Genomic DNA, 283,329 nt, shown 5'->3' on the forward strand with positions numbered 1-283,329 from the left:
GTTTGGCTTAAGGAGTTCCAGAGTGTGGACCATCTAAAGTATGGAGTCTAGCGCAAGGCTCCCAAATTCCCAAGTCTCAGGATTTTCACTGCTCCCACACACCTTAAACTCAACGTATGCAGACCTGAATTTATCCTCTATCTTTTCCCCCTTTTCTCTTATTGCCTACCCACAACCTCTTCATCCTCTTCGAGTCCATATCTGAGCAAATAGCACTGCCAAACAATCTTTTGCCTTACCATAAAGCTGGCGGTTGATCTCCTGAGCATCTTTATAATTTGTCTGTGGTCACCTCATCAGCCCCACTTGCTGGTGCTTTACCATGGCTTTTCAACATTTCTCATCTGAGTTTCCCCAGTTTTCATTCAAGTCCATGTTCCATAATACAAGTCTGACTAGGATACTCTCTTGCTTCAAATTCTTCGTTTGTTTCCCATTGCCCTTAGGATAAATCCAAACTCCTTATGGCATAGGAGGCTCCTCGGAATCTGGCTCTGCTTACGTTTCCAGATCAATCTATCATCACTTCCTCCCTTTACATATATGTTCCATTCAAGTTGAGCGACTTGTATTTCCCTGGATGGGCTGTGATTCACTCACATTTCCTTGGCTTTCTATATAATTGTCCCTTTACTGGAGTGACCTTCCTATATCACCTAATAATTCCCTTTTCATTCTTTATATCTCAGCCTAGATATTATATCTAGAAAACCCCATGCTTACTGTTAGCACCCCCTCCCCTACTTCCTTGTCTGGGGGAATTATACAGTACATAGCCTTTTGAATCTGAATTTAAATTAACATAATGCATTTGAGATTCATTCATTTTGTTCATATATTTTTATTGTTTGCATGGGTCTACCACAGCTTGTTTATTCATTCCCCAGTTGAGGGACATTTAGGTTATTTCCAATTTTTGTGTACCTGTTTATGTGAATACAGGCTTTAATTTCATTTGAGTAAATAGGAGTGCCAGGTGTGTGATTAGTATGGTTCCAATTAAGTTATTCAAAATTATCATTTGTGGGGCTCCTGGGTGACTCCGTTGGTTAAGAGTTCGACTCTTGACTTCAGCTCAGGTCATGATCTCACGGTTTGTGGATTCAAGCCCTGCATTGGGCTCTGTGCTGACAGTGCAGAACCTGCTTGGGATTCTCTCTCTCCCTCTCTGTCTGCCCTCCCATGCTTGCACTCTCTTTCTCTCTCATAGTTAAATAAAACTTGAAAAAATAAAATTATCATTAGTAACACACAGATTTTAATATAGTCGATGAATTTCCATTGTTCTCATTGATGCTCAGTTGTCCTACTTTTGACTAGTGGGAGCTTCTTAAGTTGGCTTCCAAGTTCTTTTAGCAAAAACCTAGTAGTCTGATACCTTCCGTGCTTTCTTGTACCACAAGATGTTCTGGGTATATGGTATTTCACGTCCGAACTAGTGTTCAATTTAACACATGGAGAGTTAATCTGTATAGCTGGTGGTTGTAGCAAAAACAGGGTGTTTGGAACAGTGTTACAGCAGCACTTCCCCTCTCCCCTAATTATGTAACATTATAATCTTTAATTTGAATTTATTTTATAATTAATGAACACCCCCACTTCTAGATTCTATTGAGAGAACATACCTCTTGTGTAAAACTGAATATGCATTAGTGTACGAATCATCAGAGCAGAAGGAGAAAGATGAAAAAGGAAAGAACTAAGTTCAGCTTTGGAGGAGTAAACCTTGTCAATTTCTGTGTGATTTGGCTTGGGGTGGTGGTCGGAGGCCTGGGGAGGGAAGGGTGGTGCTAGGAGGCTTTGCTATCTAACATTAAGCAAAGAACTTAGTGCCTCCAAAAGTATGATATTTTAGCCACCAGCATCAGAACTCCCTAAGGAGTTTGTTAAAATACAGACTCCTGGGGGCACCTGGGTGGCTCAGTGGGTTGAGCATCCCACTCTAGATCTTGGCTCAGGTCTTGATCTCACTGTTTGAGATGGAGCCCCGTTTTTGGCTCTGTGCTGACAGCTTGGAGCCTGCTTGGGATTCTCTCCCCCTCTTTCTCTGCCCCTCCCTGGCTCAATTGCACACACTCTCAAAATAAATAAACTTAAAAAAATCTTTTAAAATACAGACTACTGGATCCTACCCCAGAGTCAGTGAATTAGACTGAGAGTAAGACTTAGGAATGTGTATTTTAAACAACCTTTGCCCAATGCCACTGGTTTGTGGTTTCTGAAAGAACTCAATGAAAGCAACTTCTCTGTGCTCAGGTCAGGAAGGGAAACAATCCCTTTCTCAGAGAGGATCTTTGTGGTTCTCAGACAACCAGTCCTAGAGAAAGAAGAATGAAGACATAGTTTAGAGAAAACAAAGTTCCCCTTTACAATTCTGAATGTATCTGCCACTCCAGTTAGGCCAAATGAGAAACTCAATGTTTAAAAGCATCAAAAGATGGGTGACTGATCCCTCCATGAGGTCAAAGTTCAAAAACAATACACTGTTTTTGCTAAGCAGAGCAATTCAGCAGAGGAATTAAGGCAGTTGATCTCATTTCCAAAGTTTAATGGCTGACCAAATAGGGCTTCAGATCTTACTAAAAGCTTCCCAGTTTGAGCTCTAGGCAGTCTATGCAGGGGGTCTTGGGACAATTCTTTCTTTCATTCAACAGACACTTATTTTAGCACCTACTCTTGGCAAGCACTGTGCAAGATGATGGGGCAGCAGAGAACAACCACATGACCGAAGGCTGATGTGGGGCCTCCAGATTGGGTGGAGGCTGGTAGTGCAGGAGGTGAAAGAATTCACCCAAGGCAGAACAAGGAGATAGACATTTATTGAATACACTGCAAGAGAGCAGCGGGCAGGACAGCAAAGGAGAGACTGTCCGTCAGAAGGCAGTGGAGGGGGGCTGCACTTAAGGGGGAGGGAGTGAGGAAGTATGACAACATATAGAATTTTCCCTTTTTGGTACCTGTGCCTGGTTGCAAGTAGCCCATTAGTCAGCTAGGGTCTATGGCTGTTTTGAGGTTGGTTGCCTAATGTGCCTGTTTGCATTCAGCTGGGTGGTCACCTTGTACCTTACTCAGGTTTCCATTGCTCAAGCCCGTTGCCTAAAAGTGGCCTCTACGACTGACTTCACCTGTGAATTTAAAAGATGGTTCCAAGTGGACTATAGAACACTTAACCAAAAGAAGGCACAAGAGAATTAACCACCTTTTTTTTTTTAGGAATACCAATCATGTTCGGGTGCAATTTTACAGCAATTTTGTTATTATCTCCAGTTTATCTCAGTTACACAGCTGTTATAAAAAAACACAAAAGGTAGGGGCATCTGGTTGGCTCAGTCAGAGGAGCATCCAACTCTTGACCTTGGGGTCATGAGTTCAAGCTCTACCTTGGGTGTAGAGATTACTTAGATAAATAAAACGTTAAAAAATGATATATGTAAAAAACAACAGGTAGAGCTAGAACAAAACTCAACCCTGAGTTTCATACAGCAATGGCTCCCAAATCTGGGATGTGCAAAGAATTGATTGTAAAGAACGTTTAAAATAATATACATGTCAGAGCTCCTCCAGACCTATGAAAACTGAATCTCTTGCGTTGAGGGAGGGGAAGGCACTCCCTGGAGAGAGAAAATTTTATTAAATTCCTCAACTGATTTTGTAGAGCCGTGTTTGGAACCACTGTCCTACTCTTTGCTACCTGCCCAAACAGTGGTTCTCAAACGTGGCATCAGGTTTTAAGATGACCTTGCAAACTTGAAAGGTCTAAAATCCCTCATTATACTCAGTCGTGGTCTTAAACGCCTACTTTTTTTTTTTTTTTTTTCAAAACCAAGACTACCAATGCTCTAAAATGCCACAAAGAGAGTGGCACTTACCCATGTACCAAGTACTGGGATGTGTGGGGGGGAGCGGCACTCAAGTACACATTGGCTAGCACTAACTCCAAAATGAGCTGAAGCAGATTCCACTCCGAAGATCAACCGCAAGGGGAATCTGTTTCCTTTAATCCGTTGCGGGGGCCTACTTATTGCGTCCCACAGCTACAACTGATCAAACGCCGACGTCCACGCCACCAGGCACCCCCTCCTCCCCAAAGTCCTCAGCTCTTCTGCGGCGATAAGCCCGAGGGGTCTGGAGAGAAAGCTGGAACTTTTCGTCACAACTGGGCCGGAAAGTGGGTCAGGGCCCCAACTCCAACCAGGCCCTTACCCCGCGTGAGCAGGCGGGGCTCGCAAAATGGACGCCCAGGCGCGGTTCCGGAAGCCGCAGCGCGGGCATTCGCCGCCCTCTTCCAGGCTCTCAAATTTCCCGGGAGCTCCGCCCCTCAACTGCCTGCCCTCCGGTTTCCAAGGCGTCGCGCCGGAAGTGACCTCACGGCGGTGGCGTGGAGACGCGGGGCGCTTCCGGCGGCGGCCGCGACTGTGGGGGTGGGTGCGGAGAAGCCCCTTATCAGCCTCTGGGTCTCCTCGTGTTGCGGGGTCTCCTTGGCGCGGTGTGCGGAGGCGGCGACAGGCAGACGGCGTTGGAGGTGGGAGTGGCGGGGCGGCTGGGGTACGGGCGCTCGCGGGAGGGGGCTTCCGGGGTTGCCAAGCGGGTTTGCTTTTAGGCTTCGGGGTTCCGGGCCTTGTAGACTTTTATAGAGGCGGGCGCGAGCCGGGGGCCAGGTCCTAGGGGTTGCCTCAGGGGGTGTGGTTTGAGGTGGGCGGCGGAGGGCAGCAGGATTCTAAACAGCCCGGGAAGCGTGGGAGGGGGGAGGCATTAGCGGCCTAGGCTGTTGGTTTAGCCTCGTTGATGGCCGGGGCAGCTAGCCCACTCTTTGCTCCATGCCTCAGTGTCCTTTTGCACAATGGAGTAGGGTGGCATGGAACAGCGCGGGTGCCACCTCCGTGACTGTTAGCCTGAGGACAGAGGTGAACTGGGGTCTGAGAGGGAAAGGTGGCCGAGAAGTTAACGATACCCGCCGGGGCGCAGCCTCTTGATTCTTTCCAGCTGTAGGTGTTAAGCCTGAGCTTCTTTAACTACCCTTTGTGTGCTGTTGATTGAATTTATCAACATTTGGCTTGTTGAGTGGTTCAAGTGTTCTGGCGTGTGCGAGGCGTAGTCCTCGCCTGGTTGGCGAGTTGGCTTTCAATGAATCTTCCAATTCCAGAGCTGGGAGGAGTCCTAACAATCCTCTCCTGTGGTTGCGGATGAGGAACTGGAATGGTTTTTCTACTCTTACCTAGCCACAGACTACACTGATTTCGGTCCGCTGTCAGGTATCGGTCTAGTAAGACCATCAGAACATAAATGACTGTCTGTGAGCAGGTCACTATTTCAACTGGAAACCTCAGATGGATTCTAGTCTTTTTTTATGAATGGCAGATTAGGGGTACTGAGTTCAAAATTCCTATCTGTTGGTTTCTCTCTATGAAATAAAGATGGTTACAAATAACGTAACTTTTTTTATCACTAAGAATTTTTTGGTGGAACTTCCTTGTGGGGGTAGGGCTGTGGGACTAGCAAAGGGTATTTCAAACTTTTTTGACCTGGGACCCACAGTTAGATACAGTTTACATCATGACTCCGTGTGTGCTCCCAGCATGGGCACAGTACACACAACACACCCCTCAAAAGTTTACCCTTTTTACATATGATGCCCCTTGACATTTTCTATTTCATCGAAAGAAAAAGTTGATTGCTACTCACTAAATTGACTGCCAACAGGTCTGACCGCCAAAGACCTGTAGTTTGAAAAATACTGGATTAGAAAATGTTTAAGATATTTGTGACTTCTGAGAATTCAAAGTGGAAATGTATCCTAGCCAGAGGAGCAGGGTTGCTAGAGTTATAAATTCATCCAGAACAACAGGACAGGAACTTCAAATTGGTGTCTCAAAGGAATGTAGTGATAGTGTGTCAGGATTTTAGAGGGCATTCATTACATCTTTTTTATGATGACCTGGTGGATGACATAGGGGAATTTGCCAGATTGTGGTAAAGTTAGATGGAGTCATGACTTTGAGCCTCTAGGTCTGGAAAGGTTAGATTTATGAATACAACTTACAGTTGGGATTCTGGTGAGTTGAGGCTATATCACTTTCTTTATATACAGTGTGTATTTAAAGCCTTATCTGAAAGGTGTGCTTATCAGATTTTTTTACCTTTTTGAAGTGAAGAGAGAAAATATCATCTGGTTAATCTCAAGATTTGCCCAGTGCAGTTTAATGAAACGAAATGGTTATACAAATGTGAGAAATTTCAGTTAGGTTACAAAAAATGCAATTATACCAGGTAATGAAGGTAGATGTAAAAAAAAAAAAAAAAAAAAAAAAAAAAAAAAAAAAAGAAGGTAGATGTAACTTAGAAGGGGTTCATGTGATAAAAAGAAGTGGAGCTTCAATCATCTGAATCAGTGGCATGGCTAGGTTGTGAGAAAAACTCGTGGGACTGTGGTGGCAGATTGCATTAGGAGAACATAGAATCTAGGACAAGAAAGGAAGATTGACCTTAGCACTGATTAGCTCTCTCCTGGAATATAAGGTTTATGTCTGGGTACTCTAAAAGAGTAAATTTATTTGGGGGTACAAGTTAAAAGTCGTTGGAATTTGTCAAATTTTCAAAAGTAATTTTTTGTTTCTTGTCTGAAGTAATTTTTTATTGGTTGTCTGAGTTGCATTGACATGAGTGATTCTTTTTCCCTTGTTACTCAGGGTCTTAAAACTTTTTTTAGTGTCCAAAACATTAGAAAGTCTATGTATCTCTTACACATTTAAGTTGGCATCTGAAATTGGTCATTGTAAATTTCAGTAGTTTATTTTTTTATTTTTTTTTAACTTTTTAAAATTTATTTATTTTTGAGACAGAGAGAGACAGAGCATGAACGGGGGAGGGTCAGAGAGAGAGAGGGAGACACAGAATCCGAAACAGGCTCCAGACCCTGAGCTGTCAGCACAGAGCCCGACGCGGGGCTCGAACTCACGGACCGTGAGATCATGACCTGAGCCGAAGTTGGCCGCCCAACCGACTGAGCCACCCAGGCGCCCCGTAAATTTCAGTAGTTTAAACATTTTAAATAATTTAGGATGTAAGTTTTGGCGTGTAAATACTGACTTCTAGAAGATCCATACAAAGTTATCTAAATATGCAATTTGATGTTCTTATTTTATTCGTTTTTTTTAAGTGGGCTCCACACCCTATGTGGGGGCTTGAACTCAAGACTGTAAGATCAAGAGTCGCATGCTCCACCGACTGAGCCAGCCAGGCACCCCTTGATGTTTTTAAAATATACAAGTAACCTTTTTTGTATTAAACCTCTGAGATATGTGTAAGATATGTATAAATGGTGTATTACATTACTTGAATTTTGGGTGTTAAACTAATCTTGTGTTCCTGGAATGAACCCCACTTAGTCATGGTGTATAATATTTTTTTATATGTTGCTGAGTTTAGTTTGCTAATATTTTGTTAAGAATTTCGTGTCTATGGGGCGCTTGGGTGGCTCAGTCGGATGAGCTTCCCACTTTGGCTCAGGTCATGATCTCACTGCTCCTGAGTTCGAGCCTTGCGTCAGGCTCTGCTGACATCTCAGAGCCTAGAGCCTGCTTCAAATTCTGTGTCTCCCTCTCTCTCTGCCCCTCCCCCTGCTCACGCTCTGTCTCTCTCTCTCAAAAATAAACAAACATTAACAAAAAATTTAAAAAAAAAGAATTTTCGTGTCTGTGTTCATGAGGGATACTGAAGTTTTTTTTTTTTTTTATGTCTTTGGCTTTAGTATCAGAGTGATAGTACCCATATAAAATGAGTTGGGAAATGTTACTTTCTTTTCTGTTTTCTGAAAGAGTTTGTGTAGGATTGTTTATTTTTCCATATGTTTGATAGAATTTACTAGTGAAGCCTTCTGGGCCACCCAGGCAACCCTGCCATTCCCAAGATTTTGATTAAACAGCTTTCGAGATAAATGCATGGAAAAATACCTAGTTTTTCAGAAGCCCATAAGTAACCACTTACTCATCCTCAGCTGTTGGTTTTAACTGTCCTTAGTTGACCAGAGTTGTTTCAATCTGAATAGTGTGAGTTCTGTCTGATGTGGCAGAGGAAATGGAAGTTAGTTGGTTTGTAACTGGCAAGTTCTTCATTTGTAGTTTATAAATTGTTTTGGCAGCTGCCTCAGTTGCATAATGGGTGGAAGATCATTTAGGGCTACCTGAATTTATTATCTAAAGGCCTCTTATAAGAGAAATGATATGGAAAGCCTCATACTTAATGGGGAAAAAGTGATAGTTTAGCATTTGAGCAGATTAGTCCATACATATTCTAAGACTTTGTGTGTAATTGGCCAGCATAAATGGGCACATTTGTTCCCAACAAAGACAAATACAAAAATGTTAAATTCCTTATACATAATAGCCCCCCAAACAGGATGGGTAAATACACTGAGGCATAGTTATATAATAGAATACTATATAGTCATGAGAAAGAATGAACTATTGCTACATACAACAATAAGGATGAATCTTACAGATGTAAAATTGAGCAAAGAAACCAAACACTTCAAAAGAGAACCTTTATAAATAAAAAAATAGAATCTTCGTGATTCCATTTATATGAAGTTCAAAAAGGCTACTTAGGGGTGCCTGCGTGGCTCAGTTAAGCATCCGACTTTAGTTCAGGTCCTGATCTCACGGTCTGTGAGTTCAAGTCCCGAGTTGGGCTCTGCTGACAGCTCAGAGCCTGGAGCCTGCTTTAGAATCTGTATCTCCCTCTCTCTCTGCCCCTCCCCCGCTCGCACTCTGTCTCTGTCTCAAAAATATTTAAAAAAAAAAAAAAAAAAAAGGGCTACCCTAATCCTTTGTGTTAAATATCAGAATAATGGCTACCTTTGTGGGGACACAGTGGAAACTTCGTGGGAGTTCAAAGTATTCTGTGTCTTGATTTAGGTGGTGGTAATGTGGGTGAATTAATATGCAAAAGATCATGCAGCTGTACACTTAAAATATGTAGGCTTACTATGTATATTAGGCCCTGATAGAAAAGTAGAAAGTAAAAGACATCAAAGATTGGTCTCCTTGTGGCTTCTAGATCTCCTTCTGCTTCAGCTGTTGCTCTTCTTTTGACACGAAGATGCTAGCCCTCTGATTGATGAAACCCCCTTCCTTAGTGTGTTCATCTGATTCGGAACCCAGATGGCACTCACTGGTTTTAGATTTACTGGTTTAAATTAATAGAGCAATTTTCTTTATAGAATGAGCCTATTTGATGAGTTTTGGATAATGCATTAATGTATTTTACATAGAGGGAAGTTTGTGATAATAGGGTAATTTGTTACACGTCGAGTGGTTACTTTTTAAAAAGTTTCTATTGTAGAACTGGCAGTCCACGTTTTAAAGCTATTAAAAGTTCTCAATTATTACCAATATAAACTTGAATGTACAACATCTTTTTAAATTATAGTTGCTGTACAATCTTATATTTGTTTCAGCTGTAATTCTGTACATCACATTGTGCTTATTACCATGATGGATATGGGTACCATTTGTCACCATACACTGTTGTCACAATATCATTGACTATGTTTCCTGTGCTGTACTTTTCATCTCTGTGACTTATTTTGTAAGTGGAATTTTGTACTTCTTAAGTCCCCTTCACCTAATTCACCCTCTGTGACTTATTTTGTAAGTGGAATTTTGTACTTCTTAATCCCCTTCACCTAATTCACCCATCCCCTCAACTCCATCCCCTCTGGCACCCACCATTTCTCTATTTATGATTCTTTGTTTTGTTTTTTAGATTCTACATGTAAGTGAAGGCATATGGTATTTGTCTTTATCAGACTTATTTCACTCAGCATAATGGCCTGTGGGTCCATCCATGTTGTCACACTTGGCAAGATCTCATACTTTTTGACGACCGAGTAATATTCCTGTGTGTGTACCACATCTTATACATTTATCTGTCAGTGTGCACTTAGGTTAGCTTTCATTTCTTAGCTATTGTAAAGCTACAGTGAACATAGGGGCGCACCTGTCTTTTCACACTGGTAGTTCTGTTTTCTTTGGGTAAATACCCAGTAGTTGAATTACTGGATTGTATGGTATTTCTTTTCTTTTCTGTTTAATTGATATTCAAGTTAGTTAACACACAGTGTAGTCCTGGCTTCAGGAGTAGATTCTAGTGATTCATCTCTTACGTATGATACCCAGTGCTTGTCCCGAAAAGTGCCCTCATTAATGCCCATCACCCATTTAACCCATCCCCCTGCCTTCCCCCACTCCAGCAACCCTCCATTTATTCTTTGTATTTAAGAGTCTCTTACAGTTTGCTTCCCTTCTCTTATGTTCATTTGTTGAGTTTCTCAGATTCCACATATGAATGAAATCATATGATATCTGTCTTTCTCGGACTGACTTATTTTGCTTGGCATAATGCCCTCCAGGTCCATCCACATTGTTGCAAAATGGCAAGATTTCATTCTTTTTCATTGCGGAGTAGTATTCACTGTAGGTATGTATGTATGTATGAATGTGTATATCTTTTTAATTCATCAGTTGATGGACATTTGGACGCTTTCCATAATTTGACTATTTGTCTTTAAAAAATATAATTTATTGTCAATTTAGCTAACATACAGTGTATACAGTGTGCTCTTGGCTTTGGAAGTAGATTCTCATGATTCATCGCTTACATACAATACCCAGTGCTGATCCCAACAAATGCCCTCCTCAATGCCCATCACCCATTTTCCCCTCTCCCCCAAACCCCTCCCATCAACCCTCAGTTTGTTCTCTGTATTTAAGTCTCTTAATACTTAAGAGGGTTTGCCTCCCTCTCTGTTTTTTCCCCTTCCCTTCCCCCATGGTTTTCTGTTAAGTTTATCAAATTCCACATGAGTGAAAACATAGGATATCTGTCTTTCTTTGACTTATTTCATTTAGCATAATACTCTCTAGTTCCATCCACATTGCAAATGGCAAGATTTCATTCCTTCTCATTGCCAAGTAGTGTTCTATTGTATATCTAAACCACATCTTCTTCATCCATTTGTCAGTTGATGGACATTTGAGCTCTTTCCATAATTTGGCTATTGTTGAAAGTGCTGCTATAAACATTGGAGTACATGTGCCCCATGAATCAGCACTCCTGTATCTTAGTAGTATAAATTCCTAGTAGTGCTATTGCTAGGTTGTAGGGTAATTCTATTTTTAATTTTTTGAGGAACTTCCACACTGTTTTCCAGAGCAGCTACACCAGTTTGCATTCCCACCAACAGTTCTAAGAGGGTTCCTGTTTTTCCACACCCTTGCCAACATCTGTTGTTTCCTGAGTTGTTAATTTTAGCCACTCTGACTGGTGTGAGGTGGAATCAGACTGATTTTGATTTGTATTTCCCTGATAATGAGTGATGTTGAGCATCTTTTCATGTGTCTGTTGGCCATCAGGATGTCTTTGGAAAAGTGTCTATTCATGTCTTCTCATTTCTTCATTGGGTTATTTGTTTTTTGGATGTTGAGTTTAAGTTCTTTATAGATTTTGGCTACTAACCTTTTATCCGATATGTCATTTGCAAATAACTTCTCCCATTCCATTGGTTGCCTTTTAGTTTTGTTGATTGTTTCCATTGCAGTACAGAAGCTTTTTATCTTGATGAGGTTCCAATAGTTCATTTTTGCTTTTATTTCCCTTGCCTTTGGAGATGCGTCGAGCAAGACGTTGCTGCATCTGAGGTCAGAGAGATTGTTGCCTTTTTTTCCCTTTAGGGTTTTGATGGTTTCCTGTCTCACATTTAGGACTTTCATTCCTTTTGAGTTTATTTTTGTGTATGGTGTAAGAAAGTGGTCCAGTTTCATTCTGCATGTTGCTGTCCAGTTCTAGCATCATTTGCTAAAGAGATGTCTTTTTTCCATTGGATACTCTTTACTGCTTTGTCAAAGATTAGGTGGCTGTACATTTGTGGGTCCAATTCTGGGTTCTCATGCACATTGGTCTGTGTGTCTGTTTTTGTGCCAATACCATACTGTCTTGATGATTACAGCTTTGCAGTAGAGGCTAAAGTCTGTGATTTCTCTCACTTTGGTTTTCTTTTTCAACATTACTTTGGCTACTTGGGATCTTTTGTGGTTCCATACAAATTTTAGGATTGCTTGTTCTAGCTCTGAGAAGAATGCTGGTGCAATTTTAATTGGGATTGCATTGAATGTGTAGATTGCTTTGGGTAGTGTTGACATTTTAACAGTATTTGTTCCTCCATTCCATGAGCATGGAATGTTTTTCCATTTCTTTGTGTCTTCAGTTGCGTTCATAAGCTTTCTATAGTTTTCAGCATACAGATCTCTTACCTTTTGGTTAGATTTATTCTTAGGTATTTTATGGTTTTTGGTGTAAGTGTAAATGGGATTGATTCCTTGATATCTCTTTCTGTTGCTTCATTATTGGTGTATAGAAATGCAGCTGATTTTGTGCATTGATTTTATATCTTGTGACTTTGCTGAATTCATCTATCAGCTCTAGCAGTTTTTCGGTGGAGTCTTTCAGGTTTTCCATATAGAGTATCATGTCATCTGTGAAGAGTGAAAGTTTGACTTCTTCTTTGCCAATTTGGAGGCCTTTTATTTCTTTTTGTTGTGATTGTTGAGGCCAGGACTTCCAACACTATGTTGAACAACAGGGCGAGAGTGGGCATCCCTGTCATGTTCCTGATCTTAGGGGGAAAGCTCTCAGTTTTTCCTCCATTGAGGATGATATTAGCTGTGCGCCTTCGTATATGGCTTTTGTGATGTTGAGGTATCCCTTCTATCCCTACTTTCTTGAGGGTTTTTATCAAGAAAGGATGCTGTATTTTGTCAGATGGTTTTTCTGCATCTGTTGACAGGATCATATGGTTCTTATCCTTTTTTCTGTTAATGTGGTGTATCATGTTGATTGATTATGAATATTGGACCAGCCCTGCAACCCAGGAATGAATCCCTCTTGATCATGGTGAATAGTTCTTTTAATGTACTGTTGAGTTCGATTTGCTAGTATCTTGTTGAGAATTTTTGCATCCAGCTTCATCAGGGATATTGGCCTGTAATCCTTTTTAGAGGGGTCTTTGGTTTTTGGAATCAAGGTAATGCTGGCTTCATAGAATGAGTTTGAAAGCTTTCCTTCCATTTCTTTTTCCTTTTTTTTTTTTTTTTTTTGAATTTCTATTTTTAATTTTTTAGGAAGCTCCATACTGTTTTCCACAGTGGTTGTATCAGTTTGCATTCCCTCCAACTGCACAGGGCTTCCTTTTTGTCTACATCGTTGCCAACATTTATTGTTTCTTGTCCATTTGGTATTGCTTATTCTGACAGATGTGAGGTGCTATCTCATTGTAGTTTTGATTTGTATTTGCCCGATGATTAGTGATATTGAGCATCTATTCATGTGTCTGTTGGCCATCTGTATGTCTTCTTTGGAAAAATGTCTATTTGGGTCCTCTGTCCATCTTTAATCAGATTATTGGGGTTATTTTTTTGTGTTGTGTAAGTTCTTTACAGTTTGGATATTAAACCCTTACTGGAGAGGGTACCTGGGTGGCTCAATCAGTTAAGTGTCTGACTCTTGATTTTAGTTCAGGTCATGAGCTCATGGTTTGTGGGATCGAGCCCTGCATCAGGCTCTGCACTGTGTGGAGCCTGGTTGGGATTCTTTGCCTCTCCCTCTCTCTCTGCCTCTCCTTTGCTTGTGCACATACTCTCTCTCTGTCAAAATAAATAAATAAACATTAAAAAAAATAAACCCTTATTGGATATATCATTTGCAAATATCTTCTCCCAGTGGTAGGTTGCCTTTTCCTTTTTTTGGTTTCCTTTGTTGTGCAAAAGCTTTTTAAAGACAACATCAGTGTCTTAAATACATATATTGGGTAAAGAAGAAATAAAAGTCTTTCACATCTCATGAATTTCTGGTAGTTGAAAAAATTCTTGTTACTACAGCTTTTCATTCTGCAGCTAATAATACAAGCATCAGAGTAGGATTATGATGGAGTATAAATGATGGGAGAGGAAATTCATACTTCTGTGATACTAAAGTAGACAAAGGCTGGTCAGGACATGGGAAATAAGCCTAAAGTATGTGTATTTTGTGCCTTTTACCATCATCAGTGTTGTGGAAATTGGGTTGCATCGGAAATTCACCTGATTTCTTAAATGCTTATATTGATAATTGTTGTAACTCAGTGATGGGTATGTGGGGTTCATTATGCTGTTCTGCCTACATTTGTGTATGTTTGAAATTTTTTGTAAAATGTAAAAAAAAAAAAATCTAACAGTTGATCCTGCTAACACATTATTTTCTGTTCTGTCAGCATAGTTTTCTGATATTTACTTAGATCACTGGAAAATTCCCTGAGTTTTTCTTTAGGTTTTGTGTTTCTGATGGGACATACTCTTTTTACCACAGGAGTGTTTTTTATTTTTCCTTTTTTAGGCTGTATATTTTATGTATGTGTATTTCTGAAATTAATACTTGAAAACAGCTTGAAATGCTCTTTCTTTTCTGTTTTTTCATGGAGAATGCCAAGCAGTATTTCATTTTGTACTTAATATTGTATGTTATGTTTATACTCATCTGCTATTTCCTGACTTCCTTCTGTATGTAGGGCAATGCTGGATTTCATATCTTTGTAGGATTTTGCACAGAGTATGCTTAACAGGTATTCTGATTTTAGAACTATTTCCAAGAAGGGCCAAGGCATCTAAATATAAATATTTATATACTCTAGATTTTGAGTGATTAACTTCTGTCAGATTTATGACATGTAAATTCATTCATTGATTAGATAAATATTTGCGTTTCTTTTTAATTCTGGACACTCTTACTGGCTGAACAAGGCAGAAAAGGTCTCTTGCCCTCATGAAGCTTACATTTTAGTGGGGTGATACAACATAAACTAATAAGGTAATTCGTGTTGTGATTAATTTTGAGACCATAACAGAAGATGAGGTGTTGAAGAGTGATGGTGAGTAGTGACATTAGATTGGGGTAGCCAGGGAAGGCCTCTTTGGGGTGGTGACATTTTAGCAGATACCAGAAAGACAAGATAGAATTAGCTATTCATAGTTTTGTTGTAGCGTAAGTTTTTTGTTCCTTTTTTTGCTGAGTAGTGTTTTGTTGTTAATACCATAATTTATCTCTTGTCCTTGTTTCTAGTTTTTGCTATTGTGAATAAAGCTACTGTGTACATTTGTGTACAAGTTCCTTTTTGAGCATGTTTTCATTTTTCCTGGGTAAATGCTGGGAATGAAATTTGGGGTCATAGGTATGTGTTTAATATTGTAAGAAATCATTAAACTCTTTCCCAAAGTCGTAGTATCATTTTACACCATCAGCAGTGTAAGGGGGTTCCAGTTGCTCTATATCATCACACACATTTGGTGTCACCTACCGTCCTTTAAATTTTAAGCCAAGATACCAAAATGGTATCTTACGGTGTTTTTTCCAACATAATTATTTTTTATTGTTGTAAAATACATGTGTATAAAAGTTACTATTTTAAGTGTGTAGTTCAGTGGCATTGAGTACAGTCACATTGTTGTGTAACCATTACCACCATCCATAACTTTTTCAGACTCCCAAACTGAAATTCTGTACCCATTAAACAATAGCTTACCATTCCCTGTTCCCCCCCGCTCCTGGCAGCCACCTTCTGCTTTCTGTCTCTGTGGTAGAATAGTCTCTTGTGTCGGGTAGTCTCTTGACTGCTGTAGGAAACTCCTATCTGGCTTATTTCACTTAGCATAATGTCTTCAAGGTTCATCTGTGTTGTAGCATATATCAGAACTTCTTTTTAAGACTGAATGATATTCCACTCTAGGTATATACCACATTTTGTTTATCCGTTCACCCAGCATGGATGTTTGAGTTGTCTCGTTGTGTTTTAATTTGCATTTCCCCAGTAATTAATGATGTTCAGCTCTTCGTATGTTTATTGGTCATTCAGATAACTTCTTTTGCCCATTTTTAAAAAATGTGTTTTTCCTTTTTTATTGCTGATTTGTAAATATTCCTTATGTATTCTGGATACAAGTCCTTTATCAGATATATTGATTGTGAATGTTTTCTTCTTGACTGGCTTTACCTTTTCTTTCCCCCTCTTGTTTTGGGCGATAGTAGAAGAAAGAACCATTGTTTTGCTTCTTGAAATGCTTGGCTTGGCCAAGTCTGGGAGGTAGCCTCCATAGAAGTGATTTTGGGATGTGGCTAGACTATGTGGAATATCTTCTTAAATATTTTATTACGTTACCATTATTTTAAATGTATGACTAACCCCATTCAGAGAATGATTTGGTTTGAAAAGAAGTTGAAAAAATATGACTTGGAAAAAAATAGTTTTCTGCTCTGGGACATTGTAATCAAAGCTAGATGACTTTACCTTTTTACTGATTGGGGCGTTATCCTAAGAAAATAATTTAGGACAAGCAGTATATGAAATTGATCATTGCTGCATTAATTATAATTGTGAAAGATGGAATTCTCTAAATGTTCAATAAGAAAACTAAGTGGGGTGCTTGGGTGGCTCAGTTGGTTAAGCATCTGACTCTTGATTTCGGCTCAGGTTATGACTCAAGGTTCTTGAGTTTGAGCCCCATGTTGGGCTCTGTGCTGTCAGTACAGACCCTGCTTGGGATTCTCTCTTCCTCTTTCTCTGCCACTCCCCTGCTCATTCTCTCTGTCTCTCTCTCTCTCAAATAAATAAGCATTTTTAAAACACTTTTAAAAAATAAAATGGGATAGTAAAGTAGCTACCCCGTAGAATTGTCATGACGATTGAAGGGAAGAATGCCCCTAAAGTTTTCGCTGAGTCATACTAAATGTGCAGTAAATGCTGGCTGCTGCTGCTGCTGTTGCACAACATGATGGTATGTGTTTAAAGGCTGTGGGATTATGTGTGTTCCACTCACCTTTTATTTTCTTAGCAGTAGTTTTTTTTCCCCTTCCTTTCTGTTACCTATCATATTAAACCATCATTAGATTCAGACCACCTATATGAAAGGTCAACTTCTTTCCATCTCCATTGATCTGTTACAGTTTACCATCAGCTCTCAGATGCTCTGCTCTAGTTGCCTCCCAGTTGGTCTCACTGAAAATATATATATATATATATATTTTTTTTTTTCATCTTTTCCAATTTATATTCTTTATGGTGACTTTTGATAATTAGAACTTTTACATTTTGATGAAATCTAATTCATCAGATTTTTTTTTTCTTTTATGATTAGTACTTATTTGTGTTTTGTCTAAGCTTTTTCTCACCCAAGGTCACTAAGATACTGTTTTCTTAGTAGCTTTAATAGTTCTAGCTTTTATGTTTAGATAGTTTGTTTCAAATTGATTTTTTGTATCTGGTATGGGATAGGAATACAAGGTTATTTTTCCTCCTGTATATCTAGTTCTAGCGCCATTTTTTGAAAGATACTTGAATTTCTTTATTGATTTATCTTGGTACCTTGCTTGGAAGTCAGTGTGGGTCTGTTTCTGGGCTCTGTTCTGTTCCATTGATTTCTTTGTCTAGCCTTGCACCAACACCACAGATTTTCTATAGCTTTATAGTAAATTTTAAAATGAGGTGGTATAAAACATGTAGCCTTGTTTTTTATTTTCATGATTATTTTGGCTGTTCTAAGTATTTTGCATTGCCATATGCCTTTTAGAATCAGTTTTTCAGTTTCTTCAAAAAGACCAGTTGGGATTTTTATTGATATTTGTATTTGACTGGGGAGAATTGACAACGTTGAGCTCTTTGACTTATGAAGGTGGTACATCTCTCCCATTTATTTAGATCCTCTTTTAATTTTCCTCAGTGGTCTTTTATATTTTTCGTTGTAGAAGTTCTGCATGTTTTTCATTAGATTTATCCTAAGTAATGGTTTTTTTTAATCCTAAGTAAAGTTTATGGTTTTTAATAGTACTACAAATAGTATTTTAAAATTTTATTTTCAGTTTGTTGCTAAACTGAGAGTACAGTTTATTTTAAATTGAGCATGTATCCTGTGACCTTGCTAAATTAATTTATTAGTTCTAGTAGGATTTTTTTAGTTGGTACATTTCTTAGGGTTTTCTACATACACGGTCAATCATATGGTTTATAGGTAAAGACATTTTTAGTTCTTCCTTTCCACAATTTGTGCTTCTTATTTCTTGTTGCAGTGTAGAACCTATAGTATGGTATTGATTAGAAGTAGAAATGATGGAAGTGGATATCCTTGCCTTGTCCCAGTCTTTGGGGGTAAAAGATTCATTATTTCACCATTAATATGGTGTTCACTATAATTGTTTTGCAGATGCCCTCACTCCCCCCTTTTTGATTTCATGAATGGATATTGAATTTTGTCTGATTATCTTTCTGTATTTATTTATTTTTTAAAGATTTTATTTTTAAGTAATTTCTATACCCAATGTGGGGCTTAAACTTAACCCCAAGATCGAGAGTCACATGCTCTGCCAACTGAGCCAGCCAGGCACCCCTGTCTTTCTGCATTTATTGATATCATATGTGATTTCCTTGTTTATTTTGTTAATGTGGTAGGAGACATTGATGTTTTAAAATTTTTTTATTTTTGATTTTTGTAATGTTTATTTTGAGAGCTAGTGTGTGTGCTAGTGCAGGGGAGGGGCAGAGAGAGGGAGGGAGAGAGAATCCCAAGCAGGCTCTGGGCTGACAGAGCCCCTACCCGCCCCCCCCCCCCCCCCCCCCCATGTGGGGCTCAGTCTCACCAAGTGTGAGATCATGACCTAAGCTGAAATCAAAAGTCAGATGCTTAACTGACTGAGCCCAGGGGACCCTGATTTTTTTAAATTAAACCTTTTATTTGAGATAATTGTAGATTCTTATGCACTTGTAAGGAACAATACAGAAACATTCCATATACCCTTCCCGGTTTTCCTCATTGGTAATAACATTTTCAAAAACTGTAGTACAGTATCACTACTAAGATAATGACATTGATGTGGTCAAGATACAGAATATTTCCATTATTACAAGGATCCCTTTTATAGACCTTTTGTTGCCCTTTCATAGCCATCCCTATTTCCTTCCTGCCTCAGCCCCTCCCTAAACCCTGGGAACAACTCATCTCCATTTCTGTAGTTTGTCATTTCAGAAATGTTAACACAAATTGAATCAGATGGAATGTAACTTGATGGGGTTGGCTTTTTTTTTTTTTTTTTACTTTTTCTCTATGGTACTGCAGTTTGTTCAGCCATTCACCCATTGAAGGTCATCTTGGTTTCTAGTTTGGGCCTATTTGTGTGAACTTAAGTGTTGCTTTCTCTGGGATAAATGACCAGTTGTGCAGTTGCTGAGTCATGTAATAGTTGCATGTTTTTAATATTTTTTATAGATTGCCAAATTGTTTTCCACAATGGCCATACCATTTAATAATCCCATCAGCAGTGTGTGAGGAATCCAGTTTTTCCACATCCTTTCCAGGATTTGGTGTTGTCACTAGTTTTTATTTTAGCCATTCTGGTTGATGTGTAGTGATCTTTCATGGTAATTTTAAACTGTATTTCCCTAATGGTTAATGATGTTGAACTGTTTAACATCTTTTCATGTGCTTGTTTGCTGTCTGTATATCTTCTGTTTTGAAATGTCTTTTTGTGTCTTTTGCCCATTTTTTAATGGATTTTTTTTCTACTGGGTTTTCAGAGTTCTTTATATATTCTATATACTAGTCCCTTGTCTCTTTCCGATATGTGGTTTGGAAAAATATTTTCCCCATTCTGTAACTTGTCTTTTTTATCCTCCTAACAAGGTCTTTTATAGAACAAAAGTTTTTTAGTTTTGAAGAACTCCAGTGTATCTGTTTCTCTTTTTATAGATTGTGCTTTTGGGGTCTAAGAACTCTTTGCCTCGCCAGATCCTGAAGGTTTCTCTTATATTTTCCCTAAAAGTTTTATAGTTTGACATTTTACATTTTAAGTCTATAATTATTTAAAAAAATTTTTTTAATGTTTATTTATTTTTGAGAGAGAGAGAACAAGTAGGGGAGGGGCAGAGAGAGAGGCAGACAGAAGCAGAAGCAGGCTCCAGGCTCTGAGCTGTCAGCACAGAGCCCGACACAGGGCTTAAGCCCACAAACCATGAGATCATGACCTGAGCTGAAGTCGATGCCCAACCAACTAAGCCACCCAGGTGCCCCAAGTCTGTAATCATTTTTAATAAATGTGTGCATTATGAGACTTAGGTCAGGGTTTAGTTTTTTTTACTGATGGATATCCATTTGCCCCAGCACCATTTGTAAAAACTATGTTACTTTGGTTGAATTACTTTTGCATTTTGTCAGAATCATTTTGGGGCATTTTTGTGTGTATCTGTTTCTGGGTTTTCTATTCCATTCCATTGATTTATATATCTTTCCTCCCACCAATACCACATAGTTTTGATTACCATACCCATATAATAAGCCTTGAAATTGGGTAGACTGATGCCTCCCATTTTCCTGTCAAAGTTGATTTAGTTATAAAAAGGTTGTAGTTTGGGGGCGCCTGGGTGGCGCAGTCGGTTAAGCGTCTGACTTCAGCCAGGTCACGATCTCACGGTCCATGAGTTCGAGCCCCGCGTCAGGCTCTGGGCTGATGGCTCGGAGCCTGGAGCCTGCTTCCGATTCTGTGTCTCCCTCTCTCTCTGACCCTCCCCCGTTCATGCTCTGTCTCTCTCTGTCCCAAAAATAAAAAATAAAAAAAAATTAAAAAAAAAAAGGTTGTAGTTTGTGTGATTAGATGTCTAGGTAAATATTATCTTTACTGTTTTTTCTTTAAAGCAATTATAATATCTTTATATAAATTAAATTATATTGCTTATTCATTAATATAACAAAAAAAAGTAATTCAAGTATAGTTAACCTACAGCATTATATTAGTTTCAGGTGTACAGTACAGTGACCCATCAATTCTATATATTACTCAGTGCACATCAAGATGAGTTGTACTCTTAATCCCTTCACGTATTTCACCCATCCCCCCACCCACCTCCCCTCTGGTGACCATCTGTTTGTTCCCTATAGTTAAGAGTCATTTTATTTTATTTTATTTTATTTTATTTTATTTTATTTTATTTTATTTTATTTTATTTTATTTTAATTTTATTTTTTGCATATATATATATATATATATATATATATCCCCTCAGCATTTTTTTTTTTTTTTAACTTACATCCAAGTTAGTTAGCATATAGTGCAACAATGATTTCAGGAGTAGATTCCAGTGATTCACCCCTGTGTATAACACCCAGTGCTTGTCCCAGCAAGTGTCTTCCTTAATGTCCCTTACCCATTTAGCCCATCCCCCCTCCCACATCCCTCCAGCAACCCTCTGTTTGTTTTCTATATTTAAGAGTCTTATGTTTTTGTCCCCTTTCCTGTTTTTATATTTTATTTGCTTCCCTTCCCTTATGTTCATCTGTTTTGTTTCTTAAATTCCTCATATGAGTGAAGTCATATACATGTCTTTCTCTGACCAATTTCAGGTAGCATAATACCCACTAGTTCCATCCACATAGTTGCAAATGGCAAGATTTAATTCTTTTTGATTGCTGAGTAATACTCCATTTTGTGTGTGTGTGTGTGTGTGTGTGTGTGTGTGTGTGTGTGTGTGTGTGACATCTTTATCCATTCATCTGTAGGGTCTGTTATTTGACTTGTCTCTTTTTCCCTTTTTGCTTTATTTCTTAAATTCCACATGTGATTGAAATAAGATAATTGTGTTTCTCTGACTGGCCTGTTTTGCTTAGCACTATATGTTTTAGCTCTATCCATGCTGTTGCAAATGGCAAGGTTTCATTCTTTTTTATGGGTGAGTAATATTCCATTGTGTGTATATGTGTGTGTGTATGTGTGTATGTATGTATGTAAACATCGCATCTGTTCTTTGGGTAAATACGCAGTAGTGCAATTACTGGATCATAGGGTAGTTCTATTTTTAATTTTTTGAGGAACTTCCGTGTTGTTTTCCGTAGTGACTGCACCAGTTTGCATTCCCACCAAAAAAGTTTTTTTTATTTAATTTTTTAATGTTTATTTATTATTGAGAGAGAGAGAGCATGAGCATGGGAGGGGCAGAGAGAGGAAGAGATACAGAATCTGAAGCAGGCTCCAGGCTCCAAACTGTTAGCGCAGAGCCTGACGCGGGGCTTGAACTCACAAACCGCGAGATCGCGATCCGAGCCGAAGTCGGTCGCTTAACTGACTGAACCACCCAGGCACCCTCCCCCCCACAGAAAAGTTTTATTTTTTATGCTTTATTACTTCAATTAAGGATGTGACAGAATATGTATTATTAAGCAACACCTGGTTCAGAGCCTGACATAATATTTGCTGATTTTAATTAAAGATTTGTCTGTTTCTCAAGATTTGAATGGCTCATTCTCTCTACAGTGGTCTCACATCAGCAACATGGCTACGGATTGGCTGGGCAGTATTGTGTCCATCAACTGTGGTGATAGCTTGGGGGTCTATCAGGGAAGAGTGTCAGCAGTGGATCAGATCAGCCAGACCATTTCTCTCACCCGGCCTTTCCACAATGGAGTGAAGTGCCTCGTGCCAGAAGTCACCTTCAGGTGAGTGTCCTGACTGATTTCTTCAAATCTAGTCTCGTGGTCTGTGGAGCTTGAATCTAGGTCCGATTGCCGACGTTCTCTTGTATGGGGCTGCTTTTGAGGAGAGTCTTGTCAGGTGAGATTTTGAAGTCTTAACTCTTCTAGTCTAGCTGCTGTTTCAGCATAGAGTTTGTGTTGTGTCATAATTAACTTTTAGCCAATGAATCGGGGTTTGTCAAATATTTTTCTCATCTCTGTCAAGCACTCAATATTATTTAAGTGGGTCAAATTCAGAATAATCTTTCTATTTTCTTTCTCAGATTTTTATTATTTGTATTTTCTTATATCTAAGGCCTTTATTGATCCTCCCCCCACTGCATAAATGTATCTCTCTTTTAGATTTGTATTGTAATTTATCTCCAGAAGCACACTGTCTCCAGTAGCTGAGGTCCTTAGTTACTGAAATGTATTTTTCTTTCTTTTTTTTTTTCTTTTTAATGTTTATTTACTTATTTTGAGAGAGAGTGTGAGCAAGCATGAGTAGGGGAGGGGCAGAGAGAGAAGGGAAGAGAGAATCCCAAGTAGGATCAAGCTGTTAATGCAGAGCCCAACACAGTGCTTGATCTCATGAATCATGAAATCATGACCTGAGCCAAAACCATGAGTCAGATGCTTAACTGACCATGAGTCAGATGCTTAACTGATCTCAAGTTCAGTTGTCTGCAAGTTCAGTTGTCTTCACATCCCTCTTTTCACCAGTTTGTCATACAGCCTCCCTTTCTTAGGTTAGAGCAACAACAGAACGGTCATACGAGAGCTTCCTCGACTCTCTAAAAAGTACCTTCACATAATCTTTAGGAGTATTCAATTCTTATTTCTAACCCCTTCTAAAATCTCAATAGAAGACATACCCTGTGTGTTCAGGGCTACCCTTGTCCTGTACGCTTCACATACTATCCTTTTCTGTCTCCTTTGACACCCTACTCCATGTCTTTTGTGTCTTCATTATCAGCCTCTATACTGTCTTTCTCCTCTTTGCATTCCAACATTCCCAGCCTTCCCCCACAGTTCACACCCTCCAACACCCACGTCCACCCACAGCTTGCATATGCCATTAGGTATTGCCCGTCCTTTCCTTTCTCTTTATACCCACGGTTCTTTTCAGAGCAAAATAGTCTGTTTTCATTCCCTTTGTGGCCTCATTCTCTAGTTCTTCTTTTCCCCACCATTGTCTTTTTTTCTAATTTTACCGTCTTGCTAAACTAGCTCTCGCTAGTTCAATGTTACAAATGAACTAATTGCCAAATTCTGCAGCAGTGTCTTCATTCTAACGTTAACTCAGATGCCACCTGTTGAAGTATTGTCTTTTAGTTCCTCTGTCACTCCTTTGGGTTTTCTTTCCATGTATTCTTCCATTCCTTTACATCCCTGACACCACGTTCCTTTTCTTCTACTTTTTTTTTAATGTTTGTTTATTTTTGAGAAACAGTATGTGAGTGGGGGAGAGGCAGAAAGAGAAGGAGACAGAGGATCCAAAGTGGGCTCTGTGCTGACAGCAGAGAGCCCTATGAGGAGCTTGAACTCACTAACTGTGGGATCGTGACCTGAGCCGAAGTTGGATGCTTAACTGACTGAGCCACCCAGGCGCCCCTCTTCTACTCACTTAAGATTGATTTACTCAAAGTTCTGTCTTTGATTCTTTTCTTTGTCTGTAATCTCTCTCGACCACTTCATGTGTACTCTCGTACACATTGAGACCCCAGATCTTTAATTTAGACCCATTATCTGAACTCCTGACACTTATTTTGTTTATTGGTCATTTCCAGGTGGATGTCCCACAAAATATCTTTCTGTTTTTACACGCGGTGTAGGGCTGGACCCTGAGATCAAGAGTCGGATGCTCTTTCAACTGAGCCAGTCAGGCACCCCTTGCACAGAATATCTTTTTTTTTTTTTTTAATGAATATGTGAAATTTGCTCACATATTCTTTTTTTTTTTTTTAATTTATTTATTTTGAGAGAGAAAGCGTGAGTGGGGAAGGGGTAGAGAAAGAGGGAGAGAGAAAGAAAACCAAAGCAGGCTCTGCACTGCCAGCATGAAGCTTCACATGTGGCTCGAACCCATGAATTGTGAGATTGTGACCTGAACTGAAGTCAGACGCTTAACTGACTGAGCCACCCAGGCGCCCTGCTCCCACAAAATATCTTAAATTTAAGATTTTCAAAGCTGAACTCATCATGTTATCTGTAGGTTTCTTCTTTCAAAGGTCTACCCTTAATCGGTAACTAATTATACCTTTCCGAGTTAGAAACTTAGGAATCATTGTAAATTCTTTCTCTTTGATCCTCATGCTTAGTCACCAAACCCTATGGAGTCCAAATGTCTCTTGGTTTCATCCTCCCCTCTCCATTTGCATTGTCACTTGCCCTGTTCGTTGCCTCTATTTCTTGCTTGATCTCCTCACTCAGTGTTCTTCCCGCTAGCTTTTCCACCTTCCCTACAGCCACTAGAAAAATGTAATATGAGTATGATCTGGTCCCCATTACCTCCACAGCTTTGCCTCCTGTCACTACTATCCATCTCCAGAACTTTCCCATCACCCCACAGTGAAACTTCATACCCTGTAAACACTAACTCTCCAATCTCCTTTTCCTCCAGCCCTGGTAACCAATTTTTTACCTTCTTTTTCTATGAATGGGACTATTCTAAATACCTCATATAAGTAGAATCATTTAATAATTGTCCTTTTGTGATAGCTTATTTTACTTATTAGCATACTGTCTTCAAAGTTCATCCATGGTGTACCATGTGTCAGAATTTCCCTCCTTTTAAAGGCCTGGTGGGGTGCCTGGGTGGCTCAGTCAGTTAAGTGTCCAACATCAGCTCAGGTCATGATCTCACGGTCTGTGAGTTCAAGCCCCTTTTTGGGCTCTGTGCCGACACTCAGAGCCTGGAGCCTGCTTCGGATTCTGTGTCTCCCTCTCTCTCTGTCCCTCCTCAACTTACACTCTGCCTTCCTCTCTCTCAAAAAACAAACATTAAAAAAAATTTTTAAAGGCCTAGTAAGTATTTCACTGTAAGTCTGTACCATATTTTGTTTATCTGTTCATCTTACAGTGGACACTCGGGTTTCTACCCTTTGGCTCTTGGGAAGAATACTGCTATGAACATGAGTATGGCACTATTAGTTTTGAGACTTGGACTCTTTTGTGTATTTCAGGGCAGGTGACATTACAGAATTAAAAATTCTGGAGATACCAGGTCCTGGAGAAAATCAACATTTTGGAGACCTTCATCAGACAGAATTAGGCCCCTCTGGTGTTGGGTACCAAGTGGGTATCAATCAGAATGGCACAGGCAAGCTGGTGAAGAAGCCAACCTCTTCCAGCAGTGCCCCTCAGAATATCCCTAAGAGGACAGATGTGAAGAGCCAAGATGTTGCCGTTTCCCCACAGCAGCAGCAGTGCTCAAAGAGCTATGTGGACAGGCACACGGAATCCTTGAGTCAGTCCAAAAGTTTCCGTCGTCGGCACAACTCTTGTAAGTTGGATCAAGTTGATGTTTCTTCTTACCCTTGTGTTTCAGGGCTATAAGGTTTTATCCACTGCTGTTCTGTAAACAAATTCTTTGTTACCCTAGTGAAAAGGGATGCTGGTAAAGCTTCTCAAAAATACAGCATGATTCTCTTATTGTAGGTCTACCCCTTCAGGAGATTAAGGGAGAGAAAATAAGCTGTTAGAGACTCATACCAGCTCCTTACCCTCTCCCCCACTTAACTTCCTTCAAGAAAAGTCAGTAACCTGCCTGGAGTTCACGTGGACGAAAGCGATTATTGTCTTCAATCTGGTAACAGATGGTGGTGGTGATGTCTGAGTTGAGTCTACACTTGACTGTTCCAGGAAATTCTTGGCTAACTTGTGATTTGGCTCCCATCCTCAGAGGAAAGGAAGGGATTGGCTTATACATGTCTGTGATCGGACGGTCTCTGACAGACTACAATTTTTTTTTATTTTTTTTTATTTTGAGAGAAAAAGGTGTGAGTGGAGGAGGGGCAGAGACAGAGAGGAAAGAGTGAGAATCCCAGGCGGGCTCCTCACTGTCAGTGCAGAGCCTGACGTGGGGCTCGAACCCATGAACTATGAGATCATGACTTGAGCAGAAATCAGATGCTCCACCGACTGAGCCACCCAGGCACCCCTTCTGACAGACTACAATTTTAAATTTGCTATATTCACTGTCCTTACTAACACATAAAGGAAAATATGCACTGGTGTGTTGATAGCCTAGTTGTGTTTGGCACTAACAAATTGTTGAATGCCATGTACTCACTATGGAACTGTAATTAATTCACTAGAATCTGGTATGCTTTTTAATGCATTCACTAGAATAATGTTATAAAAATGAATTATAACAGATTCACCAGAATCTGTGTGGCATCTGTGTTAGGGGCCAACATTTTTACATTTGAAAATGCCCTGATTTCATGAATAAACTCTTGAAATTTTGGAACTTAAAAAAATGTATTTCAGGACTCATTCCTTCACTGCTTAAGTAACTGTCTGAATTGACAGTGAAAACCTGAGACTAAAATTGAATTGTTACTTCCACATCTTTGAAAAACTAAAGAATGCTTGGATAGGAAATTTACTATTTTCATTTAGACTTTAACCTTCTCTGCTTTGCTTTATTCTCACTTAAAGCCCTTTTTTCTTTACTGAAAACACTGACTTGTTTGTTTAAAGTTCATGTAGTCAAGCAGCTTATAATCTCATGTGCTTAGAGATAACCTTCATTAGCATTTTTCCTAGTATTTTTTTCTCTGATTATTAACATCTTACTAAGGTAAATTTGTTACAGTTAATGAACCAATATTGATACATTATTATTAAGTAAAGTATTTTCTTCAGATTACCTTAGTTTTTACCTAATGTCCATGTTACAGACGCTCATCCAGCATACCACATTACATTTAATAGTCATGTTTCCTCTTACATCTGACAGTTTCTCAGAGTTTCATTGGTTTTGGTGGCCTAGAGTATTTTGACGAGTACTGGTCAGGTATTTTGTAGAATATTCTCAATTGGGATTTGATGTTTCTCTTGTGATTAGATTGGGGTTATGTGTTTAGGGTGGAAGACTACAGTGATAAAAGTTATTTTCATCACTTCATATCAAGGGTATGTACTGTGAACATGGTTTATGACTTGATGTTGACCTTGATCACCTGGCTGAGGGAAGTGTGTATGTCACATTTTTCTGTAGAGTTCTCCCCACTCCTCCTATATTGGAAGGAAGTCAGTGTGCAGCCCACACCTCTAAGTAGAAAGTTATGCAGAGTATCTGTATACATTGCTTGGAATTCTTCTGCACCGGAGATTTGTCTCTTCTCCCATGTTTATTCAGTTATTTATTTTTATCAGTATGGACTTGTAAGTATTTATCTTACACTTTAGGTTATAATTCATCACTGCTTTATTTTAGTGCTTGGCATTGGCCACTGGGAGCTGTTTTGGTTAGCTCCTGTTTTCCTTGGACATTTCCCCCATTATTGTGGATAGGTTTTTTTCCCCTGTACTTCTTTACTTTCTGGCCCTACAAGATGCTCCAGGTTTATCTTCTAATCACTTTTTGTTATAAATGTTTATTTTAGAGAGAGAGTGCAAGCATGAAGGTGGGACAGGGGCAGAGGGGAGGGGGAGAGAGAGTCTTAAGCAGGCTCCACACGTAGTGCAGAGCCTGATGCAAGACTCGCTCCCACAACCCTGTAATCATGACCTGAGCCAAAATTGAGAGTCGGACGCTCAACCAATTGAGCCACCCAGGAGCCACATTTTCTTCTGTATTTTTTGCCTTACCCCTAGAATCAGCCATGTCTCCAAGGATCCCTGTTTATTTTATTGGAGAGTGGTATTATAAGCCATTACCTGGGTGCTAGCTATGTTCATGGCTGCTGGGTGTTGCCTTTAAAAAAAAAAAATTTTTTTTTAATGTTTATTTTTTGAGAGAGACAGAGTGTGAGCAGGCGAGGGGCAGAGAGAGAAGGAGACACAGAATCTGAAGCAGGCTCCAAGCTGTCAGCACAGAGCCTGATGTGGGGCTTGAACAACTCACTGACTGCGAGATCATGACCTGGGCTGAAGCTGGCCGTCCAACAGACTGAGCCACCCAGGTGCCCCTCTTTTTGGCTGACAGAGCAGGGAAATAGATATATGTATACTTGACCAGTGTATATACATGTATACTATTTTTATACGTAATCTTCTGTACTGTATGAAGCTAAGCATGAGTTCATACTGATGTCTCCAGCTTGAATCCATTACTACCTGCGTCACTCTAGCCACCTCTATTTTCTCATCTGTCACCTTTCACTCTAACAGTGAAAGACTGGTGTCCTACCATCTGTTGTCCATGGGCTTAAATCATTCAGTTCCAGTGCACAGGTATAGCACTATCGGAATTACTAACCTGTACCACACTCCCTTCATTGACTTGTTTTATGCATTTGTAACAGATTGTTTTGTCACATTCTGCCTCCCATTCTGGGATCCTCCCACCTCAATGAATTTTTAAAAATTTGCGTATTTTAAGGCTTATTCTTTGTGCTCTAAGGTTCTGAGTTTTAACCTGCAGTGCCTTGTATCCATCATTACAGTATTATACAGAATCCCTTGTTTCACCAATTTAGTCTTTCCACTTTTTCCTCCATGACCTCTCCCCTGCCTCAGCAAGTACTGATCTTTTCACCATCTTTGTAGGTTTCACCTTTCCCAGAATATGACATAATTAAAATCACACGGTAGGTAGCCTTTTGAGACAGGCTTCTTTCACTTAAAGTGCATTTAAGATTCATTCATTCATGTTGGGGTGTCTGGGTGGCTCAGTCCGTTGAGTGTCCGAATCATTTTTTTTTTTTAATTTTATTTTTTATTTTTTAAAATTTACATCCAAATTAGTTAGCATATAGTGAAACAATGATTTCAGGAGTAGATTCCTTAATGCTGCTTACCCATTTAGCCCATTCCCCCTTCCACAACCCCTCCAGTAACCCTCAGTTTGTTCTCCATATTTATGAGTCTCTTCTGTTTTGTCCCCCTCCCTGTTTTTATATTATTTTTGTTTCCCTTTCCTTATGTTCATCTGTTTTGTCTCTTAAAGTCCTCATATGAGTGAAGTCATATGATTTTTGTCTTTCTCTGACTAATTTCACTTAGCATAATACCCTCCAGTTCCATCTACGTAGTTGCAAATGGCAAGATTTCATTCTTTTTGACTGCCGAGTAATACTCCATTGTATATATATACCACATCTTCTTTATCCATTCATCCATCAATGGACATTTGGGCTCTTTCCATACTTTGGCTATTGCTGATAGTGCTGCTATAAACATGGGGGTGCATGTGTCCCTTCGAAACAGCACACCTGTATCCCGTGGATGAATGCCTAGTAGTGCAATTGCTGGGTCGTAGGGTAGTTCTATTTTTAGTTTTTTGAGGCACCTCCATACTGTTTTCCAGAGTGGCTGCACCAGCTTGCATTCCCAGAGTGTCTGAATCTTGATAGAGTCGTGGGATTGAGCCCTGCCTGTGTTGGGCTCCACATTGAGGATGGAGCCTGCTTAAGATTCCCTCTGCCCCACTCTCCCACTCGCACTCTCTCTCCCTCAAACTAAAAAAAAAAAAAATCATTCATGTCTTTGTGGCTCGATAGCTCATTTCCTTTTATTGCTGAATAATATTTCATTGTATGGATGTATCAAAGTTTGTCCGTTTACTTATTGAAGGGCATCTTGGCTGATTCCAACTTTTGATGATTATGAACAAAACTTGCTAGAAACATTTGTGTGCAGGTTTTATGTGGACATAGTTTTCAGATCAGTTGGGTAAATACCTAGGAGTATGATTGCTGGATGTTATGGTAAGGCTATCGAATTGTTTTCCCCTTACCAACAATTATAGCAACTCTCTTGAAAGAGTGCAGTTAACGTCAAGCAAGTAATTTATTTGATCTTTAACAAGTCACTCTGGTAAAAAAGTTGGGTCACTCTCAAAAAGTATCCCCTGGTGGATGATGCTTCTGCTTTTGCTGTTTAGTCTGTTCCCTAGATTATTAAGTGCACATAAATAGGGTAAAGGGATCATGGCAAAAAAAAAAAAAAAAAAAAAAAAAAAAGTTACCCTCTTTCAGAGAACTTCTTCTGAATCCAGATTAGTTTGGAAAATGTCTGTGACCTGGGAATCTGATGATGAGATGTGGCTTGGAATTGGTTTGTGATAGGTAGAGTTGCATTTATTTGTTTTTATTATTTTTCTTTAATGTTTATTTTTGAGAGGCAGAGTGCAAGCGGGGGAGGGGCAGAGAGAGAGGGAGACAACAGAATCCGAAGCAGGCTCCAGGCTCTGAGCTGTCAGCACAGAGCCTGACGTGGGGCTCGAACTCACGAACCGTGAGATCATAACCTGAGCTGAAGTCAGATGCTTAACTGAGTTGCATTTATTTATTTGTTTAGTGAATGCTGTAAGATGAGTAGAAAGGTCTGCCAGAGGATTTTAAGGATTCCAAGAAAATAGATTGGTTTCTTCCCACTGCAGTTGTAATGTAGATTATCATTGTTTTCTTCATTGATAAAGAAATAGAGATTAAGTATTTTTCTCATTAGAGATATGTAAATAGAAATTTTCCTGGTATATGTCTATTGATGTTGAAACTAGTAGATTGGTAAAGTATAGGAATATAATCTCCAGTTCTGTTTTTTTAAAATTAATTTATTTAAGAATTTTTTTTTAACGTTTTTATTTTATTTTTGAGAGACAGAGACAGAGTGCTAGTTGTAGAGGGGCAGAGAAAGAGTGGGATACACAGAGTCTGAAGCAGGCTCCAGGCTCTGAGCTGTCAGCACAGAACTCGACACGGGGCTTGAACTGACGAACCATGAGATCATGACCTGAGCTGAAGTCAGATGCTTAACTGACTGAGCCACTCAGGCACCCCTCTTCAGTTCTGGTTTTTAAGTATTCTGTTAAGGTTAGTGATGAGTTGTTGAGGGATTTGTTAGTTACAGTTACCTAATCCAACATTTGTGAGAGATTTAGCACAAGCAGATTTTATTTACTTTTTTTACAGGTTTATTTATTTTGAGAAAGAATGTGTGCACATGCGAGTGGGGAAGGGGTGTGTGTGTGTGGGGGGGAATCCCAAGCAGGTTCTGTGCTGCCAGCAAAGAGCCTGACGTGCGGCTCCATCTCACGAACCAGGAGATCGTGACTTGAGCCAAAATCAAGAGTCAGATGCTCAACCAACTGAGCCATCCAGGCGGTCCTAAGTTAATTAATTAATTATATATTTTTTTACAGAGAGAGAGCGCAAGTGTGTATGTGGCAGGGAGAGAGAATCCCAGACAGGCTCCATATTTGTCAAGTAGATGAATGGAATATTAGTCCTCGGAGGCTGAGGGAAACCATTTGAGACTGGCTAAGGATACAGGTCTGTGTATGGTCTGTTCATTTTACCAATGATCCCACCATCCGAGGTCCTACTATAACTTCTTAACCTCCTTGGATGTGCCTTCTTGGTGCTGGAGCCCAAGAAGTTGAATTATTACCAAGGCCTAGAAGTTGGGGAGTTGAAAAGAAGGTTCCAGATGCTCTCAGTTATCTCTTCGTGAAGCCCATTGAGTCTGACATTAAAACATTTGCCATTGACCTTCAGGTGCCCTTTAGCGTGCTAAGTGCAGGACAGAGTTCCCTTTTACAATGTGTGTGTGACAAAAACCAATAAATAAGTGGCACTGAGGGTTACACAACAATGGGTTTGTTGTAAGTTATCCTGGCCAAAGGGCTTTTGTGCCAAAGGCTGGCAGCAAAATGGCACAGGAAGGCGGCCAGCCTCTAGTCTTAACACATACTTGGCCTTTGTAATTGAAAGGTAAAGAAATCTGTGAAGCACTGTTTATTTTTTCCAAGGGAAGCGCTTTTCTCTCCTAGTGGCCAAAGTCCATTTTATTTTTTTATTCCCCCCCCAATATTTTATTATCTTAAATTCTAAACAAGAGCTTTGCTGTTTAGTTTTATATATATTATATTTCAAACAAACACGTTTTAATTATTTGCCAAAGGCCATTTTAAACATAGAGCCAGGCACTTGGGCTGAGTAAGCCAAGTATTGAGACAGCTGATTCACTCAGGACTTCCCAATATTTGTATTAAAGTATGAGGAAAAGGAAGAATCAGAGACAACTGAGCATATTGGCTTGCTTTTCATTTACTTTATAATCTCTTATCTTTTTCTTGCTGACCTATGATGTCAGTATTTCCTCTTGGAAACCTTTTTTGCTGTCTACTTTCCTAGCAGTGTTTGGAACATAGCTGATCCTTGGTGTATATTTGTCAAATGAGTGAATGTAAGCTCTGTATTCAGAGTGTGAGAAAATACCTGATACCTTCTGAAGACACAACTCTGGTTTGGTTGCAAGTGATGTTTATAGAGTCTTAAGGCTGACCCCAAAGTGGCTTCCTATTTTGCTGCTTTTGCCCTGTCTTCTGTCAAGCTGATAATTGCTTGTCTTCATCTGTCATTGTGATAGATTCAGGATAGTTCATTGTCCGTTCATACTGGGCATGACTGAACTCCTTTCCTCTGAAGCCCTTGCCTCATACCCCCTCTTTTATTATTGTTGACAGCTTCATCTTCCTGTCTTTTTCAGTCACGCAAAGATTTGATAGCTACCTTTCTTTCTCATAGTTCATCTCAAGTTGCCTTTTCTTTAGTGACTTCTTTAGACTCTTTTGTTGTTTGTATGGGGTGTTTTTTGTTTTTTTAGATGGTTGTTTTTATGAATTCAGAGATTTGTGTATTTATGGTAGACAGGGCATAGAATTGGGTGACAGGTCTGAATGACAAATTTCTGCCCTCTGTTTGCTTACATTGTCCTTGAGTTAGAGTAAAAACACAGATAACTGCAGAACAAAGTAGGTAGTATGGGGCAAGTGCTAGATGAACGGTACCCACACTGCTGCAGGTGGTCAGATGGGGGTGATCTTTCAGTTGGAGTCATCAAGATGGTGTGTTTGGGCTGAGTCTGTAACAGTAAAAATGAGAAATAGCTTAAAAGTTCATCAGTAGGCATGGTATACATCAATAGGGTATAGTCTATAAAAAATCTTCAAAAAATTTTTGTTAATGTTTTATTTATTTTTGAGAGACAGAGACCGTGTGAGTGGGGGAGGGGCAGAGAGAGGGGGAGACAGAATCTGAAGCAGGCTTCAGGCTCTGAGCTGTCAGCCCAAACTCACAAACCATGAGATCATGACCTGAGCTGAAGTTGGAAGCTTTAACCGACTGAGCCACTCAGGAGCCCCTATAAAAAAATCTTATAAAAAGATATTTGGAGAAATCATTCATGAAACAGAAGCTCCTAAGCAAGATAGCAAGGTACAAAACTTTATAAGATGGATGCATATTTTTTGACTAGAAGGGAACATATCAAAATGTTAAGTGAATATCTGCAATTTTCGGGCCACCTGGGTGGCTTAGTTAATTAAGCGTCCAACTTCAGCTCAGGTCATGATCTCATGGTTCATGAGTTTGAGCCCTGCATCGGGCCCCCATGCTGACATTGCAGAGGCTGCTTGGGATTCTCTCTCTCTCTCTCTCTCTCTCTCTCTCTCCCCCTCTCCCTCTCCCTCTCCCTCCCCCTCCCTCCCTCCCTCCCTCCCCCTCCCTCCCTCCCTCCCTCCCTCTCTCTCTGCCCCTCCCCTGAGTGTTCCCTCCCTCCCTCTCCCTCTCTCCCCCCACCCCAGAATAAACTTTAAAAAAGTTAAGTGAATATTTGCAATTTTCTGTATATTTTATGCACTATTAAGAACATATATTAACAAAAAGTTACTTCTAAAAAAGGAATACTTGTTTCCTGTTGCTTTTGAATTCCTTTTTTACCATTGTGCTGTACTGAATAGGTTTTTTGCTTTTGCCTTCTATGCTCATTTTCTAGACGTGATCCTCTGCTAGTTCTTTTCACTTTGCCTAGGTCTGTCAGAGTTACATGGTTTCCTTATTCTTGTCTCCACAAATACCATGGAATTTGGAATCTGACCGATCAGAGTTCAAGTCCTAACTTAGACATACCGGTTTGGAACATCCTTAGTTTCCTCATTGGTAGAATGCTAAGGTTAATTGGGTTGTCTGAAGATAGCTGAGATAATGTGCGTATCAAAGCCTAAGATGGTGCCAGCTGCATAGGTTCTGCAAGTTGACAAGCGTTTAGCAGCATCCCTGGACTCCACCTTCTAGGTGCCAGGAATATTTCCCAACCACCCCCAATTGTAACAACCAAAAATGCCTCCAGACATTGTCAAATGTCCCACTGAGGCATAATAGTGCCCCTGATTGAGAATCAAAAGTTCTTCAGGAATGAGGAAACCTTGTTATCAGAAACTGCTGTAAGATCTACTCTCCACCTTTCACCCCATTCTGTCTTCTTGACCAGTATTCTTCACGTGCCCATGCTTAAATCAGTTGTTGGCATGAGAACCACCATGATTGATTTAGAAATTTACCTGTTCCCTCCCCTGAGAGGAGGGTATGGTATCTATCTGAACAAAAATGGGTATTGTTCTGAGGAAGAGATCTGGACATTAGATAGGCAACAACAGAATCTGCTTACGGGGCAAAAAAACTCTAAAATTGCTTACCTCTGGCAAGGGCCTATCGCAAGTGTCATGGTGGAAGATACAGGCAGTTTGACTGTTGGGTCTGCAGAAGCGATTGGGAATGGTAGTAACGGGGGGTGAGAGTAACTTTAGGTGAGGACAGGGGCTATATTGATATTGTTCACCGTTGACTCTCCAGCACTTAACACAGATCCTAGTGGATAGCAGATGCTTAATGAAAATTTTAAAAATGAATATAGAAAAATACTGATCAGAATTCTGTCCTGGTGAAATGTGAAGTGTGTTTTGGGTTCAGTGAACAGTGGTATGATTATAGGTACAGTTGGCTGACATGAAGAGACTCCTGGAGACCACCCCGATTCCTTTCTTTCAGATAAACTATATTCAGCTTCAGGGAAATTGTGCTTTGGCCTAAATAGTGCCTTAAAATAAGCATGAAGTATTTGACTCCTAATATTGATGTTATTAATTCATTAGGTTTCTTTTACTTCCTTTTGTAAAAGTAAACATTTCTGTGACACAACTCCTGATGGGCTCACCAATTGATTGGCTTTTTTTCTACGATACATACATGCTATGTACATGAGATATGAGAAACAGAGGAACAAATTAAAAAGGACTAGATAAACACAAAGTAAACTTTCACAGTAATACTGGTTTAAATTTGGTTTAATGGTTCAAAATATGTTTTGCTTATTGAAAAATTAATATTTGCTTTTTCAACAGAGTGAATAACTATGAGTCATTGATTCTTTTGGAGGTGGTGGGGAGGTGGAGATATTTATTACCTTGATTGTGGTCGTGGTATTACAAGTGTTTGCATATGTCCAAACTCATCAAATTGTATACATTAAGTATGTACAGGTTTTTGTGTACTGATAAAACCTCAGTAAAGCTATAAAAACAAAAATCAGTGTTGTCCCTCTGAGGAGATGAAGCCCAGGTGCATCTTCTCTTGGCTCCCAGGACTGAATCCAGGGCAGCAATAGGACCTTGGCTGACTTTATTTCTTTAGTATTTTACCTTACTAATTTTGTGTTTTTGCTTTGTCTATAGCTAAGCTGTTCCCCATTGGTAGCAGCAGTGATTAGGGGTTTGGCTTTATGGTTTGATCACTTGATCTGTTTAAGGGAATTAATGTTTCTAGATACCTGCTTTCTGTTGGGTGAGAGACAACAGCAAATCTGGTTAGTCTGTTCTATTTGTCTACTTTGAGCTCAAGTCAATTAAGATTTTCATCCCCACTGGGAGAAGATGGGCCCTTTAACATCTATACTGGTCTGTGTTTAATCTTGGCCCATGTCTGAGATTTTAGGGTTGGAGCTGTAAGCACTATTTCTGTGTATATCTGTGTGTCTGTAATTCAGAAAGTTCTTTACCTTTACAATTTACAAGGGATAAAATAAACATGAAATATTTTTAAAGGAATATTTTATTAATGGTTCAAAACTTTTTTGCTTATTAAACATCAATACTTGGTTAGAACAGAGTGATTAGCTGTGAGTCACTCATTTTCTTAAATCTTGGTATACCACTTAAGAAAATAGTAACCATACTAGTTATTTCAGAAGAAATTTAATAGAATTGGTTAAGTAGGTGTTAGAAGACCAAAAAAGCAAAAAGAGACCTTGAGGGAGGGGAAACAGGGAACAGGCTGCTGTTATCAGAAACTTGAAGTTCAGAGAAGAGGCTTCTCAGAGCTGGTGCCATTAGTTCTAGGGAGCTGCACTGAAGCTTGTTCTGTCTGCATGAGGCGGAAAGGAAAACGGGAGACCGGAACCGACTGCCAGGGCAATGCTGGTGTGAACAGCAAGCGAACAAGAAGGAGACCGTCCCGTGTCACTGCTCCTTCCTTGTTCCTTCCACTCTCTTCACATGTCTACTACTGGTAGTGGGACCTGACGGGAGGAGAAATGCAGTTGTGGAGTCCCAGCCCAACACCACAGAGACTGAGTGTGGAGTTGAAAGACTAATAAGTGATACCCTGAACACTTTGAATGAAACAGAGGTTCAAAGAGCCGGTCCTGGGTTCAGTTAATTAAGAAATTAAAAATTTTTTTCATCGCTGGAAAGGTAGTAGCTGAAAAAAAGGCAAAACTGGAAAGAATACCTCTCTCTGAGAGGCCTACTTTTCCTGTACGGGGTCAGATGTTAAATATTTTAGGCTTTGCCGGTCATGAAGTCTCGGTCTCAAATACTTAACGTTGCTTTTGCAGCACAGAAGTGGGCTTAGACAGTATGTAAACAAATGAGTGTGACTGTGTTCCAAGAAAACATATTTGCAGAAACAGCAGTGGGCTGAATTTGGTGAGCGCCAAACAGTTTGCAGACTCCTGATGTAGAATGTACACTTAGAGTGAGGTTAATCAATGATAGTCCATATGGATTCATGTTTGGAATAACCTTGATACTTTTTTGAATTTGGGAGACCATCTTCTTAGATCTGATCAATTTTTTAAAAATTTCATTCTAGCTAACGAAGGCCTGTAAGAGGAATCGGAGAGGTGTTAGCTCTGCCATTCTTTTGTTCACTTATGATTGCATTATTAGTATTATCTTTAATGCATAGTTTCTTTATAGGAATCTTTTTTAAGCCACTTACTCATTTTAGTATGCTTTAGTAGCTAAAAATGTATATAGTTGCACAACAGTGTGAATGTACTTAATGCCATTGAACTGTATACTTAAAAGTCGTTAAAATGGTAAATTTTATGTTAACATACATTTTACCATAAAAAAATTGATGCAAGTCCATTTGCACGGATACACGTCCTGTTATGGAACATCACTCTTTCTTCCAACATCTCAAGTACTGGCAGTGATTGGCTGTCATGAAACCTCATAAGGGTGCCAATTTCTAGCTGAACATTAAATTCATAAAGCCTAATTTCTTATTCTTTTTAATTAAAAGAAAAAATAGAGTATGAAATATCTTCTCCCTTCATCCCAGTGGATCATTCTTTACACTCCTGGGTATGCCAAGACCACAGGGCCAGAGACCTGTTTTCTAATAGTATGCTTTGATTTATATTGAGGCAGAACATTAGTCCTGTATACTGGACTTTTTTCTAGTTCTTCCCCTGCCTGCTTCTATTGCTGAGGGTGTTACCCTGACCTTGTATTTTCATGCCTGCACTCCCATTCCTAATCCAGCTTTGTTTTTTTCGTCCACATTTCTGTGATACTTTATATAAATTTCTGTTATAATTCTTACCACGTTGTATTTTAGTTGTTTGCTTATATATCACTCCTCCTTTAAAAAAAAAGTTTATTTATGTTACAGCACGAAGCGGGGAAGGGCAGAGAGAGAAACAGAATCCCAAGCAGAAGGAGCTCAATTCCACGACCATGAGATCATGACCTGAGCTGAAATCAAGAATCCCTTGCCCCAGTAATGAACATTTGTGCTTCCTACAGTTTTTGCATGGGAAAAGGTCTCATGGCAACTTGTTGCCAGAGTTTTAAGAATTTATTTTTTTATTAAAATTTTTAAAAATTTATTTATTTATTTTAGAGAGTGCAAGCGGAGGAGAGGGGTAGATGGAGGGGGAGAGAGAGAGAGACAGACAGACAGACAGACCGGGAGAGAATCTTAAGCAGGCTCCACACTCAGCACGGAGCCTGACACAAGGCTTGGTCCCACAACCCTGGGATCATGACCTGAGCCGAAATCAGAGTTGGACGCTCAATTGACTAAGCCACGCGGCTACCCCTCTCCTCCTTCCTTTTTGAGTAGCATGTCTTGGTTATTTACCTGGCTGTGGCACATAGCATGCTCTCACTAAATGTTTTTGTCAGATTACTGGAACTAGAACTTAACCCACATTTTGACAATCTTGTCATTGTTTTATAATCCAAGCTGTTGATGGTGGCTCAGCTAGATCTTCCTCTCCTTTATAATTTTGGCCAAGCTTAGTTATTTTCAGAGGCCTAAATCTCATCTTCCAGCTCAGCCCTTTTCTATACCAATATTTGGCAATAGGAAGACTTGGGGACACGAGTTATATTTGCACAGTACACATCTTTCAGAATAATTATTGCAATTGATCTTGCCAATGTTGATTAATTTGTTAAACAAATATTTATTGACTGCCTGCTGTGTGCTAGGAACTCTGCTGGGGATAAAACAGTGAGCATTTTACATACAAGGAAATTGAGATTATGTAACATGTTAACGAGAACTGCAGCTGGAGCCTAGGTGTCCTGGCTCCTCCATGGGTAGAAGGGAGTTGCTGTGAGAAGTTAGAGCAGTATAGTTGGGATGCTGTATGTGAAGGAGTTTGCTCGTGATCATTCTAACCTCTAAGTATTTTCAGTAATTAAAGAGCTCAATCTTTCAAAGGGAAGCACATCACATTTATTTAAACCATATTGGAGGTTCAGTTTGGCATACCGTTAGCCTGGTCCACCCTTTCAGGATGGTCAGAATATAAACTCAATTCAGGATTCTCTAGGAGTGGATGGTCTGGAGAATTCTGTGGGATTTTCTGTCTTGGCTGCTAGAAAAGTAGTTGACTGATGTGTGGTGGCCAGATAGAGAGTGTCTGCTATTCTGGTGTTGATGTGCATCTTGGTGTGGTCACTGTAGAATCAGGTCAGTATGATCCTTGTCGGTTGATGGTTCAGAAATTGCTTCCCTACAAGTATTAAATTCTGAGAAAAGATCACATTAAGAGATCTAGGGGTGCCTGGGTGGCTCAGTCAGTTAAGTGTCCAACTTCGGCTCAGGTCATGATCTTGCGCTTGTGAGTTTGAGCCCCAAGTCAGGCTCTGTGCTGACAGTTCAGAACCTGGAGCCTGCTTTGGATTCTGTCCCTCTCTGTCCCTCTCCTCGTACTCTCTCTCTCTCTCTCTCTTAAAAATAAATAAACATTAAAAAAGAGAGAGATCTAAAAACAGGTTTATAAGTCAAAATAACAACTTACAGTGATAGATGTATATCTGGCTCAAGATCTGGAATCTCTCTAAACCAGAGATTCCCTCCTGCTGGGTTCTAGGCTAAGACCACATTAAAAATTAGAAGGTTGTTTGCTTGGGAAGCATAGAATTCGGAGCCAGTTGAGTAGTATTTTTTTGTGAACTTCAGGTTATGAAGAGTTGATCTTCTTTTACTCTGGGGGTATTTCTCTCTTTACTCCTGGACATTTGGGGTCAAACCACTCAGACCTGTGGGAAGAGACTGCTGTACCTTTGCCCTTCCACTTTCATTTTTTTTTTGTTTTTTTCAGATATTAATTTATTTTTTTAATTTACATCCAACTTAACATATAGTGCAACAGTGATTTCAGGAGTAGATTCCTTAATGCCCCTTACCCATTTAGCCCATCCCCCCTCAACCCCTCCCCCAAACCTCTGTTTATTCTCTATATTTAAGAGTCTTTTATGTTTTGTCTCCCTCCCTGTTTTTATATTATTTTTGCTTCCCTTCCCTTATGTTCATCTGTTTTGTATCTTAAAGTCCTCATATGAGTGAAGTCCTATATTTATCTTTCTCTAATTTCGGTTAGCATAATATGCTCTAGTTCCACCCACGTAGTTGCAAATGGCAAGATTCCATTCTTTTTGACTGCTGAGTAATACTCCCCTGTGCGTGCGTGCGTGCGTGTGTGTGCACCACATCTTCTTTATCCATTCATCCATCGATGAGCATTTGGGCTCTTTCCATACTTTGGCTATCGTTGATAGTGCTGCCATAAATGTTGGGGTGCATGTGCCTCTTCGAAACAGCACACTTGTATCCCTTAGATAAATACCTAGTAGTGAGTGCAATTGCTGGGTCATATTGTAGTTCTCATTTTTTGAGGAAACTCCATACTGTTTTCCAGAGTGGCTGCATCAGTTTGCATTCCCACCAGCAATACAAAAGAGATCCTCTTTTCTCCACATCCTTGCCAACATCTGTTGTTGCCTGAGTTGTTAATGTTAGCCATTCTGACTGGTGTAAGGTGATACCTCATTGTGGTTTTGATTTGTATTTCCCTGATGAGTGATGTTGAGCATTTTTTTCATGTGTCGGTTGGCCATGTGGATGTCTTCTTTGGAGAAGTGTCTGTTCATGTCTTCTGCCCGTTTCTTCACTGGATTATTTGTTTTTTGGGTGTTGAGTTTGGTAAGTTCTTTATAGATTTTGGATACTAACCCTTTATCTGATATGCTGTTTGCAAATCTCTTCTCCCATTCCATAGGTTGCCTTTTAGTTTTGCTGCTTATTTCATTCTCTGTGCAGAAGCTTTTTATTTTGATGAGGTCCCAGTAGTACATTTTTGCTTTTGTTTCCCTTGCCTCTGGAGACATGTTGAGTAAGAAGTTGCTGTGGCTGAGGTCAAAGAGGTTTTTGCCTGCTTTCTTCTCTGGGATTTTGATGGATCCTCTAGGATCTGTTGGAAGTGCTGCTAGGATTTTGATGGCTTCCTGTCTTACGTTTAGGTCTTTCATCCATTTTGAGTTTATTTTTGTGTATGGTGTAAGAAAGTGGTCAGGTTCATTTTTCTGCATGTTGCTGTCCAGTTTTCCCAGCACCATTTGCTGAGGAGACTGTCTTTATTCCTTTGGATATTCTTTCCTGCTTTGTCAAAGATTAGTTGGTCATACGTTTGTGGGTCCATTTCTGGGTTCTCTATTCTGTTCCATTGATCTGAGTGTCTGTTCTTGTGCCAGTACCATACTGTCTTGATGAGTACAGCTTTGTAATTTAGCTTGAAGTCCGGGATTGTGATGCCTCCAGCTTTGCTTTTCTTTTTCAAGATTGCTTTGGCTATTTGGGGTCTTTTCTGGTTCCATACAAATTTTAGGATTGTTTGTTCTAGCTCTGTGAAGAATGCTGGTGTTATTTTGATAGGGATTGCGCCCTTCCACTTTTTGGACATTCAGTTGTTAAAAAAAAAGCCTCTGTCATTACCAGTTTCCTTGTGAAGGGTAGAACTGGTTAGGATTTCCAGGAGTTGTACTTATTTTATATTTATTATTACTTAGGTAATATATGAAATCTATTATTCCAGGAGATTTGTGGTAGTTTGTGCTACTTAATACGATCTAGGAATAGCTTACCTTTCTTTACAATCTTCACTTTGATTCCTGTAACACTCTCCATAAAGCACTAATGTATTTTCCACTTCCACTGAGCACTTACTGTCGGCATACTGACCTTAGTCCCTGTTTTTCCCTCCAGGGTCATCTAGTAGCAGACACCCAAATCAGGCAACTCCAAAGAAAAGTGGATTAAAGAATGGCCAAATGAAGAATAAAGATGACGAGTGCTTTGGGGATGATATCGAGGAGATCCCAGACACAGATTTTGATTTTGAAGGGAACCTGGCCCTTTTTGACAAGGCAGCTGTGTTTGAAGAGATTGATACCTACGAGAGGAGAACTGGTACCCGTTCCCGGGGCATCCCAAATGAAAGGCCTACTCGGTACCGCCACGATGAGAACATCCTGGAGTCGGAGCCCATTGTCTACCGGCGGATCACTGTGCCCCACAACGTGAGCAAGGAGTTCTGCACTGGTGAGTTGCACCAGGTCCGCTTCCCACCGGCTGCTCTTCCCTCTCCATTATGCCTGAAACACAATGACCTAGATTCTGAATCAGAGGCTTGCAGTAGGAATTAACTAAAGTGGCTTTGCGGTTGGCTTATTATCATTGTCTCTTGGGAATTGTGGCTAATGTAGCATCCTACCTATCACAGCATAGGGTAGGGGGCTGATTTCATGTCCATTTATATCCTACATCTGACAGAACCTGGTCTGCTCTTTATTTAGTGTGTTGTGATTAACAACTAAAGGCATAGGGGTCAACTAATCAGATCTTTGACTTTTCACTTTGGCTTGCCTATTACACTGCCTTTACATTTTACCAGAGGTTCAACTCTGATTCACTAGTTGTTTGTTGGGGTAAAAAAACAGTTGGAGATGGATGGTTGACACCATTGGCTAAAGTTAGGGTTTTAATAAATTACATTTGTTTACTATGCTGTCCTTATCTCCTGAGAGCCCTGGTCATCTGGAAGTTTGGCTAGTCCTAATTCTCATGTAACCAACTAGTGCCTGGGTAGTCACCTAGGTCACTATATTGGGTAGTCTAGTCTATTACCTCAGTGGTTTTTAAGTTTCTTTTTCTTTTTCTTTTCTTTAAATGTTTATTTTATTTTGAGAGCGAGCATGAGCGGGGGAGGAGCAGAGAAGGAGACACGGAACCCCAAGCAGGCTCCAGGCTCCAAGCTGTCAGCACAGAGCCTGACGCGGGGCTTGAACTCACAAACTGAGATCATGACCTGAGCTAAAGTCAGACGCTCATCCAACTGAGCCACCCAGGTGCCCCAAGTTTCTTTTTTTTATATGAAATTTATTGTCAAATTGGTTTCCATACAACACCCAGTGCTCATCCCAACATGTGCCCTCTTCAATGTTCATCACCCACTTTCCCCTCCCTCCCACCCCCCCTTCTCAGTTTTTTTTTTAAGGTCTCTTATGGTTTGCCTCCTTCCCCTCCCCCATGGTCTTCTGTTAAGTTTCTCAAGATCCACATAAGAGTGAAAACATATGGTATCTGTCTTTCTCTGTATGACTTATTTCACTTAGCAAACACTTTCCAGTTCCATCCACGTTGCTACAAAAGGCCATATTTCATGCTTTCCCATTGCCAAGTAGTAGTCCACTGTGTATATAAACCACAACTTCTTTATCCATTCATCAGTTGATGGACATTTAGGCTCTTTCCATAATTTGGCTATTGTTGAAAGTGCTGCTATAAACATGGGGGTACAAGTGCCCCTATGCATCAGCACTCCTGTATCCCTTGGATAAATTCCTAGCAGTGCTATTGCTGGGTCATAGGGTAGATCTATTTTTAATTTTTTGAGGAACCTCCACTCTGTTTTCCAGAGTGGCTGCACCAGTTTGCATTCCCACCAACAGGGCAAGAGGGTTCCTGTTTCTCCACATCCTCTCTAACATCTATAGTCTCCTGATTTGTTCATTTTAGCCACTCTGGCGTGAGGTGATATCTCAGTGTGGTTTTGATTTGTATTTCCTCTTTTTTTTTTTTTTTTTTTAATATTAGGATCTTTTCTTCAAACGTGGCATTTGAGGCAGATAAATGCAGCTGTGGAGAAGTGGTCTTCTTCACCCCTCTCCCTGTCCCTTCCACCCCAAACCACATTATTATCTGGGCTTCTGGGAATACAGTTTGAAAACCATTGTTACTGAAGGATCTTAAAGAACAAAGGAGGAATCATAATCATTTTAATTAAGTAGAGAAGGAACTAAGTACAATATTCATTTTGGTTTGAGGGTTTGAATATAGGGAATATAAATCTAGAACAGTAGTAGCAGTTATAGGAAGTATTATGGAGATGACTTAATTACATTTGGAGCAAAATCAGATGTGGTGTGGCTTTTTTGTAGACAGTAATAGGGTTTTGATGTATTTGGTTTGCTGTATAGAAATTTGCATGTGCTTTCCACGCGAAAACAAAAAATAAGCTGACTCTCAGGCTAAGAGAGATTACCAAGTTATTTTCCATCGGTCACTGGCAGATTCTGGTGGGCATGCTTCTTTACTAAGGTAGTTTCCCTAAGTGGCACTGACAGTGTAACTTGCTGAACTCCTTTGATTTTTACCACCTATGCATAGGCAAACAGCCTAGCTCAGAATCAGGCTTAATTTGCCAGATTTTAAACTTTTCAAAGGCAGCTGTCATCCAGCAGGTCTGATAGTACAGATTCTGCTATTTATCTACCCCTATGGCTCCCCTTTTTTACTGCCCTCCTTTGTAAAATAAGCTGCCTCTGCTGGTGGCTCTCTGAGCTGAGGTGGTTGGGCCATGCGGTATGTCATTTCCCTGAAATCCCTGAGCTTGGGGAGATATAGACTGCCTTGGAATGAAGTGGCTAAAAGGGAGGGAATGATAGACTCAGGAAAGATTCTCAGATCTAAAAAGAACCTGAGAAAACATTGCTAGAGTAGGCAAAGGGGAGGGGTGGGAGTTTTTGCCTACTATACATTCCACCTCCCTAACTTGATTTTTGCACCTAGTTTAATTTAATGACCGAAGTAAAAAGTTCCCTCTCTTACGTGAAACTTTTCCAGAATTGCCATTAACAAACATACTACAAACCCCATGAGCTGGTCCTCAGCCAAGAACTCCGGTATGGCGGCTTGTGTATAGTGACCAGTTGTACCTGACTGAGGCATGACAGTGAGAGGAGGAGAGGCCCTGCAGCTTCATGCCATCTGGTTTTCCTCTTTGTCATCAATAGTGATCAGGAATGCAAATGAAGCCCTTTTGCCAAGCAGGGTCTATGCTGGAAGTGGAGCAAGCAAGCTGTTGCCTTGCGGAGCAGCTTCTCCTACAGGTGGTTTTCAACTCTGCTCCAGGAACAAGAGACAAGCCTCAAAGTAGGTTTTTTTTTTTTTTTAATTTTTTTTTTTTTTAACGTTTTTTATTTATTTTTGAGACAGAGAGAGACAGAGCGTGAACGGGGGAGGGTCAGAGAGAAGGAGACACAGAATCTGAAACAGGCTCCAGGCTCTGAGCTGTCAGCACAGAGCCCGACGCGGGGCTTGAACTCATGGACCGTGAGATCATGACCTGAGCCGAAGTCGGCCGCTAACCGACTGAGCCACCCAGGCGCCCCTCAAAGTAGGTTTTTACTGTTATTCAGATAGTGCATGGCTGGGGACACTTTTACACTTGGGTTTACTATGCAAATGTTACAGTTAGAATAAGGCAGACTATCTGGAATAGGTGGGGGAATAACCTAAGACCATCAAATGTTAGTGTTAAGTTACTTGATCACTTAGTATGATTTTCTCATGTTACACATGAGGACATTGAGACCCAGAGAGATAAAGGCTCTTATAAACCTTATCTGTTATATTTCATTTTATCTTCCAAACGTGGATACGTTAAAAAGGAAGAAGAATATAGTATAAGAAGAGAAGGGCATGTAATAGCAAAATAGACTGCAGTCGTTTCTTTTTAGTATTCCCTCAGGAATGGGCCAGCTTAGATCAGCCTCTGTGGGGAGTGACTTGGCTGGCTCCCCAACTAGCCTTTGAGCATTCGTGTCCTAGAACCCCAAATACCTTGTTTTCTGCTAATCTCCAGGGTAGCAAAAGAGCAACAACATGTTTACTACCCATTTGGTGATGGCTTGGGTTTTGGGATTCTGACAGCTTGCTGCTGGTATCCAGCACACTAACTGCATGCTAAGTGGTGTCAACTGTTTCTAAGCCGTTATGCTGTCATTGCTTACACTCCTCTTGGCAATCCTCTGCCAACTGTGTGTGTGTGTCTGTGTGTGTGTGTGTGTGTGTGTGTGTGTGTGTGTGTGTGTGTGATGGGGGCAGTGTTCTAAAAGGTCTGTTGATTGGGAAAACACGTTCAGGAAGCAACTAAATTTAGCTCTTTGTTTAACCCAAATCTTTTCTCTCTGGAAAGCCTTTTTGAGTCCTTTGATAGTGCTGTTTCCAACAGTCACAGATTGTCAGATATTCCTCCACTTGGACTTACCCTGCTAAATAACGATATCCAGGAGTCATACACTTGTGTGTTAAGTTTGGCTGTAAATAGTGTGAGATGCGTGTGCGCTCTCTGTGTTCGGTGGTAAGCGGTCCCCAAAGAACACTAGTTAGGAGAGAGATAAGGCTTCGAAGAAGAATCTTTGCTCAACATTCATAATACTCTAAAAGAAATACTTACGACCATTCGGTCAGAATACTGTGCTTATTTTGTGTAAGTGACTCTAAGACCTTGCATTCGTTATTAAAATGTATCAGAAAATGGAAAGATACCATATATGCCTAGAGTCCTGTGAGCGTGGACATTAATTGCACTGGATATTGAGAAGCAGGAGAGGTCCTGAAGGCTGGGCTGATGAGGGATGGCTTCACAAAGGGAGCAGGACAGAAGCCTTGAAGCACTGGGCAGTCTTCACTAGGCAGAGAGCAAGAGGAGATGCGTGGGTGGGCTGGTAGGTGCTGGTGAATAGTGTGAAAGAGCCATGGGAGATTGGCCATTGGCTGGTTTGGCCAGGGCACTGAGTTTGCATGGGGGACTAACAGGAATTAAAAATACTTTGGACCGGAGCACAGAGCCTTGTGTGCATATGCTGTCCTTGTCCTATGCCATAGAGAGCAGCTTAAGGGTTCTGAAAATGACATTATCTCAAATCTCTTTTAGGAAGACTTTTAGTCTAGGAAGACTGGTCTCATGATAGAATTCAGGGTACAGTGGGAGGACAGAGGGACGAGAGCAGCAAGACTGGTTGAGCTCTGGACATAACTCATTACCAGAGGTTTGGGGCTCTGAGTGGAAGGAAAGAGCTGTGAGAGAAATGGTACAGAGGAGTGTGATGGTTGGAAACAGGTAGAAAAGGGTTGAGTGGGCGGGAGTGTTGAAAGGCATCAAGCCCGTGGGGCAGGAAGAATGGCCGTGAGCGTCTAGTGGTAGTTAGACTGTGTAAGTCTGCAGTGGGCCAAGTCTGCATGGTTTTGTGATTTTTCTGCCCGCAGTGCTTTGTGGCTCAGCTCAGAAAAGACAAGCAGTAGAGTTACCTCACTGACAGAGAGGTCAGGGAGTTAATGCAGGCTTCAGTGAGGAGGCATCTGTAGAGTCAGAGAGCAGAGTTATAGAGCCAAATAGGGGCTACTGAGCCTATTTCCTTCTCTGTAAAGTGGGATAAAATTGTCAATTAAATGAGATCATGTGGAAAAGCAGCTAGTACAATGCCCAGCTTGTGGTCGTTAGTCAGTATTTGACTTCAAATAGAATTGCAAAGGCTGCCTCAGTAAGGTTATTTCAAAGCATCTACGTTTATAAAATTTCTACCACGTGCTAGGCACCGTTCTAGACCCTCTGGGTAAGTCATTAGTCATTGTCTGCCACCTCAGGGGCCTCAGGAGTAACTAAATGTGTAAACAAATAATAGAACTGTGTACAAGGTTTAGAGGCGGCAGAAAGGGGATGGTGGGGACCTGTTTTAGGAGAAGCAACATCATTGTGATTAGTGTCATAGTATTGAAAGTTCATTGGGTATTTATGATGACTATGTCACGGGCACCATTCTGAGTACTTCACGTGCTTGTCACAGTTTTCACAGCACATCTGTGAGATTGCCCTGTTCTCCTCGTTTTGTTATTATCCCCATTTTGTTGGCATTAAGTGGTCCAGTAAACCTTTCAGTCAGGAATGACTTTAAAGTGTCTCGAATTCTTCATTTCCTGAGTTCTAATAAATTCTTCTTGGGTATATTTATTTAAGAACCCTTCCTATTGGGTAGAATTCTTATTTAACTTCTGCCATTTGTTTTCTACTATGTAGCCTCCTTCAGCCCTCTAGTATTTAGAAGCCCAGATGGGAGGCAGTGGGGGGGGGGGGGGCTGTTGGTGCAGGCCCCGAATCTCTGCAGTTGTCCCATTTGCTTTGTCTGAAGGATGTTTCTTTACCACCATACTATCTGCCCACTGAGATTTGAGGAGCAGCAAATGTATGAGGAGGATGACCGGAAATGAGTTACTATTTACTGTCTTGCAAAACGATCAAGTCAAAGTTTAAGTGGGGCGCTCTGGTCTGAGCTCCCTTTGCGTCCATTACCACTTACCCATGCCCATGTGTCTTGGTAAAAGCAGTTCTGGTTCCTACTTCGAAGGGGAGCTGCTGGTGAAGCCACAGTTGGTTTGTTCCTGCTGCTTTATGGCTTGCCTCTTTACTCTTCCCACCTTGGCTAGCGGAGTCTTTGAGCTTCAGTGGGGATGTATCTTGCTGTCAGGACAAGCTTGACCTTCGGCATTTCAGGCTGGCAGTTGTCTTCCACACCGGCGTTCCATTTCTGCCTCTGAGCTCTGGCTGCCTGCTTCTGCCTCTTGTCACTGAGAGTCCCTTAAGAAGTATTCTAATCCTTTCAAGACCAGGAGTGTTCTTCTCTCTTGAAGAACAGGTAAACAGGAAATCTGCTTTGGGTTTCTATGTGTGTTCAGTAGGAATTCAGGAAGAAATAAATCTCTGAGTTTAGAAGTGGCCACTGAAGAATTTTACCATAAGGGTAGTGAGACTTCCTTCAGCGCTTGTGCTCCTGAGAGCTACAGGGACACATCAGGAAGTAAATTCTAGGAAATGTTCTGGATCAAAACACCTGCACTAATACACCTGTGCTGCGCCAAGTGCCACCATAATTTTGCACTGAACAGAGTTGATGAACCTAGTTTTTTAAAATTGTGTCTCTGCTAGCAGACTTCCTCGACAGTGACTTGGTTGATTTTAGGAACCTCAGATTCTAACAGAGTTGAGGGAGTAGTCAAACCCTTTAGTATGTTGTCCTTCAGAGTTTGGGGGCCTGGGTAATCAGGTAGATACTTGTCTTAGGCCTGAGGGGCTTCGTTGTAGTCATTGGCAATCTCATGAGGTTTTAGAGCAGTATTGTTAAGACAGGTGTCTTGGCTAGACCCTTCCCCCAGTAATGAACATTTGTGCTTCCTACAGTCTTTGCATGGGAAAATGTCTCATGACAACTTTTGCAAGAGTTTTAATTTAAGAATTTATTTTAGTTAAATTTTTTAAAATTTATTATTTTTTTATTTTAGAAAGTGCAAGTGGGGGGGGGGGGGTGGAGAGAGGGGGGGAGGGAGGGAGGGAGGGAGTGAGTCTTAAGCCAGCTCCACATTCAGCTTGATCCCATGACCCGGGGATTATGATCTGAGTTGAAATCAAGAGTCGGATGCTCAACTGACCAAGCCACTTAATTTAATTTCACCAGGTGCCCCTTAATTTAAAATTTAAAATTTAAACTAAGGCCTGGAGGGTCCGGAAACTTGGTATATATTATGACCTCACAACTGAGCTTTGATATATCAAAAGCTGCCAGTTGGTCATTTTATTGTTTTTTTTTTAGAAAATGATTTGGTCTTTGTGAATGTGACCACTTTGCCAATATGTATCGTCTTCCCATTTCAGAGCCACAGGTGTCTAGCCAGAGTGAGGAAGGAGTTTGATTTCAACATATGCACCATCCACCATCCTCCTTAAATTCGACATATCGCAGCTAAGTCAGTCGTCCCTTCCCAGCATCCTTGCCTCTTTCCCATTCCTGTTCCTTTCAGTGCAGTCGCCGTTCTTTAAGTGCCTGGCATAAAATTTGCAGCCACCTTTGCCTCTTCCTTCTCATAAAAATTCATGACTAGAAAGGATCCCAGAGTCCATTTTTCTTCCTTCCTCCCCTCCCCTCCCCTCCCCTCCCCTCCCCTCCCCTCCCCTCCCCTCCCTCTTTCTTTCTTTCTTTCTTTCTTTCTTTCTTTCTTTCTTTCTTTCTTTCTCTTTCTTTCTTTCTTTCTCTTTCTTTCTTTCTTTCTTTCTCTCCCTCTTTCTTTCTTTCTCTCCCTCTTTCTTTCTTTCTCTCCCTCTTTCTTTCTTTCTCTCCCTCTTTCTCTCTCTCTCTCTCTCTCTTGCTTTCTTTCTTGAAGGCAGACTGTAACATGCAGCACCTCATTTGGTCTCAAAAGCTTGACTCCCCTATGTTCTCCTACAAATGGACCTTGAGAGCTTGTTTGGAGGCTCTAGCAGGGGAGCCACCCGTATACCCTTGACCCAAGAACGGCCCTCCTCTATTGGGGAAGGTTGTCCTCTTCACCCAGCTCGCAGCTTCAGGAGGGATGCACATGGAAAGGTGAGGAAGAAAGGGGACACCTGCCTAGCCAGCCAGACCAGCCAAATCAACCCTGGAGATCTGTGGGGTGACAGATGTCATTAGCCCACGTGCCCTCACATCCTTTTTTTTTCCTAATAGCAGATGTAGTGATTCCTTCTGTAGCAGCCCTGGCAAGGAACTTTTGTTTATCCTCAGTATTCATTTTGGCTTCAGGCTCTCCTATTCTTACAGAGTCGCCCATTGAAATGGTCATGGCTTTTTAGTTTCTTGTGCTACCCCACAGGTTCCCTGTGTCATCTGATACCAGTTCCACATAGTCTTTCTGTCTTCGTTAACTTCCCCCTGCATAAAACAACTTGGCCTTTAAAGCCTTCTGAACTCTGGGCCCGCCTGCTACTCTAAGCCGGCCTTCACGTCAGCACCGGGGCTGCAGGAAGGGAAGTGTTCATCTGCACGTGTCACACAGATTCCAGCCTCTGGACTTTTGTTCATGGTTCCTCCCCACCGCATCTGGAGTACTCTCTCTCCTGTCATTCTGGCTACAATCCTGCCTGTCTTTCAAGGCATAGTTCAGATTGAGAATTGATACCTATCGCCTGCAGCCCCTGATTTGAAATCGATACATTACACTTGTGCTCAAGACCACAGTTCAGTCTGTGTATTCTCTGGTATCTGCACATATTTTTTGTTTTCAGCTAGATCATAAGACTGTGGGAACAGGGTCTTTTTTCATGTTCTTTGTATTTACTCTGTCTTTTGCCACTCCCCACCCCACCACTGGCTTGATGCGTTGTTACTCTGCCCACATTCGTTGGTCCTATTTGAAGGCACTTAATTAACTTTCTCTTTTCTACCCCCCAACTTTTTTACGTTGGAAACAATTTCAAACTTTCAGAAAAGTTGCTAGAATAGTATAATGAACACCAATGCGCTTTTCCTTTCGATTCACTTAACATTTTGCCACATTTACTTTGTATATAAATGCATGTACACACCTGAACCTTTGAGGTTTAGTTGGAGCACTCCTACTTCCTTCCATTACCCCTGCTTGCTTCCCTGTGGGCTCAGCATGGTGCTGTGTGTACAACCACACGGTGAGATGGCTCTCAGGAAACTTTTTTTTTTTTTTTTTTTTTAATTTTTTTTTTTTCAACTTTTTTTTTTAATTTTATTTTTGGGACAGAGAGAGACAGAGCATGAACGGGGGAGGGGCAGAGAGAGAGGGAGACACAGAATCTGAAACAGGCTCCAGGCTCCGAGCCATCAGCCCAGAGCCTGACGCGGGGCTCGAACTCACAGACCGCGAGATCGTGACCTGGCTGAAGTCGGACGCTTAACCGACTGCGCCACTCAGGCGCCCCAGGAAACTTTTAACCCAAACGTGTCCTCATGTTCACTCCATATCCACAACTTTCCAGTTGTCCCAGTAGTGTCCTTCGTAGCTGTGTTTATAGTCAGCAGTGGTGCATTACAATTAGTTGTCATCTCTCGTTTGTTTCCTTTTAACCAGGACGATTCCCACAACTTTTGTTGTCTGTTGTGATATGGACATTTGTGAAGAGTCTAGGCCGGTTGATTTGCAGTATACTCCTTAGTTTTATTTACTGATTGATTGTTTCCTCTTGATGTGATTCGTGTTAACACATTTTTCCCAGGATTTTGGTGGGGCTCTGTTCTATTCAGGGTATCACATCATAAGAATAGACAGTGTCAGTTTGTCTCACCACTGGGGCTGACTTAATCACTTGGTAAGGTATTGTCCACCGGATATCTTCTTCATAAAGCTCCTTCTCCCCTTCATAATTAAGAAGTAATCTTGTCAGGAAGTCCTCTACACCCTTGAGTCCAAGGCTTGTTCCAGTGGAGCTTTAACTTGAAGGAATGAGGTCCATTGTGGACAGGGCGTTGATCTAGTTGTTGTAAATGGAGGAAGGAAGACGTGAGGAGAGAATCCAAAACCTCTTACCCACACTTAACCTTTGGTTACAGCTGGGCTGTTGTCCAGCTGCAGAATGGAAGGCGCTGAGGCTGTTTTATAGGTGTCCTTTCCCATTCATTCATTAATTCAACACCTATTGATGTAGACCCTCCACCAGGCCCCGTGCTAACACTGAAGGTGCAAAGAAGAACAGGTTACAGCAGCAAATGAGACATACATGGTCCCTGCCTTCATGGAGTTTACAGTCTGGCAAAGTAGATAGTCCAAAACAAAAAACAAAACAAAAAACAAAAAAAACCCCAGTTGTTTACAAGTTGTATTCAGCACAGTGAAGGAAATAAACAGCATGCTGAGACTGAGGGCTCTTTAAGCTGAGACCTGAAGAATGAGGAACCAGCCTTGAGTGTGGGTAGAGCATTGGAAGAGAGAAGAGAGGCCCCAGAGAGGGGACAGGCTTCCTGAGGCCAGAAGGGAATTGAGGTGTTTAGGAGCCAAAAGGCAGCCAAGGTGCCTTGGAGCATGGTGGGAGTTGGGATTTAAGGTGAAAGGGGTAAAGTGAACAGGGCCCAGATCATGGGCCCTAATAAAGAGTATTAAGAGTATTTAGGCTTCCTGTAACACATTCTTCTTTCAGGGATACACTGGACACCAAATTTCATTTTGTGGTAGCTTTAATGTAAATCTACAGGGGCTTTCTTGTACACTGTGGGTCTGAGGGTATGAACTTACCAGTGGTTTGTACTCCAAAGAAGAACCAGTGTGTTTAACTATAGAGAACAAACCGATGGTTATTAGAGGGGAGGTGGTATGGGGATGGGTCAAGTAGAATGATGGGGATTAAGGAGTGCACTTGTTGTGAGGAGCACTGGGTGATTAAAACAAAAACTTCAAAACAAAACCCAACCAGTGTGATATTGCCCCACAGTTGAGTGACCACCACAAAGTGGAATCCGCATTCATAGCCCCGGAGAAATCACCATGCCCGTTAATGAGCTGTGCTCCTCGTTGATAAGACCTGGGATGCACACAGCCTTTCTAACCAAAGGGCCATGTCTGTGTGAGGATTGAGTTTAGATCTGAGATGACACTTTGTGGTGGGAGCCTTGTTACATAACCGAAAGGCTGGGAGGTTTGAGGGACAGGGAGGGATGTACATGCAGAGGCCGCTGGAGAAGGTTTGGACATGGTGCTTGAGGGTGTGAGAATGTGTATATATGTCCATAAGGGAGGCAGAGGCCTGAAATAGTATGTAGTGGAAGGAGCCGTGTGGAAGTGACAAAGGCCTGAAGAAGGGGAGGCCACAGCAGGCACCGGGCTGCTGGCCAACGAGGCTGTATTGCTCTCGCAGCTTTATGCTGCAGAGTGAGCTCCTAGCCTGTATGGGGTGTGCCTGAGTCGTTTTCCTTGATACCTTAAGGTTAATTAGATCCTAAGATGTGCTCTTCTTGTCACGAACTGGCTATAATCCTGTCCCCCTTTCTGGTTTCGCCGACAGCTGTAAAATACATACTAAGAGAAACCCTACCAACTGATCTTACTGCTTTGGTTCCTGAACAATAAGGATCCACCTTCCAACCCAAACATAATTAGGCTTGGCTCGTGTTCAGGTTTGGCAGTGTTATTGTTTGCAATTTACACGCTATGTTCTTGGTTCCCTTCCTTTGGAGTTTATTTTATTCCCTCTGCCTGTTTCTGATAAGCCAGTCTGACTGGTTGGACTTTGTGTGTGAATGTGGAAAAGGAACATTTTGTGGTGCTTGCACATTCCTTTCAGAGAAACTGAGTAGGGTATGGTGGAATCCTAGACCCTGTAACTGGCAGACTGAGCAGGAAGGAATCCCGGCCTTGTCTTTCCCTAGGCTACAAAGTGTGCCGGTTCGTCAGCGGTGACCCCCTCACCCCACTTCCCCGGCCCAGATCCGTGAGAGGCTGGTCATTGATGTGCAGCTCTCTGCTGAAGCATTTAACCAGCCAGGGTTTGGGGTAAGCTCTCCTCTCCCTGTACTGTGAGTTCTGTACCCTTCAGTGCCGAGGAGACAGGTAGCAGAAAATGCTCAGTCTGCCTCCAGAGAGCCCTCAGAATGGGAGAGGGGGTGCACCTGCACGCAGCACACGACGTAGACCCAGAGAGAAAGCTTGATTTGTAGGGTGGCAGGCTCAGACTCACTGCCTTGATCCGTTTCAGATCCAACAGAAAGCACATAACTGGGTGAGGAAGTGCACAGGCTCGAGGGAAAGCTCTCTCTTGCGTGACTTTGCAGGTAAAGAGGGGTTTGTAGTAGGCGAGTGCATGGCTTGTCTGACAGGTTAGGGTTGTTAGTGACTTATGACTCTGAGAGTTCACTGGACCTTTTCACACCGCTATCAATGGTTCCTAATTAGTTCTGATAATATGTGCGTGTCTGGAACAGGCCGTAAAAATGACTGTTTTAATCAGCTGTTGACATGCAAGGTCAGGCTGCAGCCTCCCTAGAACTGACATTTCAGAGAGTGGGAGAGGAGACAGCCTGTGTTCCTAATGGCGCTGTTTGTGCCAAGGCGGGAGTAGGACTCAGGCAGGTGGAGGGGTTCGGTTAACCCGCAGGATAGTGTCAATGTGGATGTGTAGACTTCTTGTATTATCATCATTACATAAATTATTATTATTTCACCTTCCCTTGAGAGGATGTAGACCTTGGTGCTTTGGGTTCAGTCTTTGTGCTTGGGTTCCTGTTGTTCAAATGTACCAGTCTCGTTCTGTGTGGTTTTAAGAATCTGTGTAGGCAGGACTGGATCTCTGGTAGAACTTCAAGAAATTATTCCTGAAATGATCAGTGAGGAAGACAAGTTTTTCTGTAGAGGGTTCTGGAATCAGTAGGATAATGATGAACTTCTTGACAACTCCTACCATAGAGTTAGGCCAGACCAGAAATAGCACCAGGATTGCATCATGTGTATGTTTGAGTACTTGATGAGAACCCACCTCTGTTGATGAATGTTGCTGAGACAAGTTGAAGAGGTGGGGGGGCCAAAGAAGTGAAAGGTTTTATTTCCCTGCTTTGAGGAGTTTACAGTCCAGTATAGATGAAGACACAGGATCTGAAAAGGCACCTGATCCAGCCAGACAAAACTAGTTACCTGCAATCCCATGATGCCTTGCCAGTTGGAGTCTGTGTGTATCAGTCTGTTGGTCCGTAGAGCCAAGATGGGACTCTTTGGCAAAAGTCTGCTCCCTTGGGGCCAGTCCAGTGGCTTCTAGTATTTGTAAGGTGGCATCGGTTGTCAAGATGAGCTGCCCATTACAGATCAGTTTTTTACTTCGGCATTTCTTTCCTGTCCTGGTTTTCCTGGGCCCTGAAACAGCTCCTGGTGTGTTGGAACTGATGCAGGTAAGACTCTTTCAAGTGTACCAGCTACTGCAGACCTCGGCCTCACGAAACCAGATACTTTCCATGGTGTACTTTCAGTGACTGTGATTCTCCCTAACATTTATTGAGTTTTTTTCTTTATGGCAAATAAAATGTTGAAGATTCTTGTCAGTAGCTTGCTTTTTTTCTATGTACTCTTTCCCTGAGGTAGAAGTGTTAGGTTACACTCAACCCCAGATGGGGAGAAAATGACAAATTATTTGAGGAAACAAGTTGCTCGTTGAATTTCTTAAGCAAAGAGGAAGGACAGAGTAGAAGAGAGGAGGAGGAGGAGGAGGAGGGAGCAGATGGGAGCAAGTCATCCGGCCTAGACAGTGAGCAGCAGGGAGCAGAGTGTCAGGAGGCTTAGCGTCTGTTCCACTTCTGGGGAAGAAGGAGGGAGGGGCCTGCTTGTGAGGACTAGCCCCACTGCCAGGGATGGCGTTCCCCCCACTTTGGGAAAAGCGTGTTCCCTTCTGACGTGGCCGATAGGTTGCTGTTACAGGCTGTGCCGCCTTTTCTGGGTAGTAACAAAATTGATCTTGGTAGACTTGGCTTTTATGGCTAAAGCTAAATTGCTAAGAGCGCTGAAGCTCGCCTCTGCTCTTTGGTAACATGAACAAGTTGTTACTCCCTTCCCGTCCACTACTTGAGCCCTGGAGGGCTGCATAGCACACCCCGGTCCCGATCAGGCAGATGGGCCAGGGGAGGGTCGGTCTTAGAGTCTGGGCTTTCACAGAATCCTGGATTGAGTACACCCACTTGTGGATCTGGTTTCCTATTATCACTTACCCTTTCTCTCCTCACCTCCTTTTGAACTGCAGACTCGGGCCTGGTTGTCCCAAGTGTTTCCTATGAGCTGCATAAAAAGCTGTTGTCTGTGGCCGAGAAGCATGGGCTGACTCTGGAGCGGAGACTGGAGATGACAGGGGTGTGTGCCAGTCAGATGGCATTGACCCTACTCGGAGGACCCAACAGGTAAATAAATGCCTCCAGACCGGCAGGAGACAGAATGTGGGCAGGTGCTGCTAGCCGAGGAGTTTGTCAGTGTGAGTCCCTCTGTGAAGTCACTTTCCTGGGTGCTGCGAGGGGTTTTTTGCCCCTCTTAACCCTTTGACCCTTTCTCTCCCTGATAATAGCTGGTTCATGACACTCCTGCTGGCCACCAGAGGCCTGCCTTCTGTGAGCCTTTAGAGACGCAGCCTTTGGCACTTGTCATTCACTTCAGACAGACTGGGACACAAATCAACCCCAAGTTCCATATCTGAGAACTTCTGGAGCCACCCTGACAACTGGGTGTGAGAGCTGGAGTTCGGTGCCTTCCTACCTGCCCTTGGGCCCAGATATCAAGAGCAGTGCTTAATTTTATTTGTGGTCATTTACTGAGATCATGCATCAATCCTTGTGCTAGGACTAGGGACACAAAGAAGAATGAAATACTGCTCCTGCCCTCCGGAAGGCTGGTGAGGTCTCCAGAAAGTACGATGCTATGGTAGAAGAAACAAGAACGTACAGGAAGCCACAGTCCTACTCCAGGCTGGGCAAGTCAGTTGTCCTACCTGGAGCAGCAGCATCTAAGCTGCGTCCTGCGGAGAAGGGGGAATTCACCGGGGCAAGCAGGAAGGGAGGGCAGGAGCAGGTGTCGGGACGGAGGGAAGGCGCCGAGGGCAGAGGGAATCGAGGGCATGGGAGTGGCCGGGATCTGGAAAGTCACTCTTGTGTGGCTGGAAAGTAGGGCTTTGGACCAGCTGAGCAGTCGGGAGCTGCCGAAGAAACAGCAGTGTGGGGGCAGGGTGCGGATGTCCTCACCAGGTCACATTCCTCTCCAGCTGGCTTCTTGGGGCCGGTGGTCCTTGTGCCTGTCTTCTCCCTGCGTTGGAACTCTCAGGAGGCCACCTCCAGCTCCTTTGCAGCAGTTGCTGGTTTTCCTTTGAGAAAGATCACCACAGCCAGTAATCTTTGTCATGTGTGTGGGGTCCCATATGGTTTATCACTGTGCTTGCACAGCAGTGTTGAATTTGATCTTCATAACTTCACTTCGAAGGTAAATCTAGCCTGGTGTTTGAGGCTGAGCAGGCTGAGGCTCACAGAGCTGTAAGACTTGCCACGTTGACACTGCTGGTACTTGGTGGAGCCGGGTCTCCCGCCCACCTAGGCCCGGACTCTGCCCCCTGCCGTGGGGTAGGCGGTGCCACGGTCTGCTTTGAGTCCTGACAGGGTGCCTCTGTGAGAGGAAGAGTCCGTTTCAGGAACAGACACGGGTGAGTCAGACGCCACGGCGCAGCAGTATCTGTCCGAAGGGAGAAGTACTTGTCGTATTTCCTTAAGATGCAAACATAATGGGGGAAATGAAATGGTTTGGTGTATAGGTAGAGTGCATTGTTAAAGTCCCTAGAATTTATTTGGAGGACAGAGGTTTCCTTTTTGACTTGAACAGCATCTGTCCTCTTCCTCCCTTTGGGAGAGTAGGTGACGGTCACTGCTAAGCAGGGACCTGAGCCTGTTTTTTGCTGTCCGTCTCTAGTTGCCTTCTGCCCTGGAGGCAGAGCGTACTGTCTGTGGGTTGGGAACAGCTCCAGAGTGAATCCTCCAAACCTCCTTACTTGTGGCTCAGCTTTGAATGGCAGGAGCTGGAAATGACTTCGTCAGGAAGTGGGTATCCAAGGGAGCTGCCAGCCTAGGAGACCAGGAAGCCCCGAGCCTGCTGCCTCCTCTGTGACCAGTGCTATAATGTGTCAGGCCCTGTTTAAATGCTGTCTATACCTCCATTGATCCACACAGCGTTCTAGGGAAGAGGTACCATCCGTACCTACGGTGTTGCCCTTATTAGCTTACTGGCAGCTTGGTAAAGAGAACTTGGTTTGGCAACTGATTGAGGATGATTTAGAACTGCCATTTTCAGTACTTGCTGTGAGCTTCTTAGGAGTTGAGCCAGAGTAATCCTGGAAGACGTGAGCCTTGAGCTGGATCTCAAAGAAAACGTGGGTCAGAATTTGACAAGGAGAAACAGGAAGGAGCCTTACAGGTACAGGACAGAGTGGGGCCAGCCTTGCTTCAGTGGAACAGCATGTTGGGGAAGAAGAGTGAAAGCTGTAGAGGTAGAGAAGCGTCTTTGCTAAGCAGGATTTGGACCTCACAGGACACAGAACAGTTCAGTGGTTTGATCGGAAAGCAGTGTTCTGGCAACGGTGTTATATGGAATGAGATCTGGGTGAACTGCCTAGTGAGAGGACCCAGCAGATGAAATGACACTGATGTGTGGGACAGGGCCAGTGCCACCCTGTAGACCTGGGATGCTGTGGATTTTGGCCCCCTCGGGACCTGGGACTGTAAAAAACCCTGAGAGCAACGGGTGCTCTCGTCTGGTTTAGGGTGCAAGGGATTGGCAGGTCTGCAGCTGATAGCGCTTATTTACCTCTGTTCCAGGTTGAATCCCAAAAATGTTCACCAGAGACCTACAGTGGCCCTGCTGTGTGGCCCCCATGTGAAAGGGGCTCAGGGGATCAGTTGTGGAAGGCATCTAGCCAACCACGATGTCCAGGTCATCCTCTTCCTGCCCAACTTTGTGAAGATGCTGGAGTCCATCACCAACGAGCTGTCTCTCTTCAGCAAGACCCAAGGCCAACAAGTATCTAACCTCAAAGGTGAGCATTTGCTAGGGCTGGGCTAATATGGCAAGCCCCCGCGCACCCACCTACCCCCGCCCCGCCCCCTCTTGGAGCTTGGTGGTCTGGTGCTGCCGCCCAGTGGTGGCATGTGGAAAAGCACCACAGGTGTAAAGTCTGTTCTGCCTGGAAGTTTTCGTGCATAAAGGAAGTACTTAGGGTAATGACCTGCCTACTTCCCATCCCTTCACTGTCCTCCCTCCCACTTTTCATATGGAGAGCTGGGGACCCATTTGTTCATTTTACAAAACAGGCACTACTCCTGACACTGAGGATGTAGCAGATTTTTTTTTTTGTTTTGTTTTAAATCCATGCTTCATGGACTTAGGTTCTGGTTAGGACAGACAAAGAGACAAATAAGTAACGTTTCCATTAGGTCAGGTGGTGGTAAGTGTTATGGAGACAAAGCAGGGAAGGGAGCTAGAGAGTGTTGGGAGTGTTCGAGAGCTGGATAGAGAGTAGCATAGACCTTTTAGCGTCTGGTTGTAAAGAAAGGACCTGTGGATCACTATAAGGGTTTGAATGTTAACCCTGGGTGAGATGGAGAATCACTGGAGGAATAAGTAGAAGGAAGATAGAATCCATCTCAGGTCCCAAATGATCATTCTGGCTGCTGTTTGGAAGTAGACTAGAGGTTTACAAAGAGAGGTGTTAAGAGGCTCCTATGATACACTGGAACACAGACTGGTGATTCTGGTAGAGGAGGTGAAGGGTGGTTGGTTTCTAAATCAGTTTTTAAGCTAGAGGCTGCAGATTGGATATATGCGATGTGACAGGGAAGGGTTAAGAACGACTCCAAGGTGTTTGGCTTCAGTCACCTGAAGGATGGAGGTGCCATCCTGAGATGGGAAGATTTGTGGGAAGAGGTTTGGGCAGGAAGAGCAGAAGCTCAGGTAGAGGTGCTCAGTGGATATGCAGGTGGACATGTTGACTGATACAGATGGGTCCGCAGGTGGGTGAAGGGGTCCGGCCTGGAGGGCCAAGTGTATAGGTGGGAATGAGCCCTGATGAGCTTGGATAAGCTATCTCCTAGGAAGAGAGAACAGGTAGGGAGTTCTTTGTTCAGAAGTCAGGGAGGGGGCGCCTGGGTGGCTCAGTCAGGTTAAGCGTCCTGACTTTGGCTCAAGTCGTGATCTCATGGTTTGCAAATTCAAGCCCTGCGTCAGGCTCACTGCTGTCAGCACGGAACCTGCTTCAGATCATCTGTTCCCCTGTCTGTGTCCCTCCCCCTGCTTTCCCTCTCTCTCTCTCTTTCTCTCTTTCTCTCTTTCTCTCTCTCTCAAAAATAAATATTAAAAAAAAAAAAAAGTCAGGGAGTTGAGAGACCAGCTTAGGAGAGTGGTCAGTGAAGGAGAAGGGAAACCAGGAGAGCTAGGCACTTAGAAGGTAAGTGAAAAGCAGGGGTGTGGTGCCGTCAGCTCTGCCAGCAAGCAGCTCTAGGTTAGGCTCAAACGAAGACTGGGAATCGACCACTGGATCTAGCAGTGTGGAAGCTCCTGATGATCTTGACCAGAGCAGTTTCAAGTGGCGGGGAGGGGGGGGGTGGGGGGGGCAAAGTGATTGGAGAGGGTTTCAGTGTGAGCTGGGGAGGAGTGGAGAGAAGAAATAGGAAGAAAGAGCTTTGCCAGGGGTCAGATGGCAAGTTGGGGCCAGACCCTGGGCCAGAACCTCAGTGTCCTATCAGGCCAGGCTCCTGTGTGCACATAGAACGTAAGACAGCACTCTTACTGTTGAGAGCCTAATGGCCCACAGGGACATCCCCCGACCCCTCATCATGGTGGCTTATTCTAAGTAAGGAAGCCATGAGTCCATAATTGAGAAATATCATTTCTTTAGGCCAAGAGCCAGGAAGGGGGCCTGCTGTGGGTTCCCCCTCTTGAGATCTGTAACATGATGCCCTTTTCCAGGTAGTTCTTCCTCTGGCTACCCAAAAAGCCTTCCTTTTTCAACTCTAGAAGCTAAGTCTGAGGATGGTCTGAGTTTGGTCTGATTTCTTCTATTCTCAGTTTATCCTCTTAGGTTCGTCAAGACTTAACATACTTGTTGAGACCTCTGTTTTTATGCTGTCCCAGAGGCTTGGTTTGAGCAGGGAAGCTTTTTTAAATGCCTGGAGAAGTGATAGGTTTCCCTCTCCATTCTTAAGATTGGGCTGGAAGGACGGCCCATTTCCATGAGATGGGAGGGCGGGATGAGCAAGGCCCAGCTGGTTCCTGAGGTGTGAGTAGGCTAGCCCAAGGCAGAATAAGTAAGCGTGTTCTCTTCTGGCCTGCTTGCAGTTCTGGGGCCAGTCAGCCCGTTTCTGCTGGGCTCTGGGCAGGGCTCCCCCTTCTCAGAGCTTAGTCGGATGTGCATTCCTGTGCCCAGAGGTGGCCTGCACAGCCATCAGGACAGTGCTTTGGCCTGGGGGTCTGTGAGAGGTCAGTGGTCCGTCGGGCTGATGTGCCCTTGGTCTCTGGTGCCCAGCCCAGCCAGGCCTTGGAATTTCTGGAGCCTGACCCAGTCTTGAGAAAGCCAGCCTGTGGCGAGGCTCGGAGTGGTGTCAGAACAAGGTACCCTTGGGGCCACATGGGCTCTAGTCCCTACCTGGGCTGCTCTCTACTTAAAGCGATTCCCAGATGGTGCTCTTTCCACCTGCAGATCTGCCCACTAGCCCCGTGGACCTAGTGATCAACTGCCTGGACTGCCCCGAGAATGCCTTCCTGCGGGACCAGCCCTGGTACAAGGCAGCTGTCGCCTGGGCCAATCGGAACCGGGCACCGGTGCTCAGCATAGACCCTCCTGTGCATGAAGGCGAACAGGGCATCGATGCCAAGTGGTCACTGGCTCTGGGCCTTCCTCTACCACTGGGGGAGCGTGCGGGCCGCGTCTACTTGTGTGACATCGGCCTCCCCCAGCAGGTGTTCCAGGAGGTGGGCATCAGCTACCACTCACCCTTTGGCTGCAAGTTTGTCATTCCACTGCACTCTGCCTAGAGGAGCTCTGGGCGCTGCAGTCCCCTGCTGCTCCGGACACACTGAACTTGACAACGAACGCCTTAAGGATGTGAAGCTTCATGGACCTTGTTAAATTTTTTCGCTTTTGGATTTGTTACTTCTGTGAGAGAACAGATCATATTTAAAAATGACCTGTCACCTGCCCTTAGCCAGGGAAGGCTTTCCCACTGGGTGTGCGGGGTGAGTGGCAGGCTGAGTGGCTCTAGGCATCTCTACACTTGGCCCCCTTCGCGGCTGGGTGGGGCTTTGTTTACAGACTTAGGCAGCTCACAGACCCGTGTTTCAGGTTTACAGTTACTGGGGCCTGGGCAAGCACCTCGTGGGGTGGGGTGGGTCCTGTTTGGGGGCCCGTCCTTGCCGGAGCTTGCGGCTTCATCTCCCCTGCTTCCCTAGCCGGGCAGCCCCACCTTCTGATCATGTCGAACTGGCTGTGCTGCAGTTGCCCGCTAGAGGGCAGACTTGCACTCTGCATTCATTTTGAGGGCTTTGAGGAGGCCTTCCTTCCCAGAGCCCCACCACAAGTTGATTTGGGGGCTTTTGACCCTTTCTCCTGAGCTGATGCAAGTTTTATGCTGGGATTTCTTTCAGGGGTCCTTCCTTTCCACTCCCATCACTCTGAGAGGCAGGGAAGGGGGTGACATCAGGATGGTTTTACTGTATTGGGATTTTATACTGTTTTTCTGTTTTCAGCATAGGTAGTATAAGGTTATGTTACTGTAGAACCACAGTGCCCATCTTGCCAGCCGTGCCCCCCAGCCCCATACTCTCTTTAGCTGGGGGCAGAGCCTTTGCCTAGTCTGGGGCCAGAGCCCTCAGGGTGCAGCTTTAATGTTCAGTATTGGGGAGGTCCCTGGGGGAGCCTGGTGCTGAGCCAGAAGAGGCTCCCTGGTGCTTCTGTATTAGGCTACCACTATCCCACCCCCACCTCCTTGCCTGCATATGTACCCCAACTTCCTTCTGCCCGCCCCCCCCCCCCCCAATCTTTCCCCTGAAAGGGTCCTCTGCAGCTGTCATCCCAGAGCAGGGTGCATGCCCCTCCCCTGTCTGGGCTCCACCCCAGTTCTTAGTGTCTGGGCTTTGAACCCTTTATGGTTGTCCACTCTAGTTCTGAGTAGGCTTGGGGCCAGCCCCCTATCTCAAAGATGCCAAAATGAGTCTAGTTCTAGATGAGCTAGCTGGTGGGGCTCAGCCATAGGAACATACTGCTGCTCAGGTCCTAAGGCAGTAAAGCCCTTGGACCTTCGCAGGCTTAGGCCTTGGAGGCTGGTTTCAGAACAGGAGCTGTGCCCTGGAGTCCCTGGCAAGGGCCCTTGCAAAAAGCTCGTGCTTTTAAAAGCCTCTTTCAGGAATTCAGGCTTCCTTCTGTTCTCTGCCCACCCACTCTGGTTAAGGCGGCGAGTGGGAGGGCTCGCCAAGGATCGTGGACACAGGGTAGGCCCTGGTACCTTGGGTTTCAGGCTACTTATCACTTTTCTTATAGGAGCATAGCCAGGAGCAGATGAGGCAGGGCAGAGGGCTGGTCCCTCCTTTCCTCCCATCCTCCCTCAAACAAATTGTCTCCAGTAGTGGGAGGAAGCCAGACTATGAGCCTTGTCGTGTGTATCCTCCCTGAGCTTCTGCTCACTCTCAGGGCCAAGAAGCTCCCAAGATGGGGCCGTCTCTTTAGAGGCAGGGCCATAATCTGAGGAGCAGTGCTGGATTACAGGCATTGTATGTTGTAAGCAACCATTAAGCAGATTTTGGGTGCCTGCCTGTTAATGCAGTTAGGCCCCCCCTTGGGTACAGTGGAAGGAAGAGCTCGAGGAACCCCAGCCCAACGGACTCTGCTTGCTCCGGTAAGTTGCAGTGGCCCTGGGGTGAGGACCGTGTTAAGGGACCACTGGGAGCTTATGCCCAAGCCTCTCCGTCTTCTCCCTGCAGGTGGCTCTGGAGCCTCTTCCTGCCTTCAGCCCGGGCCTTCTCCAGTGGTATTAAAGATAAGCATGATTCCTCTATCTTCGGCTCTTTTCGGAGGCCTCCTGCCCCCCCAGTGCCCAGTCCCCAAGGGGCCCCAGTCAGGTGGTCGACTATCACTCCTGCAGTTCTTGGGGAACTAAAAACCAGCACTTAAAATAAAGCTGAATGACGGAGTCCTGCGCTCTGTGGTAAATTGCTGTGTAGGCTGCAGTGAGGTACCGCCACTCGGGCCGTAGGAGCCCAGCATGATCATTTCATGTCTGACAGCCTCCAGGAAACCAGCGGTCAGGCACATGGGGCCTCAAGTGCCAGCCGGTGACAGGGCTGGAAGAATACTAACACTAGGTGCCCCTGCCCAGGTGCAGCGGGCCACTTCCCCTAGGTTGCACGGGCTGAGGGGAGCAGGTGCCCTCCAGCAGGTTCCCCCTGCTTCTGAGGCTCTTCTCCTGGGCCCAGAGGGACCCCTGGCTTCTGTCTTTCCACTGGCTAGCCCTTCCGTGCCCAGTTCACACTTAGCTCTCCACAAGCTGAACTGCTAAGAAAGACTTTATTAATCAGGTAGGGGGAGGAGAAGGCAAGGAGCCTGGAGACGGACACACCGGTACCAGGGGTTACAAACAGTAAGAAACACTTTATTATAACTTTACAACATATAAATAGCTTGGGTCAAATCTGTGCTTTCTGGCAGCCGGGTATCAAGTCCCCTCCCCTGCGGGCTCCTGCCTTCCTTCACATTGCACTGTTCGTTTGGTGGCTCTGGCCCTGGGGCCCGGTGGTGGTGGAGGTTGGAGAAGAGGGGCCGGGCAGCCCAGTCCCACTCTCCATCGCACGTGGTGGCCTGCGTCTGTCATCTGCTTGGGTTGCGGCTGGTGTGGAAGGACCGCTCCTCGGGGGTCAGGCCGGCAAAGAAGGGGTGCAGCAGGGCCTCCGCCAGTGTGATGCGCTGGGCAGGGTCGAATTCTAACATCCTCCTCATCAGGTCAAACAGCTGCACGTGCTCCAAGGAGTCCTGGAGCATGTAACTCTGCTCAGGGACATAAGGTGCCTCAGTGTGACGGCAGGGTTGTGGGAAGCCTCGCTGCAGGGGTCAAGGAGGCAGTGACACCTCCCCGGAGGACTACGTCTCCCCTCCTGGACAGTGAGCAGCTCCTTTCCTCTCATGCCTGTGTAGGGCGTTTTGCTCTGAACTTGTCAGGCTACTGGGTGTCTTGCTGGCTTGGTGCCTCTGCCCCCGCATGCAAAGTCCTGACAGGTGGGTAGAAATCACCTCTGCAGAATTCGCTTGTCCGAGCACCAAATGCAGTTGCCAGAGGCTTCCGGGCCGTGTCTACGTGTCCCCTCCCCCTCACCTCTGTCCTGCCTAGTTCTTCCCAAAATTGAGAGGAGAGAGGGACAGGAGGCAACAAGGTTTCTGACATCTGGCTCTTCTGCTGTTCCCCAATTACGTCCATAGCCACCCTCTGGGGAAGGGGTAGGGCTCAGGGCCCCTCTGGGGCAGTTTGCATGAAGCCCCGTGCCGGCGCCCAGCAGCCTCTGGTGCGGCCCCAGGCAGAGCCCCGGCGAGGAGGCCGCCTTTAGCGGCCTGGCCTGTCTCTGCTGTGTGTCTGCCCAGTGCCTGGGGTCTCCCTGGCCTGAGGGGAGCTGGGGGAAGCCAGAAACTGACCTTCAGAGGTTTGCAGTTCTCCTTCACATACCGGCCATCAGAGCTGTTCTCATCCCAAACCAGGCCCCCCTTGTAGAAATATTTCTGCTTCCTGAAAGTGAGGGAAAGGTCAAGTGGTAGGGGTGGGGAGGGGGCCACAAGTCTCGGGTGGGGGTCGGGGAAGACCGCGGCACTCTGGAACGGCAGCAAAGCCAGGTGGGGGTGGGGGTTCCTAGCCAGCCTGACCCAGCAGGGCAAGCAGTCCGCCGAGTCTCTCGGTGTGTACGGCAGGGAAGGCCGCTGTGAGCCCGGAGGAGCCAGGCTGTCCCAGAAAGACAGGCTCGTGACCCACTGCCAAGACCGGAAAGGCCCCAGAGGCCAGCCCCAAGGGCGCTACCTGGCTCCTTACCTGGTACGGTGGATCATGTGCGATGGGATGGGCCCCAGGATCTTCTCCATCATCACTAAATGTTCTCGGTTCTCGTGGGTCTATTGGAAGGTCGTGGATAGAGCAAGCAGGGGTCAGTACCAGCCTCAGAGAAAATAAGGGACAGAAAAGATGGGCAGGTGCCCTCCCTGCCCCCGGAGAGGCAAATCCACCAGTGGAACAGCAGCCCCGGTCTGTGACCCGGTGGCAGCCTGCCAGCCTGTTCCCTCAGGGTCAGGCTCCCACCCCTCAGCCTTTCGGTGGACTCATCCATCACCACACACCTCTTCCCAAAACGTGCCCTGCCTGGGCCCATCTCTGCCCTTCGCTCCTCCCGCCCTGGCCCTCCATCCCGAGGCTGAGCACCAGACTCCCCGACTGGTGGGTGGTTGAATTGAAGGGCTCCCCGCACCGGCCCCGCCACCTGCCAGGGGAGCAGCGCGCGGGGCAGTGCAGTGACGCGGGATGGGCCTCACCTGGAAGAGGGTGAAGCCCCGGTAGTACTCAAAGAGGATGCAGCCAATGCTCCAGACGTCACAGGGCTGGGCCCAGCCCAGCTCTGAAAGCCAAGATGGGGAGAAACCATGAGATTCAGCCCTGTGCTCCCAGCCGAGAGGTCAAAGGGCAGCGGCCACTCCGGCTGGCAGGACTCTTGCCCCAACCTCAACAGGAAACCCTTTCTCGGGAAGGCCAAGTCGGCAACCGCAGTGACTCTAGCATCGGTCCCCGGTGGCGGGCACTGTCTCTATCCGTACCCTCCCCCAACGGCTGTCCACTGGATCAGGGCCGGGGGCTGTACAGTCACTCACCAAGGATCACCTCAGGTGGGCGATAGTGACGGGTGGCCACGATGGTCGTGTGATGCTCATGGTCAAAGGTGGCACTGCCGAAGTCAGCTACTCGGATGCTGGTGTTCTTCACTGACTTCTCCTCACAGCTCTGACAGGCAAGGGGGGCGAGCCAGGTCAGGAGTCCGTGCCATGGGCGACCCACCCCAGAGCACAGCCTCGGCCTCGCCCTGACCGATACCTTGTGCTCATTGTAGAGGGTTTCAAACTCAGAATTCACAAACAAGATGTTCTCTGGCTTCAAGTCTGTGTGGGTCAGTTGGTTTTCATGTAGAACTGAGAGAGCGGGAGGAAAAAAGCAGAAACCTGAGAACCCTGGCCGCCTCTCTGGTCCTCCCGCCAGCTCCGGGCCGGCTCCCTCCTCCACAACCGGCCCTCCAGGGCCTTGCCCACCCCTAAACTCAGCAGCGGGCCAAGGGATACCAGACTGCGTCCACACCGGCTTCCCTCTCCACGGTCCTCTGTGCTTGGGGCCTTGGAAGGTCCTGACACTCTATGAGAGGGGCAGGGGAGACTTTTCCCACTTAGAAAACCTCCCTTCACCTCCTCTGTGGGGGCCTGGCCTCCTGAGCCTCTCTCACCAAAGCTGCAGCACCAGCCCTGGCATGGGTCCCTCTCCCCAGCGCAGCTACGCGATCTGCAGGGCCCGGGGCAAAATGAAAACGCAGGTCCCTTGATTCAAAAGTCATTAAAAATGTCAAGATGGCGGGAACAACGTTCAACTAACCACGGGGCCACCCGCGAAGCACAACCTAGGCCTGAGCGGACATACCTACCATTTCCTCCGGCCCCTGCCCCACCAACGGTGGCACCCGCCACCTCTCACTTTCTGGCTCCAGGCCCCCTTCAGCACACTGTGACCCACTTCTCCCCAGCACAGGCCCCTCTCTTCTTCAGAGTGAGTTTCAGCACGTGCCGGGCTCTGGGCCCTCACTGCGCCGCTCACCTTGCTTGGAGTATCCGTCCCCGTCCCCACCATCTGTGCGGACCGCATACAGCCTAGCCCTAGGCCTGTCTACCTCCTCTCCGAGGAGCCTCTGTCCTGCGCTGCCCACAAATCCCGCAGTGCTGAGCACGTGTGCCACCAAAGAGGCTCTTAAAGGCTGGCGGACAGATGGGATGTGATGGCCAGACAGAGGGGGTCCGTGTGGGCAGCGCCTGGGGGTGGGATCTGCCAGGGCAGGCTTTGACCTTTCATCCTCTGCAGGAAGGTGAGAAGGTACTAGTAGCCGAACTGATTATAGCTGTTCTCCTTCCTTCCCGAGTGCCTGTGGCACAGGTGGGCTCAGGAGGCCCCTGGAGGGGACTGAAGCTTCTCCATCCTCCCAGAGATTCCCACCTGAAGGCTTTTCAACTAAAGGGGCCCTGGTGTCTCTCAGGCCCCGTAGAATGGCGTGCTGGTGTGAACAGGGGAGCGTAAGACCGCCGGGCGAGTTTGCCACCCCACATGCCCCGTGAAGTGTGGTCACTTACATCTAAGGGCGTGGCAAAGCTGGTAGGCCATGTGCCGGACGTGTGGTAGGGGGTAAGGCTGGAAGTTATTCTCCTTCAGGAACTCAAAGGTGTTCTTGCCCAGGAGCTCAAAGGCGATGCACATGTGACCGTGGAAGTTGAACCAGTCAGACATCAAGACACACAGGCTAGAGAAGGACGATGGGTGGGGCTCAGGCTCTGCTGGGGGGGCGGGGGCTGGCTCCCCGCCCCTCCCTCAGGTGAAGCCAGTCCCCACTCCGGGCCACTGGGGCACGTCTCCCCAACAGAAGTCCCCCAGACCAGCTCAGGGCAAGGACTAAAGTTCTGTTGCTGTAGGGGGAATTCCGGTCCTAGGTGTTCTGCCCCATCTATTATGACCTGGGCATAATCCCTACACCTCAGAGAGTGATGGCATCACACGCTTTTTCCAGCTCCCTTAACCGAGCCTCTCGAGTCTGCAGGGCTCAGCGCAGTGCTCGTGGGAGAGGAGCTGCTTAGCCTGTGTGTGCGGAGGTGGCTCTCCTTCGGAGCTCTCTGACCATGCCAGAGCCCCAACGGCTTCAGGCGTGCGTCTTGTCTGCCGTGACCCCCAAGGCCCCTATTCACAGAAATGGGCTTGGGGGACTGCCTGGGAACACAGAAATGTTTGGGGTGGAGGCTGGACTGAAATCCAAAGGCTCCTTCGGCGAGACTCACTGGCCCAGCTCCCCTGGCGCTGGGAGCTGGGAGCTGGGAGCTGGGAGAAGGCCTAGGGCCAGTGAGAGGACATGGCTCCGCCCCCGGGTCTAGGCACCCGGGGCTGGAGGGGACGCCGTCCCCACTGAAGGCTTCCCTCCCGCTCCCGGTCGACACTCACAATTTGTTCTCTTTGTCCTTCTCCTTGATTTTTTTGAGAACATTGATTTCTAGTCGGGCGGCCTCCCGGTACTTGCCCACGTTTCGGATGATCTTCAGGGCAACCTGAGACTTCCCTCTGGGACCAGGGAAGGAAGTGCAAGTTCTTGTGAGAAGCGCCCCGGCCCTTCCCCCCACCCCCACCCCCACCCGGCACCTCCTGGCAAATACCATCCAGGACTCCAGGAACAGGGCCTGCTCTGAAGACAGCAGACACCGGACACCCCTGCCACCCAGGTGACACCAGACCTCTACTCTCCCCTGGCATCTGTGAGTTAGCGCTCTTGGCATCCGTGCCAGCCTAGGCTTATCTGATGTCAGCCAGCTGCCAGCAACCAGAGGGCAGTGGGCAGAGGAGCAGAGGCCTAGCCCACGGACCAGCACTAGCTCACTCAGTAACCCAACCTGTAGGCCTGTCAGCCCTGACCCTGGCCAGGCCATCCCACCCAGAACTTTCTTGCAGCACTTCCTGACCTTCCTAATAAGCACATCTCCAAACAGCTCCCCCTGGGGTGGGGGTTCTAGGGGGGAACCCTTGGCAAGAAGTTTAAGGGTGCCAGTAGAAGGGTGCCCCGGGGAGCACCTCATTGGGAGCCCCAGGATCACTCCCTTTACCACACTCCCTGCAGCCCCACCAGCCTGCCTACCAACCAGCCACAACATTTCTCAGAGACCACCGAGTGCCAGGAGTCCTCTTTGGTGTCCAGTGAGGATTTTAACAATTCCTGCTCTGCATTTCCCAGCCCCTGGGCCCTGCCCCGCAGGCCGCCTGCAGGATGCCAGCAGAGCAGGAGACCTGCTGAGATTTGGCGGCCGGGCCCAATGGCTATCAGGGAGGGACAGCCAGACTTCAGAGGCCTGGTGGGGGACGGGAGTGACCCCGTGAGGTATCTGGGAGGCTGGCCATGGTGCCTAAGGAAAGTCTCCCTGGCCCCAGGGCAGAGGCATGTTCTGGAGAACACCTGGTTTTTCTCTCCCTATCCCGTTTTCCTGGATTTCCAGGGCAGGGAAGGACCTCAGAGGAAAGGCTACCCTGCTCCAGGCTCCTAGAACAGGACCCCTCAATGGCATTCTCCTCTTCAACACAGGGAGCTCATCATTTCCACAGGCAGCCAGCATTAGGGCTGGAGGGCTCTGGGGATAAGGCCCTTCCCTTTGCTGAGCTGGAGGTCACCTCCTCATAACACCCCCACTGGCCAACTCCGTTTGGAGCCCCTGAAAGTCCCCTGAGCCTTGTGCCTGCCCGTTAGGGACTTGGCTCAGTTTCCCTCCGGCTGCTCAGAATGCCACAGCCCAGAGAGCTCAGCTGCCCCCGTGTGCCACAGCTCTCAGATCTGCCACATGTCTCTCTGGCCAGTGCGGTCTACCCATCCCTAGGCCCACTGGTCCCAGCCCTGACCTTTTGGGCCCCGCTGGGTCCAAGGGGTGTTTAAACAGGAACTGGGAGCCCAGGGAGGTTTCCTTGTAGTCACCGTCACCATCTTATTGGGGACGACAGGGCTAACTGGATTGCTGGCTCTAACTGTCCTTTCTGAGCTCCCCGTGTGGTGGTTCTTGGTGCCAGCCCTCAACAACTGGGGGTACAGGTAAACCCCGAGTGCGTCTCTTCACCTCTAACACCGTGGAAGGGTCGGGACAGGTGGCATGTGGCTCAAGTGAGACAGCGTGGACACGAGCACTCTGTAGCCAGCACACCAAAGAGAGTGCCATTAAGGGAGGCCACGGGCCCCAGGGAGGTGGCCTCCCAGCCTAAGGTAAGAGTTCTGGCCTTGAGGAACGGCAAAGGGACGAGAGCGTTTCCCTGTTCAGCCTAGAAGGCGGCAAGGTTCCCCCGAAGCACCCGAACACACACAGGTATACCCCCAACTCTACCTGAGTACACTCAGAGGGACTCGCAATCAACCCTGGCCACCTCCGGGGAGGCAACGGCCTGTGACGTAAGAGAGCCCAGGTCTCTCTCGACTGGGACGTGCACGGCCTCTCAGGCAGGCCTCCGAGGGTGGGGGCCCATGCTTGGTGTGGGCGCAGCAATATGTCAACCCCCCCCCCCCCCCCCCCCCGCCAGGCGCAAACCCTAAAAGAGATCACAGGACGCGGCCCCAGACCACGTAAGGGCCAGGGCCTTGGCCCTGCTCCAACACCCACCACCACGGCCCTGGGGACGTGGGGCAACACGGGCAGCCCCGCTCACTGGCCGGCACTACCTGGGCAGAGATGCACATGCCTGCGGAACCCCAGGAATGTCTCCCGACCTTTGGGGACAAGCAGAACCCCAACACGTGCAGGTCAGCACCCTGCTATGGTGCTACCCTTCAAAAAGCAAAAGGATAAACCGATCGCCGCCACCCTCAGGAGCCCCAGGCTAGCTCTTCCCAGGAGGAAGGCTCACCTGGCGTGGTCCAAGCACTCCACCACCTTGCCAAAGGTGCCTTCACCCAGGTTCCCCACGATCTCATCTAGGAGAGAAAAGAAGCGGGGCGTGAGGGTCTGGAGGGCAGAGGGTCGGCAGCTCCTGCAAGTTCACAGCATTCAAATTCTCAAAAACAAAAAAGGTTTCTCTCTCACTGCTACACTCTTAAAAACAGAAGTTGCTAGCGTCTGTGTCATTCAGGCAATTACTGGTGGCCCCGCTAAGGCACCACGCGCAATAGAGGCCCCTCCGGGCAGGAGAGGTCTCGTCTAACAAGGGGGGTAGAAAGTAGAGAGGTAAAGTTTTACGAAAGGTGGCTGTACATCGCTCTTGGAGCCAATCGCCGATCCGGCACACCAGGTGGCCCTCCTTGTCATCTTCCACACTCCGGCTGCTGCGCTTACTGCTCTGTTGGCTTCTCTGCATGCACCGCCCCCCGAAACGCCATCCGACCAATCGCATGGTAGGCGGTTCCGATTGACAGATTGAGGTGTCAGTCAAAGGCAGAGGTGGAGACGGTGAGGAGCCGGTGGGTTGGTTGGTTGGATTTTCCAGATCCCAGCATTTCATAAGGCACACAGCATATATAACGATAGGGATATTGCAAGGGACACGTCAAGACACAAACTGACTTCAAAAACAGAAAAGTAAAAACAGCTACAGGTATGTAAAGAAAACTCGGACATTATCTAAGAGAAGGGCGCCGCAAACGCTCAGAAAGACGACCAGCCTCTGCTGCCGGGGGGCCGGGCCGCGCAGAGAGCCACGGCCCCGACTCCCTTCTCCACTGAGTGTCCCCCTCCCGGGCCCTCCCGTGATGGCTCCGGCCGGGACGAAGACGCAGCGAGAACGGCGCAAGAAGGTGGCTGGCTCAGCCCGGGTCCGATCGTCCAGCGTGGGCGGCAGCTGCAGAACGCCCAGCCCGTCCTTGCCTGCCTCTGTTTGCACACGCAGCCCTGCACGTGCCCGACAGCTGCCACTCAGAGCCAAGCTGCTACCTGCCCCCAGACAGCATCCGAGGCCAGACTTCACATCGCCACCAGAAATGGCCTTCTGTCAGCAGCCCTTGTGCCACCGGCCTCGAGCGGGGAAGGAGCCCGGGATCCTCTGGGCCAGCCGGCCTCCTACCACGATGGCCCACACAGGCCCCAAGCCAGCTCCTGCCCTGACACCCGTGATACTCACAGGCCAGGCCATCCTGAGCCTCGTGATGACAGAAGGCACCAAAAAGAGAAGCAGCAGAGCCACAGACCCGCACCGCCATCTGCAGCAGCGTGTGGCAGTGTGCGGGAGGCCACCAGGCCACGCAGGACACCTGCAGTCAACCCTCAACCCGTGGCCACTCAAGGAAGTCCAGGAAAGCTGTGCAGAGAAGATGCCTGGCTGCCTGTCCTCCGCCACTACTCCTCAGGCCGGCGGGAGGGAAGAGGGGTGGGGAGGAGAAGAGAAGACAGCACGTAACCTGAGAGACACACGAGTGGCCTTCCTTGCAGGGGCCCGAGTGCCGCAGGGGCTCCCAGTCTCGGCAGAGAGCTATACAACCTCCATGCTAAGAACACCGCCAGGCCCCGCTCTTGGCATGCGGCCGGCGAGCGGACAAGGCCTGGGGCTGCGGGCCTTTCTGCCATTTCTTCCGGTGCGCGATCACACAGGCAGCCCGTCCCCCTCGTCCTGACCGCCTCTCACAGGAAGAGGCTGGTCTGAAGAGGGCCTGGCTGGAGGTCGGAGGGGAAGCTCCCGGTCTGAGCCGACTGACAGGCAGACGTCCCCTACCCGCGGGCACTCCAGCCTCCAGGCCTTTCGGGAGGGGTGTTGAGACGAGACCGCGGAGGTGGGTGCCGTCCACACCAGTCAGAACACGCGGCTGCACGTGCGGGCAATCTCTGGGTGGGAAGGACCAGGCCACGCAGCTCCAGACCGGCAACCCTATCAGGTTCTCTACGTGTCCCTAGCCACTCGCACCACGTGGCCTGTGCCTGGAGCCGTGTGGAGACATAGACAGGCCGGGGGCCAGCCAGCGCCGGAACCAGAGCCCCTATCACTGCCACTGCCAACGGGCCAGAAGACAGAGGAGCCGGGCCTGCTGCTCAGCCCTGCACCTGGACCAGACAACACACACACACACACGCACACGCGCACACACACCAAATGCGCGTGCACAGGGCTGGCAGTACTCACCCACACCAGCCAGCCTGAGAGAAGGCTAGAAAGAGGTGAGGCCTTTAAGCCCCAGCCGGCACACTCTGGCCACCACTCACCGAGGAGGCGCTGCTACAAGACCTGGTGCGGCGTTTGTGGCAGTGGTGGGCGTGCTTGCGGGTCCGGTACGGCTCCCTCTCCCGCGACCGCCGACGATGATGGGAACGGGAAGATCCATAGCAGTCCTCTCCAAAGGATGGGCTCCGCTCTTCACACCGGTATGTGTCACTGTCGCGGCGCTCCCGGTATCTCCTCTGGTAGGGCAGGCGGTCGTGGCTGCCAGGAGGGGGACGAAGACACTGGTGAGATGGGGACCTTCCTCCCACCGGCCAGGTTTCTGCTTCTGGGCCGAAGGCATGTGGGGAGACCCCTACACAGAGCTCACAAGGGCAGCCTGTTGGAGCTGAGGGGAGGGGAGAGAGGGTGTATGTGTGAAGTCCAGCCTCCAGGACCTTGGCCGCTGGTGGCAACTCTCCAGTGCAGGCGGCAGGGCACCAGGGCAGGTGAGCAGCGAGAGGGCTTCAGAGGGTCCCAGCGCCCCAGAACTCCCCGTGGCTGCTAAGACAGGGCCAAGGGACCAACCTCTGGAAAGGACAAAGACTGTGTTCCTAACCCCATCGAGGAAGGCTCAGGGGTCAGCAGGGAAGATGCTGGCTTTGAAAATGGGGGGACGCGGCTGGAGAAAAAAAGACTCAAGGATAGAGAAAGGGGCAGCAAGGACGGCAGCGAATACGGAGGCCCAGAAACGCATGAGGTCAGGGGCAGTAAGCAAGGTGCCGCAGGGCAGAGGCGGCAGGCAGCTGATGGGACCCAGGGCTGCCACACGCCTCCAGGCCGTCTCCCTGGTCCCAGTGAGGGAAGGAGCCCTTTCCTCCCACCTAATCCCCTGTCACCTTCTGGACCGAGATCTCCGGGGCGGAGGCTCCCTTCGAGACGGATACCGCAGCCTCCCTTCGTGCTCACGACTGTAAGACCTCCTCCTCTTCCATCGGTAGCTCAGGTACGGGTCTGGCTCAGGGGAGCGGTATCGCTTACAGTGATGCATCTAGGCCACAAGGAACAGAGAGCCCTGCTAAACACGCAGCCAGCCACCTCTAGCCACAGGGCTGCTCGGGAAGCCTAGGAGCTCCTGAAGAAGAGGCCCATTGTTCTGTTTGGGGGCAGCCCCTCCCAGGGGTTTATGAAGTGAAGAAGAACTCTGAGGTCACACTGGTCAAACAGCAGACAATGGGCAACACCCTTCTCCACCAGTGAACAAACAAACAGCTGCCTCCCCAGCACAGCACCGTCGTCCTGAGCACTCGGGGCACCAGGGGAGCCAGCACAGGTGCGGAGATAGAATGTGGATTGGGGGGGGTGGGTAGGGGGTGATGGTGAGCACCATCACAGGAGATCAAGGCCAGGGAGAAAGGAGAGCCTCCTGGGTTCAATTCCCTCCTGTCTGTGGGGTTGTATGAAGCGACTGGTCTGCAAGCCAGAGGCCAGAGTCAAAGGGCTGTTGGCAGGAAGCCAACACACAGGAGCAAAGGGTGAAAGCCCTCAAGTTTAAAGCCAAGTTGCCTGGCTGAAACCCTGAACTGGACCCCACTCAAGGGAGCAAAGACCACACACCAATGGGAGGAGCCATAGGCAGAGACAAGAAGACCAGCCCTTGGAGAAGGAGGTGCACAGGGCCTCTCCGATATTCCCTAGCCCATCTGAGGGTCTGGCCAAACAGACGTGGGGGTCTGGCCAGCCCCTGCTGCTGCTCTACGCTCTGTCTCAGCACCAGTAAATGATGCCAGCATCCTCAGGGCATCCAAGTTTCTTGCCCAAGGCCCCTCAGGCCACCTGTGGTGCCATGCCAAGCAGTGCCTCCCCTCTAACTGCACCACTACTGCCCCCTTCCAGATTCCCTGTTCCAGTACCTTCTCCTGTGCTCATCTCAGGAGTAGCCGGAGGGCTGAGTGCCTGGCAAGCTTGTGAGCTTGGAGTGGCAGGCCAAAAGGGCCCCACCTCACTATCCCTGTTCCGCAGAGACTTAAATCCACCACAGGAAATTGCCAGGCTAGATCAGACACCAGCTGGGAAACATGGATGTGTGAGAGCAGCTCCCTGTTCCACCCACACCCAAAACTCTGACACTGGCTCCATTGGAAGGCTGGGCCAGAGACCGTGGCCAGCCTTCCTCCCAACCCTTTATTTGGCCTTAGCCAACCTCCAATGGTGGTCAGTCCTGGGCTTGCCTGACTAAGCACATTTGGACAAACCCACTGCGGCTGCCCGATCTCCTGAGAAGGGTCTATCAGGAGAGCAGAATGCAACCGCTCCCCTTGGATGAGCAGGGCAGCAAGGCATATCTGACTAAAGCCCCAGAAGCTTCTCCATGATCCTGAGAAAGTCACTGCCCTCGATCTCCCCACCAGCAGGTTTCTTCCCCTATCCACCTGGAAGCCCAGGGCGCAGCAACTCTTAGAGGTAAATACTATGTAAAATTACCAGCAGCTCCCCCAAGCTTAAACTGCTGTTCTGTTTTGATCAGGTGACTAATGTTTCACTGCTTTCCTGCAATCACCCTGGGTCAGGTGCCCAAATTATGGAATGAAGGCAGCATCTCACACCTCACTGAGTGACACGGAAGATGCTCCAGTGGCCAGGCAGAAGTCTGCCCATCCTCACTGGGTGGACAAAGCACCAGAGCTGGAGGAGGGACGTGGTTTGGTCTGCACCAGGCCAAAGACTCCCTCCTGAGGCCTAGAGGATTCTTAGGTCCGCACGTGTTCATGTTAGTAGACCGAGCACAGATTCAGAGTCAGACAGATGTCAGGCTGAATCCTGACACTGTGCCACTTCTAGCTGTGTGCCTTCAGGCAAATTAATAAACTACTCTGACCTTCAACTTCCTCTTGCAACAAGGAGATAGTAATTTCTTACAGGGCTCTGCAAAGATTAAATCATGCCACTTCTTTAACATGCCTAGCACATGGCTTCAGGTCAAATGCTTTACTGAAGACAACTTTTTCGTAAAAAAAAAAAAGTTCAAGGTAACACCTCTGGGTCTATGTTAAATGCCTTAGGGCATAAAGGATTTTTTTTTCCCCCCTCTTAAGACCCTTCCTCCAAGGAGAGAGAGAGCTCTGGGTAGAAAACCCTGAACTAAATCCCAGTGCTGCCACTTACTGGCCTTGTGACCTTACATAAGTCACTCCAGGCCTTGGTTACCATACCTGAAAATTAGAGATAACACCTCCCAGCCAACTTGGCAAAGGAGATGACAGGTATGAGAGCTATTAAGTACCACATAAAGTAATCACAGCAGAGATAACTTCTCCCTTAACACATTCTGAGCAGCTGAAATTTTGGAAATACCAGATATCACTCATTATCTTCCTAGTCAGGGCTCTAGGTCCCATTTCTCGTCAATTACCTCTGATTCTCTGAAACGCCAGCCTATAGATTATTTAAAGAGGTTAAGGGTCACAATTATGTTCAGGAAGGCTCTACTCTTACACAAAGAAGAAAGAGATAACGTAAAGGAAACCAGGCCAAGGATGCCAGCTTTTCTCTAAGCATAGGCCTAGTCGGCTTCTCATTTGCTGTTCCTGGCCAGAGAACTGGGTTGACGAGAAGAGCAGCCAGCCAGGTCAGCGTCTGCCCTCCCGGTTCCCAGCCACTCCAGCGCCCCATGGTTATTTTTGGCTGACGCTGCCCCACCACTGCAACCTCAAACCTGCCACCTTACAAGCCGCCACCACCGGGTGAAACGCTCCTCCTTTTCAAGGGCATGGAGGAGGGAAGCTGGAAGATCGCCAACTCCGCCTCGACGGGGGCCTGGCTCAGGCAACTCCCACCCCAGGTCCACACCAGGGCACCCGCACCCGGAACTAAAGCACACAGGGACTCCCGGACCAGGGAGCAGCCCGGGCATTTGTACTGTCAACTTGGGCTGGCCCCTCCCCCGGGCTGGAGCGGCTCCATCATCACAACAAAACGCGTTGGAGGCCCGCGGCTCTCGCTCGTGTCCCTTCCAGACGTGCCCTGGGTCTTAGAGACCTGAGCCCCTTCCCCCATAACCGCCGCCAGTGGCGGCCAGGGGAGACTCCGGGGGCAGGCGGACGGCCAGCCTGAGCCAGAATCAAACTCCAGGCCGCGCGGGGAGGAGGAGTCTACAGACCCAGCCTCGAGCCAAGGGTATGGGAGGGGTCTGAAGGCCCCTCCAGGCTCTCCCAGGTAGGACCCCGACCCCATTCCGCGGGAGGTGCAGGGCCGAAACTGGATCCCTGCAGGGGCCTCAGAGGCAGCTCAGATTCCGACACCGCGGGATCCAGAGGTTGGGGTCTGTGGTGACCGCCCCTCCGGGGGAGAAGCGGCGGGTCAGGGGTGAGAGGTCGGGGCCGCGGCCAGAGGCGGGCCGAGGAGGAGAAAGAAAGAGAGTAGGCCGAGACCGAACCGGGAACTCGGGGACTCGTACCCAGCACGTCCTGTTCACCAACTCACCCCCCGCCGCTGCCGCCGCCGCCGTCGCGGGCCCGGGCCCACACTCACCGTCTCCCAGGATCCGGCTGCGGCTAGGCCCCACTCCCCGCTCCGAGCGCCTCTTCCGCTTCCGGCTCCGGCCTCCGCCCGCGGCGGCCCCGCCCCTCGCGTGACGCAGCCGTCGCCAGTCCTCGCTCGACCTCGCTCGGTGGTCTGGTCGCTCTAGCCCCCGACTCGAAGGCTCTGGAGGACCCGTCTTCGCCGCCCCGGTCCAGGCGACAGCAGTGGAGACTGGTTCCGGGAGGGCAGAGGGGACGTCCCCGACTGCGGCCCGCCCCCCGCCGTGTCGCGACGCACGTAGGCCCCAGGGCTCCGCAAGGGTGCCGTCCCGCGCTGCGGGCTTTGGGAGCCCCGACCCGGCCGGGGATTGTGCCTGCTCGTCGGACCCGACCCCACCCCCCCCCCCGTGCCCTCCAACCCTTTCCTGCGCGCGGAGAAGCGGGCATTGTTTCGCTGACGCCTCGGTGAAAATCGGACGGGCCTTGAGCGCCCGCCTGGCCCCGGGACCTCGGAGGGCGCCAGAGATGACGGAAGTCTGTGTCCCGAGGTTCGGGAAGGCGGTCGCGACTTTCGGTTTTGTGGAAGAAGCAAATGAGACCTTATTCTTTGTGTGTGTGGCGGGTGGGGGGGGGGTGCGGGGAGGTTAAAGACATGCGGCACGCCCACATTCCCGTGTGCATGCAGAGCAGATTCGCGGAAGATAGCCGAGAGCCACGTCGGCGGGGCTTCTGGAGGCACGGGGTCTGGGGGAAAGGGAGTCTCGTTCTCCCTGAGCGGCGCAGTGAGCGGACTCGCAGTGTGTCTCCGCTTAATAGACCCCCGCCAGAGGAAAGCCCGCGCCCGGCCGCGGCCAAGCCCCGCTGGCCTTTTTTTGCGAATCACTCGACGCCCCCTTTGGCCGAGGTCGCAAGGACAGGATCGCTGAAGCCCCTCCCACCCGCTGCCCCGCCCCTGGTGAGGGCGGGACGACGAGACCCCACTTTTCCACGGGAGAAAAACCGAGGTGTGGTCCTTTGTGGAGACCTCACGGTTTGTGAGAGTTCGCGCCCCAGGGCCCTCGCTAGCGTCGCCCCGTTAAGCGGGAGGCTGCGGCCCCTCACTGCCCCCATCCCACGCCAGGGCCCGAACGGCACGATGCCCCGCCCCTCCCGGGACGGCTCTGTGAGGGCGGGCCGCCCGCCTTCCCGCCTCCAGGCCGCGCCCGCTCCCCAATGAGGGCTGGGCACGCCCCTGATGCGAGGCTTCGTGCCCCCGCCCCCGCAGGCGCCGGGCTTGCGGAGCCACCCCTCCCAGAGGCGCGGTGCTTCACCTCGCCTTCTGTCACTGGCGTTCCCTTAAACTGACGGCGTGGCTCGAGGGGCTGCTTAATCCCCCCAATTCTATGTTAGATGCTCCCCCCCCCCCCATCCGAAGTAAACAACCGAAGCTAGGGGAAAAACGGGAGGCTTGCTACGCAAACGCAGCCTCAAAACGGCTCCCGGTCCCCTTCCAACCAAAGGCACCCGCCCCCCCAATACAGAAATTCAGGAGGTGCTTCGACTGTGCTGTGGGTCACCGAGAGCCCTGCTGTCCCCGATCCCTTAGAATCCTGCCTCTGGGCTGGAGGCAATGAGTTGCCATTCTTGCCCGGCCCCCGTGCTTGGCCACAGGCCGCGGTCACACCAGCCTGGTTTCGTCTGGGGTTTCATCCACTCACACGAGGTGAATGGACTCTGTGTCTCCTCCCCGCACCGCGTCGCGTCGCCCGCGGTTTCCAAGGCTTCTGGAAGCCAGGACCGCGTGGGCAGCTGAGGGTGGAGGAGCTGAGAGGGGAACTCCCGTCTCCAGCCCTGCCCTGGGAGCCAGGTTCTTAAGGGTTAAGCCGGCCCATCTTCCCACCATCCCTTTCCATATTAGGAACCCAGGAGCCCTGCCTCCCAGAAGGAAGCCAATCTCATTTTCTGAAATGGAACAGGAACCATCTCCCAGCCCCTTCTCCATAGTCTGCAGTTCAGTAGCTGTCCGTGCCTCAGATTCTACCATCAGAGCTTCATTTTTTTCATTAGAGCTTGTCTTTTTGTTCCTGAAAGAAATCACACCTAGAAGAAAAAGAGGCAGAGTATCAGGCACTTGGAAAAAGATCTGACCTGAGGTGAAGTAAAGGTAACTCTCCCACCCCCAACCCTCTCACCTCATCCCTCCAAGGCTGAGATTTTGGGAACTCGCCTGGGGAGCTCAAGCGAGTGGGTCGTCTCCAGGAGCCTTGCTCCATGCCTTTCCAGGAACCTTGTTCCACATCCTCTGACCTTCAAGGACCAGCCTCTTTCCCCAGGCCTCTACCCTTGTGCGCACCAAGTCTTTTTCCGTGTGGGCTGAGAACTGCAGCCTGGTTCAAAGGCCCCAGGGAAATGCCCCTGCCCTGTGCCGTGCTGCCAGCCACCTGACACCCCCAGCAACTCTTGCCCCTCTTGATGTCCCTTTTGCCCTGCTGGGCTCCTAGCTCAGCATGCTGCCCCCTCCAGGCCCCAGCTCCTCTGATCCCCTCCTTGTCCTGCCCACCCTGACTACCACATCCATCTTTGTCTTCTCTGGGGCTGTTAATTCATCTTTGAGCCTCGGCTGTAGGGTCACCTGTCTGGAAAGCCTTCCTGGGTGCTCCAAGGGGGAGTCAGGCTCCCCTTCCCTGCGCTCCCACAGCACTGAGGGCCGTGCCTTCTTCTGCACAGGCTCTGCAAGTTCAACATCTGGTCTGTGCCACTCCCTACTCCGGCAGACCATGAGCCCTTCCACAACCAAGCCAGGCAGAGTTCGGGTTCTCAGGGGGCGCTGGGGGCTACTGTGGGGAGCGCCTGTTTTTAGTGGGAAGACAGAGCACCCAGCCGGAGGGGAGTTGTGTGTGCTCCCCAGGGCCTGGGAGAGCGGGGCGGTGGCCAGTCTTCATGGTCCACTTTGGAGAGGAAATGTGGAGAGACAGCTCCGGAGGGGCTACAAGAATGTGGGTCTGGAGACGGGAGAGGAGATCGGCAAGGTGTCTGAGGGGAGAGGGCTGGTGGGTGGTAGTGCCATCCTGAACAGGGGGCGGGTCTGGGAATGTGAGGAGTGAGCAAGTCACTTAGGGGGTGGGGGAGCTCAGCCCAGTGACGCTGTCCTCAGTGAGCACCTTCTCCCTGTGCCTGCACAGAGCTGGGGCAGGGTGCCTGGTGCCCAAGGGTGTGGGTAGAGAGACAGTGCTAGGATTCTGAAGCCCAAACCCTGGAGGTGAAGTGGGTGGGCATAAGGACAAGTGGAGTGTGCAGCCCCTATCGACCCCATGAGGCCCCTTAACCAAACTGGTGGGGCCTAGGGCTCAGGGCCCCTACCTTACAGCTGAGGCTATAGAAGCCAAAGAGGGCAGTGAAGCAGTAACTTGGCTTAAGGGCTCTGACCCCCACATTAGAGCTAAACTACCATGTCCCCCAGATGTTCCCCTGTCCCCTGCCATTTCCAGACTCCCACACTGGGAAGGGGAGCAGCAGGGGTGGGGGAGTGTGGGCCCAGTTCACAGTGGACTCCCTTCATGACCTTGGGGCAACGGGTGAGCCCTTCTGAGCTTCAGCTCCCCCTGTCCAAGATGGAGAGCGCCAGATGAGCTTGGTTGTTTAGCAGGTGGCCAGGCCATGGTCAGCATCACAGCTCATAGAAGCTGTTGGAACCGAAAACTTCAGGGGGGCTGAGGCTGGTGTTTATTTGTAGTCTGAATCATCAGGGGAAAGTCGAGGCCAAGTGGTGGGGGTTGACAGGTTTAGGTGCATGTTCAGCCCCGGGGCCTCAGTTTCCATGTCTGAAGAGGGGTCTCAGAAGCTGATGCTCTGGGAAGGCAGGACTGCCCCAACTCCAGGGCTTCCCATCTGTCCTGCTCTCAGGACCCACACTGAGGCAGAGCCCCGTGGACCTGATGCCTGGCCCCTTCTGCTCTCCCTGGCACTCCCGTAACTTCTGGCCACTGGACTGTGCCTGCTCACCAAGCCCCACTGAAGGGTGCAAGTGAGTGTGGGGAAGGTGGGCACAGCAGCCCCTGAGGCCCAAGCTGAGGCTGGGCTCCTCTTTCCTGGCAGGTGCTCAGACAGAGCCCTGGAGCAGGACTGGAGGCCGTCAGAGAAGGACCTGCGGGTATGGCTGGCAGAGCGCAGCTGGCAGCGTTGGCCGACCACCTGTGGACGGCGCTGGAGGCCCTATTGAGCGAGTACAGGCGCCGCAGATGCAGGGATGCGAGCTGGGACTCTGCAGGGCCCTGTGTGAGCTCCTCACTCTGGGGCACATAGTGAGGTTCCCGTCCTTCTCTCCCTGGTCTTCCTTGCTTATCTGCAGGCCCAGGGAGCACCCCTGAGCTAGAAAATCCTCTTCCCAGGCCGAGAGCTCTAGAATGCTCCGGGCTGGTTGCCCACATCTGGGGTCATGTTCTCAGGAAGGCTTGTCAAGGTCTGGGGCATCCAAACGAAACAGGAATCGAGTCCCCAACAGAGCTTCTGTGAATAGTGTCATTTCTGTGATGGCGCCCCTGGAGGTGTGCAGTGCATTATCTGGTGTGGCTGGGTTGGAGGCAACCCACTGGATTGGAGGCAAAGGAAGGGCCAGGGTCCCTGTGACACCCACCCACCCCCCGGCCAGAGAGTCAGAGGGAGGGAGGCAGCTGGTTTCAGCTCAGTGGATAGAAAAGTTTCCAAGGCCCAGTTGCCCCTGGCGAAAGCTGCAATCCCCAGGGAGTGAGGAAGGTGAAGGTTCATGCAAGTTGAAGATTCTAGGGGAGGCCCCCATAACCCCTGCCCCATGTGGGCAGCACCACACTGTGATGGCCTAGGCTCCTAAGCTTTTAGTCACCGGGGGTCTCAGCCCACAGCTGACCCTCCTAGAGCTCCTGCTCCCTACCATGCTGGGGGTGACCCTGGGGACCCACCTGTCTGCTCCTGCCTCCCAGCTCTCTAGCATTCCATGACAGCATCCCTACTCCTTTTGCTGGAGCTCCAAAGCCATCAGCAGCTAGTGAGGAGGAGTGCTGTCTCAGGTCCAGCTGGAGGTGGAGGGTTACGTGTCTGGAGCCTATAGTGGTTACAGCAGCCCCTCAGAGCTGTGGGGCACAGTCCCAGGCGTACAAGCCAGGACTCGGGTCTGTGCTGGGCTAGCAGCCGGGCCCTTGGTGGGGCTTATCACAGCGGTGGAGTCTGTGGGCCTTGTGGAGTCTGCCTGCTTTATCAAAATCTACAGACACTGCCGTGCCTGGGGACAGGGATGGCTCTCTGCAGGGGCTCTGTGCTGCCTTCAGCCCTCCTGGCAACAGGTGGAAAGCTCCCTGGCCCACCTGGCGCAGGAGAGGCACCAGCTGCAGGGATCCCAGAGACAGGAGTGGAGGCCAGACTGGGACACACAAGACAGGTCAGGGCGCCCGGTTATGGGTGAAGGGCATGGTGGCAGAGGATGGGCAAGATCGTGCTACTGCAGACGGAAATGGAAAAAGCCCAGCCGTGTTTGGACCAGAGGAGCCAAGGGCCCCGTGGGCCAGAGCCCTTCTCTAAGTGGGTGCCTGGCAGGGCGCTGAACACCGGGCCTGCCTTCTACTTCATTCTTTGCTCTTCATTCTTAGAGCAGCAGCTGGCAGAGGAGGGCAGTGCGAAGATTTCTGTTCAGTTCCCTCCCCCTCAACATTTGGGAAAGACGCTGCCATCACCCGGCCTACTCCCCTCCGGGTCCAGATGGGAAAACAAAGCCTAGAAGGTAGGGAAGAACTTGTTCAGGCTCCAGACAATGTGGTCTGGAGGCTGTGAGGAGACCTCAGGATCCTGGACCGAATGTACCTGCAGGAGATGCTGGTGTCAGGCCTGCAGGGCCAGGAGCTGAGCTGCGATGGGGACAGGGCCCGGGCACTTTAGGGCCCGGATGACGTCTTGATGGGGGCAGCCGAGACCCCTGCCCAGGCTCAGGATATAGCCTTCCTGCAGGAGCAGCTGTTGATCCTTGGGTCAGGTGGCCCAAGACAGCTGGCAGGATCGTGGCCCCCCCCCCCCCCCCCGCCAGGGAATCCAGGGCACCAGCTGAGCCAGCCTGTGCCCACCTATACCAGGGGGGCAGAGAAACAGGGGATTCTAGGCCCTGAACTTGGGGATTCCAAAGTTGGGTGAGGGGCCTAGGGACACCATGGAAAAGGGAATGCCCAGGAAGGACAGATTGAAGCAGGGCCTCCACACAACGCAACTCCAGCGTGCACCGTTCCCCCTGTGGCCCCAGAAAGCGCCCTTTGGTGGTACGCAGCCTGCCTTAACCTGTCTGGTCCAGATTGAAAGCTTGGGGTTTGGAGAAGTCCCTTGGGGGCTGGGGAGGTCAGAGGAGGCCTCTTGGAAGAGTTGAGTCCCAGAGGATGAGGGAAAAAAGGGCTCTGGGAGAGGGTAAAGGCCTGGTGGCTAGCCTGAGCAGACTGATCCCAGCCAGGTGAGCCCCACAGTCCTGGTGGAGGCCGAGCCATGAGTGGGGGGAAGGGGGGGTCTTCACAAGTGAACAGGAGACTCTCAGAAGGGCTGGGCAGAACCCCCGGTGACCAGTGGTCTGCTTAGAGCAGCCTAGAGGCTGGTCTCCACAGCCTCTAGGAGAGCACATACGGTGTCAGAGGGCCCCGTGCAGGCCCCGGGGGCAGAGCACCAGGGCTACGTGCGGAGAGGGTGGTGTGGCGAGCAGCACTGGGGGTGCCCCCCGGAGGCCTGGCAAGTAGCCACTCAGGCCCACCCTCAGATCGTCTCACACTGGGTGAGATGGCCCTGTGGGCAGGAGGTGGGCCAGCCTCTGTCCCCAAATCCTGAATCATGTGGCCAAATTCACAGATTCCCTTCCCTGGGTATTAACACTCCTGGGTGTCCCATTCTGGCCCTTTTAGGGAAGCACGGGGGAAATCTTTCAGCTTCCACAAGTCCTGTCTCTGCCACGTATGGCCAAACCTTTCCTGCTGGCCCAGGGCCAGGCTGGGGGGAGGCAAGATGACCTTAGCTGCTGAGCTCAAGTCAGGATGCTTGGGAGTGGAAGTGCCCAGGACAGAGGGCTCTGTGTGTGTAGGGGCCACAGAGGAGGCGTCTCTGCCCCAGTCCCCATCCCAGCCAGTAAGACACCGTGAGGATGTCCATGCAACTTGGAAAGAAACCATTGAAAATGGGCTGGGGGCCATCTGGGGCCCATACTGTGTCCATTTCTACTAGCACACTCTAGGTCCAGGAGGTGCCAGTGCCCCTAAGGAAAGAGCTAGAAAAGGAAGAATCACATCCCAGGCTTCAAGAGAAGGTGGCTGAGTGCTGGAAGGCACGCTGGCACCAGGTGGTAGTTGCCCTGAAATTGAAAGAACTGCAGAGACCCCAGACAGAGACCGAGGCCTGGTCTCCCCAGGTGGGTGCTCTCTGCCCACCTTCCTCTCCCTCCCCACGTGCCCCCTCTCCTCCTTCTCTTCCCCACTGTCCAGTCTTTCCTACTGCGAGCCATTTAGGGTCTTTCTGCTCTTAGGCTGCCCACTAGCTTTATCCTACACTTCCTTCCCTTCTCCTGCTTCTTCCTCATTACGCTCCATCCACCCACCCACCCATCCTTCTTTCCATCCCCCCCGTTCACCCAGCATACCTTCCCTGAACATCTACTGCATGTCTGGCCCTCTTCTGTGTGCAGGAGAACCAAAGTCAGATCAGACCACTCCTCGTCCCCAAAAGTTTATGGTTTGGGGCCACACAGTCATCAAGTAGGCAATTACAATTTAATACGTCTGATGAGGAGACGGGCGCCTCGGTGGCTCAGTCGGTTGAGTATCTGATTCTTGGTTTCAGCTCAGGTCATGATCATGGTTTGTGGGTTCAAGCCCCAAGTCAGGCTCTATGCTGACAGCACGGAGCCTGCTTGGGATTCTCTCTCTCTCTCTGCCCCTCCCCTGCTTGCTCTCTCTCTTCCTCTCTCAAAAATAAATACATCAACATTTAAAAATATATGTCTGGGGCGCCTGGGTGGCTCAATTGGTTAAGCGTCCAACTTTGGCTCAGGTCATGATCTCGCAGTCTGTGAGCTTGAGCCCCGTGTCGGGCTCTGTGTTGACAGCTCAGAGCCTGGAGGCTGCTTAAGATTCTGTGTCTCCCTCTCTCTTTGACCCTCCCCCACTCACGCTCTGTCTCTCTCTCTCTCCCTCTCTCTCTCAAAAATAAACATTAAAAAAATTTTTTTAGGGGCACCTGGGTGGCTCAGTCGGTTGAGCATCCGACTTCGGCTCAGGTCGTGATCTCATGGTTTGTGAGTTCGAGCCCCGCAATGGGCTCTGTGCTGACAGCGTGGAGCCTGGAACCTGCTTCAGATTCTGTTTCCCTCTCTCTCTCTGCCCCTCCCCTGCTCACACTCTGTCTTTCTCTCTCAAAAATAAACATTAAAAAAACATTAAAGAAAATATATGCCTGATGAGGGGAAAGGCACTGTAGGAGTTGGGGAGGGGGGCAGTGGATAGGTAAATCCTCCCTATTGAAGGGGTTTCTGAGCCTCTGAACCATCCCTGAAGGATGAACTGGGCATCCTCAGTGAAAGAATGAAGGGCACTTCAGCAAGAGAGAGGGGCGCATGCAGAGGCCCAGAGAGGACAGATGTGGAGGTGGCAGAGTGAGAACAGTCCCTGACCCAGATGAGGAGTAGAGAGGGCAAGGGGGTGAATGGTGGGCCAGGGGCCAGGGCAAGGGCTTGGGTGTCCCGGGCCGTGTCCACCAGACTTCGAGTCCAGTTTGGTGACAGCCTCCTCCCAGCCAGTGCCCTCCCTTAGTGCCTAGGGCAAACGTGTACATGCACAAGCAGACGGACTGGTGGACACTCCCTCCCCCCCACCAGGATACACGCGAGACACTCACCCAGAGACACGCACATGTTCCCAGATGTGCGCACACGGACACAGACACAGTCAGCAAGGAGGCGCCCTGGAGGCCCAGGGATGTGGAGTTGCAGGGACCCAGGAGGGGGGTCCTGCTCTGCCGCAGTGGGGCTCGTCTGCGTGAGATGAAGGAGCGTGAGAGCGGGTCTCAGCAGCAGTGCTTAGCTGGCCTTAGGCCTCACGAAAGGTGGCGTTGGTCTAAATCGGTGTCTCAAACTGGGGTCCAGAGCTTTGCTCCAAGAGGGCTGTTAGCTCCTCAAGGAAGCAGATTTGCAGTGATCGTCTGCAACTGCGCATTTGTACAGAAAGAAATCTCAGTTTTTGTCTGTTTATCAACCCAGACCCCTGTGGGTTGGAGGTTGTCTCCTCAGGGCCTGGAGAGACACTACTCTTTATGGGGTGTGCACCCCAGTCAGGACGGGGGCCTGCGGGCGGACAACTCTGGCGAGAAAGCGTGGTGACTGAGGGCTGGGACCTCTGGGCAGATTCAGGTGCCGGGAAGGAAGTGGTGCGGAGCGAGCCCTGCGAAAGCAACATGCAAATGACCCGTAAACCAGTGTCAGTTTGGGCCCCAACCGGAGGGCCTTCCAGTCCTTTGCTTCTCGGGGACTGCCCAGGCCATTTCTCTCTCCCCAGTCCCCAGGGAGGCCCGGCCTGGACTCACCTTCTGTGAGCAAGTGGTGCCCCAGGCCCTGCGCCTGTCCAGGGAGGGTGATCTAGAATTCCACCCTGAGCCATGGGCAGGGGTCCTCTGGGGAGCAGGGCCCGGGGCTCTCAGGGAAACTGGGCAACATCTGGCTGGCAGGAGGGTGCGAGGGGCTCCCGGGGCCTCTGGCACTCTCCACCTACAGTCTCATCCCCAACCTCAAGCTCCTTCCACCCTGACCCTCTCCCGGTCTCTGTCTCAGTCTCTCTTCCTCTGCGCCAGCCCAGGATTCTGTGCTCTGCACTGTCCCCAGATCAGTGGTTAAGACCGTGGGCCCCAGAGCCCGAGTACTGGGCTCCAATCCTGCCTCCGCAGTGTACTTGCTACGTGACCTCGGGCAAGTTACTCTACCTCTCTGGGCCTCACCTGTAAGGAAGAAACCCCACAACCAAGAACAGTTATGGTTCTCCCCCATCCGCTAAGAGGGGTAAACTGGACACGCATGTAGAAGGCTCAGAGCAGTGTCGGCATGCAGCCAGGAAATGTTCGCTCCTGTTATTATACACTTCACGCTGCTTGCTGGCCTGGCCGCTTTGCGGCGAAAATCGCCTTTTCCAACCGGGGATCCACTGGGGCTCCATGTCACTCGCCCTCCGGCAGTCTGCCAGGGCTGCCAGAACAAAGTACCGCAAACCAGGGGGCAAACCAGGGGGCTTCGGCAGCAGATACTTCCTGTCTCACGGCTCTGGAGGCTGGAAGTCTGAGCTCCAGGTGCCGCAGGGGTGGTTCCCCCTGAGGGGGGGATTCTGTTCCTGCCCCTCCCCGGGCTTCTGGTGGCTGCTGGCAGTCCCCGATGTTCCTTGGCTTGCGGACGCATCACCCCAGCCTCTGCCTCCACGTGCACGGGGTGCTCTCCCTATGCACGTGTTTGTGTCCAAATTTCCCTTTTGTAAGAACACCAGCCAGATGAGATCAGAGCTCTCTCCAATTACCTCTGTAAAGACCTTATCTCTAAGGTCACATTCTGACGTACTAGGGGTTAGAACACAAACATAGCTTATACCTCCCAATTTGCATCCTGCTACCTTCCTGTCGGGTGGGTTGGGTAGGACTTGGGATCTCGGGGACCCAGCTGTTCTGTCTTCTCTTTCCCCTCATTTAGCCCCAAGGCCCTGACACGGCTGCAGAAAGGCTGGAGGGGCCACAGGATCGGCCGCTGTGAGGAGGGGTGGGCACTGTTTAGTGAGCCCCCAGGCAGCCTGTCCGCACCTGGGTGGGAGAGGCAGGCGAGGGGCCAGGATGGAGATCACACACAAGCGCGTGTGAGTGTTTGTGGGCATGAGAAGATGGGGTGAGGGCTGCCCTCTGTCTGGCCGGCGACAGAGCAAGATGCAGACTCTGGAGAAGGAAAACAGCCAGGTGGCTGCCAGGATGTAGAAGTGGCAGGTGGCGAGGAGCTGGAGGCTGCCCGAGGCTGGGATGATATGGGGCCCACCTGGGATCAGGGCCCCCAAGGAGCCCTTCCTGATGACCCTAGAGTCTTTCCCAAACCCGAGATCAGGGACCTGGTGCAAAAGAGTGGGAGGCCCAGGCTCTGCCAGTTACCAGCCACTTCCCCTCAAGAGGTCTCGGCTTCCCTGTCCCAAAGAGTCCCAAACTCCCTGCCCTGGCCCCTGTCGTACCCAGGGGCTCAGGGGCGGGGCTGTGGGGCCCTGGGCAGCCCATCTGTCCACAAATGGACAAGAGCCTTGCACTCCTGGCTGAGCTGGATGCCGGGGAGCTCTAGGACTTTGGGCGCAGCTGACACTGGAACCCGCAGGGCAGGTGCCCTCGGGTCAGCGAGGCCTGGGCCTGCCCACACCCCAGAACAAGGACGAGAACCTGGACAGTTCAGCCAGCCTAGAAGGGAGGCCAGCAGTCCCAGAGTCCTAGCCGCCCACCCTCTTCCCCCAGCAGGGTCCCCAGGCAAGCTCTCAAAGTCTGCACGTGGAGGGTGGGCTCCCCACCCTGTGGAAGTCTGGGGACCAGACTGCCACCTACTGAGTGGGCACCAGTCAAGCCCACTCCCTCGGCCTCCAGACACAGCCTGTGGGGAAGGCCACTGTGGAATCTTCCCTGGGCCTCTCAGGCAGCTGGGAATGGTGGCCTGGTGGCCCTTGCTGTTTTGGCTCAGATCTCCATCTGTACACTGGGAGTGGTGTTGGCAGTACTCAGGGGTTCTGATCCTCATTGGTCCTATGACCCTGTTCGGTGTACCCACTGGGTTACTGTCCCTGGGTCACACTCTCTCCAGCTTTTAAGAACTAGGCCGATGCCCCAGCCGAGTGGCCCATTCGCCTTGGTTGGGCTAATGATGTTAGAACGGGGGTGGGGATGAAGGTACAGGTCTTGCTGTCCCCACCAGGCCCCAGGAGCTGCCAGAGCCAAGGACCACAGAGGAGCCAGAGGAGTGTCAAGCGTGGGCCCCACCAGAGGCGGAGGGGAGAGCTCACGGGCAGGCAGGGTGGGAGCTGCTCCAGCCCCCACAGGAGGTGAGAGCTAGCTTGGGGTGCTGGCTGCCCTCCCTCAGATCAAGGTGGGGGCAGGGCTAGAGACGGGGCCTCCCAAGCAGAGGACAAGGCTCTGATCCCACACTGGGCCCTTGTGACCAGGGGTGGGAGGAGCTGAGACCAAGGGCCCCAAGGGAGGTGAAGGTGGGGAGGGGAGGTGCCTAACTTGTTGGAGCCCGTGAGTCAGGATCAGGGTGTTTTCACTGAGGGCCAAGAGCAGAGCCTAGACCCACTCTAGGCTGGAGCCCCAGGCGGCCCTGACCTTGTACTATTGCAGGGTGGCCCTGGGAGGAGCCCAGGCACACAGGACAGGCTCACCAATCAATGCAAAGCAAGTGCACGAGGGCTAAGTGCACAGGGACCCCATGCAGGGAGACAGGGGATGATCTGGAGATGGAGAGGGTTTGGAGACCTGGCCTGCCCTCGGGGAGCCCTTGGGCTGAGCAGTGTAGCCCCATAGGGAGCACTGAGGGAGTATCACCCATTCATATTTTTGTATTCAGGGGAATTTGTAGTCACCTGTATGGTGTGGAGAGGCAGAGGCTGTCCTGCTCCCTCCTCCAAGTGCTGTTCTACCTGCCTCTCCCTGCCCGACAGCTATTATGCCCCTTGTTTGGGTCAAGGCAGAGTCCCAGGCAGGCCCCCGCGAGAACCAGGGTGGGCGATGTCCTGAAGCACCAGATCAGGGTAGGAGCCAGTGACTGACTCCCTCTCAGACTCTCCCCCTATTCCCAGACTTCCCTGAAGGAGGCAGGCTTGGAGCTGGCCCAGATGCGAGCTGGGCTCCAGAAAATCCGGGACCCGGAGCTGGAGGCTCACCAGCCGGCCCCGGAGGTGCCCAGAACCAGGTGCTCAGCATCCCTCCGCCTCTGTGCCTCTGCCAGGCCTGCATGCCTCAGGGGGGGGGGCACGGTTCCCTGTGCCCAGTCCCCAGTGCCACTGACCTGCCCTCCCCGGACTCAGTCAAATCCCTCCCAACCTCGCACTGCCACCAGGAGAGCCCAGGCCCTACAATGTGCTCACTGTCTTTCTGCCTTCCTCCCCAAGGTGGCAGAGAGGCTTGCTGAGAAGCTGAGGCTGGAAGCAGCTGAGGGCTCTGAGCAGGAGCTGGTGGAAAAGTGAGGACCATGGAGTGAGGGGCACCCGGATCTGAGGGGCTCTGTGGGGAGGAACCACCTTCCTTCACAGAGACCCTCACAGCTCTTCCCCTTCCCGTGAGGATTTGGGGGTAGATGGGAGAGGGCATTTAGGGACATGCTACGAGAATCCCAGGGGGGACACTGCCAGGCCTGGAACTTGATGTATCTCCTGGTCTGCCTTATTCTCTCAGAAGAACGGAACACGGGGAAGAAGCAGGAGGGGGCATGGCTGGGTGGGCTCTGGAGGCACAGGGATTAGGACCTCTGGGTTCCTGGGCCTGGGGTCATGGATGGAAGGAGAGTGGCCTTCTTATGCTCAAGTCACCTCCACCACTGACCAGCTCAGCGAGCGTGAGCAAGTCTGCCTTCTCTGGGCCTCAGTTTGCTCTTCTGTAAAAGGGGGATACTGCCTATCGTACCTATCTCAAAGGATGATGTGAGGATTACGCGAGACAGTGTGCCTGGCTGGTGGCCCTGAGTTTCCCTATACCTGGGGTCCAGTTAGAGTGAGTAAGTACTAAAGTCATAAAACCATGGAGGTGGGCCCAAGACCACCTGCCTATAGGGCTTTAGTCGCAAAGTCTATTTGTCCGGTATTCTATCAATGAGGCATTATTTGCACTTAATATATTCAGGAGACAAAGTGGGCCGCCAGTGATGGACAATATAGCACGTTCCACGGCCTGGAACAGCTCCTGCTTTAGGCTTGAATACCATTTCACCTTGACGCGGGTCCTCATCTTTATGACCCTGTGTGGAGGAGCTTGATGGGGTGCGGACTTCTATCTTTTGCCTGAGCTTCTCTCTGGGGACCCCTAGAGAATGGGGTCACATCTGCCAGTGGGACCTGGGAGACTCCAAGAGTTCCGACTCTCAGGCTGAGAACTGTGTCCCCAGGGAGAGGAGCTGGTGTAGCTCTGAGCATCGAGGGCTCTAGCACTGGGAGGGCGGGAGCCTCCAGCCATCTCTCAACCCCTGAAGGTGACACCTGGGGACTCCCTAGAGGAACAGGCAGAGTAACCCCTGCCTCCCTGTGTGACCCAGACCCTGTTTCTCTCTCTGCCTTTGTTTCCCCATCTGCAAGCCAGAGTGGGGGGAGACAGAGGCCCACAAGGTCCTTCCAGCGTGGGCCTTTGGCGATTCTGAATGGATTCCTCAGCTGGCCTCCCTTTCCCTGGCTAGAACCGGAACTACTCCATACCTGGTTACCTGCCCTGCCTCTCTGCCCTCTGTGGGGTCAGCTTCTGCTTCATTTGTCCCCAGGTGTCAGCCATAGCCCAAGAACCATGGAGGAGAGGAGCATCTGAAAAACGGTGGCACTTGGGGCAGTGCCCTAGCTGGAGGAGAAAGGTGTTGTGCCCACTGAGGCCCAGAGCCACCAGGGTCCAGGTTTATAGCCTCACTCTGCTGCACAAGAGACCGAGGTCAGCCCTTTGCCCCCAGTGAGCTGACAGCAGACTGTCAGGCTTCAAAAACCAAGGGTGGGCAAGGACTCCCTGGGGAGAGTGGAGGCCCCCCCCCCACCCCCCGCTAGGGTTTCTGTCAGGCCTGAGGCTAGGGTTTCTGTCAGGCCTGAGGCAGGGGACCTGTCATAGGTAGCTGCAGTCAGAAGCCTCCCTGTCCCCTGCCTGAAATAGGGCCTGAAATGCCCATGTTAGTACAAGGTTCTTGACTCTTAGTGGACGAGGCCACCTGCCCTTTCCCAGGGGGACCCTGTGGCTAGAAGTAGATCTGGGCAGAGAGTGGCCAGTGGGGCGCTGAGGTCCTTGTGGGGCTTGGTTGGTCCATTCACTGCCCTGTCCCAGCACAATGATGACCACAAACCTTCTGTCTTACTGGTGAAGGCCTTGGGTATTGGGCTTTAGACTTTTCAAAGTGAGTTCTGATACATTTGTGCCTCACATCACTCTATAGTCCCTATTTCACAGGGAACTTGCCCAGACAAGGCAGTAATGTGCCCAAAGTCACACAGCAAAACGGCAGCTAAGCCCCCTGGTCCCTTAACCTGTTCCAGAAAGGTAGTTTCTCGTTTCTGAGCTTGATACAATGGCCATCTTTGATGGCCACAGGCAAGGCTGGCTTAGAGTTGTCCCCCTTGAGGTTATCTGGCCATTTTTCTCCTTCTGAACTTCCCTCCCCACCCTGCTGTGTACTTCCTTCCCCTACAGAGCTCCGTCAGCTGGGCCACGTGCTTCCAGAACCTCCCTCAACTCTGTCACTGAACATTCCCTCCATCTACTGACTTAAGCAGAGTTTGGCAGAGGAGGACCCTGGCAGGATGGAAGGACAGAACAGCTCTCAGATTGTTTCTCCAGCATCGTCTCCTGCAAAATGTTCTCTGCCCTCCCTGCCATTCACACAGCTGCTGTGGGAGCTGCAGAGTTCCCAGCTGATGGGTCCAGCACTGGGTCCTGAGCCCAACAGAGCCAGTGGCCCTGTCCTGATCACTGGACTTGAGACAAAATCGTAGTCTCTCGGGGCTGAAGACTGGACACAGAAAACTTGGGAACTGTTAACTTCCCTGTTTTTCATGGTGTCAAAAGCTGGATTTCAGCGAGGGCAAATGGAGCCGACAGGTCCCAGGACGTGGAATTGGATGGAGATACTTTAGCTCATCCCAGGAGGTCTCTTGTATGGAGAAGACATAAACTTGACCTTTAGGATGGTCATCTCACGTTGCTCTGTGGCCTGGGCAGCATGGTGAGCTGGTCTTCAGAAGGAAAGGAGTACCTTCCAAGGGCAGCACTTGCCAAGGCCAGTCCCACGCCCCGCTGTCCTTGGGCTCCCCCAGGCTCCGAAAATAAATTCTCCTTTCTGCTCACATGAGATGAGTGGTTTGGGACCCCTGCCAGGGCGCATCCCCAGTGCGCTCCAAACCAGGGCGCTGCCCTCCCCGGAGGGCCCTCCCTTCAGGCCGGGCACCCACCCTCCAGCCGCTCACTCCCTCAGGCCGGCTCCTGTTTGCTTCCTGGCACAGATGGCGTTCCCCCCCCGCCCCCTCCAGAGAGACGGTACCTCTCTGTCTCCAAGCGCAGCAAGGTCCCCACTCGTCCCGGTCCTGCTTTTCTGGTCGGTTCCTTCTTCCTTTCCCTCCAGTGGTGATTCCGATCTCTCAGAAGCCGCAAGCCACCAACTCCCGTTTTCAGGGCGGAGACTCCAAGGAGAAGGTGCAGTAGGCGTCCGGGCTTCCCTCCCGCGCCCCGCCCCCTCCCCCCATTGGCTATACGGAGGGCACGTGGCCAGTCCTGGCCAATGAGGTGGGGGAAGGTTGCGGCGTGGCGCGGAGCCGGGAAGGCTGGTCCAGGAGAATCTTGGATCCTCTCAGGACTGTCAGGTGACTCCCGACTGCACAGCAAGGGGGACATGGGCGGAACGAAGACTTGGGACGACCAGACACCCCCTCCAACTTCTGCTTCCTTCTGTCACCGGGCTGGGTCGCCCCTGCCCCTCACTGAAGGGAGGCACATGCAGGAGAGTTTAGGGCAGCTGATTGGAGTCCATTCACAGCCCTGCCATTCACTACATATATGTGACCTCCAGCACATTTCTGCTTTTCAGTTTTTGCATCTGTAAAATGAACGAAGTTACTGCCTCATAGGGGTGTGGGTGGAGTGGAAATAAGCGTGTATAGAATGCTTAGTACTTGCTGGGAGGGCAGACTCTGGACTCCGTAGCTACCGAATTAGAACCCCTAAGCTCTTCTCACTAGCTATAGGACCTCAGGCTAGTAACTCAACTTCTCTGTTCCTCGGTTTCCTCATCTGTAAAATGGGAATCATAGTCCCATCTCATATGTGTAGAGAATCCAAGGAATTAACACAGAGAACTTAAAACAGCACCTGGCCCACACCAGTGTTCAGAAATCGATAGTTTCATAGCTAAGTGCTGTCAGGTCTCCTGGAGCACACGTGCAGTTCCTCTGGGGTACAAACCTAGGAGAATTGCATGTGCCACTTGGGAATGCCCAAGTGTTTTCCAAAGTGGTTAGACTAATTTACACTCCCCTAGCAGTCTCCAAGAGTTCCCATTGCTCCCCATCCTTGCCAAGACCTGGTGTTGTAAGACCAAAGTGTGTGCCAATCTGATGGTGTGGAATGGTTTTCTGTGCATTTCCCTGGCCCCAGTGAGTTCCAGCCATTTGTATTTCCTCTTCTGCAAAACAGCTGTTCATGACTTGGCCCCCTCTTCCAACCCCCCCTCCCCTTTTTGCTTTTAACAATAAGCATTAACACACACACACACACACACACACACACACACACTCTGGCTGTTAGTTTTATGTTGCAAGTATCATCTATTTTTTTTCTTTTTTTTCTTTTTTTTTTTTTTTAAGTTTACTTATTTATTTAGAGAGAGAGAGCACAAGCAGGGGAGGGGCAGAGAGAGAGGGAGAGAGAACCCAAAGCAGGCTCCGTGCCATCAGTGCAGAGTCCAACACAGGGCTCAAACTCACTAACCGTGAGATCATGACCTGAGCCAAAGTCAAGAGTTGGATGCATAACCAATTGAGCCATCCAGGGGACTCTCCCAGTGTGTCTTTCTAAATACCAGTATCTTTTTTTTTTTTTTTTTTTACTGTTCATTTATTTTGAGAGAGAGAATGTGAGAACGTGAGCAGGGGAGGGGGAGGGGGAGAGAGAGAGAGAGAGAGAGAGGGAGAGAGAGAGAGAGAGAGAGAATCCCAAGCAGGCTCCAAGCTGTCAGCACACAGCCCAATGCAGGGCTCGATCTCACCAACCCGTGTGATCATGACTTGAGACGAAATCAAGAGTCCGAAGCTTAACCAACTGAGCCATCCAGGTGCCCCCAAAACCTGTATCTGTCTATTTTGAGGGGGAAGGGCCAGAGAGGGAGAGAGAGAATCCCAAGCAGGCTTCACACTGTCAGCACACAGCCGGATGTGGCGCTCAAACTCACGAACCTGTGAGATGATGACCTGAGCTGAAATCGAGTCAGATGCTTGACTGACTGAGCCACCCAGGTATCCCAAAATACCAGGATCTTTTGATAAACTCTTTTGGAGGGTCTAGTTGGAGAAATTCTTCCCTTTCTCGAGGTCTTGGAAGATATTCTCCTATAGGTCTTGTTAAACTGAAACGGGAAGGAATTGCAGCGGCCTGGTGCCTTGTTCTTCCTAGATTCTCCACGTCCGTCGGGAGCTTTTCTCCTCTCACCACCCCCTGCAGTCACGATGCACCGTTTCCGCCTCAGAGGTCTCTAGACCCTGCTTCTCCTCACCTCCCCGACACCCCCGTGGGCTAGGCCTGCTGCACCTCCGTGTGGCGGCCCCCTGCTGCGCCACAGGAAGCTGTGAGGTGTGATACCAACTACTGGTTACCAGTTATTAAAGTACTAAGGGCTAGCGGTGCCTGGCTGGCTTTGTCAGTGGAGCATGTGACGCTTCATCTCCGGATTGGGGGGTTTGAGCCCCACGTTGGGTGTAGAGAAGACTTAAAAAAATTACTAAAGGACTGGTCATTTCTTTCAAAAGGTGTTTAGAGACCACTGAGAGGCTCAAGCCTGTCCCAAGGTCACTCTTCATTTGCTAGCACTTCAGAATGGCAAAGGGGTCTGCATTTGCCTGCCTCAGAGGACTGCACAGACTGGGGACGGGCGTTGTTGTTGCGGAGGAGGGCAATTACAAATCCCCAGTGCTTTTCCTCTCTGCCCACTTTTCTTGGTTTCACCAAAACTGGGTTGTAGCCATAGGATGTGCATCATGGTGGAAAAAAAAGGCCGGGCACTCTGGGTCCAGGCCCGAGTTCCAGCGGAGGCATCCCAGAGGTCTAATGTCCAGAATGTCTCCTGACTCCAGATCGCACTTCCAGAGAAGCCTCTTTTTAAGCCTAGGTCCTGGTTAAAACGTGTCAGCAGTGCCCTGATGCTCAAAGGATGGCACCCACATCCCTTAGCCCGGGATCCATCCTGGACCCAGCCATACTTCTCCCCAATTCCTCACCCCTCCAACTCCAGGTCCTGGCCACAATTCCCCAAGGGCAGGACCTCTGAGGCCACCAAGTTTCCATAGATCAGTTCCTCTGCCGAGAATGCTTCTCCTCACATCTCCAGCTGGCAACCTCACTCTTCCAGCTGAAAGATCGCCACCTCTGGGAGGCTTTCCAGAGATGCCCCAGTGAGCTGCCCCAGCATCCATCTGCCATCAATGGCCTACTGTCCCAGTCACACTGCATTTCAATTTTTGATTGGATAATTGTGTGTGCCTCCCCACCAAGACTGTGAGCTCCATAAGCACGGGGACCATACTTACTCGGCAGGAGCTCAAAAAAGCCTTGCTAAATGGAGGCAGTCCCCTGGCCCCGTGCCTGCCAGGACACTGATGCGGAACCACTGGAGATGGTCCTGGTGGTCAGGCAATACCTAGGGTTTCCTGCCAAGCCAGAAACAGGCTGAGAGTGAGCACTCTGGAGAATGGATAAGCAGTAAAGGGCAGAAGGTTCAGGAAAACCCAGGGATCCAGAGCAGCCGGTCCTTTCTACTCTCAAGACTCTCACCGCTCCCTCATCCCGATCACTGCCCACTGGGAGGGTCACTGAAAGCATCTGAGAGACCTGCTTGTGTGAAGAGGTAGAGGTTTATTGAAATATAAACATTCGAGAACATGTAAGATAGAAAATAACCACAACATATACAGACACTTGCTGCAAGAGGACGTCTGAGGTATTTATCCACTGCCTAGGCTATCCATGTGCTAGCACATTTTCCTGGTCAGAGTACACAGATGGGGAGGGGAGGGAGGGGTGGGGACGAAGCAGCCCCGGCCCACCGCCTGCCCTGTGGCCTTCAGGACTGCACCTTCAGGGAAAGCTTCTCTTGCCCAGGGCCCTGCTCCTGGGGCACCTGCTGGCATCCCTGACTCTTGGGCTTCCGGGCTGAGACCCTGCTGTTGTCCTCGAGGGCAGCAAGGGTTTGCTGAGAGGGCAAAGCTGGCTGGGCAAGCTGCCTGGGGAAGGGGAGAGGATCCAATGACCAGAAAGCCACAGTGCACTGTCCCTGTGTCCTCCGGCTAGAAGAGTCCATCCTTCGTGACCAAACCCCTGAGAAAGACACACTGGCCAAATGTTGCGACACTTTCAAGTGGGCCCAGCGCCAGCCAACCAGGCCCTTCCTGGCACCGGATCCCAGACACTCTTCTCTGCCCACCTCCTGCGCTTACCTGGTGGGTAAGGCGGGAAGGCTCCTGAGGCCAGAAGAGGGTCAGACCCCGCTGGGTGGGGCTGTGTGTGTGTGTGTGTGTGTGTGTGTGTGTGTGTGAGTGAGCAAGTGTGTGGAAGGCTGGGGAGGGAGTGAGAAGATGCGTCCGGCAGAGTGCAGCTTACCAGGCTGAGGGAGCTGTTTTGTGCTCCACCTTTTGATTTCCCTTTCCTTTCACAGACAGGGCCGAATGCTAGCCGTGTGACAGCTCGTGCCAGCGTGGCCTGTCACCACCACAGCCCGATGACGTCACAGTGAGCGGTGTTCTGTGAGCTCTGCAGGGCGGACTCAACCAGAGATGAGCCTGGTGTGACAATCACCCCATCTTCCCAACATGGGAGCGGCCGGCTCCAGCCCAGAGGCCCAAGGGAGGACGGAGCTCACGGCATCCCCTTATCCCTGGGATGGCTCTACAAGGCCTCTACAAGGCCCAGGGCCTCCCCGGCCTGCCCCTGCCCTGAGGTGGCAATGCTGAGTGAAGGGGAGCCATTCTGTCCCCACCCTGGGGAGCTGGGGGTAGAGGTGTGGGACCAGCCCTGCTCTGGCAGCAAATGGGTCAGGAACCATCTTCAGAACCGTGTGGTTTCCGGACCTGACCTGCATGAGCAAGGGCCTCTCGCTTCACCGCCTCCCCGGCCACCGTGATCCCTGAGTCATCTGCCCTGCCTGCCTCCCCGCCTCGTCACTGGGGTCTTAGCGAAGGGCTGGAGGGGCTGGGGTACCAAAAGTTTGCTCGGCTTTAGGGGTGATCTGCTTTCATTTCTTTGGTGCTACAATAACAACAATAAAAATTAAAAACAAAAAAGTCAGCAAAACACATATAAAAAAGATATCAGAGATGCAAATACTTCCTGAAGAATCAAACATCAACAATTACAAATCTGAGGTATTTCAATGAACCTGACATCAGCAGGTTTGGGGATGTTGGGGCTGAGGTGACCCCATGAGAAGGGAGGGCCCGAGGGACAAGTGGGCTGTTCCTGGGAGAGGTGGCCAAAAGGGCGAGTGAGAGCGTGAGGTCTGGGAGGGCCAGAAAAGGGTCAGTGTGAAAGCGGGTGCCAGGGCCTGCCTGGGCAGCCCCCTGAGGCTCTGCCTCTCCCTCAGCAGGTACCCAGTAAGCTCTGGGGCCTGAGGACTGCCCTCGTGTGTCCTTTCTTGGGACCATTAAAAGAGGGACATGGGGCCCTGAGGATAGCTTCGAGACTTGAATATGAGGGACCCACACCCCTGGAACCAAACATGGTAGGTGAGGTGGGTAGGAGGGCCCCATCCCATGCTCAGCGGAGAAAGGCCATGAAGGCATTGTCTTGGCCCCTAGCAGCCCCAACATGGGAGTTAAAGACTGAAGGGCTGAGCAGGGGAAGAGGCCAGTGACCCCAGGGTCACGGCAGAAAGCAGGGGAAGGGAAATAAATTAAGGGGAAGGGCTCTGGAGGGCCTCCAGCCCTGTGCCGGCTTACAGATTGTCGATACACTGTGCCCGGGACGGGAGGTGGCCTGGGAACCCCGGAGGAAGCTGGCTGCCCACAGACCCCGCCCAGTTCTCCAGCACAATCCCTGATTGGACAACGCTGCCCTGTCCTGCCCCTGCAGCCTCTCCCTGTCCCCAGAGTACAGCAGGACCCGAACGGAGCCCGGACAGACGGACATGTCCAAACTCTCAACATCTGGCCACATGGTGTTTGACGTGGGCTCCGTGAGATGAGGTAAATTCTGTGCATCAACCTCCTTCACTCTCGACAGGAGAGCGGGGCACGGGGAGCTGGGTCCTGCCCCTCAGAGAGACCAGCTGGTGGAGGGCTCGGCGCTGGGGGTGCCCCGGGACGAGGTAGGACTGGCTGAGCAGTGAGAGCTGCCGCTGCCGCTGCCGCCCATGCTCTGGGCGGCAGACCCTGCGATGAGGTGGACCACGGGCTTCTGGGCAAACAGCACACCTGGGGGGGGAGGGGGGGAACGAGCGTGAACAAAGAGTCTCGGGCAGCTGCACTCTGTCCCCGCTACGGGTGCCCAGCCCTGTATAAGGCTCCGTTCCAGACACCGTGCTGGCCGCTGACCAGAGTCCTGAATACTGTCCGGCCTCAGGTGCTGACAGGCCGGCCAGGGGGCAGAAACGTAAACCGTGATTTTTGAGGAGATGTAACCAGTGCTCTGTGGGCACTGCTCCCTCCTCTAGGGGCTTGTGGGAACAAAGAGAAGGTGGTGGAAGGCAGGGGCAAGCTGGTCAGGAAAGGCTCGGGGGGAGAGCATGCCTGGGCTATCAGAAAGAGTGGCCAAAGGAAGAGCCGGAGTAGGGAGGTGGCAATGTGCTGGAGGCTGGCATGGCAGGTGAGGCTGGACAGATGGGAAGATGAGGGAAGGGAGGCCTGTGTGCCTCTTAGGAGGCAGGTTTTACCCTGCGTGGGTCGTGAAGGCCCTGGAGCTTTTAGGAAGGGGAGGGACACGATAAGATATGGGTTTTAAAATGCTCTCCACAGGGCTGGGAGGAACAGGGGCGACAGAGGCCCACAAGGAAAGAGGCCCAAACCAGGGCAGCGGGGCTGTGGGGTGGCAGAAAAGGGGAGAGAGCAGAGGAGCGGGGTCTGTCAGCTCTGGGGGTGAGGACAGAGGTGAGGGGCTCTTGGGAACGACTTCCCAGTTCCTGGCCTGTGCGACGTGCATGCCCACCAAGAAAGGGCACAGGTGGGACAAGGGTGATGCAGGTGAGGTCTGGGGTGCCTTCACCTCCCTTCTGACTGCTCCCCATGTTGTGAGGAGGCGTTATCTCCCACTTTCCAGACACTGATCTCGTCCTTCCCTGCTTTCTCCGTGGACCCCCCCCCCAGCCCCCAATCCTCTTAGACCGTCAAGCACCACCAGATGGCAAAGGGCACCTAGGCCCTGCCTGTTGTCTCGTCTGGTCTCCTTGAGAGGCCCCCATGTCAGGCTGAGACTTCTCAATGTGGCCTCCAAAGCACCAGTCATGTGGTGACCGGCAAGGTGATGTGGCATCGCTGCTTCTCCGTAGGCTGCTTCCAGGAACTCCGTCCCTTCCCTGGCTGCAACCCTGATGCTGGCAGCTGGTGGCCGGCAGAGCCAGAGCGTGAGGCCCACAGGGTGGCGCCGCCAGAACAGGAGCACCAGTTTGATGGAAGGTGTACCTTTAAAGCCCCTCCTCTGGACCCCTCGGGCTCTCTGGCCCCCACTCAGCAAGCCGTGCTTACTAGTAAGACTTGGGGCTTGTTCCCAAACTCACCCCTAAACCAAAGAAATGGGAGCGGGAAAAGGACTGGTTTCCAGCAATTGAAAAGACTTGGTAGAGATGCTAACCCAACTAGCCAACAAACTACTGCCCAAGTAGACAGCAATAACTTTAAAGGACTGGGTGGAATTGTAAAAACAGGCGGATTTCTGCTACACTCAGATTCCTTTGCCTGCGTGTCAGTCCTTGGTCCATTTTAAAGAAAGGGAATGACAGGCAATATTTAGAGAGAGTGGAGGTGAACCATTCCAAGGAGCCCTGTGCGCCACAGGTCCATGACAGCAAACGTGATGTTTAAGGCATGGGCATGGACAGGATTATGATGCTTCGCGCTTAAGTGAAGGGTGCAATTAGTGAGTCAACCGTTGGTCCAAAAGGGTTAGATGAAGGGTCTCCACCATTCTGTCGAAGGTGGTGGGAGGGATCCGTCATCCTGCTGGCAATCCTCAGCCTCTCCCAGTCTGGAAAAACCACTTAACCTTTGGAACCTCGAGACTACATACAAGAGAGCCACCCCTGGGAAGCTGTTCAGATGGGAGGGTGACAGGAGGGGCCCTGGCTGTGGGCCTCCCTCGGGGCTCCCAGAGCCTCACCTGCGTAGGTGGTGCCATCGATGTCCACGGACATGTTGATGCTCCCGATGCTGCCTGTGGCCAGGTTCAGCGCTGCGGCCGAGGCCTCTGTTCTGTCTTCTGCTAGGGACAAGGGAGACAGCGGGCCTGATTAGGACTTCCAACACTGCAGTGTCCTCTCCGAGGCTCTCCCACTCTCCCGGACTGACCAGAGCAGGCGAGGCCTCCCACTGTTCTAGAAAGTATCTGGATAACCTTCCCCTGAGCGTAAGGTCAGGCAGCAGGAGAACCCAGGCTTGCCAAGGTCCTATCGCTGGCTTCCTCTGTTCCCTGCTTAGCCACTCACTTCCCCCATTCCCTCTGTTCTCCCACGAAAGGGATCACAGGCTGCAAAGACTGACCTTGACTCACAGCTGTGCACCGCCACTTTCAGTGTTTCAGCAAATGCTAACTAAGCATCCACTATCCATCAGGCTGGGGAACCAGAGAGAAGCAAGCCCCAGTCCCTGCCTCTGAGGACTTGCCCTTAACCTCTTCTTGCCCTTAACCGGGCTGGGTGGTCCTCAGGTAGAGGGTCTACCTGCCCAGCATGTGGCCCGGCACCTGGCACCCATCTCCACCTGACCACCTGGGGTCTGTAGAAAACTATAGGCTCTGGCTCTGCCTCGTTCACCCTACACTCTGCCCTTTCATCACGCAGCCAGTACTTCTTCCGGGTGAGCTGCTTTGCTATTAGTGTCTGGCTTGTGCAGGTAACAGAGCAGAGCCCTGCCGTCTGGGCTGTCGCCCCCAGCGTCCTGCTCCTCACCTGGGGACAATGGGGCAGGGAGTGCTGCCCTCGAATGCACACAGCTCCCTTCACACCTGACTTCCCACCACATGCTGGCTGAAGTTTGTTCTGAGACAGAATCGGGGCAAGAATGGCCAAGAAAATGTGGGGGGTGGGGGGAGAAGAGAAAGGAACAAGGGGCATGGAGTGTGTGATTCAGGAGTCCAGAAGGTAGGGCACCTGAAAAATGAGGAAGGGAAGGGAAAGATGTCAATTATGCTGCCAAACTAGTATTTCCTCTTTCCTCTGTAAGGGTCACAGGCAGCCTGGGCCCTCCCGGAGGCTCCTGGAGGCTCAGAATGGAGATGCCATCTTCCGCCCAGATCTACATCCGGGGAGGTACCAGGGTGAAGGCTGAGCCCTTTAATTTAGACAGATCAAAAGGCTGGTGAGGAAGAGAAACACAGCAGCTGTGCCCGAAGGTCTCTGGCTCCTCCCCCTTGAACAAATGCTTTTCTTTTCTGACAGAGAACAGGGCACTGCCTGCGGCAGTTTTTAGTCAGCTTGGTGAAGGTAAAGCCCCGTGTGGCTTTCTGGCCTTGAGACCCTTCCGGGTACCCGGAGGGCAGAACCCGGAGGGGCCCCCACCCCAGTCCTGGGGCGTGGTGGGCCCGAGTGGAGCCGGGAGGAGGGCCCTCAGCAGGAGGGCAGGGAGTGGAGAGTGGAGTCGGAGGAGGCGCTCACCCCTGCCGTTGATCCTGATCTTCATGGGCAGCTGGCGCGCCATGCTCAACAGGCTGCGCTGGAAGGCCTGCTGCACCAGGCGCTGCTCCTCCTCCGACAGCCGGGAGGCCTTCTTCTCCGGGGGCTCCCCTGACTCCAGCCGCTCCCGCAGCTGCTCCAGCGCGGCCGTCCGGGGCCCGGCCTGCTGGCCTGCCAAGGTCACGGGCACAGCCAGGCGGTTTGGCACAGGCACCGTCGTCACTGGGACTCCATCACCTGGCAAAGGCACCAGAGCGGCACAGACCTCGCACCTGACGACGGGCTCTCCCACTCCCTCCCTGTCCCCCTCCTCCCCCCTCCCTGGCCCCTGCAGACCTTTCCTGAGAGTGGCTGCTGGGGATATCCGAGGGCTGCTGGCATTGGCGCCACTGCTGGAGCCCAGCCCGAGGATGGGGAAGCGGATCTTGGGTGGGGAGAGCAGGGCGGGGGCCCCGGCGGTGGCAGCAGTGGCAGCAGCAGGCGAGTAGCCAAAGAGGGAGGAGCTGTAGCTGGGCCGCCGGCCCTCCCGCCGGTTGCCGTCAATGGCTGCCTGGAGCTCGGCCGGGGAGCTCAAGGCTTTTTTCTCACACTCGTAGGCATAGAGATACTTCATGTACCTGGAGGAGAGGAAGCAAGCGAGGAGAATAATCCAAAACGGCTCCAGACGCCGCCCAGTGTAAGTTTCTGGGTCTCTGTGGGGCAGGCCTCTAGGACACAGGGTCACTTGGCAGAAGAGAAAGGTCCAGGGCCCGCCAGCTGCTACTCAACCCTGTCCTGATCTCTGCTCCACTCAGAGGCACCATTCTTTCAGGGAAATAAAGCATATCTCCACTCATGTTTCATGTGTGTTTTGGTGCTGTGTTAGTACCCTGGGAGAAAGGTTTTGCAATGTCTTCCTGGCTCCTGGGACGTCCTAACCATTCTGAGTCATGCTGCTCGGATAGGAGTGATTTGTCCCACTGTGCGTGGACCCGGAAGTGCTGTCTGTCCGTCCTTGCATCAGATGTCCCAAGAGCCTCAAGAGAAGGACCGCTGTACTGGTTACAGTGCTGTCCCCGACTCCTGCTGGAAGAGTTCCAAAGATAAAGCCCTCCCACTTCTCAACAAGGCTATGACGTACTGACTCACAGATGCTCATTCCATATTCTTTAGAGAGCAACATCCAGCATGCTCCAAAGAATCGATGCCCCTCAGGCTACTCTTGGTTCCCCTGCTCCTGTTACCCTCGGAATCAGTTCACATGGTTGCAAAAACGGGTCCCATATCCTGGTCCTCTGTGGCCGGGCGCGCAGAAGATCAGGTAGGAACGGCTAAGGCTTAGGGTGGGGGTGCGCGGGGGAGACGATGTCCCGGAAGGAGTGGATGCGGGGCCAGAAGCCCAGGGGTGAATCTCAGCTCAACTATGATCTCTGAGACTCAGTTTTTGTTTTCTGAAAAATGGCATAACACCTACTTCACGGAGTTAATGGTGAGGCCCGAAAGAAAGAGAATGGCAAAGTAGCCTAGGAACATACTTGGGAAATGGTGGCTCTCATCCTTACTTAGGTCTAGAGAGGGACTCCTCTCAGAAAGTTCCTGGCTGCGTTGGGAATTCCTCTCATCTTGCTCACTGTACAGTGGAATTTCCTTCCTTCCTTCCTCTCCTCTAGGTTAAAACATCCCTGTTCTCCAGCCTCAGCTTCCTTTCCCTAGGGCCCTGGCCACTCACTGGGTCCTCAGGGTAAAGGCGGCGCTGGTGATCGATGTGGGCAGGTTCAGGCCTTTGGTGATCTCCCGCCAGATTTTTTTGTTGATGATCTCCACCAGGCCCCCCTTCTCCGTCACCAGCTTATACAGCATATAAAGGTCCAGGATCTGCTTGGCCATGATGGGGATTCGGTTGATGGGAGTCCCTGTGATTGTCCAAATAGAGAAACAGAGAGTTGTGTTATCAAGCAGAGAAAGAAGACATATCCATGGGCCCACCTTTTGCTGAGTTAGAAATATGTTCACGAATCTGCTTTAATCTGACTCCAACTCCCAAAGCTGGAAGCTATCAGACAGACTAGCTGCCAGTTCTCCTTGGGATGAGCAGACAGGTCCATCTCACAGGCTTTGTGGTCTTGCTTAAGACATTAGTCTTTCTGGGTATGTTTTCCCTTTATTTTTATTTTTTTGGCTACCAAGATGAGTCCAGATTCTTTCCTAATGATGTGGCCACTCACATTCCTCTCGAGCCTTCAGAAGCCACTCGGCTGTCCCACCACCCACCTGCACAGCTCCCTGGGTGTCTTTTTCGTAGCTCTACATGCACTTTATAACAGTGTTTTCATTTGCATACTGCCTGCTTCCCCCTCTCCTGTGGCAGGATGGAGAAATGTTTTCTCTCCTGGGTCCCCACCAAGTCAAAGGAGCCGCTGGACACACAAGTCTCCAGGGGGATAAAAAGCCACTCAATGGTTCTCTCCCCACTAATCACTCCACCCCCTCCCTGGCCTCTGCAAGAGGGAGGGTCAGAGCAGCTTCCGCTACTGGCCCCGAAGGGAAGTGAGAGGAGCCAGGGACTTGATTAGGAAACCTGGCACCAGGCAGGAAGGCCCACTAATGAGCACCAGGGGACGGCAGGGAGGGCGGGGCTGGGGTCCTTTCACAGGCGGCTGGGATGCTCGTCAGGAGGCGTGATGGATGACTGTCATTTGGCAGCCTCAGGATTAATGATCTGGAGGTCAGAGGGGAGAATTCCGCAGGGAAGGGTCACCGTCCAGGGCAGGGTATGAGACTTGTTGCCTTTTGATGGCAAACTCCTTTTACTGTACACAGGCTGCTCTCCTCTGCCTTGGCCCCCTCCCACTGCCCCAGTCTTGCTGAGGTCTCACTGCCTGCCTGGTGGACGGTGAGCCAGCTTGGTTTTCGAGAAGTGCTGTTTATTTCAGCTCTTCCTGCTTCTTTCCCCTCAAGGAATGCCATTTTCTTCCTAGCCCTGGAACACTGGCCTCATCAACTCTTTTACAGGATAATGCAAGCTAGAGGCACGAAGAGCAAACAGCCTGAGCATGAACATGTATGTGGAGCTGGATGGCAGCACCAGGCCTCTTTTCTAAGTGTCGGGAGGGGGCAGGAGGTCTGGAAGAACTTTTGTCTTGATCAGCTGGTCCTTAGAGGGTCAAAACAAAAGGGGTCATAGTGTTAGATCCAAAGATTCACAGGTAAAATATGCAGAGGACTGTGGGTACACTGCCAAGACACACAGTTTGTGTTGGTTCACTTTTTCTCCCTGTGTTCTGGGCAGTGAACCTGATTCCGGACGTAAACACGAGAGCCTGGTATGGCAGAACTGGTCTCCTGGAAGGACAGGGCTAAGGTCCACGTCCTTCGGGAGGCCTGTCTGCCGAAGCACACTCATGGCCCAGGCGAGTTCACACCCTCATGGCATCGCCCAGACTCTGGAAGGACCACTCCCAAGGCCCCCTCGCATTTGCAGAAGCTTCCTGGACATCTTCACAGTGACCCGTTCCCTTCCAAGTCAGAATGTTCACACTGACATTACCCTTATCCCCAAGCCAGCCCGTCCTCTCCCATCACTTCCTTTTCCTTCCAGCACCACCATCATCCTCTGAGGTCTTGGGCAGCACCGGCTCCTCTTCTCTCCCCTATCGCCCCTCTTGAGGTTGTTAGGAGGCTCCCCTGATCCTTCCTTTGAGGCACTTCTCAAACGTATCTGCCTTCCCAGCCCACGGCGGCCTCTTTACCCATGCGTTCACCCTGAGCACGGCTGCCACCACAGCCCTGGCATCCTTGTTCAACACCTACAGACTCTTATGCCTGCCCATCCCGCCCCACAAGCCCAGTCTCATCACCTGGGGCCCCAACACCCCTTAAAAGGTTACCTACAAAGTATTTCAAGCATCCCAACAACTCACTCTCACTCACTAGCTGGGTCCCCTCATGACACTCCCCAAACCAGGCCCATTTCTCCTCCATGGTTTGTTTGGTGTTCTCCCTCATCAAGCCTAACATGACCTGCCTCTGCTCAAGTCCTCTCCATAGTGGCCTTCAGGAAGAATCTTCTAGCTATCCTAGTTCACAGGGATTTCTTCTCTCTCCGAATTCCTGTTATGACACCTACAAGTTCAGCGATACTTAGTCTCTGATCATTTTACCTATGTTCACTGGGTAGCCCAGGACGACTGTCAGCTCTGTGAAGGCAGAGACTGTTTCTCCTTCACCATCTCTTAAATGGTATAGTGTGTAATAAGTTAAACTACTGTGCAGGTTGGAAAAAAAAAAAATGCTCCTCAGAGTCATAGCTACTAGCTCTGGGTTACCCAACTTGGCATCTCAGATGCATTTCCGTAATGCTTGCAGTGCGCCCGCCAGACCTGTCACCAGCATCAAGTCAGGTGTCTGAGGCCGACAACCCTGAACAGAAGTCACTGTCTCCTCTCAGGTCCCAGCGGGCTCATTAGGGTCACGACCCTTAGTAAACAAACTGGGGGAATGGAAGCCCAGGGTTGTTAAGGTCTTTGCGTCCAGGTCCCACGAAAAGTGGACAGGCAGCAGAAGGATGGATGGAGAGTTGGGGGGGAGGTGGTTTTGAGAAGGTAAAGAGACCATGAACACGTTCAGTGGGGTCAAAGAGAAGGGGCAGCATGTGTTAAAGAGTGGAGGGCAGCCGGGTCTGGGCTATACACAGACGGGTGTGGCTGAGTGTGTAACCAACCACGAGGCAGGGCTTGCCCAGCTGATGGGAGTGCTGTCCTCCAACCGTCACAGATGGGAGCTATGTATCTGGTTTTCGAAATCCATTTGCAAATGGCCTTCATAATTTACACGATTTTCATTACAATCTCCGATGCTGGTAAATCTTCAAACGTAAACAGTGTATTGTACTTTTGGACACGGTCATTTATGGAGGCAAGCCAGGAGAATAGAAAGTGACCAAGCTGTTTATACTGATTTTGTTTGAAGATGAGGTGTAGCTATGAACCATGAAAGGTTCTCAGGTGTAGCTCACATGGCCTCTGGAGGCTATTCCCTAGTCATCACTGGACTGTCTAGCCATTTGACATGGCTTCTTTGAGAGACAACATTACAGATGTAGAAATTTCATGAAAAGTTAGCGTTTTGATAGTCACACAGAATGTGACTGCATGAGGCTGAGAACTGTTCAGGGCAGGGGAAACAGAGGTAGGTATAGGAGCTGAGGCGACAAGAAAGGGGCACAGTGGCACGTGAAGTCATAGGCCGTAAATCTAACCAAAAAGTGACCTCGTCCCAGCACCCCTGGGGAGAAAGCACAGGTCTGGGATACAGCTGGCACCCTGGTGCAGAGACGAGTGGGTAAGGGGGCAGGGTGCTATCTTCCCAGAGTCTGGCCCTCGGTGAAACTGCTGAAAATAGTTCCCAGGGTAGGAGGCACCCCGATACTGTCAGAAACAAAGCTGAGACTATTCTGAGTGCTAGATGTAGAGGACGGTACGGTTTTCTCACACTGTCCAGACAATCCATACACAAAACCTGCGCTGGCTTCAAGACAAACGACAGAAACAGGACCCTCAGACTGGTCTGTCTCTGCAGGCTGCCCTGTGCTTAACGGACCTGGCAGCCATCTCCCTTGCCTCAAGGAGACTCAGCTATGAAGAGAGATGGGGGAAGGCCTTGTAGTGGAGTTTACCTTCTGAACAAGAAAGAGGACCAATATATCATACTGGGGAGTGGGGACGAGGGACTGACATACTCGGGTCTCAGTGTCTCCATCTGTGAAATGAGGAATTTGGGCTAGATGCCTTTCAGTCCTATGAGTCTATGAATAAAAACTTAAAACAAAAATGGATAGTTGTGATTATTGCCGAAGGGAGGGTGAGTTGGTTTTAGGAGCTTGCCTGAATTATGGAATAATGTTGCCAAGTGACTTTAGGTGGATGGTTTAGGAACTTGTCCTATGGAGGCCCCTGTGTGGCTAAGGACCACGGCCATACGCTCTTCCCCCAGCCTTGCAGGGAAGAGGGGTGTCTCTGGCTTGCTCTCTGGGCTGGATTATATCTTCCTCTAAGGAGGCTCTTCACCTGGAAGGTAACAGATCTCTGTCCACAATAAGAGCAAAAACAACCTGCAGAGAACCAGGAAGGAGGCAAACGGCCTTTGCAAGAGCGCTTCGTGGGTCACTAGCGTTGGCCCTGCAGGAGGCTGAATCTCCACCCCCATCAGGCCTCCCAGAGGGGGCGTGAGCACCTGATGGGGGAGCCTGTGTACTGTCAGTCACTGCTATCAAAGCAGGAGCTAGGATTGAGGGTAATTAATCATGCTCCCTCTGACAGGAATCCAGGGCCTTATCTGTACCCCAAGAAATGCCGCTGGTCTCCAGTTCCCTCCTCAATAAAGGAGACTGACAGTTCCAACAAAGAGGGCCCTTATCAGATTTCAGCCAGGGAGCCTGAGGCAGCCCAAGGGACTAGGCAGAAAGGCTTTTATGAGGGCCAGGGACCCAGAGAGGCTGTGGGGCTCCTGGGGCTTTAACCCTTGGGTGGTGGGAACGCCGCTGGGGCACGGCACTAGCAAGGCCAAAGCTGTCATTGGTAACTTCCAGACACATGGAGCCAAAGAAAAGCTGCTCCCTGGTACTTCGCTCTCCTTCCTGCCACTCAAGACTGCAGAGATAGGGGGAAGGGGTAGGGGTGAGGGCGGAGGGAGGAGACAGCCTCCTTGGGCGCTGGAGACAAAGATGGGAGGTGGCACATCCACCCCACCACAGAAAATGGGCCTGTTCCAACGAAGACGAGACACAGTCAGGGGCGGGGACCCGAGACGGTCACATGGCTGCCTTCCCGCCCGCTGATCAGGGGTGAGGGCCCAGGACCCAGGACGTGGCCCTGCCAAGGACCCTCGCTGTTTTTTCCTGGCTTTGAAAATGATCATTAATCATTTCCACTGCCTGTCAAGAGAGCCGGGCGGTCGACTGGAGAGCCTAAAAGAATTAAGGCCCGTGTTAAGCGGGGGTGTGCACGGGCAGACGGACAGGCTTCCTGCCCATTCCTCTGCATATTCATTCCTTCTCTGGTCCTGCCGCCCAGGAACAGGCAAAGAAACGACGGGTGATTTTTCTCCCAACTTGTTTATGTAGAAAATACCTCACGCCAGGAGACGGGGCAGCCGTGTCTGGCAGCGTTCGGTGCAGCGTGTGGCTGACTGTCCCACAAAACAGAGCAGAGGCAAGATGCTCAAGCGTCCCAGTACTGGACTGACAGGTATCTTTAAGCTCTACTTCTGGTTTCCCACCGAGTGGGTCCAGCAGATACACACCACAGTGCGCTCATCTTAATACACAGCTCACTGGATTTCTGCTTCTGTGTACACCCCTGTAACCACTTCTCAGATCTAAATACAGAACATTTCCAGCACCCCAGAAAATTCTCATGCCCCTTCCCAATCAATACGCATTCCCCACCTCTTCTCTCCCAGGAGGTAGCCATCACCCTGACATGTGTCACCACCACAGGTGATATGCTTGAACTTTACATACGTGTAATCACGTAATATCTACCCTGTGTGTCTGGCTTCTTTTGCTCAACATTAGGCCTATGAGATCCCTCCAGTGCGTACAGCAGTTCGTTCCTTTTTATTGCTGCGCACTATTCCACTGTGTGACTATGGCACCATTTATCTGTCCATTCTACTGCTGATGGACATTGGGGTTCTTTCCAGTTTTTGGCTCTAACAAATGGTACTGCTCTGAATATTCTTGAGATGTCTTTCAGTGAACACAGCATTCATTTCTTTGGGAATACACCTACGAGTGGAATTAATGAATGACAGGGTTTGGCATATGCTCAGCTACAGTAAACACTACCAAATAAATTTCCAGAGTGGTTATGCCCATTTATATTGCCAGCAGCAATGCATGGGAGTACTGGAGGGACCACAACCTGAGAGGTTAAATGTTAAACTCCTCAACTTAAAAAAAAAAAAAAAAAGTTTATTTATTTTAAGAGAGAGTATGCATGTGGGAGCAGGGGAGGGCCAAGGGGGCAGGGACAGGGAGAAGGGGAGAGAGAGAGAAAGAGAGAAAGAGAGAGAAAGAGAGAGAAAGAGAGAGAGAGAGAGAAAGAGAGAGAGAGAGAGAGAGGGAAAGAGAATCCCAAGCAGGCTCCACAAGCTATATCAGTGCAGAGCCTGACTCAGGGCTCAAACTCGCAAGCCGTGAGATCATGACCTGAGGCCAAAATCAAGACTCAGGACGCTTAACCGACTGAGCCACCCAGGTGCCCCAAACTCCTCACCCTTTTTGATACTCTAGCTCAGGCTAATTGCTTTAGGTGAAGTTCAATGTGCAATGCTGTGTTCTACTATGGCTTGTAAGGTCAGGGCCGTGCTGTCTCCTTCCTTAAAAACTATGTTCAGAGAAGTTGGTCAAGGAGTTAGAAGGAGGTGGATCATCATGTCTTCTCTGCTTTCTCTGACTGCTGCTGACCAACAGACCTAGCTGGTGTCTCCAGGAGAGGGGGTGGAAAGTTGGCTGGGGAAAGGTACAAGAACTCAAGGGCCTTTTGGCCTAGGCAGTTCATGACTGTCTTCTATTGCCAAACCATGCCACTGGCTTCTCAGTGCTCAGTAGATCTTCTCACCATGTAAGTGGACCAAATCCTTGCTTTAGACTATTCCTACATCAACCCTTGAATGAGGTATTAAGTATTAGCTCACTTGGAACAAAGAAGGGCAAACTATCAACTCAATTTTACCAAGTGCTAAAGTATCAGTAAAAGATCTGGAGGGGAAGAGGCTGAATTTAATGACAAAATTGGGCTCTTCAAATTAATCATGCCCTCCAAAAACCAGGATCCCTTCCTATTATTAGGAATAACTGAATAGATATAGGATATTAAATGACTATTGTAAGTGGGAAAAAAAGGGGGAAAAAACCCAGTATATTAATAGTTGGAACACCTGGGGAGAGAAAAAGATTTGGCTTCAAACAAAGGCCAATCATGAGACAAATATTTGCATTTTAGACTTTCATTTGGTGCTAAAGTTAGAAAACGAAGCCCCAAAGCCTATTTCATCTGACAGAGACACGTATTTTAGTCTATCAGGAAGAGTGTCCATGGCATAGACCATTTACTGCAAGTTACAAAGAATATATGAGAAACTGCTTCCACCAAAAGGCAGAGCGATATATGTCATGAACATTTCCTTGCCTGAGATGGATAGATAAGCACACAACAGAAGGAAAAACACTCAAATCGCACTTTGAGGCAGACCAAGCCCTTTTCCCACAGTAAATTCTTTGTATATACACATCAAAAACAGATTCAACAATCCATCTGGGAAAACCAAGGTCAGTTTGCAGCCTTGAACAGAACTAGTTGGGGGAGGAGGGCAGTTCTCCGGGTGAGGGCTTGACAAAGTTCGTCCTCTATGTGACTAAGCAGCTCACTTACCTGGTGTGTCTGGCTAGGGCAGGGAGAGCAGAGCCTTGTTCGGGGGTGCTCTGGGTGCGTGTAAGATGCGTTAGACCTTCCCTCTCCCGTGCCCCCCACCCCCCCATCCTGCCTTGACAGATGGCAGCCTCTGTGCTACTGTGAATCGTCACATCTGCCCTTCCCTGAGAGGCGGGCCTTACCCTGAGATGAAGACCTCTCTCACGCGAACAGTCCTACCCCCGTGTTAATCAGCTAGATGCTGTCAGACTCTACCACACACTGGCCTGCGGAGGCAGACCAGCATTCTCTGTGGGGCTCAGAAGGCTGAAGGCAAGACAAAGCCTGCCCACTGCCTGAACAGGAAGCGACGGAGCTGCTGGCACAAGGGGCTGTTTCTCAAAGGCGCTGCAGGAGAGGGAAAGAGCACTGGCCTGGAGTTGGGGGACAAGTGCTAAGTCGGCTCTGTGACCTTAGGCAAGTCACTTAACCTGGTAACTTTTGCTCTCGCTACCCCTCAGAGCTAGAGCTGTGCGGAGCGGCAGATCAGAAAATGGGTTGAAAGGGGTCTATAAAACACATGGGATAATAAAAATAACAGCAAAATCATCCTCTTTCTCCTCTTTGATGACATATTTCTTTCTGTTTCACCACCTAGGGAACAAGCTTTTCTTCCTCACTGTCGGAGAATGGAACTGTTTATAAGCCCTTGCTTATCAGACTTCCAAATTAGTCCCCCTCCAGCCTACCTAGACTTCCCCCTGGAAAATCTAACACGGAATGAGATCTCAGAAACCATCCATAGTCAGTTCAATTAGCCAGAGAATTTTACTTACAATGATTTGGCTTTATTTTTTGCAAAGAAACGCGTGTGTATTTTCTACATAGACAGGTGCGTGTGTGTGCACACAGCAAAAGGTAATAAGCAAGAAGGGGCATCAGAACTCTGAAATCTAACCCGTCTTTCCAGAGAAACATGGGTGGGGGTCAAGATCAAAAGCAACTTGTTTAATTCAATTTGGCTTAGGCATGGAAAGGGGAGAAGTACTTGTTTTTGGGGGGATCCTCGGTATAGTTTTCTTTTTTAAATACTTTTTAAAAAAAATTTAACATTTATTTCTTTTTGAGAGACAGAGAGAGACAGAGCGTGAGCAGGGGAGAGACAGAGAGAGAGGGAGACACTGAACCCGAAGCAGGCTCCAGGCTCCGAGCTGGCAGCACAGAGCCCGACGCGGGGCTCGTACTACGGACAGCAAAATCATGACCTGAGCCAAAGTCGGACGCTTAACCAACTGAGCCACCCAGGCGCCCCCTCAGTATTGTTTTTACACAACTGTTTCGACAGAAAATTGCTATCTTTTTGGTAAGTGAGGGTGACCTGTTGTTGGTAGTGCAAAAGACACAATCATGGACATGATACAAAACACAGAACTTGGAAGAAGCTTCCAGATTAACTCGAATTGAACCCTCACATTTTACACATAAGGAATCTGTGGCCCCCAGAAGGAGAATGCTTTGCTCCCGATCATGGAGATGGGTGGGGCGCGAGCCTGGCCCTGCACCCCGTCTACAGCTCTTTCCCCTGCCATGTGCCTGCCGACAGGGCCACAGCGGCTGTTTCCCAAGGCAGGCAGGAGACAGCCCGACAACGCGGCGCTGCCTCGGCCTCTTCTCAGGCTCCTTCTGGGGCAGCTTGTTCTGCTGGTGGGGGAGGGGACCATCGGCCCAGAAACCAAGGTGCCCGGAGCTGAAAGGCCCATCTGTGGCAGTCAATTCACCCGAACACGTTAACAAGCGAGGGAGACGCTGCACAAAGCAGCAGTTACGGCCTGGCCCCTCTGCCGCTGGACAGCCGTTTATCACCTGCAGCTGCACTCGCTGGGCAGCCTGCTGGGCGCTGCCTCCCTTGCAGCCCTGTCTGCTTCCCCTGCAGTGCGGCCTGCCGTGTCAAAGCTGCCCGGCCCCACTCACGGTCCAGGTGGGAGTCACCAAGCCTTTCAAACCCAGGCCATCTTCAGTGGCTCCTGTGAAATCTATGTTTGTCCTTCCCCTTGGCCCTGGAGGAGGAGTCGCTGCCCTGCTGCCGGGATCTCTGAGGCTTTTCCTCCGACCCAGCTAACGATACCTGGCCCCTGAGTGTCCCAGACACTCCGATTTGGGAGTGATGAAACCAGTCACAAATGTCTAAGGGCCCTTGGTCTCACCACTGTGTGAAGAGGGAAGACGGCAAGCGTCACATGAATAAAACTGTGATCTGCTCCGAGCCCTCTTGGGCCACACAATCTAGTTTATAGCCTTAGATGCTAGTTTTCCAGAGAGGAGACCACTGTGAGTTTAAAGGGAACAACCTCCATAATGTCTCTGTGCCTCATTCTCCCCTCTCTGCCCCCATCACCCCTGCTTGCCACGCACGGCAAGCTTCCTGAAGGCCCAGCTCTGGTGACGCGCCCCATGTTTTATGTCCACAGACTAAAGTGCTAACTTCTCGGCCAGCCACAGCTCTTCACAATCTGGTGCCAGTTGACTCACCCAGGCCACAGACAATGAAGGATTCTTCCAGCTGTGCCTGGCCCATGGGTGCCACCACGCTTCTGCCTCCACCTGTGTGGGTCTTCCACCTGTTACCTCCAATGCGGTGGAGGTGCAGAGGCCTCCCCTGTACCCCAGCCCAGAACAGGGGCCCGGCACGCACTCTTCCGGCACTTGGCCACAGGAGGGGCGCCTGTGATATTGCCTGGCACAGGCCCCCACCACCCTCAGGTAGGGCTACCTGAGTGGAGGGAAGATGATTTCCATAAAGAATTTCTCTGTGAAGGCAATTTTAGAACTTCACCCTCTTTCCCATCTTTCTAGCAGTGGTTCTCAATGGGGAAGGCGTGGTTTTCTTCCCCAGGGGACATTTACAATATCTAGAAATATTTTTGGTTATCATGACTTGGGGGGGGGTGCCCCTATAGCAAAGGACTGTCCAGTCCCCAAAGTAAATATGCTGAGGCTGAGAAACCTTGTATTTGGGTAACTAACAAATTGCAAAATGGACTCCACTGTTTCCTTCCTACAGGTGATGCCAGCAAACAGTGAAATACCTAACGTAAGTGGTGAGGACAGAAAAAGATTTGCCCAGGGGCGCCTGGGTGGCTCAGTCGGTTAAGCGCCCGACTTCGGCTCAGGTCATGATCTTCTGGACTGTGAGAGCCTGCGTCGGGCTCTGTGCTGTCATAACAGCTCAGAGCCTGGAGCCTACTTCAGATTCTGTGTCTCCCTGCTCCTTCCTCACTCATGCTCTGTCTCTTTCCCTCCTCTCTCTCTCTCAAAAAATACACATTAAAAAAAAAGAAAGAAAGAAGGAAAAGATTTGCCCAGCCTGAATAACCATAAACTGACACGATCAAAGGGAGTCACTCACTCCTGCTTCGGGGTCCCTGAGAAATATCCTAGATGGCAGTGTGGCAGTTCCCTGTTTCAGGGTCCCTGAGAAATATCCTAGATGGTACTGTGGCAGTCCCCAGCTGCCACAGCATGGCAGGCTTCTCGGCACACGCTGCTTTCTACTGCTGACTTCAGATTACAGGGCGGCTACCCAGAGCGGGGCAGCTCAGCCTTCCTGCGTGGGGCCAGCTAAGTGCAGAAAACCTGAGTTAGGACTGCTTGCACGGCAAACACATCTTGAGCACCTCCCTGTACGGTCCTGTGTGAGCACCGGGACACAAAGAAATGATAAAGTGGCTGTCCTCAAGGAGCTCCTAGTCTACTGGGGACACAGAGCAGTAAACAAATAATTTCCGACATTCACTCTTGGCGAGGATGATCTAACTTCCATTTTCCTTTAAAAATCCTTCTGGGAAGGGAGACAATAAAGTAGAAAAGAAAGCAGTGGAGCCACACTGCTGATTAAAATCTATATTGCTGTGGCAGCCCCTCTGAGACGAGATCAGCTCCTGGGTTTGCACCAGCTGGGCTTGTGGAGCTTGTAAATAATTAAAAGGTAATTGGAAGGGAGACCAAAGTATTAAGTGGATTTTTCGCTCTCAGGGCAACCAGGGAGTTTCACTGCTGCCAGTCACATTATCTTTGGGGATTATATTCTTGTTTTGCATTGGCACATGCAGCTCCAGATAGCAGCTGGAGGAGTAAACTGTGGGCTGCCTGGACGGCTCTGAGAGGCTTGGAGATGGGAGGACACGGAGACACCAAACTTCCTACTACCTCTGTAAGCAAACCAGCAGTAACATGCACGCTACTAGGACAGCAGTGAGGCTTTACAAGGTAAAGGAAGAGGAAGGAGGAGAGAGGGGGAAGGGTGTGCTGGGGGGTCGGGGGAGAAGAGGGAGAGGAAGGAGTTAACGCAGAATAGTACCTGCTGGGGGCTGCCATTATAGCTCAGCCTAGGATAAAGAGGAAGATTTCATTCCCGGGTCTCAATAAAGGAGCAGACACAGAAACCAAGGGATACACAATCAGACATAGGCAGGGTCCCGGGCAGGAGGCTGGTGGGAACAGCTGTGCTGTGTGGCTCTGTCCTGAGGGTGATGAAGGTGGAACTACACAGGTTGCTGAGAACCTTCTAGAGAGGCTGGCTTTCTGGCCATGCTTCCTGAGGGCTAACCTGGCTGGTGAACTCATTGCTATGACAGGACATAAAGCCAGGAAGTTGAGTCATTGGGCTCAAGACTCGGTCCCACCAGGGTCCAAAGTGGAGATGGCTGGGGTGAGGAGTGGGAGTGAGAAGGAGAGAAGGACAGAGAAGTGAGAAGGCGCATTATAAAGTAGGTGCCCATGCAGAGCGCCCCAAACCAAGCCACGGGGTGCAAAAACCAGAGCCAATGGATAAGAAAAAACGAGTTAGCCTTTCCTTTTCACAGATCATTTCAGACCCTCTCAACAAATCCTGAGGGACCTCTAGTCTTTTACTGGGCTTTCTCAGTGTCTGCAGGACTAGGTACACCAAGAGGAAACCTGACATACTAGTTTAAGTGATGCCCAAAGTTGGTATGAGGCTAAGAAAAAAGTACATTTGAATTTAAAATAACACCAGAGAGGCCGGTTAATCAGAAGAGAGCAACAAAAATAAGGCAGGACCAAATTTAGATGGATCATTCCATTTATTTTCTGCCAAGGCCCTCTCTGTCCTCTTCGATCTGGTTGTCGACTACTCTGCTAGGTCAGAACCACTCAGCAGTAAGTGCCTCTTGTTCTCCTGGGCTAAGATGCCAGCACTCTGCAGGGAGAATGGCTAACAGTGACTTACACACAGTAAGCACTCAATTAATATTCACTGAGTTGAAAAACTGAGGAGACTGCACACTCACCCCTCTTCTGCATAAAGACGAAGAGGTCATCCAGGAACTCTTTCCTTTCCGGATCACCGTCCAGTTCATACAGCTGCAATCCCGGTCCCCCAGAAAAAAACACAATGAAAAATTCCGTCTAATGCAGGAAGATTTCCACCAGAGATACACAACCATCTATCTGTATGACTACAAATGTGACTCACGGGCCATTCCCGTCCTTATTCCTTGGGGATCAGATTTAACAACCCACTGCAGAGCTGCCCCATTCATTATCACAAAGGAGACATTACAGACCTTGGCAAAATCTCGAGAGATCTCTCTTCCCCGGCCTCCGTCCGCATCATCGCTCCAGGCCAAACCACCATTCTAAAGGAGAACAAAGCACAGAGTTCAGAAGGGAATAGGAGAGTGACAGAGGACAAGGCAATCTTTTAGGGCAAAGATGAAGACCCTGAGCAATTGTGCTATCTTGGCTCAGACTGTAAAAGACTCCTCAGGTAACCGCCTCTGCTGCTCTTACAGGGACATCTTGTTCTTTCGCTTTCAGTAATGGTTCCAAAGTAAGAGGGAGTCAGGTGGAAGAATCAGGTCCAGTTGTTGGAGGAGGGTGGGTGTTACTTATCCTTGATAATCCTAGAAGAGGAGGAGACAAAGGCCCAACTTTCTGAGAACCTGTTCATCCCTAGCTGATCCTCCCGAAGCCATCACTCTGAGCTGTCCCACTTTTCTTCAGGTTCTACACGGCATGTGTGTTTGTATGATTTTATGGCACGTTTGTATACTACATAGCATGCTGTAAAGCCACGTGACCACTCGAAGTGGAGGATAAAGGATCACAGATGGCAGGCCCTGAAGTTCTGGTCTCTCCACTAAACCTCACCACTGGAAGCTGGAAGTCTAGTGACCAGAACTCCCTAGTGATAGGACAGCCTTCAGAGTTCGACGTTATTCCCAAGGTATACAGACTGTGCCCCTGGGATGAAATTCATTTCCATTAGAGAAATAATGAAAACCTAATCCTAATTTAATTGATTGGGTTAAACCAACACCATTCAGCCAATTAGGAGGAAATAGCAAATACACCCTTGTTTATGTTCCTGAAACCTGCTTCCTGCCTTTATTCAGTTGGGTAACTCTTACTCCTTAGATTAGGCAACATATTCTGGGGGAAGCCTTCCCTTCACTCTCGGCTGCACTAAGTATTCTGGAAGAAATCGCTATACATTTTGAGCTTAGAATTTAACATACTTTGGAATTATCTATCATCCTCACCCTATCGTAAGCTCCTTGAAAGCAAAAGTTTCTCATCCATCTTTGTACCCCCAGCATAGAGCACATTGCTGGCACTTAACAGGCCCCAGCGAATGCCTGATGAACTATAATCACTGCTAAAAGGCCTTAACTGGCTATTTGAGTCAATTAGGCACCTCTTCAAAAAATATACACACATACCATACAGAAGAGTCAAACAGGCCCTCTGCCAGTGGGGAATATGAAATGTCACAGTAGAAGTCTACACTGGTCAGTGGAGGACCCAGTGGATGGGACTGGATGCACCAAGCCTGTCACTCTCTCATTTCTCCCCGAGGACTTCGGGCGCATGCGCAGGCACTGGGGCGTGTAAATGGTTGGGGAGGGGCATCCGGGGATGGGGAGCAGGGGTTTCCTGGGAGGACATTCTTTGGACTGCATAGGGATCTCGCTGTAAAACCTTGTCAGTAACATAAAAGCCTGGTCTAATTCCCTTCTTTTCTATCTTCCCCTCTAATCAAGCTTGCCCGAAAGCAGGAGGTATTATTTATTCAGTTATATTCTGGGACCATACTTTGCCTCCCCTACTCAAAGAGGGCTCTGAGATGTAGACCCACTTCCTGATAGTAGCAATTTAGTACACCGTGAGGTAAGTATAACCAAGAAGAAGTGACACTCTGTCAGCTGAAATGAAACAGGCTACACCAAATTGTTTCCCTGCTTATCTCACAAAAGATGTGTGTAAGGAAGTGCTCAGTAAATGCTATCTGACTGTGCACTCATCATCTCCCCAGGCAGACGTTGTTAGAGATCTCTCTACAGCTCTTCGGCTCAGGGAAGCCAATAACCAAGCGGGAGAAACACTATTTAAAAAAAAAAAAAAAGCTAAGATTCAGCCCCACATTGTAATTACAGTCAACAGAAATCTGGTATCATCTGGTGGGAACCAGCACAATGAATAATCAAGATGAATTATGCCTGTCGGGTCAGCAAACCCAGACAGAGTTACAGTCCCCCTTTCAAAAGATGCAGTAGGTTGCCCTAATGCCCAGTGATTTTGTTTGAGCCAGTAATTCCTGCTGGAAAGTCAATTATCCCGGGAGCCCCTATCGGCTGAAAGACATTTAATGGGGGATCATTGCCGCTTCTGTTATGTCAGCTGTTTACTGTGGCAGCTCAATTCCCAACTCTCTCCAGCTAGAGATCTGAAGCACAGGAGGATTTTTTCTCTATCAGTCACCAAGAGAGATGAAAACACAGTTTTTTGCTAATTACAATAACTTCCAGGCACTCAGAATGCTCACTCAGAAACTATTTAACACTCAGCTGGGTGAGGAGGACAGAATCCACAACCTAGAATTCAGACAGGGCTTTCCACAGCAGGAGAGGAGTGTAAAAACAAGCACATCAGTACAACCACTGTGTGACTATGTGTGAAAATAAACACCCAAGTGCGAGAGCTCAGCTCAGGAACAGAGGAGAAGGGTGGGGGCTGGGGGTTGTCATGACCCCTTGGCTTTCTCCAGCTCTGCTTAGACATCAGAACCCAAGTGGTGGGAGAATCAGACCTCGCACTAGCTGTGGCTCACTAAATATGAAACACTTGCAAATCTGCTTAGCTATGGGATTTTAGCCTAACACCCCTAGCTCAGTGACCACAGAAGACAGGGAAATTTGCCAGAACGGGACGGAAAGAGGACACTCAACTCTTTGGGCAATGCTACCATTTGACCCATTCCACAGATAGGAATTTTAGTTATGATTTAAAGAAAACACAGGAAGGGCACCTGGGTGGCTCAGTTGGTTAAGCATCCGACTCTTGGCTTAGGTCATGATCTCATGGTTTGTGGGATCGAGTCCCATGTCGGGCTCAGCGCTGACAGCAGGGAGCCTGCTTGGGATTCTCTCTTCCTGTCCCTCCTCTGCTCGCTCATGTGCAAGCATGCGTGTGTGCTCTCTCTCTCAATAAACATAAAAAAAAAAAAAACAAAAAAACCCACAGGGGAGTGGAGTTGTTTTCTTTTGTCCGAGGCTGGGATGGGTCATTACTTAATTTAAAATATTCAGTTGGGGCTGAGGAGAAAATGTCCGCTCTCTTTGCATGACTCTCTTGGTCTTGGGGCAGTTAAACCCTACTTCACAAGATTTTCTGGCTGCAGTGAGAGTAATTCCTGGCTCTGCCCGCCCTTCACAGTCTAGCCTGAATGCTGTTCCTCCACGAAGACTCTCGCTTCTGCCCACCAGGCAGAATTGATGCCTTTCTCCTCTGGGCTATCACCAGATGTGCTGGTTACTTGCGTCCCGCCTACATCCCCAGTCTGTGTGTGTCCCCTCGAGTCTGTGCACATCCCATCAGGGTATCCCCAGCCTCTAGTACAGAGAAAGCATGGGCACGTTTACTGAAAGGCAGGAATGGGCTCCCCCATGGGACCTCCAACCCCACAACTCCTCTCTTCTCTCCTCCTTTCATGGGGAGGACTGCAGGCTTCAGCACTCTGATCAACTACTGTAAAAACATAGCTCACTTCAAGCTGACGTGTGGGTTTCTTGGCCTCTCACCAGGCTGTGGGTGTGACTGCTCGAAGCCCAGCGATGACTTCTGTCTTGGATGCTGAGCATGGTGGGGAGGAGAGTGAGGAGTGGCAGAGGTGAGCGTGGGGGACACACATCCAAAAGGAGCTAGCTCCACAGTTTAGGGGGGTCCCCGAGAAAAGCATTTCAGTTGAAGGGCCGCTGCATGCAAGGCTACCGGCCAGGGGAACAGGCTCTGTTACCATGAGGGCTGCAGGCAGTAGTGAGTGGTCACTTACTGCCATTTACAACCTTCCCAGCCTCTCCTACTTAAGACCTCTCTTAAAAGCTTTGATCTCACCAGGAGCTCACAGGAAACTGACAGTTTGTTCCCAAATACCCATCCAAGGCTAGCTGTGGTTGCTATATCCACATTCAGTTTATTTTTCCCAGGGAAGCACAGTGTCGTGCCTTTAAATCCCTCAAAAATGGGAGTGGAAGAAGGCTGGGGGAAGGAAGGGAAGCTAATGTTTGGGCATCTTCTGTGCAGCGAGGACTGGGCCAGGGGCTTAACAAGCATTTTCTCACTGAATTGTATGATGTAGGGGTAGTGATTTTAGAGATGGGAAAACAGTGGCTCAAAGAGAGCAAGCTGCTTAAGTGGCCCAGGGTCTCAGAGCTTCCCAGTGGCAGTGCCAACATGCAAACGCAGGTCTGGCTCTCTTTGTCACGCCGTCCTGCCTTGTGGGTGGAAGAAACAGCAGAGAGTGTTCCGGGTGTGACATCGGGAAAGGAGAGAGGGAGGAGAAGAAGAAGAAAATCCTCTGGTCACAAAAGCCTACACTGCCAAGTCATGGCCCTTTTAGTCCCAGATTCATCTCCTAGGTTTCACCTGGCAAGTGCAGCCAACCAGGAAACTAGCCCTCAGGCATCACCTGCCCGGGGGACTTATCTGGGGGTACTGGGATAAGAACTGCTAACCTTTCACCACTACCTCCAAAACAGAACATCCTGGGTAGGAAGGGACCCATCTTCCCCCAGGGGACAGGACACCAGGGGAAAGAGAAAGAGAGATAAGCAGGTTACGCCTCTGAGAGGGCGGCAGAATATGGCACCTAGCACTGTGAACGTGCACATAAAAGGCCTTCAAACAATAATGAATCAAAGTCTAACCTGACTGCTCCTCAAAATTAAAACAGTGCTTCCCCAACACTTCAACCTGGAAGATCCAGAAGACAGAGGGATAATGTATTCACTCTTTGAAAATCTAAAAGGCTGCCTTGGAGAAGAGGACGCAAGGTGTTGTTGTTTCTTTTCCTTTTTTCCATAAAGCCCCAGAGGGCAGAACTAGAGTTACGGGGCAGAAATTACCCAGGTCGACAGAAGAAGGACTTCTCTAGCAATCAGAACTGCCCAGTAACGGAGGGGGCCTTCTCAGGAGGTGGGCAGCTTCCTGTCCCGGGATGGCCATCTGTCTGGGACGTCACGCTGTGGAATCCAACATGGGACAGGGTTGGATGAGAGGGCTTCTAGGGGCCCTTTCTGTCCTGAGCAGCAAAGACCCTATGACAAACTCATTCAACACTGATTTCCTGAGAACCCAGCCCAGGGAGAGCATTGTGCAAGCTGCTGAGAATACCCCTACTCCCCAAAAAGTGATTCTCCCTGCTGGGAGTTTTACCATGGAGTTGGAAAAACAAGCTGGACACAGAGCATTGAACAGAGCAAGTCAAAGTACCAAAACACAAAGTGCCCAGGAGGTGGAAGAAAGGAGAGCTCCTCAGAGGTGGAGATAAAGCCGGCATGGAAGAATGGGTTGAGGGGAGATTTACAGTGTAAATGAGCACAGAGTGGGGGGATAAACAAGGCATGTTTTGGCAGGGAGGATTCAAGTCTGAATAGTTGAGGTGGGAACAGGCTGTGAAATGCCTTGAATACCAGGAGGAAATTTAAACTCTGAACTGTGAACAGGAGGGAGGCAGTGATGTCTTCTGAGCAGAAAATAAATGATTAAACCAGTGTTTTAGAAGATTTTAATGGCCTACTTTGGTTGGGAAAAAATAGAAATCTAAAAACGTATGTAGACACCTAATCGGGTTGAGACTATGCGGGATTTTCACTTTCCAATTTTTCATTATATCATTCCCGTACGAACATGTGATCACCTAGGATATGCTAGAAACTGTGTAAAGTTCTGAGGCAAAAAGAGCAAGACAGTTAGGAGCCTCTGACCTCCTGGAGCTTGCAGTCTAATGGAGAGGGAGAGATGATTAAAAAAACAATTGTTTATTTTTTCTAGATTAACTTTTGAATGATGTGTCAAGCAAGACCCATCACTTGCTCTCCCCCCTTCTCCCTTGACCCCAGTGAAGAAAATCTGGATTGCACTGAAATTATGAAACAGTTCAGTGAACTGACACCTTCACAATATTTAGCCTTTCTAGTAAGGGGGCAGTATGACTCTTCACGTAACAAAATATGCTTTGGCCCGCATAACGTTTTGCAATGCAGATACACTACTTTTGTAAAATGCACGGAAGACCGGAGAGGAAAGCCAGCACAGGGGGTGGCAGGCTGTGTGGTAGTCCATGCAGAGAGCCTAGGGTAGGGGTAGGGGACAGCAGGACCAGGGAGAAAAGAAAAGTCTTGGGAAGAAGCAGCCAAGTCAGAGAATTAACTGGATCTGGACTAAGGGGACAAAAGGGAAAGGATAAATGTGAACCTTATCCTAAGAAAGGTTCTAATGGGAATGGAAAGACGCTGGGCAAGTAATCACACAGGAATAGACCACTATCTCTGGTGCTGGTGGTAAGAGTGTGCGGGAAAGAAAGGTGGGGGGAGGGGAGAGAAGACAGAGAATATTCCACAACCCTGGAACAAGCCAGGTTATGGCAGCTGGCACCAGCAAGAGCCAAGCTTCTGGTGGGGAGAAAGGGAGAAATTCAACCAGTGTTTCCTGACCCAAGAAGGCTACCTTGGGCCTTTCTTTTTACTGGGATTTGGAAGGAGAAGGAAAAAAAAAAAAAAAAAAAAAAAAAGCCCAACCAGACCACGCCTCCAAGATCTTAGGAGCCAGCACTACATTCCTTAGAGCTGTACCTCCCCAGAGACAGGAGCGCCTGACTTTAAAAGCAATTAAGTATCTAGGCTATTTTAGGATTACTCCTTGACCACCTGGAATATCTTATTAAAGCACAGCTCAGATGTCCAAAGCAATTTTAGTTCCCATTCCTCACTCCTCCCCAAGGCAAGAGTTAACCCTTTCCTTCAGGTTTAAAGTGCAGAGGCTAAGTCACCAACTCTTCATCTGTGCTCCCCATATTCTGAAACCTCCAAGAAACTGTCATGTCCTTCATACATACTTCAGATAACTTTTGCAGAGATTCTTGAGTGTTCTCTAAAGACATAGAACAGTAATGTGTTTCCTTTCTGTCTACTCTCTATAATCTAATAGATTCTGAACCCCAAGGTCAAGGATCTGGGCAAATTCCTGGGGGCTGAATCTCAAGGTAGTCATTAGGAAAATAACTAGACTTCAAAGGGGCTGATCTCAAAAACTCATGGATACTATTTAATTGCTTTGAAATATAAAATGTAACTAAAGTACTTGGGCTGAATATTGCTGTTGTTACTATTGTAATTTTTTTTTTTTTTTTAAATAAGCAACTTACCTTTTCATTGGCTAGCCCTTGGCTCTGCAGGTATCATCTATGCTCACTGTGACTGCTCTACTGCTGGCCAGGTTGATGTTGCTGGAATGTTAAAAGCTCAATTCCCAGATCTTGGTAGGAAGAAAAAAAAAACATCTTCGCCCTCGCACCAGTTTTAACTGGTTCCAGGAGGTAATGAGACATGCACAAGGGGGTAATGGGCAGGATTATACGAGAATCCTAAAAGGAGATTGAAGCCCCAGGAAGTAAAACAGATATTGTTATAAGCAACACTGTTGGACTACAAAACCCTCCTGATAAGATCAGGATTACTGCTCTTAGCTAAATCGCTCAGGCCTTGGAAACACCAGAGTTATAATTATCAGATGCACACCTTCCGCTGTCAGGTAACTTTAGCAGGAACCAGAAAGCACCTCCCCTCCTCTTACTAGCAGCAAAGATCAATTGAAAGTCGGTGGCTTGGAAAAAGAGCTAAGGGACACTTTCTTGATTAAGCAGTAGAAAGGAGGAGGAGGGGAGGAGGGGAGAGGGCAGCAGTCCTACCTTGCCATCTAGGCACACCATCCCTCCAGGCAATACTTAAGAGTGCCCAGAAATGGGGTGTTCCTATAAAATGAGGAAGAAACTCGGAAGTGCGGTGCTGGCGATGAGGATACCCCTATGCCAAAGAGTGGACCGGCCCTGCCAAGTCTAAGTCTGCCACAGAGCCAACTGCCAGCTCCTTTTCTCAGCAGAGTTCCTCACGCTTATTCCGCCCTGTAAGCTATCTGCCCCCTGAACTTCCATACTGGCTCCTGCCATCCATTTAAACCACAGAGCTCAGCCAGCCAGCAGTGTTGTGAACGGAGGAAAACACCTCATCTGACCTTCCTAACGGAAGGGAAAATTGAGATCTGAAGACGTTAGGAAACATGCCCAAGATCAGTGCTTTCAGAAATGCTTTTTTAAATGAAACTTTTTTCAAGCTACATTTTAAATTTAATTTTATTATTTTATTTAAGTTTATTTATTTTGAGAGAGCAGAGAGAGTGTGAGCAGGGGAGGGGCAAAGAGAGAGGAAGAGGGAGAATCCCAAGCAGGTTTGGCACTATCAGCACAGAGCCTGACGCAGGGCTTGAACTCATGACACTGTGACATCATGACCTGAGCTGATATCAAGAGTCGAACGCTTAACTGACTGAGCCACCCAGGAGCCTCTAAAGCCACATTAAAAAAAAAAAAAAAAAAAAAGATTTTGTTTTTAAGTCATCTCTACACCCAATGCAGGGCTCGAACTCACAACCCTGAGATCAAGAGTCGCACGCTCCAACCGAGCCAGCCTGGTGCCTCCAAGCAACATATTTTAAATGTATAGAAAGAACACATTTTTAAAAAATGCTATGATAAATTATTTTATAAAGTAAAAAAAAAAAAGAAAACTTCTTTCATTTCAAGCTTGGTATTCCACGGAGAGGGTTTCCTCACACCAAAGGCAGCTGCACTTTGTGTTCAAAAGTCGGCCCCACGTGTAGTTTTGAAAACTCCTCCTAAGGTTCTCCCAACCCCACAGCCCCATCTTGGGGGGGGGGGGGTGGCACCACGATGTGTACACGTCCTGACTCTGATGCCCGCTGCCCCGTGCTGCCTGCCACCTCTCCTAGCTGTCTTCTCTCATACACAGCAACTTGCTCCTCTGTGAGGCCAGGGCACCAGCACAGGGCCCGGCAGGTGGCAGGGGCTCAAATGAATGTCAGTGCCCGAAGAACAAGCCACAGGCATAGACTTAGGAGGATCCCCACAGGCTAAGTGATGAACTGGGGGGAAACAAATACTTAAAAGAAGGTGGGCTTCAAGTTCTAAAAATATAATTCTAAAAAAGGGACCTAGAAGGCAATAGAAACCATTTCCTAAAGTCAGCAGTTTAATTTTAAGGTTCAAGAGGAAAACAGAAGTGTATACATTAAAAAAAATAATAAGAGCCCATTATACATATTCAATTTTACAAATTAGCAAAACTTTAAAAAATGATAAGATTTGGGGCGCCTGGGTGGCTCAGTCGGTTAGGCATCCAACTTTGGCTTAGGTCATGATCTCACAGTTGGTGAGTTCATGCCCCACATCGGGCTCTGTGTTGATGGCGCAGAGCCTGCTTCAGATCTTCTGTCTCCCTCTCTGTCTCTCTCCTACTCTCTCACTCTCAAAAATAAATAAACATTAAAAAAATTTTTTTTAATGATAAAACTCAATGATAACAAGGGGTTGGGGCAATGGGATCTCCTTTATTCCCATAATAGAAATATAAAAACAACAGGACTTTTCCAGAAAGTCACTTGTCTTAAAATGCCATCACGGGGTGCCTGGGTGGCTCAGTCCATTAAGCGTCTGACTCTTGATTTCAGCTCAGGCCGTGATCTCACGGTTGATGAGTATGAGTCCTGCATCAGGCTCTGTGCTGACAGTGGCAGAGCCTGCTTGGGATTCTCTATCTCTCTGCCCTTTCCCCATTCAAGTGCACATGCACGCACTCTCTCTCTCTCTTAAAATAAATAAACTTAAACCCTAACGCTAACAGCAATTGAGTACTCACCACGTGCCAGGCCCTGTTCCGGTATTTCATGTGTATTAAACATTTAAGCCTCAGTAGAATTCTGAGGGGGTGGGGGTACTATTATTACTTCCATTTTTCAGATGAGAAAACCAAGGCATAAGGAAGGTATAGGAAACACCTTGTAGAAGGTTGCAAAGCAATGGAACAGAGGAGTCGAGAATCAAATGCAGGCAACACATCTTTAAGTCTCTGCTTTTAACTGCTTCACTATCTAGTCTCCTCCTGATCTTAGAATTCTGTTCTCCAATTCTACCCTAAATAACCAGAAATACAGTCAGTTTTATTTATAATAGCAAAAAATTGGAAATAGCCTAGATATCTGACATTTACAGGCAACTCATGAAGGTGCTATCCATGTGACAGACGTCGTGCAATTAAAACATTCAATCCCCACTTCATATCCTTCCCATTAATTCCAAATTAAGGAAAGAGCCCAAATGTCCATCAACTGATGAATGGATAAAGAAGATGTGGTATATATTTCCTACAAATAAAAATATAATCATAAAATAATAATTATATACATATATATTTATAATTCTGCGGAGAGGAGGGTCTTTTTAAATAGAGAAACCATACAGGGAAAGATCAACTGATATGGCTACATCAAAATTTAAACTCCTACCTGATGAAAGGACTACAAGATGAAAGACCAACAACTGAAAAATGCTTGCAACATAAAGACAAGGACCTATGCATAAGAGCTAGTACAGCTCAATGTGACAAAGATAACAGAATAAACACAACATACCCAAACTCATGGAATGTAACAAAAGCAGTGCTAAGAGGGACGTTTATAGCAATAAACGCCTACGTTAAAAAAGAAAATGTCAAACAACCTAACTGTACACATCAAAGAACTAGAAAAAGAACAAACTAAGCCCAAAGTTAGCTGAAGGAAGGAAATAATCAAGATCAGAGCAGAAACAAACAAAACAGGCACTCGAAAAACAACAGAAAAACATGAACTAAACTAACAGATGGTTTTTGGAAACGATAACAAAATTGACAAACGTTCAGCTAAACTAAGAAAAAAGAGAAGACTAAAATTTATTTAAATTCAGAAATGAAAGAGGAGACGTTACAATCAGTGCCACAGAAATAAAAAAGATTATAAGAGGCTACTCTGAATAATTATATGTAAACAAATTGGAAAAGGACAAATTCTTAGAAACTTACACCTACCAAGACTGAATCATGAAGAAATAGAAAATCTGAACAGCCCTATAACTAGTAAGATTAAATCAGAATCAAACCTTCCAACAAAGAAAAGCCCAGAACCAGATGGCTTCACAAGTAAATTCTACCAAACATTTAACTAAGAATTAACACCAACCCTTCCCCAACTCATCTAAAAACTTAAAGAGGAAGGACCACTTCCAAATTCATGTTTTGAGCCCAGCATCACCCTGGTAACGAAGACAGAAAAAGACACTACAAGACAGCTACCTGATGAATACAATGCAAAATCAATAAAATACTGGCAAACCACAATCAACAGCACACTGAAAGGATCATCTACCATGACCAAATGGGATTGATTCCATGGGATGCAAGGATGATTCAACACACAAAAATCAACCAATGTGATATACCACGTTAACAGATAGAAGGTAAAAATCACGTGATTATCTCAATAGACGCAGAAAAAAACATCTGACAAAATTTAACATCCTTTCATGATAAAGATGCGCAATAAACTAGGAATACAAGTAAATGACCTCAATATTTTAGAGGCCATGAATGAGTGGCTCAGTCAGTTAAGTGTCTGACTTCAGCTCAGGTCATGATCTTACAGTTTGTGGGTGTGAGCCCCATGTGGGGCTCTGTGCTGACAGCTTGGAGCCTGGAGCCTGCTTAGGGTTCTGTGTCTCCTTTTCTCTCTGCCCCTCCCCCGCTCACACTCTCTCAAAAACAAAATAAAAACATTAAAAAAAATTTTTTTTAAATGCCATGAATGAAAAGCCCACGGCTAACACCATACTCAATGGTGAAAAACTAAAAGCTTTTCCTCTAAGGTGAGGAACAAGTCAAGGATGCCTACTCTTAACATTTCTATTCAACACAGTACTGTAAGTCCAAGCTAGAGCAAGTAGGTAAGAAAAAAATTAAAAAAGCATCCACATTGAAAAGGGATAAGTAAAATTATCTGTTTGCTGATGACAAGATCTTGTATGTAGAAAACTCTAAAGATTCCACACATACACACACAAAAACCCTGTTAGAACTGGTAAGTGAATTCTAGAAAGTTGCAGGATACAAAATGAACATACAAAAATCAGTTGTGGGGCTCAGTTGCTTAAGCGTCTGACTTCAGCTCAGGTCATGATCTCACAGCTTGTGGGTCTGAGCCCCGCATCAGCCTCTGTGCTGACAGCTCAGAGCCTGGAGCCTGCTTTGGATTCTGTGTCTCCCTCTCTCTCTGCCCCTCCCCCACTCATGCTTTGTCTCTCTCTGAGAGACAAAAAATGAATATGTTTAAAAAAATAAAAAATAAAATAAAAAATAAAAAATAATCCGTTGTGTCTCTATACACTAACAATAAACAATCCAAGAAGGAAATTAAGAAAAAACAATCCCGTAAATGGCATAAAACAGAATAAAATAAATCTAATCAAGGAGGCAAAAGACTGGTACACTTAAAACTACAAAATACTGCTGAAAGAAGTTAAAGAAGATACAGAAAAATGGAAAGACAACCCATGGTCATGGACTGGAAGACTTACCGTTGTTAGAATGTCCATACTACCCAAAGAGATTTACAGATTCAATGCATCTCCCAACCAAAATCCCAGTGGCATTTTTTTAACAGAAAAAGATTAAAAAACAATTCTAGAATTCATGTGGAACCACAAAGGACTCTGAACAGCTGAATCAGTCTTGAGAAAGAACAAAGCTGAGGCTTCATACTTCCCAATTTCAAAACATATCACAAAGCTACAGTGATCAAAACAATATGGGCATAAAGACAGATATTATATACCAATGGAATAGAATACAGAGTCCAGAAATAAACCCACACACATATGGGCAACTGATCTTTGTCAGGGTACCAAAATAAACAATGGGGAAAAGATAGTCTCTTCAACAAATGGTGTTGGGAAAACTGAATATCCACATGCACAGAATGAAAACTGACCCTTAGCTTATACCATACATAAAAGACTTAAAAATAGACTTGAAGCTATAAAGTTCCTATAAGAAAATATAGGATGAAAACTTTGTGACATTACTCTTGGCAACGATTTCTTGGATAGGACACCAATGGCACAGGCAACAACAGTAAAAATAGACAAATGAACTACAACAACAACAACAAAAAAGTTTTCGCACAGTCAAGAAAACAATCAACAGAGCAAAAGGCAACATACAGAATGGAAGAAAATATTTGCAAACCATATATCTGACAAGTGGTTATATCCAAAAGATATAGGAAACTCCTACAACTTAACAACAAAAAGAAACAAACAACCTGATTACAAGAGGGGCAAAGACTAGAACAGACACTTCTCCAAAGGCATACAAGTGGCCAGGACATCTGTGAAAAGATGCTCAACAACACTAATCATTATAGGGAAATGAAGATCACCTCACATCTGTTAGGATGGCTATTATAAAAACAAAGAGAAAATAACAAGTATCAGAGAGGATATGGAGAAACTGGAATCTTTGTGCACTGTTGGTGGGAATGTAAAATAGTACAGCCAATATGGAGAACAGTATGGAGGTTTCTGAAGAAATAAAAACAGAACTACCATATAATACAGCAATCCCAGTTCTGGGTATTTATCCAAAAAAATTAGAATTAGCAAAGGGGCACATGCACCTCAATGTTTATAGCAGCACTATCAACAATAGCCAACTTAAGGAAAAAGCCAAATGTCCATTGACTGATGAATGGATAAAGAAGGTGTGGTATATATACATATATACAATGGAATATTACTCAGCAATCAAAAAGAATGAAATCTCGTCATCTCAACAATGTAGATGGAACTACAGTGTATTATGCTAAGCAAAGTAAGACAGTTAGAGAAAGACAAATATCTTATGATTTCACTCACATATAGAATTTAAGAAACACAAAAGATGAACATAGGGGAAGGGAAGGAAGATAAAAACAGAGTTGGAGGCAAACCGTAAGAGACTCTAAAATACAGAGAACAAACTGAGGGTTGCTGGATGAGGGGTAGGCTAAATGGGTGATGGGCATTAAGGAGGGCACTTGTTGGGATGAGCACTGGGTGTTAACGGAAGTGATGAATCACTAGGTTCTACTCCTGAAAACAATACTATGCTGTATGTTAACTAACTTGAATTTAAACTAAAAAAAAAAAGAATTCAAGTATTGTGCTCAGTGCTACGTGTAAAATTTCCAATGTTTACACTAAACTTTACATCTTAAGGAGAATGCTGTTATAGCCTTCGTATCCTACCATCTACAAGTGTACATGGCTTAAATACTGAATAAAAAGTCATCTGTCACAACTAAGGAAAAAAAAATTAGAATCAGGATCTTGAAGAGGTATCCACATTCTCATGCTCACTGCAGCATTGCTTACAATAAGCAAGATATGGAATCAACCCTAAGCGTCCATCGATGGATGAATGAATAACGAAAATGTGGTATACCAGAAATAAACCCAAACTTATATGCTCAATTAATCTACAACAAAGGAGGCAAGCATATACAATGGGGAAAAGATAGTATCTTCAATAAATGGCGCTGGGAAAATTGGACAGCTACATGCAAAAGAATGAAACTGGACTACTTTTTACACCATACACAAAAGTAAACTCAAAATGGACTAAAGATCTAAATGTGAGACCTGAAACCATAAAACTCCTAGAAGAGAACACAAGCAGAACTTCTTTCACATCAGCCTTGGCAACAACATTTTTTCAGATGTCTCAACAGGCAAGGGAAACAAAAGGAAAAAATAAATTATTGGGATCACACCAAAATAAAAACCTTTTGCACAGCACAGGAAACCATCGACAAAATGAAAAGGCAACCTGCTGAATGAGAGAAGATATATGCAAATGATACATTCAATAAGGAATATCCAAAACATATAAAGAACTTATACAATTCACCACCAAAAAAACCAAAAACAAAAATAATCTGATTCAAAAATGGGCAGAAGACCTGAATAGACATTTTCCCAAAGGCATACAGATAGCCAACAGACACAAGAAAAGATGTTCAACATCACTAATCATCAGAGAAATGCAAAATCAAAATCACAATGAGATATCACCTGACACCTGTTAAAATGGCTAGAATCAAAAAGACAAGGGGTGCCTGGTTGGCTCAGCCAGTGGAGCATGTGACTCCTGATCTCAGGTTGTGAATTCAAGCCCCATGTTGGGTGCAGAGATTACTTAAAAATAAAAACCTTAAAAAAAAAAAAAAAAAAGACAAGAAATAACAAGTGTTGGCAAGAAAGTAGAGAAAAAGGAACCCTGCTGCATTGTTTGTGGGAATGTAAACTGATGCAGCCACTCTAGTGAGGAGGTTTCTCAAAAAATTAAAGATAGAAATATGTTACGAATCTGATAATTCTACTAGTGGGTATTTACTGAAAGAAAATAAAAACACCAATTCGAAAAGACATGTGCACTCCTATGTTTACCGCAGCATTATTCACAATAGCCAAGATACGGTGGCACCTGGCTGGCTCAGTTGGTTAAGGGCCCAACTCTTGACCTTGGCTCAGGTCATGATCTCACAGTTTGTGGGATCGAGCCCCGTGCCGCTCTCTGTGCTGGCAGCTAGAGCCTGCTTGGGATATTCTCTCCACCCCCCACCCCCACTTCATGCTCTCTTTCTTTCTCTCTCAAAATAAATAAATAAACTTAAAAAAAAATACAATAGCCAAGATATGGAAGCAACCTAAGGGTCCACTGATAGATGAATGGATAAAGAAGATGTGGTATTCATATACGACGGACTATTATTCAGCCATAAAAAAGAATGAGGTCTTGCCATTTGCAACAACATGGATGGACCTAGAGGGTATTATGCTAAGCGAAATAAGTTAGAGAAAGACAAAACCCATATGATTTCACTTATATGCAGAATCTAAAAAAACCAAATGAATACACACACAGAAAAAGCAGAAACAGACTCACGAATATAAAGAACAAACTGATGGTTGCCACAGGGGAGGGAGGCAGTAGGATGTGCACAATTGGTGAAGGGGAGTGGGAGATACAGGTTTCCAGTTATGGAATGAATAAGTCATGGGGATAAAAGGTGCAGTAGAGGGAACAGAGTCAATGATATTATAATATTGTTGCATGGTGACAGATGGCAGCTACACTTATAGTGAGCACAGCATGAAGTACAGACTCAGTCAAGCACCATGTGGTACACCTGAAACTAATGGAACTTTGTGGCTCAACTATACTCAATTGTGGAATATTATTCAGTCATTAAAAAAACAACAACTCTGTAATATGTGATAACGTAGATGAACCTGGTGAGCAAGATGTTAAATATTGACTGTATACATTTCAATAAAAAGTCAAATAAATGTAATTAAAGTGAAATAAACTAGTCACATAAGGACAAATGCTTCATGATTTCACTTCTATAAGGTATCTAGAGTAGTCAAACTCATCAAAGCAGAAACAGAATGATGGTTACCGGGAGCCTCAGGGGATGGGAAGGAAATGGAATGGCTGCTCAATGGGTTTAAGTTTCAGTCATGCAAGATGAAAAAGTTCTAGAGATCTTCTGTACAACATTGTGTTTGTAGTTAACAATATGCATTATACACTTACAATTATCTTAGGAGGGAATCTCATATGTTTTTCACAATTTAAAAAAAAAAAAGAAAAATGGACAAAGGCTACAAGCAGGATAAGAACAAATACAAAAGGCAAACATATGAAAAGATAATAATAGACATATACCCTCTGATACAAGAAATTCAATCTCTCGGATACTGTAACCTGCCATAGAAATACAGACACAAGGACAAGGGGTTATAGAGCATCTACAAAGATAGTTTACATTTATACTAAACACACACATACATACACTCTCTAATACATTCTGTAACTACACAGTTAAGTAGGTAAATATACAGAAACAGCCCTACAAGCTGATTCATGCCAAATGTGGCCTCCTGCGAGGTGGGATGGGTGGGTGGGTGCAGCATAGGCAACACAACACTGTATTTTTTTAAACTATAAAATTTTTATTCTGCATTTTCCTAGGTGGTTTTAATTTTCCTGAGCATCTCTTCATACTGCTGGTGTAATTCTGAGATAAATGATTATAAAATATATCATTATGAACACACATGGAAAGAAAGCCACAACACTGAATAAAAAAATATGTTGCAGGGGTGCCTGGGTGGCTCAGTTGGTTAAACATCTGACTCTTGATTTCCACCCAAATCTTGATCTTGCGGTTCATGGGATTGAGCCCCTAGCCAGGCTCTGCGCTGACAGAGCCTGCTTGGGATTCTCTCAACCTCTCTCTCTCTCTGCCCCTTCCCTGCTCACGTGCATGTACTCTCTCCCTCTCTCTCTCAAAATAAATAAACATTAAAAAAATACATTGCAGAATAATGTGTAGAGTACCTATTTTTTTGTTAAAAACAAGCAAAATGTTTCTGAAAAGAAAAAAAAGTTCTGAAAAAGTATAGAGTACCAAACTGTTAACAAAGACTAACTGAAAGTCAGGCTTTTATTTTATACATTTTTATATTTCTAAAATTATTTTAGTCAATAGCACTTCTGTAATACGTTTTTAAAATTTTAGACCATTTTAAAATTATCCTTTAAAATAAATTTTAATGATACAAATTGCTCATAGTCTACTAGGTGACAAAAGGTGGGCACAAAATTACATATAAGATACCTATCGCAGGCATTATTTTTAAAACACAAAGGAAATAGTGCGCCTGGGTGGCTCAGGCAGTTAAGCCTCTGACTTTGGCTTGGGTCACGATCTCGCAGTTTGTGAGTTTGAGCCCCTCGTCAGGCACTGTGCTGCAGCTCAGAGCCTGGAGCCTGCTTCGTGGTCTGTGTCTCCCTCTCTCTTTGCCCTTCCCTTGCTTGCACTCTGTCTTGCACTCTCTCAAAAATAAACAAATATTAAAAAAATTATTAAAAAAAACCCACAAAGGAAATACAGTTGAACCTTGAACAACACAGGGGTCAGGGATGCCAACTCCGCATGCAAATCTGAGTATAATTTTTGATTCTCAAAAGAAGCCTTACTGATAACATGCAGTTGATTAACACATATTATGCATGTTATATGTATTATATACCGTATTCTGACACAAAGTGAGCTAGAGAATAGAAACTGTTCGTCCGTCTTCAGCTCAGGTCATGATTTTGAGCCCTGCATTGGACTCTGTGCTGACATATCAGAGCCTGGAGCCTGCTTTCAGATTCTGTGTCTCCCTCTCTCTCTGCCCCTCCCCCACTCACACTTGGTCGGTCTCTCTCTCTCTTTCTCTTTCTCAAATAAATAAAAATAAACTGTTAAGAAAATCACAAGGAAGAAAAAATAACACTTGTAGTACTGTACTGTTTTTATGGGGGAGAAGTCCACATATAAGTGGACTCATCCAGTTCAAAACTGTGTTGTTCAAGGGTCAACTACACAGGAAAATGTTTACAGTTACACCTATGTTATGTGGTTATGGTGACTTTATTTTCTCCTTTACAAATGTTTATATTTTCCATGTTTTCTAAAATGAATGCGAATCCCTGTGACAATCAGAAGAAATAAATCAAAGTTACTTTCAAAGTAATGGAGCACTGAAGGAAGATTATCGTTGCCCTGCTCCATCTGGAAAGGAGTGAGAGGGAGCATAGGAAGAGGTAAAGCATGGAGGCTGAAGTCAGAACCCCCAGCCCAGCTTCCCAAATGTGAGACTACAAGGAGCCCACTCCACAATTCTTTCTTCATCTATAAATCAAACACATAAAGGGTGATGATATCAGGGCCTGCCTCACACAACTCAGTGAAATAAGGCAAGTACCTGGCATACAAGAAGTCAAAAAGTCTGAGCTATTAAAAATCAAAAACTTTAAAAAAAAACAAAAGCAGCAAACAAACCATGATTGAGGACAGTCTGATATGAACTCTACTACCTCCCTCCTTTGCCAAGAAAACCTCACCTAGAAATGCTAGATAAAAGTCAGCACCCTCCACTCCTTACACATATAGCTAAGCTGAAACCAAGAGAGAAAGCCGAGCCTGCAGTGCAAGGAACAAAAAGGAATCAACCAACAGTGAGCAGGTGCCAAAGCTGTAGGACTCAAGGGAAAAGGAACCTGGATATAGTTCTTAACATCTAAGGGCTGAGGACTGGGGACTTAATCCCAAGGGAGAGGAGTCCCAAGGGCTGAAGGTCCCTTCCATGACAGGAACCAGAACTGAGATACATGCATAAAGCCAGAGGCCATGAAGGAATACATTTCCACCCCTCATTAGATGGGGCTTAAAAAATTGCACACCAGCCTGGAGAAGTAAGGGAACTAGCCTTTTGCCAGGGCCCTCATGGAAAAATAGAGTCCATAAGAAACAGAAGCCCAGACTCTCACCAGACACAGATGGAGACTCCAAATACACATTACTCCAAAGTAATGACAACTAGCTAAACTCGCAGGGCCCCAGCAGAGGAGAAAACAAAACTCCCCTTAGGAATGCCTCCATAATCCAGAGCACATGGGACTCCCATGGAAACAAATCCCAACTCAAAATGAGCTTCCACTGGGAAAACAAAAACACCATAAGAGGAAATAAACCATCATATGGGAGAGTAACAAAAGAACTTGTACTCCAACGATAAGATAATAACAGAATAATCTAAAAGCATCTTTAAAATAAGCATGTTTAAAGAATGGCATGGGGCGCCTGGGTGGCTCAGTCGGTTAAGCGTCCGACTTCAGCTCAGGTCACCATCTCGCGGTCCATGAGTTCGAGCCCCGTGTCGGGCTCTGGGCTGATGGCCCAGAGTCTGGAGCCTGCTTCTGATTCTGTCTCCCTCTCTCTCTGCTCCTCCCCCGTTCATGCTCTGTCTCTCTCTGTCTCGAAAATAAATAAAAAAACGTTAAAAAAAATTTTTTTTAAAAAGAATGGCGGAATGTTAGTAATTGGTGAAAGCTGGGTAAAGGACACAGGCAGTTCATTACCATTCTCTTTTCTTTTGCATGTTGGAAATTTCCGTAATAAAAAGTCTTAAAAATTCCATAATGTAAAGTTTTTTAAAAAGTTAACGATGTCTGGGGCACCTGGGTGACTTAGTTGGTTAAGAGTCCCACTCTTGATTTTCGCTCAGGTCATGATCTCACAGTTTGTGGGTTCAAGCCCCGCATCGAACTCTGCGCAGACAAGGTGGAGCCTGCTTGGGTTTCTGTCTCCCTCTCTCTCTGCCCCTTCCCCACTTGGGCATGAGTTCTCTCTCTCAAAAATAAACAAACATTAATAAAAAAAGTTCAAGATGTTCAAAGAGCTCAAAGGAAGGAACAGAAGCCAATTGGTAAAAACAGGCAGATTTTTAAAAGCCAAAAAAAGTACAGAAATTAAACATTAAGATAAACACACAAAAATTTTTTTTAAATTGGTTCCATGCCCTTTGTGGGGCTTGAACTCACGACCCTGAGATCAAGAGTTGAATGCTTTACCGACTGAGCCAGCCAGGTGCCCTGTAAGATAAACAATTTTTTAAGTTATTAAGTAGAATAGACAGAGCTGAAGACAGAATTTAAAATTGGAAAATAGAATGTGAAAATGTTCCAGAATGCAGGAGAATGACATAAAGAGATAAGGCTATATACAAGAAAAGATACAGAGAATACTGATTGAGAAGGTCCAAATACTTCTGTTAGAACAGTAGTGAAGAAAAAAAAGAGCAGCCAGAGGAAAAAAGGAGACAGATCAGGTCGAAGGAGCAGAAAAAGGCCCAAGTGGAAAAAAAAATTAAGTCCAAACCTAGAATACTGAAGTACAAGTGAAAAATAGCAGAGCCAAAAAAAAAAAAAAAAAAAAAAAAAAAAATCTTAAAAGCCACAAGAGAGAAAAAGGAATCACAAAAGTGACAATTAGACCGACAATAGACTACTCAACGGAAAAATAGCTGCTAGGAGACAATGGAATCATATCTTCAAAGTGTTAAGAAAAATCAAGGTCTGGGACACCTGGATGGCTCAGTTGGTTAAGTGACTGACTCCTGATCTCAGCTCAGGTCTTAATGTTTTGAGTTTGACCTCTGCGTTGAGCTCCACGCTGGGTGTGGAGCCTAAAGAAAAGAAAATCAAGGTCAATCTAGAATTTAAAACTATGAACAATCATACAAGAGTATGGGAAAAATGAAGATATAAATTAAAAACTTTTTATCAGACATACCAAGGCTGATTTTACTACATACAAATCTCTGTTAAAAGAATTACTAAAAAAAGGAAAAAGAAGACCAAGCCCAAAGGGAAAGAGTGGGCTGTAAGAAGTCATGGAGAGGAAAGAAAAGGATAGGCTTGTTGGGAAGTCTAAATAAATACTTATCATTAAGGGAAAAAATTAATTTAGGGGAGGGGTTAGAACAAACTGCAACTAAAATACTAGCCACAATAAACTGGAAGATGGGAGAATAAATGTTAAAACTAGAATCTTGAAGGTGCTAATTTTTTTTGATAGTATAAAAAGTCAAGAATGCAAGTTAAAAGCTAAACATAACCAAAAAAAGAACAGAAACAGAAATTAATTTCTAAACCAGTAGATGGGACAAAGACTGAATTTTAACGTTTATTTTTAACGTTTATTTATTTTTGAGACAGAGAGAGACAGAGCATGAACAGGGGAGGGGCAGAGAGAGAGGGAGACACAGAATCTGAAACAGGCTCCAGGCTCTGAGCTGTCAGCACAGAGCCTGACGCGGGGCTCGAACTCACAGACCGTGAGATCATGACCTGAGCCGAAGTCGGACGCTTAACTGACCGAGCCACCCAGGCGCCCCGACAAAGACTGAATTTTAAAAACTCCATCATGGGGCACCTGGGTGGCTAAGTTGATTAAGGGTCTGACTCTTGATTTTGGCTCAGGTCATGATCTCACATTTCATGAGATCGAGCCCCACGTAGGGCTCTGTGCCGATAGTGCCTTCTTTGGATTCTCTCCATCCCTCTCTGCCCCTCCCCACTCATTCTTTTCTCTCTCTCTCTCTCTCTCTCTCTCTCTCTCTCTCTCTCTCTCTGAAAATACATAAATTAAAAAAAAAAAAAACAAAACAAAACCTCGGGGCACCTGGGTGGCTCAGTCAGCTAAGCATCTGACTTTGGATCAGGTCATGATCTGAGTTCCAGCCCCACGTCAGACTCTGTGCTGACAGCTTGGAGCCTGGAGTCTGCTTCAGATTCTGTGTCTGTCTGTCTGTCTGTCTGTCTCTCTGCCCTTCCCCTGCTCATGCTCTGTCTCTCTCTCAAGAATAAATAAACATTAAAAAAAATATTAAAAGAAAAACCACCCCAATCAAATAACAAAAGACAGGAGAGAAAAAAATAACAAGCAAAGAAAAACTATGGTCGAACTGAAGACCCAAGGACAGAGGGTAGAAATAGATCCAAGTGTATCACCCATCCTAATAACTACATGGATCAAATAAAGCTAATAAAAAGGCAGAGATTATAGGTCTTTTCAAAAGAATTTATTTTATTTGAGAGAGAGAAAACAAGCATGCACAAGGGAGGAGCAGACAGAGAGGGAGGGAGAGTTGGAGAGGGAGGGGGAGAGACAGAGAGAGAGACAGAGAGAGGGAAGGAGGGAGGGAAGCAGGGCTTGAACTCACAAACTGTGAGATCATGACCCCAGCCAAAGTAGGATGCTTAACCGACTGAGCCACCCAGGCACATGAGACAAAGAAAATCTTAAGCAGGCTTCATGCCAAGCTCAGAGTGAAGTTCAACTTGGGGCTTGATCTCATGACTGTGAGATCATGACCTGAGCCAAAATAGAAAATCAGATGCTTAACCGACTGAGGCACTTAAAACGCCCTGTTTATATGTGGTCTTAAAATGTAAAGATTGGAATGTGTCAAGGGCACCTGGTGGCTCAGTTGGTTAAGCGTCCAACTCTTGATTTCAGCTCAGGGAGCGCCTGGGTAGCTCAGCTGGTTAAGCATCTGACTTCAGCTCAGGTCATGATCTCAGAGTTCATGAGTTCAAGCCCCACATCAGGCTCTGTGCTGATAGCACAAAGCCTGCTTGGGATCCTCTCCTCCCCTCTCTCTCTGCCCCTTCCCCAGCTCTCTTTCAAAAATAAATAATAAAACATTTACAAAATAAATAAATAAAATTAAGATTGTGGGCTGTGTGAGGAAACAACATACTAACACTAGTCCAAAGCAAGCCAGTCCTACACTGGAATACTTTAATTTACTTCTCTGAAACTGATTACACACACAAAACTTAGTAAGGATAAGGAAGATCTGAATAACACAATAAGCTTGATCCACTAGATACACAACGCCACATCTATCAAAAACAAAACTGGCATTCCTTCCAAGCACATGCAGAATATATAGAAGCTGATCATACATAAGGCCAACACAAAGGACATCATAAAAAATTCCAGAAAATTAGTATCATGCCAGTTCTGTAACCACAATGGCTAGAACTTAATTACAAGCTAAATGAGAGGGTGGCTGGCTGGCTCAGTCAGTAGAGCATGCAACTCTTGATCTCAGGGTTGTAAGTTCAAGCCCCACACTGGATGTGTGGCATACTTAAGCTATAAATTAGTATTTTTTAAAAACCTACACATTTTTTAAAAACCCACATACTTGGAAACTAAAAAATACTTCTGAACAACCCATGGGTTAAAGAAGCAATTACAACTGAAATAATGAAGTGTTTAGTACTAACCAATGAGAACATTACATATCAACATTTGTGGAATACAGCACAAGTGCAACCCTGGGAGAAATCTACAGCTTCAAACGCATTTATTAACAAGAATTTCAGAAGCTATATTAAACATAAAATCAATTAGCCTTAAAAACAAAATAGACACAGGGGCACCTGGGAGGCTCCATCGGGTAAGCGTCCTGACTCTTGATTTTGGCTCAGGTCATGATCTCACAGTTTGTGAGATCAAGCCCCACATGGAACTCTGCGCTGACAGCGTGGAGCCTGCTTGGGATTCTCTGTCTCCCTCTCTCTCTGCCCCTCCCTCACTTGCTCTCTGTCTCTCAAAAATAGATAAACTTATTAAAAAAATGAAATAGACACATACAGTGTACAAGTAAAATTTAGAAAATCTAAGATCAGTGGATAAAGTCTTTGTCAATACTTAGGTTGCAAGAGTATACTACAGTTTTATAAAATATTACCACTGAAGGAAATTGGGCAAAGTGTACAGAGATCTCTCTAAATTATTAAAAAGAAAATTTTTTTAAACATTTATTCATTTTTCAGAGACAGAGAGAGACAGAGCATGAGGAGGGAAGGGGCAGAGAGAGGGAGACACAGGATCCGAAGCAGGCTCCAGACTCTGAGCTGTCAGCACAGAGCCCGACACGGAGCTCGAACTCAGAACTGCGAGATCATGACCTGAGCCGAAGTCGGACGCTCAACTGACTGAGCCACCCAGGCGGCCCTCTCTAAATTATTTTTTATATTGGCCTGTGAATCTGCAATTATCTCAATGAAAATTTCAATTAAAAAAAAAAAAAAGGCCGAAATATCAAACACTACCACCACGAAACGCTGGCAAGGATGTGGAGTAACAGGAACTTTCATTCGTTGTTGGTGGGAATGCAAAATGATACAGACACTTTGGAAGACAGTTTGGCAGTTTCCTACAAAACCAATCATATTCTTAACCTACAATCCAGCAGTTGCACTCCTTGGTATTTACCTAAATGAGCTGAAAACTTACGTTTATACAAAAACCTGTACACAGATGTTTACAGCAGCTTTATTCATACTTGCCAAAGCAACCAAGATATCCTTCAATAGGTGAATGGATAAACTGTGGTACATCCAGACAATGGAATATTACTCAGTGCTAAAAAGAAATGAGCTATCAAGCCATGTAAAGACATGGAGGAAAATTAAATGCATATTATTAAGTGAAAGAAGCCAATCTGAAAAGGCTATATACTGTATGATTCCAACTATATGATATTCTGAACTTTTTAAAGTGTTCATTTATTTTTCAGAGAGAGAGACAGAGTGTGAGCAGGGGAGGGGCAGAGACAGAGGGAGACACAGAATCCGAAGCAGGCTCCAGGCTCCAAACTGTCAGCACAGGGCCCGACTCGGGCTCAAACTCACGAACCGTGAGATCATGACCCAGGCCCAAGTCAGACACTTAACTTACTGAGCTACCCAGGCTCCCCCAACTATATGATATTCTAAAGAAGGTAAAACTATGGAGACAATTAAAAAAAAAAAAAAAAATCAGTGGTTGCTAGGGAAGGAGGGATGAACAGGTGGAATACAGAGGATTTTTAGGGCAGTGAAACTACTCTGTATGATACCACAGTGGAAGATACATGTCATTATACATTTGTCAAAACCCACAGAATGTACAGCACTAAGAGTAGACCCTATGTAACCACAGACTTAGGGTGATAATGATGTGTCAATATAGGTTCATCGACTGCAGGAGATGTACCCCTCTAGTGGGGAATTTTGACAGTGGGAGAGGCTGTGTGTAGGTTGGGGCAGGGACTATACAAGAAATCACTGTACCTTCTACTCAGCTTTGCTGCGAACCTAAGACTGCTCTAAAAAAAAAAAAAATAACGCCACTGACGTTAAAAAAAAGAAAAACAAAAACAGGGCAAACTAAAAGACAGTGGAAGACACAAATATTTATTCAGCACCTATTATCTGCTATCACTCTGCTAGGTACAGAGATACAATGATAAGCAAAACAGATATGGTCCCTGTCCTCTTATAGCTTACACCTAGTATAGGAATCAGATGGCAAACAAACAAAGCAACCACACGAATATAAAAGTATAATGTTCAATGACAGCATATAACCTGATTTACAGCAAAGGTGAAGACAGTGCCTCTGAGAAAGAGATGTTTAAGGTGAGAACTGAAGGCGGGATAAGATCCGAGAGGAATGTTCTAGGCAGAAAGACTAGCATATGAAAAGGCCAGGGTGGTTGGAGTAGAATGATAGATCAGGAGATTCCCAAAAATAAGGCTGGACAAACAGGCAGGGATCAGATTATAAAGATTTTGGCTTTTGCAACTGGAGCAACTGACACCACACTCGGATGGCATTAACGGAGTGACATAATCGGATTTATTTTTTAGAAGATCATTCTAGTTGCTGTGTAGAGAATGGATTAGAATGGGGGAGGGAAGACAGAAACTTGTGGATAGCTCCAGCAGTAGGTAGGCTACCTGGATTAGGTAGGTGATAGTGGAGAGGGAGAAAAGTGGCACAATTCTAGACATTTCAATGGGAGAATTGGTAAGACTTGGCGCTGGACTGGATGGCTATCAAATGGAGTGACAGAGTAGGAGGTATGAGAGATGGTCAACTCTGAGGTTTCTGACATGAAGACCAAGTGGAGAGAAATGTCACTTCAGAGAAGGAAAAATAAAGGAGGAAGTAATTATAGGGGAGTAGGTTGGAAAGCAAGAGATGCCAGGAAAATACCTAGGTGGACATTTCAGGAATGTAGTTGGGGATACAGCAATTGAGCTCAGAATGGAAAAATGGGCTCAAACAATGCATACTGGAGTCCATGGCTTGTGGGCAGTATTTAAAACCATGAGAGTGAAAGAAAATTGCTCAGGGGAGCCTATAGAGAGAAGGTTTAAGCCCAAGCCCGGGGTAACTTGGGGTTCTAGCAGTCGCACAGAAGACAAAGGAAAATAAGCCAATGGAGGGGCTATGGAAAGCAAAGGAAGAGAATGCTTCAAGGAGAGGGGTCCACTGTATTTGGAACCACTGAGAAATCAAGTGAGGTGAGGGTAGGTTGGGCTTAGCAACATGGCAGTCACTGGGAGGCCTCACCAAGAGGAACTTCAGGGACACGGAAGAGACAGAGCCCAGACTGAAGTGCACTGAGGAGTAAGCAGGAGATGACAAAGTGGAGGTGGGGAGTGCAAACAATTCCTCTGAGCAGCTCTGTTGTGGGGAGGGGAGACAATGAGGACCAAGCAGGAAGGAGATGGCCAGTCAAGGGAAGGTTTTTAAAAAGTGACTTCTCATTCCCTTGTAACAAATGAATCAGACAGACTTACTGATTAAAGGAGCTTTTTGCTGTTGTTGTTTTTAAATTTGGGAGATAGCAGAATGCACATGAATGTGGAAAAAAGCTTCAGAAGCCAGTGGGTCCCAAGAAATAGTCCTTTCTCTGATGGAGCAAGTCCCTGAGAATTAGGAGGGGATGGGATCTCAGACACATGTAAAGGGATCAATGTTTGGTAAGAACTGTAAGGAACTAACTTAAGTTGCGACCATGCCTTTATAAGAATTCAATGTAAATAAAGCTTAGTTCCACCTAAAGAAGAAATATGCACATATCCCTATTTTTTTTTTTTAAGTAGGGTCCCTGCCCAATGTGGAGCCCAATGCAGGGCCCAAACTCACGATCCTGAGATCAAGACCTGAGCTGAGATCAAGAGCTGGATGTTTAACCGACTGAGCTGCCCAGGCGTCCCCCCACGTATCCCTATTTTAATGTGGAAAGAAGCAGCTTCAAAAGTGCAATCGTTTCTCAACAAGGAGAAAATAAAAAATTTTTTAAAGGTGCGGACTAAAAAAAAAGTGCAATGGTTTCAGCTGACATAAACCTGAAATGTTTCAGAGAACTCCAGAATACTAGAGTTTGGTTACAGCTCTAGGAAACTTGAAAAGAAATTGTTTTAGAGCAGTATCTAAGATTTATGGAGCATCTTACTTTATACGGGTAGTAAAGACTAAAGGATTACAGCTTCAAAAAGATCTCAGTGCAGGGGCACCTGGGTGGCTCAGTTGGTTGAGCGTCTGACTTTGGCTCAGGTCATGATCTGGCGGTCTGTGAGTTCGAGCCCCGCGTCGGGCTCTGTGCTGACAGCTCAGAGCCTGGAGCCTGCTTCGGATTCTGTGTCTCCCTCTTTCTCTGCCCCTCCCCCGCTCATGCTCTGTCTCTCTCTCTGTCAAAAATAAATAAATAAACATTAAAAAAAAAACACTAAAAAAAAAAAGTATCTCAGTGCTAATGACAACCTGACCCAACCCTTGTATGACGGTATAAATTGTACAAAGCTCTCTCACTTCTATTCTTTGCCCACCTTGGTAATGTCTTTACAATTGCTCACTGAACACAGTAGGAGAGGATTACCATCCTGTGGGATAGATGGATGCATGGGTTCAGAATGGCAGGCTAGGACACCTGTCCCAAGCAAGCAGCGAAGCTAGGATCTAAAGCCACATTTTTGGCTCCAAAACCAATACCGATTTACTAATTAAATCTGTTACCAATTAACAAGTTTGCTGAATATTTATGGCTTAACCTTTCAGGATTAATGTATAAAAGGGCAACCAAGTCTAAAAATCACCACAGACATTTTTAGACATCACGGAATGCCAGGCTGGAAGCACCACTGGTAGAAATAGATGAGACAGTACAAGTTCTGGGTCTCAATCCTCTCCTCAGTGACAGTTTGGTCTCCCAGGTGACTGTGGGGAAAGACATGAACTCAACACAGACACTGAAAGTAGAAGTGACAAAAACTTTAAGTTTGACAAACTCTTCAGAGACCAAGACCAAAACGCAAAGAAACAGAGTCTAGGGCGGCGTCGAGGAAGGCACGGCGTACGTTCTGTTTCCAATCACACAACGTAAAGCAGGGTTTCTCAACACGGTAGTAGTGACATTTTGCACCAGGAAATTCTTTGTCGTGGGGGACTGTCCTGTGCAGTACAGGATGTCTAGTAGTAGGGCCTCTACTCACTATATGCCAGTAGCACATCTCCCACACCCCAGTCACGACAACCAAACATGTCTCCTGACGTTGTCCAACAACCTCTGGGAGCAGGGTGGAGGGAGACTGACCTCAATTCAGAACCAACCACTGGCTGGTTCCACTGTGATGGCAGAAGCTAAGGGCACACAAGACAGACCTACAAAGAAAGCGAGGAAAGCTTATGACCTTATTTTTTTCAGGCACCAGTTTGCACAGTCTTTACAAAAAGCATCAAATGTTCCAAGGACAGGTAGCATGTACCGAGAAAAGTAGGCCTAGTCCAAGGAACGGCACCTTACTACCTAGAGGAACTCTTAGTAATAGGTTTTACAGACCAAGCAGTCAGCCATCCTTCCTCCTTCCCACACTTGGTGACCGAGGTGACCAGCAAAGCAGGCCGAAAATCAGACACCTACACTCGGCTCCCCCATGCCTACCAAGCCGTTCCTCATCTTTCTATTCTCTGGCAGGGAGTCTACACCCTTCTGGAAACCTTCTGGCTCCACTAACAGGCTCAAAACAGACAAAGCCTGTATTGCCTGAACTACCCTCTTCCCAGGAGGGCAGAAGACCACCTCTAATAGGCCAGTAACACCCCCCATTTGGTTGTATGCTGACAGGGCTCTACTGATCTCCCTTGAGAGAAGGGACACTCAGCTCTTTGTCTGTTGCCTTGTTTTACAATTATTTACTCTGCCTATCGAAATCTGATGGGCTTTAGAATGCTTGGTTCAATGGCATTATCTATTTTTCCATCACTCTGGTGTCAGAGAATACTACATTCTGTCTAACGATCCAGGCCTTCAGAAGCAATTCTTTTCTAAGAGTTTCTTTAAGGAGAATCCATAAAATTATCTTGACTTCCCATGTTCTAAGAAAAGGGCTACAGAACAAAAGATAATCTGTGGAATCCTTAGGCTTTTAAAATTTTGCTTTTTGCTTGGCAGATGCCTGCTGACCCAAGTCCCCAAAGTCTTGTAAAATAACTTGAGTATTCCTGCTGGTTTCCCAAGCTGTGCTAGCCATGCTGTTGTCAAAATTAACTTTTTTACCTTGGTGTGTGAATGTCCGAAACAAAACCTCGTTTTAAAATATCTGCAGCATTGCTATGACTGGGCAGCTGGGCTTCGGCTGACTTAGGACAGAGTGAAATTACTGCCACCCAAGCCCCAGTCCTCCTGGAGGTTTCCACACGGCCTCTGCTTAGACTGTGAGCATCTTGAGAGGGAAGCCCACAGTTAGTCCATGGAGCTCAGTCCCTCCCTGCAAAGAAGCCTTTTACAAAGAAGACTTTTACAAAGTCTGTTGTGTAAAAGACCAAAATGGATACTGCAACACATTAACAATGAGATCATTTTGTGTTACCTGTAGAAGATCTCTGTAACTATTGCTGGAGCAAAGGATACCCCGTTCCTGCTCTCTACAAGTCAACTGCATCAGAAACAGAAGACTGTGAACAATAAAAAAGCTAATTTCATGCTCTGTGATGGTTCCTATAGGCTCTCCCCAAGTATAGTTTTTCAGCACCCCCTTCCTAAGCACAGCTTTTTAAAAGTTGTTTTGTTTTGTTTTGTTTTGTTTTAATCCCAAGCACATTATTTACTTCTTTAAAAGATTAAGGGTACCTGGGTGACTTGGTCGGTTAAACATCCAACTTCAGCTCAGGTCATGATCTCATAGTTTGTGAGTTCAAGGCCCGCGTCCACCTCTGTGCTGACAGCTCAGAGCCTGGAGCCTGCTTCAGATTCTCTCTCTCCCTCTCTCTCTCTTTCTCCCCCACTCACACTCTTGTTTCTGTCTCCTTTCTTTTTGCTTGGCAGGAGCACAAGCAAAGAGGAGGAGGGCACAGACCAAAGCAATTTTCTAAAATTAAACTCTAAAGGAAAAGGTGTGCATCTGAGGTTTTCCCCAACCCAGTTCTTGGTCTCCGAATCCAAGGGGAAGGGAAATTTGGGGCGTGAGATTAGGCCTCAGCTACGCGGGCATTTATAAAACATCCTGGCAGGTGCTCTCTGCCAGGCAGTCTATAATTAGTGAGTGTGCCTCAGAAACTTAAAACGAACTCAAAGGGTTTCAGAAACCATCAGCCAGCCCCTGAGCACTGAGCTGTGTAGTCCTGGGGCCACTCCGCCCAGAACACGGCGCTGGGTGCCCGCTACCGTGCATCCGTGTGTGCATGCACACGCCGGCTGGGGAGAGTCTCTTTTTTCAAAGCTCTCATGGCTTGACCTCAACACCTGCTACACTTCCTGAAGACAGACAGGCTCTGGAGCTCCACTTGTTCCTCGCACGCGGCTGCACTTTCTAGGAACGACCGCACACACGCAGAGGCTGGCCAGCTGCCAAGGCGGGGGCAGCCCAGCCGCCTCGGGCCTGAACTTTCCCAGTGCTGTCAGGGCGGGATCCCGCTATGAGCTGACTCAGCGGCCGGCATGGAACTCTGCCAGCCACAAGGCAGCGCGGGGGCTGCAGGCAACTCACAGATGTTTTGCTAAACCAAAGCAATCAGCCAGGAGGCGGGTCTGGGCTGGCGGCCAGGCTGCCGCTGTCGTGGAAGCGGGGACTCTCTGATCCAAGTCCCAGCTCTGCCACTACCTCCTGGTGATCTGAGGGAAGATCTCGGTGCACCTCGGCATCTTGCCTGCTCCGGGGCCTGTGTGGCTGCGGTGGAGGAGGTGGAGGATGGTGCATAAAAGAGCGTCTGGAGCACTCCTACCTACCGTGCTAGCTCAGTCAATCCTCACAACACCCTTGGGAGGTATGCCTGTTTTCACTTCACAGACGAAAGGATGCAGGCTCACAGACTGGGAGCCCTACTAAAGGATCACAAGGGTAATAAATGGAAGAAATGGGAACTGAACCCCCCACTTTGCTAGCTCTGGAATCTACTGCAAACACTGCTGGGGTCAAACGCAGATCAATTACACAGAGCTCCTGTATTCAAAGCCGCTGATTTTTCAGGTTCCAAAGGACCTTTCTTACAGGACTTCTCAGTTGCCCTGTGAACACCCACAGCTCTTTACAACTTATTTCCAAAGAGCAAAGCACCACTGGGCCGCATGAAGAGCATGTACTTGTGGGGAGTACCCAGATACTACCAGCTTTATCACGAACTCCCTAAGCCCCAGCAAGTCACTTAACCTGGAACAATCCACCAACACTCCCATTCTGTTGGTGAGAAAAAACTGCATGGCAGGTCAGAAAGGGAAGAGGAATCAGAAGCCAATGGCTTGGTTGACAACACAGATTCCTTGGGCTCCACCCAAATAGAATTCATTCTTATTTTTAATGTTTATTTATTTTGAAAGAAAGAGGGAGTGCATGCAAGCAGGGGCAGGGGCAGAGAAAGAGGAGAGAGAGGGAGACAGAGAATCCCAAGCAGGCTCTGCACTGTCAGCACAGAGCCCAATGCCAGGCTGGAATTCACAAACCATGACCTGAGCCAAAAGCAAGAGTCAGACACTTAACTGACTGAGCCACCCAGGCGCCCCCCAAATATAATTCTTTAAGACCCTGGGATCTGTATTTTTTAAAGCTTACAAAATAACTGTGATGCTCAGCCACGTTTGAAAATCACCTGCGCGTGGGGCACCTGGGTGGTTCAGACGTTTAAGTGTCCAGCTCTCGAGTTTGGCTCAGGTCACAATCTCACGTTTGTGAGATCAAGTCCCATGTGGGGCTCTGTGCTGAGTGTGGAGCCTACTTGGGATTCTCTCTCTCCCTCTCTGCCCCTACCCCTGTCACAGACAGACAAACAAACAAACGCCACTTGAAAATCACTTCAGCTTACCTTGGCTAAAATTGGAATTTTGAGGTCTACCTTTTCCTGTTTCAAAGGGGGTGGTATAAGGGTGAAATGAAATCATGTCTACAATGCTCTTCGTTGGAAAACACACACAACACAGGTGCTTCTTGTCAGCTACACTTAACTGCAAAACAACAAAACTGTCCTTAAAGAGTACGATCCTGGGTTAGCCTGGGGCTATGAAATGGTCTTAGGCAAGACTGTTCTCTTACTAATGTACAAAAACTGTAATTAGAGTCGCGTGTTGCATATATTTAGATATCCCTCATAACACTGTTGCAACCTCATCCTTCCTTTTTAAAAAAAGAGATTGTACTGACATTCTTTCACATCCAATTTGAAACTATATTCGGAGGACACACTTCATTGCCGTAATCAAGAAACGAGTATGGGGAAAAAAAACTCAAAGTCTATTTACGGTGAGACCGTTGGGTCACTGAAGCGGGGTGAGAAGGCACACACTGGGGGAGACCCCGGCCCTGGCAGTACCCCTCTCAGCCAGCCTTTAGGAAGGACAAATGACCCCCTGCACCACAAAGACTGACCTGCTTGAGCTGCTCATCCAGATTCCAGCTCGGCTGCCCAGCTGTGGAGACGGAAGGTGGGGCCTTGGAAGCATCTTTGGTATGGTCTTCTTTAGCTTGCTGTCCCCGTGGCGGGAGCCCCGGCGCTGGAAGCAGACCGGACACGGGTGCTGCTCTGGGGTCCTGGCGAACCACTTTCTGCACATGAAAATACTTTGAAGGAGCCTGGGCCTCTTTCTCAGCCACCTCTGCAACTTCATCATCCCCATCCTCATCTTCCAGACCTCCTTCCTCTTCCTCAGGCTCTGAGTTCACGTTGCTCCGTTCAAACACTCGGGCCACTGCTGTGGCTGGTGGAACTCTGGCTAAGGGCCCCAGGGCAGGGCTGCCAGAAGACCTCCCAGGGGTGGCGGAAAGGAGAGTCTGCTGCGCGACCAACTTCTGGGCATATAAGAATGGGGCTTCCCTCATCTGTTGTCCCTGCTTCTCCCTGGCATCCATCTGCAGAGGAGCCAGGTGTGGTGGCTGTGGCGGTGGCGGCGGCGGCGGCTGCTTCTGTTGCTGCAGTGGCTCCATCACTGCCTCGAGTTTCACCCACCGATTGGCATGGCTCTGAACCTGGGCACAGCCCAGTGGGCACACTGGGTCTGAACCTTGAGTGATCAACAGAAACCACAAAGAAGGAGAAACAAGGGGGGAAAATGTAAAACAGGTATTAAAAGACTTTCTTTTTTCCACTAAAGGGTGTGAGTTCTGAACACTAAACATACACTCCTAAGCCTGGGTTTTAAGAGGAATGAGTGGACTTGGGGGGAGGGAGGTTGGAGGGGACGTAGTGAACGGTGTGAAGACAGGATGAGTCTCAGCAGAGGTGGACTACCGTGGGTTTAAAAAGAAGTAAATCCAGACAATACCTAGCCTGTGAACTTCTGTGTTCTGACCTTTCTCTCTCAACATTATCAAACATTAGCCAGTTTATTACTGTGAACTTCTGTGTTCTGATCTCTCTCTCTCAACATTATCGAACATTAGCCAGTTTATTACTGAAAAGGCAACTGGGTTTGCACTGTACAAAGGTGGTGAGCATGAAAACCTCAAGAATAAAGGAAAGAAGGTCCTGCCTACAAAAGAGGGAACACTGTTTACGTTCCCGGGCCCATCAGAGAAAGAAGTACCATCCAAGCCAGACGCAGAGCAATCAGGAAGACAGAATGATTTCTCTCATACCAAAACAGAACCTAGCAAACGGCTTTTAGGTTTAAACTTTTCAAATTTCCCAGATCAGATTGCCAGCCTGCTCTTCAAGTGGGCTGAGCCATGTTAACTGTACATTATGGCCTCAAAAAGAATCCAATTTCAACAACATGAAAGAAATACACAAGGAGGCAAGAGTTTCAAATTGCAGTCGTCACTCGAAAAACAAACAGTGGGGGAATTCCTCTGGAGATTTTAAAGTTAATTAAACTGAAACAGATATTAATATTGTCTCAACAACAAGGTAATGCTTCTTTTTTATAAACCACCAAGTAAATCTCTTCACATCTCTTTTCTTTCTGATTCACTTCTACTATGATATTCTAAGACAAATACCAAAAAGAAAAGGCTTTCAGGCCAAAAGTACTCTAGGGACAGGTTTATCAGCATTCTTACCAATCAGTCTCCAAACACATCCCCCTTTCACACCCTCTTCTCCGCTAGCTCCCTCTTTCCCTCCCTCTTTCCTGTCCTCCTCTCCAGATCTCCACCCCCAACAAACCTCACTTGAGTTATGTTTCCCCATAACTGATTGGATTACTACGCACGGGCAAATTTTAGGTAACAGGACTCGCAACATGGCGTACAATGTTGTCATCACATGAAAGAAGAAGCTGCTTCGCACAGGTTGGGACTTGATATTTGCATTGTTTCACTGTTTTAGAACGGAGTATAAAGATTAAAAAAAAAAAAAACTAAATGCCTTCAGTGTTTTCAAAAATTCATGGGGAAGTAATCACATCCCAAGCAATAAAAACTGTGTGGTTTTATTAATTTTTTAATGGGTTAGAGGAAAAAGGTACAATTTTTAAAGCTAGGCAAAAAAGCAGAGATAAGAATTCTCATTTTCGGTTTATCCGAGAAGCACTGCTTTTGCCTTTTGAATTTGGTGGAAGATTCAAATTCCAATTTGCCTCTTACTGCCTTTACTTCCTCTCTTGGCACTTGAGAAAGTGTGAGTTACGCCTGCAGCTTTAGCCCTTTTTATAGTTAACAGAACATGAAAAGACTTACACCCACATTAAATCCATTTGGCAAAAGTATGCATTTAGGATAAAAACTGGCGTAAAAAAAAATTAAACAAAAGAATAAAGCAAATAATTCGGTGGTCATTTTAATTTTCCTTACAATCATTGCAGTCAATCAGTTACAAGAGAATAATTTTTCGACTGAGTCCTGCCAGCCATTGAACAACTGCTTCTTGTCCTGTGGCACCATCTTCTTAGTATGCTGTCCCCAGCAGAGGGGGAGGTGTCTCACAGCCTCTTTAGTAAGATTGAAATGACTCAGTTCCACAACTCAATACACACACCCTCCCCCAAGAGCCCATCAACCTCCTGTCCCTAAGCAGAAAGATCCAAACAATAATGCCACCTGCCTGTATTTAGAAAACTTGTGTCTCAGAAATCTAAGCCAGTTCATCCCTTCACACGGCCCCCTCCCCCATTTCCACTAAAGTTCCCGGACCACCATGCCCGGCGCAACGGACCGCTTGTAGCTTTGAACCCGGCCTCCCCTACCATTCCCGCTACCTTCGCTGCCGGATCCCTCTGGCCCCGGTCCCCTTCAAGCCCCACACCTCCTTCCCTGGTTACGCCAGCACCCCCCCCCCCCCTTCATTATACCCCCAATCGCAGCCCTATCACTTTTACCTCCACCAAGCCCTCTCAGCCAATCCGCTGGCTCTTCTTCGATCGCCCCAACCCCACCTATCCTCGCCCTCAGTTCCCGGGGGCCCCTTACTCTTCCCATCTCTTTATCTCAAATCACCCTACTGGTTGCAGGGCGCCTCGGGTCTCCTCCCGGCGCTCTCACTTTTCCTCCGCGGCCCCGCGCTCAGCCGGCCCGCGCCTTCGCGTCTCCCCCCCACACACCTGCCTCCCCTCGCGTACCTCCACCTGCCACGGCCCCCTCTCCCGCGCGACTGAGGGAGCCGGGCCCCACGCGGCTTACCTGTGCGCAGCTCTCCGGGTCCGGCCGGGGGGGTGAAAGCAGCCACTCAGGCCCCGCCGCAGCAGCTGCTTCTCGGACTCCTCCGCAGCCGGGGGCCACAGCCGGGGCGGGGCCCGCACCGGAAGCGGCGCCGCGGGGCCGGGACCGCGAGCCCGGGGCGGGGCCGGGGCGGGGCCACACTGGATGGGGCGGGGCCTGAGGCCGGAAGCAGCCAAAATGGGAACGAGGGGGCGGGGTCAAGCGGAAGTGACTTCTAGGGACGGCTCCGCCCGACTGAGTCGTTGGCGGAAGCGGATGGAAGCTGGCGGAAGCTTCCGCCAATGGGGAGCTTGGACTCCGCGGCGTTCCGGTGTGAGGGCTTCCGCGCGGAGTTGAAAAGAGATGGGCTGCATTCAGTCTTTTCTGTTCTCTGTTTGTGGAGGTGTGGCGCGGAGTCAGGTTGGTAGGAAGGTAAATAAAGGACGAGAGGTGTCCGTGTTTTTTTCTGCTTCCGTCCCCTTCCCAACCACCTGCTTTCAAACCGATTTGCCTCTGAGATGCCCTCTTCCAGACCAGTTTTCTCTGAACCTCTTGAACTGGGACCTGGTTGTGTTCCGAGGATGCTGCATCCTCTGGAACCCCCTCCCATGAATTAGTATTCTCACTTCCGAAGTTCAAAAGGTGGGGGGCTATGTGCCGAGTCCGGTCACCTCTTGTAAAAACTCTTGCTTCTCAGACACTTCTTAAGACTTTGCCACCTATGTAACCGCCTCTTAGAAACCATCTGTTTATTTGTGCATCCAGCTCCGTGTTTTAATTTTCTCTCCTCTATCTTCCATCTTGATAATTAAAGTGAAACTGACCCTGAACCATCTTGGGCCTCATCTTTAGCGGCCCTGACATCAGCCTCCCAATCTTAGGCAAAAGCCCAGACCTTGTCACCGGAAACATTGTTGTGTCACAAATTAGTAATTGGAACATCCTTCCAATTGCAACCTGATGTCCTTTCAGTTTGACTGCTGAAGAACTTGTTCAGAACTTTTTTTTCACTTTATCAGTACCTCTAATCCGTTGAAAGCCTCCACTTAGTCTGCATTCTTCACTTCCCTTCTTATGCGTCTTAGGTACAAGGGTGTACCATTACAATCTGGCTCTTACTACTAAACCTGCCTGCCATGCCCTTTTTCTCCAACTAAGTCCTCCACTCTAGGTGGACCAACATGCCTCTCTATTCCTGTAGCTGGTCATAGAAAATTGTCCTGCTGAACAGACTGCCATCACTAGCTTATTAATTTCAACCATAAATTGGCTCTGAAATGTTTTAGTGCCTGGAAATTTCATTATGATATTTTTCTAGTTAATTTGCTGTCCACTAGCTCTGCAAATCTGTAACCCTACACTTCCCATACACCTTCCCCTGATTATCTTACTGTATAAGTCACAAAGTGTAGAATGCCCTATACCCCCCAAATACAGAAACATTAAAGGGGATACATGCACCTCTATGTTTATTGCAGCATTATTTATAATAGCCAAATTATGAAAACAGCCAAGTGTCCATTGATAGATGAATGGCTAAAGAAGATATGGTATGGTATGTGTACACACACACACGATGGAATATTATTCAGCCACGAAAAAAAACCTTGCCACTTGGCAACAATGCAGATGAAACTAGAGAGTATAATGCTAAATGAAATAAGTCAAGCAAAGAAAAACATACAACATGATTTCACTCATATGTGGAATTTAAGAAACAAAACAAAGGAGTAAAGGGGAAAAAAAGAGGGACAAACCAAGAAACAAACTTTTAACTATGGAGAACAAACTGATGCCTACCAGAGGAGAGGTGGGTGGGGGAGTGGATGATATAGATGATGAGGATTAAGGGGTGCATGTGTCATGATGTGCACTGGGTGATGTATGGAATTGTTCAATCACTGTATTGTATACCTGAAACGAACCTAATACTGTATTTTAATTATATTGGAATTAAAATGAAATAAATGTAGAATGTCCTAAAATCTAGAGATCTACAGGTGTTTCCATTCTGTCTTTTCCGCCTATGACTTATTAAATAAAAAATACTCGTTGAAGGGGCGCCTGAGTGGCTCCGTTCGTTAAGTGTCCTGCTTCGGCTCAGATCATGATCTCCAGTTCGTGAGTTCGAGCCCTGCGTCGGGCTCTGGGCTGACAGCTCAGAGCCTGGAGCCTGGTTCAGATTCTGTGTCTCCCTCTGTCTGCCCCTCCGCTGCTTGCACTCTGTCTCTCGCATTGTCTCAAAAATAAATAAACATTTAAAAATACATATTCGTTGAACTTCCACTCTCTGCCAGGCAAGGGACCCCTCTAGGTGCTTGTTAAGTGGCGAACAAAAAAATTCCTTGTCCTAAAAGATTTTTCTAGTGTTGAAAGACAGAAAAACAAATATATATGTGCTATATGAAGAACAAAGCAGAGTTAAGGGTTAGACAGTGGTGTCATGAAGCTGCTATTTTACATGTCAGTCAGAGAAGGACTGATCAGCAGAAACTGGAATTGACTTGTGCATATTTAGGGAAGGAGTGTTCCAGAGGAGACAGAAAATTCAAATGCTCTGAGGCAGGAGCATGCCTGACTTGCTAACCGAATGGCAAAGAGACTCCTATAACTGACACAATTAATGAGGGGGAAAGCAGCAGGAAAAGAGATCTGAGAGGCAGCCAGGGGCCCAATCATGCAGGGCCTTAGGCCATGGTAACAAATTTGGATTGTTAACATTGAAACCACTGGCGAGTTGAGCACAAGAGTGGCTTGATCAGATTTAAGCCTCTAAAAGGCTCATTCTAGCTGTCGTGTGGAGAGTAGACTGAGGGTGGAGGGGTAAGAGTGGAAGCACTTGTCCTCCAGAGCATGCTGGTGGCCTGAACTAGATGACAGCAAAGAAGCTGGTAAGTAGTCAGATTCCAGGTCTATTCTGAAAGTAAAGCCACCAGGATTTACTGATGGATTGGACGTGTAGGTTGGAGAAGAGAATCAAGGATGAAGCCAAGGTTTTTGGCCCAAATAACTGGTAGAATGGTGAAACCATTTACTGACCCGGGGAATGCTATCAGAAGCTGACCCCAATGGGATATTATATTACTCAGCAACAAAAAAGGGTGAAGTGCTGATCTACCCAACAACTTGGCATTATAACATAATGATAAAGGCATTACGTTGAATGAAAGAAGCTAGTCTCAAAATGACACTCTTGAAAGATAAACACGCAGTGGTGGAGAATAAGTCAGTGGTTGCCAGGAATTCGAGGTGGAGGAGTCATTATAAAGGGACAACAAAGTGTGCCTGGGTGTCTTAGTTGGTTGAGCATCCAATTCTTGGTTTCGGCTCAGGTTATGATCCCAGGGACGTGGGGTCAAGCCCCAAGGTGGGCTCCACACTCAGCATGGGGCCTGCTTAAGATTCTCTCCCTCTCTCTCCTCTCTTTCTAGCTCTCTTTGTCTCTCTTTCTCTTTCTGTCAAATAAAATAATACAGGGACAGCAAAAAGGAGGGTTTGGGTTTGGGGAGATGGAACTCCTCTATCCTGATTGTGGTGGCAGTTATGTGAAGGTGTTAACGTCCACAGAACTACACAATAGAAAATAGAAACTGTATATAGAAAAATACAGTCAATTTTATTATATGATTTTTTAAAAGCCAAACATTGCATGTGCGCTCGAGTTTCCTTTCTCAATTCTCAGGGCTCTCCCTCTAACCTCTTGAATACTGGATCCTTCTAACAGTATTCAAGCAAGCTCTAGTTTCAAACACCTTTTGCTTAAAACAAAACAAAACAAAAAAAACAAAACAAAAAAATCTTTCTCTTGACCCCATATTCTATGACGAACGGCTTATCTCACTATTCCCCTTCCTGGAAAAGCTTCTAGAATTACTGTCCTCACTGCAGCCCAAGTGATCTTATCTCTCCTTAAAGTGCTCTAAGGTCCCATTGCTCTTGGGATCAAGACTGAAATTCCTTCATGTGGCCTACAGAGCCCTAACCTCTGCTACCTCTTTGGTTTCATCTCTTCGCCTCAGGTGTAGTAGCAGACCCAAGAGGGCAGACTTCCTAGATGACCTCAGTAGTTAAAACAGAAAAGTCCTCCTCCCCATAGACATATGTTTCAACCCTGAGATAACCATCCATTCTGGTTATAAAGAATAACATTCAATCTCTCTATTTTGGCTTCCAAGGTATAGTAGATTGAAGCGAATAGCCTTGGTATTTTTTAGCTTCTCCCATCAACAGGTATAGTCTCTCCCTAGTCTCTCATTCGAGGCTTGCTTTGTTCTATGGGACATTAGCAAATCTGATACAAGGAGATGATTCTTCTTCTTCTTCTTCTTCTTCTTCTTCTTCTTCTTCTTCTTCTTCTTTTTGGTACAAGGAGATTCTTAAAAAGTGCTTCCGATTGCGGTTTGCTCTCTCAGTGCTGGGAACTCCACCACCTTGTGAAAAACTCTTGGCTAACCTGATGGGTGCGTGATGAGAAACACGAGATCAACACCTTGTCTGATGTCTAACCAATTGCCAAACATACGAGTGTGGCTCATTGGATCGACTAACCTGCCAACCACCAGACATGTGAGCTGGGCCACTGTAGACTATCCAAGTCCAGCTGTGCTGGCCTAGACCAGGAGAAACTTCCAGTGAACCCAGAGACCAGTGAAAAATAATGTTTATTGTTTTAGAGTTAAAGCAATCAGTTGTGAAGTGGTTTGTTTTGCAATAAAATAACAGATACCCAGGGCATTTCTTTGTATCTGTTGGGCTGGATTTGTTTGGGTGTACTTATTGGAGCTGCTTAGCACCTGCAGAAGGTAGCCATCATGCATCATCATCACCTAGTTAGTCTATGTTACCTTATGTTCTCCCATCTAATTTCTCATTGTTTTGCTTATTTACAGCAGGGGTGATCTTACGCATCCTGTCTGTTGTATTTCAACACATTCGGTAAAACTAATAACATTTGCCTGGTTTTCATTGATTTTATTACGTTTTTTTTTTTTAAATAAAGGTTGAATTGTATAAATATTGGGTATCATTTGTATGTATATGTTGTTAGAAATTTAATCTTAAATGTACAGGGCATAAAAACTAAGAAACAACAGAGAAATGATCATATTATAGAATAATAATGTAATTAGTCATGACTAGTAAAGGGAAGAATGGCTTCAGTTTGTGTTTCTGGTAGCCAATATTAATGACTGACGTAATTGTGTCTCTCTTAATGAGATTTGGTATTTTAGCATGAGTGGGTGTCAGTCTGGGGACTCAAGAAACATAAAATGCTTTCCCATTGAAATTACCAGTGATTACATTTCCAATTTGCATTGGCCCCACAAGAGGGGGGGACACAATGATACTAGTAAGGCAGGAGGGGACTGTTCTGCAGTGACTGTACCTTTAATGCCATGTACAACTAAAATGTAACCAGATGATTAAGGCTTCCTCTTGTCCTGAGATCAAGGTATAGCCTCAGGAGCTATATATGAGCACGTGTACAGCCTCTGCTGAGTAAATGTTATTAACGTGTGTAAAGAAAGAGTGTGACTGGCCAAGAGGGTGTGAAAGGAGGTGGATCAAGTCCACCATTCCTGAGGGGACCTCATCACGGAGGTGGAGGCACCAGTGATGTTGTCTGCCGCCTGATGGGGCTTTCATTGTCCACTGGGTTTTCCTATGGGAGGTGGGGGGATGTCCATCAGGCCGACTCTTCAGGCTTTTCTTTTACAGAACTGTTTCTATAGTTCTATAGTTTGAATCAGAAAATGGTTATTTGGTGTCTGATGACTTGGGTTACATGATGTGTCAGCTTCCATAAGCCAGTCAAGCCTGGGGGACTGCCCGCACCTAATCACTGAGGCCCAAAGCTGAACTTTGAGAACATTCTTCAAAGTAATAAGGGCTCCTGCTGGTAGCTGCTGTCTTGCCACATTCCCTTTCGACCTGCTTCCACTGCAAAAGTCCTTTCCAATCTGGTGGCTCTTGGTTTTGCCAACATTCTGATAAACTGCCTTGACTATTTTGTTCTTTCCCTCACCTGGGAATGGAACAAGTCAGACCTCTAAAGCAAATAAAAAGGCCAATCCCTAAGTGACTCACTCACCTTTGAAAACATTAGATCATCTCACTCTCCTTGATACTTAATTGAAAGCTGTCTTTGCAAACTCCATCCAGATTTCTTTGGTGGCTCTAGCTCTCGGCAGTCCCACAGACCGGTAGAGCAAAAGGCAGCAAGAGGCAGTTCAAGCCATCAGTCCCAGAACGAGATATCTGGTCACAGGTCTGTGCCTCTGGTCGGGGCTTTGTGGGAGCCATCTGGCCCTCCACCCGACAGAGCTGTGATAAGCCAGACACTGTCAAGTGCTAACGAGTCTTAAGATGAGAGGGCGCCTGAACTGAAGTTGGTCGGCTGGGAGAATCATAGAGCCAACCGGTTGCTGTAAATGTGTCCACAGACACCTACACATGCCCAGGGGCTTTCCATCCATCAAAATAATCTTTATTTCTAAGCACCAACAGTGAATGTTGAATTACCAAGAACAGTAATGTGCATTTTCCTATTGTTAAGGTCGACCAGGACTCTTGTCCTCTCTGAATTAAAGAAAAAAAAGTCAATTTCAGGACGTAAGTATAGAGAATTTACGGAGGTAAGTATTTTGGAAACACGGGCTCAGAGGATGCAAGGTATCATAGAGAAACTTCAGTGGAAAAGAAGTTTCCTAAATCTAGGGTGGAGAAAAGGAGTTTCTCAAGCAGACCGTGGAGAGCACTTGTTTTATTAGGTTTGAGGTGTTTGGGTCTCATCATGTCTTTATTGCCCCCACAAAGCACATGGCACAGCCATGTTCCCATTGCCAGTTTACAGCCCTTTTATCCCTGACTCTTAGCTAAAGAAAACTGAGTATAATATAATGGGGATTCCTCATATTTTATCAGGGTGAAATACATTCAATCCAGAGAGGTTGAAAGGATTGTCTGTGTCCTAGGCCTTCATTTACGACTTCATAGCAAAAGCGTGTGTTGAATGCTTTGATTCAAACCTGTCTTTTTTTTTTTTTTTTTTTGAAAGAGAGAGAGAGAGAGAGAGCAAGTGGGGGAGAAGGCAGAGGGGCAGAGGGAGAGAGAATCCCAAGCAGGCTCCACACTCAGCTCAGAGCCCAACACAGGGCTCAATTCCATGACCCTGGAACCATGACCCAAGCCAAAATCAAGGGTAGGACGCTCAACTGACTGAGCCACCCAGGTGCCCCGATTCAAACCTGGGCTTTTAACCTGCTGCAATTTCAGCCAATAACACATAACCTCATTTGGGAAACTGATGCAGAAACGTCATCTTTAAAAAATGAGCTGGGTTTTCAAGTCTCTCCAATTAAAGCGAAAGCTTGATTTTATAATGCTTCTAACCACTGAGATTATGCTGAAAGAGAATAGGGCGGTTATGAAGCTAACTGATCTGATATCCTCCCGACCTATTCTCTTCCATATCACCCACCCCCCAAAAGCAAAACACTTAGCTTAACTGTTTGGCCATCAAGCAACCAGTCATTTCCTAATATGGACAGTTCAGCCCTCCAGTTTCACTTCTGGAATTCAAGTGCTAGGAGAATGGCATTTACACTTGCCTGCATTTTCTACCATTCTCTTTCTCACTCCCCAAAGCAATGAGGCCTCTGTGTTGTTTGTTTTAACGTTAATTATGACATGGTAACAAGTGAATTTCCTGAACCTGCAGTATAAGCCTTGACCCAATGTAATTGAACTCTAATAGTTAGATAGAAAACTCAAATAAGTGGTCACAAGATTTGGGGGCTTTCTCTTTATGAAAAAATGAATAGCTATCAAAAAAATGGTTATGGCCACTAAAAACAATGAAGTCAATATTTTCTACTGACATGGGAAGATGTCAGTGGTAGATTTTAAAAAGAAACTACCAAGTTGCAGGAAAGTATGTAAAAGAAAATCATTTTGAAAAAAAAATCGAATGATGATTTAATCTTTTGAAAACCAATTCCCACCTTAAGACTAAAGATACTCATGGGGTGCCAGGATGGCTCAGTCAGTTAAGTGTCTGACTTCAGCCCAGGTCATGATCTCGCAGTTTGTGGGTTCGAGCCCTGCGTCGGGCTCCGTGCTGACAGCTCAGAGCCTGGAGCCTGCTTTAGATCTGTGTCTCCTTCTCTCTATGCCCCTCCCCCACTCTCTCTCTTTCTCAAAAATAAACATTCAAAAAAAAGAAGAATAAATATACTTAATGGGGTGCCTGGGTGACTCAGTCAGTTAAGCATCCAACTTGAGTTAGGCTCAGGTCATGATCTCACGGTCTTGAGATCAAGCCCTGCATTGGGCTCGGTGCTGAATGTGGAACCTGCTTGAGATTCTCTCTCTCCCTCCCTCCCTCCCTCTCTCTCTCTCTCTCTGCCCTTCTCCTGGTGCTCACATGCTCTCTATCCCTCTCTCTCTCTCTGAATAAATAAATAAATAAATTTTTTTTAAAAAAAAAGAAGAAGAAAGACACTTAGGATGCATGTCCTAACCTTAGATTCAAGTTTAATTTTTGCTTTCCTTGGGAATTAGAAAAATGCTGTATTAAGAAAAAATCTACAGTATTTATTTACCGCTAGTTATTGTATACTAAGCACTTCACTTACCTTCTCACTTAATCCTCATAATAAGCCCCATTTTACAAGTGAGGTAACATGCTCACAGGAGTTAAGTAACTTGCCCGAAGTTAAGTTACATATTATAGAGAGCAGAGCTGGGATTTAAAACCCAGGGCTGTCTGACTATAATTCATGCTGGTAACCACCATGCCATATTCCTCCCAGCGGTGTCAATATTTGACTTGTAACCATTTGAGTTTCTTTTTCTTTCTTTCTTTTAAGTTGGCTTCATGCCCAGTGTGGAGTCCAACAGGGGGCTTGAACTCATAAGCCAGAGATCAAGACCTGAGCCGAGATCCAGAGTTGGACGCTTAAATGACTGAGCCACCAAGGTGCCCAGAGTGTATTTTTCAATGTACAGTTTATAAGCGTACCACAGACAATCAACATTGTCACATAATTAGCTCTGCAATTTGGAGAAAAGAAACTAAGTAACATCATGCATCAGAGAATGAAACTAGATCATGCTGGACATGAGGCTGATCTGTATCTTGTGTTTGCAGAGTACCAATGGAAAGAACTTGAGCATGTGACATTAGCAAAAGATCAGAAACAGCCCAAATGTCTACCAGCAGGGAACTGGTTAAATAGTGTTGTACCTGAGCTATCAAAAAGCAAAAAAGAAGAAAGAGAAAAATGAGGAAGTCTTTGATGTACTGATATGGAACGCTTTCCAGGACACTAAATGAAAAAAGCAAGGTTCGTTACAGGGTGTTTAGTATGTTACCATTAATAATTGTGTTTACAAACGGTGTCCATGTGTGGTCATTATGTTGAACAAGCATGACTCATGGGGTAGGTCTCTAAACTTCTGCAACAACTACATCCCAAACATGACTCAGCAAAACAGCTTATTTCTTGCTCACCCTAACAGTCCTGGGCAGATACTCAGGTCAGGGAGGTGGCTCCTTCATTGCTATCATTCTGGACCCTAGGCCCCTTCCATCTTGTGCTCTACCATCCCCTAGGTCACAGAGTGGTGCTCATTGCTTCCACTCGTGTTACACTGGAGAACACTTTGTCATATGGCCACTCCCATATTGGAAGGGGATGTGAGAAAGAGTCTAGCCGTATGCCTGCAGAATAATGGCTTTTGTTAGACAGCAAGAGGTCTCTGTTATAGTCAGTCTTTCTGACCACCAAATAGACTCACCCTTCCCCTAAGGGAGATGACAGAAAGTCCCATCCAATTATGGCATTCATATCAAAATCTGGATTGCAGTCTTCTCTAGTTGACCTGGATTAATTTCCTCATGGTCTAACAACGTATGAACTAAAAACCAAGTTGTTGGGGCTGGCTGGGTGACTCGGTTGGTTAGGCATCCAACTCTTGATCTCGGCTCAGGTCTTGATCTCAAGGTCATGAGTTCAAGCCCCGCGCTGGGTCCGCATTGGGTGTGAAGCCTACTTAAAAAAAAAAAAAGCAAACTAAAAGCCAAGTTATTGCCACTTCATCACTACCCCACTGCACAGTGACAGAGGGGGCAGGAAAACTGCAATAAAAACTGTTTGGAAAAGGGAGAATGGGAAACACGAAGTCACATGCAGAGCAATCGTGGAATCCTACTACATAGTGAAGACTCCCTTTCCTGGCAGTGAAAGAAGTTCCTAGATTAGACCCAATTTTTCTCTTTAGGGAAAATTCTCTTGTCCTTGTTTTCTTTGTACCCTGGTTCTGCCCTCAGCCATCGCTCTCCCTGGCTACATAGGAAGCAGGGAGCATGCCCTCCTTGGGGACATTACAGCCTTAACAGTCCGCTTCCTGCTGGTGCAAGTCTGGAGATCCAAGGGTTGTTTTCTGCCTTTGCTTATTCAGGCCAGGCTTGTGGGTTTTTGGCAATACAGCTCTCTCAGAAAATTCAGATCTATTTGCTTCTAAGCAGCTTCTTGTGCCAGAAATCATGGCCAAGAGATTTTTTTTTTCAAGATAGAAGTATCAACTTTCATTTATTTCTTTACTCCATGCCTCTTTCCCAACTTAATGGCAGTTACAGTGAAGCCATATGAAATGAGAGGCTTAGGTGGGAGGAAAGCCTTGAAGCTGTTCTTCGCACTAGTGCTGAAAAATTCCTCTGTTTAACTGAAATATCTTCGTAGACCTTTGTTTCTCAAAACCTTTTCCGTCTTTTTTCCTGCTGGTCGGGCGTAAGGCCCTACTTCTGGGCTCTGTCGGCTCCTTTTCATTTCTGCTTGCAAACCAGGACCTTCTAGCCTGAGCTTACCTCTTACAATATCTTGTTAAACACAGCAAGGAACAAGCAGTACATTCTGACATTCTGACTCACGGCCCATGATTTCAGAACACCATGGAAAGAAAGAGAGTATTTCTTCTTTTTACCTCCTCAGGTGTGCTTGTTAAAAACGGACACCAAATAAGCGAGTTTCTTGACGTCTTGGAAATTACTTCCATTAAGTAGAGGCTCACACATACACAAATTAGAGGAAATGCTTTATAAATCATTATGCTCACAAGCTGCTCTAACTGAAGTCTTTACACGGTGATTTCTTTTAAAAACGGGATGAGGAGCCTACGGAGAGGTTCAAGAATGCCATCATACATGAAAAAGTTTGGTTGCAGGATCCAGGGAGCCAGCCTCCAATAACACCAGAACACCTCAGATGGACACTGGACACCACAGAGGGGACAGAGTGGCCGTGATATTAAACATGGATGGGGAAACTTACCTGAGACAGGAGAAGACATGGTCAATGCACGCCTCACCTGTGAACAAGGTAACCCAGGAAACCTTATAAAAGTGAGGCATATAGGGGCGCCTGGGTGGCTCAGTTGGTTAAGCGTCTGACTTCAGCCCGGGTCACAATCTCGCGGTCCGTGAGTTTGAGCCCCGCGTCGGGCTCTGGGCTGATGGCTCAGAGCCTGGAGCCTGTTTCCGATTCTGTGTCTCCCTCTCTCTCTGCCCCTCCCCCGTTCATGCTCTGTCTCTCTCTGTCTCAAAAATAAATAAACGTTAAAAAACATTAAAAAAAAAAAAAGAGTGAGGCATATATTGGAATCCTGCCCTGAGAGATCCTTGGAATATTTCCAAAGAGACTCCACCCAATTACCTCCCTGTATGAGTTATGGATACTTATGGTAATCATGTGTTTCTTTTCTGGGTGAGTTGAAGCCTGCCCCTGTCAAAAAGCCACAGCGCTCACAGTTCTGCGCTTTGACTGCACTTTGCAGTCACTGCTTAAGATATTCCAGCTTGGTGTTTAATGACACAGGAACATATTTCACTGGGGCAATTATTCTTGAGTTTTGTCAAGTATCACCTCTCACGTAGAAGTCTCACTGCCCTTATCACTCTTAATCACCTAGAAAAGAAGAGAGAACAAAAGGAATATTGATACTTCAATTAGTTGAATTAGTGGACACGCTTGACTTCCCATGGCCTTAAGTACTGTCCTTGGTTCTTAAGACTCCATGTCCTTGCCATTCAGGAACTCACAGATTGCCTTCCTACGAAGTGGTACCTGGTAGGCAGGCCCATGTGACTAGGAATCTCTCTACCTATAGTGGATTCTAACCTCTGAGAGGCAGAGCTGGCTGCATGTTGTAAAGGATTAACCGAATCAACTTAGTCTGATCAGTAAACAGGCACATGCCACATGCCCTTGCCAGCCACTGACCCTCTTCTAAATGCCCTTATTAGACCAGGTGATTGGGCGTTTTGGAAAAATCCGAGAAACTTAAACCTTGCTTGAAAAGAGGGCCTTATCACAGCAGTCAGACTCCAAAGGATTGATCTTTGGATTCATGTTACTCAGCTAAGATGACATTATCTGTTATACAGCAGTAAAAATCAGAAAATTGCACTTACTGGAAATTTTAAACTCGAGTTCCTAGAGAGCTGCCAGAAAGCAGATGACCCTTAGAAGTTGCTACTGAACACAAGAACCCTGCAGCAAGCTGATGACTGTATGAAGTGCTAAGCCTCTACCCGAGAACCGCTCACTGACATGCCCTGCTTTCCATGCTTTTGTTCTCTATCCTAGGGGCCAGAATTTTCCATTCTAGGTGTTCAGGTTTATATAATTTAAAAGTTATTTGGTGTCTGGGTGGCCCAGTCAGTTATGTGTCCAACTTTTGATTGATTCTGACTCAGGTCATGGTCTCATGGTTTGCTAGTTCGAGCCCCAGGTAGGGCTCTGCACCGACAGAACCCTTTCTTTCTGCCCTTCCCACCCCCCCTCCCCGGACCGCTCTCTTTCGAAATAAATAAATAAACTTAAAAAAATTTAAAAAGCTATTTGGTGATAATTTCAGACTTATAAAAAAGCTGCAAAATTGGTACAAAGAGTTCCCATATACTCTGCCCCAGACTCTGCAAAGGTTAACATTTTCCCACATTTGCCTTGCCATTCTTTCCCTCTCTGTATACGTATTATTACTATATTCTATGAGCCATTTGAGAGTAATTTGCAGACACAACATCCCTTTATGCCTAAATATTTTGGTGTGTGTTTCATAAATACAAGTACATTCTCCTACATAACCATTGTATGATTTCCAAAATCTGGAAATTAACTTTGATGCCATACTGTTATCTAACTTACAGATCATACTCCTACTTTTTTAAATATCCCCCAAATAGGCTTTATAACCAAATAAAACAAAAACTTGTTTTTCTGGTTCAGGGTCAAACATTGCATTTAAAATCGTCAAGTCTCTTTATTTCCATTTAAATAATTAATCTACAGACTTTGTCTTTGATGACTTCGACATTTTTGAAGAGTACAGGCCCATTGATTTGTTCATTGACCTCAGTTTGGGTTTGCCTGATCAGATGTGAGGATGTGCATTTCTGGAAGGAACACCGCAGAGGTGGTGTTGTTGGTTTTCAGTGCATTATATCAGCAGGCACAGAGTATGGCGATGTTAACTTTGACCACTTGGCTAAGGTGGTTGTCTGCCAGTTCTCTCCACTGTGAAGTCATTCTTTGTCCCTTTGTAATTAGTAAGTATTTTACACAGACCCAAGGTCCTTCTGTCCATCACCCTTGGTGTCCTTGTCACCATCTGTATCTAGTTAGCAGAAGAGGAAAGAAAAGAGTTTCATGGCAGGGAGTGGGAAGGGGTTGTTGCTAAGCCAGTCCTGGAGGTGGTGCCCATCAGATTAACCCTCACCTGTCCACATTCCATTGGAGAGAACTTAGTCTAAAGAGTCTACCTGATTGCAAGGGACACTGGGAGGTATCGCCTCGCTTTGTGCCTGAAGGAGACAATGTGTACTGGTAAGGAGCTAGAGGGTACAACTTCTCCACCGGCCCTTTAATCTATTCCCTGGGGTTCTAGTTTTCTACTGTCCCTTTCGATAAACTCTTGGTCAGGTCCCTCAACTTTGCTGGTCACTCTTACGTGTCACAAGTCCTCCCAAACAGCATCAGTTAAGCAAGAAAAATGCCCAGCTCCCTGTGATAGCCGTCACTCAAAAACTGACTTGGGGGCTCTCCCTCCCTTCCAGCTTGGGTCTCTGTGAGGTGGGTCTCCTCCCGTGGAAAAGGACTGTATGACCAGTCCTTCCTCAGTCAACGCTTCCATTCCCTTCTTCGTCTCCCTAGCAATTGCCTCTGAGCCCTCCAAGCTGGGTGGCTGCCGGTTCAAGTGCGGTCTCGGTGCAGATCAGAAAGCGGTTCCCCTTGTGGATGGGTGCAACCCTGTGGGGAGAGTACCGTGCCTCTGCGTAAAGAAGAAAAAGGCAATTCTTCCTCCCAGAAGACACGCCCCCTGCCAGGGCGTATGGAAAGCAGGCTGGATTGCGGCCCCCCAGTTCGTACCCCTTTCAACTTGCACAACCATAAGGCCTATTGAAGTTGGAGCATGTGGAGGAAGTAATAGACCAGACAGTCAAGTTTGCCTTTGACTAGCGCTGTCACGAGTGGCATCGGCATTCTCTGGAGTTCGCAGACACTTAAGGTTGCTCTTTCTGGGGAAGGGACTGTATTCCTTAGTTCTTGAGAGCTCCCTCATTCCATCAGTGGGGATCTCACCTCTGCGGTTTCTCTCATGGAGATGAGTGTATTGCTTTTACAGGTGTTTGTTTAGTTATTTCTCAAGGCTCTGGGCCTCCGGTGATGTGTCTCCACCTTCCTCCCGCTGAAATCCAGTCACTTCTCTGGGCAGCGTTGTTTTTTGTTTTAAATGTTTATTTATTTTTGAGACGGAGAGAGACAGAGCATGAGTGGGGGAGGAGCAGAGAGGGAGACACAGAATCCGAAGCAGGCTCCAGGCTCCGAGCTGTCAGCACAGAGCCCAACGCGGGGCTCGAACTCACGAACCGCGAGATCACGACCTGAGCCGAAGTCGGACCCTCAACCGACTGAGCCACCCGGGCGCCCCTCTGGGCAGCGTTTTTTGAACAGGATCCAGGACAGTGCATCTCTGGACCCCTTGCATGTAGGCACCATATCTACACTAGACAAAACATGTTCATTTGACCCATTGTTGGGTCACCCCCAACCATAGTCTCATGTCTACACCACAGGATGCCTGAGTCAGCCCTTCACCTTTCACATACTCCAGGCATAACTCAGACACTGGCCACTGTGTCTCTCAGATTGGAAGGAACACACATATGATATATTGCCGGGTGCTTCCAGCAAAACTCCTTCCATTAGTGTGAGGTGATGGGCACATGTTCCTTATGATGAGGTTAGGGGTGTGGCAGTGAGTCAGGACCCCAACAGCTTTCTCTAAAGACCTTGAATCTCCTATTTGATTCACCCTCTCCAACATCTTTTATAGGGTGGAGGTGGGGGGGGGGGGGGAACCGAGAGTGAAAAACTGGTTTTCTACAATCTTCTGCTGTAAATCCTGTGGTGGTGGATTTGCAGGTTAACTTTGAATGTGACCTTATTGTTTTGGGATCTGAGACAAACCGGAGACTTACGTAAGCTTCATTTACACAACCTATGTGTGACGTATCTTTGGAAGCATACACGTGGAACAGGAAATACTGGTTACCTCTTGTGGGAAATGTGTTGGCTCAGGGAAGCCGTGGGAGGGAGAATTTTTCACGTATACTCTTTGAACTGCTTTCAAATGATATGTATGCAGTAACTATTTCAGAAATTTAAATTGAAGAAAGGGACCTTGCAAATATATTTAAGTACATTCACAGAAAAGAGCACTCCCTAACTCTTCAAAAGAGTGAGCTATACATTCTGATGTAGAAAAATCTCAAAGGTGTTGTTAGGTAAGAAGAGGAAGATATAGAATATTTCATAATATACCGACTTACAGGCAATAAAATGATGCATAAATACGTATTTTTAATCCACGAGGAACATTTTAAGAAAATTTTTACCAGAATAAACTAATCATGTTGTCGCCACATATTAAACTTGAAATCTAATCTCAGAAGACTTACTCTTCACTGTACTGTTCACGATGTTCATATGCTATTTGGAGCTTTTGAACCATTGGGTCATGGATACTTTTCCAGTTAAAAGAATTAGGAACTCGGGGCACCTGGTTGGTGACTGGGACTTAGCTGGTGCAGCATGTGACTCCTGATCTCGGGGTTGTGGGTTTGAGCCCTGTGTGGGGTGTGACCATTTACAAATAAAATCCTACAAAAATAGAATTAGAAACTTTAGCATCAATGGATACTAAAATTAATGGGTGAAAGCTTTATGAGGGATAGGATAAAGGATAACAATATCTCCTCACATGATACTTATTAATTAATTAAAAATGGAATGATAATAACTTTACGGTGGGAAACCTGACCATCTTAACCAAGGGATCAGAGGTAATTAGCACCACCAGTAATAGGACAAATAGACATCATATGCCTCTTGATTGACTGAGAAGAACACAGCATCATTTTTTTGTGTGTGGTATTCCTGCCAAAAATGAATAGCCTGAACTTAATCATGAGGAAAAAAACCTAATGGAATGATTTTTGTCCAAAATATCTGGCCTGTATTCTGCAAGTGACAAGCTAACGGCAGGCAAAGAGAGACTGAGGAGTTATTCTAGACTGAGGGAAACTGAAGAGATTTGTCGATTAAACACAACATGTAATCCTGGATCGCGTCCTGAACCAGAAAAATCCTTTGTTCCCTCTTTGCTCTAAAGGACATCATTGAGACAACTGATAATATCTGAATAAGATCTGTAGGTTAGATAATATTATTGTATCAATGTTAGGTTTTGGATTTTATGATTGCTCTATTGTTATGTCAAGAATGACCTTGTTTCAGGAAATATTCAAGTATTTAGGGGTAAAAAGGCATCATGCCTGCGATTTACTCTCAGATGGTTCAGGAAACATATAGATAATGAAATGACTACATTTTTATATATTAACATACTAATGTATAATATATATATATATAGCTTTAAACATATAAAAATATAACTAATAATATATGTAATTATATAATTATTTCCTGAACCATTTGACCATTTGAGAATAAACTGCAGATAGCCTTTTTCCCCCTAAATGAATATATATGTGTATGAGTATATATATATATATATATATATATATATATATATATATATGAAGAATGATAAAGCAAATGTGATAAAATGTTGATATTTTGGGAATCTGAATAAAAGGTATGTGGTAGGTCTTTGTAGTCTTCATGAAACCATTCTATAAGTCTGAAATTCTCTCAAAATAAAAAGTCATTAAAAGTGATGAGTAACTGGGGCGTCTGGGTGGCTCAGTGAACATCTGACTCTATATTTCAGCTCAGGTCATGATCCCAGAGTTGTGGGATTGAGCCCTGTGGTGGTCTCAGTGCTGGGATGGAGCCTGCTTGGGATTCTCTCTTTTTTTCTCTCTTTCTGTCTCTCTCTCCCTCTTTCCCTCTCTCCCACTCGAGTGTGTGCTCTCTCTCTCTCAAAAATAAATTTTTAAAATGTTTTTTATTTATTTTTGAGAGAAAGAGAGACAGACAGACAGAGCACGAGCAGAGGAAGGGGCATAGAGAGAGGGAGACACAGAATCTGAAGCTCTAGGTTCTGAGCTGTCAGCGCAGAGCCCGACACGGGGCTCGAACTGGTGAACCGTGAGATCATGATCTGGGCTGAAGACGGTCGCTTAACGGACTGAGCCACCCAGGCACGCCCAAAATTTTTTTAAAGTTAAAAAAAAGTGACTAGTAACTAACTATATTAATTAAATTTGAGGACTTTTGCACTACACATAAGCTGATCAGCAGATTCTAGTTGTAATAGAATGAAGGTACAGGGTAATTTTAAAATTACGTTTCACAGAACTATTGCAAGGACCAAATGTTACAATATGTGTTAATGTAGTCTGTAAACCACTATCACAGGCCTTGTTTTCATTATTGTTGTTGTTTTCCTTTTTTTAAAAGTTTTATTTATTTATTTTTTAGTAATCTGTACACCCAACATGGGGCTCAAACTCACGACCTGAGATCAAGAGTCACACGCTCCTCTGACTGAGCCAGCCAGGCACCCCCTGTTGTTTTCATTTTGACTGAAGTAGATGATTCCCATTGGAGAGTAATGGAAGTCAAGGATGAACTAGTGACACATGGGGCACCTGGGTGGCTCAGTCGGTTAAGCATCTGACTTTGGCTCAGGTCATGATCTTATGGCTCCTGAGTCTGAGCCCTGTGTCAGGCTCTATGCTGACAGCTCAGAGCCTGGAGCCTGCTTCGGATTCTCTGTCTCCCTCTCTCTCCGCTCCTCCCCCGCTCGTGCTCTGTCTCTCTCACTCTCAAAAAGTAAATAAACATTTAAAAAAATTTTAGAAACAGAGACATGAACAACTTACCGAATCAGATGGTAAGTGCTAGGCCAGGGGGCTTGGATTTTGCCTGTACAGGACACTTTGGGGGTGCTGAAAAGTCATTACTCACCAAAATGGGTTGGGGGAAAGCTGAATTCTTAACAGTGCTGGAGAGTATCCAGAAGGATGAGCTGATGAGTGGTTCAACCTCTTCATTTTACAGTGAAACTGGTGGGTTTTACAGGCAAGGCATCGCTAGGACCAGCTACACGATTTGGGGGGCCTAGCACAAAATGAAAATGCAGGACCCCTTGATCATAAGTTATTAAGAATTTCAAAACAGTAACAACAGAACAGTAAAACAAGCGGGGTTGGGGGGGGGGAGGGGGACTACCAAGCACGAGGCCTCGTGTGACAGCTAGTCACACACCAGTGAAGCTGGCCCTGCACATCACAATCCACCGAGGATGTTCACATTCACTCAATGTTGCAGGGTGCCTTCTGTTGAAAGGACTGAAACCCTGATGCAAACTGGCTTAAATCAGAAGGAAATGCAGACTGGCAGAAGCTTGTTCTTCAGGCACATGCTGGCCACAGGTGCCCAATATCATCAAAGGCCCGTGGAACTTGCTCTGAGTCCCCATAACTTCCAAAGTAAGAAATAAGGCACCTCTTCCTGTTCTCTTTGACAGGAGCAAAGATGACTTTCCCAGGAGCTGTGCACATTTCCTTAACCAGAATCGGGTCCCATTGTCCATAGCAGGAGGAATGTAGAGCCATGATTGGATTATGCAATCGGGATGCCCCCTCCTGTAGTTCAGGGCCCCCGATGCACAGGGCCACCTGGAGGAGGGTGGATGCCTGAACAAAATCAGGATATTGGGGGGGGGGGGGGCGCTGGCTGGCTCAGGCAGTGGAGCATGAAACTCTTGGTCTCGGGGTTGTGAGTTTGAGCCCCACATTGGGTGTAGAGATTACTTTAAAAATATGATAAATAAATAAAAAGTAAGTGTCCTGTTGGGAAAGAGAAAGAGCGTTTGCTACAGTTCCTGACACATCGTTTCCAGAATTGCTGATACAAGTGCAGAGTGGTTGGTTAGCAAATAGCTGAAGGGGGAAGTGCAGAGAAAGGAGCACTGAGAGGAGCCTGGGAAGCCTGGCCAGGGCTGGGATAATGTGATTCATGCTAGCCAATCTGGGTTTCATCCAGTGGGCCGCTGAGGACCACTGGTGTCCCACAACATAACCTTAGGCAGGCCACAAAAGGAGATTCTTATTTCAATAGATACATATTTATTCTTACGCATAGTTTAAAATAATTAGGGGTGCCTCGGTGGTTCAGTTGGCTAAGCGGCTGACTTTTTTTTTTTTAATGTTTATTTATTTGTTTTGAGAGAGAGAGAGAGTGAGCGAGCGAGGGAGGGGCAGAGAGAGAGGGAGACAGAGAATCCCAAGCAGGCTCCATACTGTCAGCAGGGCTCAATGCGGGGCTCAAACTCATGAACCATGAGATTACGACCTGAGCTGATGCTTAACCGACTGAGCCACCCAGGTGCCCCAAGCATCCGACTCTTGATTTTGGCTCAGGTCGTGATCTCACGGTTGGTGGGATGGAGCCCCACATCGGGCTGTGCACTGACATGGCTGACCCTGCTTGGGATTCTCTCTCTTCCTCTCTCTTTGCCCCTCCCCCACTTGCTCTCTCTCATTCTCCAAAATAAATAAAAATAAACTTAAAAAAATAACTAGTAAGTGGAACACAAAAAGTACTAACCATAAGGAAAAAGATTGATAATTCAAACTTATTAAGATGAAGAACCACTGTTCATCAAAGACACCATGAAGAGAGCAAAAAGGTAAGCCACAAAGAGGGAGAATATATTTGCGATATCCAACAATAGGCACTTATCAAGAACACACACGCAGAGTGGTGGGAGATGGGAGAAGATGGTGTGCATAATTTGTGACAAGCTCCAGAGAGATCCCTGAGGTTCTGGAACAAGACCGTGCCATCTGCAATGGAGAATTAAACACGTTTTGGCAAATATATACAAATCCTACGAAGCTAAAAATCGGTGAGAAAAAAGACAACTCAATTGAGAAAAGGGTAAAAGACATGAACAAGCACTTCACAAAAGAGGATATGCAATTGACTGATAAACGTGAAAAGTGTTCCAACCTCATTAGTCATCAGGAAAGACAAATGAAAACCACAATGAGCTATACTTTATACTAATGAGAATGGCTAAAATTACAATGAGAGCAAGTGTTGCTAAGGATGTGAAATAACTGGAATTCTCATTCAGTGCTCCTGAGAGGGGAGATTAGTTCAGCCCACTGGACAACTATGAGGCAGAATGTAGTTAACACTGAACATATATAACCTATGACTCAGCAGTTTAACTCCTAGGTATATACCCTTAGAAATGCATACATGTGTATTACTAGAAGACATGAGCAAGAATATGCATAGTGGTACTATTCATAAATAAATCCTAAAGCCTGGGAACCATCTCAATATCCATCAATGGGTGAATGGATGAGCCAATTAGGGTGTGATCATATAATGGAATAATATACATCAATGAGAAAGAATATTGTTATATGCAATAAGATGGATGAATTTCACAAACATTAACATTGAAGGAAAGAAACTTACCACAAAAGAATACCCATGATCTAATTTATTCTATTGTATAAAGTTCAAAAGCAGGTAAAGGAGTACACTCATTCATAGCAGTATTATTCACAGTAGCCAAAAGGTGAAAGTAACCTAAGTGTCTGTTGATGGATGAATGGATACCCATACAACGGAGTATCATTCAGCCTTTAAAAGGATGGAGATTTTACATATGCTAAAGCGTCGAAACTTGAGGACGTTATGCTGAGTAAAACAAGCCAGGCACAAATAGACAAATACTGTATGATCCTATTTATATGAGGTATCTAGAGTGGTCAAAATTATAGAAACAGAAAGTAGAATGGTGGCTGCCAGGGGGTGAGAAGAGGAAAGAACAGGAAGTTGTTTAATGGGTACATACACATATAGAGAGACAGGGTCAGTTTTGCAAGAAGAAAAGAGTTCTGGAGATTGGTTGCACAGCGACGTGAATATGTTTAACACTACTGAACGGTGCCCTTAAAAATATTTAAGGGATGCCTGGGTGGCTCGGTTGGTTAAGTGATCAACTCTTGATTTTGGCTCAGGTCATGGTCTCGCAGCTTGTGAGATTGAACCCCCCGTCGGGCTCTGGGCTGACAGTGCAAAAGCTGCTTGGGATTCTCTCTCTCCCCCTCCCCTGCTTGCGTTCTCTCTCGCTCTCTCTCTCTCTCAAATAAATAAATAAACATTAAAAAGTAGTTAAGATGGTAAACTTTATGTGATGTGTGTTTGACCACAGTTAAAAAAAAAAAAAAACCTCGGGTAAATGAGTCTATGGTGATGGAAGAAAGATAGTTACCTTGAGGGAGAAACACTAAGAGGGATAAATGGTTTTTTTGTGGTTCGGGCAAATTCTGTTTCTTGAGCTGGCCGATTGTACCTGGGTGAGTTCACCAAGCTGTACACGCAGGACTTATGCACTTTCATGTTACTGCGGGACACACGGCGATGTATTGCCCAGATCCCGTTTCAAGGAAGGGCCAGCTGCCCAGCTGCAGGGACAGTGGTTAGCGGACAGTTTCCAGTGTCCGTTCCTTCAGAGCCTGCAGGGGGCTGTCTTGTCTAACGTCATGCCCTTCCTGGTGCAGGCTGCATCTGGTGACTGAACACAGCAGGGGTATAAAGGTCTAGCCATTTAGACTCGACGCTGATGGGACTTCTCACTCCAGGGTTAACTGCTATTTGGCTGAGACGTTGGTGACTCCACAGCACAGACTTCCTTCAGCCCAAATCCTGCTTTCGTTCCCCTCCTTTCATAGCTGTGGATCTCTAACAAGCATTTTACATCCCAAACTCCAACTCAGCCTCAACTCTTGAGAACCTGACCTTCCGACAGTTGGTATCAGAAGCGGACGAGAAAGTGGGTTTAGAGAAGATGGGGTTTTGGAACTGGGTCACCACCCATCTTACAAAGAGGACCCCATTACTAGAGGTAGGTGGAGCATACCCAGTGGTGAATTGGGAGAGTGAACGAATAGAATGGAATGCTCTAGAGGGCACAAGGTAGCAGATGCTTGAGATGTACGGAGGAAATAGTAGCCGTAAGGATGATGGAATTGGATGGCTATTGCTAAGTGCCACGGACGTGCCGCAGGATAGTGAACAGTTAGCCAGGAAAAGTCGGGTATGAAACCCAGAGGGCCCTTTTGGCCCATACAACAAAGCCCACATCTCCTGCAGTGGAAGAGCAGAGAAGTTGAGGACTAAGCCCAGGACTCAATAGTTTGAGTGACTGACTTCAAAGGCAGTTAAATCGCCAAATAAGGCAGATCTCTTAGGCTAAAGTCAGGGTCCTAGTTGGAAAAACCTGAGATTCTGACACATGGAATGGAGATATCTGGGTGGATGCTTCTGAAGATTTTAACTCCACAGATTCCTCTGAATCTTCTGAGCCTGCAGAAGTAGCCCACCCTTCCCTAGTGAGAGCCAGCACTCCCTCTCCGCTGGGAGGCAGTGCAGGCAGCTCTCCCTCATAAAGCAACAGGTACCCCTTCAGGATCTACGCCCACTTCTCCTCCTAGCCACTAGGCCTATACCAGGTTAGCTGCAGCATAACCCAGCATTCGAGTGTTGGGCCTGATAAGAGAGGAAAGGGACTCTGCCCATAGGAGCGGCAAGGCCTAGCCAGTATGAACTGGAGGAGCCAGAGGGGATATATGTGGAACGGGATGCTGAGGGTGCTTGTTGGAGGGGGAAGGAACATAAAATCAGGAAAGGAAGGGTTTATTGACTTGGGATTTCTCTCTCTCTTTTTCTCCCCCCCCCCCCGCCCCCATTTTGTTTTCACATGTACCCAATTTTGGATCAACTACTTACTTTTTGGGGGAAAGTTTTTACTTAAATTCCAGTTAGGTAACATACAGTGTAATATTAGTTTCAGGTGTACAATACAGTGAATCAACACTTCCATACATCACCTGGTGCTCATCACAAGTGCACTCTTTAATCCCCATCACCCATTTAAACTATCTCTCCACCCACCTCCCTTCCAGTAACCCTCAGTTCTCTATAGTTTCTCTATAGTCTCTATAGAGTCTGTTTCTTGGTTTCTCTCTCTCTTTTTCCCTTTGCTCATTTCTTTCTTAAATTCCACATACGAGTGAAAACATATGGTATCTGTCTTTCTCTGACTGGCTTACTTCGCTTAGCATTATACTCTCTGGCTCCATCCAGGTCATTGCAAATGGCAAGATTTCCTTCTTTTTTGTGGCTGAGTAATATTCCATTGTGTATGTATGTGTGTGTGTATATATATATATATATACTACATATATATATATACTATATATATACTACATATATATATACTACATATATATATACTACATATATATATACTATATATATATGTATATAGTAGTATATATATATATATATATAATATACTACTATATACATATATATATAGTATATATATATAGTAGTATATATATATATACTACATCTTTTTTATCCCCTTCATCAATTGAGGGATACTTGGACTGTCTTCATAATTTGGCTATTGTAGATAACGCTGCTATAAACATCGGGATGCATGTATTCCTTTGAATTAGTATTTTTATATTTTTTGGGTAAATACCTAGTAGTGCAATTGTTGGATAATAGGGTAGTTCTATTTTTAACTTTCTTTCTTTTTCTTTAAGTAGGCTCCACACTCAGCATGGAGGCCAACACAGGGCTTGCACAACCTTGAAATCAAGACCTGAGCTGAGATCCAGAGTCAGATGCTTAACCAACTGAGCCACCCAGGTGCCCCTGTTTTTAACTTTCTTAAAAAAAATTGTTTTTAATGTTTATTTATTTTTGAGACAGACAGAGACAGAGCATGAATAGGCGAAGGTCAGAGAGAGGGAAACACAGAATCTGAAGCAGGCTCCAGGTTCTGAGCTGTCAGCACAGAGCCTGACGTGGGGCTCGAACTCACGGGCTATGAGATCATGACCTGAGCCGAAGTTGGATGCTTAACCAACTGAGCCACCCAGGCGCCCCTGTTTTTAACTTTCTGAGGAACTCCATACTGTCTCCCACAGTGGCTGCACCAGTTTGCATTCCTGCCAAGAGTGCAAAAGTGGTAAAAAAGTGGTACTCCACATTCTTGCCAACACCTGTTGTTTCTTTATTGATTCTAGCCATTCTGACAGGTGTGAGGTGATAACTCTTAGTTTTGATGTGCATTTCTCCGATGATGAGTGATATTGAGCATCTTTTCATGTATCTGTTGGTCATCTGGATGTCTTCTTTGGAAAAATGTCTATTCATGTTTTCTGACCATTTTTAAATTAGATTATTCATTTTTTGGGTGTTGAGTTTTATGTGTTCTTTATATATTTCAGATACGAACCATTTATCAGATATGTCATTTGCAAATATCTTCTCTCATTCCATAGGTTGCCTTTTAGTTTTGTTGATTGTTTTCCTCACTGTGCAGGAACTTTTTGTTTTGATGTAGTCCCAATAGCTTATTTTTGCTTTTGTTTCCCTTGCTTCAGGAAACATATCTAGAAAGAAGTTGCTATGGCCAATATCAAAGAAGTTACTGCCTGTGTTCTCTTCTAGGATTTTTATGGTTTCAGGTCTCACATTTAGGTCTTTAATCCATTTGGAGTTTATGTTTGTGAATGGTGTAAGAAAGTGGTCCAGGTTCATTCTTTTGCATGTTGCTGTCCAGTTCTCCCAACACCGTTTGTTGAAGAGACTGTCTCTTTCCCATTTGATATTCTTGCCTCCTTTACTGAAGATTAATTGACCATATAGTTGTGGGTTCATTTCTGGGTTTTCTATCTGTTCCATTGATCTTTATGTTGATCTTTATGTCTATTTTTGTGCCAGTGCCATACTGTTTGGAATTCTACAGCTTTGCAATATAACCTGAAGTCTGGAATTGTGATGCCTCCAGTTTTGCTTCTCTTTTTCAAGATTGCTTTGGCTATTTGGGGTCTTTTGTGGTTCCATACAAATTTTAGGATTGTTTGTTCTAGCTCTGTGAAAAAGGCTGTTGGTATTTTGATAGGGATTACATTAAATGTGTAGATTGCTCTGGGTAGTATAGACATTTTAACAATATTTGCTCTTCCAATCAATGAGCAAGGAATCTCTTTCCTTTATTTGTGTCATCTTCAATTTCTTTCATCAGTGTTTTATAGTTTTCAAAGTACAGGTCTTTCTTAGGTTTATTAATACCTCTTGGGTTTATTCCTAGGTATCTTATTACTTTTGGTGTAATTGTAAAAGGTATTGACTCCTTAATTTCTCTTTTTACTGCTTCATTATTGGTGTATAAGATGGAACAGATTTCTGTATGTTGATTTTGTCTCCTGCAACTTTACTGAATTCGTTTATCAGTTCTAGCAGTTTTTCGGTGGAGTCTTTCGGGTTTTCTATACATAGTATCACGTCATCTGTAAATAGTAAAAGTTTTACTTCTTCCTTGTCAATTTGGATGCCTTTTTTTTTTGTCATTGTCTGATTGCTGTGGCTAGGACTATGTTGAATAAAATTGGTGACAGTGGACATCTCTGTCTTGTTCCTAACCATAGAGGAAAAGCTGTCAGTTTTTTTCCTCACTTAGGATGATATTAGCTGTGGGCTTTTCACATATGGCCTTTATCATGTTGAGACATGTTCCTTTTAAACCTACGTTGTTGAGAGTTTTTACCATGAATGGATGTTGTACTTTGTCAAATTCTTTTTCTGCATCTATTGAAATGATCATATGGTTGTTATCATTTTTTATTAATGCGATGTAACACATTGATTGATTTGCAAATATCACAACCCAGGGATAAATTTGAGATCTCTCTCTTGAGTTACACAATTCAATATCCTGGCAAGAACCAGAAGATGGTGCAAACTCACCACCAGGGTGGAAAAAGCCTGGAAAAAGTGATGATCCATGCTAAAGAGCTTAAGTAGCAGAATTGCTCTGGAAGATGATGCAGTGTGATTACAACACTCAGGGAAGTGGGTATGCCAGAATAGACTAAGGATAACCAGAAGGCCCACCAGACAATTATGTTCCATGGAAAGAACCGAAAGACACACTTTTTCAAGACCATAAAAATCTACTGGTGAGAGACCACCAGAATCTCTAAAAAGGTTAAATCATGGCTCTCCTCCAAAGACCAGGGCTGATGATGGAAGAGACTGTTACAGAATTTGACTCACTGACAGCAATGGGGACAACCGGACCCTGAAACAACAAAGGCCAAGTGGCAGTGCTTAACTTCCAGAAGCGAGGGAATGACAATTATCATAATGGCTGGTAAGCCTGGAGTGGCAGCGAGGGGGACTTGGCCCACAGGGAGTTATGGAGATGGTTAATAGAGCAAAGCATCCTTAGAGGCAAAATAGATGGGTAACTGTCATGGGTACTACTTAGCTTGACCAGCAGAAAAAATTGTGTAGGTTACTGGAAGACAGAAGGCACTAGCTCCCCTCAAAAGTCACAATCCCTTCCCAGAGTCCAGACTTGAGGCAGTTTTCAAACCATGACTGAAGAAGTGGCTGGGTCCATAGGAGGAAGGACCCTCAACACTATAGCAAGAATATATGCTAATGATTCCCCCAGCCCTCTCCCAAAGAGATCTATGGCCATTTACCTGGGCAACTGCACTGCGAAAGGAAGAATACCCTGACATATCAAGGTCTGTTTAAGACAGGGTGTGTGTTGACATTGATACTGGATACCTGAAGTAGCAGCTGCCTGCTCCCAGTTACAGCTGGGGAGGCACATGGAGCCAGGTAATAAGCAGAATCCTGTCTTAGGTTTGGCTTACAGTGGGTCCACTGGGTTCTTGGACCCACTCAGTGGTCATTTCCCAGCCCCTGAGTATATAATAGGGGTTGGTTTGTTCCTGGGGGTCAACAAAGAAGAGTGCTGGGCGTAAGGATAACAGAGATTAGTTCCATCCTTAAGGATAGAAAGGATGCAGGGATGCTGGTTTCCATCACGTCTCTGTTTAATTCATGATTCTCACCCCTGCAGAACCCAGAACCCTGGAGGGTGACTGTAGACTCCGATGAGTTCAACCAGGTACCGTAGCCCTGACTGCAGCTGCTGTGCCCAATGTGGCATATTAGCTAGAGCAATTGGTCTGGCCTCAGGTGCATGCTATGCAACCATTGATTTGGCAAATCCCAATCAGATAAAAAGGGGCAGACAAAACTTGCATTTACATTGAATGGACAACAATAGACACTTAAAGCTCCCCCCCGGGTTATGTCTCCTATGCTATGTCATAATATAGTCTGAAGAGGTTCAGACATCTGGACATACTGCAGAGTACCACATTGATACACCACATCGATGGCATCACATTCATGGGCCAGATGAACAAGAGTGGACAGTACACTGGAGGCCTTAGTAAGATACATACTCTCCAGAGGGAGCTCTGTGAAATTCAGGGCCTTCTACATGCATAAAATTTCGATGAGTCCAGTCATCAGGACATGATGACTCCCTTCCAATGTAAAAGACAAATTATTGCCATCTTACATCTACCGCAAAGAAAGAAGCATACCACCTGGAGGGTTCTAGAGTGAACATATTGTACACCTAGGGATACTGCTCCAGTCTACAGTGGGAGAAGCTGACAGCTTTGAGTGCTGCCTGAAGCAGGCCCAGAGCACAGTGGATCCCTCCCATCCCAGAAGTGTCAACAGTTCATTGTCACAGGAACAGACATATTCCAGGTATGGGTTTGCCTGTCCTCCCCACAAGGTCTTGGCCAGCACCACTCACTGAGGGCTTATGAAATATTTGATCCACTATCATAGAATCCCACAGAACTGTATCAGGTCGGGGGCCCACTTTGCAGCGAAAGTGTTGTGGGAATAGGCCCACGGCCATGGTATTGATGGTCATGTCCTGTGCTGTACCTGATGCAAGGAGACGCTTGTCCAATAGAGTGTTGGGGCAGTCTGCTGAAGGCAGAGGCAATACTCTGCAAAGATAAGGTGCCATTCTCCAGGACATAGAGAATTCATTGAATCAGTATAGCAGCAGTGGTGTGCCACAGGTATTTGGAATCATGCTAGAATGGATAATAAGGACTACTACTATGGGTAACCATAGATTGGCTTTCCATGCCAGTTACTCCTTTCTTTCCAGAAATATATCAAATCGTTATTTCTAGAAGTTGCCAATTATTTTGTATCGAAGTATGCACACAGGCACCTAAAATTGTAAACTTGAGTTGTACCTGTGCAGCTTTACGTTGCCTTTTCCCCCTCTATTGGATCAGTGGTTAAAGTAAGATTTTCCCTTTCTTTTTATCTTGAAATAACTTCGAACTTGAAGAATTGCGAGACTAGTGCAAAGAACATTTTTTGCCCTGAGCTATTTAAGAGCATGTTGCCAGCAACATGCCCTTTTACCCACACAAGGACCTTACTGTGCGTATTTCCTACAAACAACAACATTCTCTTAAATAAGTACAACACAACCATCACAGCCAGGATGCTGATGACGATATGTTACTACAGTCTAACCCCCAGAGCACATTCACATTTCACCAACGTCCCCCAAAATGTCCTTGCAAAATAATCCAACTCAGGATCACACCCTGCTTTTGGTTTTCACTTCTCTTTCGTTTCCTTTAGTCTGGAACATTTCCTTAGTCTTTCCTCGACATGTATGACCATTTTTGATGGTAACAGGCCAGGTATGTTGTAGACTGTCCCTTGATCTGAGTTTGTTTGATGTTTTGTCATGTCTAGATTCAAGTTGTGCACTTTGGCAGGAATATACTCCCATTGCATTTTATCAGGGGTATGCAATTTCAATTTGGTGCATTGTGATGTTAGTTTTGATTCCTTGATTTAGTTGGTTAAGATGGTCTCTTCCAGGCTTCTCAGCACTCAGAATCCAAGATCTCAGTGCTAAGAAGACTCCTTGCTTCAGGATGTTGTTGTTCCCAGTCTTTTTCAGTGGACAGATCAAGAGAATTTATGTTTTAGATATACATCCATACAAGATACATACATTGTTATAACCTATCTATATGAAATGGAAACCATTCCAATTCCCATCCAGCACCACAGGCTTTTTCTAGTTTCTCCATTATTATGTTTTTCCTTTCATTTTTTTAAGTTTTATTTATTTATTTTGAGAGAGACAGAGACCACGTGAGTTGGGAAGGTACAGAGAGAGGAAGAGAGAGAGAATCCCAAGCAGGCTCTGCACTGTCAGCATAGAGCCCAATGTGGGGCTCAAACTCACAAAACTGTGAGATCATGGCCTGAGCCGAAACTGAGAGTCGGACACTTAACTGACTGAGCCACACAGGCACCCCTGACCTTTTGTTTTTGATAGTGAGAAATGTGGTTCCCTTTACCCAATTATCCTTGAAATATTTACTTGTTTGATAAATCCCTTTGCATCTTCCATGTCACCACTGTTCTGCCCCTCCATGAGCCCTCTCCTTACCTGGCTTAGACTCTGAGATGTCCAACTGGGTGGCTACTGCCATGTCCCTGTCTTTGTCCTTGGCCATCACCAACCCACCTCTCCCCACCACAGACTCTCTCCTCACTCTGCTTGGGCTTTGATACCCTGAGCCCAGTCATGAGATAGGATTTTTTTTATTAAAGCAAAGGGATTAAGAATATGCACTATAAATTCTGACTGTGGTGAAACCGGCCATATGTCTTCGTTTGGCATGAGGACAAAATTAACACAATTCTGTATTTATGTTAGAGTTCCCTAAGTACCAACTACATTTCAGCATTTAATCTACTGGGCACTTGTTTTTGTAAATGTATAAAATGGGGGTCTAGTTTTTTCCCTGGTAGATAACATCAACACCATTTATTAGATAGTCATCCTTTTATCACTGAATTTCGCCTTTAATATGTTCTGTTCTTATTAACAGATTATCTATTCCTGGATTTTCTAGTCAGTTACACTGGCTCATTTGTCTATTCTTATGCCAATATCATATGGGTTTTCTTATGGTAGCTTTACAGGGTCTTCCAATATCTGGTAAGCCAAGTTACCCTTAGTGTACTTCTTCCTACATTTATTGGCTATCATAGGTCATTTATTCTTTCCAAATGAATTTTAAGATAATTTAATCCAATAAAAAATAACTCTGTGGAGATTCTAATTGGAATTTTATTAATTTATTTTTATTAAAAATTTTTTTAGGTTTTTTATTTAAGTAATTTCTACACCCAACATGGGGTTCGAACTCATGACCCCAAGATCAAGACTCACATACTCTTCTGACTGAGCCAGTGAGGTGCCCCTGGAATTTTATTAATGTTATATAAATATATGGAATTGACTTTTTTGTGACATTAAGTCACATTAAGTCACATATAAATATAGCCATTTATAATTAAGTCATATATAAATATATGGAATTGACTTTTTTGTGACATTAAGTGACATTAAGTGACATATCCTAGGATAAAACAATGAAGGCCATACAATGCTTATTCGTTGTTCAGATCTTGTTTCATTGATTTACCTAACAAATATTTTTGAGCACCTACTACATGCTAAGCCCTATTCTAAATGCTGGGGAGGGATACAACCGTGAACAAAACAGACAAATTTCCTGCCTTTTTGAAGGGTACATTCCAGTGGGGGAGACAGGTAATAAACAAATGCATAATAAATATAACAACTAAAGACGCAATAGGTCACTTGTTGTTACACGCTACGGCCAAAAAAAAAAAAAAAAAAAAAAAAGAATCCAGCTAAGGGGGTATATAGAACGGTATAGAATGGTGGACTAATGTTTTGGTTTTTTCAATTTATTTATTTAGGGTGATAAGGTGATATGGTGATGTTGATAGCAACTGCCAGGACAGGTGCACGCGCGATGTGTTACACTGAGAGAGGAAGCACAGGCAGCCTGCACAGCTAGCATGGAGTGAGGGGTGGATGGGTAAGAGGGGAAGTGAAGACATTAGCTTTAACTCTGACTAGAAGGAAAGTCGCTCCTGAGTTCTGAGCAGAAGAGTAACATGACCTGATGAGGTTTTTAAAGCTCATTCTGGTGGACAGGAGGGGAAGGAGGGAGACCCATTAGGAATCTCTTAGGATAATGCTTGCCTGAGGCGATGGTTTGGACAAGGGTGGAGGCGGTTAAGAAGTAGGGGATTCTGACTGGCCTGACTGAAGTGCCGCCATTGTCCACCAGGGGGCTGTGAACATGTGTCTTGAAGAGACAAAGCCGTGACAGACAGTCCTTTCCTTTCCCTCCCATTATGGTAGGTTGTGATTACCTACCTATGTAACAACCACCCCTCCGCTTTTGCTGCTAGAACTTACATTTTATTTGGGGCTGTGTGTGCCCAGCCTTAAGGGATGAATCATGATGGTATAAGCAATATTTCCATCTCCATGATGGCAGCCACTGAATATCGTGACCTTCATCAATCCCACCTCCTACATACATGTACAAGCATCAACTAGTGTATTTGTGTAGTCTGGGAAAACAGGTTTGCTGAATGTGACTAGGAACTCCTCTCTTTGCCATTATTTCTTATGGGAACATTGCCTTTTTAAATCTGTAATGTTGAAAAAAACCCAATGTTTAAAAAATTAAATTCACAGGCATGTGACGAAAATGAAGGAGATGTTTACTGCCCAATAAAACTACAATGGGAGCCACAGATATAATTTAAAATTTTCAGCTACACACGTGACCAAATTAAAAAAAATTTTTTTTTTAGAGAGACACAGACAGCATGAGTAGGGGAAGGGCAGAGAGAGAGAGAGAGAGAGAGAGAGAGAGAGGGAATCCCAAGCAGGCTCCACACTATCAGCACAGAGCCTGATGCGGGGCTCGAACTCATGAAACTGTGAGATCATGACCTGAGAGGAAACCAAGAGTCCGATGCTTAACCGACTGAGCCACTCAGGTGCCTGTCCCCCTAGTTTTCTTAAAGTAAACAGAAACAGGTTGAAATTAAGTTTAGTAATGTATTTTATTTAATCAAATATATGAAAAATATTATCATTTCAAAATATAATTGATATAAAATATACTTAATGAGATATTTTACATTCCCCCCCCTTTTTTTTTTTTTCAAAATCTAGTGGATATTTTACACTTATGGCCCGTCTCAGTTTGGACCGGCCACATTTCAGGTGCTCAATGTCCACCTGTGGTCAGTGTCTGCCGTACTGGGCCCTGCAGGTTTACAGTCCCTGCAAGAACATCGTATCATCCCCCTAGCGCTCATTCTTCTCTTTCTTTTATTATAGACACACACCCCCAGCCTCAAGTTTAACAACGCACGTGATTGCCCAGCTGGGGACACCATCTCCCAGCCCCCCTAAGAGTTGTGTGTGGCCATGAGGATTCATTTTCTCTTGCAGTTTAAAAAGCTACCACAAACTTAGCAGCTTATACCAGACTTACTGTCTCAGAGTTCTGTAGGTCAGAAGTCTGGGCTTGGCTGTTTTCTGCTCAGGGTCCCACAAGGCCAAAATCAAGGTGTCAGCTGGGCGGGGCTCTTGTCCGGAGGCTCTGAGGAAGAACCTTCTTCTGAACTCACTCAGGCTGTTGGCAGAAGCCAGATCCTTGTGGCCATGGATCTGAGGTCCCATTTCCTGCTGTCTGTTCCTCCAGGGTGCCTGGACCCCTCCTCGTGTGGCCCTCTCCGTTTCTAAAACGGCATCAGTACAGCAAGTCCTTCTCAGGCTTTGAATCTCTGACTTCCTCTTCTGCCCACCAGCAGGAGGAAGCTGGGCTTTTAAAGGGCCTGGGATTAGAGTAGGCCCACCTGGAGAGCCTTCCTTTTGCCATGTAACAAAATATGATCACAGGATGAGATCACACCCGCACTCAAAGGGTAGGGACTTCACGGGGCATTGAGGGCATTCTCAGAACTCAGCTTCCTACAGCATGTGACTAAATGCCAGGCAATAGGAAGCTAATGACAACTCTATCCTTCAGTTGCTCAGGGCAACGTTTTGGGTGTCATCCTTGTCCTCTTGCTTTCCCTCACACCTCACTGCCATTAAAAAAATTCAAGGGGCACCTGGGTGGCTCAGTCAGTTAAGCGTCTGACTTCAGCTCAGGTCACAGTCTTCCGGTTTGTGAGTTCGAGCCCTGCGTTGGGCTCTGTGCTGACAGCTCAGAGCCTGGAGCCTGCTTCTGGTTCTGTGTCTCCCCCTTTCTCTACCCCTCCCGCACTCAAGCTCTATGTCTCTCTCTCTCAATAATATAATAAACGTTAAAAAAATAAAAAAAAAATTCAACTGAGTAAATCTTATAGATCTTATTGGCTTTATTCAATGATTCATAAATCAGGCAGCATCCCATCTAGCAGGGAGAAAGGAGCTCTAAGTTGCTGCACAAAATGAAAAACTGTTACAGGCAGAAGGGAACAAGGAACCAACAAAAAGTGGAGTGCTGTGACAAGGTCACTTTCCTTTAGGGGATGACAGGGGTCTAGCAGGCAGATTACCTTGCTAGTGCCGACCAGGTGATTCCTGATCAATTGACTTAAGATTCTACTTCTGGGAGGGGCCAAACCTACAATTAAGTCTCAGTTTGGTGACTTGGGGCTTAGCATAAGCGACTCCATTTTGGGCCTGTTGCCTTGCTTTTAACACTGGTCAGTTATCAAATTCTGTCAGCTCACCTTTCAAAATACACATAGAGTACAACCACTTCTCCTCACCTCCCAGTGTCCTATCTTGGGCCAGCCATCATCTTCTCTCATGTGGAGCAGTAACCTCCTAACTGGCTCAGCCTCAGCAGTCTGTCCTCAATAACCAGAGTGGTCCTGCTACAACATATGTCAGACCATGTCATTTCTCTGCCCATCTTGGAATAAAAGCCAAAATCCCTAATGTGGACTGTCGTCCAGACTGTAGTCCTTGTGAGGTCCTACTCTGGTCTCCTTGTTCGCTCTGTGACCTCAAACCCTACCACTCTTCCCCCTTTCACTTCACTCAGCTTCACAGGCCTCCTTGTCAAGAAGTCCTTTAAGGCTTTTTGCACCTGATATTCTCTTTGGCTAGAATGTTCTTCCCCAAGATACCTGCATGGCTAGCTAGACACACACACACACACACACACACACGCACGCACAGGGGAGATTTCACATTCCCTACCTTGCTTAATTTTTTTCTTGCTCCTTAGTACTTATTATTATGTAACATGTTACATATTTTAAATTTGTATCTCGTTTCTCTCCCCCACTAAGGTGTAAATCCTTTAAAACAGGGATTCTACCCTCTCCCCCCTCCAAATTTTGTTCATTATTCTATCAACCTGGCACATGGTAACTCAAAATTGTTTGGTGAATGAACGGCAACATGAGAGGGAGATGACAGGAGTCAACACGTCCTAAGGGCCTTACTTTGTTGGGAAGGAAGGCAGTGATGTTAACATTAGACTTTGCTATGTGCATGCTACCGTTTTCACGGTTACCATTAAGAGAATGGAAGTAGAACTGTGACTTCAAGGGGAGCTTGGATGGCTCAACTGGTTGAGTGTCTGACTTCAGCTCAGGTCATGATCTCATGGCTTGTGGGTTCGAGCCCCTCATCGGCCGGTTGCTGTCAGTGTGGAGCCTGCTTCAGATCTTCTGTCCCCTTCTCTCTCTGTCCCTCCCCCACTCACGCTCTCTCTCTCAAAAACAAATAAATCTTAAAGAAAAAAGAAAAAGAAATGTGACTTCAATGTTGAGGGAAGAAGGATGGGCAACAGAGAATATTTAAGCCAATGGAAGGCAGGATTGAAGAAAAAACAGCAGAGTAGATAATGATAAAAGGAAAGCACAGAGCTCCCTGACTCCTGTACAATAATGGCAGATTCCTAAACCCTTTCACAGTCCTCCGGAAACCACATAGATCCACAATGAAAGCAAATTAAATCACCCCAGCTCTCACCTACAGCATTCTAGGAGACAGAGAATACCTCAAATTCCAATTTACATGTAAATGGGCAGATAACTATCTGGAACTCAAGAAGCCAGCTCCAGAGCTCACATCAGCAATGAGGTATGGGGGGCAGGAATGGTATGTGGAAGAGAGGAGTCCAGCTGGTCCTAGAGGAGGCCAATGCCAACAACATCAGCTAGGAGAGGGTTCCATCCTGTGAGGGGAGATACTGAGGACAGGTCTGACTCCTGGTGGATCAGAACGCGGGCTAGTGGGCAATTGAAAGGAACAGTCATTAAATGGATGAGTCATTGGGTCACACAAAAAAATTTCAGTAACTTTAAAAATAGCAACAGCATGAGCAACATTCTTTGATCACAAATCAATAAAATTATAAATTAATAACAAATTAAAAGCAAAAAGTGGGCTCCTGGGTGGCTCAGTCAGTTAAGCATCCAACTGTTTTTTTTTTTTTTTATGTTTATTTAGTTTTGAGAGAGAGATAGAGAGACAGAGAGGGCTTAAGCAGAGGAGGGGGAGGAAGAGGAGACACAGAATCCAAAGCAGGCTCCAGGCTCCTCCCTGTCAGCACAGAGCCCAACGTGGGGCTCGAACCCATGAGCCGTGATTAGGGTCTTGAACTCTTGAACCATGAGATCATGACCTGAGCTGAAGTCAGATGCTTAACTTGACTGAGCCACCCAGGTGCCCTGCCAAGCGGCTGACTCTCGATCTCAGCTCAGGTCTTGGTCTCAGGGGCATGAGTTCAAGCCCTGAGTTGGACTCTGCACCAGGCGTGATGACTACTTATAATTATTTTTAAAGAATGTTTTAATTTTTTGATTTTATTTATTTTTGAGAGAGAGAGAGAGAGAGAGAGCGCGAGCTGGCATGCAAATGGGGAAGGGGCAGAGAGAGGGAGACACAGAATCCAAAGCAGGCTCCAGGCTCTGAGCTGTTAGCACAGAGCCCGATGTGGGGATCAAACTCATAAACTGCAAGGTCATGACCTGAGCTGAAGTCAGACACTTAACAGACTGAGCCACCCAGGTGCGCCTAAAAACAATTATTTTTAAAAGGCAAAAAGACCCGCCAATTTAAAGCACTGTCTATTAAGCCACTCATGGGCCAATGAGGCAATACAAGCCAAAATTGCAGAATTTTATGAAATAGTAATAATGAAAACATAGCTTATCTGAAGCTATAAGATACTGCAAAAATAGTTGTTAGAAGGAAATATATTACATGAAATACCTGTATCAGCAAAATTGAACATCAGTTAAAGGGGCTCCTGGGTGGCTCAGTCAGTTTAGCATCTGACTTAGGCTCAGGTCACGGTCTCATGACTGGTGAGTTCAAGACCCACATGGAGCCTTATATCAAGCCCTGCATGGAGCCCCACATCGGGCTCTGCCTTAAGTACAGAGCGTGCTTTGATTCCTCTGTCTCCCTCTCTCTCTGCTCCTCCCTCCCTCCCCACCTCTCAAAAATAAATAAACGTTTAAAAAAGGCTAAAACTGAAAAAGTAAACTGAAATAAAGCAGGACGAAGGGATTATTAAGGATATAAGCAGAGATTAATGAGTTAGAAAACAGAAAAATATGTAAAAAGAATAAATAAATCCAACCTCCGGTTCTTAAAAAAACCTAATCAATCCAATCAATCAAATAGACAAAGCATTAGCTAACCTAATCAGGAAAAAAAAAAAAAAAAAGAAAAGGCATAAATATAGAAGATAAGAAATGACAGGGAGGAAATAACCATTGAAACAGAAGAAAAATTAAAAATCTTAAGGTACTACTTTTCCCAAGTCTAGACCAACACACTTGAAAACCAATGATGATTTCCTAGGAGAATATCATTCACCCAAATTGACCCTAGTAAACATAAAGAATTTAAATAAATGAAAGGATTACTCTTCAAAAGACACAAGACCCAAATCAGTTCATAGGAGAATTTCCTAAACCTTTCAAGCTACTTAGAATGTTCCAGAATGTGGAAAAGGGAAACTCCCATATTATATTTACGTAGTCACATGCATGTAAAGAAACCAAAAGGAATAAAGAGACTTTGACATTTATTGACGTATTTGCCATTTCCGATGCTCTGAAGATTCAAGTTTCCATCTGGTTCCAGGCAAGAAAAGGGGAAGAGAAAAGGAGAAAAAGAGTGATACCTGCAGCCAGAAAGCAAAGCTTTTCCAGATATCCTTGGCAGAATTTTCCTTATGTCTCAGTGGCCAGAAAACTTTGGTGTTGTTTTTAGCGGGGCATGTTGCTTTTCCGAACAAATTCAAGGTTCTGCTAATAAAGAAGAAAAGGAGAAGAGTCATTGGATAGGAAAAAGCAGTCAATACTACAGTCCACCCTGTTGGCTATCCATCCTCCCATAGGTAGAATATACACCCTCCCTAATGGGGACAGTGCCAAGGTCTCATCCAGACATTGCATACATCTCCCAAGCCCAGATCTCTAGTCAATCAATAGTTTTCTCCATGTAACCCTGATGTGAATCCTCAGAGTCCAATAAACTAAAAGGCAAGTTATCTTTCCCCAACATATTCCATATATAATAGTGGAGAAGGAATGAAATACAACTCCCACACAGGAAAGGGAAGAATGGGAAGTACATCTACAGCAAATACCAGATGCTACTAGAGAGGAGTCGCCAGGACTCCCTCCCTGACGGTGATTTCCTTACTCAGCCAACCAACTCTCTGAGAAGATATCCCTCGTTGATTGTGCTCCATGGTCCAAGTTCCATCTTCTTTGCAGAGGACTTCTCGTTCAGTATCCTCTCTCAGTCATATCTGAAGTGAACTTTGGGGAGGAGGCCTGTTCTATTATGTGTGTTCAGGGGCCTGGGCTGAAAAATGATAAGGTGTTGCTGGCCAGATTCTTAGAGTCTCATTTTTGGTGATATGATCCCCTCAAAAATGTTGTAAGGTTCCAGTCTATTTATCTCTTATTCAGTCCTATGTGTGAGATTAGCCACAGCCAAAACACCTATATAGCCATGGCATTTATCTATCTATCTATCTATCTATCTATCATCTATCTATCAAGTTACAGCCAAGTTAGTTAGCATATAGTGCAATAATGTTTTCAGGAGTAGATTCCAGTGATTCATCCCCTACATATAACACCCAGTGCTCATCCCAACAAGTGTCCTCCTTAATGCCCCTTGCCCATTTATCCCATCCCCCCCACCCCAAACTCCTCCAGCAGCCCTCAGTTTGTTCTTTGTATTTAAGAGTCTCTTATGTTTTGTCCCCCTCCCTGTTTTTGTATTATTTTTGCTTCCCTTCCCTTATGTTCATCTGTTTTGTATCTTAAATTCCACATATGAGTGAAATCATATTTGTCTTTCTCTGACTGACAAATTTGGCTTAGCATAATACCTTCTAGTTCCATCCATGTTGTTGCAAATGGCAAGATTTCATTCTTTTTGATAGCCGAGTAATATTCCACCGTATATACATACCACATCTTCTTTATCCATCCTCTTTATCTTCATTATAGCCACAGTTTTTAAATATGAAACTCCTCCTCTATAACCATCTGGCCTCTGTGTTCTGCCCTATCCCTCTAGCCTTCAACTTGATGTTTACTGATTTGAGACAACTGAACACAAAGCAAAACAAAACAACTGTTTTGAAAACAAACAAAATAAAGTGTCAGCCCTCATTTCCTCTGTTGAATGGTTTTTCTTAAAGGAAGGTACTTAGGAAAGATCCAGGACACCAGTCTCATGTTCTAGACTATTGCTTGGCAGGCTACCTATTTAGAGAACAGAAAGAACAGTCTTGTTCAGCCCTGAAAATCTCCAAATTCCGAGAGGCTCCTTCAAAGATTTGCAGGCCTTAGGCAGAGTGTTTTTCCTTAGTGAAGGAGCTCTGTAAACAAGAATTTCCTTCCCTTTTTCCTTCAGCCTGGAAAACTCTAGTACACTGGTCTCTTTCAGGACTTTGTTGAAAGTGGAATGAAGTCACCTGCAAGTGCCAACATTCTATTTTTCCCTAACACAACACACTTGGTTGGCATGTGGGGTATCTTCCATAGAAAAGCAATGTTTCACCACTGCATAATGAGGTCATGGGCATTCCAGTCTGCAATATCTGTACCCTCACAACCCAAGGCCCCATCTCTACTACTCTATTGAGTCCATGTTTCATGGACTGAATTCTCTAAGTGATTGCATTTGACTGCATTTCACAGAAAACTAACACAGTGGCTAACCCAATAAGGGGGTTAGTTTTTTCATGTTACGAGGAGTCTGGGATATGTAGTCCAGGGCTGGTGCAACTGTTTAAGGAATCAGGCTCCTTCTATCTTCTTTTTTTATTTTATCATTATTTTTTTTTAAATTTCAGAGATTGAGAGAGAGAGAGATTGGGGAGAGAGGTAGGGGGACAGAGAGAGAGAGAGTGGGAGAGGGAATCCCAAGCAGGCTCCATACTTAGCACAGAGCTCAATGTGGGGCTCAATCTCATGACCCTGGGATCATGACCTGAGCTGAAATCAAGAGTCAGACCGACTGAGCCACCCAGGCATCTTCTATCTTCTTTTGCTATCCTTAGTATCTTTTGGCTTTGTAATCACAAGTTGGCTGTCATTCTTCTGGATATTTTATCTGCTCTGTAGGCAAGAAGAGAAGGGTAGAGGAAGGCAGAATGTATGTGCCAGTTGAGTCTGCCCTCTTTTTTTTTTTAATCAGAAAATCAATCACTTTTCCAGAATCAATATTCTTAGTGAGTTTCACTTGCATCTTATTGGCCACATTGCCACCCTTAGCTCCAGGGGAATATGGGGAGATGGATATTTTTAAACTATGAGTAAACTGGAGGTTCTGTAAGTAAGGAAGAAGAGGAGAATAGATATTGGATAGTCAACTGAGTCTGCCAGACCAATGCAAACTGTTTGTACAAGAAAAGGAATACCTTGGCTCAAGTAACTAAAAGTCCAGAGGCTGTGTTTGCTCGATCTCCAGTCTGTCTTCTTCCGTCTCAGAATAATCTGAGGTTGACTCCCCTTGTGGTCCTCAGATGGCTCCCAGGGCTACAGGCTTTCTCATTCATGCCCACTAGGAAATGGAGAGTATCAGGATCTCGGCATTTGCAACTAACATGCTAAACCCATCCCTGGGCTCAGAGGATGGAATGTGCTGATTGCTCCGCCTAGGTGGCAAGCTCCAAATCTAGATTTGGGGTGGAATCATCCCAGGAGCTGCATGGGACAAAAAAAATTTAGCAAGTCTCTGAAGGAACAATGACAGCATTCATTTATCCAAGTACTGGTGGGGAAGAGGGAGGCCTGGCCCAAGGTCATATCTTGTCCAGTTCCAATGGCAGATCCATTTTTTACTGTGAAAGTCTTGGAAGCACATTCTTGTCATTACCAGCCCCCATCTCTCATCCTGGTGTTCTAATTCCAGCTCGCCATGCAGGCTTCTGATTGTATTTGACTTCCCAAATTATTTTCTTATAGGGAGAGAGTACCGTAATCAGAGACTGGAATGCATGGCAATTCTGGTTCACAGTGTAAACTAACACATCAGCATTCTGAGTTTTATATTAATTTTTCACTCACTTTGTCTGCAAAAGCTTCTTTCTGAGCCTGTGTGGCTGAGAATCAGACCCTGAAGTCCTGGTGTTTCCAAGATATCTGAAAATGTGTGAGTCTATCAGCAACCAGCCATTGTCATGTGTCATGTGTCCAACCCTTCACCTGCTCAGGGTATTTATTTGAAGCTTCATTGCATTCAGTGTCTTATGCTGGAATCCTACCATATTATTCCTGATGTTGATAAGGCTGGGTTTGAGCTGATGCAAAATTCTTTTTTATCTTCAGGATCTCTTGCTGGGAGCTTCATGACCTGCCTAGCTGCCCTATAGCAGAAGCCTATGAGGCACAAACTTAAATCTTACATGAACAGACACTTCAGAAAAGAGGATATTCAAGTATTCATAGGAAAATGTATTCATGTTCATGAGTCGTGAGGGATATGTAAATTAAAGCCAAAATGTGGGGCGCCTGGGTGGCTCAGTCAGTTAAGCATCTGACTTCAGCTCAAGTCATGATTTCGCAGTTCGTGAGTTTGAGCCCCGTGTTGGACTCTGTGCTGACAGCTCAGAGCCTGAAGCCTGCTTCTGATTCTGTGTCTCCCTCTCTCTCTGCCCTTACCCCGCTCACACTCTGTCTCCCTCTCTCTCTCTCAAAAATAAACAAACATTAAAATTTTTTTTACAAGGCCAAAATGAGCTACTACTACATACCCACTGGAATGACTAAAATGAAAAAGACTGACAATACCAAGTGTTTGCAAGAAAGTAGAGAAAGTGGGACTCATACGTTTCTCCTGGGAATGTAAACTGGCACATCTACTTGGGAAGTCTGTTTGGCAACATGTATGAAGCTGAACATACACTTATCCTATATCCTATATCCACTTATCCTATATATCCTATATATACTTATCGTAACTATGTGTACAAGAGAAATGCATACATATGCTCATCCAAAGACATGCATAAGAACATTCACTGCAGTACCATTCTTAATAGTTCTAAGAAATACCCTATATAGTAGAATTAATAAATACATTGTGTTACATTCATACCATCAATTGTATGATTGAGCACTGCAAATGAAGAAACTACTTCTGTTCACAACAACAGGAGAAAATCTTGTTAACATGTGGTTGAATGAAAGAAGCCAGACACAAAAGACCATATATGGTATGATTCCATTTAGAAGAAGTTCAAGAGCAGGCAAAAACTAATCTATGGTGTCAGAAGTCAAGCTAATGGTTATCTTTGGGGGAAGAGGTGAGTAATGACTAGAAAGGGGCGGGCAAGGTGTTTCCAAGGGGTTGTTAATGTTCTGGGTTTTGATCTGGGTGGTGATTATACGGATGTGTTCACTTAGTGAAAATTCATCAAGTTGTACAACTATAATTTGTACACTTTTCTTGGCTGGGCTCACTCACATATCTGGGGGTTCATCTAACAGCCACCTAGGCTGTCTGTTAGGTCTCTGCTAGGGCAGTTCAGGAGATTCAGCTCTCTGCAACATGTGCTTATCATCCTCCTTAGGCCAGCCCAGGCATGTTCTCACGGTGATGGCAGAGGTGTAAAAAGGGTAGCTCCCAATGTTCAAGTCCACATAAAGCCTTTGCTTCCATCAGAGCTGCTAGCATTCCACTGGCCAAAGCAAGTCAAATGGTGGAAACTAGAATCAAAGGGCAGGCAGGTCACTCTACTGATGGTAGGCAGGAATTGCACGGTTGCATGGTAAAGAGCATGGATACAGGGGTGGAGAATTGGGCCATGAACACGATCTCCCACAGTGCAAGAAAAAAAAGCTTGAAGTTAATGACAATACCGGGAAACACAAACAATAATTGAGAGAAGTACAGGGTGCTTTAAGGGCACAGAAAGGGGAATGTGTCATGTTTTATCTCATATTTGAATTACTCATGAAAAAATTTATACATGGATATATCCTTTCCAGACTATGAATTTCTTGAATATGCTTCATTTGCACATTCACCACAGCTCCTGGCATAATGCCTTGCATAAAACAGGCCCTTGAACACTTGTGAAATTAACTTTCAGCCATAAACGTTAAGACTAAGCCATAGTCTTATTTATTTCAGGCTCCACAGGAAGAAAGAGCCCCACATATCCGGTAATACTTGTTTTTATATTTTATAGTCATTTCAGTGAGCTCATAATCTCAATTCATAGACTAGTCTCCTGTCAAGTGCAGGGGTGGAGGAGTTCCAAACCAATGATTGATGGGTGGGATCGTTCAAATTTTGATGCGTTCCTGTTTTGGGTGGGTTGGTGGTGATGGGGGTCTTCTTTGTTTTTTAAAATTGTGGTAAAATATATATAACATGAAATTTACCATTTTAACTTTTTTTAAGGGTGCAGTCAGTGACATCAAGTACATTCATATTATTGTGCAACTACCACCACCCTCCATGTCTAGAATGTAACCTTCCCAAACCGAAACTCTGTACACATTAAACAATAACTCGGGACACCTGGGTGGCTCAGTCGGTTAAGTGTCTGACTTCAGCTCAGGTCATGATCTCACACTCTGTGAGTTCGAGCCCCACGTCGGGCTCTGTGCTGACAGCTCAGAGCCTGGAGCCCGCCTTGGATTCTGTGTCTCTCCCTCTCTTTGCCCCTCCCCCACTCATGCTCTGTCTCTCCATCTCAAAAAGAAATACAAACATTAAAAAATAACAAAAATTAAAAAAAACAATAACTCTCCATTCTCCCTGCCCTCCCCAGGCCCTGGCAGCCACCATTTTACTTTCTTTTATTTATTTATTTTTATTTATTTATGTATTTATTTTTTTAACGAATATAATTTATTGTCAAATTGCCTTACATATCGTACCCAGTGCTCATCCCAACAAGTGCCCTCCTCAATGCCCATCATCCATTTTCCCTCTCCCACACCCCCTCATCTATCCTTAGTTTGTTTTCTGTATTTAATAGTCTCTTGTGGTTTGCCGCCCTCCCTTTCTGTTTGTAACTATTTTTTCCCCTTCCTTTCCCCCATGGTCTTCTGTTCAGTTTCTCAAGATCCACATATGAATGAAAACATATGATATCTGTCCTTTTCTGACTGACTTATTTCACTCAGCATAATACCTTCCAGTTCTATCCATATTGCTGCAAATGGCATGATTTCATTCTTTCTCACTGCCAAGTAGTATTCCACTGAATATATAAACCACATATTCTTTATCCATTCATCAGTTGATAGACATTTAGGCTCTTTGCATAATTTGGCTATTGTTGAAAGTGCTGCTATGAACATTGGGGTGCAAATGCCCCTATGCATCCACACTCTTGTATCCCTTGGGTAAATTCCTAGCAGTGCTATTGCTGGGTCATAGGGTAGCTCTATTTCTAATTTTTTGAGGAACCTCCACACTGTTTTCCAGAGTGTACTTTCTGTCTTCATGAATGTGGCTATTTTAGGTACCTCACGTAAGGGGAATGAGACAGTCTTTTTGTGACTGGATTATTTCAATAGCATAGTGTCCTCAAGGTTCATCCATGTTGTAGTATATGTCAGAATTTCCTTCCTTGTTAAGGCTGAATAATATTCCATTATATGTACATACCACATTTTGTTTAGCCATTCACCTATTGATGGACACTTGGGTTGCCTTACCTTTTGACTATTATAAAGTGACTAGCTCCTTTTACATGCAAAATAAATTCTACCTAGGTATGGGAACCAGTACTTTGTAAACACTCTATAACTAGCTTGCACCCTTATACTCTCTGTCTCTATGATTTTAACTACTCTAGGCACTTCATATAAGTGAAATCATATATTTGTCTTGTTGTGACTGGCTTATTTCACTTAGCATAATGGGTGACAGGCTTTTTAATCTCTCTAGATCCCCAATTAAAAACAGAACAACTGGGTTGCCTGGGTGGCTCAGACAGTTGAGCATCCGACTCTTGATTTCTGCTCAGGTCATGATCCCAGGGTCATGAGATTGAGGCCTGCATTGGGCTCTTAGCTGGGTATGGAACCTGCTTAAGATTCTCTCTCTCCCTCTCCTTCTATCCGTCCCTCCTTGCATGTGCATGCGTGTTCTCTCTCAAAAAATAAATGAAATGAAATGAAATGAAATGAAATGAAATAGAATAGAATAGAATAGAATAGAATTGAATTGAATTGAATAAACACCAGAGTAACTAGGGTCAAACCCAAAAACCCAAAGACAATATTTATAAGTTTTTTTTAATTACATTTATTTTTGAGAGGCAGAGAGAGACAGAGCATGAATGGGGGGGGGGGGGGAAGCAGAGAGAGAGGGAGACACAGAATATGAAGCAGACTCCAGGCTCTGAGCTGTCAGCCCAGAGCCCGACGCGGGGCTCAAACCCATGAACCATGAGATCGTGACCTGAGCTGAAGTTGGACACTCAACCGACTGAGCCACCCAGGTGCCCCCTCCCCCCAACTTTTTAAAAATTTTTCCAAAGACAATATTTATAACAATACTAAATGCTATGAACTGTTTGCCCCCTAAATTTATACATCAAATCCTAAACTCCAATATGACATTATCTGGAGGTAGAGCTTTTAGGAGGTAATTAACTTTAAATGAAGTCAGGAGTCCCTAATACAATAGGATGGGTGGCCTTATAAGAGGAAAAGAGAGAGAGATGAACACACACCAATGAAAGGCCAGGTGAGGACACAGCAGCCATCTACAAACCAGAAAGTGAGTACTCACTAGAAACCAAACCCTGCTGGACCTTGATCTTGGACTTTCCAGGCTTGAGAACTGGGAGAAATAAATTTCTATTGTTTAAGCTACTCAATCTGTGATATTTTTTCATGGCATCATTACAAGAATAATATACGAGATAACAGTATTCCCATCAACTCCAAAATACAAGTTGGTGAGGACAAACTATTGGTAATCACAAGACTTGCATGGTAATAACATCTAATAGATCTGAGAATAGGAATTTGTATAAATAGTCAACAGGTATTCACTGGAAAGCCCTGGCCATTTTCAGAACAGCAGCTGAAACTGGGAGACTCTCTCCCACCCATTCCAACAGTGGCTAAAGGCAAGGGGTCCACTTTAGGTCTGAAGGGACCTAAGGCAGTCTAGTCAGTATGGACTCTAAAACTGACATTTCAAGGCTTCCTTCCAGTGTAGGGCCTCGCACATGGGAAGGAGAAGGCAGTGGGGATGAAACACAAATTCAGAGAGGCCGGCAGGCAAGGGTGAGGTGTGCAGGGTTTTTCAAAAACCACCCAAACCCACGCGGACTCCTTTACAGGCCAGCTGGAGCCAGTGAAAGCTCTTGAGCTGGAGAGCAGAGTGAAAGGCTTCCAGCTGGGGAAGATGGAACGGAAAAGACAAGCTGTCCACGGGTCCTGCTCCTGTTCTCCTCACTGTGCACCATGGCCACAAGGTTTATTTATTTATTTTTTTTTTTAAATTTTTTTTTTTCAACGTTTTTTATTTATTTTTAGGACAGAGAGAGACAGAGCATGAACGGGGGAGGGGCAGAGAGAGAGGGAGACACAGAATCGGAAACAGGCTCCAGGCTCCGAGCCATCAGCCCAGAGCCTGACGCGGGGCTCGAACTCACGGACCGCGAGATCGTGACCTGGCTGAAGTCGGACGCTTAACCGACTGCGCCACCCAGGCGCCCCCCATGGCCACAAGGTTTATAGAGAACCACAGGAGTTTGAACGCTGTCCTTCCCACGTACTGGCTTTATGACAAGTTCCAGAAATGACACTCAGCCTCCAGGCTCACTGTGAGGAGCACAGGAAACAGTGAAGACAGCGCAAGCACTGAGACGGGCAATAAAACGCCTCTCGGTGGAGAGAGGGGCCCTCTCTCCCCTGCGCCCCGGCGACCCTGCGGTTCCCTGCTGGGGACAGACTTGGAGCCATTTACAGCCGCTCCAGCGTGCCAGAGCGCACACTCACACACTCCGCTAGACCCACACGCTCCCCGCGGGGACAGCCCGGGACCCGCAGAGCCGCGCGCGCACCCCCTCCGCTGCCGCACTCTCCACACCCGCCCCGCGCCGCGTCTGATCCTGAGCCGCACCAGCCGCGCGGGGCCACCTACCTTTCCAGAGAGCGGAGATGCGGGGGCCGCTCCTCGGGTGGCCTTGGGCGGCGGCGGCCGACCTGAACAGCAGCAGCCGCAGCAGAGGCCGGGACCTAGACCGCTGGCCGGGAGGCAAGGGAGCAGAGTCTGGGCGATGCGCATCTGAGCAGAGGTGGTGTCATCCCCGGTACTTGGAGCAACAGCAGCCAGGACAAACCGGTGTCCCGCGCAGGCTGGTCACCGCGCGAGGAGGTAGAGTCAAACGCCTGACCCCACCACGCCCCTCGCAGCCTTTTTCACCCTAAACGAGCGGTGCCAGTCTCCGGGGAACCTTCAGCGCCCGCTCACCTGCAACTCCACGAAGAGAACCCCCGGTGGAGGCGTACAAGACAGACTGTGGACTTCTGTGAGTGGTGGCAGGCCCTGTCCCCTCTCTGGCCTCAGATCCACTCCTCTCCACCCCGTGAAAGGTTTGGCCTAGAAGTAGAGGAGGACCTCTCCCAGGGCACAGACAAGTCTAGTGCCAGGCAACTCACTAATGGCCAGCTAAGTGATTTGGACCCTGAAAGCTGTGGTTCTCAGGGGACAGGCTGGCTTGAGGGGACATGGCTTCTGAGCCTATAAGCAAGGGCAAGATGCTTTCGCTTGACGAGAGGGGCAGAGGGTCCATGATCCTCACTCAGCACTCAGCACCCCATCATTGCTCTGCTGGGAGAACACAGAATTTTCATCTCCACCTCGTTCTGTCCCTCTCTGCTTCCCTTTCCAAACCAGCAGCCTTCTGGGCTGCCTCCCAGAAGTAGTCTCAGAAAATCCAAACTCATTTCAATGTGAGTGGAGGGGGATATAATTAAAAGGCCTGGTATTCATTCATTCATTCATTCATTCATTCATTCATTCATTCTCAAGTTAGTTAACATACAGTGTAGTCTTGGCTTCAGGAGTAGAACCCAGTGATTCATGAGTTACATATAACACCCAGTGCTCATTCCAACAAGTACCTTCCTTAATGCCTATCACCCATTTAACCCTCACTTCTACCCCCCCCCCAAAAGGCCTCTTTTATTTTGTTGAGGTAGTTTCCTTCTATTGCTAGTTTGTTAAGTGTTTTTATCTTGAAAGAGTGTAAAATATTGTCAATTGTCATTTCAACTTCTATACTGAAATGCTAATGTGTTTTTCCCCCTTCCTTTTGTTGATGTGGTATAAATTACATTAATTTTTTTTGTATGTTGAACTACCTTTGCGTTCCAGGAATAAATCGCACTTGGTCATGGTGTATAATCCTTTTAGTATACTACCGAATTGTTTGCTAGTATTTTGTTGAGGATTTTCACATCAGTGCTCGTAAAGCATATTGGTCTACAGTTTTCTTGTAGTGTCTTTGTCTGGTTTTGGTAACAGGATAAAGCTGCCCTTCTAAACTGAGTTAGGAAGTGTTCCCTCCTCTTCAGTTTTCTGGAAAAGTTTGAGGATTAGTATTAGTTCTTTAAATGTTTTGTGGAATTCACTACTGAGGCCATTAAGTTTAGGGCTTTTCTTTGTTGGTAGTTTTTTTTGTTTGTTTGTTTTTTTGTTTTTGTTTTTAAAGCAAAGTGTGCTATTCAAAACTTCACAGCACCAGTAAGTTGTCAGATATTGGGGGATTTTTGATTATTGATTCAGTCCCCTTACTAGTTATAGGTCTATTCGGATATTCTATGTCTTCATGATTTAGTTTTGGTCGATTTTGTCCATTTCATCAATGTTATCCAATTTTTAGCATACAATGGCTTACAGTACTCTCTTACATTTTTTTATTTCTGTAGAATCAGTGATAATGTGCCCACTTTCATTTCTAAATGTTTTTAAATTTTTTTTAATGTTTATTTATTTTTGAGGAGAGAGAGACAGAATGTGAGCAGGGGAGGGGCAGAGAGAGAGAGACATACACAGAATCCAAAGCAGAATCTGAAGCAGGGCTCGAACCCATGAACCATGAAATCATGACCTGAGCTGAAGTCAGATACTTCCTCTAAATGTTTTTTTTTTTAATGTTTATTTATTTTTGAGACAGAAAGAGAGAGAGAAAGTAGGGAAGGGCAGAGTGAGAGGGAAACAGAGGATTTAAAGCAGGTTCTGTGCTGACAGCAAAGAGCCCAATGCAGGGCTTGAACGCACAAATATGAGAAAATGACCTGAGCCAAAATCTGATGCTTAACTGACTGAGCCACCAGGCACCCCTCCTCACTTTCATTTCTGATTTGAGTAATTTGTCTTCTCTTTTTTTCTTAGTCTATCTAGCTAAAGGTTTGTCAATTTTGTTGATTTTTCAAAGAACCAACTTCTGGTTTCATTGACTTTTTTCTTCTGTATTTCATTTATCTCTGCTCTAATCTTTATTATTTCCTTCCTTCTGTTAGCTTTGAGTTTAGTTTGTTCTTCTTTTTCGAGTCCCTTAATTTGCAAAGTAGATTGCTGATCTGAGATCTTTGTTTTTTAACATAAGCATTCATAGCTATAAATTTCCCCACTGGAACTACTTTTGCTGTGTCCCTTAAGTTTTGGTATGTTTTTTAATTTTCATTCATTCCTGTTTTCTAATTTCCTTTGTGATTTCTTCTTTGATCCATTGGTTGTTTAAAAATGTGTTTAGTTTCCATAATTTTGTATATTTTCTAGTTTTCTGTATGTTATTAATTTCTAACTTCATCCTGTTGTGATCAGAAATGCTGCTTTGTATGGTATCTATCTTTGTAACTTTATTGAAACTTAGTTTGTGGCCTAACATATGGTCTATCCTGAAAATGTCCCATGTGCACTTGAGAAAAATGTATGCTGCTGCTGTTGGGTGGAGCTTTCTGTGTATGTCTATTAGCTCTAGTTGGTTTATTGTGTTAAGTCCTCTATTTCTTTACTCATTTTCTGTCGGTTGTTCTATCCATTGTGGTGAGTCAGGTATTGAAATCCCCAATTACTAATATGGAGCTATTTCTCCCTTTGAATTTGTTGGGTTTTGCTTCATATATTTTGATGGACTGTCATTAGGTGCTAAGTGTTTGTAACTTTTGTATCTTCTTGCTGTATTGAATGTTTTATTACTATGTAATGTCCTTCTCTGTCTCTTATACCTGTTTTTGATTTAAAGTCTATTTTGTCTGATGTTAGTTAGAGCCACCCCTGCTCTCTTTCACTTTCAACCAGTTTGTCTTTGGATCTCAAGTGAATCTCTTGTAGACAGAATATAGTTTGATCATGTATTTTTATCCATTCTGCCAGTCTCTGTCTTTTGATTGGCGAATTGAACCCATTTACATTTAAAGTAATTACTGATTAAGAAGGGCTTACTTCTGTCATTTTACTATTTGTTTTCTGTATGCTTTATTACTTTTTCCCCTTTACATAAAAAATGTTTATTTATTTTTGAGAAGAGAGAGAGTGCAGGCCGGGGAGGGGCAGAAAGAGGTGGGACAGAGGATCCAAAGTGGGCTCTGCACTGACAGCAGCAAGTCAGATATGGGGCTTAAACTCCCAAACTGCAAGATCATGACCTGAGCTGAAGTTAGATGCTCAACCATCTGAGCCACCCAGGTGCCCCATTTTTCCCCTTTATCTATTGCTTTACTCCTTTGAGTGTAGTTGATTTTTTGCAATGGAATGTTTAAATTTCTTTCTCATTTCTTTTTAAAATATTCTATAGCTTTTGTGTGTGTGTGTGTGTGTGTGTGTGTGTGTGTGTGTATGTGTGTGTGTGAACCCCACAGGGATTACATTTAATATCCTAAAGTTATAAACTTCTAATTTGAATTTAACCCAGCTTAACTTCAACAACATAAAAAACATTACTCCTTTATAGCTCTATCCCTACCTCTTATTGGTGTTACATATATCTTTATCTATTCTGTGCCCTAAAACTAAATTAATAGTTCTTTTAAAGACTAGTGCATTTTAAATTATGTAGAAAACAAGTAGAGTTACAAACCAAAGTTATAATACATCTTTTAGTGTCATAGTTTAAAAAAAATTACTTTTGGGGCACCTGGGTGGCTCAATCGGTCTGACTCTGATTTCAGCTCAGGTCAAGATCCTGGGGTTGTGGGATCAAGCCCCACGTTGGGCTCTAGGCTGAGTGTGGAGCCTGCTTGGGATTCTCTCTCTTGGCCCCTCTCCCTGCTTGCACTCCCTCTCTCTCTCTCTAAAATAGAATAGAATAAAATAAAATAAAATTTACTCTCTTAAATCATGTATAAAACAAAAAGTAGACTTACAAACCATTGTTACTACAGTATTGGCTTTTATATTTGCCTTCGTATTAACCTTTATTGAGACCTTTATTTTTTCATATGGCTTCATATTACTGTCTAGTGTCCCTTCATTCCACCATGCAGGACTCCCTTGAGCATTTCTTAAACAGCAGGTCTAGTGGTAATGAACTCCTTCAGCTTTTTTTTTTTTAAATCTGGGAATGTTTTAAGTTTCCCCTCACCTTTGAAGGATAGTTTTTACTGGATATAAGATTCTTCACTTGATCTTAGCCAAAAGGCTGAGAAGCAATTGTGGATATAAGATTCTTGATTGATTTTTTTTTTTTAACGTTTATTTATTTTTGAGACAGAGAGAGACAGAGCATGAACAGGGGAGGGGCAGAGAGAGAGGGAGACACAGAATCGGAAACAGGCTCCAGGCTCTGAGCTGTCAGCACAGAGCCCGACGCGGGGCTCGAACTCACGGACCGTGAGATCATGACCTGAGCCGAAGTCGGACGCTTAACTGACCGAGCCACCCAGGCGCCCCTAAGATTCTTGACTGATGGTGTTTTTTCTTTTAGCACTTTGTTTTTTTTTTTTTATTTTTATTTTTGCACTTAAGCTCCCAGATTTCCTACTTTTTAAAAAAATTTTAATTTGTTTTATTTATTTTTATTTTTTATTTACATCCAAATTAGTTAGCATATAGTGCAACAATGATTTCAGAAGTAGATTCCTTAATGCCCCTTACCCATTTAGCCCATCCCCCCTCCCACAACCCCTCCAGTAACCCTCAGTTTGTTCTCCATATTTATGAGTCTCTTCTGTTTTGTCCCCCTCCCTGTTTTTGTATTGTTTTTGTTTCTCTTCCCTTATGTTCATCTGTTGTGTCCCTTAAAGTCCTCATATGAGTGAAGTCATATGATGCTTGTCTTTAACTTTAATTTCACTTAGCGTAGTACCCTCCAGTTCCATCCACGTAGTTGCAAATGGCAAGATTTCATTCTTATTGATTGCCGAGTAATACTCCATTGTATATATATATATATATATATACCACATCTTCTTTATCCATTCATCTGTGGATGGACATTTGGGCTCTTTCCATACTTTGGCTATTGTTGATAGTGCTGCTATAAACATGGGGGTGCATGTGTCCCTTCGAAACAGCACACCTGTATCCCTTGGATAAATGCCTAGTAGTGCAAATGCTAAGTCATAGGGTAGTTCTATTTTTAGTTTTTTGAGGAACCTCCATACTGTTTTACAGAGTGGCTACACCAGCTTGCATTCCCATCTTTTAGCACTTTGAATATATCAGCCTTATGCCCTCCAAAATTTCTGATGAGAAATCTGTTGATAATCTTTTTTTATTAAAACAATTTTTTAAAAGTTTTTTAATTTTATTTATTTTGAGGGAGGGAGAGAGAGAGAGAGAGGGAGAGAGAGAGGGAGAGAGAAAAAGAGGGAGGGAGGAAAGGGGAGGGGCAGAGAAGGAGACACAGAATTTGAAGTAGGCTCCAGGCTCTGAGCTGTCAGCACAGAGCCTGATGCAGGCCTTAAGCTCATGAACCTTGAGATCATGACCTGACCCAAAGCTGGATGCTTAACCTACTGAGCCACCCAGGTGCTCCAGAAGTATTGGTGTTAAAACATATATAATTTAGACAGCTTTTACCTGAGCAACTTGGACCACTCCCTCTTAGAGCCCAGCCATTATACTAAGTTCAGGCCACATGGAAAGGGCACATGTAGTTGCTCCAGTTGACAGCCCCAACTAAATTCCTAGCCTACAGCTAGTATCAGCCACCAGTGGTGTGAATGAGCCACTTTGAATATTCAGCTAATCAAGTTTTTTGATCAATCCAACCACAGCTAAAATTGCCCAGCAGAGCCTAGTCAGCTCACAAGAGTGTGTGAGACAAAAAATAGTTTTAACTTTGGGGTGTGTTTGTTATACAATAAGTAATAATTTGAACACTTTTCTCGGGGAGGGGGCCAAGACGGCAAAACAGCATGGATTTTTTTTTTTGTATTTCTCATTCCTGAAATGCAGCCAGATCAACACCAAACCACCTTGCACACCTAGAAAACTGATTGGAGGATTAACACAACAATCTGCACAACTTGACCCACAGAACTTGGCAGGTATGTGGTGTGGAGAGGTGAACTGGAGGAGAGAGAAGCCACGGAGCACAGGGAGCTATTTTTGCTTGTGGAGAGAGGATGGAGATGAGGAGAGAGTACGGGAAAAGCACCACCCCCAAAAGCAGCTGGAAAAAAGAGGAAGAGTAGAAACAGCTGCAAGGGACTGAACAAAAGAGGGAGAAAGGAGAAAGGAGAGGTTTTAAATTCCTTTAAGACTCTATAAATAGGGGGAGCGGAGTCTGAAACTCCACAGCTTGATACCTGGCAGTGCTCTTGTGGGAAGGGTGAATCCCAAGGAGCAGAGAGTGAGGTCCGTGGGTCCTGGGGCCACACAGGAAGAGGCGGTTCCCCTGCTCAGAGGACATTTGGTAGAAGTTGTGTGGCCTCGCCATAGGCAAAGGTCCCAGTGGACCCCAGAGGTGATTCACCATAATCCCTGAACCGCTGATGCTACATGATTGTGTGAACTTTTTCTGTGGCAGGCTGCACCTGGCCTTAGTCTCTGGACATTGGCAGCAGCATGGTCAGGTGAATCTTCCTGGGGGCAGGCCGGCTCCTGGCCATTGTTCCATGAGACCCTCTCCCAGAGGGTCTGAGCAGGTCAAAGCTACATTCCCTCAGAAGTGAGGGGTTGGGAAACACAGACCCATCTGAGGTAAAATTTGGGAGGGAGGTGCTGCCTGGCAGCCTGACAGCTTGGTCATGGACAGTGTAAAAGTAGGGAGTGGACAGAAGATGGAGACAAAGGAAGAGTGCTTGATTGCTGGTTGGGGAGAACACAGAGTTCTGAAACTAGAGACTGGGTAGCTGGGTGATGCCATTTTCACCCCCTCCCGCAAATGCACATACACACCTACAGGTGCCACAACAATCCTCCCCAGTAAGCTAAGCAGCGCCATCTAGTGGAGAACAGAGCTGTTACACTAAGCCCCGCTCAACTGGGCAAATGGTGCTCTTGAGGAATACCACAAATCTCTCTGTCTGCTTAGCTTACAGACTATAAAGTGCTTAATAGTTTCACTTCTAGGGGAAACTGGATGCAATTTCAATCGTATTTCATTCTGTTCACTGGTCCATCTATTCAATTTTTTTCCCCTTTTCTTTTCTTATTCTTGAATACAGAAAGAGAAAAAAATTATTTTTATTTTCCGTTTTTATAAAAAAGATTTTTCCTTAATTTTTCTACTATATTTTTCATTTTGTAAAATTTTTAAATTCTATTCTACTTTCATCATTTCATTTTATTCTATTGTATTCATTTTTTCAAATTTTTAAGCATTTTTCTTTTTTTTTTCCTTTTCTTTCCCTTTTTTCTCTATTCTATCAAGTTTCTTTCAACAACCAGACCAAAATTCACCTAGGATTTAGCATCCTTTATTTGATTTTTCTGTGTTGTTCTTAATTTTTAATGTTTTTATACTTTATTAATTCCTTTTTTTCCTTCAAAATGATGAAACGAAATTAATTCACCCCAAAAGAAAGAACAGGAAGAAATGACAGCCAGGGATTTAATCAGCATAGATACAAGCAAGGTGTCTGAACCAGAATTTAGAATCACGATAATAATACTAGCTGGGGTTGAAAATACATTAGAATTCCTTTCTGTGGAGATAAAAGAAGTAAAAACTGGTCAGGATGAAATAAAAAATGCTATAACTGAACTGCAATCTCGAATGGCTGACATGGAGGCAAGGATAGATGAAGCAGAGCATCGAATCAGCTCTATAGAGGACAAACATATGGAGACTAATAAAGCAGAAAAAAAAAGAGAGAGACTAAGGCAAAAGAGCACGATATGAGAATTAGAAAACTTAGTGACTCATTAAAAGGGAATAAACATCAGAATCATAGGGTCCCAGAAGATGAAGAGAAGAAAAAGGGGTAGAAGGTTTATGTGAGTAAATCATAGTGGAAAACTTTCCTAACCTGGGGAAAGACACAGACATCAAAATTCAGGAAGCACAGAGAACTCCCATTAGATTCAACAAAAACTGACCATCAACAAGGCCTATCACAGTCAAATTCACAAAATACTCAGGTAAGGAAAGAATCACGAAAGCAACAAGGGAAAAAAGTCCTTAACCTACAAGGGAAGACAGATCAGGCTTGCAGCAGACCTAACTATCCACAGAAACTTGCAGGCCAGAAAGAAGTGACAGGATATATTCAATGTACTGAATCGGAAAAACATGCAGCCAAGAATTGTTTATCCAGCAAGACTGTCATTCAAGATAGGAGAGATAAAAAGTTTCCTAGACAAACAAAAACTAAAGAAGTTTGTGACCACTAAACCAGCCCTGCAAGAAATTTTAAGGGGGACTCTCTGAGGGGGGTAAAGACGAAACAAACAACAACAACAACAACAACAACAACAACAACAACAAAACCCAAAACTGAAACCAAAAGACCAAAAGCAACAAAGACTAGAAAGGACCAGAGAACACCACCAGAAACTCCAACTCTACAGGCAACATAATGGCAATAAATTCATATCTTTCAGTACTCACTCTAAACGTCAATGGACTAAATGCTCCAATCAAAAGACACAGGGTAACAGAATGGATAAGAAAACAAAATCCATCTATATGCTATTTACAAGAGACCCACTTTAGACCTAAGGGCACCTTCAGATTGAAAGTAAGGGGATGCAGAACCATCTATCATGCTAATGGTCACCAAAAGAAAGCTGGAATAGCCATACTTATATCAGACAATATAGATTTTAAAATAAAGACTTTAACAAGAGATGAAGAAGGGAATTATATCATAATTAAGGGGTCTATCCACCAAAAAGATCTAACAATTGTAAACATTTATGCTCCCAACCTGAAAGCACCCAAATACATAAGTCAATTAATCACAAACATGTAGAAGCTCATTGATAATAATACCATAAAATAGGAGACTTCAACACCCCACTTGCAGCAATGGACAGATCTAAACAGAAAATCAACAAGGAAACAATGGCTTTGAATGACACACTGGACATGATGGACTTAACAGATATATACAGAACATTACATGCTAAAGCAGCAGGATACACATTCTTCTTGAGTGCACATGGAACATTCTCCAGAATAGATCACATACTGGGACATAAATCAGCCTACAGCAAGTACAAAAAGATCGGTATCATACCATGCATACCCACAACACTATGAAACTCGAAATCAACCACAAGAAAAAAATGTGGAAAGATAACAAATACTTGGAGACTAAAGAACATCCTACTAAAGAATGAATGGGCTAACCAAGAAGTTAAAGAGGAATTAAAAAGTACCTGGAAGCCAATGAAAATGATAACACCACAGCCCAAAACCTCAGGGACACAGCAAAAGCAGTCATAAGAGGGAAGTCTATAGCAATCCAGGCCTTCCTAAGGAAGAAAGGTCTCAGATACACAACCTAACCTTACACCTTAAACTGGAAAAAGAACAGCAAATAAAACCCCAAACCAGGGGCGCCTGGGTGGCTCAGTCGGTTAAACGTCTGACTTCAGCTCAGGTCATGATCTCGCGGTCCGTGAGTTCGAGCCCCGCGTCGGGCTCTGGGCTGATGGCTCAGAGCCTGGAGCCTGTTTCGGATTCTGTGTCTCCCTCTCTCTGCCCCTCCCCTGTTCATGCTCTGTCTCTCTCTGTCTCAAAAATAAATAAACGTTTAAAAAAAAAATTAAAAAAAAACCCCAAACCAGCAGAAGACAGGAAATAATAAAGATTAGAGCAGAAATCAATGCTATCAAAACCAACCAAACAAAAAAACAACAAAAAATTCCAAAACTAACAAACAAACAAAAACTGTAGAACAGATCAATGAAACCAGGAGCTGGTTCACTGAAAGAATTTAAAAAAACTGATAACCCCCTAGCCAGTTTGATCAAAAGGAAAAAGGAAAGGACCCAAATAAATAAAATCAAGAATGAAAGAGATCACAATCAACACAGCAGAAATACAAACAATAAGAGAATATTGAGTAATTATATGCCAATAAAATGGGCAATATGGAAGAAATGGACAAATTCCTAGAAACATAAACTACCACAACTGAAACAAGAAGAAATAGAAAATTTGAACAGACCCATAACTAGTAAAGAAATCGAATTAGTAATCAAAAATCTCCCCAAAAAACCAGAGTCCAGGGCTGGATGGCTTTCCAGGGGAATTTTACCAAACACTTAAAGAAGAGTTAACACCTATTCTTTTGAAGCTGTTCAAAAAACAAAAAACAAAAAACAAAAAACAAAAAACAAAAAAAAAAAAAAAACAGAAATGGAAGGAAAACTTCCAAACTCATTCTATGAAGCCAGCATTACCTTGATTCTAAAACCAGACAAAGATCACTAAAAAGGAGAACTACAGACCAATTTCCCTGATGAACATAGATGTAAAAATCCTCAACAAGATACTAGCGAACTGGGTCCAACAATACATTAAAATAATTCTTCACCACAACCAAGTGGGATTTATACCTGGGATGCAGGGCTGGTTCACTATCTGCAAAACAATGTGATACATCACATCAGTAAAAGAAAGAACAAGAACCACATGATCCTCTCAATAGATGCAGAGAAAGCATTTGACAAAATAAAGCATCCTTTCTTGATAAAAACCCTCAAGAAAGTAGGGATAGAAGGATCATACTTGAAGATCATAAAAGCCATGTGTGAAAGACCCACCGCTAATATCATCCTCAATGGGGAAAAACTGACAGCTTTCCCCCTAAGGTCAGGAACAGACAGGGATGTCCACTTTTGCCACTGTTATTCAACATAGTATTGGAAGTCCTAGCTCAGCAGTCAGACAATACAAAGTAATAAAACACATCCAGATCAGCCAAGAAGAGGTCAAACTTTCACTCTTTGCAGATGACATGATACTCTTTTGGGAAAACCCAAAAGATTCTACCAAAAAACTGCTAGAACTGATTCATGAATTCAGCAAAGTCGCAGGATATAAAACCAATGCACAGAAATCAGTTGCATTCCTATATACCAATAATGAAACAACAGAAAGAGAAATCAAGGAATCTATCCCATTTACAATTGCACCAAAAACCATAAAATGCCTAGGAATAAACCTAACCAAAGAGGTGAAAAATCTATACATTGAAAACTATAGAAAGCTTATGAAAGAAATTGAAGAAGACACACAAAAAAAGAAAATATTCCATGTTCCTGGAGTGGAAGAACAAATACTGTTAAAATGTCGATACTACCCAAAGCAATCTACATATTCAATGCAATCCCTATCAAAATAACACCAGCATTCTTCACAGAGCTAGAACAAACAATCCTAAAATTTGTATGGAACCAGAAAAGACCCTAAACAGCCAAGCAATCCTGAAAAAGAAAACCAAAGCTGGAGGCATCATAATCCAGGACTTCAAGCTGTATTACAAAGCTGTAATCATCAAGACAGCAAGGTACTGGCACAAAAACAGACACTCAGATCAATGGAACAGAATAGAGAACCCAGAAATGGACCCACAAACGTATGGCCAACTAATCTTCGACAAAGCAGGAAAGAATATCCAATGGAATAGACAGTCTCCTCAGCAAATGGTGCTGGGAAAACTGGACAGCGACATGCAGAAAATTGAACTTGGACCACTTTCTTACACCATACACACAAAAAAATTCAAAATGGATGAAAGACCTAAATGTAAGACAGGAAGCCATCAAAATCCTCGAGGAGAAAGCAGGCAAAAGCCTCTTTGACCTCGGCCACAGCAACTTCTTACTCAACACGTCTCCAGAGGCAAGGGAGACAAGCAAAAATGAACTACTGGGACCTCATCAAAATAAAAATCTTCTGCCTAGTGAAGGAAACAATCAGCAAAACTAAAAGGCACCCGATGGAATGGGAGAAGATATTTGCAAACGACATCAGATAAAGTGTTGGTATCCAAAATCTATAAAGAACTTATCAAACTCAACACCCAAAAAACAAATAATCCAGTGAAGAAATGGGCAAAAGACATGAATAGACACTTCTCCAAAGAAGACATCCAGATGGCTAACAGACACATGAAAAAATGCTCAGCATCACTCACCATCAGGGAAATACAAACTGAAACCACAATGAGATACCACCTCACACCAGTCAGAATGACTAAAATTAATAACTCAGGCAATAATAGATGTTGGCAAGGATGTGGAGAAAGATGGTATCTTTTGCACTGCTAGTGGGAATGCAATCTGGTACAGCCACTCTGGAAAACAGTATGGAAGTTCTTCAAAAAATTAAAAATAGAACTACCCTATGACCCAGCAATTGCACTACTAGGTATTTATCCAAGGGATAGAGGTGTGCTGTTTGGAAGGGGTACGTGCACCTCAATGTTTATAGCAGCACTATCAACAATAGCCAAAGTATGGAAAGAGCCCAAATGTCCATCCGCAGATGAATGGATAAAGAAGATGTGGTATATATATACAATGGAGTATTACTCGGCAATCAAAAAGAATGAAATCCTGCCTTTTGCAACTACGTGGATGGAACTGAAGGGTATTACGCTAAGTGAAATTAGTCAGTTAAAGACAAACATCATATGACTTCACTCATATGAGGACTTTAAGAGACACAACAGATGAACATAAGGGAAGGGAAACAAAAATAATATAAAAACAGGAAGGGGGACAAAACAGAAGAGACTCATAAATATGGAGAACAGAGGGTCACTGAAGGGGTTGTGGGAGGGGGGATGGGCTAAATGGGTAAGAGGCATTAAGGAAGACACTTGTTGGGATAAGCACTGGTTATTATTCATAGGGGATGAATCACTGGAAACCACTCCTGAAATCATTATTGTACTATATGCTAACTAACTTGGATGTAAATTTTAAAAATAATTAATTTTAAAGTGATGAAAAAAACCCCATAATTTTTATTTACATATCGTATACACACACATATACATATATGAAATAGAGACGAGTAGGTTTGCGTGTGTAAACATTCATATATGTCCACTGAGAGGGACTAGAAATAATGACATCCCAGTGGCAATAAACACACCTAGCATCTAAACTTGGATTCTAAATACAATTCTCTACTAAAATAAACCAAGGCTGTTTGGATTAATGACTGACAGGACACACTGTCAACATTTCCCACATAATTTATGAAAACAGCAATGAGGTGATCAGCCTCCATCTACCTGGAGCAGTTGAAATTTGAATTACATCTGTGGATTAATTCTAGATGGTAGTACTGTATTAATTTCTTGATTCTGATGGGTTGTATTGTGGCTATGTAGGAAAGCATGTCTTTGTTTTCTGGAAATACCCTCTGAAACATTTAAGAGTAATGGGGCATCATATCTGCAACTTGCCTTCAAATGGCTTAGGATGTAGGTGGGAGAATATATATCTAGAGAGGATGAAAAAGAATGAAAAGGTAAATGTAAAATGTTAACAATTGGGGCTTTAGGTGAAGGTTGAAAGCAAGTTATTTTGTATTATTTTTGCAACTTCATTGTAAACTTCAAATTGTTTTAAAATAAAAATGAGCATCTAGGTGGCTCAGTCAGTTAGGCATCCAACTCCTGATCTCAGCTCAGGTCCTGATCTCACTCATGATCCTGAGTTCAAGTCCCACACTGGGCTCCACACTGGGTGTGAAGCCTACTTAAGAAAAACTTTTAAATAAAAATGAAAAAGTCGGGGTACCTGGGTGGCTCTGTCAGTTAAGCATCTGATTCTTGATTTGGTCTCAGGTCATGATCTCATCACAGTTGTGGGAGATCAAGTCCTGCATTGGGCTCCATGCTGGGCACCAAGCCTACTTAAGATTCTCTGTTTCCCATTCCTTCTGCCCCTCCCTCTCTCTCAGTCTCTCAAAAAAAAAAAAAAAAAAAAAAAAAAAAAAAAAAAGTCATGTTCTCAAAGACAACTTGAGCATACAGGGAACTATTCAAGTTAATAATAGATCCATCTTAAGACAAAACAAATACAAATCTCGAGGATGTATGCTACCAGATATCAAGACCTATTCAGAAACTGCAGAAATCAAGTCATGTGGTATTGGCACAGGGAGAGGAAAACACATCAGTGAGACGGAATACAGTCAGAAATTGACCCATACAAAACAGTCACTTTATTTATGACAAAGCTGCCACTGAAATTCAGTGGGGACAGGATTAAAAAAAAAAAGAGTAGTGCTGGATCAATTGATACTCATATGGAAAATAAAAACCTTGATTCCTATCTCATTTCCCACCTAAAAACTAATTTGAAATTAATCACAGACTTAATATGAAAGATAAAAGTTACAGAAGATAAAAGGAAAATAGCTTCAAAATTAGGGCTAAGATTTCTTAAATGGGACATAAAAAGCACTCTCCAACAAAATAAAATTCCATAAATTGGATTTTTAAAAAGGTTTTTTAAAGTTTATTTATTTATATTTGAGAGGAGAGACAGTGTGAGCAGGGGAAGGGCAGAGAGGGAGAGAGAGAATCCCAAGAAGGCTTTGCATTGTCAGCACAGAGCCTTATGTGGGGCTCGAACTCATGAAACAATGGGATCATTACCTGAGCTGAAACCTAGAGTCAGATGCTTAACCGACTGAGCCACACAGGAGCCCCCATAAATTGGACTTTTAAAAAATTCTTAAAAACACCCTTAAGTGTGTAAAAAAGCAAGCCACCGAATGGAAGGATATTCGCAAAGCACATTCTTTTTTAAAGTTTATTTATTTATTTTGAGAGAGAGCAAGAATGAACAGGAGGGGCAGAGAGAGAGGGGAAGAAGAGAGAATCCCACAGAGGCTCCGTGCTGTGAGCACAGAGCCCAACTCAGGGCTTGAGCTCATGAATCTTGAGACTATGAGCTGAAATCATGAGTCTAATGCTTAACTGACTGAGCCCCTGAGGTACCCTGCACAATACACATTCTTGACAAGGAATTAATTTCAGCGACAATAGTTATTTCTCAAAGTTCTTCTCAAATATGTCTGTTCTTTTTTCATGTCTTATTCTTTCTTAAAGCCTTGATATCTTCTTTAACGTCTTTAATAAATTTTATCTTGTTTATTTTATGTCCTCTGCCCATTTCTTAAATGGATTGTTTTTTGGGTGTTGAATTTGATAAGTTCTTTACAGATTTTGGATTCTAACCTTTTATCTCATATGTCATCTGCAATTATCTTCTCCCATTCTGTAGGCTGACCTTTAGTTTTGTTGGTTGTTTCCTTTGCTGTGCAGAAGCTTTTTATCTTGAAGTCTCAACAGTTCATTTTTGCTTGTTTCCTTCTGATGATGAGTCTAGCAAAAAGTTGCTACGGCTGAGGTCCAAGAGGTTGCTGCCTGTGTTCTCCTCCAGGATTTTGATGGTTTCCGGTCTCACATTTAGGTCTTTCATCCGTTTTGAATTTATTTTTGTGTATGGTGTAAGAAAGTGGTCCAGTTTCATTCTTCAGCACGTTGCTGCCCAGTTTTCCCAACACTATTTGTTGAAGAGACTGTCTTTTTTCCATCGGAAATTCTTTCCTGCTTTGTCGGAAGTTAGTTGACCATGTAGCTGTGGGTTATCTTGCTTATTTTATTTCCCTTTTTATTTTTTAAAATAGAGAGCAAGCAGGGAAGGGGGCAGAGGGAGGGAGGAAGAGAGAAAGAGAGAGAGAGAGAGAGAGAGAGAGAGAGAGAGAGAGAGAGAGAGAATCCCAAGCAGACTCTGTGCTTAGTGCAGAGCTCAACATGGGGCTTGATCCCACGACCCTGAGATCATGACTTGAGCCAAAACTAACAGTCAACCAACTGAGCCACCCAAGCACCTCTTATGTACCTTTCTAAAATTGACTTCCTAATATCTGAAGTTTTTGTTGTTGTGACTTTTTTGTTCTTCTGCTCTTTCTTACAATGGCTCATTTCCATGAATGTCTGCTAATTCTTTGTGTGAAATCTTCAGCTTAGCTTTCTTCTTTCTTGTTGGATGGCATGGGTTTTGGTAGTGTTGCTCCGAAGAGGATTTATATTTGCTTTACCAACAGCCCCAGGACCATTTGTTTTAAGGGTAGGTTTTATTGTATACAAATTCTTTCTAAATAAAGTGGACTTAACAAAACTTGAGGTAATACTTAATCAAGATAACACTTTGAGCAACCTGATTTTATTTTCATTTCTGTAGTCTTTAAAAAAAATTTTTTTTTAATGTTTACTTACTTTTGAGAGAGAGAGAGAGAGCATGAGTGGGAGAGGGGCAGAGAGAGGGAGACACAGAATCTGAAGCAGGCTCCAGGCTCTGAGCTGTCAGCACACAGCCCAATGTGGGGCTCCAACTCACGACCTGCGAGATCATGACCTGAGCCGAAAGTTGGACACCCAACCGACTGAGCCACCCAGGAGGCTCCATTTCTGTAGTCTTTATATTTTTTATTCCTATAGATCTGGGCTTTGCTACTTTTTGTAAAAGAATAAACTAGATTAAAATTTTTTAGTTGTAGATACTCAAATGAAATGTTATTTGCCTTTCCCCTCCTCATTAAATAGTAGAGCTCAGCCTCATCGACTTAAGTCAGCCACCCAGCTACAAAGTTTCTCTTTGCCACCAGAATCTTGAGTCTCTTAATAGTGCCTCAGTTTCTGAGGCATTATATACTATATATCTTATATTCACTGGACATCATATACTACTGTTACTGTATATTAAAATGCAGACCCTACCACCCATTTTGGATGTTTTTGGGAAAGGCTGACCACAAACGTGCACAAATTATAGACTTGGGGTTTCAAATACTAAGGTAAGACTATTCTTCCACACATCAGCTCGTCTTTTACTATCCTGCCCTCAGAGTCAAGCAGAGAGAACTTTTCCTGTCTTTTCTTAGTGCTGATGCATGGTTTTTTGTTTCATTTTTTAGTTTGCCCTTTGACATAGGGTGCAAAATTTTTAAAGGTTTCAATTTCATGCCGTGGTGTCAGTTTCTATCTCTGAGGAGCTCAGTCTTTCGGTGTTAAAACAAAACTCTCCAAGCAAGGTTCCCAGGACCACCACTCTCTTTGGAGAGCTGCTCATCAGCTTTCAAGTTCATTGCCTTGTTTCCAGTTGCCCCTTCATTTCTGGTGTCTGAGGATTTCCCACTTCTCCTGTGATCACAGCTATGTGATTTTTAGTAAGTGTACTATTTTACACATTTATTTGTAGTGGGAGTATTTACAGATGATTTCATTTGTTATCTTGCCAGAAATCCCCATATGAATATTATAAACAGAAAAAAGTTATTTTAAAAATGCAGCCCCATGTGGGGCTCCACGTTAAGCATGGAGCCTGCTTGGGATTCTCTCTCTCTCTCCCTCTGTCCCTCCCCGGCTCTCACTTTCTCTCTCAAAATAAATACAAAAAATGCAAATGTGGGGTGCCTGGGTGGCTCAACCAGTCAAGTGTCCGACTCTTGACTTCAGCTCAGGTCATGATCCCCACATTAGGCTCTGTGCTAGGTGTGGAGCTTAAGATTCTCTCTCCCTCTCTCTCTTAAAAAATTAATTAATTTAAAAAATGCAAAGGTGCATACTCAATTTGTTTTCCAATAGTTAACGTTTGGGCCAAATAATTTCCTGAAGGCTTAATGAACACTCATCCACCACTTTCTCAGAGAAAACTAGCGAGGGTATTAATGTCTTCAAATATGGGTTGGCTGAAGGACTGGGTCAGGACTTTCCTTTTTACTACATGTCTGGTCTTCCATCTTTATCTTGTGTCCAGGTTTCTAATTTTATCTAGAATCTGACCCTTACTTCTGAGCACAGCATCTACCTGCTAAACGGGCTCCCAAAGAACCTGTTTGGTCCTAGGTTATTCCTTCCTTCATTTGTTCATTTAATAATTTATCATTACAGGGATGCCTGGATGGCTCAGTCGGTTAAGTGTCTGACTTCGGCTCAGGTCACTATCTCACAGTTCGTGAGTTCGAGCCTTGCATCGGGCTCCGTGCTGACAGCTCAGAGCCTGGAGCCTCCTTCAATTCTATGTCTCCCTCTTTCTCTGCCCCTCCCCTGCTCACTCTGTCTCTGTCTCTCAAAAATGAATAGACATTAAAAAAATTTTTTTTTAATAATTTATCAAATTACAGTGTTTCTGAACATTGTAATGATTCAGAACTCAGAGCGGATTATCTCCTTTACTGGGAGGAACAAGCCACAGCAAGACAACCACATTTGGTAAGTAGCTTTGGCCTGTATTACTCATTCAGTATCTATTTGTTATCACCTACTATGTGCCAGGCCTTGGTCCACTGCTGAAGATAAAGTGTGGGTAAGACAGTCATTGTTCATTTCTCTATGGAAACTATCATGAAATCAATCAAAACAAATTCTTGAGCACCGAGTATATTCAGCTCCACTTTGAGGAAAACAAAATGAAGACAGGGTCCCTGTCTTCTGCAGGCAGTTACAACATAGTATCGAACAAAACTTAATAAAACACTAAAATATGTGGTTCAGGTACAAATACCTTAGTAGACAGGAGAGGTAGGAGCCTAAAGAGAGCTGGCTAGTTAGGCAGGATTTCTGAGGAGTTATATCTAAAGATGGGTAGGATGGGTAGGGCAACAGCCATAAGGAATGTGGACTTCAGCCTGAAAACAGATTGACAGACTTTCTGAAAATCTCCCACATAACATATCAGAAAAGCAGAGGGGTCCCTGCCTACAATGTTAGGCCCTTCCAGACCCTGTGGTTTGCTCTCCTCAGACAAGCTATCCCGCTCAGTTGCTGCCCCAGTCCCAGGCTTACATTAGAATGTTCTAGAATTACACTTCTACGTTTGTGCACACCAGATCAGCCTTCAGCTGCTATGATCAACCTCATTCACTTATATTCGCCTGTTCTTTTGCTTTCCTTAGTCCTTGAATTAATTCTCGAATAGAATCCAATTAGAAGTGGCCCCTCTTGGGGCGCCTGGGTGGCTAAGCAGGTTGAGCACCCGACTATTGATTTCAGCGCAGGTCATGATCCCAGGGTCACAGGATCAAGTCCTGCCTCGGGCTCCGAGCCGAGCCCAAGATTCTCTCTTCCCTTCCCTCGCTCTCTCTCGCTCTAAGATTAAAAAAAAAAAAAAAAAGTAACTTTCTTCAACATTTTAGCGCTAATTCTAATTTCTGTGCAAACGCAAACCAATTCTAACCATGCATTTAAAATATGCAGTTTCTCTATTACAGTTCAGTGGAAATTCCCCTCTCCAAATTGATTCTATGAATGACTGTTATATAAACCTCACCACTGCATGGTGAAGCAAGGATTCCGACTTAACAGCGGACCCACGTTTACAGGGAGTCGTCCTTCCGTTCCTGCTTTTGCCTCATTGGTAGACTGGCTGCGAGAAGCGCAAAAGAGGATGCCTTCATCCGAGAGCCCTCGGTTTTCCAGGGGAGGGCCGCAAGGTACCACTGGGTGTGTCTGAAGAGGCCGCTAAGGGAAGGCGGGTGGCGAGCGTCGGAGCAGGAGGGGCTCCGGGAGGGGCCTTCCCTCTGGCGGCGCAGTAACAACCCAGCGCTGCCGGAGGACTCTGCATGCTCCCGGGGACTGCGCCAGGCCCACCTCCCGCAACTCGCGCCCTGGAACGCAGACAGGAACCAGGCCTTTCACCCGCGAAAGCCGCAGCTGTGCCCCGCGCGGGAAATTTCAAGGGGCTCGGAAGCCACGCCCACCCCAGAACCGGAAGCTTTGCAATTAGCGCCACCAGCAGACAGGGGATTTAGAAGGGACGGGGCCGCAAGCAGAAACTGCAATTCCCAGAATGCAGCGCAGGGTTTCCGGTTTCCGGCGAGAGGACCGGAGTGTGTTTACACCGGCGGCTCTGCGGCCGGGTTCCTTCCGCGGGACGGGTGAGGGCTCTGGGCCCCGGGTTGCGCGGGCTCGACATGTGTCCATTAGTTAGCTGGTTCCGTGGGAGTGGTGGGGTCGTCACCTAAGAGATCGTGCTCCTGCCCCACCATTAGCTGTCTGTAACCTTGGGCCAGTGACTTCACCTTTCTGAGTCACGGTTCCCTTGTCTTCAATGTTTAGTTGGTAATGCCTGCCTCAAGGAACAGTTGTGAGGATAAAATGATATGGTATATAAAAAGACCTATTTATTTCCTTCCTTCTCATAAACCTGGAGATCGGTACCTTGAGGATGCCTTGGGGTCTGCTGTGCAGCTTCAAAGCCACACGGCCTTTTTTTTTTTTTTTTTTTTTTTTAGCTTCCCTACTAGAGGCCTCTTTGGAAGCAATAATGATTATAACGAGGGCTTGCCTTGGAGGATTCTTCCACCCTCAGAGTTTCTGATTCATTTTCTGGGGACCCACATCTGCCAAGCGTTGGGACAATAAAGGCAAAAATTCTAGTCTTTGCTATCAGGGGCCTTCAGGAAGGCGTTGGGGACTGGGGTTTGACAAGTATATAGATATTTGTAACCCTTTGCCCTGAGGGTATGTGGGAACAACAGAGGAAGGAGGGGACAGAGAAGGTTGTATTTGAGTTGATCTTAGTAGTTTGCTAAGAGGCCAGAGGGAGGAGGAGGAATTATACATGCAGAGTTAGCAGATGAACAGAGATATAAAGTGGGAGCCGTTTGTTAAGACTGGAGGCTTCCTGGGGGTGGACTTAAGTGCTGGGGGGAGGTTAGGGCAGGGCAGGGCTCTGTTGGGGAGGAAGGCTGGCAGAGGGAACAGAAAGAATGTTGTCATAAAACAAAACAAAACATAAAACAAAACAAATGTTGTCATAAGCCAGGCTGTGGAGTTATAGACTTATTCACAGAAGTGGTTTGGAGTCGTTGGAGGAGTCCTAAGCAGAGGAATGTTTTGATAAGATCTGTGTTTTAAAGTGATGATTAACTATGGAGAACAAACAGATGGTTACCAGAACAGAGGTGGGTGGGGGGGATGGGTGAAATAGTGATGGAGATTGAGTACATTTGGCATGATGAGCACCGAGTAATGTACACAATTATTGAATCACTAGACTGTACACCTGAAAATAATATAACACTGTTAGCTATACTGAATTGAAAAAAAATAGTGATGAGTTGGGTGGCAGCATGGATATTTGATAGGAAGAGAGGCAAGAGGCAGGGGCTTGTTATAAAGCTATTGCAGTTCAAGCAAGAGTTGATGAAGAAAATTGGAAATAAGGAGTGTACGTAAGGGAGGGGGTTGGATGATCTCATTTGAACCTCACGACATTCCATTTTTATGTCCACTTTAAAGATAAAGAAACCAAGGCCTAGCGAGCTGAAGTTTTTTTGCTGTTTATCATAGGATGGGTATAGAAAGGACCCCAGATTCTAGTTCTGGCTTCCTGATGTTGCACCCGGTGTTTTTCCAACAGTGTCACAATGAATTATCTTTCATTCAGCCCCTTGGTGGGGTGGGGGTGGTGTAGGGTGGCAGTCTGTCCTTTAACCACTAAGGCTCTGTTCCTTTACAGGGAGAAAGAGAGAGCGCGAAAGAGAGAGGATGTCTCTCTCAGATTGGCATCTGGCGGTGAAGCTGGCCGACCAGCCACTTGCCCCAAAGTCTGTTCTTCAGTTGCCGGAGTCAGAGCTGGGTGAATACTCACTGGGGGGCTATAGTATTTCATTTCTGAAGCAACTCATTGCTGGAAAACTCCAGGAGTCTGTTCCAGACCCTGAGCTGATTGGTGAGTCTCTGAAACGGGTTGGGCTGCTGCTCTGCTCTCTTTCTGGGGAGGATACTTCGGGAATTACAAGGGTAAATTAAGAGTTTGGGATTTGTTGCCTCATTAATGTTAATGGTCCGGGGAAGTTAATGGTAGTTGGGTGAATAGAAACACAAACCATGAAATAAAACTATTGGTTGCCATTTCAGTTGCGCATTATACTGAGTTCCTTTATCACAGAGCTCCTTAACCATGACATTGTTAAATTCCTTCCCTGAAAGAGCAAGAATTTGGGGTGTGCTAGGGAAGGAGCAGCTTGTTGGGGGAGGGCCCCAGTATATGGCATTTGAGATGGGTTTTAAAGGATAATTAGAAGGATTTGTGTTTTTGCTTGGTTGGTTGGTTAGAGGGAAGGCAGTAAATAAAGGAAAGGAAGATGGTAAGGGTATTCTAGGTGGAGGAAGAGGGAATTTAAATGTAATGCTAAATTATATCATAAACGTAATTTATAATAGCTGAGGTGTCCAACTGGCAAAAAGTATGTTCTTAGTCATAAAAACACTGGGTTCATCCTTTTTTGTTGTTGCATTTTCCCATTCATTTAAATATCAGTCAGCATGATGTTAAGCTCTAGAGCCTACCTGCGCATAGATTCTGTATTTTATGAGTTTGTACTTGCTAATAATTTGTTACTAAAATGTATTTATTAATAAAGAGTACTTTTTAAAGCACGTATCCTTCTCCAGCTATCCGATCAAGATAAGTTTCTTAGGGGCAGAAACTATCTACACTGTTTTGAAGAATAAAATATAAATGGACAGTTCTCTTTTTAGATCTGATCTACTGTGGCCGGAAGCTTAAAGATGACCAGACCCTTGACTTCTACGGCATCCAACCTGGGTCCACAGTCCATGTTCTGCGCAAGTCCTGGCCCGAGCCTGATCAGAAACCAGGTGAGTAAGGGCCCTTAGACAAGCAGAGTTTCTGTAATGTCTACACCGAAAGGGTCTGTGTGCTCTTGAGGCCTGGCCTGGGTGGAACAAAGAAGTGAGTTACCGAGATAGTGATGGAGGATATCTATTATTACCTAGTGGATTAGTCCCATTGGTAATAGAGTGCAGTTTTGATTTTTTTTTTTTTAATGTTTCTTTATTTTTGAGAGAGAGAGAGACAGAGCACGAGCAGGGGAGGGGCAGAGAGAGAGGGAGACAGAATCCAAAGCAGGGTCCAGACTCGGAGCTGTCAGCACAGAGCCCGACGCGGGGCTCAAACCCACGGACTGGGAGATCATGACCTGAGCCGAAGTCAGACGCTTAACTGACTGAGCCGCCCAGGCGCCCCAGTAGAGTACAGTTTTAATCTACTTGCTGCCAACACCACTAACAGAAGGGGACTTGTTTCTCTACACTTTAAGTTCATTACCCATTGTATTCTAGTGGGGTAGGGAGCGTGTGTCTCTTTAAACTTGTTTAGATTAACAGTTTATTTCTCAGTGAACTTTGGATCTCTTTGTTGTTGTTCTTACTAGAAAAAAGCTGAAACTCCCTGTGCTCTCCTAATGCTGTAGCAAATCTTCCCACAAGTGGCCCTGGATAGCTCACTTCTGCTGTACTGGTAGTTTATTTTCCTGAAGCTTGAAAATATTTGAACAGTACTAAAGTAGCTCTTGGAGAACACTCACAAAACCTCGAATGCCCTTTTGATTTATTAATAAACGGTGCTGCTTGGCATTCATAATTTCAGTTTTGCATCTGTGTTTTAAAAGTGTCCCCAGGGATAAAGCTAAGCTATGTAAAAGAGGTTTGTTAAACTGCCCATCTGACATATTTTTGAAATGTTCATGACTGCTGTGATTGGTTATCAGTCTGAAATATCCCCTCTTTTCAATTCTAAACATCAAGGACAAAAGATCTCTTGTCCACTGACGGGAGGTGAGAAAGAGAAAGGCAGTCTCTGACATTCAAGAGTTGGCCTGGCCCTTGGCTAGGCCTTGAAACATGAGCAATTTCAACAGATCGCCAACACCTGTAAGGCCACTCACTCTGAGACTATAATGGATCAAGACAAGAATAAGATCCCTCTCATTTCTGAACAGAGACAAAGCCCTGAGCGTTGTTCACATCACAGAAGTGACCAAATATCCCTCCATCCTGGCTATTATGTGTGGCTGTTGCTTCTTTACCAGTTACAGCGTTGGCCTCGCTCTAGTTTTCTTTCCTTCTAGCTAAGAATTATTAGCTATCCAATCATAAAATCACCCCCACTTCCTGACAGCGTTCAATCCAGAACAAAACCCTACTTCTTGAAACCGCCCCCCCACCCCCGATCCCGCAGCCGAATCCCAAATCCTATAAATCTTCTGTAACATCATCATATTGCGATACCCCCAATTCTCGTGGTGTGCATCCTTCCCTTTGTACAGAGCAGTGAGCCCAACTTGGTCCACTGCAGGTGTGCCCCTCTCGTCTTTGGCTGGAGGGCACTGACAGAAGGAAAGTAACATTTGTTGCTTCTTCAAGCCAGATTGTTTGTCTTTGATATCCCATTTAATCATTAGACCTGCAGGCCAGGTAACAGCATTAGCATTTGATAGATGAAGAAAAGGAAAGTTAGAAAAGGTATTTATTCAAGGTCACCTACTTAGAAAATTAATGCAAGAGCTGGGATGTGAATCAGGTTTTCCTGGCTCTAGAGCCCACATTCTTTCCACTGGGCTGGCTGCTTCCCACTTCCAAAGAGTGAGGTAGAGATTAGCTCAGAGATGTTACAGAGACAACCACAGCTCTTAGCTGATGACTGGATTCAGATATTAAGAGTCCTTTTCCTCCTCCCTTTGGCCTGGAGTTTTATCTTTGAAACACGTGCATGTTTTATTGCGGGGTGAAAATAAACTTAGATCTGAAAAGAAACGGTTTCGCGGTGGCATTTTGGATATTTTATTTTTGAGTGCTCTTATAAAAGGAAGCACATTTCTGGGTCTCCCACTAGATTAGCGCCTGTAGGAGGAGAACCTGTCAGTCCCTCCCTTCCCACCTGGATCCCTTTGATGGTTCTCTGTGGCAGGTTACAGATCTCTTCAGGATCTTACTTAGCCTGCTGTTTGAGCAGGGACGTGTACCGTGAGCCCTGGCCACAAAAAAAAAATGACTTGGGATTCCATCAAAGCACCTCATTCTTTTATTCTCCCATGATTTTGCACACAGTCTCACTGAAGCTTAGAATACCTTCTCCTAGAAAACATCTGCTTTACCAATTAAAACTAAGCCAACGGCTAAACTTTCCCATATATACAAATCATAGTGTCCAAAGATCAGGAAGGAGCTTTGAGTCCCAGTGAAACACTTGCTGTTGGGCGTAGGTGATAACAAGGTTAAGGGGTACAGTGTTTTTTCTTGGTTCTTATATATATGTATATTTTAAGATTAAAAATAATATAGAAGCCTAAAAGAAAATATGACAGAGAAAACAATTAGCCTTGATCCTGCCACCCTCCCTAAGTTCTCTTCTCCCCTTTGTCCCCTTCCAGCCTTGGACCACGTGCACACTGACACATTTTACGGAGTTTTACTAGAGAACATATGTACAACTTCGTGTTCTATTTCTTTCTCTTAACATATTGTGTCAGCATTGCTCCATATTGTTCAGATGGCTTTTGGTTCTTATTTTAAATCGCTGTCTAAAAGTCTACAGAGTTGGCTATACATTCCTCCTTTTCAAATGTAACAAGTCTAGAACTCCCGCAGTGGGATATTGATCAGAGCGGTCTCTTTCAGGTGCTGAGATCCACCACTGCCACCTGAACTTGAATTTGTTTGCCTTGTGTACTGGAGCTGCTCCAAAGAGGGTGTGGTTCTCCCATCTGTGGTGGCATCAGTGGGTTTTTCTGAATGGGCACTCATGTTCTTTGTGGGGTGCTGAGGGAACACGCTGGATGATGCTCTGCATCTGCCGCAGGGACAGGGCCGGGTTGTAGGTAACTGAGTGTCTTGTCCCCAGAGCCTGTGGACAGAGTGGCTGCCCTGAGGGAGTTCCGGGTGCTGCACACTGCCCTGCACAGCAGCTCCTCCTACAGGGAGGCGGTGAGTGTGTGCCGAGGCCCCTTGCCCCAGACTCTTGCCAGGATGGCAGGAGAGGGTGTGAACGCTGGTGAGTGGTGTCGAGTGGGAGCTGGAAGCCTGTTACCATGGCTACTAAGAGTTCCTTGGGGAGTTTTTGTCGTGTCTGTGGGTCTCAGTAGAGCCCTATCACCCCCCAAACAGGCTCTCTCAGCTAGGTCTTGTTGATTTCCTCTCGTGAGAATGATACTACCTCTCCTGATATTGGATTGGCCTCATGGAATGAATATAGTTACAGCCAATGGATCCACATGCTGTTTCTGCCGGGCGTCATTCTTTGACTTTTGCTGAACTGCCTGCCCACTGCTCCTTACCTGGATTTCCTCACTGGGCAAATGTGCTGATGTCTTTCTGTAGGAGAGTTGATAAGCAGAATTAATAGAGCTGCAAACTTCCCGACATATATGCATATGAAATGATAATTTTACAGAGATTGAAAAGGGCTTTTGGGACCTAGAAGAACGTTTGCCATTGGGCTTACAAAGAGAACTTTTATTTTGGAAGCATTAGAGCTACAGATGAGGGACAGGACTAGAGATTGAAGGTTTACCGTGGTCTTGCTTTCTTTAAAAATTGTTTGTTTCCCCTCCAGTAAGCTATAATCTTAGAGAAAAAAGTTCATGTGTTTCCTGGGGCTATTGTTCCATTGTGGTGGTGTGCATGCAAGCACACAGAGGGAGGAAGCACTTCAGCAGCGTGCAGGTGTTTGCTGAGTGGATTGAGCTGGTTGAGTGCTCAGCACCCCTGCCCCCACCCCCATTTCTCCTGCAGGTCTTTAAGATGCTCAGCAATAAGGAATCTCTGGATCAGATCATTGTGGCCACCCCAGGTCTCAGCAGTGACCCCATTGCCCTCGGTAAGTGCAGGACTGAGCTTGAGGAAACAGGAGTTGTTGGAGAAGGAGAAACAGGGAGAGGCAATTACCATCTTGTGAAGAACCACTGGTCTTGTTGGGGTGAGGGGTAACCAAGATGTGTTACATACACCCAGCCCTCCAAGAGCGGTCAGTGCTGCTGAGAAATCCTGGCCTAGCTAACATCATAAATGAGATGGTAAACCTACCAGATGGGGGCAGCATTTCGCCCCCAGGAGGGAAGACTTCCTACACACTTTGGTGGCCAAGGGAGGAACCCAGATATATGGGGAAGAGAGGCTGATGTGTCGGTATGCAGCATGTGACCTAAGTGCAGAGGGAGGTGGTGAGTGGGGAACACGGTGGAGAACACTTGGGTTGTGCTTCTCGGTGTTTTGTTTCCTCCCCTTCTCATGAGAGCTGCTCTGTGGTCCTGTGTCCCTGTTGAGCTGGTTGCTCTGAGGCCTAAAGCCTCTTCATACCCTCCTAGACTAGGAACAGTCTCTGAGGTGAGCCCTGTTCTCCTTCAGGTGTTCTCCAGGACAAGGACCTCTTCTCTGTCTTCGCTGATCCCAGCATGCTTGATACGTAAGTCTACCCATCTTATTAAAGGGTACTGTGTCTCCTCATGGTTGGGTCAGAAACCTAATCGTCACCCCAGATTCTGCTCTTAGAGCCCAACCCCATCTCTCCCAAAGTCTACCTGTTAAGTATGTCAGCAGGTGAGAAAGAGCAGGGGCTCCCAGTAGACCGACGAAGCCCGGGGACAGGACACGTGGAGATGCGGAGTTGAAGCAGGGTTCTGAGGGAGGTGGCTTTGCAGCCGGGCTCAGTTCAGTGCTCATTCGGTAGACATTGGAGAGCTTTTAAAATATATATATATATGTAAAAATATATATAAATGTAAATATATATATATATGTATAAAAGTATATATATATATATGTGTGTGTGTATATATATATATATACATACACACACACATATATATATATATATGTGTGTGTGTGTGTATATATATATATATATATACTTTTTTTTTTGAGAGAGTGAGAGAGCGAACACACACATGCACAAGCAGGGGAGGGGCAAAGAGAGGGAGGCAGAGGATCCAAAGCGGGCCCCATGCTGACAGTAGAGAGCCTGATGCAGGGCTTGAACTCACGATCCACGAGATCATGACCTGAGCCGAAGTCGGATGCTTAACCAACGGAGCCACCCAGGTGCCCTGAGCCTTTAAAATATTTTAAGATGGGGAAAGATGCAGGAGCACTGATCCCTAAAATTTTAGAACTAGAAGGGACAGTACAGGTTATAGACCTTATTTTGCAAGTGAAGAAAACAGCTCCACCCTGGGAAGAGAAGGCACCTGACAGAGGTCATCCAGGAAAGTAGTGACGGAGATGAGACTAGAGAGAGACCCCTGAGCCTCCTTGGCTGTGCATGTCCTATCATGCCTTGCCAGAGGGGAAGGTGAAGCATTGGCAGTGGACCCTAGGACTGGCGGCCTTGCCATTGCTGCTGAGGGCAGGGCAGGAGAATAGAGCCAACCGGTGGGAGGTGCCAAGGAATTTCAAGTCAGGCAAGGGAATGCAGCTGTTTTGAGGGGCACCCAGAACTGCTGGCATGCTGAGGGGTCTCTTTCCTTCTTAGTCACCCTTGTGTTTCTTCCTGCCTCTATCCCAGGTTGGTGCCTGCTCACCCAGCCCTGGTCAATGCCATCGTCCTGGTTCTGCACTCGGTGGCGGGTAGCACCCCACTGCCAGGAGCTGACTCCTCTTCGAGGAGCATGCCCTCCAGCTCGTACCGGGACATGCCAGGTAGGCCCCAGAAAGCGTAACGTAGGCCCCCTCGGGAGCCGGCAGTGGCCCAGGGATTTGCTTTACTCAGCAGCTATGTATAGCTCTGGCAGAGGGCGTTCCTCGGGAACTCTCGGTTTGAGTCAGGGAGTGCATCTGTCCTGTAATTTTCCAAGGGGAGAGATGAAAATGTGAATTTGGAGAGTATCTGAACTGAGATTCTGGAGCTACGCCTGTGCCTTTCTGTTCTTCCTCCCGAAATCTGTTCTCCCTCCTCCAGGTGGCTTCCTGTTTGAAGGGCTCTCTGACGATGAGGACGACTTTCACCCAGTAAGTGGCCTGGCTGCTTGCCATTTAGAGGAGATGGTGCCAGGGATGCGCCTCTCCCTGGGACTTGGCACACCCAAGCCAGGGGGTGGTCTTAACCCCTATGGTGGCCAATCTATGTCATACTATTCCTTTCTGAACCTGGCAGCTTGGGGAGGCTCCTTCTGTTCCTGCCGCGGGGGCGGGGTTCATTTGGGAATGTCTCAGTGCCACTTCCCTGATCCTGGGCACCTCCCTTCTCCAGACCTCCAGGTCCACGCCTTCTAGCAGCACACCCAGCTCCCGCCCAGCCTCCCTGGGGTACAGTGGAGCTGCTGGCCCCCGGCCCATTACCCAGAGCGAGCTGGCCACTGCCCTGGCCCTGGCCAGCACTCCGGAGAGCAGCTCTCACACGCCGACTCCTGGCACCCAGGTATGAAGATGGGGGCCGGGCCCCCAGGGGAGAAGCTCCCCAGCAGTACAGTGAGTTTACCTTTGCTGACCCTAGTGCTAGATCTGGTTTGAGCTGAAGTCTTCCTGGAACCCTGGTGGGGTTCTCACTGCAGCCTGGTCACCCTCTCCCTGACTTGCCTTTAGGGCTTAGCATCCGGGGTGCAGTATAGTCCAGAATTCCTCCCCTCGTCGTTCAGAACCTCCCCTCGCGTAGTGTGCCCTTCCTCATCCTTGACAGGTCTCAGCCATCACCAGCTTAAGCGTTCCTGGTAATGGTCACTCTAGCTGCCAAGGCCATCTCTCCCAATGCTGCGGTCCTAGGCTAGGTCAGAGGCTCAGTTCCATTTCCCTGGGCAGAAGAGGATGGAATCTTTTCTGGCCTCAACGAGCTTTTAGGCACCCCTGTGTGGTTGTCCCACGTAGGTGTCTATTGGGAGGCAGTAGTTGGGTACCCCAGGGAGCCACGATGGGGTGCTGTGATGGTCTCGTGTATGTACTGGAAGATTGAGGTGGCTCTGAGGGTGGCACTAACCACTGATTTGTCTCTAGGGCCATTCCTCAGGGACCTCACCAATGTCCTCTGGTGTCCAGTCAGGGACACCCATCACCAACGATCTCTTCAGCCAAGCCCTACAGCACGCTCTGCAGGCCTCTGGGCAGCCCAGCCTTCAGGTCAGTTTTCCCCACTCCAGTATCCATGCGGCTGCCTGGTTACTTTGAATACGGAGCTTCTTTCTGCTCTCTGGAGGGCCTTCTTCGCTCTAGGAACAGCTGGTGCCTGGCAGTGTGACAGGAGAGGATGCTCCCAGCAAGGGCAGTTTTCCCTGTGGCTTCCACTCCTGCACCCTGTGGCCCTGGCCTGACTCCACTGACTGTGTGGCTGGGACACTTAATGGCCGTTTTAGTCAAAGAGTCATTCATTCATTCCGTGAGCATTGACTGAGTATTGAGTACTGAAATACCAGATCTGGGTCCAGCTCCTGGGGCAGAGGTGAGCCATCATCATCTCTGCCATGGAGGGGTATCAGGAGATTGAAACGGGAGCAGTAGAGCGAGAAGCCCGGCCCAGGCTTCAAGTGAGGGCCTGGGTCAGGCAGAACTTTTCTGAGGAAGGGGCGTTTGAACTGATTATCAAAGAATTGGTTAGAGGTTAGCCAGACAGGAAAGGGGTATTTGGGAGGATGGTGTCCAGGTAGAGGCAGCCACCTGTTGGAGCAAATGTGTGGAGGTACATGTGACATACCAGAGCCTGCAAGGCCAGAAGGCAGTGTCCTCATGGAGAAGATCCTCAGACGGAGCCAGAGAACAGGGGAGCAGGACCCTGAGTGTGACAGCCCTGAGTGTTTGAGGAAGGAGACCAGACTTGATCCTGTAGTCACCAGGGAGCCAAGGAAGGTTTCAGCAGGGAATGACACCATGGCTGCTCTGCTTCATGGAAAGGTCACTCGAGCAACTAAGTGGAAGACCATAGGAGCCAACGTTTTATTGCATATCTCTGCGCATGAGCTGTCTGCTTCACTCTGTTTCCTTTGCTTTGTTTCCTTCACTCTGTTTCCAAACACTTTGTTTCCTTTGTTTCCTTCACTGTGTTTCCACTCTGTTTCCTGAGCCTGGGGGTGAATGTCATTTCTGGAATTGGTCCAGGGTCATATAGCCATCAAGTGGGAAAGACAGGGTTCAAGCTCCCGTGGTTTCCTCTAAACCTGTGTGGTCCCAGTGGACAGTGAGGGGAATAGGAGCAGGGTCCGTGGACAGCTTGTCTTTTCCATTCCTTCATCTTCCCCAGCTAGATGCCTGTTCACTCTGCTCTCCAGCTCAAGAACTTTCACTGGCTCCACCTGACCAACCAAGTTGGTTTGTGTGGTTTTTGAAAGACCCTCTACACCTCACTGCCTGCCCGCCTCTCTGAATTTGCATTTCATCCCCACTGCCTTCTTCCCACGAGTGAGCACATTGTCTTCCTTAAGTTGTGCACTTCCTCCTTCATGAAGTAGAGATATTGATAAAGCTTTGAAAGTACTAAAAGAAAATGTGGGGGGCACCTGGGTGGTTCAGTCGGTTGAGCATCCGTCTTTGGCCTAGGTCATGATCTCACAGCTCGTGAGTTCAAGCCCCGCGTTGGGCTCTGTGCTGACAGCTCAAAGCCTGGAGCCTGCTTCGGATTCTGTGTCTCCCTCTCTCTCTGCCCCTCCCCTGCTCATGCTCTGTCTCTCTCTCTCTCTCTCTGTCAAAAATAAACATTAAAAAAACTTAAAAGAAAAAGATTTAAAAAAAAAAAGAAAGAAAGGAAATGTGGGTTAATTTCTTTAAACCCTTATAGTGGAGAGGGCCTTTTGTAGCTGAGAGTCAAATCCAGGAGCCGTTACATAAAGAGTAATACATTTTGAGTTTGTAAAAGTGAAGATTTCTGCATAGGAAACCACACCAAACCAGAAGCAAAGACCAAAGGCCAACAACAAACAGGGAAAAAGTCTGTAACACATACCAGGCAAAACTTCACTGGTGTGTAGAATTCTAGTAATTTAGGACCAACAACTCCATAGAAAAATGGGCAAAGGACAGGAACAGGCTCTTCATGGAAAGGAAGTGCTGATTAACGCCATGATTCCTTCCAGCCCCATTTCTTGGAATTTCTCCTGGAGTTATGTGTGTGCATGTAGAAAACGACATTTGTACAGAGGCCGTCACCGTGGCATCGTTTGTAGTGGCAAAGGGTTGGAAACAGCTCAGTTATGGTACATTTCAAGACATGTATGAGTTGGAATATTGTACAGTTATTAAAAAGCTCTCTAGTGGCAAAGAGAGATCATCAGGCTACGTTAATTATGTTGGAAAAAAGGCAGGTGCTGAGGGTAGAACAGGGTCTAAGAAAAGAGTAGCTACGGGAATATATATTTGTATTTTCTCAAAGATAAGTAAAATAGGTTCTCTGGGGTGGGTATGGGAGTGGATAGAGGGAAACTTTTCACTATGCATCACACTCAAAAACAAAACTAATTTAAAAATGTACCCCCTCCCCCCATCTGTGTGTATGTGTCTGTCTGTCTATACATAGAGCAGGAGAAAGAAAGTAATTTAATTTTTTAAAATTTAGATAGTGAGTAATCTGTGCCTTCTTTTTTGATCCTTATGTTAAATTTTTCCTTTTTTAATTGGGAAAACTTCTCGTTTGTTCTCTAAACTCTCAAGGCCCTCTGGTAGTCTTCCTAGAAGCCCTGCGTTCTGCGGAACTTCACATCAGCGACTTTGCCTTAGGAACCGACCTTCGTCCCTCCCCCTGAAAGAGCAGACCCCGGCAAGTCTACTGAGGATCCCAGCTAATGGCTTCCGCTTGTCCTGTCTTTCTGCAGAGCCAGTGGCAGCCCCAGCTGCAGCAGCTGCGCGACATGGGCATCCAGGACGATGAGCTGAGCCTGCGGGCCCTGCAGGCCACTGGCGGCGACATCCAAGCGGCCCTGGAGCTCATCTTTGCCGGAGGAGCCCCGTGAACTCCTGCTCCTCCTGACCCCCCAGCAAACTGCCAAGGCGGCTGCCCGTGGGAGGCACTCCTGAAGGTGCCCCATCTCTCCTCTCCCCAATACATCTGATGGTCGACCTTCCGCCTTGTCCATTGCTTGGCCGTTCTGGCTGATCTGAGCTGGTGGAGGCAATGGGGCAAGCGTGGTGTGTGGGTCTTGGCGCCGTGGGATCAGGGATTGTGGCCTGCCCCTGCTTCTGAGCCCTGGGTGGAGAATTTTAGACCCACATCACGGGATGCTGTGTGATGCCCACATTCTCTTTTTTGGAGAAGTTTCCAGTGATAGCCCCAGGACCTTTGGTACGTTGGGGTGTGGCAGCCTCAGGACATGCCCAAGGCTGGGGCAGAGCCGCCACCCAGGTCCAGGGTGGCTGCTGTGTGGCGGCTCTGGCCAGAAGAGGCCTGCTCTTCTGAGATGACCCCAGTCTGAGGAGTGGCCAGGTGTCCTTTTACTGTGAGCGGGTAGGGCAGCTCGCCTTCCCACAGGCTCCCACAAGATTCCGTATTCCTCCCCTGGCCTCCTCTCGCCAGGGAGTCTTTGATGCCTATTCTGTAACCACGCCAGACTCTGGGCCTCAGAGCTGTGCCAGGAGGCAGGGCCCTCTTCTCTGTCCTCAAGGCGTAAATACAAGAGCAGTTAAATAACAATACTAAACAACAACACCAACACGAACAGGGCTCAGCTTTCATCTTGAAGAGAGGGCACCAACCCCCAAGCTGCCGCTCCATCTGCCCGAGCTCTCGTTCCCCTTGGCACAGTGTTTCCTACTGCATCGCAGACACGTCCAAGTTGAGCGAGTGGGTTTCGTGTGCTTTGAATACTTTGTCAGGAAAAGATCCTTCCCCTCAGATGGTGTTTCAGTGGAAAGGAGCTCAGGTCTGCACCTGCCCTGTGCCTTAGGCAGACGTCCTGCCCACAGCATCCACCGTCCTGGTCATTCAGCCTCTGCTTGTCACTTCCTGGGACAAGAGGTCTACCACTGATAAGGACTGTCTCTTCTGTCCTTTGGTCCCATCTCTGCCCCGAGGGAGCACACAGACAAGCCTGCTGCCCTCTCTGCTCTGTTAGCGTGGCTTTAGTTAGGGAGAGGGGTGACAATTCACTTGCCCCTTTGGCCTGTGCTGGTTTTGGTGCCTCGCACATCCTGTTCTCCATGAATGACTTCCTTATCAGTGATGCTCTTAAGAGGAGGCGCTCAGGAGGACCCCCTGTTCTAGATATGGCCTGAGTAGCATAGTGTTCTGTCCCTCCTCCAGAAACTGTGAAGTCTCGCCACATTTCCCTCTCCATCCTAGAATTAATGTTGAGAGGTGTTTGCATTTGCTGCAAAGGCTTGGAACTTACCAGGCTTCTTGGTGCTGGGCCTCTTTTGGGCCTCAGTGGTCTACCTGGAGCCCAGCTGCCTCCTTGTGGGTGGGAACAAAGACCAAGAAGGAAGCTCTCTGTCTTTTCACCCAACGTCTCTGGCTTGTTTGTGGTAGAAACAGAGGTCATTTCCAGCCACATGGGACCACTTGCTGACACAGCCCTTCTCCCCATGACACTGCCTGCCTAGAGCTAGGTTCCATTCTGTGGCCACTCATACCCTGCCCCTGGGGACTGCCATCACAAGCACTGGGGCTCAACTCTCCCACACCATCATGCTGGGGGACATTTGAGTAACCCTGCCCTGTCCCTGGAACTGACCCCCCAAATACCAGTTGCACTGTTTCCAAGAATTGAACCGTTTCCACGATTTCCCCTTCCCTTCTTTGTCAGCTCTTTCCTCCGAGGTCTTGGCAAGTTGGCTTTACTTCCTGTGGCCATGTTTTAAATAATATATGTTGAGTCTGATAAGCGCCCACACAGAGCCTGGGGCTTTCCACGGGGCAAGGACTCCTTCCTCACCATTGTTCCCTTTACTCTCCCAAAAAACATTCGTTCAGCCTCTGCTCTGAGCCAGGTAAACCTGATGGGGTCCTTGCTGTCACAGAGCCACGTCATTGGGAAGACAGAAAAACATGTTTACACTAAAGGCTGATGACAGGCAGACGAGGCAGGTCCCCATAGAAAGGGGAGAAAGGGTCCCCATAGAAAGGGTTAGGGTGGGGGTGTGTGAGTGAGGGAGAGCTTCTTGGAGAAAGTGGTGTCTGACTTGAGAGCTGAGGGGGAGGAGGAGTTGGGCAGGAAAGTGTACGTGCTGAGAGGGCCAGAAGCAGGGAGAATACAGCTCCTGTAGCCCTGTGTGGCAGGGTGGATTTTTGAGGTAGGCAGAGGCTGGATCCTTTTAAGCCATGTATAAAGAGTTTGGACTTCCCTCAAGAACACTGGGAGTCACAGGAGATTTTGAGTCCAGGGAGAGTGAGGTTTGCATTGTAGATAGGTCACTGGCTGCTGTGTGTGAACAGGTGGAGAGTGGGTTAGGCTTGAGGCAGGGAGGCCAGTGAGGAAGCTGTGATCGATCCACTAAGCACTGACCGTGGGCTTACCTGGCAGTCTGGCCGTGTGGAAGGGGGGCGGGTGGAGAGCCATTTGAGGACTTAGCATTCACATGGCCTCTTGGGAAAGGTGAGCGTTACTTAATTAGCCCCGGTTTTCGGGTGAGGACACAGGGACTTGAGAGGTGAGGTCATCCGTCCACAGTCGCAGTTAGGCATTGGACAAGTTGGCCTCAGGAACTCAGGTCTGTCTTGCACCAAAGCTGGTGCACTTCCCACTGCTGCTCCTGGCTGGTGGGTGCAGAGGGGTGGGAGGCGGTGCAGGGGCTGACCAGGTAGAGGAGCTTGGGCTTTATCCTAAAGGCAGAGAGCACCCTTTGGATGGCTTTAGGCAGGCCAGTTGGGGGGTGGGGGGTGGGGGGCGGGGACCAAATTCGTGTGAGGTAACCTGACAGCTGTGTGGAGGCTGGATTTGTGGGAAGTGAGATTGGCAGTGGGAGACCAGCTCGGCGGCTCGCGGCTTGCTGCCTGCAGATGGGACGCACGCACGTGGGGACTAGAGCCGCAGCAGGGGGGCTGGGTGGAGGGGAGGGATGTGAGATGTGAAAGACAGACTAGATGTGGGGACGAGGGAGACGGAGAAGGTGGTGGGGCGTGAGCGGGTAGATGGTGGTGCGGCCAGAATAAGAGATCGGGGGTTGGCTTTGGAATGCAGGGCCAGTTTGGGACATGTCGGGCTCACGGTGCCATGGGACAGCCAGGTGGGGGTGTCTTGTAGAACAGTGGGTGTTTCTTAAGTTAGAGATAATGATCAGGGAGTCTTGGGTTGAAGACTCTGCTTGTGTCCTGTGAGAAGGGAATTCAACTTTTCAGGGATGGGTAGCAGCCAAGGGACACCCACTAAGGAGTTAGACTTCATAGGGATGGTGACTGGTGACCATGGAACACGGAAGGGGGCAGTCTCCGCCGCTTCTGGGAAGGTGAGACCATGAGTCATCAAAGCTGCCGGAATGGAACTGGACAAAGAGGGCACGGTCAGTTTTGTGAGCTCTGTGGAGAGACCTTAGCAGCCAGGGCTGACCTTGGACTTGCTGACTTGAGCCGTGGTGACCTTGTGGAAACGTTATAGTGGAACCAGAAAACAGTGGTAGGGGTTGAGGCCTGAATAGGTGGGGGCAGCAGAGGCAGGGAGGGCAGAGAACTCTGGAGAACCTTGCCTGCAGGAGGGTAGCTGGAGGGGAGATAGTTGGCAGTTGGGGGGAGATGGGACTGAGAGTGAGCTTTTGCAGTTCAGCAGAGGTGAAGTTGGAATTGATCACGAGAACTTTTCTAGGAAGCTAAGGGAAAAAAAAGGAAAAGACCCCAAAATAGAATATGTAAATATGCAGAGATGGGTGAGTTTTCTGAGCAGATCCCTTCTCCTGATATAACTCAAATTTGGCTGGGCTGGCATGGGCTGGGCTGGCACAGCTTGCTGGGCACATGGGCCCCGGTTCTGCTCCTCGCCTCAGCCCCATCTGGCCTGGGCCCCAGACCAAGCTCTCAGAGCCCTACCCTGAGCTGGCCTCTTGTCACTTCTGCCACGGGCCGTGGCATTGAACGTTTGGTGAGAACGTTGGGGGGTTATTTAGGCCTCCGTGTGCTTACCCAGCCTCCCTGAGCCCCCTGTGGGCCTGGGTGGGGGTTAGGTCGGCTTGGCTCTGCCCCTGTGTCCCTGGGCCCGCCCTGTCTGGCTCCTTCAGGCTCTGCAGTTGCCGGCGACAGCATTCAGCTCCCTGTATGCTTGCAATGCCTTGTGCAGAGACCCAGGCACTGCCCTGCTGTACCTTGGCAAAGTGGCTGACAGCAGTGCAGTAGGGTAGTACTCGTCTATTAACCCTGTCTGTGCCAGTCATTGAGCTGGGTACACGCATATGCCATCTCGGCTGAACCTCCTAACAACCCAGAGAGGTAGATACTACCCCATCTACTGATGAGGGCTTCCTCGTGTAACAGGATGTGGCTGTGCTGGGAAACTGGCCCTTTCTAGGACTGGGGTGGGATTGTATCAGCACGATTCCGTCAGTGTGCACACGCGGGGCCTGGCTGCCAGAGCTGGAAGCCACTCGGAGGCACATCCCTCCAGGAAGCGGCAGCTTGGGTCTTCGAGGGGAATCAATCTTCTGAGTCAGACGGGCTGAGAGTTAGGTCTTCTCCACAGACAGCCTAACCTCTTGGAGCCCGCTCGTGTCCTGTTTGACATTTCCTCTCAGTTTGTAGAGGTAGATGTTGACAGGGTGTAAAGCAGAGATGGAAGGGCACTCAGAGCTGGACTGGTGAGTGTTCTAGATGACTGATGGAGTCAGGAACAACCCTAACGAGGGACAGGAATAGGGACAACCTGAGGTCCTGTGGTGGGGACTAGAAAACCAATTGTTCTCATGAAGGATGGGTTCTCATTTTTCCCCCCTCCTAAGCCCAGATTCAGACTCAGTCTTTCTCAACCAGTGTTCCAGAAGGCCACTGCTGATGGGTGGGAATTGGCCCAAGGATGGCCATGGGCTAAGAACGATAGGATTTAGCAGCCTGGTATCTCAGCCCCATCAGGCAGTGCCTTTGCGGGGCTGTAGTCAGGAGGGAAATCAGTCTTCCAACTCTTTACTACTCAGCCTCTCTTCTAAATGTTGTGTTCTGATCTGCCACCAGGGTGCTATTTTTGAAGGAGATGGACACGGGTGCCCAGGTGGCTCAGTCAGGAGAACATGCAACTCTTTTTTTTAATTAAAAAAAAAGTTTTTGTTTATGTTTATTTATTTGAGAGAGCGAGAGCGCGCAAACATGAGTGGGGGAGGGGCAGAGAGGGGGACACAGAATCCAAAGCAGGCTCCAGGCTCTGAGCTGTCAGCACAGAGCCTGATGCAGGGCCTGAACCCATGAACTGTAAGATCATTACCTGAGCTGAAGTCAGATGCTTAACTGACTGAGCCACCCAGGCGCCCCAAGAGAGCATGCAACTCCTGATCTTGGGGTTGTGAGTTCAAGCCCTACATTGGGCGTAGAGCTTACTTTAAAAAAAAAAAAAAAAAAAAGTAAATGAAGGAGATGGACACAAACCGAGCTGCCCAGCACCTAAGAGCTTCTCTGTAGAAGTTTGTCAAATGCCTGACTGCTGACGTCCTAGGAATCAACAAGGATCACAGAGAACAAGCAAAGCCCCTGAGGGACCTAGTTGGAATTGGGGTTATTTGCCATGAAAAAAGAGTAGATTTAGAAGGGCATGACCTCTGCTGAAATTCCCTATTGAAATCCCCTGGCTGTATCCCAGAAAGAGAGATTAGACATGGTCTGTGTGGCCTCAGAGGACAGATTTAGGACCACTGGGCAGGAGTCTTCTCCCAGGGGAGATGGCTTAATGAGAGCTGAGTAAGATGCCTTGGAAGTGAGCTCATCATCACTGGGGGTATGTAAGAGGCTGCATGACTGCCATCTAGGCTGCTGTGAGGGGCTCCCAGGTTGGACTGAATGACCTCCGAGAGTCAAGAATTAGGATTCTTAGATCATTGTATCTACAAAAGAACGTGAACTGTTTGTGGGAGATCACATGTCTGCATGTCTTTCTTTTCATGCAGGTGGCCCCAGCAGGCTCGGGTGACACATCAGAGCTGGGAGGGCCTGGGACACCTGTCCTGCAGAGATAATTTTAAAAGCGTATCTGTTTCAATCTACAAACAAGGAAACACAGAAAGAATGAGAAAGTTTGGTGTGTCTCTGGTCTAGATTGGAGATAGACCAGAAGGATAGTTTCTCTTTATCATTTTGTAAACAAAGAAATGGAGGCCTGGGCTAGGGCAGGGCCTTACTTGGGTCACTGGCCATGCTGGGACCTGCTCTGACCTCAGCCACATCTAGTCAGGAGACTTTTTTAGGCAGGATGGGTTCCACATGACTCCCACGAGATTCTGCTATGCCACAGGCCTTGGGCACTGAGAATAGAGGCTCAAAGATGGGGGTGGGGGTGTGGTGGGGTGGAGGGAGGAGTTTGTCTCCAGAAAGGCTTGGGAGTCTGTATCTACCCACAGTCTATGCTAAGACTCCCCTCTGTTCCAAAGTGGCCACCAGGTGGCACTCCTGCCCCACAAGCCCAGGGCCTGGCGTGTAGAGTTTGGGGGATAAGACTCTGGGTTGCCCCTGCAAGCCATGGGAGGACCGGACATGTTTTTAGGTGAGCTGAGTGTCCTGATGGAAGGAGAAAAGGGCTAGCTCTTATCTGCCAGTCTCCTGTCCATCACTGAATAAGCCCCCTGTGGATTTTTGCTTTTGTCTCTCCCCTTGGCAAGCCAGACCCCAATCTTAACAATTTAGGGTAGGGCCAAACAAATAAAAATGTATCTGGAATAACTAGGTCGGAGAACAGAGATGCAGGAATGGGATGCTTCAAGAAAGCGCTGACCCTCAGCCTAGGAAGGGTGGCAGCAGTTGTGTGAAGTTCTCCGTCTGAGCAGCCGCCTGGGAGACCGTGGCTCTGAGCTGGCCTAGAAGGAAGAGACAGGCTTGGATAGGTGGGGAGAGTTTTAGGGGCAGACAGAGCTCTGAGGGGAGGGGGAGATGTGGTACCGGGGCCCGCGCAAGCCAAGGAGGGTGTCCTGTGTGTACAATCATGCGGTCCATACCTAAGCCCTGATGTGGTCTTTGGAGGTTGGGCCAAGTACAGGGGAGGCAGCCGCTGTTGTGTCTATGCCTGTGCCCATGAGATAGTCACGGGCCTGCATACAGTGAGCACACAGTAAGTTGGAATTTCCAGACATGGCCTGGGTGGTCATAAACATTTTACTTGAGTTTTTTGGTTTTTGTTTTTTGGGTTTTTTTTTTTTTTTTTTTTTTTTTTTTTTTTTTTGCCACTGTTTTAAAACTGATAGTTTCAACATAAACTCAGTTTTCAGCTTCCAGTGAAAAGTGAGACTGCCTGTCATCTTGGGTGTACTTTCCCATGGCCCCTATAGCCTGGGGCTAAGTAGCAACTGCTCTGTAGATGGAGCGTGTGCCCTCCTGGTGTTCCCCAGCCCCACCCCACCCCCCTTCCGCTTCACTGTTCTCAGAATTTCCCTGGTCTCTGCCCCGTGCTAGTGGAGGGGGTGCAGTTAGAGCTGCTGTTGTGAGTGGACATGAGACCTCCTAACATGGTGGGTCTAGCACGAAGGGGCTGTTGTGGGCTTGGGTGCCTTATACCTACGACGGGCTTCTTGTTAGAAGCAGGTCACTCCTTTGAAGACCCATGGAATCAGGACTGAGGAGGGGATCAGAGAAAGCTTGGAGAGAGAAGGAATGCTCTGATAGGGCCCTGCAAGGCTTTGCTTGGAAGTCTGGGGAGGGGTCCCGATGCTGCTATGGGGCCATGAACTTCAGGTCGGTGTGTGTCCATTTCTCTGACTTCCTAAGGGGTCTTCCGGATTTGGCTGTGCCTCAGCTCCCCACAGGGAAGACCCCTTCAAGGTCTTTTTCTCCAAATAGGAGCCCCTGCACCATTTAGGGGCTTTTCTCCCAGCTTTCTCTCCGGACTCCCCCATGTGGGGAGCCATGGGAAAGAGGGCAATAGGAATGCACTTCCCCTCAGATCTGTCTGCAGTCACATCTGTGGCTTCCTCTGCTCCTTCATTTCCCACCATTTGCTGTGAGTGGAGATTATGCCCCCACCCTTGGTCCAGGCCCCAAAGCTAGCCTTGGCCTCCACTGAGGCAGGCAGGCTCTTGTCACCACTTGTGCCATCCTCATTTGATTTCCCCGTGCTGCCTGAGGCACACCAAAGTCCACACCCAAACACCAGTCCTCTGCTTTGCACACCCTGGGTACCTGCTCCCACTATACCCACAGTGTAGTTGCTTTCTCCTGTAGAGCTACTGCCCCAATCACGGGCCCAGTCCTTACCTCCCTGGATGCCTGTAGCCAACCAGGAGTGGGCTGCCATCTGGCCCTTTGCCCCTAGATTGGCTGGCTCAGGGGTGCCCGTTGGTGTAGCAGGTGCTAAGCCAGGCATGGAGAAGCCCAGCCAGAGGCCCACCCTAGGGCATGAGGTGGAACAATCTTCAGCATTACCCCCTCATCCCCACCCCAGCCTGGAAAAAGAAAATTCCCTGGCATCTACCCCAGTTTCCATCTGCTGCCCTGTTGCTTGGGAGGCTGAGCCCGAGCCTGGCACCTGGTAACCTGGGCCCTGTCTGTGTCTTTCCGAGGATCATCTGGATCCAGATCCCAGCTACACACAGCAGGCAGCAGCAACAGGGTGCAGTGCACTGAGAGTGGAGCATGATGATGTAGAAGATAAGGGTGTGGGGGGCGTCTGGGTGGCTCAGTCCGTTAAGCGTCTGACTTTGGCTCAGGTCATGATCTCGCGGTCCGTGAGTTCGAGCCCCGCGTCGGGCTCTGTGCTGACAGCTCGGAGCCTGGAGCCTGTTTCAGATTCTGTATCTCCCTCTCTCTGACCCTCCCCCATTCATGCTCTGTCTCTCTCTGTCTCAAAAATAAACAAAGGTTAAAAAAAAAAAAAAAAAAAGAAGATAAGGGTGTGGGCCCCAGGGAGATGACCTGAGCTTCTATCCCAGCCCTTCTCTATCTAGCTGTGTGACCTTGGGTACATCACATTCCCTCTCTGTACCTTGGTTTCTGTTTGTTTGTTTGTTTGTTTGTTTGCAAAGGAAGCCAAACAATAGCACCTACTTACAAGACTGAAGATGGACTGAGTTAAAGTGGGGCTGTGAAACATGCGTAGCACATAGTAACCTCAGCGCCAGCCACTGCTTGTTGCAGTCAGAAAACCCAGGTCCACCTTGGCTCTACCAGCTGACCTTGGGCAAATCCCTCCCCCTCCCTGTGCCTCAGTGTCCTCTAATATGGGGTTGTGCCCCCTCCCTCGGTGAGGGAGAGAATGTAAAACTGGTGGGGATAAGGTAGGTGGAAGTGGGTTGTGTGTTGTGAGTTGCCTAGCACATGGGCAATGTGATCGTTAAGTCTGACTTCTCAGTGCTTAAAGGCAGGCACAGGTGATTTCTTAATTTTCTTTATCTTTGCAGAGAGGATAGACTTTGGAGGCCATACAGTTCAGCAGATGAGGCCCTGGGCTGGAGAGAGAGTATGTCATGGAGACGAGCCTGGGCAAGGACATGCTGCTGGGTTCAGGGCCACGGGCTTGGGTGTGGCCTGGGGAGGGGCTCTTTGCTCATAGCCTCCCTCTTTTTTGGGGCACTGTACTCTGGGCATCAGGAAGCTGTTGGCCCTACCCAGGAACCTAGTCCTGCCCGGTCTCTAGAGGCATCCTGGTTTCACCTTTTGGCCTGTTCGGGTATCTTGGGGCCCTTAGGGAAGAAGGAAGGGGATAGCTGGAAACAAAGTATGGAATGGTACAGCAAAACTTCCTGGTAAGAAAACTCTTCTGGCCATGGCACAAGGCAAAAGGCTGGAGCCGGGGCTGAGGCCTGGGCAGCCTATATCTGTCTTCGATGGTATCTGAAGTGTATAAATCAAGTCCAGCTAGGCGTGTGGGTCCTAGAGGCCCATGTGTACCTCTGCTACGGCCTCCTCACCCTGCCTCCTCTCCCCAGTCCTTACCTCCTACGTCCTCCCTACCCAGCCTGCCTGGGGAGAGGTATCCAGTAAGTCCTGGGTAAGTGGGATTCCCATCCCTGGTTCCCTCAGGCACAGCAGAGGTGGAGAGTCTGGGCGCTCTCTGGCCCGAGGAGAGGAGACCCCTTATAGAGGGCAGCCATGTGGCTCTAAGAGGATGAGCTGATGGCAGAACTGCCTGGACTGTCCACCCAACTGCAGAGGGACTGGGTCTGGATCCTGCCGGGCATCATCACTCAGTCATCAGGTTGCCTGCTTGGCTGAGCTCTATATGCTTTGGGGGCAGAGACTCCCTAAAGCTGGTCTGACCCTGCCTCCAGGACAAGGAGTCCTGGGAATGCAGGAGGCTCCCCTCTCTCTACTTGGGAAAGGGGACTTCTTAATTACATCCCCCTCCACTCACATGGAAATGAGTTTGGATTTTCTGAGCATACACCAGCTGGCTGGGGGGAGGCAGCCCAGAAGGCTGCTGGTTGGGAAAGGGAGGAGAAGGGAGAGGGGAGGGAGTCAGGCCAAGATGAAAATTCCACGTTCTCACCGCAGAGCAATGATGGGGTGCTGAGTGCTCCCCACAGATCATCTACTCCTCTGCCTGTTTTCCCCCAGGGGAAAGCATCTTGCTCCTCCATATAGTCTCCGAGGGAACCGTGTACACTCAAGCTAGCCTGTCCTCTGAGAACCACAGCTTTCAGGGGCCAAACCACTTAGCTGGCCATTAGTGCAGTTACCTGGTCCATGCCCTAGGAGAGGTGCTTCCCGACTTCTAGGCCAACCCTTTCATGGGGTATGGGGGAGTGGATTTCAGGCCCAGAGAGGGTACAGGGCCTGCCACCGATCAGAGAAGTCCACGTCTGTCTTGTCCCTGGCGGTCCGGGTTCTCCCTTTGGAGTTGCCCCGGAGAGGGTGGCGAAGGTTCCCTAGCTGCGGGCACTGCGCCCCCCTTGGGCAGCAGGGAGGCGAGAAAGGCTGCGGGGTGGGGAAGCGGGGAGGGAGGGTCAGGAATTTGACTCCGCCTCCTTGCACTGGGAGCAGCCTGCGATCGGGCGCTGGCTCAGTCTCGGCTGCTCGCCGCTGTCGCTCCCGGGCTGCGGGATGACACCGCCTCCGCCCGGATGCGCCTCCCTCGGCGCCCCGCGCGCCCGCGTTCCCGGCCGGCTGGCTCGGTCTTGGCTCCTGCTGCAGCTGCTGCTGCTGCTCTGGACTGCCGCCGCCACCCAAGGCCACCCGAGGAGCGGACCCCGCATCTCCGCTGTCTGGAAAGGTAGGTGGCGCCGCGCGGCCGGTGGGGAAAGGGAACGGACGCCGCGCGGGGTGGGTGCAGAGTGTGCGGCACCGGAGGGAGTGCGTGCTCTGCGCTGCGGGTCCCGGGCTGTCCCCGCGGGGAGCGTGTGGGTCTGGGTGAGTGTGTGAGTGTGCGCGCTGGCACGCTGGAGCGGCTGTAACGCTGCGGCGAGCGAGCGGCGGGGGCCGGAGCCCCGGCTAAGTCGCTCCAAGTCCGCCCCCAGTCGGGAACCGCAGCGCAGGGGCGCAGGGGAGGAAGAGGGCCCCTCTCTCGGCCGAGAGGCATTCTCGGTCCTCCAGCGCTAGGACCTCTGTACAGGACCTTTTCTTCGGCCGGGACCTCCACCCAGGTCTCCTCTTCTTGAGCTGCGGGCTCCGCTGTCGCACGCAGCGCAGGCTGGGCCGGCGAGGGGGGCGCGGACCCCTTGCCGCCGCCGCTGCGCTCCGGCTGCGGGAACAAAGACCCCGCTGCCTGCCCCCGCCCCCGCCCCGGCCCCGAGCGCGGGCCGGGTAAAGGGGTGGACACCCAGTGGCGAGCCGGGACAAGGTGCGGTGCGGAGGCTTGGGGCACCCGGGCGCTGCCTCTGCAATGCCAGGACCGGCCGCTCCCCCCTTGTCTGCACGTGGCAGTTGTCATCAGGAATCGGCGCCAGCTTGGGGGGCAGTGCCCGTTGGGTGGGGCACGGACGTTAGGACCCCCAGGTGGCGGATCTGGGGAGGGAGTGCAGCTTTTAGGCCTCGATAGATATGTGAACTGGGGGACCAGAGTCTCCCCCAGGGGCGCCTCACTTTAGACCCCTGTCCAATGGGTCAGAAAGCCGGCTTAGGTGGGGTTTGAGTCTTTCTGCTGCCAGGAACTGAGCTCCCCTCCCCTGCATTGCACACAAATGCTTCCCCGCCCCTAGACCGACAGGGCTCTGTCCTCCAAATTTGGCGGCACTGCAGACTCCCTGTGGTGGTGGTGGACTCGTAGTGGGGGCTGGGGGACTGGGGGACTGGTCTGGTCTGGCCCTGCTGGGGGCCCTTTGATGCCTGAGGCGGTTTGCAGGAATTGCCAGAGCCTGAGCATTATCTGGGGCAGGTATTCTTAGCAGAGAGAGGAAAAAATCCCACACACAAAACAAGTAGCCTGATCTGCAGCTGCAGTGGGGGGAATGTGACTTGCCCAAGGTCACTCCGCAGTGTGTGAGCTCACAGTGCAAACTGGGGGCTCTGATCTGGCACAGGACCAGTGCTATTTCTGAGTTAGGGAGGGGAGGAGGATTTAGGCAATTTTTTGGCCATAAAGGAGGGACTCTGGGGGCCAGTTCTGCTACCCAGCCAGAGGTATTTCTGGTAGGAGTAGAGCAGGAAGCTGGACCTCTGGTCGCCTATTCATGGTGGACACCTGCCCACCCCTCAGTCATATGAGCTCCAGCCCAGGCTTTCTCTGCATTGCCAGCATCCCTGCCTTGACTCCGTCCCCTTGGCTGTCCTGGACGGCACAGCATTTGGGCACTCTGAAAAGGGCAAATGGCCATATCTGAGTGTTCTGGAATCTCCCCCCTGCACCCAACCCCTTGCATTTGGCTCTGCTTGTTCCTAGCCCCAAGTCTTCCTAAGACCCCTCCCCCTATACTTAATGCGCAGCCACATCTTAGCACTTAATGTGAACCTCCACATCTTGGGCACTTAGTCCCCACCCTGGGGCTATTTAAAGCTGCTTTCAGTCCTCTTACCCACTTGCAAAGCTCCCAGCCCAGCTCCACCTCTCCCCTGCGCGCAGTTCACAACTGTACCACAGAGGCCCGCATTGGCCGTGCCCTCTGCTTCATAATGCACTATTGATCCCTACTGGGATCTGCCACCCCCTCACCTATCTTGTCCAAAGGCAGTCTTTGCTCATCTGCACCAGTGCCAGGCGCCCCACTGGCCAGACGGACCCTGCCATCCGCCTATCCCCCAGGCCCACCAGCTGGTGATGGTATGCCTGGCTGACAGCTGTCTCCTATTTCCTGTGGGGTGACACATGGCAGTCGGACAGGAATGGGTTTGGGCAGGGCAAACAGGGGAGTAGGCTGAGAAGAGGGCCCTCCAGCCTTTGCTGTAGGCCAGGTCCCTGTCTTGCAGGGGTTGGGGTGCTGTGGGAACTGACTTCCATGAATGACTAGATCAAAGATAATGGTAGTTCTGGAGCCAGTTTTTTTTAATGAAGCATAGACTAGAGTTTTAGTTTTAAGCCAGGATAGGTGCAAGGACTGGAGTGGATACGGAGGGTTCTTCTCTGTCATTTATTTTTTGTTGCTTGGTCTCCTAAGCCTCAGGGAAAGATTAGAATCAGGGAGTTCTGAGAGATTCCCAGCCTGCACTTATTGGGAAGGCTGATGCCTCTTCAGCCTGATGAAGACCTGGCCAGGAGAGAGAGGACTGTGTCAGCACTGACCTGCTGGGTTCCCTTGAACTCTGCATCTGTCTCTGACCCTCAGAGCTTGCCAGATCAGGAAGGGCTCTGGAGATTGTCCTCGGAGGGCATCACTGACACATGAACTGGTCACAGATGCCAGGTGTGAGCCTTACCTCCCTGCAAGCAGGGGCTAGAGGAGATTGTGTTGGCATGCTTATGTAAGCTGTGCACCCCTCTCCTGTTCCATCCCTGCTTGGAGGAGATGGAGAAGCCCAGGAAGGTCCTGACCCCCAAGATCAGAGGTGAGCCAGCATGAAACGAGAGAAACAGTGCCCAGTCTCCAGTCTCCACCTGCCCAGCTGGTTCTGGGCTCTCCCTTGTCCAATTAAACAACAGGATGTTATTGTTGACTTGGTGGCTGCTGGGGGAGCCATTATGGGGCGACTCCCCAGGGCAGGGGGTTGTTGTCACCTCCTCCAGGAGATGAGGTCACAGCTGGGGCTCCCCAAGCATCAGCATTTCCAGTGGAAATCCTTGCCCCCTTGGGGACTTAGATGTGCTCATCACCTTCAAGGTGAACTCCCTCTGCAGAACCAGGGAAGGGGGGCAATTCCCAGGAGGAGAGGGGGGTTTCCTAAGCTGGGAGAGCTGGGAGAGATGCACGGTGATGTCACCGGGAGCGTCCTGCCAAGCTGTGTGGCCCCTCTGTCCTGGATAGTGAAGATTCTGAGAGTAGGCTGGGGTGGGGTGGATGCTGGCACGGGCTTAAGACTATACGGCTTGGAGAAAAGAGATGGGAGGTCAGGAGCCTGACTCTGGTCCTAGCTCTGACCTGGTTTTTTGTGTGACCTTGGGCACGTACATGCCTTTTTCTGAGCCTCAGTTTCCTCAAATGTCCAAAGTGGGCAGAAGGAGGGAGGAGCTTATATTTATCAGAGCGCGAATTCTCTGGGATGGGCAGAGGCTGTGGTGGCCAGTTCAAACCTTAGCGGTGAGGAGAAATTGAAACCTGGGAAGTCAGGGGAAATCCTTGAGTTCTGTGTTCTTTCCTATCTTTTTCTCTTGTGAGCTGAAGGCTGTGAATCAGCTGGAGGAAGTGGCTCATTGGTTTGTGGTCTCCAGGGTGGACATAGTAATTTAGCATATTTGACATTTGCTGGGGCCAACCTTGTATTGGTCCCAGAGCAGGGCTTAGGGACCCAGGGATGAGAAAGTAGACAAGTTTGTAGATTTCTCAGGGTAGATGGGGAGGCAGACAGGCAGGTCAGCCTTCAGTTACAATAAAATGTGGCAGGACCTGTAACAAAGGGCAACTATGGGGGTTGAGGAGGTACCTAACCCAGTCTGCCCAATCAAGGAGGGCTTCCCCGGAGAGGTGGTAAGTTGGGATGCCAGGAGAAGTAGAAGCCAGCTTCGGAGGGGAGGGACAGGAGGAAGTACCTGGTGTGACATAATTTCACAAACTTGCAACTAGGACCAGGGAGAGGAGAGGAGCTGAGTGGGTGTCTCCAGGAGGGAGACGTGAGTTAGCCAGGGCTTAGGGGCTCCAGGAAGGTTTCTTGCAGGAGGGGACATCTAAAGTGAGCCATTTGACCTTACACAGCCAGCAGGAAGAGGGATCTGGCAGGGAAGGCCTCCCGAGTGTCCTAGCTCCCTGATGGGAAGCCAGGGCTGGGTCCAGGGAGACCAGAGCTTTCTGCCTAACTCCTGACGGCCCAGGTTCTGCCGATGAGGCAGCCTGTTCCTCACCAGAGACTCTCCCTGTGGGGAAGATCTAGGCCCTGTTGCTGAGGGCAGCATGCCCTTCCTCTGACCAGCTTTCCCTTCCAGGAGAAGGTCACCTTAGCAGGGGTAGGTCATTGGGCATAGGGGACGTGGCAGGTGTGGGGCAGAATTCTGGGCACCCAGGAGAAGCAGGGAGAACTGGGTACCCTTCTTTGTGGAGGGTCGGGTCAGGACCCCTAATGTGCAGGTGGTAAGCTGAGGCTTCAGCCAGGGGAAGGGGTCCAGCAGCCCGCAGAGGGCAGTGGTGGGAGTGGGTGGCCCTACAGTTGACAGCTGAGGCCCTAGCTGACGTCCTGTCTTCCACACCCAGCCCTGTGTCCCTTATGTCAGCCACTATAGGCGTCTGGCTATGTCACAAGAGACTGACCATACTTCCTCTGCTCTGTTGGCAGCTCGGGGGCCGGAAAGCTTCCCCTTCTCTTAATTTCCTTTTTTGGACACGTCTGTCTGTCCCCGTGAGGCCCCTCCATCCCTTCACGTTAATGCGCTGAACAGTTCACCTCGAATACACAGTGACAGAGAAACTGCTTTCCCCAGTGCTGCGTGGTGGCCGGGCCCCATGCCTACCTTGTCTCCCACACATCTTTCCTCACCGCTCCCCAGCGCCCATGTTTTCCTGCCTCAGGGCCACTGCCCTGCTTGTCATCTGTCCCAGCACCCCATTCTCTTCCTTTCTGTCATTTCTGTCTCACTTCCTCCAAGGAAACTTCTTGAATGACTCCAACCCACACAGCCTGATGGGGCAGAGCTTAGGACATCAGAAGACAAATGTCAGAGATCCACACGTTCCCTGACGTGTTCCACAGATGGGGAAACTGAGGCCAGAGATGACAGAGACTGGCCCAAGGTCACCCAATGACATAGGCAGAGCTGGGACCAGGACTGTATCTTCTGCCCAAGCCTGCTCTTGGCCTCAGCTATTGGCCTCCCTTCACTTGTCTGTCTGTCTACATGCTCTTTCCCCAGGCTTGGGGCTCACTGAGCACTTTGTTCCTCGGCCAGCTCGGCTGAGCCCAGACTCTTCCGGCCCCAGTGCTTTCTGCTCCCAGGAGCCCCACTGGCCATGACCATCTTCCCTTCAGGACTTTAGATTGGGCCAGCTTGATGTGCCTCCTCTGGTCTTTTCCTCAGGGCAGCTGGGCCTCAGGTCTTGAGGGCAGGTTGATCTGTGTCACGGGCTAATCTGGGTTTAACTGTCACGGCAGCCTGGGATTAGGCTGATCCTACCCTGCCTCCTGCACCCCTTGCTTCTAGTCAGGGGCTCGGGCTCTGTGCTAACACCCTCAGGGGCAGCCCTCACTGTGGAGGCAGCCAGCACCTGCCCCCGTGCCTAGGTCTGTGCAGCTTCTCTAGGGGAGAGAGCAGGAGAAGGCCTGGGTTTGCCCTTGGGGAGCACACAGGTGCCTGGAGAGGTGGGCCTGCTGCCTGGTTAGGAGGGCACCTGGGAGATCTGGAGCCTGTAGGTGTAGCCACGGACTGTGACAGGAGATGAGAGCAGGACAGGTCAGTGTGGGGTGAGAGGAAGATCCAGACTGAGAGCGAAGGGCAGGTGTATGTGGTGGGGGCAAGGTGGGGCGCAGAGAACCACTCATGTTGTTTATCTGCTGGGCCCAGGGCTCTGAGCCAGCCTGGTGAGGAAGGAAGGTCACTGTGATAAACTAAGCACGCTGCCAGTGGCTCAGGAGCTTCATCCAAGATGTTAGTTCCTCCGACGTGGCCTACTACCCCAGTCTGCCCCTCCCTACTATCTAAACTGTCCCTGCTTGCCCAGCCCTGGCCTTGGCTTGGCCCGGGGCCCACAGAGCGAGAGGAAGCCTGGACTTCACCTTCAGGACCCCACAGTCCAGGTGAAATCCCACCAGACAGGTGATCTGAGAGAAGATGGTGTGTGCCAGATGGTATATAGCACAAGGTCAGAGGGAGGACAGAGCAGTGAGGGCTGGAGCAGTAGGGAACACTTCCTAAAGCCAGGGAGGTTGAGACCAGGTGTTCAAGGACAGGAAAGACCATGTGCACAGACAGAAGGGGAAAGGGCAATCAAGGTAAAGGAGAGCACAAGCAAAGGTGCGGAGGAGGGAAAGAGCCTTGGCAGAGATGAGCAGAGATGGGCCTTGACTGCCAGGTAGAGGGGGAGGGCCCTGCTGGGTAGGCAGTTGAGAGTCATGGTGGGTTTTTGAGCTGAGGGGTCAGGGGCGGAGGCGAGTGTTTTTGGTTGGTGCTGGTTGGGTAGGAACCTGGCTGGACAGATAATAAAGAAGGGTTCATGAGCATATCCTGCCCTTCACTGTGGTCTGCCTCAGGCTCGACAGTGCTTTCTATTTTGGGTAGAGATCTCAAGAGATTTATCTTCCTAATTAGTCATGCTGGTCAGCACTCAGTGCTGTGCTGCACCCCCAGATCCCTACCACCCCACCCCACACCCCTAATCCCTGGTGCCTCGGGTCTGCACGCCCACGCTCTTACACTCTCTTTGGGGCATCGCGGTCAGGCCTTCATGGGTCAAGAGGCCTCTGACCAGGCTCCACCCTCTCTGCCCCCCAGTCTTCTCTTTTGTGTGGGAGGCACTGGCCTGGAAGCTTCCAAGGGCCCTTCTATGGAGCGCAGTGCTTTAAGCACAGATTCCAGAATCAAGCTGCCTGAGAGTCAACCTCCATCACTTAACAGCTGTGTGATCCTGGGCGGGTTACTCAAGTTCTGTGTCTCGCTGAGCTCATTATAAAATGGGGGTAGTAAGAGATCCCACCTTCTAAGAGTTCAGTGATGACCAAGTGAGCTAATTTATCTACAAATCACTTAAGAATAGTGCCTGGCACATAATAAATGCAGTGGAACAGTTTGGTGGTAGGAAAATCACTGTTGCCATCACTGTCATTCTCCTCCTTTGACATTCTGATTTCTGATGAAATGCAGCCCTGGCAGCCGGCCCCTGCCAGCTCTCCCTTACTGGCTCTGTTGGGTGCCTGCCCTTGCTCTTTGCCCACTCCCACCCTCCCGACTGGCCCAGGCTAAGAGTAAGCTGGGGAACCTTCTGTTTCTCAAGTCTTCCCATCGTGTCTGCCTCCCTCTGCTAGGGTGATGTAGCCATCTCTGCCCTCTCCCCCACCTCTGCCCTGGCTCTGGGCCCAAGGGCAGGCCCTATGCCTCTGCCCATCCTCTCCTTTGAAGGATAGTTGACCTCGGCCTTACTCTGGGGCTTTTGGAACCTGCTGGGCTGAAGAGCAGGCGGAAGGTGGACAGGACATGATGTTCATCCTGGGTTTCCTGACTTCCCTGGCTTTGGAACCTCCTCCCTGCTCCACGTAGGCTTTGGTGTCAGACTGGCGCCCCCACAGCTTGCTGTCCACACTGCCCTTTCCCCTGAAGCCTTGGCCCCAGCTGGTCTCCCCACCAGCCAAGCCTCTGGCCCTTCGAGCACAGCGGCGTGGTGCAGAGAGCGCATGGCCCTTGCCGGCTTGGAGGGGCCTTAGTTTTCCTGTCTATAAAATGGTACAGGGGCACCTGGGTGGCTCAGTGGGTTGAGCGCCTGACTCTTGATTTTGTCAGCTCAGGTCATGATATCGAGCCCCTCATCAGGCTCCATGCTCAACATGGAGCCTGCTTGGGATTCCGCACCCCCCCCTCCCCCCTGCTCCTCTCCACTCTCTCTCTCTCAAATAAAAAAGTAACTAAAAAAATGGGGGTGCATACACTTGACTTGCCTTCGTTGCAGGGTGGTTGGGGAATTTGGCAGGCTAGTTGATGGAGGCAGAAGGTGAGGTTGGCTTCTTCTGCTACCCCCACCTCCATCCAAAAGCTGTCTCTGACCTTTCCAGGACTCATAATCCCACCTTCCCCAAAAGGACCTGTGAACTCAACCCTGACTGTTTTGTGATTTGTCCTGAGAACCATGAGTGGGTCATAAAACCTAGATGGTAGCAGGTATCAACCTCTTCAATTCACAGAGAAGGAAACTGAACTCAGGAAGGCCCTGGTCACAATCAGCCACCTGGCTTCCAAAGGGAGCACAGGCTTCTTGGAGCCAGGGCTGAGCCCACACGTGAGATATGTTCCCCTCCCCGCCACAGCTGACCTTGGTGGGTGGGAGGATGTGCCTCTTCAGCCCAGCACACAGTTCACTGTTCCTATGGCTGATGAAGACAGGCAGACCTGTCACTCCGCCATGAGCTAAGTACCACCTCAAGGGCCTGCCAGGCAGCTGTCTGGAACGTTGCTCTGTCCTGTGTTACCAGATCTCCAAGAGCAACCATCACTGCTCCTTGGCATGGGCTGGGGCCACCCTGGAAACTGGGCTTGTGGATAGGAACGGCTTCTCCTGCCCTCATTCCTGGCCATATCTGGAGAAACAGAGATGAAACACTTGTTCATTTGCACTCATCCCAGTGGAAGAGTTTCCCTCCGCTGATCTGACGCAGTGCTGAGTTTCCCCATTAGTCACTCCTTAGGGTTTGAGGCCTGGATTACTAAAGGCTCCCGAGAGATCAGGGCTCACCTGGAAAGTGGGCGAGTGGGTGATTCCCTTCAGTTATCAGGTTAGCAAGTTTTCACCTGGTGGTCAGGGAGGGAAGGATGGGGAGCAGGAAATGACCCAGGGAAGTAGGAAGAAGCAATATACAGTGTTTTGTAAATCAAGAGGCTCTCAGGGAGGTCCGGGCTGTGGTCCTGGAGGGCTGGAGCTGGTGATAGGCACCGGAAGCCCTGGGCTGTAGCCTGGCCCTACCTCTGCCCTCCTTGCCATGTGTCTGGCCTCTGTGCCCTCTCAGCCCAGTGATTGTTCGGATCCTCTCTCTTCCACCTTGACCTGTGGGGTATGGGTTGCAAAGGGTGGAGAGGCTGCATGCTAATTCTTGGACTGCATGTGGGGAGGAGGACTCCCTCCTCTTTCTCAGCCACGTGTGTTTGGTATGCGAGGGTGTGAGGTGGGCCTGACAATGCAGGGTGGGGTGCCGTCGTGGGAGGATGTGGCTGGGTCCCCAGTCAGAGGTTGGCCTGGCTCCTGCTCCGTGCCCTGGCCCCCCAGGCTGCCTGACTCAGGCATTCCCTGCTGCGTGCCCACATTCCTGCCATTCTCAGAGCCTGCCTCAATGCCCACTTTCAAAAGGCTCCCTGAGGTTAGCATTCAAGGCCCTTTGGGTCAGTGGGTCAGGTTGGAAGGCTGTCCCTGCCTTGTTGCTCCCTTCATGGACAGCAACATCCCATACATTCCAGCCCCAATTCTACCGTCCCCTTGGGCTGCCCCCGTCTTTCATAGGCAATGAGGGTATGGGGACAGTGGGGACCAGATGGTGACAACACACAGAGTGAAGGAGAGGAGGAGCAGTACCTCTCCAGGCCAGCCTGCTTTAGGAAAACCCAGCGCGTGTGAACCCCGGACTTGCCCCAGCCCATGGGCCACTGGGACTGCGGTAGGAGGGTGGTGGCTCCAAGAGCAGTCAGGTCTGATTCTTGCCAACAGCATCTTGTCTCCCACCCCCAGCTATCTCCTTGACCCTCCTTTCTGGCCGGGGCTGGGCCTTGCAGCTCCTGCCACTGTGAGGAGGGAGGGGACTCAGGGGGCTTTCTGAGGGTCCAGAAGGAGAAAGGATGGGGTGGGTGCCTGGCCCACCTTTGGGGCCATGCCCTCTCCATGTGCCCCTAGCCCCCTCCCCTGCCTGAACCCCTGGTTATTCTGGGAGCTTTTAGCTACCACTTAGTCAGCCACTAATGCGTCAGGCCGGGGAGTGAGGGGGGAGACACGGTGCCAGACGGTGCTCCTTTTAGACATCCAGGATGGGAAGCAGAGGGGGCTGGTCAGGCAGGGAGAGAAAGGAGGTGGGGGATGCTGGAGGAGGGGAGGTTTCCCCAGCTTGGCCCTGCAACCCTAGCCCTGCTCCAAGGGAGGAGAAGGCAGCAGTGGAGACTGATGGGCAGTATCCTTGGGCTTCCGTACCTCCCCTCCACATCACGTTCTGGACCTTTTGGTCTATGTACCCACCATTCAGTCAGCCTCCCCACCTTTGCTCAGCTGGTTCCCTTGTCTGGAATTCTCTTCCTGCCTGTTCCTGACCCATGTAGCTTTGATCTGCCTCCCCCAGCCCTATGGATTCACTGGGAAGCAAAAAGATGCATTTAAGGATGTGACACTTGCTCACTTGGCTGGGTCTTTTTAGGGGCAACCTCTGGGCTTGCTCAACCCCTGCATGGGCGGAGCCTTGAATGCCGCCCCCTCCTTGACCCAGCTCTCTGTGATGGTGCCATCGGGCCATGGGTCCTGGCTGTGAAGGCTTAGTGCTGCCTTCACTTCCAGGCAGCCCTCCTGCCCCTGAGCCCCCAGCCCCCGCTGCTGTGACCTGAACAAAGCTTCCTTTCATGTATTCATCGAGCTGCTGCCGCTCAGACACTTCCCGGGCACAATCAGGCCCTTTGAGGGCCTCGGGCAGTGCGGGAGCCAGGCTGGGGCAGGGGTGGAGAATGGGCCAAGGCCTCGAGCTGGTGCCGTCCTCCCCATACACATCGCCAGGCGCAGACTGGGGAGGGGTAGGAGCCAGGGGGTCAAGGGAGGCAATGCTGCCAGCCCCTGTTTGTTCTTCTGCAAAATGGGGCGAGTAGTCCCTTGCTTCCCCCCAACCCCGGCTGCTGCAGCCAGGATTTAAAGGGAATGGGATGCAGGCTTGCAGATCTGTGCAGGACTGCCCTGGGCTTGGTGCTGCACCCAGCTGCGGGCAGCCCTCACCCTCCCTCCCATTGTGTCCTCAAAAGTACTTCGTGAGCAGTCCTGAGTTCTGTCCCAGAACAGTTTTGCATGAGATCTGGGGAGGCTTGCTTTGGTGTGGCCATCTCACTTCTGTGGCTGGATTTTGGTGTAGGGCCGGATCTCCCCCTCAGGCCTTGCTTTCCAGGGCTGGGCCATGCATCTCCCATCAGGCTTGACTCCCCAGGGCAGGGCTTTCTTTCCCCCATCAGACTAAATTCCCCACGGCAGGACCGTGACCCCCAGACAAGAGCTGTCCCTCAGGGGCCACTCGGGTGCCTCTTTCCCAACCACTAGAGCTGTGATTGGCCTTGCAGTCCCCTCCTCTGAGGCCAATGTGGCTTGAGGGGTAGGATTCCAGGGGCTTGGACTCTCAGGGCCCAGCCTGTCTCCAGACGCAGACAAGCAGCCTTCCCTGGCCATAGCTGGCTAGGGAAGTGGGGGCGGGGGGGGGGGGGGGCGGTGGCTGCAGACCGTCTGGATCTCTGGCTGGCTGCCGGTAAAAGGGGAGCCAGAGAGCTGACCCCAGCACTTTAATTTTACCCCAACTGAAAAGGCGGGGGAGCCCGGGGGCTGAGACCTGCCAGCCATGAGCCTTGGCCAGCACCACGTCCCCACAACCCAGTGCAGAGCCGGGGTCTCAGCCCTGCCCTGCACAGCTGGGGCTGAAGGGGTGAGCCTGGGGTACGATGAGGCCTGATGTGCTGAGCTGCTCTGGCTGTGTGTGGGGTGCCCCAGGAGAGCCAGGGGAACCTGAGAGCTGTGAGCTCAGCACTTCTCTGTGGCCCACGGTGTTGCATCTCTCTGAATGTACCCCCCCCCACCCCCCCGCCCCAGCCAATACTGTCTGGATAAGGCAGCTTGTCTTCCCTCCTGGTGTGACCTTGGACTAGTGTGCCCCCCAGGGGCCGAGTTTCCGCCTCTGTGCTGTGAGCCAGACCACAGCTGAGGTGAAGACAGAGAATATCCCACTTCCAGGGATGATTTGACCGAGCAGGGAGGTAGCTTAGGGAAAGGCAACGAAGGTATGGGTCACAGGGTGCACCCCCGTTGAAGGCAGAATCGGTAGGAATGGCTGGTTGGCAGCAAGAACGCTCGGGGGTGGGGGCAGACTCAGGGAAATGGCTGTCCTCTCCTGTGGGGCTGTGGTGCATCCTGCTTCAGGGTCTTGGGTAAGCTGGCTGCTCCTGAAATTGCTGCAGCTGAATAAACAGTGGTCAGGCCGCGCTCTGGGGTGAGGCCTAGAGCTGGTCAGAGGTGGGGAGATACTAGCTGTGGCTGATTGCTGGGGGCACAGCCACAGGCTGTCCCATCCCTGTAATTTAGCCCTGCAACCAGGACAACCTCAGCAATGTCACCGGAGATGAGACGTCTCCTCCCTGGAGGCAGTGGCTACAGACAGTTTCTTTTTTGGGCAAAAGTGTCCCGGTCAGCCCTTCTGCTTACTGTGCCCTGTGAAGGGCTCCCTGTCCCGGAGTTGCTGGGGAGAGAGGGCTGATCTCTCCCCACCGGGGTGAGCTGGCAGCCCTGTGAAACCAGACCAGAGCAGGCCAGGCCACAGAGCCCAGTTGGGGGCAGCAGCGTGGGCTCTAGTTCAGCGCCTGCTACCGACCGTGTGACCTTGGGCTGCCTCTTTCTGGACTTCCATTTTCCCATCTGTAAACATGGGAAGGAGTGGACATTCAGATTCCTTTCTAGCTCTGATCTAAGTTGACCGGCTCACTAAGGGGCTGGGTGGGCGGGAAGGAGTTGCAGAGGGCTTCCCAAAGGAGGGGTTCGGGCTCTGACCAAAGTGATCCCTGGGAACCTTGACTCTAAGTGGGTTGCTTAGAGGCCCAGCTACCTGCAGGGGAAGGAGGTGGCTGCTTGCTCTGTCCTGGCGGCAGAGACGGGGAGCCCTGGTTCCTCCTGCCAGAGCCCAGCTTCCCAGGAAGAGCCGACTGTGTGTGCGTGTGCCTGTGTATGTGCGTGGTGAGTGTGGGCGGTGTTTTTTTCTCCCCAGGGGTCCCTAAATCCTGCCCTCATCCTGAGGTTACACATATTGTAGGACAGGGGCCTTGGCTTTGAGGTGAGGACAGCTGGTTGCTGGACCCCAGCAGGGGATCCCTCACTTCTCCCACTCGTGGCTCTGAGTCCTGGTACTGCCCCAGCCCAGACCCAAACACTAGCTGCCATGCAGGTGCTGATACGCCTGGCAGGGTGGGGAGGGTTGGGGTTCTTCCTGTCCAGGGCCCAGCCTCAATGTTTCTGCCAATTGCCTCCCCTTCAGGCCGCGCAGGGCAGGACTGGGTGGACTTTGGCCTGGCTGAACATCACACGGTGCTTTTCCACGAGCCCGGCAGCTCCTCCGTGTGGGTGGGTGGACGTGGCAAGGTCTATTTCTTCGACTTCCCCGAGGGCAAGAATGCCTCCATGCGCACGGTGAGCCTAGACCCCTCTGCCTGGACCCCTCTGCTGGCTCCAGGGACAGAGCTGAGCCCCTTCCTCCTTCCCTCCCCGCCCCATTTCTCTCATCTCCCCTCTGTCCTTGGTGAGGGGCCTCAGGGAATCCGGGGGAGCTAGCATCTCTTCCTGAACAGGTCTCCCCCCCCATTATGTTCCATATATGGTCCCTGCGAGAGGCTCCCTAAAGGTAGTCCAGATTGGTGTGGGTGTTGGGGTAGTGTGGAGAAAAGCCTGGAGCTAACCTCCCAGGCCAAGTGAGTAGTGCTGATGGGGGAGACCCAGTCAGGACTCCAGGGCTCCAGAACCCTATGGCCCCTATCTTCTGAGATCTCTGGGCTGGCCTGTGAGCTCTGGGCTTTGGCTCGGGTATCAGGGCAAATAGCCTGTGTGATCTTGGGTAAATCACTCACCCTAGTTGCTCATCTATAAAACGAGCTCGTCCTGAGGATGCATAGAAAGCACACACAGGCATGTTGCCTTGGCAGAATGGCCTAATGCTTTCCCCTCCCCTCCAGGTGAACATTGGCTCCACGAAGGGGTCCTGCCTGGACAAGCGGGTGAGTGAGGGAGAAGAGTACAGAGGGGAGGCTGACCCCTTGGAAAAGGGACAGGAGTCCCTGAGAGTCTGGGGAAGGAGGCATGGCCCTACCTCAGGAGCCACAGTCTGGGAGGCGAGAGGTAGCCCTGCCCCAGGATTCCCAATTCTGAAGGGAGACATGCTTCTTCACCAAGGCCCCTGTGTCCTTGCTGTTCTTGGGGCATTGGAGTCAGTGGCACCTCCTCTGCTCAGATCCGAAGACTCCTGCCCCAAGACTGAGGGTCCTAGTGCTGGGCCTGCCGGGCCTCCAGCCAACATCTCTCTTTCCCTTTTGCTCGGGCAGGACTGTGAGAACTACATCACGCTCTTGGAGAGGAAGGGTGAGGGGCTGCTCATCTGTGGCACCAATGCCCGGCGCCCCAGCTGTTGGAGCCTGGTGAGAAGGCCCCTCCCCGTGCACTTGGTCAGCTCACCCTCGTCTGGGTGGGCTTCTGCCCCCACCACGTTGGGAAGGAGCTGGGGGGGGGGGGACTCTGAGGCTGGCCTCACTTTGTATCAAATCCCTGGGAGGATGGGGATCGTGGCTGGGAAGCTGGCGCCCACAGGAAGCGGTGGCCATGGCATCATGTGCTGTCTGACCCTCCTTCGTCTCCCCCAGGTGAACGGCACCGTGGAGTCGCTTGGCGAAAAGAGAGGCTATGCCCCCTTCAGCCCAGATGAGAACTCGCTGGTTCTGTTTGATGGTAGGGCAGCTGCCTTGGGCTGGGGGAGGGTGGTCAGCTCTGTGTCCAGTGGCCCAGGTTCGGAGGAGGGACTTCTAGGAGCTGTCTGCCCTTACCCATGCCCCTCCCACCATGCCCAGGGGACGAAGTGTACTCCACAATCCGGAAGCAGGAGTTCAACGGGAAGATCCCTCGGTTCCGCCGCATCCAGGGCGAGATTGAGCTGTATACCAGTGATACCGTTATGCAGAGTGAGTCGGGCTGTGGCTGGGCTGTGGGGGCTGAAGGGGTGTGAATGCCCAGGGCAGCAGATGGAGAGCCCTCAGTTTCCATAGGAGGGCTCCCCAAGGGCTGCTGGGCCACAGCCTGCTCAAGAAACGGGGGGCAGGTACCCAGAGCTGAGGAGGTTGTCTTTAAGAGAGCAGGGGACCAACAGAGACAATGGTGTGGAGGCAGGGTGGGCCCAACACATTGGGAGCAAAACAGAGGAAGCTGCAGACCCAGCACGGGGTCCCCAAGAGCCATAGCGTATCCCTCTGCTGAGCTCATGTCAGGGCCACACCTCCTCCTTCTCATTAGGGCTCTGCCAATTAGGCAGAAGTGACATAGGGGCCCCCAGGGACCTCCCCCCAGTCCCTAGGCATGAAGTCATTGCTCCTGGGCCGATGACATCTTTGTGGAAGAGGGCAAAACAAGTGTGGGGTGGGGGTGCAGAGTCTCAGGCCCCTTGGGCTGTTGGACCTGATGTTCTGAGTTTTAGTCTAGGTCTGATTTGCTCTGGGTTTGTTTGTAGAGACTAGGTGTGTGTGTGTGTGTGTGTGTGTGTGTGTGTGTGTGTGTGCGCACAGAGTCGGGATGGGTCCTCTGGGCAGGCTCCCAGCCTCACATCCATTCATCTGTGTCTCTGGCAGACCCCCAGTTCATCAAGGCTACCATTGTGCACCAAGACCAGGCCTATGATGACAAGATCTACTACTTCTTCCGAGAGGACAATCCCGACAAGAACCCTGAGGCTCCTCTCAATGTGTCCCGTGTGGCCCAGCTATGCAGGGTGAGTGTGTGGCCAAGTGGGCAAGAGTGTGTGTCTGAGCCTGAACAGGAGCAAGGGAATACATGCCTGGGTCAGGTGTGCACACGTGTTTCCATAAAGGAGTGCGTGAAATGTGCGAGTGAGTCTGGGAGTGGGATTGTGGGAGCAAATGTGTGTGCACGAGAAGGCCCATGCATCTGTACGTGGGCAAAGAGGGGGTCTCGTGCATGTGTGGTGGTGTGCAAATGTCTGTATTCATGCCGGATGTGTTTGAGTGTGTTCGTGAGTATGAACGTGTGTTTACACGTGTTTGTTTCACCTGTGTGAAGGTGCCAATCTGTTCTACGGGGACCTGGCACCCTTACCCTGCAGGTCCCCGTTGCTGGCCCTGTGCCCTGGATCGGCTGCAGCCTGGCCCAGGGACCTGGCCTGAGAGGAGAGGCACCTGTGCCTTGTCCCCTGGCAGGTCCTGGCCCCTTTCAGAGCTCTCTTTCCTCCTCTGAAGCCTGGGCGCTGGCATTCCTGGTGGCAGGTGCCTCGGGTGTGTGCAGCAGCGTGGGCAGGTGCTGAGGGCCTCCTCTTCCTCACCCTTTCAGGGGGACCAGGGCGGCGAGAGTTCACTGTCGGTCTCCAAGTGGAACACCTTCCTGAAAGCCATGCTGGTGTGCAGCGATGTCACCACCAACAAGAACTTCAACAGGCTGCAGGACGTCTTTCTGCTCCCTGACCCTAATGGCCAGTGGAGGGACACGAGAGTCTATGGTGTTTTCTCCAACCCTTGGTGAGTGACCTTCATGCTGGGGCTGGGGCTGGAGCTGGCGTTGGTTAAGAGGCTTGGGCTCTGCTGAGGAGAAGGCTGATGTGGCACGAGTGGGGACTCCAGGTTCAAGGGACAGGGCCGTTGCTGGGCATGGGGTGGGGAATAGCCAGTGTTCAGGGAGGTGCGTGCACTGGTGTGTTTGTGAGTCTGTATACGACGGGTGTGCGCGCACATGCCATGTGCGTGCTCGTGACTGCGCCTGTGCCTGTGTGTCCACCAGCTATGTGCTCAGAGTGGGTGCTGGGCGCTGGGAAGAGGCTGCTGAGGCCTCTTAGGTGCTGGGTGCTATCACACCTGCTCAGGCATTGCCTGCGCCTGATAATTCACACCTCTTAATCACTCTCATTGATTGAAAACAAGGCAGGCAAAAGTGTCAGGTGATTGTGAGGAGAGTTGGGGGACAGGGTGGGGAGGCCAAAACCTTGCTCTGTTGCCCCTGGGCAGGTAGACCCAGCCAGGCTGGGAAGGGGACGGGCCTGTGGCCCCGTTGGGCATCAGTGTGCTTTAGCTGTGTCCAGAGAGGTTGGCGAATCACCTAACAGGAATGCGTATGTTGGGATTTCTCCTGCCCTGGGGTTAGCCTCTGAACTCAGTGATTCTGTGACAGACCACAGGTTGGGCGATTAGATTGTGACAGAGAGAAATTTGGTTAAACTTCCCTCTCTCCCTTCCCCCTTCCTCTCTCGTTTCCTCCTTCCTTCTCTGGTGTTTCATAACTCTCAGGCCCCGGGCTTGCTGGGCTGGCCTGGGTGAATGAGGGTGGGTGGGTCCTGGGCCCTCCAGTGAGGCGGTCTCTGTGTCCCCCCAGGAACTACTCAGCTGTCTGTGTGTACTCCCTTGGTGACATTGACAAGGTCTTTCGTACTTCCTCACTCAAGGGCTACCATTCGAGCCTTCCCAACCCTCGGCCTGGCAAGGTAAGCTGTGACGCCCACCATGGCCCAGGCCCCAGCCCCGCCCCCCCAGCCACTTGACTAACCTGGACCTGCTCTCCTTGCCCAGTGTCTCCCAGACCGGCAGCCCATACCCACGGAGACCTTCCAGGTGGCTGACAGTCACCCTGAGGTGGCACAGAGAGTGGAGCCCATGGGGCCTTTGAAGACGCCACTGTTCCACTCAAAGTACCACTACCAGAAAGTGGTTGTCCACCGCATGCAGGCCAGCCGTGGGGAGACCTTCCACGTGCTTTACCTAACCACAGGTGAGGGGCTACCCCAGGACCTTCTGGCCTGCTTTGTAAAAATGGATATGAAACGTATAGGGAATGATATCATTGGCATCTGGTTGGAACTTTATACTTGGAAGGAAGAATTGAGTGACCAGGAGCTGTCAGGTGTCAGTGTGTGTGGCTGTGGAGGGGAGGTGGGGGCAAAGGGAAGAGGAGAGGGTATCCTAGGATGGGAGGAGAACAAGCGTGGGGATTCAGAGGCAGAAATGTAGCAAGACCGAGCAAAGCTGGGCGTAGCTTTGGTCCAGATGTCTGACCCGGGGAAGGGGGTAGGAAGAGAAATGGAAAGTCAGGAGGAAGGACCTGGTCACTGGGATCCTGTGGGCCTCTGCTAGGCAGAAGGAGGAAATCAAACTCTCTCCTTGTCTTGGGGACCATGCAGGTGAGAGGAAACATTTGATGTGGGATGCCAAGAATTTAGTGAGCCGTGAGGAGGGGCTTCCAGACAGCGGAGGCTTTGCAGAGGACCACAGAGGGGGCTTCCCCGGGGGGTAGTTTTCTGCTGAGCCAGCTCTGAGCTGAGTTTTTGGTAGCTTCTTGCTCCCAGGCTGTGGGCAAAGGGGGCTGCTGGGAGAAAGCATGGAGATCAGTGTTGGTGGGGCCACAGGCTTTCCTTGAGACTGAGTGGTGGTGCTGTGAGAAAGGGCAGTGTCTCCCCCCAGGAGCCTAGCAGTCAGGGCCTCAGGCACCCACCCCTCAGTTATTCACATCTCCTCCTCAATGTGGCTTCCTGCTATTGTTTCACTCTGTGGCCTTCTCAGGGCCATGGTGGCCTTATTGGTTGTTTGACTCCTAGAGGCCTCCAGGAGAGGAATTCCCCAAGGGGTCCGGCTTCTGGGTCCTGAGACCCCACTTCTTTACTCCTCCATTCATCCTGGCTGCACCCATGGGCCCCTGTCCTTGCTCTGCTCGGCAGCTGGCCTAGCTTCTGTGGTCAGCCAGGCGATGGCAGGGCATTGGGGTGTCGGATAGGAAGGGTCACACAACACAGGCATGGGAGCAGGAGCCAGGACCAGGAAAGCCAGGTTGGCTGTGGGCTCCCTTCCTGCAGACCTGGGAGGTGAGCGCACGTGAGTGATGAGGTCTTGGTGTGAGGGCCATTGGAGAGATGCCATGTTGGATCCTGCAGCAGGAAGGATTAGGGCCAGATGAGAAATAGAACTTTCTGAGCCCTCTGCAGAGAGCAGGAGGCTCACCCATTTGGGAGAAGCTGTGGGAGGCAGTTATGGGGCTGCAGCAGGCAGTGTGTGCAAAGGCAGTGGCAAGACTGGGGGCTTGTCAGGACAGAGGAGCGTCTGGCCACATCTCAGAGCCTGCGGAGGGGGGCCATAGACACATAAAGGAGAATCCTAGGCAAGCAATCATCCCATCATCTGACTGCTTTTTTGGGGCAAGTGATGCCCTGGGAAATTGGGAGGGAGGAATGGGGGAGGTAGGCTATTCTAGAAACTGGGACAGCGGGTGAGGTGGGAACGGGAGGGCCCGGGGGTCAGGATGCCCATTAGTCCCTGACAGGTATGAATGGAGAGAGCGTGGCCTCAGAGGCAGGCGGCCTGGCCCTTTTTAGATCTAAGATTTTATAAAAATTAAAAAAAAAAAATCCCCTAAGATTAAATACAATGTGGAGTCCTGGATTGGATCCTGGAACGGACAAAGGACATTAGTGGAAAAACCCAAGAAATCCAAATAAAGTCTGTAGTTGAGGTAATAGTAATGTCTCAGTGTCGATTGCTCCATTGTGACAAATGTACCACAATTACATAAGACGGTAACGTTAGGGGAAACTGGGTGAAGGGTATTCGGGAAGTCTGTACTATTTTTGCAGCTTTTCTGTAAAGCTAAAATTACTCCGAAATGAAAAGTTTATTTAAAGAAAACATCCCCAAAGAGTCCAGGAAACAGGGGAATCATAGAAGGAGCTGAGGGGTGGGGTTCTGATGCCTCTGGGTTCTGGTCACCACCTGTGTGACCTTGAGCAAGTTGCTCAGCCTTTCTGAGCCTCATTTCCTCCTTTTTGAACTGGGAGGATAATACCCACCTCTTAAGGGTGTGGAAGATTCAACAACCGAAATGCTAATGCGCATGGGCTCCCACCCACGGGTTTTAGGCTCTCGGGGCTGTGCCTATAGGACAGTCGGCTCTGTGCCCCTGTGGACTGGTAGAGCCTTGGGCCTCCTGGGATGGCCTCTGTGGCCCAGATTTGGAAGCTTTCAGAGCTGCCCTCAGGCTCCCAGTCACCCTCTCCCCGCTTCACCCCACCCCAGTCCTGTGACCCTCGCCTGAGCCATGACTTCCCAGCCCTCCTCCACCGACTATCCCGGTTGGCGCAGCCTAGAGGGAGGCTGCCTGGCTCTGGGGATCTCCTGCCCACCGGCCCGCTGACCCTCTGCCCCTCGCCCACAGACAGGGGCACCATCCACAAGGTGGTGGAGTCGGGGGAGCGGGAACGCAGCCTTGCCTTCAACATCATGGAGATCCAGCCCTTTCACCACCCGGCCGCCATCCAGGCCATGTCGCTGGACGCGGAGCGGGTGAGCCTCCCCACCCCACTGTATCCTATGGAGCTACCCAGCGATGGCCAGCTGAGGACAGAGCTCCTTTGCATGTGATTTGCGTGTCCTTTTAAGAGCCTCTGGGCCCCAGGGCTCAGAGCCTGGAGGGTAGCCTGGGGACTTAGAACTCTGTTGGGGCTGGGGGCCCTGGCCTGACCCGAGTTGTGTTCTTCTTCTAGTGGAAGCTGTATGTGAGCTCCCAGTGGGAGGTGAGCCAGGTGCCCCTGGACCTGTGTGAGGTCTACGGCGGGGGCTGTCATGGCTGCCTCATGGCCCGAGACCCCTACTGTGGCTGGGACCAGGGCCGCTGTGTCTCCATCTACAGCTCCCAAGGGTACGTTGGCCAGGACCCCTTGTTCCTGGGAGGAGGTGGACATAGGAGTGGGGGTAGCGTCAGTGGGCTGCAGGAGGCTTCGGTGCTGGGCCACAACCTCCTCTGAGTGGGGGGGGTGGTGGTGGGGAACGAGGACAGGGATGGGGGGCCAGACCCGAGGCCTCCTGTCCACTCAGCTTTCTCTTCCCCTTCCAACTCCAGGCCGGTGCTGCAGTCCATTAATCCAGCTGAGCCACACAAAGAATGCCCCAACCCAAAGCCAGGTACCTGATCTGGCCCTGCTGGGCCCCAATCTGCTGAGGGTGGCACAGCCCTGTCTGAGAGAGACATGGCCTGGCCCTGGGGGCCCCAGGCAGATGGGGCAGGACAGTCCTGGAGAGGGGGCCCTGTCGTATGGGAGGGTGGTTGTTGAGAGGGGGATGGTGAGGGAGGCAGGGGAGAGTGGGGAGGAGATTGGCACTGTGTTCATTTAGAAGCCTTGGCCCTGGAGGCCCAGCCAGCAGAGGAGGATACAGTCTGCCCTGGGAGCCCTCGGCCTCTCCTCACGGCTGCCTCCCCCGTCCCGCTCCAGACAGGGCCCCACTGCAGAAGGTTTCCCTGGCTCGGAACTCTCGTTACTACCTGAGCTGCCCCATGGAGTCCCGTCATGCCACCTACTCATGGCGCCACGAGGAGAACGTGGAGCAGAGCTGCGAGCCGGGCCATCAGAGCCCCAACTGCATCCTGTTCATCGAGAACCTCACAGCCCGACAGTATGGCCACTACCACTGCGAGGCCCAGGAGGGCTCCTACCTCCGTGAGGCTCAGCACTGGGAGCTGCTGCCCGATGACGGCGCCATGGCCGAGCACCTGCTGGGTCGGGCCCGGGCCCTGGCCGCCTCCCTCTGGCTGGGCGTCCTGCCCACGCTCACTCTCGGCCTGCTGGTCCACTAAGGTCCCCTGGGGCTGGGCATGGCACAGGCTCCTGCAGCCTCAGAGGTACTAGAAAAGTTTCCCGTCCAGAGCCGGCTGGGCCCGGCGAGCTCCTTGCCCGATGCTTCTTCCAGGGGGACTGCATAACCTGATGAAGGACACCAGGCCTGGAGATGGCCAGCCGCAGGCGGCTGCCGGGCCTGAGCGGGCACGGGTGGCGGGGGCCACAGAGTGAAGGCGCTGACTGTGAAGCTGGGGCATTGGTGACCTAAGATATTACCTTCTGGAGATTACTTTTCAAAAACTCCTCCTCAGACTTGACTAAATGCAGTGATGTTCCCAGCCCAAGAGTCCACGGGCCAGAACGGGATTTGGAAAGGGAAGCTGGGCCCCAGGCTCTGGACCTTGGGGCTGAGGCCCGAGTCCATCGGACTCTCTATACGCAAACTGCCCCCTCCTCCTCCCTCCTGCCATGGCTGGGGGTAGCTGCTGTTCTTGTAGGCCCAGGGCTGCCTTCTACGGCTCCCTCACCAGCCCTGGGTCCCACTAGGCAGCCGTCTTGCATGTTTATTGAAGGATGTTTGCTTTCCGGACAGAAGGACGGAAAAAGCTCTATTTTTATGTTAGGCTTATTTCATGTATAGCTAATTCTGACTGCATCTGTATGAAAATACCAAAACTACATGCTGGGGGTGGGGTGGGACAGGGAGGGACTGGGGAAAGGAATGGGCTGGGGTGGGGGGGGTCCCAGTCTGAGGCTCCGGGGATGGGATAAGAGTCTAGGGACAGGCATGGGTTCGAGGAGAGTGGCATGAGCTGGCTCTGCCCTGGGATCCCAGTCTGAGGGGGGCATGGTCCCAGTCCCCAGTGTGGGGCGGTTATGGGAGGGGGTCGGGTGAGGGAGACAGGGGAAAATGAAGGAGAAACTGAGCCCTAGGTTCACCACATTCATATAGAAGGAGGAGCCGGGTCCTCAGGGGGAGGTTCCAGGACTCTGCCCTTGGCATTGGGGGCTGGGGGGCGGGGGGGCCCCCTCCCCTCCCCTCAGCCCCCTTCCCCAGGGGCTGTGCTTCCATGCTCCTAGTCTCCCACCTTCAGCTCAGGACATGTTATAACTTAGGCTAAACTGTGAATTCCGGTGGGGACAGCCTGGGCCAAGCTCTCAAGGTGCACGGCTCTGCCCCCAGCCCTGTCCGTGGATTTCAACAGAGAGCTGGGCCCTTCTCTGGCTGTGTCTGGCCAGCCCAGGGCAGGGCCTGGGGCCGGCGGCCTTCCAGCTTTGGCCCCTGCATCTCTTCTCAATGCACTTTAATAATGTAACATATTACTAATAAACAAGCTATTTATTTACCTGTGCCTGCTTCTTCCTTGTAAAGCCATCCCGGTTGGGGGACAAGGGTGGGGGGCTCCTGTTTATGACTCGCCACCTCCTCATCACACACACTCGCTGTTGCTGCCCTTAGAGACCTAGCTAGCGAGAGACAGGGGTGGGGTGTGCACCCACATCTCCTGGGCCGTGGTGTGCTGCCTGCAAAGCTGTTGACGGGAAGCCAGGCGGCTTCTGCACGCCAGCTCCTCTGTTCATACCTGGGGAGCTGGCCTTTCTCCCCACCCCACCCCACCCCCACCTCCACCCCCCCTGCCTCTACCTCCCACCACTTCCCCTGAGAGGCCTGGCCTAGCCAGGCTAGAAACCGCCTCAGGCCTTCCTGCCTTCAGGGGGCCCACGCTGGGAGGGAGAGCTGATCAAATGAGACCCGGTGGGATAAATGTGTGGTGATAGAAGTGTGTGTGCAGGAAGCCGGAGGGTGGCGGCAGGTGGTGCCTGAGTGGGGACGAGGTACTTCCTCCGGGCTGGCCTGCCAGGCAGGGCATATGTGCAGAGGGGAAGGCTGGCGAGCAAGGGGACACTGGTGGCGGGGTGCGGGGTTTATGTGCTAGCCCCAGAGTTTGGCTTTTCAACCCCCAGGGCAGTGACCAGGGCTGGGGTGGGGTCTGTGCCTTAGAAACTTGAGCTCCCTCCAAGGTAAAGCACGTAGGTTTCAGAACTCAGAAGGGTGCATGAGAAGGGATGGGGTGAGTGGCAGGGAGGGGAGTTAGGAGGCTGTTCAGGGAGGTAGTGGGCTAGGGCAGGACCAGGAATGGGGGTGCGCTAGATGGAGGGACGCGGAGAGGAACCTTGCAATCCCCCAGAGGCCTCTCCTCCCCTTTGTTCCTTTCTGGCCTACCCCTGTGGCCGGGACCCAGACCTTTTGGGGTTTGCTGGGAGATTTTCCTGAACAGTAACTGCTGGCAAGAGGAATGTGGCAGATTTGGGGCAGTTCCCCTCTCTGAGTCTGAGCCCAGCCTCTGGGTGGCTCTGGCGGACACCCGCAGAACTGGAATCACCCTCACCCATGGCACCCCCTCCCTGTCAGCCTCCCCTGTGCTTTCCTGGGCCAGTCCCCCACTGAAGATTCTGCCTGGTTCTTTCCTCCCCATACCCAGCCTTCCCAGAATGACCAAGGCAACAGCAGGTGCTCGGGCCAGGAGTCTGGGAGTTTGGGGGGATCTGGAAGAGCTCTGGGCTGGGTGTAGAGACGTGGGTCTGCCGTCACGCTCGTGATCCTGGGCAGACCTTGCCTTCCCTGAGACTCATTCTCCTTATGTGTAAGAAGAAGGGGCTGGGCCGGCGCTTCTGTGCGGCCCTTTCTTGCACACAGTTCTGGGTTCTAAGACCAATTAACTTGGTCTTGGAGGGAGCTCAGGGTCTATATCTTGGCCTTGTCTGTTTTCCCAGCTCACATCCAAGCAAAGGTAGAGGCAGGGCTTCCGCCTCAGCAAGCCCACCTACCCCACGGTGGAGGAAAGGGAGGAAGGAGTGGGTTCCAGGAGCAGGAAGTAGAGAAAGTGTGGGTTAAAGTCCTGGCCCTGCCTGGATTGCTGAGTGACCTCCAATGAGGTTTCTGCCCTCTTGGACTTCAGTAGGATCCCTCTTTCCTGTGGCGGTGCTCTAGGTGCCCGGATGGGCCTTGGGGAGAAGACTTGAGGGACAGAACACACTCCTTTGTCTCCACAGAGGTGCCGGCAGAGGCCAGGGAAGGAGGAAGCCGTGTGCATCGAGGCATGAAATGAGCCCGTGTAAATCCCATGTAAATGAGCCGGCGGGGAGGGGCATGCGGGGCACAAGCCTCTTGTCCTGTTTTCTCCCAATGGGCAAGAAGCACAGTGGGCCTTGGATGGCGGTGGACCATCAGGACCATTCAGCTGGGCCTGGAAGCATGGAGATCCACCTGATATCATGGCACCAGCATCAGCCTCTTGGGGGCCAGGGGCTGGGGCCAGGAGCCAGGCCTGTCTTTCTGTCTTCTTTCCTGTGCATCGCCTCCTGCCGCCAGAGGGGAAGAGGGGATCTGGCAAAATAGGGAGTTGAGACTGTGAAAGACCAAGGCTCAGCTCCCCTGGGGAAGGGAATGGGGGACTCGTTTATAACTACAGGGCCATTAAGGTTTACCCTGGAGGCGGAGGCAAGGCGGAAGCAGGGTGTCTGCCTCCCTGCCCCCCTCCCCTCCTGTCTCCCTTGGGGAAAGATCACTGCCTTCTAGTTTCTCTGCTGCTTGATGTCCTTGACTCTCTATTTACAGCCCCACACACCCCTGTCTTCTCTATCCTCATCACCCTCAGTCCCCTACCCACCTTTGCTGGAAACACTGTGATTTTGCTCTTGTGAATCTCTCCCCTCAAATGCCAGGAGTAGGGCGATCTCAGGCAGGGATTTCAGAACAACTTCAAAGGAGTCCTGAACCATCCTCTCAACCAGCACCACTAATGCCTAGGCCTGCTGGGTCCTGAGCTGCGGGTTGGGGAGGGGGCAGATGGAGCCTTCGGGTGAGTGCAGCTGGAATCAGACCCTGGGGTCCTGGCTATGGAAGGCATAGCACCTGCCCCTGAGACCCTCCCAGCCTGATAGGGGAGGCAGAAGTGGGGCTGGAGGGTGGAAGTGCAAGTGATGGTCCTAGGAAGAAGGTACCCAACCTATGGTGGGGTGGGGGTCAGGGAAAGTTTCGAGTGGGCCTTAGGGGATGAGTAGAACTCCCTAGGGTAGAGAAGTCACTGAAGAATGGAAGATTTGTGAAAGCCTGGGGTGTGCAAGGGCCTGGAGTGTCGTGGGCTTGGCTAGAGCAGTGTGAGCTCCAGGAAGGCCGGGAGACTTTTGTCAGTTTGGGTCACAGTGGCATCTCTAGCACCTAGGACAGTGACTGCAACACACCTTGTTGAATCCATGAACAAGATAAAAGAGGAGAGAGTATCTGGAACTGGGGCGGAATGACTGTTGGTGCCAGCTCCTGAGAGCTAAGGCCTTTGATCTTCACCCTGAGGGTTCTAGGGAGCCATTAAAGGATTTTGAGCAGAGGGTGGGTGTTGAGGACTATAATGATGATAAGGGTGATGGGGGCTTAATGGGGGTCTCCCTACCCATGTCACCCAAAGCTCACCTCCTCTCCCATCCCCAGCAATTTCCATCTGCCCCCGCGGCCCAATTTTAGTCTCTCATTGTCTGGAAAACAAGTGGAGCGTCTGGGTCGGGTTCCTCCCAGCTGGGGTTCTGGCCAGGAGGTCTGCGGGGGTGGGCTGGTGGACTGGGACTGAAATGGCCAACCCAGTCTCAGGAAACACTTTTTTGTTGATATTGGTTAACTCTGGGAGGAAGAGGCCTTGGGAGAAAAAAAAACAAAAACAAAACGCACATTCCCAGGGTCACCAGTGGCCACAGGCCAGCCCACAGGAGAGGAAAAAACATAGAACCACACCCAGGAAGTACTTGGATAGTGCCCATGCCAGAACTGCTTGACCTGCACGTGAAGTTCTGGACTCCCACACTGGAGGTTTAGTAGGTCAGGCATAGTAAGTGGGCTCAGAGGGCTTAGGTGGAGGTGAACACAGGCTATAGCATGTGGACTGCAATTTTATGCAGCTCATGGGGCCTACGCACGCCCGTAGCAGACATCACTAATCAATGGCGGCATTTCTTTCTCCTGAGCTCAGAGGGAGAATTTCCTCTGGAACTATATTCTTCAAAAGCTACTGAGCACTTGAAATGTGACTCATCTGAATTGAGAGGGGCTGTAAGTACAAAAGACATAATGGATTTCGAAGGTGCGATATGAGAAAAAATGGTCTTTTTAATACTTTGTTACATTGATTACACTTGGAAATGAAAATGCTTTGGACACCTTGGGTTAAACAATACATATTGTAAAAGTTAATCTCACCTGTTTCTCTTAACTTCTATTTAATGTGGCTGCCAGAAAATTGAAAATTATCTGTGTGGCTCCCAGATATTTCTATTGGACAGCACTACTGTTAGAATACCTGCTGTATGAGGGCAGGGAATTGTGTCTTTTTTGTTGTTGTTGTTCACGGCTAAATCTCCAGCACCTAGATTAGTGTCTGGCACGTAGTAGGGGTTCAGTCATTATTTGTGGAATGAATGAATGACTCCTTGTTAACATGGTTCTTCAGGCCACCACCAATTAATCAGAGCGCATTTGCTACCCTGAGCCTCTCCAACGGCTCCAGCAACGTGCTCAAATCCCCATTTGTGCTTTGCAATTTTAGGGCATGTATCACCTTGGCTGGACTCTCTCGAAACCCAGAAGGAGCAGCTAGTGGTGGTCTTGGGTGACGGCTCTTCTCTGCCACTGGTCCTCTGAAGCGGAACTTTCGGTTCCTTCGGATGAGGAAGCAGGGCAGTGCAAATGATATGGAAATCACCTCTTACGAGCATTTGCCTCTCTGGGGTGCTGGAGATGCTTCCAGTCTACTTCCTGGCCCCAGCCCCTCGTCTCTAGGGACAAAATAGGAAGCTTTTGAGCTCCAGGTGCAAACGGGGCCACTTCCGTCTTTCCCCAGCACACAAGGGCTATAGCCTGGAGCATCCTTGTTTCTCCATCCAGCAGGAGCCTAAAAATAGTCTGCAGTTTCAGCCTCCCCCACAGCCGCCTGCACCGAGCCAGGCCCTGAGCCCGCCAGCTCCCCCACAGCCCAGAATGTCTGCACAGTCTGCCCCAGCTACCGACCCACGTCTCCTCAGCCTCAGTCCCATCCTGGTCCCTGGGGACCCTGAGCTCAATGCTCCCACTGTCAGACCTGCTGAGGGTCTGCCTGCGGCTCCGTCCTCCCAAGCAGACTGGGCCCCGACACCCTGTGTTCTGTCCATTTCCCCCTTCTTGAGGGGATGTCGGCCACACACAGAGGCAGGGTGAGGGCGTTCCAGGCAGTAGAATCAGGAAGTGCACAACCAAAGGGTGTGAGAGGCTATAGCACATGGCAGAGGATGAGCTGTTTGGAAGGGCTGATTGAACAAGATGAAGCGGTGGGGTCAGGCACAGGCCGGAAGGCAGTAGGGTAGGTCTGCTGGCTCCCATCCCCCATGCATGGGTCCTCTAGCCTGCTCTGTCCTGCCCCACAGGGAGGGGGCTGTCCCTCTTACATCTGGCAGCCCATGTTGCCATTCTCTCCATTCCATGTGTGGAGCCCAGGGGCTCTCAATGCCAGGGCCCATCCCTGCAGTTTAGGCCACCCACATCTATAATTTGTGGGAAACCCTGGTACCTTCTAGATACGATCTGCCTGGGTTCCTGCCTGCTCATAAGGCTGCAGGTGGACAGGCAGGATTCTCCACCGATGCCCAGAGAAAGGAGGTACTCAAGGCAACCTGGAGTGACTCCCAGAGCTGGGACTAGAACCTCCATATCTTGACCCCGCTGCTGGGACCCATCCTCCCTCCACCCCCCACTCTGAGATCAGATGATCACTGTTGGGAGCACATTTTGCTCTGAGTCTGAAGAGGGGGGTTTGGGAACCTACTCTGGGGAGGGCCTTCCTGGTGGCAAGAGTGAGTATGCAGATGACACTGTTGGCCCATGACTGTTTCCCCACTCTGAGCTGAGTGGGATCACAGCTGCAGGAAGTGAGGGCAGTGGAAGTCATGTTTTCCTTTTCTGAGGGGTGACTCTTGGGGAAATGCTGAGTTGATAGAGCAGATCTTCCTATACCTTCCTATATCCTTATTACCAAAGTCCTTTCTTGCCCCACCAAGTAGGCTGGCCAAAGCCCTTGGAAGGCTACCAAAGCCTTTGGTAGGCTGGCCAAAGCCCTTGGAAGCAGAGTGCCAGTGTGGGCCTTATTGTCCCTCATAGAAGACAGCAGGTGGGGGGAGGAGTGATACCTGGGAGGAGAGCTTCTTGCCCAGAGATGCATAGTTTCTGACAGCCTAGCCTAGAACCCAGGACTTTTGCCTCTTCCCACCCTTACATGGCATGTGCCCCCAAGGAAGCAGGGGTGGGTGTGATCTAGATGCTTCTTGGCCAAGGTGTTGGGGGAAGTTTTTAGACCCTTGAGGTTTCCTTATCTGCAGCCAACGCCTTCATTTCCCAGCAGATGGGGGCCCTCCTCTGTGTGAACATTGGCCACCATGCAGTGTCAGTCTTAGGACATCTGTCTTTGGCCCTGGGGCATGTCATAGGTGTTCCCCTCCCCTAGCTCCCTCAAGAGCCCACAGGCATCTGGAGCTCTTCTGTACCCCGGATAGCATCCTTGGGACTGGTCTTGCCACTGGTCCCACTGCCTCTTTCTCAGTTTGAGAAACCACAGCCCTTGAAAAAGGCCCAGACTGGCTCTGTGAATGACGGGGTGTGGAACTGTTGCCATCCCAGCCCTGATGCGTCCCTTCCCTGAACTCCACCTGCTGCCTGCTCACCTCCTCTGGACACCTGCCCCAAGCAGTGTAATGAGAGGAGAGCGCTGTGCCCCGGCAGCCCACGCCGGGGAAGATGGAATTGTGGGGCCTCTATCTCTGTGCCTTTCTGTCTCAGTCCCATTCCTTTTCTACCGGTCTCTCTCTTTTCGCGTCCCTCCTGATTCTGTGACTCGTTCTGTTAGGTTTACTCACAAAGGATAAGCACGTATACATATACCATGCAGGCACACAGGACCACACACATTACCTGCTCACGTGTACACTCATGCAGGCACGCTCATCTGTGCACGCGTGTGCACACCCACAGGACCTGCCCTCCCTGGGTCCCATCCACATACTTGGGGAGGGGCATGAAGCTATTTTCTCGTGTGTCTACAGGCTTAAGGCAAACCCGCGTCTCATTTCCAGCTGTCCCTGCTTCCCTGGTGCTGGCAACTGGGGGCTTGAAGACATAGTCTGGGATCCCCACTAGTATCTGGGGAATCTAGTAGGGATCACTGGGCCGATGTCACTTGCAGAGAGACAGGGAGAGACCGCCCTGGAGGTGAGCCGAGGAGAGAGGGACACAAGGATGCAACGTGGAGTTAATGATGCACTGGCCCAGAGGGTCCCCAGCCCCATTTATGCTCCTTCCTTGTGGTTCTGCTGAGATGCCCTCTGACCCACCTGGGAGCTGGGGACAGAGGATAACTGAACCATAGGAAGCACCAGGGTCAGGAGGCTACAGGGAGGAAGGCTGACTGAATACGTACCCCACCCATGGAGAGCTGGGGGCTGGATGTCCCTGGAGGGAGGGTCATGGTGACCGAGGACTTGGTTTCCGTCCCTTTAGGACAATGGGCCAGATGAGGCCCCACCAGGTACTTGGGTTTCCTGGGCGGATCAGGGCTTTCCTGGAATGCCTAACTTCCCTGGTCTCCCAGGGTCAAAGTGATCCCATGGAGGGGGAGAGGGGGAAGGGACGTGGGGCAGGCAGGAAGCCCCTGGAGTCACCAAGGACCTTCCTGTCCTGGCTTCAGGGCTCCAGTGGTCCCCAGAGCCTGTCTCTGTTCAGAGCAGACCACTTACTGATCACCTATTAAGTACAGGCTCTGTGTGGAGGAGGCTTGTGAGGGGCAGGAGGATCCCCGGTTGGGCACTAGGGAAGGGGCACCTTTCACTGCTGGGGCAGGAGGTAAAGTCCCTCCAGGGTCTGGGGCTGACCCAGGAGGAGCTCAGAAATCTTTCCAAGGGTGTCACTTATCTCCCCCCTCCCTCTTCGCCAGAGAGGGGCATTGGTCAGCCAGTGCCCTGGCTGGGCTCCCTCGGGAAAGGCCATGGGGACAAACAGTTACGGTGGTGGCTGTATACCATCTATCACACATATGCTTGAGACTATTCTAGAAGTTTTACATAATTATCTTAATTTTCTCAGCAGCCCTATGAGGTCGATACTGTTATTGTCTCTATTTTATTGTTAAAGGGACTGAAAGAGAAGGTAAGTAATTTACTAACTCATCATGGCAAAAACACACATCTAGTTTTTGTCTTAGGAAACTGGGGTTTCAGGGGCGCCTGGGTGGCTCAGTTGGTTAAGCATATGACTCTTGATTTCCATTCAGGTCATGATCTCACAGTTTGTGGGTTCAAGTCCTGCGTCAGGCTCTGCGCTAACAGCATGGAGCTTGCTTGGGATTCTCTGTCTCCCTGGATCTCTGCCCCTCTCTGACTCACACTTTCTCTCTCAAAAATGAGTAAACTTAAAAAAAAAAAAACCGAAAAAAAAACCTGGGGTTTCAGACCAGTTCATTTGATCTCGCTCGAACTCATTCCGTAGCTATTCATTAAACTGTTCTTTGCTGAGCTTGTGGTTGACACAGGATGTGCATAGCAGAGGCGAGCAGATGGATGGGGTCACTCTGGCCAACTGAACAAGGTCAGGTCTGGGGCAGAGGCAGCCCCAGGGCACCAGGACCTCTCACACATAATCCGCTTGGACCTGATGCTTGGCCATCAGAGGAAGATGATGGGACCACCATCTCTGCTCCAAGAGGCTCAGAGAAGGGAGGGCCGCCTGCCAACTTACCCTCCAAGGGTGGGGGCGGGGGCCCCTCTACCTTGGCTGGGGGCCGCCACAGGTGGGTGGAGAGGGCGTCAACCTTCCCCTTTCAGTGGTTCCCACCAGAACCATCTCAGGAAGCAGCTGTTCACAGGGCTCGAGGGAGCCGACAACTTGCTCCATTATGGCAGAGTGACACGGGGGGGCGAGGACCCCTGTGGGGGCCTGAAGCTGAGTAAGGTTGAGTCAGCCTGCCTCTGTGGAAACCTCTGCCCACGGCTGTCTCCAAGCTGGGTACCACAGTCTGACCAAAGGAAGAACTTCCCAACTGCGGGGCCATACACTGCTGGAATGCGTGCCAAAGGAGAGGACTTTGTGGGGGTGCCCAGTCCTCTGGCTCTGTCCTCCTGCTGGTGTCCTTGAAGGACAGGACGGGAGCTGCGTCAGAAGCCTGTAGCCAGACCTCAAGTCCCTTTGTCGTGGGGGACACCTGTCCTGAAACTGCGCGCACAAGGGGAGGGCTCCATCCCACTACGAGGCCCACTGGGTCCCCTGGGGCGCTCTCACCTCCTCCTCCCAGACTGAGTGGCCGTGGGGGTGGGGGTGGGGTGAGCGGGTTGCGCCTTCCCAGGGCAAAGAGTGGCTCCCGTGGGGTGGTGTTTTCAGACACAAACCAGCTGGCCAGACAGGTTTGGCCTTCCGACTCATCCCTAGGGAGGTACTTTGCTTTCTTTTTTTTAACTGAGATAAAAATCACATCTTTTTTTTTTTTTTTTTAATGTTTACTTATTTTTGAGAGACAGAGAGACAGCGTGTGAGTGAGCAAGGGGTAGGGAGAGAGGGAGACACAGATTCCGAAGCAGGCTGCAGGCTCTGAGCTGTCAGCACAGGACCTGACGTGGGGCTCGAACTCACGAACTGAGAGATAGTGATCTGAGCTGAAGCCGGACACTTAACTGAGCCACCCAGGCGCCCCAAAAATCACATCTTAAAGTGTACAATCTGGTGTATTCACAATGTTGTGTGGCCATCCCCACCATCTGGTTACAGAACATTCCATCACCCCAAAAGAAACCGTCCATTAGCCATCGCACTTCTTGCCCCTTTCCCTACTAATTTACTTTCTGTCTCTAGGGATTTACCCGTTGCAGACACTTTACATAAATGGAGTCATATAAGATGTGGCCTTTGGGTCTGGTTTTCTTTCACCCATGCTAATGTTTTCGGGGTTCACCCACGCTATAGTATGTATCAGTATTTCGCATCCTTTCCTGGCCGAATAATACCCCCTCGTGTGCCCCACTTTTTTTTTACCCAACTCATCAGTTCACGGACACCTGGTTTGTTTCCACCTTCTGGCTATTGTGAACCGTGCTGTACGAACATAGGCGCACAAATTTTCCTGTGGACATGTGTTTACAATTTTTTTTTAATGTTTATTTACTTTTGAGACAGCGTGTGCACAGGTGAGCCGGGGAAGGGCAGAGACGGAGACGGGGACAGAGGATCCATAACGGGCCGCCCGATGACAGCACAGAGCCCACGGGACTAGAACCCACGGAACTGTGAGACTGTGACTTGAGCCAAAGTCGGATGCTTAACCGACTGAGCCACCCAGGCGCCCTATGTTTTCAGTCCTTTTGGGTAATCTATCTCCCTGGGGTGGGATTTTGGAATTGTATGGTAATTTTCTCTTTAGCTTCTGGGGAGCTGTCACACTGCTCTCCATGGACGTTCAATCATTTTATATTCCCACCAGTGACGTGTGGTTCCAATTCTTCACCTCCTCACCAACACTTGTTGGTGATTTTCCGTGCCTTTATTCTTTCACTACATATTTTGTTGAGCACCAACTTGATGTGCCTGGGGCCCGGGGTGCAAGGGCATGGAGGCTCGGGCTGCTGTGCCAGAGCAAGGGGACACAGACCTAAAATAGTGGCCCTGGTGACGAGTGGAATGAAGGAAGGGTAACGGGGCCCTACGTGTGCAGGACAAGCAGGGAAGGCTTCAGAGGGGCGCCGCTCCCTGCCTTTGCCCCCTCCCAGCATCACGTCTCTGGAAAGGGTGATGGTCGCGGTGCCCAGTGCCTCAGGGCTGCCGTCTGAGAAGTCCCATCCTTGCCTCACATCTACCCGTACAGCCAGTTCCTTTGTGTTGTTGAGTCCTCATCTCCAGGTCATGTGCCGGCAGCCCAAGCCAGATGAGGAAACTGAGGCTCACAGTGGGGAATGATTTGCCAAAGGTCACCCTAGAAGGCAGCGGCCGAGGGAAACCCAGAGCCCTGAACTCCAGCCCCCTAGACCGCAGGCTAGTGGTCCTTTTAGCTTGGATGGGGTGAGGCCTGGGTAGCAGGGGGTTGGGGGTAGGGAAGGGAAGGTGGCAGGAGGCTGAAAGGGAGGCCCAGGTAGGAGGAAGCCAAGCTTCAAAGATTTTCCCAGGCTGGGGGGAGGGACCCTGGGCAAGGTATATGTGGGTGAGGCGTGAGCAGTGGAGGTCCCTGGGGCCTGCTTAGACCCATTTGTCCTCTGCCCAGTTTCAGTTCTGCCTGACTTGCCCCCTGAGACCCCGGGATTAGGGGTGGGGGGATGGGCCCACCATGAGCCATGGCCACCTCCCTCAGTCTGCTTTCCTGTCCCTGCCAGGTCCTACAGTCTGAGGGAGGAGGCTGGAGCCTGGCTGGGTCGGTCCTCCATGGGTAGGGGTGAGCTACAGGCCAGGCCTGGCTGGCACGTAGCGGAGCTTGGAGCCTCCAGTGGCTGGCCTCAAAAGCACGATTTGGGGAATGTTTGCTCCATGAACTCATACTTTATAGGACTAAGCTGAAATGTGCTCACCCTCTCACTTGCATATTCTCAGTGACTCACAGGGCCCCAGGGTAAGTCCCTGGCCAGACCAGGTGTTGAAGTGTGTGGGGACAGGGTAGACGCAGCCCTTGGTCCTCCCACCAGCAGGCTCAGGGCTCTGGTGAAGGCAGTGGTGGTAGTGCCGATGGGGTGTAGACAGGTGGGACCAGCCTGACCTGGGTGCTCAGAGGGGAGCTGGGAGGGAGCCCCGTGGCTCTCAAGCCTCCCCTCCCCCCATGTCCCTTCATTTCCTCATCTCGGAACTCAGCTCACACAGGTTGATGGTAGCTTTTGATCTTGTTCCCCGGCAGGCCCCACGCCTGTCCCTGTGGCTGCTTATAAAGAAACTCGAGTTATGGGGACATGGGGAAGTCCAGAAGATGATGGCGTTGAAGTGCCTCCCCCTCCTCTGGCCTCCTGAAGGCCTCACTTCCCCTTCACGGCATTCCTATGGGGCTTCAGGGGCAAGTTCTACATCTTTAACATAGGGCCTACAAGGGACTGGCTTTTCCTTGGGGCTGCCCTTGTGTTGTGGCACAGTCGGGTGGGGGATTTTGGCAAGGCCAAGGGCTCCGCATGGCTAAAACTCCCCCGGGTTGCGTGGTTGGCTTAGCTGCCCAGGCTGGTGGCGCTGTGAGGACAGACATCAGGATGTCATCGGTGTCTTTGGGATGAATAGTCCGGGGGGGCCGGAGGACCACGGAGTTGCGGTGGTGGTGGGGGGGCATTAAAACCAAAGTGGTTCTTGGATTCTGTCTTTGTGGAGAAGCAGGCGTTAGCTAGGCAAAGATGGAGACAGGGGCACCTGCTGGGTCAGAGACACAGAGGTAGGAGGCAGAACGACCTATGTGGGGCACTCAAGTGTTTCCATGTGACTGACTGGAGTGGATGCGTGGGGACAGGAAGGCAGACGGTGAGCAGGGAGGCTCTGCAAGGACCCAGAGGCCTCAGCCGAGGGGCGGGGAGCTAGGACCCTCCTGAGCCCCTCACATCCGTGCAAGGAGGCCTCCTGCACGAAGCTGGCAAGGACAGCCCCCACCCCACGGCAGATGGCAGCTGACCGGGCTCTGCCTCAGTGAGGGCCAGCGGGAGGCCGCCCTCACGAGCCAGCTGAGCTGTGGCATGGCCTGGGCTGGCTCTCTGGGGCTGCCCTCATGCCAGTGTCTCGGAGCTCCGCCATTCGGTCTGAACAACCTCGAAGGCCCTGCAGCCTGCTCACCGGCTGCCACTCCTGCCCTATCTCTGAGGGAGCCAACGCAGGGTACTGTGTGTGCTGATGGGTAGGTCAGAGGCAGCAGCCAGGAGAGAAGACACCCGGGGGCGGGGTGGGGGGGCCTGGGCAGGAGTCCGTACCCCCTCCCCTGGTATGCATGAAGGCTCAAAGAGTTCTTCCAGAGTCTGGGGGCTGGCCTCCCCAGTGCTCCCAGCTGGGCCCCCCAGTATCCCTCCCTGCAGGCTCCAGGAGGCCGATCGTGACAGAGGCAGAAAGCAGAGGGGACCATCAGTCCCACTGCAGGCTCGGGCCCTAGTTCCGAGGAACGGCAGCTTGGTACAGAGGGGAGCGTGAGTTCAGAGCCCCGCCCTGTGTGCAGATCCAGGCTCTGCTGGGGCACACGCCAGGTCAGCGAGGCGGTAGGAGGGCAGCCCGTCACCCTTGGCCCAGCAATCCTACTCCTGGGATTCTGTCCCACAGAGACACCCACACACATGCGACGTGCGCACAAGAGCATTCACGGCTGCACTGTTGTGGTAGGAACAGATTGGGAACA

The 283,329-nt window shown here is 47.9% G+C and overlaps 5 protein-coding genes and 5 long non-coding RNA genes across 22 annotated transcripts; 7 read left to right on the forward strand and 3 right to left on the reverse strand.

The window, feature by feature from the left end:
* Positions 1 to 4,388: 4,388 nt before the first annotated feature.
* On the forward strand, positions 4,389 to 65,319 carry EDC3 (enhancer of mRNA decapping 3). Of its 4 annotated transcripts, XR_006203436.1 has the most exons (8): positions 4,724 to 4,904; positions 22,372 to 22,553; positions 25,754 to 26,073; positions 42,368 to 42,703; positions 56,991 to 57,144; positions 59,593 to 59,810; positions 62,469 to 64,659; positions 64,745 to 65,319. XR_006203436.1 is itself a non-coding variant. In XM_042941419.1 (7 exons), the coding sequence occupies exons 2-7, from the start codon at positions 22,390 to 22,392 to the stop codon at positions 62,801 to 62,803; spliced, it is 1,527 nt and encodes a 508-aa protein (XP_042797353.1). In that variant the 5' UTR covers positions 4,389 to 4,522; positions 22,372 to 22,389; the 3' UTR covers positions 62,804 to 65,319. The 4 variants fall into 4 exon arrangements, 3 of the variants coding, with proteins under 3 accessions (XP_042797353.1, XP_042797352.1, XP_042797354.1); XM_042941419.1 differs by lacking the exon at positions 4,724 to 4,904 and adding an exon at positions 4,389 to 4,522 and having other exon boundaries at positions 62,469 to 65,319; XM_042941418.1 differs by having other exon boundaries at positions 62,469 to 65,319.
* A 72-nt stretch (positions 65,320 to 65,391) lies between these two features.
* CLK3 (CDC like kinase 3) lies at positions 65,392 to 79,299 on the reverse strand. Of its 2 annotated transcripts, none has more exons than XM_042941411.1 (13): positions 79,198 to 79,299; positions 75,567 to 75,718; positions 74,733 to 74,949; positions 72,798 to 72,894; positions 72,454 to 72,520; positions 70,027 to 70,143; positions 69,171 to 69,337; positions 67,879 to 67,973; positions 67,659 to 67,788; positions 67,326 to 67,408; positions 66,832 to 66,911; positions 66,444 to 66,534; positions 65,392 to 65,804 (listed from the first exon to the last, which is right to left on the reverse strand). In XM_042941411.1, the coding sequence occupies exons 2-13, from the start codon at positions 75,716 to 75,718 to the stop codon at positions 65,628 to 65,630; spliced, it is 1,473 nt and encodes a 490-aa protein (XP_042797345.1). In that variant the 5' UTR covers positions 79,198 to 79,299; the 3' UTR covers positions 65,392 to 65,627. The 2 variants fall into 2 exon arrangements, with proteins under 2 accessions (XP_042797345.1, XP_042797346.1); XM_042941412.1 differs by having other exon boundaries at positions 79,150 to 79,271.
* On the forward strand, positions 75,899 to 77,551 carry LOC122221796. The gene is made up of 2 exons (XR_006203437.1): positions 75,899 to 76,000; positions 77,195 to 77,551. It is a non-coding gene; the product is annotated as an uncharacterized LOC122221796 (long non-coding RNA).
* LOC122221798 lies at positions 78,638 to 83,668 on the forward strand. 2 transcript variants are annotated; one of them, XR_006203440.1, is made up of 3 exons: positions 78,638 to 78,882; positions 81,085 to 81,330; positions 83,070 to 83,668. It is a non-coding gene; the product is annotated as an uncharacterized LOC122221798 (long non-coding RNA). The 2 variants fall into 2 exon arrangements; XR_006203439.1 differs by lacking the exon at positions 78,638 to 78,882 and having other exon boundaries at positions 81,259 to 81,330; positions 83,262 to 83,668.
* On the reverse strand, positions 81,182 to 95,577 carry LOC122221797. The gene is made up of 3 exons (XR_006203438.1): positions 95,416 to 95,577; positions 88,047 to 88,588; positions 81,182 to 81,266 (listed from the first exon to the last, which is right to left on the reverse strand). It is a non-coding gene; the product is annotated as an uncharacterized LOC122221797 (long non-coding RNA).
* A 108-nt stretch (positions 95,578 to 95,685) lies between these two features.
* Positions 95,686 to 156,238, reverse strand: ARID3B (AT-rich interaction domain 3B). 7 transcript variants are annotated; one of them, XR_006203435.1, is made up of 10 exons: positions 156,137 to 156,238; positions 152,951 to 153,582; positions 119,930 to 120,001; positions 119,654 to 119,726; positions 106,661 to 106,844; positions 105,289 to 105,569; positions 104,935 to 105,189; positions 103,443 to 103,541; positions 99,738 to 101,545; positions 95,686 to 95,967 (listed from the first exon to the last, which is right to left on the reverse strand). XR_006203435.1 is itself a non-coding variant. In XM_042941413.1 (9 exons), the coding sequence occupies exons 2-9, from the start codon at positions 153,503 to 153,505 to the stop codon at positions 101,388 to 101,390; spliced, it is 1,677 nt and encodes a 558-aa protein (XP_042797347.1). In that variant the 5' UTR covers positions 153,506 to 153,582; positions 156,137 to 156,238; the 3' UTR covers positions 98,974 to 101,387. The 7 variants fall into 7 exon arrangements, 5 of the variants coding, with proteins under 5 accessions (XP_042797347.1, XP_042797351.1, XP_042797348.1 ...); XR_006203434.1 differs by having other exon boundaries at positions 95,687 to 95,967; positions 99,575 to 101,545; XM_042941413.1 differs by lacking the exon at positions 95,686 to 95,967 and having other exon boundaries at positions 98,974 to 101,545.
* On the forward strand, positions 100,767 to 102,700 carry LOC122221799. 2 transcript variants are annotated; one of them, XR_006203441.1, is made up of 3 exons: positions 100,767 to 100,854; positions 101,205 to 101,317; positions 102,616 to 102,700. It is a non-coding gene; the product is annotated as an uncharacterized LOC122221799 (long non-coding RNA). The 2 variants fall into 2 exon arrangements; XR_006203442.1 differs by lacking the exon at positions 102,616 to 102,700 and adding an exon at positions 102,434 to 102,606.
* On the forward strand, positions 104,298 to 106,644 carry LOC122221800. Its single transcript, XR_006203443.1, has 3 exons — positions 104,298 to 104,672; positions 105,549 to 105,628; positions 106,105 to 106,644. It is a non-coding gene; the product is annotated as an uncharacterized LOC122221800 (long non-coding RNA).
* Positions 156,239 to 223,256: 67,018 nt separating the features above from the next.
* Positions 223,257 to 236,252, forward strand: UBL7 (ubiquitin like 7). Its single transcript, XM_042941421.1, has 11 exons — positions 223,257 to 223,349; positions 224,936 to 225,148; positions 225,961 to 226,080; positions 229,124 to 229,206; positions 230,014 to 230,098; positions 230,626 to 230,683; positions 231,782 to 231,915; positions 232,175 to 232,224; positions 232,466 to 232,633; positions 233,203 to 233,325; positions 236,004 to 236,252. The coding sequence occupies exons 1-11, from the start codon at positions 223,262 to 223,264 to the stop codon at positions 236,139 to 236,141; spliced, it is 1,260 nt and encodes a 419-aa protein (XP_042797355.1). The 5' UTR covers positions 223,257 to 223,261; the 3' UTR covers positions 236,142 to 236,252.
* Positions 236,253 to 247,223: 10,971 nt separating this feature from the next.
* Positions 247,224 to 270,288, forward strand: SEMA7A (semaphorin 7A (John Milton Hagen blood group)). Its single transcript, XM_042941422.1, has 14 exons — positions 247,224 to 247,442; positions 260,627 to 260,778; positions 261,318 to 261,359; positions 261,684 to 261,776; positions 261,999 to 262,083; positions 262,203 to 262,313; positions 262,974 to 263,113; positions 263,689 to 263,873; positions 264,721 to 264,829; positions 264,915 to 265,113; positions 267,544 to 267,671; positions 267,872 to 268,026; positions 268,228 to 268,289; positions 268,598 to 270,288. Exons 1-14 carry the CDS (start codon positions 247,274 to 247,276, stop codon positions 268,957 to 268,959), a joined length of 1,992 nt encoding a protein of 663 aa, XP_042797356.1. The 5' UTR covers positions 247,224 to 247,273; the 3' UTR covers positions 268,960 to 270,288.
* The last annotated feature ends 13,041 nt before the right edge of the window (positions 270,289 to 283,329 follow it).

This window comes from Panthera leo, chromosome B3 (assembly GCF_018350215.1).
Source record: "Panthera leo isolate Ple1 chromosome B3, P.leo_Ple1_pat1.1, whole genome shotgun sequence".
Lineage (NCBI taxonomy): Eukaryota > Metazoa > Chordata > Mammalia > Carnivora > Felidae > Panthera > Panthera leo.

Coding starts and splice junctions, on each gene's coding strand:
- EDC3 (XM_042941418.1), top strand. CDS start 4,818: ATGCCTCAGTGTCCTTTTGCACAATGGAGTAGGGTGGCATGGAACAGC. Junction 22,554..25,753: donor GTGCCAGAAGTCACCTTCAG/GTGAGTGTCCTG, acceptor TGTGTATTTCAG/GGCAGGTGACATTACAGAAT. Junction 59,811..62,468: donor ACAAGTATCTAACCTCAAAG/GTGAGCATTTGC, acceptor TTCCACCTGCAG/ATCTGCCCACTAGCCCCGTG.
- CLK3 (XM_042941411.1), bottom strand. CDS start 75,718: ATGCATCACTGTAAGCGATACCGCTCCCCTGAGCCAGACCCGTACCTG. Junction 72,895..74,732: donor CTTGTAGCAGCGCCTCCTCG/GTGAGTGGTGGC, acceptor CGGTGCATGCAG/AGAAGCCAACAGAGCAGTAA. Junction 67,789..67,878: donor CCCTCTACAATGAGCACAAG/GTATCGGTCAGG, acceptor CTTGCCTGTCAG/AGCTGTGAGGAGAAGTCAGT.
- ARID3B (XM_042941413.1), bottom strand. CDS start 153,505: ATGGAGCCACTGCAGCAACAGAAGCAGCCGCCGCCGCCGCCACCGCCA. Junction 106,845..119,653: donor CGTCTTTATGCAGAAGAGGG/GTGAGTGTGCAG, acceptor GGACAATCACAG/GGACTCCCATCAACCGAATC. Junction 103,542..104,934: donor GATCAGGATCAACGGCAGGG/GTGAGCGCCTCC, acceptor TGTCCCTAGCAG/AAGACAGAACAGAGGCCTCG.
- UBL7 (XM_042941421.1), top strand. CDS start 223,262: ATGCAGCGCAGGGTTTCCGGTTTCCGGCGAGAGGACCGGAGTGTGTTT. Junction 225,149..225,960: donor TCCAGACCCTGAGCTGATTG/GTGAGTCTCTGA, acceptor TTCTCTTTTTAG/ATCTGATCTACTGTGGCCGG. Junction 230,684..231,781: donor GATCCCAGCATGCTTGATAC/GTAAGTCTACCC, acceptor CCTCTATCCCAG/GTTGGTGCCTGCTCACCCAG.
- SEMA7A (XM_042941422.1), top strand. CDS start 247,274: ATGACACCGCCTCCGCCCGGATGCGCCTCCCTCGGCGCCCCGCGCGCC. Junction 261,360..261,683: donor GGTCCTGCCTGGACAAGCGG/GTGAGTGAGGGA, acceptor TTGCTCGGGCAG/GACTGTGAGAACTACATCAC. Junction 261,777..261,998: donor GCCCCAGCTGTTGGAGCCTG/GTGAGAAGGCCC, acceptor CGTCTCCCCCAG/GTGAACGGCACCGTGGAGTC.